Raw genomic sequence first — 284,321 nt, forward strand, 5'->3', positions numbered from 1 at the left:
TCCAGCATCACAAGGGCTGTGGGACTGCCCTGTCCCATCCCCATCCCCATCCTTATCCCATCCCATCCCCATCCCCATCCCCACCCCCATCCCCATCCCCATCCCCATCCCCATCCCCATCCCATCCCATCCCAGGGCTCATCCTGCTCCCCCCCAACCATACGCCAGGTAATAACACAAGATGACTCAGTGCTTGGGAAACTAAATTGGCTCTTTATTAAAAGCATGTATTTAGGGATGTACAGAGGCGTCAGGGGAGTTTCTCAATCGCCATAACACAGACAACTGAGGCTGGCTGGCTCCTGCTGCTGCCAAACATCCCCGCGACGCTGGGCCCCGTGCGTGCAGGCCCTTGTCCTGCCGGGGCTGCTCCCAGGGCAGGGCCGAGCACCCGGGGAGGCTGTCAGGAGCCTCTCCTGGCTCTCTGCAAATTCATCACGAACCGAGGGATCCCAGCAGTGCTGGGAAATGGAGATTTTTGTCACAGGGCTGTGGCACCAGAGCCAGCCTGCCCCAAGGCCCCGAGCCACGTGAGAGCCGCGGTCTGGGTAACAAGGCCGAGGGCTGAAGGCTGCCCTCAGGGACGTGGAAATATTTAAGAGGAAAAATTATGACACTGAAAAAAATGCCGTGCCGAACTCTGCTCTCGGCCTGATAACAACCTCTAAAATTGCTCGGCGGGGATGGGAACCTGCTGCTTCGGAGGGGAAGTGTGGGGTATTGACAAAACACCGTGATGGGAGCTGTGATGTGCTGGGAGCCTGGCCCTCCCTCACCAGCTCTGAGCAAACACCGGCTTCAGAGCGTAGCTGGAGGCAAAATTCAGCATCCTGTGTTCTCAAATTATAGGTCCCCTGTGTGAAAGCTCAGTTATAAAAACAGATAGGCACGGCAAAAAGGGGGTTCCTTTGTTCTTCCCCACGTACTCAGGGTGTATGCGGTGTAGGTGGGCGATCCCTAAGGGTGCAGACACAGAGGTGCCCTCAGCAGGACCCCATAAAATGACCATCCCAGTGCTCACATGGCTCGGATGCTCCATCAGAGGCTCCTGCAGGAGAGGAAACTCCTTGAGTGGGGTCCGCAACCCCACCGTGCCATCAGAGAGAGCATTATTCCAGCCGGGGTGCAGTCGAGTTGCAAGCAAATAGACCTCCTTTAAAAAAACAAATAATGGACCTACTGTGGGAGCGAGGAGACAGACAAGGTCCTTATTCTTCCTCCTGGGCTCAGTGCTGCTGAGCTGTCTGTCTGTCCTTCCGAGGCTGGGAGCATTTTACAGGGGACTCTGGTGTTCCCTCCTCTGACCCCCCATGCAAATCCTTTGGGGTGAGTTGGTCTCGCTGCCAAGCTGGGGGGAAACTGAGGCAGGGAGGCAGTGCAGAGATGCCAGGACTCCCTCCCAAGTCAGATTTTGGGGCAAGGCACCCACCAGCTGAGAAATGCTTTGCTGCAGCAAGAGGAGGAGCAGGTCTGGAGGTGCCAAGAGCAGGGACAGGCTCCCCCCTGCACTTCTCTGTTATTTTTAGAAGGGCATTTGCAGGCAGCGCAGCGGTCGGTGCCAAGGCTGTGCTCAAGTCAATGCCAAATTCACTTGGGAGTCAAGGGAGGTCTGGGACGGGACGGGGTGGGGTGGGACACCCAAGGAGATATTTCTTTCCTTTTCTCCTTCCTTTTGCAGGAAGCCCATTGATTCCCTCTGCGTTTCAGTCCCAGGAGCCCAGCAGCTGCCCCTGGGCCGGGTGGCTCATCGTGCAGCCCCAGAATGTGCCATCACCCTCCGTGACATTGCTTCTTCCCCTCTTGTGTGGTCAGAAGAGGGGGACATCCATCCCTGCTTCCCTTCTGAATCCCTCGTCCCAGTCCCTCCCAGCCCAACCAGTTCCTTCAGGCTCTCCATGAGGCAAGGTGCGAGCCGGAGCATTTGGATTCCCTCCGTGACCTCCCGTGTCGCTGCAGGTAATAGTCCTCATTTCCTGGTATCTCCCATAACTCAGCTGCATAATGGGGCTACCTGGGCATAATTCACGACTTTCCCATCCTGATTTAATTTGCAGCTACATCTCGGGATTAAAGAGGCCATAGAAATGCGAGGCGTGATTACACAGGTAAGAGCAAATCACTGCTTTTAAGGACTGCCACTCCGACAGCCCCGAGGAAACGCATGGGCATTTGCAAAGGTCAGGCTGTTCGGAGGAGGAGGAGGAGGCGGTGGGTGGCAAAGGCTCTCCTTCCACACCAGGCTGGGCTGGCCTCCTCAGCTGCCTCCGCAGGCTGACAGAGAGCATCCCTGGCAGCAGCATCCATAACTCCAGCTCTGCTGGCAGGAGGGTTTGGTCCAGCCACCAAAAGAGCCCAGCTCTCCGCTCAGCTGGCACATGGCGGGGAGTGTGGCCGTGCCACGGGGTGCTGCCATGTGCCACCTTTCCCCTGGCACAGCCTCGGGCAGCACCCCTGGAAACATGCCTCTCTTCCCCTGCCTGCAGATGCGCCTTTTTTTCCACAATCCCTTATTGTGGCCATTAATTGCATCAGAGGATCGCAATGCTGCTCGGAAGGGAGGAGGCACAAAGGCTGACAGCGGGGAGGGGACTGCGAATCGGCTGGGAGAAGGGGATTTCGCCACCCTTGGGGTGAAAAAAAAGCCTCCAGCCGGGGTGCTGGGGGCAGGATACGGCCGTGCAGGATGGAGGACTGCAGCAGCACCGCCGGGGGAGTGCAGCCATCGGGCTGGATGACACAGCAGCACTCTGCTCCTGGTGCACAAAGGACGGGTGGTTTGGTTTGGTTTGGTTTGGTTGGGTTTGGTGGTGCCAGGCCTTTTCATCACCCCGCACAGCCAGCTTTATTGACACCAGTGCCTTTAAGCAAACTACAGTGCCTGAACGAAGCAGCAGCCTGTCCCTGTCTCCTTTAGGGTTTTTGCCTCACCCCAGCCCCTCCAGGAGCTGGTGGGGAGGAGCAGGGGGCAGAGATGCTCTCACCACACACCCACTCACACCAGCACCCCAGCCTCTTCCTTCCCCGGCTCCTGGGAGCCCACATCCTCCCAGTCCCCTTCCTGCACCCTCTGTTATCTCCCCAACATCTTCTAACCGTGCTTTTCCTGGCCCTGACTCACCTGTGGGTGCAGAGATCCCCACTTCACCCCAAATCCCCTCTCCTCCACTCACCACCAGACAGGAGCAGCAAGCAGCACTCCTGCACCCTTTGGGGTGGGTGAGCATGGAAAATCAGCATGGTTTTGTCAAATAGAAACAGCCTGTGTATTAGGAGCAAGGGGGAACCTCTCCAGCTGTCTCGGTGGTGGAGGCATGGCTCACTGGGGAGCTGTGGTGTTCAGCCCCAGGGGTGTGTTTTGCCCCAAATTTCTCTCCGCTCCCACCGAGCACATCCACGCCACCAAATGCATCCCCCGCTGCAGGATGAGGCCTCACTCCAGAGAAGGTTTCCACACGCTGGCAGGCCAGGCTGAGCAATGAAAAGAGGCCAGGATGTATCCTTGTTCTGCTCGTAAAGCAAACAAGCTTATCTTCACGTGGGCTTTACTCCTTATCGCACCGCTTTGGTGAAAGTACGCCAGCAGGGTCAGCAGGGCCAGGGGCTGAGGACCTGGCCTCCCTTCCCCGGCAGCAGAGCGTGGTTTTGTGAACTGGTACCCCAGTACCGACCCCTCTGCCTCCCCAGTAAGGTGAGTGGGAGGGAGGGGAAATGCCATTGCTGCCTGCTGGCTGCAAAACCTCCTAGAAGGAAAGGGTTTGACACGTTCCTGCCGTAATAGGGGGAAGGAGATAGCAGTATCAGCCCACAGGCATGCCAGACGTATGACAATTATTTATTGTTGTGTTTTATGAATCAGAGCGGTGCACATTTACACTTACCATGCCTGGATGTTATTGCTGCCTTCACTGAACCCACAGAAATCTATCCCTGCATGTCCACACGCCGGGAATAGCCTCCTGTGCGCATGCACGCACGGTGGAAATTTACAGCTGCCAGATAACCCAAAACGTTCCCTGCCTGCCCCTGCTACCACGTTGTACATGGAAGGCAATTCCCTTTGTTTCAGAAACAACAGCAGGAAATTTGCGAGCAAACAATAATTTTGGGGAGATGCTGAGTGTGTCTCCCCTTGGGAGCGCCACGGGGCTGGATGTCCCAATGCCTGGCTCCTGGAAATAAAAATCATCGGGTCTCTGGAGCTGGGCCTCATCCAGGGGATGTGCAGGCACACCCCTCACACCAGCACCCATTGCAGTGTCCCCTCTTCTTCCACTGCTGAAATAAAATGTTTAATTTAACTTCATTGCCAATCCACCCTAATTAAAAAGGGCTAGCAGCACAATTAGGCACACTCCACAGAGAGAACCTGCTTTCTTGAAAAGAAAGTAATCATGAAAGACCTGCTTTTGAACTCCAGATAATATGGTTTCCAGCAGATAATGTTTAATTTCTGTGTAATAAACCCATGTTCCCCAGCTGGGCTTCCTTCACACGGGCTGAAGTGCAGACAGCTGTGGAAGCAGTGGACTCAAACTTTTGGTTAGCAGATTTTGGGTGCTGGAGCAGAGAAAAACCTTGTTGGTGAGAAGCCCATGATGTTTGTCCCTAGCACTCAGCAACCACAGCAGGTAAAATCCTTTCTTAATGACACATTTGATCCATTTCTGGATTCCAGCAAGTGGTAAGGAAAGGCACCAGGTGTTGCCAGGGCCATGCTGCAAATCACAGGAGAGAAATCTGATGGGAAGTGATGCCTCTGGTTGCAAAGAATAAAAGCCTGGCTGCTGCTGGAGTGGTTCCTTTTCCTTCTTGGCCTGCCCAGGTTTGTTATAAGGTTGCACCTCAGTGGCTGTGCTCTTCTATGCAGACTGGCTGATGTAAAATGCACTGCCTGCTGTGGTTTTTGTATTCTGCTAAATACTTCTAAAAATGCCACGTGGAGTTCTGACTCCCCCAAACCCCCCTCACGCTGCAAGTCCTGAAGGAAGAGGGTGGCCAAAGCCGTCAGCGCATCACCAGCTTCAGTTTCACTGTCATCAGCACAGTCAAGATGCTGGAAATAATCTGTCCTGCTATAGGAGAGGACAGAATAATCTCATGCTATTAAATCTCTGCAGTAGATGGAGATTGGGATTGACAAATTGTCAAGGATCACTGGGATTCGCAGCAGGACGCGGAAGATGGACAAACTCCGTGGCAAACATTTAACAGCAAATGTAATTAAAGGTGTGAGACCTGGGGCAGTGGTGGACTCCTCATCATCCCGAGACTTTAATCAAAGCTGGTTCTTTATTTTTAAGTACTTAATAGAGGTTTCTAAAAGAGGGTGCTGGAGCTGAAGCAGTGGCTGTGTGAGTGCGCATGGGGTGAGCGTGTCCTGCCCGGCCCCGTGCTTGGCAGGTCTGGTCCTGCTCACCTTGGGAAATCGCCTCCGAACAACCAGGTGAAACCTCCGGGAGTGCTCAGATGCCACGGGAAGCACCAAGCCTGGCAGCACACCCAGTGCCAGGGGGCTGAGCTGGTGAACAGCATGTGCAGAGCCTGTAGGAGTCACGGGAGGGCATCACAAAGGTGCTTGTGGCACGGGGCACGGCGCTCCCTATGGACCAGGTTGAACATCTCCTCCTTGCTCTCACCATGCTGCTGTGCTGGAGCCAGGCCCATGTCCATGCCGTGAGCCCCATCCTTCCCCTTCCCTGCTCCCAGCACCCCTATGTACCCAGGACAGCCGTGGGGACATCCCTGATGTTCTCCTGCCCCAGTAGTGCCACATCCAGCCAGCAGCTGGACTCAGCACTGCCGCACACAAGGCAGGGCTTTGAGACCATCGCCCTGGGATCCTGCTGCAGCTCACGGAGGGGAAGCTTGGCAGTGGCTTGTGAGCAGTGTTGCCTGAGCCATTGACCAGGGCAGCTGATATTTTGTGGGTTGTGCACGGCTCTGTGCCACAGCCGGCCTCATGGAGAGCCAGCTGTGGGAGTGCTCGTGCCCAGAGCGAGAGCAGGGTCCCACGCCATGATCCTGATGTACCACAGAACAAAGCCAGGCTGCACAAGACCAAAACAGACGTCTGGGCATGGCCGAAACCATGGAAACATCAGAAAGTCATGTCTAATTCATGTTACAGCACCCAGCAAGCGGAGACGTGGGATGCTACGCGACACCCACGAGCATCCTCTGCTGTCTGCCTGCCACGGCGCTCGCTGCCCCCGTGACCTTGGTGAGCTTCAGGATTTGGGATGCACAAAGTCAGCTGAATCCTTTCACAGCCCAAGCGTCCGGACCCCCGGCGGGGTTAACAACAGCACCATTGCACAGCTGCTTCCAAACGCTTCACAGTCGGTCATGCCCAAAGGTTTAATGTTTGCCCTATAGGCTGGGGGGACAGAAAATCAGGAAAGGGGGAATGTGGGCAATAAGTTTCGATATTCAGCTCCCAGATATCCACTGGTTAGGGTGGGGAAGAAGCATTTTTTGTTTATGTGAAAAGGAAAAGTCCACGGTTCTCCATGAGTTCGTTCTTGAGCAGAAGCTGGCATTAAAATGCAATAAAACATAGAATTGATATATCAGTGTAGGAGATAACCTTTAAAGAAAATGCTAAATGTAAGGAAAAAGGTTTGCCAAGCCAAGCGACGCATTCAGGACAGGTTGTCTTTAACTGAACTGGACGACCGCTCCTATGATCACATCCTCCAGGAATCTGGAGCAGGCCGATCCCGTGCTCTGCCTCTCTCCAGTTTTGGATATACACAGGGTGCCTCGCTGCCCCACACTCCCTGCTCACCCGTGTCTGTGCGCACCGAGCCCCGAGGAATGGCAGCAGCACGAGCTGAAAGAGGGGGATGGCTGTGGAGCTGAACAGCTAGCTCCCACCTGGAGCAGATGCTTTCAGAAACACCTTAAAATCCGGTGATTTTGGGGTGATGGGGTCTGCTCTCATGCTGCCACCACCATCCTGGCAGAGCTTGGTGCAGGTCTTGAAAAATAAAAATGTGGTGTGGGTGGGCCCAGCCCAGCCCAGCCCCATGGCACCACACTGGCACAGACACATACATTTTTTTCCCCTCTGCTCAGGGTAAACCCAAACAAAATGCCAAAGATCCTGCTGCAGGATCCTGCTTGGTGAGGCACCCTTGGGTGCACGGCCACCACACGAGCAGTGCCCTTGGGTGCCTGTGGCTGCACGCCTCGGGTCACCGCTGGGTTTTGGCACCACCAGGTTTTGGCACCACCAAGCCCCCAGGACTGAAAGACAAGCCTCGTTTTTTTAACAAGTTTGGCAATTTCGGGGTGAGGTGGTCAGGAAGGTTTGGGGTCCCCAGGGCTGCTTGTGAGCAGAGCTGGCACATGGACTTACCCCACCTGCAGCATTTGTAAGGGGCTGGAAAGGGGGCTCTGTGCACTGCTTCTGCACCCTGCTGATCCCCATCCCGTGCTCCTGCACCCCAGAATCCCCCCAAAACCCCGCTACCCCCATCCCCATCCCCATATGCCCATCCCCATCCCCACATCCCCATCCCATCCCCATATCCCCACATCCCCATCCCCATCCCCGGCTGCAGGCAGCGCTAAGGCGTCACCTGGTGGCTGCGGGGTCTGCCTGCACCCCAGCATCCCCAGTACCCCCCCCAGCACCACCAGTACCCCTACTGGGCTGGGATGCCGCCCTGCTTGCCCCCCTGCAGGGCTGGCTGTGCGCCTCGCTCCCCCAAAAACCTGCAGCACCGGGCTGCGCGCCCCCTGCGCCCTTGCCTGCGCTCATCAGCAGCTCTTTTTTGGGGAAAAGCTTGGGAAAGGAGAGGGTGAGAATTTCTTCTTCGTTTTCTTCTGAGCTCCCCTCCTGCAGGTGCAGCCCGGTGCCCTCCTGCAGCTCTGGCAGGGCAGAGGCACCCTGCAGGAGGGTATTTTGGAGTTTGTTTCAGCTTGCTGCTTGACCCCCTGCGGATGCTCTCCTGTTCCTCCCCTGTGCTTCTGAGCCCTGTCCCGCTTCCCCTGAGCTCCACTTGCACCATAAAAATGCCCCACATGCACAGAGGAACGCCCCAGGCTCTGCACACCACAGAAGTACCTCGGGAGTTTGAGGTTTCTTCCCCAAAAAGCTCGGTGTGATGAGCATGCTGCTGGAGGGGTCTGTCTCCCCTGCTCCCTCCGCTCCGTGCCGTCCCTGGAGGCAGAGCTGGGCTCCACCCGCACATCCCCAGCACAGACCGAGCCTGCCTAATGCCTGGGCACCCCAAAATTCAGGCAGGTGGCCCTGCAGAGGGCTTTGAGGTCCCTCCAAAGCGGCGCTGTGATTGCGCAGCCGGCCACGGAGGGGAGACAGAGGCTGGCGGCTGCAGCTCGTCTCCTGCGCCGGGACAGCCACAGCATCCCCTCCTCAGCATCCCCTTCATTTCCCTTCCATAAGGAGTTAAAACCCAAAAATTACACCCCATAAAGGAGGAGCAACCCCCCCCCCCCCCCCCCCCAGGCTTTATAGCACCATAAACACGGGCTGGCGATGCCCCAGCTGCAGGCACGCTGCGATGCGTGCACCTGTAAGCCAGCTGCCTCCCCCTCTGCTTCATTCCACCTGGCAGAGGAAGAACGCCTTTTTCCTGGGTGTTTTTTTATTTACACACACACAGATTTTAATGGTATGCCCAGTTCCTGAGCAGAGGCATTGCTACAGGCACCTTGCAGAGGAAAGGAAGAGCAGCGCCAGGCAAAGGAGCTGAGGGAAGGGGAGTGCAGCTGGGAGAAGAGGGAGGGCTGAAATGGGGCAAAGACATGCTTTATGGGATAAATCTGTGTCCACAAATCAGGGAACTGCCGCCGGTGCCTTGATCTCTGGTGTTAAAGACAAGCTCACGGGGACTGAATGCCTGGGGCTGGCAGCGCTGCCTGTGGCATTTCTGCCCGGGTCCAGCCCCTGAAATCCTGGGGCTGGGGGGGTTTCCAGACACTGCTGGAAGGTTTTTAGACCAGAACTGTGGTCTGGGAGCAAGAAGAGCAGGGGAGAAAATACTGGGCACAGACCCATGTGGAGGATGACTTGTGAAAGGAAGAGGCAGGGCGCAGGAGCAACCTGCTCCTTTTTTTCCCCCAAACTTTGCCCTTTGCAGGGCCATGGGGCTCCCCAGTGCCCCGCTGCAGAAATGGGAAGCTGCCCCAGCATTAAGGAGCTCCTAAATCCCAGTGGAGTAAAATTTCCACTGGTATGCCTCTGCTTATTTATTTATTTATTTTTTAATCTTTTGCTGGAGCAGCCTGCTGCCTCTGATTACGCACCTCCTCCTTACTCCTCTCTTTCTGCCCCTCCTGGGTCTCCTTCTCCGTGCCCGGGCACAATTAACAGGCCGGGTCTCTTCCATTTCCCATGGCGAGAGCCACGGAGAGTCACCCCCGCCAGAGGGGGGATTTCAAACCTCTGTGATGTGCCTCACCTCCGGTCCTTGGCCTTGCCTAAACTTTCCGAGCCCTTTCTTGTGGCGAGGAGGAGAGCTGCTCTGAGGATGCATCATCAAGAGGCTCGGGTAAAGCTGGAATGCAGCCGCTCTTTCCAGCAGTGTAGGCTTCCCCGGAGCATTTGGCTGCCTCCTAATGGGAAAATTGTCTGCCGGGATGAATCCCAGGGCCCAAAGCTCTGAGCACTCTCACAAACATTACGCCCCAGCCTGCCATCCGGGGCAGGCAGGTAACACTTTAATTTCTGTTGTTGTAGGAAAATAAGCCGAGCTACAAAGATCCCAGGGGAAAGAAAAAAATAAATAAATTAAAAAAGGCAGAGGGCTTTTTGCAGATGGTGATTTCTCGGTGATGAGAGGCAGCAGCTCGGCCCAGGCTGCATGCAGCTCCAGGCAGCTCCCTGGCTGAGATCCGCTCGCCTCGCACCACCGCTACACCCAGCTGCAGGGAGGCAGCGCTGGGAGAGCGACACCGGCGATAATGTGCCTTGCAATGAGTCATTAATAAAGAGAGAAGTGCTCAGAGGTGACGAGGTTCCTATTAAGCTCAACAGCGTTAGGCCTGTTTTGTTAAGTTTAAGAGATAATTGCCATAGTGACACGTTCGCGTTGCTGAAGTGCAAAAACAATGGCTCAGTTTTCGCAAATGTTGAGACATTTCTCTTGGAAAAAAAAAAAAAAAAAAAGAGAGAAGAAGGAGGAAGGCAAAGAATGAATATCAGCATGAGGAAATGAAGGCACAGGCATCACTGAAGAAAAAAAAAATAAATCCTGAGAACATTTATAAATAGAAATAAGGGAAAAAATAACCCAGGAGGCTCCTGCTGGAAGGAGGGCCCTGCCTGGGAGCAGGCTGGTACCTCTGCTGCTGGGATTTCTCTCCTGAGCAAGCTGTATGGTGTTGGGAAGCCCCAGGGCCCCTTGAAGGACCATCTGGTGGCAGCTTGCACGGACCCAGGGGGAAGCTGATGAGGTCCCACCCGTGGCCGTGCACCCTCCTAGATGCCACGTGGTGAGCCAGGAGCGGGGCAGGTCCCAAACCAAATCCCTTGGAGCCCTCGTGCCGAGCCAGCTGCCCTCCTCTCAGCCCACGCTGTCCCTCCTGGGACATCTCCTGCCCCTCCTGCCACTGGCTGGCCCAAAGAGGGGTCGGCGTGCCTCGGAGCGTGCCTGGATTTTCCAACTCTACCAGTTGGCCTGATGGCAGATATCATCTCTCCACGCACGCAACGGGCTTCAGGGAGACCTTGCACGAAGCTGGCTCTGCCCGAAACAACCCGTCCCTCCTCTGGCTTCGTGCTTATCTGTGGGAACAGGGTGTGTGCGGCAGGGTCCCCGCGTTTCCCTCCCTCCCCTGCCCCTGAATGCGCCCATTGTGTGCGCGCCTTTGGAGGGGGAGAAGGAGACACCTTCCACGGGTTGGGCTGAACAAGTTTTTCAGCTGCGCGCAGGGTAGGAGAGGCCACAAGAAAAGAACCACAGCCCTTTGAAGTCGAGCTGCTCCTTTTCTTTTCGGGGGTTGTTTTCGGATTCTGACAGTGAGCGATGCTTTCTCAGATCGAGATCAGCTCGCCAAGCACGGGAACAAAGCCTCGCCGAGCGCACCGCTGGCTGCGGGCTTGCGTGACACAGGGCCAGGGGGCAGCTCCCGCTGAGCCCTGCTGGAAACACAGCCAGCCTTTCCTCCAGGGACTTTCACACCAAAAACAAGAGAACTGGGCAAAAACAAGGGTTCGAGGCCCACAAGTGGGAGATGTGATCTCCGGGCGTCACCGATCCCTGGGCAGGAATGTTGAGGAGGCCTCTGTGGGCTCGGAAACTTCATACTCATCTCTCCTCGTTAATCCCGGTGCAATTTTCTGTTGTCCTGTGGGTACAGAGGAGGTCTCAGGGCAGAGCCCGTGGAGTTATGCAGAGCTTTGTTTAACTTTGTCTTAAAGAGCAGGGACTGGGGCTGCTCCTCCTGGATAAACGCCTAGGCAATGAGCTGGAAACTCACATGCTCCCCTCTGTCTCGCTCTCTCCATCAATTAACTATTTTATACAAAACAGAGAAGGAAGCTGAACAAGCCCTGCTCCAAAATTGCTTGCCGGGTGGCTCGTCTCCTCAAAGCCAGGGAGGGGTCTGCAAGGTCTCCTAGAGCACTTCCAGATGGGTGCCCTAACCCCTGGGCTTCCCGACACATCCAGACCTGGGCTCAGGGTTAACTTTGCCTTCAGTCTGTGCTGCAAACGCTGAAGCTGAGCCCGAGCTGGCTTTAGGCTGCTCTCCGCAGCTCTTCCCCTCGCCGTGGCCCAGCTTTGCCCATGCAGACCTCACTCGGGGTCACCTACAAGAGCAGAATAACACCGCCGAGCTCTCCTCTGAAACATTTCCCCGCACACAAATGAGGCTCTGCAGGCTGGAGGCAGGCTGTAGTGTGGCGTCAAAAAAACCTCGAATTTCTGCCAAACTGCCACCGGGTCTCCCCATGGACATTTTGGAAATGCCAGGCCTCTTCCTCGGGGTTTTCAAAGAGCCTTTCTGGGGTGGAGAGCAGAGCCTGCGGAAAGGTTAGCATCCAAACAGCTGGAGCACGATCCTCTGCAGGGGACGCGCAGCCAGGGGTTCGGTGCCACAGACTCTGCAGCTGTCCCGTGGCTGCTGCAAAAGGCTGCATCCTGAAAAGGTCAAAAAGGCAATGAAAGAGGCACGGGACCAGCTCTTCCCAGTACCGAAGCAGGTGCTCAGCCAAAACATTTGCCTGCGAGATTGCGTTTCCTTTAGGTTTATTAACCATTAAGTGTTTTTAGGGACAGGCTCGTAAAGATAATGAACTGAACGACAAGTAGAGTCAGGATTCCTTCGCAAATTATTCCCGTTGGGTTAGGCGAGTGTTTGAAAAGCAAAACGCTTTGTTATGATTTTGCAACAGCAGGAGACCCCTGGCAGCTCGCCTCCACTTCAGCTTGTTGGTTTAGCCAGGAGCCCCGAAACATTTCTGCGGGGAAGCCGAGCACGGCCACTGCATCGGGGTCGTTTGCAAGGGCTTTCCCCTCCGCAGCAAAGCCAGCCCGAAAAAATTCTGGTCTCTCCACGCTGCTCAGTGCATCCCCGCGGGCTGCTCGGTTGTCCTGGCACCAAACCAGATCAGTAACTAGCCCAGGTTAAAGACAACCAGCAAGGGGTTTTGGGGTGGGGGAAGAGGAGCAGATTTTGTTTGGGGGTTCAGAACTGGTTTGCCTCAAAGCACTGCACACAGAGCGTGATCCAGCAGGAATGAGGGGGGGAAATGTGGCGAGGGGGAGCACATCCTGGGAGTCCTTACACGGGGAACGTGGCTGAGAAAATGAGAAGTGGCACAGCACCGGGGCTGGCTCCAAGGAGAGTTCGGATAAAATTACTTCTAGCGCAGTCCTATCTGAAAACATCTATTTTAACCTCGTTTTGCAATGAGAGTTCTTTTATTTTTATTTTTTTTTGTGATTAGAGCAGAGGCGGTGGAGCATCTGTCGCTGGGGATCAGCAACAGCACGGAGGGCCAGGAGTCTTGGCCAGCCTCGTGCTGGGGGCAGACACAAGAGCTGAGCACCCGCTGTGCCTCCCGGCTCGGCTTTGCTGCCGCTCCAGGGCCGAGCACATTTAGGTCACCGTGTAAATGAACACCCATTTTTCAGAGCTGCCACTTGGATGTTTCAAATTACGGAACAATGGATGTCGCGCACTTATTTACCCATTGTTTGTCCCAAATCGCGGAGTTTAATGGAAATTAGCAGAAGCGCAGTGGAAAAAATGGGTTATTAATGAGCTTATTAAAACAGCTTGAAGGATTTGTGCATGCTAGCAAGCAGGGACAGGGAAAAGAGCAACCTGGCTGCCCAAAATGACCCCAAACAGCACAGTACCAAGCATCTGGCTTGATCTGGGAGCTGGCGTGGACCTGAGAGCAGTGCCCCAGAGAGAAATCTGTGCAGGGCCCCCCAGTTTGTCAGGATGAGAGGGTGCAACAGTGCGATGGCATGGACACAGCTCGCTCCGTGCCCTGCCAGAGCGCTTGGGGAGGCAGCCTAAATGTGCTAGGTGAACAGAAAGGGAAACAGCAGCTTGTTTAAAACTAGCTAAAATAAAGACAGTCCTCTGGTCGGTGCTCCGACCTGACAGATGTACGCAGCGACCAGACACGAGATTTGTAGAGCCAGAGGATTTTCACACCTCGTTTTTACTCCTGGAGGATCAAAGCACACCTTGTTGCTTGTTTCAGCTGCCGGTTCTCTTCCCAGTGCTGCATGAAGAAGGCATTGAGCAGAGCTAGGTGGGTACATGGAGATGAAGCAAAGTTAGCTTCTGCCAAAAGGGGCATTGGCACCTAAAAAAAACAGGGCTCTGCGTGCTCTGCCCTGACTGCCACTGCTCCACTGCCCCAGCAGCATGTGCAGATTTTGTCATTACAGAAATTTAATGAAATGCCATTAAAGAAATTTAAAGCCTCGGACTTGCAGGATGCTGTAATCCTCCAGTTTTAAAGGTGTGTGTGATTTAAATACCAAAACCCCCTCCAAGGAAAACAACACATTAAAAGTGGTTTTACTTCTTTTCATCTCCATCCTGCTGGCTCGCTGCAGCCCGAGCAGGAAGCGGGAATGCCTGATCTGTGCTCACGGGAGGTCGAGGTCAAAGGGGGGGATTGAGGCCGGCTCTGCCCCCCGGCAGAAGGTGCCAGGGCATCGTCTGCTCTGTCCAGGCTCTGAAGCTGGGCAGGGGCAGCAGAACATACAGAAAATCCCAGCTAACACATGGGAGACCCTACAGGGCATGCAGCGGGATGGAGCCAGCAGAGAAGCCCCCAGGATCTCTCTGCTGGAGCAGAGCTCGCCTCGCTGCGGCCCCATGCGCCTCCCAAACCCAGAGAGCTGTGGATCCTATAAAGGATCCTAAATGTGTATCCTCCCTCCTGCCTCTCTGCCCCATGCCCTCGCTCCCCAATTGCACCTGCTACCAGCAGCTTCAGCGAGCCCACCTGGGGACCTGGCAGCCGGCCCTCTGCGCGGAGGAGCTTAAGAAGGGCTCTCGGAAGAGCCGTGCTAAACTCTTGTTCTCCTGGAGGCAAAAATCCTCATTCCCAAAGCGCGCTGCAGCCAACTTACCCTGGCCTAGAGCCTGGGAACAAGAGACTATTGCTAAACTCAGACAGCCTCTCGAACGCGGGATGCTGCTCCGTGCCATTTCCCCCAGAGGCACTGTGTGTCAACGCCTCCGCTCCCAACAACCTTGCCTCCGCTGCATGGCACAGACGCGTTTTTGGCATCTGGCGTGCAGCGCTGCACAGCAAGGGCAGGAGACAGACGGATGCTATCTGCCCCCCAGGCCACAGGGCACGCTGCGGGGCAGTGCCCAGGCACCCAGCGTGGAGTTTCAGGTGGCTAAAACTCACCCAAGCGTGAGTTTTCAGCCTCTCCGGGTGGTGAAGGCACCCAGGGGTGCGGGATCAGCCTCGGATCGCTCACCATCCCCTCCACGGCAGCAGTTCGTGCCAGCTGCAAGTCCCCTGGACTTCAGGCATCCCTGTTTTCCCCCTGGTGTTGTCCCCAGACTTCCTCCCCATCAGCACCTACCCATTTCTAATATCTGACCCCGATCCAAATCCCCTACCCTCGCCCCTGAACCCTTCTGCTCCCCCCATCGTCTCCCACCTCCTCCCCAGCTCCTATCTGCAGCCCGGGCAGAGAGCAGGGCTTTAAGCCTGTGGCCGGCTCTGTTCAGCACATGCAGACCGTGATTTGCAGAGCTTATAATGGATTCAAAATTAAACAAAATTTCCTGGAAGTGGCAAACGGTACTTTTCAACAGCGGGGCCAAATTTCATGCTCTTTCTCCACAACACGGAGGCTCCTCTCTCCCGCAGCAATTTCATGGAATTATTTATTTTCAAAATCTGGGCAAAACACTGTGCTTTCCCCTCGTTCTTGGAAATGGTCAGAATAGTTTGGCTGAAACTTTCCAGAGAACTGCAGCCTAAGGCAGACATCTGGCGTGGAACAATTTTTAGCCCAAACAATCCCAGTTTGGCAAAGCTGCCAGCAGAATGACCAGAGTCTCCAGTGCGCCGTCGGATCTGGGTGCGCGGGGGACTCGCACCAGCCATGGGCATGACCTGTAAAGATGGTGAAGCTTCAGGGTGCCTGGTCTTTTGCTTCAGGGAAAGACAGGAGAGAGCACAGCCACGAGAGGGAGTGCATTTGCCTGTTCTCCCCGTGCTGCTGGGGCCGCTAACTGCAGCAGTGTGCTGGTTTTCGGCTGTGCGTGGCTTCTGGTGCAGGCCCTGTGCCGTGGCCAGCTTCACCCGGGGAGAATTATGAAGAAACCAGCCAGGCACCACGGCATGCTTGTGTCACGTCCAGCAGGCAGCCTGCCCGCATGCCAGGATGTTTCAACATCAGGAGTTTTGTTTCTGGAGCCACGAACAGTAGGTGAAAAGTTAGGCAGAGATACAAAGGGGTCCCAGCGCTGGTGCCTGGACCCTGAATGTAGGCACCCGGATGGGTCCTGGAGAGGACACGGAGCACAGGGTGCCTGTCCCAGCTCCTTGCAGCACCACAGCAAGAGGGTTTTGGTCTTCAGCAGCTTGAAAGCCAGCAGAAAAATGCAGTCTGCAAAGATCCTGGCGTCCCTGAGGGCCCTGGAAAGCTGTGGGCTAGCCCAGGGGACTCAGATCCCCGTGCCATGGCTCCCAGCCCTACGTGGATGCTGGGCTCAGCCCTGTTTCCGAAGCACCCAGCCTAACGAGATGAGAACTGTGATGTTCTTTGTGCTCCACGAGACACAGAGGGCACCAAGAGGGGTGGTGGTGGTGGTTAAAAAACCACCTGCACCTGAGCAAGACCTCAGCCACCGTGTCCTCGGCGTCTTCTTTTTTTCCCCCAGGGCTCAGGCCAAATCTCAAATCAATCTCAAAAGCGACTGAGTTATTACTGTACCATCGGAGTTTATGGCCCACGTGCAGGCGCAGAACTGGCCACAAGATGGGGATCGCAGTGAATGCAAGAGGTGCAGGAGCTGCAGGGGAAAGGCTTGGCAGCCCCAGACCTGGAGCACCCACGGGGCACAGCTCAGACTCCAGCAGCAACTCCCATACGGGGTTATCGTGGGCAGCAGCAGCCCATTTTGGTGAGGAGGACACTCCTGAGCCACCTGAGCTACCACACGGCCACCACGAGCTGCTGCAGGTGTAGGATGATCTGCACAGCTGAGCAAAACCTCCCTTTATTTTGTCCCCCCCTTTCAGGGGTGGCACACAGACACGCGAGTCGTGGCCGGCAGCAATCAGCCAGGCTTTTAATAGGCTTGCAGAGGCTGTGACCTGGCTGTATTTTATATTATTTTCACTTTGGTTTATGTCGGCGGGAGCAGGGCCCTACTAAATTCGTCCCCTCTGCCCGAGACGAGCTGCACAGGCCTTGAAGGGTATTTTTAATGGTAGGTAAACCTCACCCACAAGCAGCCTCTCATTTCAGGCCTACAAATGAGATATTTTCCAGTCCAGTTTAACTCCAACCCTGCCCCTTCCTTCCACAAGCCCCAAATGACTGTTTTCTCCTGATTCCTTGGTCATTGTGTAAGTGTGATATCCCTTGGCAGAGCCCACAAAAGAGCTCGGGAGGAATACGGTTCCTGCCTACTTGGCTCCTTTTAGGGTTAAAGCCAGGATGGGTTTTGTGCCTAAAGCAACATCCTTCACGCAAATGCCAGCATAACATAAATTGTGCCGGGCTCCGAGGAGAAGCAAATGTCAAAAATTAAGTTATTCTTCTGCTTGACTCACAAATCCAAGTAGCATGCAAATAAAGAGGAGCCATCTGTTCGGTCCCTGGGCATTTTAGACACAAGCATCCAGCCCCAGACCCAGCTCCTTGGGGTCAGCCTTGCTGCTGGCCTCCACCCCGTGTGCTCAGCCCTGTCCAGCACCACCCGGCACGGCACAAGTGTCCGCAACCCTTCACGCTGGCACCTTCCCCATGGATTCCCTGCTTCCAGGAGGGATTTGGGGGCTTCTCCTGCCTCCGTTCCTCCTCTGCAGCATCAGGGCAGGTTCCTCGCTGCTTCAGGTCTGGAGTTGGACTCGACACTGGTTTTGGTGGAGCCTGCCTGCATCTCCAAGGGCATTTTGATATCATCATTTATGTAGCTGTATTAGGATGGGGAAGGCTGTAACAGGAAATATGGTTAAGAGGGGGTTTGGAGTCTGTGCTGGAAACCACCTCTGAGAAGCAGTCCAGGATATGGGCATCATGCGAGGGCCTCCACAGCCTTCTGTGCTGCCCTCCTCCCAGCTGGTTCCAGCAATCCCAATTCCCATCTCTTCTCTGAGCCCCCCGTCCCACCCAAACTGATGGAAAACCCAGGATAGCTCCAGGGGAACCAGCCGAGTCAGACTGCTGTCAGAGCAGTGCACGGGGAGTTATCAGCGAAGGATCTCTCCCTGCACCCTCAGCATATAAATAAAAGGGGGAAAAAATCATATCCAGCTCCGTCACAGCATCCCAAGGGGATACCCCCGGGTGGAGCGAGCTGCATCACCCCCATCCAGGCTGTGGGTGTCTCAACCCTGGCAGGAGCCCCACGTGTGGTGTGGTGCCATCCCCCCGAGGTCTGGGCTTTGGGATTTCCCTAACAGGGCCTTGGAGGCTCCCAGAGCTGGGATGGAGGAGGCTCAGACATGCTGAAGCAACCGTGACCCACTTGCCAGGAGGGAGCACCAGGAGGGATGGGAGAGCTTTTACGATGTGACTCACCCACCGAGCCCCATCTCATGGCACATTAAGCCAGATGAATCAAAGGCTGGAAATGCGGGGCACGTCTTGCCCTACAAAAACACCACTCGACTTTTTAAGTGATGATTCGCTATTGATTACGGGGCTGAAGATGAGATAGCTCCCTACACTCCCCTGCCAGTTCCCACACTCCCGGTCGCATTGCAAGCAAACGCCAGCCAGAGATGAGCCCTCTCTCCCAAAGCCAAGTCCCTGCTCTCCGAAGAGAATAAACTTGGCACGCCAGAGCCCTCTGGGCAGATGCCTGAGCTTGCTGGAGTTGGCCAAACAGGCTCTGGGTGCTGTGGTGCCACCAGGATCAGTGATCCTTTCTGGCAAGGACAGTGAGACGGGGGTGACTAGAGACAGAGGCGAGCAGGATGCAGTTCCACTGGTCCCGAGGATGGTTGGCAGGGCCAGCTGCTGGTGAAAAGGAACTGCCAAGAGTCCTGGGCACGGTGAGGGAAAGAACCAGGTCCAGGGTCCACCTGGGAGCAGCAGGAGAGGGAACAGGCTACAGCATAGGTGTGACACGGACACCTCCTTGTCGCAGGCTGCCCCCTCCTCGCCTCCTGAGTGAGTGTTTGCCAGACGAAGGCGAGCAGGAGTGCTTAGCACACGTCTGTCTCCTGTCACACACCCTCTCCAAGGCCCATTTGCTGCTGTGGGCTTGGATGCTCGGGAGGGCAGAATGACCCCGATGGATTTTTGATGGTGGGATGTGAGCAGGGGAGATCAGGGGGCAGCGCCACGTTGTTGCTGTCAGGAGTGCTTTACATGAGGTTATTTTAGAAATAATCAGGTGTTAAACCTGTATCTACACAACAGGAGAAAGCTGGAGGTTTCTCCGTAAGGGCCAGAGGGGATTTTCCCTAGGGAGGCTTTCAGTCTCCTGCCAGCTCTGCTGGTGTTTGCCAGACCTCGAGCTTGCAGCCTCCCCAGGGAAAATCCCCTCCGGTCCATTTGGAGGTTTTCTGTAGCTGGACCGCATCCTTCCTCTGGATGGTGACGGGTCCTTCTTCTGGTCCTTCCTCTCCGAAACCAGGCGATACAGAAGACTCACAGCGCATTGCACAAAAGCTCTCTGCAGCTTGCTGGGTGATATCCCCAAATCCTGCCTCCGCCTGCTGCTGGGAATGTACATTCCTGCACCAGCAGAGCAAAGTCACAGCAGCTGCTGCCTATCCTTTATAATTTAAACCTTCCCTTTGAGTAAAACATTGCACGAGTAGGGAAGGATTTCCACCAAAATCGGGGCGTTTTGACCACGTAAGGCACTCAGAGTCAGCCCCCAGGTTGGATCGGCGGTGAGCAGAGGCTGGGCTCGGTCTCAGAGCACAGATTTGATGCGTGTTTGCTCCATCTACCACAAAAATGCTGGAAATGGGTGCATTAAAGTGCTGTGAAGGTGGATGTATGAAGGGAATGGCCCACGGGGGTGGCTGGCAGCGGGGCTGAAGCCTCGGAGGGACGCGGGCCGGGCTGCCAGCCTTCATCCATGAGTGCTCGGGGACCTGCTGGGGCAGCACGGAGACGTGCCGGCGGGGCCGGCTGCCAGCGAGATGCAACCTAATTGTCCTTTTGGCTGGGTCTGGCTTAAAAAGAATAAATAAAGCGAAGCAATAACAGCAAAACAACAGCAGAATTGCCCAAACAGCTGCAAATGAAAACAACCCTTGGTGAAACCCGGTGTTGGGACCCAAGTGGTGGTTCTGGGACTAGAGGGAACGGCCTCCAGATGTGCCAGGGGAGGTTTTGGTTGGAAATGAGGAGATTTTTCTGTCAGAAAGTGTGGAAAAATGTGGGGACCGGGTGGTGGGGTCACCGTCCCAGGGGGAGAGGCTGGCCATGGTGCTTGGGGACGGGGTTTGGTGGTGGCAGCGGTGTTAGGGGGTGGTTGGACCTGGTGATCCTGGAGGGTTTAATGGCTCTGCGGCTCCCTGGTGCTGGGAGAAGCTGATTAAAAGCCTGACTTTTGATTTAATTGCTGCCGTTCTGGTTCCGACCTCCCCAAGGGCTTGGCCCTCTCAGGGCACAGCCAGCACCCTCAACCTGCGATTTGACCGATTCAAGCCAAACACGAGACTCGTGCCACACTACATTTTTATTTTTCCTCAAACACCGCCAATCCCCGACCCTTTTCGACCAACACCACGAATAATCCAGCCAAGAGCCCCTCCGCACCCCCGCAGCACCCCACTCCCCACCCTGCGCCGCCCGCCGCCGGCGGCGCTCTGCGCCCTCCTCACGGCACCCCCCTGAGGCACCTCCAGGGGGGGCGTGTCCTACCCTTAAGCCCCTCCCACCTCCCCTATCCCTGCCTTCCCATTGGCTGCTCCGCCTGTCCGTCCCCCGTGGCGGGTAGGGGCGGGGCCCCCGGGGCGCCCCGACGGGGCGGCGGCGGCGGCGGCGAGGGGAGGGGAGGGGAAGGGAGGACCGGGGAAAAAAAGGGGGGGGGGGGGAGGGCAGAGGGGGGGGGCTTTGTACGGGGAGCGATCGGCGCCGGGGGGAGGCGGGGGCAGGGCGGGAGCGGCACCGGCAGCGCCGACATCCGGGCCTCCGCCCGCCGCCCCCAGCCGCCGCCAGACGCCGGCCCCGAGCGCCGCTCCGCAGGTGGGTCCGCGCCCCCCCCCCCCAGTCCTTCAGCTCCGTCTCCCCGCTAATTAGGGGTGTTAATTAAGCCCAGGGTGCTGGGGGGGGTGGGGGTGTCAGCGGGGTGCGGGGTGTTGTGTGTGTGCCCCCCCCAACCCAAAAAGGTTGCGCCCCGACGGCGCCGCCAACCCCAAAATGCGCCCGTGTCCCCCTGTCCCGTGTCCCCCTGTCCCGTGTCCCCCCGTCCCGTGTCCCCCCGTCCCGTCCCCATCCCAACTCGCGTACCCCAATTAATTCACCCCGTATCCACCATCCCGTATCTGTCCCATTGATTTATCCCGTGTCCGTCATCCCGTATCTCTCCCGTTTATCCCACACCCAGCATCCCATATCCATCCCTTCTATTTATCCCTTTCACTTATCCCATAGCCCTCATCCCATCATCATAGCTGTCCCTTTTATTTATCCCTTTTATTTTTCCCTTTTATTTATCCCTTTTTTATCCCTTTTTTTATCCCTTTTTATCCCCCTTTTTTTTTATCCCATATCCATCACCCCGTATCCATCATATCTGTCCCATGTAGTTATCCCTTTTATTTATCCCATGTCCCTTATCCCATATCCATCCCTTTTCTTTACCCCTTTTCTTTACCCCCTTTTCTTTACCCCCTTTTTCTTCACCCCTTTTCTTTACCCCTTTTATTTATTTATCCCCTTTTCTTATCCCTTTTCCACCATCCCATTTACCCCATTCCTTTATCCGGGCACCACCTGATGATCCTTTCCCTCCTCCCCTGCCCATCCCGCTGTGCCCAGGGACCCCCCGCTCCCCCCCATAAGTGCCATGGGGGTGCGGATGCTGCTCACCCCCCCGTGTCACCGTGTCCCGTGGCAGGATCCCCCACGTCCCATCCCACCCCTGCCCCCTGCTGCAGGAGGGGACCCCCAGCCCCGAGCCCCCCACACCGTGGTGCCGTGGGTGCAGCGTGCGGGCTGATCTCCTCGCCCTGCTGCCCGATTGATCGCGCCGCTGAGCTCCCTCCCAGGATCGTTACGGCTGCAAAAAATTGATGGCACAACACAGCCCTTTATTAGCAACATAACTTTTCCTCCTGTATTTTATTTTTTTATTTATTTTTTTTTTAACGCGGCACAAAGGGCAGAGCCTGCGCCCGGCAGCCCGGGGGGAGCGATGTGAGCAGGACTGGCCAGTCCTTTAACCTGTGCGTCCCCCGGGCAGCCTGCAGATCGGTCTGCTCGGTCCTGTGCCTGAAAATAAAAGTGGTTTAGAGGCGACTGTAATGTTTTATTCCCCGTCCTGCCCGTCCCTGGGTCTGGCGAGTTGGCGAGGGGCGTTTTGGTGTCGGAGGGGGTGAAATCCCTCGGGGTGGAGGCGGTGGGGTGCTGGGTTACCCGTGTGGGTCTGCCTGGTGTGATGCTCCGAGGGAGGAACGCCGGCTGTCGGTGCACGCTCCCACCACGACCCCCAGCCGGGCACCCAGCGCCAGGGCTTTGGGGCGCTGCGGGGAGGCTGAACCCCTGCAGCCCCAGCTCCTGGCAGCAAGCAGATCCCCAGGAGCTGCAGCTGTCCTTCCTGGGAGAAATGTGAGGCTTTTTGCCTTTTGCTGGCTGCACGGAGTCTTTGGGCTGTGCATGAGCGCATGGGAGAAGGCAAGGAGCAAGCAGCCCAAACGCTCTGCGCGGATGCGAGTGCGCACGTACGGGTGTGCCATAAATCAGGCGGCTTTGGGGCTGATATAACCACTAACGGGGAAATGGGAGGCACAGCTCCTGGCGTTTCAGTCTCTGGGGCTTGCCATAATGCAGATCCTCAGGCTGTGCCCGGTGCCAGAGCGGGCACCACGAGTCACGCAGAGCTGGCGCTGCCTCACCCGTGGCCGTGGGCCAGCCGCCTGGCTGCCCGGCTCAGCCTCCGTGTCTCCACAGCCTGCCTTCTGCCTGCCCCGTCTGGGTGCTGCACGGCATCGCCCTCCTCCCAGACCTGATTTTTGGGGACCTCAGGGTGCTGGGTGTCCCCTGCCTGCGGTGGCTTTGTGGCACCCCCTGCGCCCGGTGGCACCTCTCCAAGGCGCTGTGCAGGGACCCATCGGCTGCGTGCCATCCAGAGGGATATGCTCGGGGAGGATGGGGTTTTTGGGCTTGAACGTGGCAAAAAAAACCCTCCTGAGTGAGACCGTGCACCAGCTTGGCTTTTACAGGAGCCGGGAGCCTGCTGCTTGTCATGAGGAGGGAGCTCAGCTTGTGCTGTAAGGGCAGGGCGGCTGCATGCAGCTTGCGTAACCCATCCTAATTGGGAACCCACAGGCCAGGGGGGTGACAGGGCTGTCCCCCATCTCGTGGGGGGCAGCTCTGCGAAGGTGACGGTGCTTTTAAGCCCGGGAAGGGAATGCAGTGAGTGTGTGAGGTGTGCTCCCGGGCAGGGCTGTGCTGCTGGTGTGCCCGCGCCGGGTGGCAGGTGAGCATCCCCGACCCGCCTGGTGTCAGTGCTGCCAGGAATTGGGGTTTTTGGGGTCTGTGAGTGCCAGGTAGTGGGAGAGGTGCTGGGTTTGGACATTTCTACCTCCAGTTAGTTGATGTAGAGGTGTGTTGGGGTGAGAGCTGCACGAGTGCATCAGGGGTTGGGCGGCAGCACCCTGCTGCTTCACAGTGGGATGCGGGGGCTCAGCAGTGCCCGCGGTGTGAGGAGGAGGAGGAGGAGGAAGGGCCTGCCCTGGGGAGCCCTGCTTCCTGCCCCGTTTCCATCGTGGCCTGGAAACAGAGCTGGTTTTACTGGTTAGAAGGGATCAGCCTCGAGATCGCTGCTTCCTTTCCTTAAAAAGAGGAGCTGGAGTGGAAATCAAAGTGCAAGTGCGGGCTCTGGGTCCTTCTGCCTGCTGGCACTTGGGGACCTGAACTGGGGAAGGGTTGTGGTGCCTGGGGACATCTGGGGACCACCCGGGAGCCCTGTGGCACTCGGGGTGGCATGGACCGAGGGGGATGTCATGGAGCTGGGAGTGGGATGACCCCACACACGTTTTTTTCCCTCTCTCAGCTGTCCCCAAGCCTCTGCTGCAGCACGGGGACCTCGGTGTCCCCGCTTTTGGTCCCGTGGGCAGCCCCTAGGAGCAGCCCCTTGCCCCCTGCCTGGGTCCACGGCTGCATGCAAGCACCACAGAGGCTTCTGAAATGCCTGACCCCGGAGTGGCAGCGAGCGAGGAGCTCCTGGATCTCCTCCCGAAACCCTAGGAGGCTCGGCTGGTGGCGGTGGTGGAGCGGCGCCTGCGCCGCGGGGAAGAAAACCGAATTAGCGGGGTATTTAACGGGGCTCGCTGCTCCGAGCTGCTCAGCCGTCTTGCCCGGCTGGAGGCTCCAGGCTTGGCAGAGCTTTGTGCCTGGGTACGTGTTGGGGCAGCAAAATACGCGTGGCTGCACCTCCAGGCAGGGCAGGGCAGGGCAGCGCGCTGCGGGGAGACACCAGGCTGCCTTCGCTGGGAAGCGCCCGGTGCGTGGGGAAATCGGGCTCCTCCTGGCACCTGGGCATTCAACTTGGCTTCTGAAGCCCCTCGCCCTCCTGCCCAGCCCTCGGGGAGCACGAGGAGCAGCTCGGCCCCAGCACTTTCCGTTCCCTTCTCCCTCCGTTGCCTCTCTGAGCGAGGGACGGGTGACACTCGGGCGGCTTATACAATTTTTTTGGCGGCTTTCCCCCCCCGAAGTCATTATTCTGGGTACATGGTTTGTTTGTTTATGCGTTTTGGTTTTAATCAAACGCCATGCCTTTTTTATTTATTTATTTATTTATTTATTTTTATTGTGTCTGAAAAGCTCTGGGGCTTCCTCTCCTCTCCCCGCTCCCAGATGGTTGGCTATAAAAAAAGGGGAAGGCTCCGCACAGGAAATATTAGAATAAAAAAGGAAATATTTCGGTTCTGTAATGAATGAAGTTTGGCCTTTCCAGAGAGGATGTGGGAGAGAGGAGGGGAAAAAAAAAGTGGCAGGTGTGTTTGGAGGGAAGGGTGTGCCCCGCCGTGTATTTTCAGCCCTGCTGGGTCGGTGCCACTGGTTTCACAGCGCTCTGCTGAAAAGGGATCCGGGTCCCGGTGTGCTTTTAATCTCATTGTGTCCAGCTGGAAGAAACAACCCTGCCCGCTCTTCTGAATCTGTTTCAGCTCGTCGATGTAATTAGCTCCCGGTTCCCTGTTAATGTAACTGGAAGGAGACACACGGGCTTATTTACCTTAGCTGGTTGACCTGGAGGAAAACGCATTTGGGTTTTTTTTTTGGAGGGTGTAGCAGGCAGGTTGGGAGCTGGGGGGGGAATGCTTCCAGGAGCAGAGGGAGGCTCAGCACAAGAGCTGGGCTCAGCAGAAGCCCCTGGAGGGCAAAGTGAAGCCCCCTGCTCCATAGGGAGCAGTGCTGGAGGGGTGTCTGTGCACCCATTGCTCCTGTGGGTTAGCAGGTCGCTGGGTGGGAAGGGAGCTGTGCAGGGCTGTGCCCACCCAGGACATCATCACCTTTTTGGCACCTGGTCGGTGCCTGGACGAATAACCACAACACAAAAACACAAGGAAAAAAAAATATTTGCAACAGCAGTGGGTTGGAGATCTTAAGCTTGTGTGGGGCCATTTCGCAGGAACGGTGCCCAAATGCCCTATAAACTCCTGCGTGCACACAAAGTGTGCTCAAGGCAGCAGCAGCTGCTCAATAACAGAACAGCACGAGGATTTGGGACCCGGCACGAGGGTTTGGGACCTGGTACAAGGTTTTGGGACCTGGCACACAGGATTGCTGCCCCCGCTTGGAGCTGCAGGGGAAGCGTGGCTCGGCGAGCAGGATGAAGGCTGCTGGAGGCTGGCCAGGACGTCTTTATGAAAATCCACCCCCTACGAACACGGTGTGGGAACTTTATTTCTGTCTGCCAGTGGGCAAAGCCGGCTGCTTTACGGCTTGGCTGGAGGTTGTCACCTCTGCCAGCCTTTTGGGCTGCGGGGTGGACGATGCTCCAGAAAGCCCCACGTTGGCTCGGGCCAATAAATAAGTAAAAAAATTGGCCCAAAGTTGGCCTGGTAAGACAAAGGTGTGCCTTGAAATCCCTCTGGGAAGGGGAAGCTCGGGGATCCCGTCCCCTCCACGGCTTGCAGGAGTCAATCACCGTGACACTGAGCGGGATGCGAGGGAAAACATCCTGGGTGTTCGTTGTGGCTTTTAAGCATCCTGATTGTCAATTAAATAGAGGAGAAGGGAAACATGACGGATGGCAGTCACTTAAGTTACTCAGCGGGGATTTGTAGCCGGCGCGGTTATTGCATTGCCGCCTGCCAGCCGTGCAGCAGTTCCCAGCCTCGCCTCTACAGATCGCTCCTCCTCGGGCTGCAGCTTGGGGCTGGAAACCTCAGCCTCCTCTCAGGCTTTTTCAAACAAAAAACACTCCCTCTTAAACAACTTCTGCAGAGTTACAGGGGCAAAGCCATCGGGGCGCTGCGCCCTGCTCCGGCGGCGTGGCAGTGCCGGCGGGGGGTGTTTCTTCATCACCATTTCAAATTATAAGGCTATAAACGAGCCCTCTGACAGCGTGCAATTAATACCGTGATGCAGGAATCCACCGGCTGCAGGTCGTAAATTTAAAGCGCCCCGTAGTAGTGATGGGATTTGCGGAATAACACCAATTTGTGCGTTAATTCGGTGTCTGTGCGGGAATTGTTCCGTGGTGCCTCTTCAAAATGTGAAAAGGAAAATGTAAATCTTATTTTCCGTGGCGTTGACGGTGCAACCCGGGCATCCCACCTGAGCAGCTTTACGTGTACGTGGAGGGACATCTGTGTGTGTTTGCTGTACGCCGTGCCGTGCACGTCACACTAAATGCCTGTATCCGTGCTGTATTTCTGTATTTATCAGCACATCCACTCCGTTTTGGCAAATAATACCCTAAGCTTTTAAAAGGGAAGGAAGTCTCTGATGGGTAAACTTGCTATTGACACGCTCTCTGCTAGGAATCGCGCTCTGTACACAGCTTTTATTACCTCCTGCCCTTCACTGAGGTTTCTTCTCTGTCTCTGCCTTTTATTATGGATCGGGCTGGCAGCGCTCAGGGTGTGTGTGTGAGTGATGTTGCTCGCCTGGCTAGCCCATTGATTTCGGGAGCAGCCCTTCTGCAGGCTGTGTGTGCGGGGTTTTTCCGATCCCCTTGGCTTTACCGGGCCTTGAGCCGTGAATAAACGCCCAGCAGTCCATACTCAACACCCGTGTGCTGGCTCAAGTATGTGGTCCTGGTGGAGAGCAAGAGGCAGAGAAACATCAGCCACGAGTCTGCAGCATGTTTTATCAGGCTGTGCTCAGAGCACAGGGCCCAAGGCTCTTTTCTCCATCCAGGCTCTGAAAGTCGGGCTTGTTCGAAGGCTGAGCTCTTACCAAAATCCCATTTTTTGGGGGGATTCTGCACCATCTGCCTGGTTCTCCAGCTGAACACACCTGAGCCTTTGCTTGTGGTAGGAGGAGGGTGCCCCCCAAAGCCCCGTCACCCCTTGCTCTTCGTGTCGTGGTCCATATGGGGCTGGGGCTGCTTCCCCAGGACCTAGGATCTTTATTCTGGAATCATGAGGGTTGGAAAAGACCTCCAAGATCATCCGGTCCAACCATCCCGTGGCTGCTCCCTGCCATCCCAGGACATGCTCGCTGGGGAAAAAAAACAACATGCAGTCTTTGAAATGTTTGTCCCGGGGCCAAGCCAAAGTGCAGGTTTGGGGGAAATAAAGGAAAAGGAGATGCCTTTTTGATGAGAGCCGCTGAGAGGATGCTGCTGTGACAGCCGTGGGTCCTCCCATCCTTGCTGGCACACGGGGCCGGACCCCGGGCTGCGCTGGTGCTGCGGGGATGGGTCACTCCTGGGAGGCACGAGAGGACCTTAAAAAGAAATAAATATCAGCCAAAAAAATAATAATAATAAAAAAAAAAAAAATCAGAGGAGGAAATTAAAGCAACCTTCCAGTCTTGAGCTAGTTTCCTCTGTTGCATTTTTTGGCAAGAGCTGGCGCGGCGGCGGAGGGGAAATCTGCTGTAACTTTCCATTGTCGCTGCCCGCCGCGCTGCCCGGGGATGCTGGATGAAAGGGGCCGAGGCCAGGCAGGGAGGGCGGGTGGGAGCTGGGTTTTTTGGGGGAGATAACACTCCCCTCACCCCCATGCCATGCGGTGATGCCTTGGGCTGCATGGGTGGCTCCGTGCGAGCATCCCTTGGGACCCCGCTCGGGCGGGGGGCTGGCGGTGCCCGGCGTCTCCTCGCCCCCGCTCTGCGTTTTGGCCCCTGTCCCTATTGTCTCCCGGTGCCTCCCAGTTGCTTGGCAACCCCGGTGCTGTTAATGGGGCTTCGTCATCCCCTCCCCGTGTCCTCCTCCTCCTCCTCCTCCCCGGGGTTGTCCGCAGAGAGAGGAAAATGGCCCTCGCTGCAATCTGCATCTCCCCGGCTCTGCTCTGCGTGTCCGGATACATCGCTCGCAGGCATGGACAGCAGGGAGATGCTGCCCAGGATTTTGGGCTCCTTGTCCCCAGGTTGCCCAGCCCAGGGCTCAGCCCCCTCCTGCTCTCCCTTACCCCGAGTCCTTGAAGCCTGCCTGGTCCTACAGAGCTGGCTTCAAAACTGGGAGTGAAATTGGGCTGCTAGGAGCTCGTTTCCTCCGAAATCTCTTCCCTATGGACTCTGCAGAGCTGTGTCTGGAGGTAAAATCAGTGCTGGAAGAAATGTGCTCCCCCCGAGCCGATGGGGACGGCTCATCCTTGCCCACCCACGTGTGTTATCATCGGGCAATAAAAGTGTTTCCATTGCATCTTCGGGCTGGGTGTGCCAAACTTGGCACGAAATGCTGAAATGCGTGCAGAGGGGCAGGACGGGGTCTCCAGCACCCTTAACTCAGGCTCGGCTGTCTTCCTTCAATTAGCACACTTCAATTAGGGCTTGGGGGGGCGTGAGGTGGTGCTCTTTGGTGGAGGTGGGGTTGGGTCATCTCCGAGTAAAATGGGTAAAAATCCTGTGAATTTTTTACAGCTGTCTGGGGTCAGTGAATGTTTCCAGCCCGTATTTCTGATGGAAACACGGAGCTGGAGAACGGTCTGGAGGTCGGGAGCAGGACCTGGGGACGGCTCCGTCCCCATGACGAGGCCTGAATTTAGAAAATGCCTGCATGCAAAAAGTGAATCTAATTGGCCAATTGCATACTAATTCACAGCAATTACACATGCAAATGAAGGTGCATAGTTTTGCATTCGTTCCACGCAGGCGTTTATGCACAGCATTCCTGCGGAGCGCTCGGACGGCTGCATGTCAGCTGTGCTTGTGGACGGGGACGTGCTGGGGATCGGTGGCAGCAGGGGTCAGGGGGCGTGATGTGCTCAGGCATGAAAACGAACCCATTTTTCCATGGGATCTGGGGAAATGGGTGCTTCCCTTCCCCGGGAGGACGGCTACACCTGTAGCTCAGCTCCTTCGATGGCTCTGGGGGAGAGCAGAGCCGCACGAGGGGTGCCCCTGGAACTGTTCTCAGGGCTTCTTGTTTCCCAGGAAGCGCTGCTCATTTTCTTTTTCATACTTAAAGCAAAAACAAAACCTAATGACCGAAGGGGCTTGGTTTTTGTTCTCCGGAAACCTCTTAGACTTTCTAATCTCCGCCGAGTGTGTCATGGGCTGGAATCTGCATAGGTCTGTGCATGCTTCATTCCTGCCTGCTTTGCCTGTCTGAAGAAGTCGCATTGCATGCAGCTTGCTGCTGGTGCTATCCACATCCCCCGTTATTGCTTCACGCTCCGCAGCCTGATCCTGGATGTAAATCTCAAGTCTCTGTTTTGACTCTCAGCTCCTTGCATCCCGAAGCTTGTGCCTGTACAAGCGGTAGGGCTGTCCTAACGATCTTGAAAAACGTTTCCTAATCTCTGTCTGCATCTGCCTGCTGAATATATACGGGTATTGACGGTGTGCAGTGAAGATGCTTGGCTATGCATTTGGCTAGCATGCCCGTGCTCCTGCACAGTGATTAACAGCGGGGTTTTCTTCTGCAGGCAATCCCAAATGAATGACAAGACAGTTTTTAGGCGCATCATGCCCCCAGACACTAGGTATATGCAGCAGTTTGCTTTGAAAGCGTTTTACATCTGTTCCAGGTAGACCTTCCACTCGGGAATCCGGGTGGCTGGGTAGTATTTAGCGTGTGTCTATGGAGCTCGGAGGGGAAGGAGTTCATTTTCACCTCCTCTAAAATAATCTAAGATTAGGGAGGGGTGCTGCGTGTAGTACAGCTGTGGTTGTGACTTGTGGGTGGCCGAAGTTTTATGTGCCTGGAAACCCAAAGGTAAGGAGGAGCCCACGTTCCCCATTGCTGCCAATCCCCCCTGTTACTATCATAAATTGCAATAATTTGTACTTTAAAGGCACCGTTTGTGTAAAGCTTACTCCTGCATGTTGGACTCGCATAGTTTTGCAAGAGATAATTGCCTATTTGGGAGACAAAAAGCTAATCTTGCCTGGGGGTCTACTCTTTTTCTTAGCAAAATTGATAGTTGGTGGGAAGTGCCTCGCCAGCAGTGAGCGTCTGGAGGGAACGAGTCAGTGGACAAAGTGCAGGTGTGGCTTGGAGAAAAAACGCAGAAATGGCTCATTTTTCTGCAGCACAGGGTACCACGTTACCATCGGGGAGTGAACAGAGCTGCCCTCTCTCCTTGCATGCTGTGCCGGGACGGGGACATCCTTGTGCTCTGTGGTTTTTGGCAGCCACCACGGCGGGTTCAGCAGAACACACAGTGTGCACCCCCAGAATATTTGCAGCCAGCTTCTTCTCTTTCCCTCTTGTTCCCAAGCATTCATAGCTGTTTTTGCCTGTACCAGGATGCCAGCAGGATGATGCGGGAGGTGAGGGCAGGGTGTCTGTGCCTCCCTGTGTCATGTCCTGGAGGGACAGCAGCAGGTTTGGGTCTTCTGCAAGTCAACCCTGCAAAACCAGGGGCAACCCGGACCACTTCTGTTCTGCCAGCTGGAGATCTAGCTGTATTTCTTACCATGCCGACACGAGAGCTTAGAAATCCTGATCTGGGAGAGGACTGGGGCTGAAGGTTGGGGTGCTTGTCCTCGTGTGGGCATCCAGCCTGGCCAGGGCAGCTCTCCTGGGCACGTCTCTGCTTTAAGCAGGTTGCTTGCCTTTAAAGTCTGCTGGCAAGTGGGATTGAGGTTATTGGTGATGATAGGCTTGTTCTTTTATTTTTATTTTTTTAATTTCCAAGTGTTTTTGAAACTTCAGCAGGATGTCGATAACGTATACCACCTGGCCGTGATGGGAGATTTTGGTTCCTTTCCTGAATCTGCAGGAAAATGGCCTTTGTGCCCTTTGTAGAGAGAACCCTACAGGGGAGGGAAAGGTGCCATGGACACGGAGATGGTTCTGGCTGAGGAATGAGAGCTTTGCTCCTGTTACAGCACAGGGCAAGATAATGAAACAACAGGAAAAAGAGATGGAAAAACGTGTGACATGGCAGGGGCTTGGAGGGGAAGGGGGGGCGTTGGGAGGAGCTGTATAAGCTGCAGCTGGGGGTGAAGGACCTGGCCTGAGGTTGGGTGGCAGCTGTAGGATGGAGGGGGTGAGGCTGTGAGCACAGCATCGTGGTGGTGGTGATGGCTTTGGGGAGCCCGGTGGGGCAGGGGAGAGGTCCCTGGGATGGGAGGGGAGCAGGAGGGGACGTGCCACCATGGGCAGCCCACACAGGGAGCCTGGAGAGCCCCTGCCCAAGGGGGTGACCAAAAGCAGCCTGTCTTCCAGCTCTTCTTTGGAATTACCAGGGTGACAAATTAATTAATTTATTTTTAGGTGAGCACAGCTGGGGATCTGCCGAGCTCTGCTGGGCACAGCGGCGTGTTCCCACTCGGCGCTGGCTTCCTGGCCGTGATTTCTCGTCCAAAAAGCAGCAAAGCCTGGCGAGCACGAGAGCATGGGTCCAGAAGTGGTGCTAAAACGAACCAGATGCTGCTCGGCCCGTGGTGCCCCGTGGCTGGCAGGGGCAGGGCATGGAGGCAGCCGCCTGTAGCCTGCGCGGGGGCGGGCGAGCAGCACAAGCCAGAATAATCCGTTTTTGTTTTTCTGGCTCGTTTTGGTCTCGCCCCTGGACAAAAGCAGGGCAGCACGGTGTGTCATTTCCTCCCGGCAGCCGTCCAGGGTGCCACCGTGGGCTCTGCCGCCCCTGCCCCGGGCACAGATTGCTCCTTGTTCCAGTCGTCCGTACCACCCAGGGCTTCCTTTCCAAGTTTTCTCACACCCTTTTAGAGCTGTGCAAAGCCTTAAAAGCCAAGGAAGAGGGGAGGCAGGAGGGGTGTCTAAAAATGAAGCGTTTTTGTGCCGTGCTGCAGTGATGGAGATGGGGTTGGGGGAGCCCGGGTGGTGGTGCCCCACGTGGAGGTGAGGTTCAGGGGTGAAACTGGAGAGTTCAGACTTTGGATCAGCTCCCATTTAGCAGCCAGGAGGCAGCCAACCGTGCACCCTGTGTATCGATGGGGCTTTAAAACCATGAGTGGTTGCATTTCCAACCCATGGCTCCTGCTGCAGCGGGAGGGGGACACATCCCCATCCATGCCATTGCTGGTGATGAGCTGAGCAGGACTTCTTGCCATCACCAGTTTGGGGAGGTGGTGATCGACTGGGTGACCTAGAGGCGAGCAGCAGCTCATTACAGCCCTGATTTAGCAGATGATGAAATGCTGCATGTACTGGCACCAGCCCGAGCCCTCGCTGGTGGGCACGGCACCGCTGTTAGTGCTCCCTTCTCCTTCTCTCCGTGTTGTGCATTGCACAGAAGAGCACCAGCCCCAGTCCTCACATCAAACCAGGGCTTCTTGCAGGCTCCCTTCTGCTGGAGCCTCTTGGTCTGGACTCTGGATCGCCACTGGAATGGTGGGGAGTGATCTTGTTAAACAGTAATTGGGTACTGAATTATTTAGCAGCACAATCCCTGTAGCAGCAACAACAGCGAACACTTAACTTGCAATTGTCTCAGCTGGGAAACAAATACAGGGCACTGCAAACTCAATGGAGCCCAGAGGCAGAATAATTCTTCAGAGTCGGTGCTTTAAAAAAGGTTTATAGTTATTTTGTCGATGACGGCCTCATGCAGCGGGAAGTGTATGCTAATCACTTATCAGCTGCTGCCTTTTAATTTGCAGCAAGGCAAGCTGCACTCTGCTGGCTTTGGAAGGGAAAGGTAGCAAGAACCAGTTGCCAGTTCCCAGGTGTTAAAGGCTGGAGTCTCCCCGTGGAATGATGCCACCATAAAAACACCCAGGTGGGAGAACAGGGCTTGTTTTCTGGGGTCTCTCTGGGGTCTGCCCCCCAAAAAGCAGAGTGGTGAGCATTTGGGGGGCTCTGTGCGCAGTGCAGCTCGCAGGCAGCTCCCTGCCTTGCTCCCGTGCTGGCAGGGAGGCTGTGGCTGTCCTTGCCTCCCTGCAGCCCTCCCGACGCCGTGTCATCGGCAGCAGGATCCAGCCCTGTGATTCAGACCTTCCCATGGATGCATCTCAGGGAAGATTAATCTTCCTAATGGAAGCCGGGCCTCTGACAGCTGTGACTTTCAAACCTCGGTCTGTCTCCGTACCACATAAACCAGAGAGATCTGGAAGGCTCGTAACTTCCCGAGCAAGCGATGTCTACAGCAAAATAGTTATAATTAACTTCAAAGCATGAAGCAGTTTCTGTCTTTAAAGCAAAATGCAAAAAAAAAAAAAAAAAAAAAATCCTCCCTAGGCCTGGGTCAAAAATGAGTGTTTTTCATGTCACGTTAGCTGTGCCTTAAAAAAAAAAAAAAAAAAAAGACAATTCCGAATTGTGGTAGGTAACTGATAATGAAGTTCTCACTTTCATAGGAACAGTGTGGTTCTTTCACTGGGGCGAGCTACTTGAAGCCTGTGTGTTTGGAAACAGGGTTATTGTTGTGTAAATCAGCATGAGATGCCTGCTACTGCCGCTTAATTGAAGCCCAGGAAGCCTTTGGTGGATTTGTGGAGGAGCCAGGAGAGTGTGTGTGCTGCTTGAGTTTGGGGTGCAGGTGCCCCTTTCCCAGCCCTGTTCCTTTCCGTGCCTGGCCTGTGGGTACCCCAAAGGAGCTCTGCACCGTGCCCATCTCCCCACGAGCATCTCCAGCAGCGTTGCACATGCAGAGTGTTTCTCTGGGTGTTGCTGCATGCATGGCCCCAGCTCTCTTCAGAAACACCCCCGTTGTTGGTGATGCAATTCTGCCTCTGTTTTGTGTATTTTTGCATTTGGGGAGTTTGCATCCTGGGAAAAAACAGTGTACCTGCAGTCACAGAGATGCCTGTGCTGCTCCCCTGGAACAGCATGGGTCTTGCCTCTCGAGGTTAAAGCCAGCCCAGGTAGCACAGGGAAGGGCTGCAGCGGGCAGTGAACACAGAGCAGGGCGTCCTGCTCTTGCAGCCCTTTTTGTGACAACATTTTGATCGAGGGCCTCATTAAGGCCTTTAACTGGGGATCACGAGCATAAAACGACAGGTTTCTGAGAATGTGGGAAACGCAGGCGGTGCATTTCCACAACAGGCAGCCCCCTTCAGCTGACGTCCCTGGGCTTGATCCAGCCCCCCCCGCAGCACCCACAGGCGCCCTGCTGCCCCGAGGACCCACTGCAAACCCTGCCAGGGTCTCGGCGGTGTGAATAATCCAAAAACACCCCGGGGAGAAGAGCAGCACCGGTAGGAAAAGCCCCAGCTGCTGGTGCCAGGTGCCCACGTGTTTCTCTCCTTTTTTTTTTTAGCAGCGGAAAGGTGGGGAGAGCAAGGCCCTGCTTCGGAGGAGAGGCTCCGAAACTTGTCCTCTGTGGAGACACGGAGGCAAAGAAGTTATTTGTTTAAGTCATGGGAATCTTTTTTTTTTTTTTTTTTTTCCTCCCTGAAACTGCCTCAGGGCTTTTGAACCTCTAGGGCTTGCAGTTCTAAGTGCAACAATTAAAAGTTTGGGATCTTCAGTGAGCTCTGCATAGCTGTTTTTCTTCTTTCATAGTTCCGTCATACCTTTTAATTAATTCCCTTTAATTGCTTTTAATTTCCTTTCCTCCTTACTTCTCCCTCAGTATAACTAGCACTGTCATCCTTTTAGTTTGCCTTTCAAGTTGGAGGCTCTGTGTTTGATTTCGCTTCACCCACGTCGTGTCTTGCAGCTATTTAATTCCTGGAAAGCTTCAGCTCCAGCGATTAAAATCTAAGTGGATTCAGAGAACCTAAAAGGATCGCATGCTTCATGGCTTTCTCTTTATTAACATGAGAGGGAAACAAAGCCTAATAAAAGATCCATCCTGCCTGGACAAGGGCCACTTTCCATCACTTGTACTTCTGTGGTACCGTCACGGTGTGGATGTTCTTAGTCACCGGTAACAAGATAAAGAGCATCCTGCTATCTAGTGCTGGCGGGCTTCTGAGAGGGGCTGCTGGGATGACACACGGCCCTGCCTTGCTCTGATCTGATCCCAAATGCTCGGCAGGGCTCACAGGTGCTTTTTGTGGGCAGCCTGTACCCCAGTTCTCCCTTCTTTTAGGGTCGCAGGGCTGGGGCAGGGCCTGTGGGCTGGCAGGGAGGGAGGCAGGGCACTGCTTTCAACCAGCCTGTTATTAAAATTTTGACATTTGTCTCCAATAGCTCTCGTTCTTAATGTGCCTGAAAGGGCATGGCACATTCTGATGGAGGTACTTTCCAGCCCAGTCAAAAATAAAAGCAAGTAAAACTGCTGACAGCCACCCAGAAGGGTCCTAGAAACTTGGACCCAGCCCCCAGCAGGTGGACACCAGCGGAGCAGTGTGGGGCCTGGTCAGTGTGCTCTGTCTGAAGAGCTGGCTCTGGGATGGGGATCCTATGTTTAAGTTTTCTACACCCTCTCTTCTCGAGTGGAATCACTATTGCTTTATCTGATCTACCCTTGTTTCCTGCTCCTCCATTCGTAGTGGTGTTTAAACACAGCACAGCCCAAACCTCGCAGGCCTTCAGGCCTTCAGGCCCTCCTTGGCAGCTTTCCTCCCAGCTGCTGAAGGAGTGCTGCCATTAATTGCCTCCAAGGACTGCAGGGGTGAGAGAGGGACATGCTGAGCACTGGGCTGTGCTGGTGTCCCACATTGGGCTGTGCCGTGTCTGTGAAGCCCCCGAGGAGTTAACACTGGGGCTGTGGTGGAGGGGAGGGTCCTGGTGGGCAGGGCAGGCTTGTGGATCAGCGCTTTGGGGGCTGGGGGAGGAAATTATTTGGGCTAATCTAGGTGCTAGAGCGGAAAGAAAGAGCTGAGTTTGGGTGGAAAGTATGATAGCAGAGCGAGCGGCGCGAGGAACACAGCCCTGGGGCTTACGGGTGCCAAGAAGAGAGGCACTACGAGCAAACAGACCTCCTGCCACCAAAAGGACTGACTCACGCTGCCGAGGAAGCTCGGTGTGGGTTATTGCTGTCCTGCTACCAGCCTGAATCGCAATGCCAGCAGTAGAGCAGCCGTCCCCAAATCAGAAGCCCATTTCGGTGGGTGAGACTAGTGAGGGGGGCAGGTGGGAGATGCTTGGTGCCGGGCTGGAAGCTGCAGGGTGTGTTTTTGGAGCTCAAAGCATGCAGGAGCTGGTTAATTTGGCTGCTGAGATCCCTTCTGTAGGGTGGTGCAGGGCTGTTTAGGGGACCCCCGGTAGGCTGCCCATCACTGACAAGGAGGAAGGGTTATGGCATGTACTGCCCCGTCCAGATGGGACCCAGGGTGGCCAGGAATTGGTGGCAGCTGGGTTAGGCCCCAGGCTGTCCTGCCCCTGGTTTGGGATCCCTGAAGCAGCCTCAAGGAGCAGACAGTCACCGAGAGGTGGTGTTCTGCTGCGAGCTGAGGGCTCTGCCCCTTTACATCCATCAGTGAATGATGCCGGGGGGAGCAAACCTCCCGAGGTGCTGGGGTGTCAGTGAAGCACATTGCTGGTCCTGAGCACAGCACCGTCCTCTCAGGACACCAGGGATTGTGCACCTTCACAGCATCCAGCATCCTCCACCACTCCCCAGTGTGTGCTGAGGGGATGCACATCCCCCGAGTGGCACTTCTGTCCCCAAAACAGCCTCCAGAGGAAAGTTTTGGGGAGGCACAGCAACCAAGGTGGACCCGTGGCTGCTTGTGCATGAGGCAGGGCGCTTTGTGCTCCCGGCAGGATCAGGATCTTGACCGTGCATCCCTTGGCACGCCGCTTCGATTCCTCCTGCTCCATCTCAATCACCCGAGGGCCGCGGGTTGCCAAGGCCTCCCCGTTGCTATAGCGAGGCGAGACAGGGCCGAGCGCTGCCTTCCTCCACCACCCCGCTTCTCCTAATCGCACCTGAAGCCACGGATATCACCAAAATTAATATTTCACGGCCTCAGAAAAAAAAATAAAATAAATTTAATTATCAAGGCATTTTCCCGTTGAATCAACTTAAGAGTCTCTCTGGCTGGAACGAGTTTGCAGCGCTAACTGCGAAGTTAAAATATTTATCTTCATAAACGTGTCACCCGAGCCGTGCTCTTCCTCTCGGGGTAATTAGCGCGAGGCACGTTGGCCCAATCAGCAAGGTGCCTGGGAGACACGGATTTGCCTCTCGCTTCTGGGCGTGGTGAGGAGATGATTTATTAAACGGATTGGAGAGCCGTGAATCTGGCCAGACCTCTGAGCAAAACCGCGGCGGAAAGGAAAAAAAAAAAAAAAAAACAAGAAGGAAAAAAAAAAAGCAAGCTGAGGCGTTTGCAGGCAGGGTTGTTTCAGCAGAGTCGGTCGCTGACTTTGAGGCATCCTCCGCCGAAGCTGTCTGGACCCAGGGAGCACCCAGCTGCGGGAGGCAGTCCTGGTTTTAATTTGGTACACCCAGGGACTTGGGTCGCTTTAATAAGGATTCAGGTGAGATACTGCCCGAATGCAGGCGTGTGGCTTTGTGGGGAGGCATGCTTCCCCTCCGCCTCTCTTCTTGGGGTTAAAATGCTATTTTTGAGGCTGTGAAGTTTAACCCTGTACGGCCTGGTACTGAACATGCCCTAGAGAGGAACCTGTGCAATCTGGGTGTGCGTGGGATGGAGGGAAGGCTGAGGCGGTGTGATTTGGGATGTGAGGCTGTGTTTGGTGTGTATTTTGTGGGCTGGGACAGCTCTGGAAGCAGAGCACGTACCCTCCAACCAACGCTTCGCTCCCGGGTACCCCAGGCCCTGGAGGATGCTCATCCCCTGGGAGTGCCAGACACGGTGCTGTGGGGTCACTTCCCAAAGCTTGTGCCTTCGCTGGGAGTGTCCGTGTCCTGCAGAGCTTTCTGCTCTTGAGATTGGGAACATGTGCAAGGGCAGAGCTACGGATGGCCCTGTGCTGTGGGAGAAGGGCACCAGGTCCACGGCTGGTGGCAGCAGCAGCCTGATGAAGATTTTTTTCAGCTGAGGGCCTGTCTCTGGGTTTTTCTCTCCAAAGTCCCCTTCTGCTGCTTGGGCTCATCAGCCACTTGTGCCACCCTCCCAAGAGATGACCTGGTCTGAGCAAGGTCTCTGCAGTGTCTTGCCCCTCAGGCATCACGTAGGGCTCTCCACTTACTGCAGCTTGCCTAAGTTGGAGCAGGGTTTGCAGAAGAGGTGTCTGATGTTGGGCAGATCTCAGGTTAATACCAGAAAGGGGAAATCCAAGCGATGCTGCTCGTGGCCTGGGGAAGGTCTGGTGCCACATCCTTTGAACGGATAAATGTGCTCTTAAGGGTTGAGATGCGTTATTTTTTTCTCTCTCCCCTCCAGCAGAGAACCTCAGTTTTCAGTGAAAATTCTGAAAACCGGTCTCCTGAGCAGTCTTGCAAGTGGGCTGTTGTCAGAGATCTGGTTTTCGGTATGCAGCCAGTCCTTCGGGGAGGTTTTCTGGCCTCTCCCTCTCGGTCCTGCAGCTGGCGCTCGCTGCTGCCGGCGCTGGTCTCCGACTCGCCTTCCCCAGCTGTGAGATGGAGCTGCACTCCCCCAGATGTGCCGAGGCGTACAGCTGGAGGGCTTCTCAGAAGAGCTTTCCCTTCATTTATTTCCAGGATTTGCTCTAGCAAATGCTGCTCGCCCTCAATTCCCCGGTCTGTGGCTGCTCTGTTAAAGCAAGCTCAGTCCCTGGTGCTCTCCGTGCTCCCACCACTGCTCGTCTCCTCGCTGCTCTTCTCTCCTGGTCGGGCCGGGGAGCACCTCCTGGTGCTCTCCACAAGTTTTTTGTTAGCTCTGCCATGACTTAATCTGATCATCATTCCGTGGCGATGGCTAAATGGCACGGAGCGTGCTCAGCGCTAATCACTTACAGGAGATGTACGGAAAGGTTACATCCTGTTGGTAAATGCCGTGCCCTCTGCGGTTCAATCAGGGCTGGTATTTATGCGATCGTGCTCCCCCGTGCCGGCTGGGTGCTGCTCCTCCCGGGGAAATCCGGGTATGTTGGTGGCAGCAGGATCTGACCCCTATTTCTGGGAAGTTTTGGTAGCTTCTTCCCTGCCCTTTTCCTGCAGCCGGTTTCCAGGGCTGCCTCTCGGGCTGCAGCTGTCACAACAAACATCCTTGGATTAAAACAGCACAGAGGCAGCACAGCAGCTCTCACTGCACCGTGGTGTGGTCAGGGAGCAAAGCACGGCCTGGTGCTGGCATCGTGGTTAGTGCCCCAGGTAGGTGGGAGGATCTGGTCCATCCTGGCCCAGAAAGTTGTTTTTGGCTCAAATCCTGCTTCTTTTTATTGGGAAACGCAGGAAAGGAGAGGCATCCTCCCTGGATGCTCACACAGGGGCTGAGGAGCACAGGGGGAACCCAGGAAGCTCGTTAGGGCAAACGAGCTCGCTGCCTTGCCTGTCCCTGGGGCAGCCCGAAGGGATCTGTTACAGCTGTGTCCCTGGTGTCATCTGCGGGGCTTTTGTGCTCTTACCAGAATTTGGCCAATTTTGTCACCAAGTGCATGCACTGGGCAGCAGCCTGACCTCAGCCCCGGAGCTCCGAGTTATCCAAAGCCCAGATTTCACAGAGGAATTGTGAGCCTTGAGACTCGCATCAACCCAGCTGTGTATTTCGTAGTCCTCTACAGCCGGTGTTCAGAGGCTGCTTCCCGTGACTCAGAGGATAACTAGCACTTGTCTGTGCTCACCTGGCCTCCTCGCTAAAAATGAGCAGGGAGCAGTTCGGCGGGTTGTTTCCTCTGAAGATGACTTCTATTTCGGTCCGGTTTCGCCTCTGATTATGTGCCGTCAAACCTCAGAAATTCCTAGCTGCCTGTCCGCTGTCTAATTATATATATATATGTATATTTAAGAAATGGGAGAGAAAAGGATGGTAGCCCTCTTTCAGTGGAAACGCAGAAATACAAATACAGGGGCAGGTGAATTGTGAAGGACTCCTTTCAGGGGTGAGACGTGTGCCCGGATAGCAGTGCAGACCTGGTGAGAAGCACTGCTTTTGGCAGCAAGAATTTGAGGCTGTGTGGCAGGCACATGAAAACACACAGCCAGAGCTAAACAGACCTCCTGTGGGTCATCTGTTGTGCCGTGTTTTGCTAGGAATGCAGTTTTCTTAAGAGGAGGACCATCTTTCTCTATGTTTAAGGCCTGCCAGGCTGTAATTATTGTCGTAATTTCAGGGATATTGCCCCTTTTGTGGTGCCCAAGTGGGAAGCCGTGAACTCAGCCTGTGGGGTTTAGGGTTGGCTTGGATTTACACCCAGGCAGGAGCGCGGGGATCACCTCTCGGTGCTGTATGAAGCAAGGGGATGGTTGTGTCAGCCCACGAGCAGCCAGCTCTGCAGGGTGACAGCAGAGGGACACGGGGACGGGGCTGCAGTGTGGGATGAAATGATGGGAAATAATTGGGAAAAAATATTGGGAAATAATGGGAAAAAAGCGTGGTGTCGTTTTTTACTGTGTCGTGGCAAATCCCTGTGCTTGCCACAGCGCAAGTCAGCTTGGGGAACGAGGTGAGGTGATGGCAAAAAATGATCTTTTTGACCAAAATTCCTCCCAGGTGGTGGGGTACCCCCAGGGGACACCTGGGTGCTTCCCAGCTCTGCCACAACCTGCCTGGGTGAACACGGCAGGTCACTGCAGGCCTTGTGTCTCCACTGAGAATCGCCTCTTGGCTTTTCCAGGGCAGGGACTGTCTTTTATGCTAAAGTAAACCAGCAGCAGCTTGCCCAGCATGACGATAAATGCCATCTCGGCTGTGTCGCTGGACTCCTCTGTAATATAGATGGTGAATTGTAATGACCATGGCAAAGTGTAGCCGAAGCTAAAAGCCAGTAGGCTGCGAGTTGTTGTGGTTCTTAAGATCTTTCAGCCCCTTAAGGGAGGAAACATCAGAAGGTCTGCACTGAAGCGGCCCTGGTTTGCACAAAGTATCCAAACTTTCAGATTGCTGTCTCGTAAAACTCACGCAAAATGTATGCAAACTTCAAAATAACAGATGTCTTAGATTTCCCTCTTTCTTCTCAAATATAAGGGGCGCTGAAGTTTGTTGTTTTGACCTTTGCGAATTTTATAGGAGGCAGTGACGAATTTACATGGGTGGGATGATCATCTGGAAGGAAGGAGGTCAGTGAAAGAGGCTTTTTGGAAGGGAAAAAAAAAAAAAGAGACGGGGAGCATTAGGCTGCTGTAATGCAATTAGCCCAAGCTGTAGCTCATCCATCCCTCCAGGACGGGCTAACATCACTGCCCACCATCCACCCAGCTGGCAGCGGGTGGGAACAGCTCCAGGAGGAGATCTGGGGTGGTTGGATGGGGCAGGGTAAAGGAGGAGCACGCAGCTCGGCCCCATCTGCCAGGAGGCTGGGCTGAACGCTGTGGCTGTGTTAATTTCTGGTAATGAGGAATAAGGAAGGAGATCCAGCTGCTGAGGGGTGGGTTGGTGTTGCGGAGCAGGAGGGGCTGGGATTCGTACGCAGTGACTCAGATCTGAGAGGCAGAGAGGGTTTATTCTCCCTTCCCAAATCTCATGGGGTCTCTGCAGTGGCCAAGAGGGCAGGCTCGGAGTGAGACCTGTGACTGCTGTGCCAGCAGTTCAGCTCTGACACGGTTTTGCAGCTTGGCTCCATCACTGGGACCGAGATACTTGAAGCTACTTCCAGCCTGGCTTTGTTGGGCACCTAAATAAGAGCAGGAAGCCCTGTGGTCCTTGGAGCAGGACAGCCCTTGCAGGTGGAGTTCATCGCATTGATCTGCTCCTTGGGTTCCTGGTCTTCTTCTTGGCTGTGGGAGGGAGATGATGCTTTCCTCCCAAGCTTTGGGAAGCACCTGGTAAAGCACAGCTATGACAGCTTGGAGCTTCTCAGCAAAAAAAAAATAAAAAAAAAAATAGGGGAATTTGTCTTCTAACCCTTGTAGAGAATGTCTCTGCCCCTAGCATGGGATATTTACCTCCTTGGCAGTGAGTTTCAGCTCTGCAGCCTGTGTGATGACAGCCACCTGCTCTCTGAAGACGCCCAGGACCTGACCAGAAGAGGCTGCAGCATGGGATGTCTTGCAAATCTCGTGAACACACACGCAGGCTGCATTCAGGAGGCCGGGGCAGGGATCTGTGAAGCCGACTGACACCTGGCACTTTGCTCCTCTGCAGCAGGCTGGGAGGTGAGCCTGGTCTCACAGTGCCCTAGCATTTATTTAGCTGCGTTTCAGCTCGGGGCAGCTGTTCTCTTGCAGAGAGCAGGCAGCGTGGCCAGGATGTGCCCTGGCGTGGGGTCCTGAGCAGCCCTGAGCACAGCACATCCTCCTTGCTCTGTCCTTGTCTTCACCATGGCAGGCTGTGCTTCTTCCGTGCTCCTGGACACCAGGGCTGCAGCAGCCTGCAGAAAACAGCCCGGCAGTCCTTTGAGCTCAGAGCTGTCTGACATTGGAATGACAAAAGGGAAAGCCCTGGTGTTGGTGTGCAAGGCTCCCACCGCAGCCCTGCTGCAGCCCCAAGCTCGCCGTGCTCTCGCTGGGGTCCCCAGGAGGGCACCGCAGGCACATCTGAGCAAGTTGCTGGCCAAAATATTTGCTTTTTTTTTTTTTTTTTTTTTTCCTAAAGCCCTCCTCCCTTCCCCTTCAAATCCTTCCTCTGCTCTCCATTTTCCCCGCCAAGATCCTCTTTCCTTCTTCCCACCAGCACTCGCTCCCTGTCAGGCTGCACGTTTCGATGCTCGAGACAGACATGAACCTTATCAGGGGTCCAGGCACCTCCATTTCAAAACGCCTGCGGGGCCTGCGATCACTTCTCTGATGTCCAAAAAGGCTTTTTTTCACAGCCATGAACCGTGCTGGGGTGCTGAAAGCAGGCTGGTGCCCTCCCTGCCATCGATGCGTTTCCCCAGCCTGTGCTCCCGGCCCCGAGCAGCCCGGGTTTATGCCAGGTTACGAGGGAGCAGACTGCAGAGCCCTGGCTCTCTCCTCCGCTCGCATTTCATAGGGTGTAAGTCATCCTCGCCAGGCAGCAGCCCTCATTTTGCCCTCATTTACAAGGGTGCAGCTGGGCTCAGCGTTGCTGGGAGCGTCACCCATGCACGGTAATGGAAGAGCAGTCAGGGTTTTTAATCACTTATTCCGAGCGTAATTCCCAGACCGTTCTGAGTCACGTCAAGAGCTGCAAAACAAGGCGTCTAGCATCCCTCCTTCACACTGGTGATGTAGAGCTGTCCCTGCCGTGCCTCGCCCTGCCCCGTGCACCGGGGCCCTGGCTCTGCACCCAGGGAAAGCGAGGTGTGCAGCGTGCTGCCTGGCAGGGGGGAGAAATGCCAGGGAAAAACGGAGCAGCACGAGCACCTGGCTGAGCCCAAGGCCGATTTGCAGCGATGAGAGTGAGTATGGATCCTAAAAACCGTCTGGGTATGGACATCAGGTGTCGCTTCCACTTGGCTCAGGGTCGTGTGGCAGCTCTGGGGCATGATGGAGAACACAAGCCAGCAAGGAAAGCAACCAGGTCAGGGGAGGTGTTGTGTTGTAGGGGGTTGCTTTGGAAGCTGTGGTTCAGGAGGCACTGCACGCTCCCCGTGAAGGGCAGCAAGTGCTGATATATGGCCATCAGAAGAGGAAGAGGGAAGCAATTAAGCTGTGCTGTCCGCACAGCCGTGCACCCTCCAGCTGATCAGTGCACGGGGGAAAAAAGCCTTTCCTGGCTGTGCTGTGCTCTCTGCACGGTGTAGGGCTCTTGTACAAAGCTCCCGAGGGCACCGTGCCCTGCAGCTTGGGCTCGGGGCTGCGGCTGCGTGCAGCTTTAGCTGTGCAAGTGGGAAACGAGACGGTGGAAGCGGGAGGAAGGGTGCAGGTCTTGCAGCCAGCCCCCAGGGATTTTACAGCCGAGGCTCTCCTTGCCTCTCTTTGAGTTTGAAGGGAAAACAGAACGGCTTCCAAGATAACCTGGGATTTCAGGCTGGAGCAGACTGTTACAGGCATCCTGCTCCAGGGCTGTCCCCAGGAAGGGGGAATGTGACTGCTGAGAGCAATGAGGCACCGGGGCCAGCCCTGAATCCATTCCTGCAGAGCTTACTTCAGCCCGTCAGGCTGGGATTCGGTGGTCCTCAGCGAGCTGTGCACCAGAGGAGGTTGGGTTACACCTCATCACTGCTGACCCGCCTGGGAGACGAGGCTCTTTTATTTTACTTTATTTTATTTTGGTATTAAAGACATCCTTTAAAGAAATGTCAGCTCGCAGGCTGTCACTTTTATGATTAAAAAAAATTACGGCCACTTGCCTGGGGTGTATTTGAGAATGGCAAGGAAGAGACTATTTTAGATTAGTGAGGGCTTAATTAATTTTCATTATTTGCGTAACAGTGTCCTCTAATTAATAGCTAATGGGCAGTCTCTGAATTAATGCTGGAGTGGGGTCTCCAGTGATGCCATTAGAGAAGGGTTTTTTATTGGTAGGAACTGAAGCTTTGCTGATTCTTTCTAGTAAATGTAGCAACCAAAAGACCAAAGGGTGTCTGGGGCAGCGGCAGGCATTTTTAGGGGAAAAAAAATCAGCTTTCCTAAATCCTGCTGCCCACTCGTGCGTGCAGTGGGGCAGGACTGGGCTTATCCTTGATCCAAAAGGGGGAAGAAGGAGGCAGCAGAGCAGGGGCTGGCCGGGGACAACGCCTTGCTAACCACAGGGTTGGTCCTCAAGTGCAGCCAGCGTCGTCTTCGAGCCTTTTTCTGGGCTGCTGCTGCTGGCACAGGCCAGCCACGAAGCTGCCCTTACGTTTTAATCTGTCTGAAGTAGCTTGTAAAGTAGTTGCTTGTCTCGTGGCCGTGTCATTTTCCCCCCTGGCTCTTCCCCGTAAAAATCTAGCATGCTGTCATTTCGCGTGTCTGTTCTTGAGCTGGCAGATATCTTACTGCTGGTCTGGAGGCATACAAACGGTGCTTGTCTCAGATGTGTGCTGGAGGGTGATATCTCACTCTCAGTATCTTTCTTTGGCTCTGTCTCTGCTTCTCTCTCCTTTTTTCTATGCTGTGGTTATGCCAGTGTTTGTGATAACAACAGGATTGGATCGCATCGAATTGCATCGAATACACGGCTTGGCTTAAAGCAGAGAAAACCAGGTGATAAATTCTGGAGTGGGAACAAGATAGAGGCTAACCCCTCTGCTGGCAAAGGCAGCTTCAGCTGCGTTTGTTGTACAAATACATCCTGGCAGTAGCTGGACCACAGATCAGGCTCAGGGAGAGAGATGCTGTGCAAAAAGCAATCAGCATCCCGAGGAGCTCGCCTTGTCAAGGTGAGACAGGCAAACGGTGCAGGTGTAGGAAGGGGAAAGACAAAGCACAGAGGCAGGATAACTGCTCCTAGGTCTTCTTCCCCATCTACCCTGTAAGTGCTTTCACCCATTTTCCAACGAACCCCTGTGAGATGCCGTGTGCTGTGAGCTCCCTCCGACTGTGCTTTGAGTTCCCCCGGGTATTTCAGGGAGCCAAGGGTGCCTGTTGTTACGCCAGAGCTGGATGCTTAGGATGGCTCGTGATCAAGCAGCAGCACCCATTACACCTGAGGATCTGCAGCTTGCTAACTTTCTTTGAATAGGACAAACCTGATGTTTTGAGTGGTGGTTATAGGCTCTGACAAAGGGGAAGCTTCGTTCTGACAGGCAGCAGCTATTTGAGAAATAAACGGCCAAAAAAAAGCAGGTCACAGAAGTCGAAATGTACATTTTTGTTGCATGTGCAGTTCTGAACAGTAACTCCTCACCAATGGCAGCTCTTCAAAGAGGAGGCACAATTTGGCTAAAATTGCTCAAATGAGGTAATAAAATTATACTCCTGTGCAAGGCCCCATTATTCGCAAAACACATTTGTTTGGATGCAAATTACTGCAGACCTTTCACTGATACAGTGGGGAAAAGAGAGAGTTTTCATGAGCTTTGCATCAGTACCACAATGTGGCTGCTGAGCGGATTAATACTAATGCAGCAGCCAAATGCTCTATTAGAGCCCATTTGTTCTCTATTATGCTCTGCGGACTGCCGCTCTCTGGATGAAATCTTGACAGAGCTCATCAGATCCTGCTTACAAGAAAGTCCATTTAAATAATACCTTCAGCCTCAAAAAGGGCTCGCAGCGCACGTGCCCGGCGCCCCCTCCCAGAGCCTTGAGCTGGATGCGGTGACCGGACACGGTGCTGTCCCTTCAGCCAGCTGCTGCTGCTCCTTTGTGGGATGTTTCCGAAAACAGCAAAGTATCAGCGTGAGAAAACGTCCGAGCAGGAGGATGCAGAGAGCACCCACCTGAAATGATAAGGAGCTTCTCCCTGAGTATGGCAATTAGGAAAGTTGCCAGCCCTGATGATCCACAAGGCCAGCTCTCGTTCCTGCAGAAAACAAAATTTAATTAGCACGAGTGCATGGGACCTCCGTTCCACGTCTTGCTTCAGAGACCAAATATGCACCGAGCCTTGCAGGTGCCACCTCGGTGCCTTGGTTCAGTGCTAACCTGCACTGCTGTGCTCAAGCGCTGTGCTTTCTGCACCCTGTTGGGTTTCAGGTTGGGTTTCTTGTTGAAGAAAAGCCCAAACCTGGCTTTGCACTGAGAGGTTCTCAGTTTAGGAGTCCAGAGAAAAGGAGCAGCTCCCTTAGGACAATAGTAACGCCCTGCTGCCAGGAGCTGTGTATTTCCCATGAAGTTGCTTTTTTATTTGTTGTTCATACTTTAGCGGGTGAAGAGCCAACTTGCTTTCATTTAGTGCAGGATGTTGACAGAGCTTCAGGAATAGGAATTTAAAAATCCACAGAAGGGCACGGATTTAAATGCAGAAATGTGTGGAGCGCAAAGAAAAGGCTGAATGCAAAGAGGCTTGTTCTGCTGCTGTCCCTAACCTCAGAAGGTGAAGAGGTAAAGGGACCCAGAGAAAGGATAACAGGAGAGAAAAGCAAAATATAGATCTGCCTTCTTCTATTGCAGTAATTCTTCCTGCAGCTGTCTCATAAAAGCACCGCTGTTTTGTCTTGCTCTGTGTTTCCTGCCTCCCGTGACCGTGCCGGGGTCCCTGCTTTTATATGGTGGACAATGGCGATGCCGCTGGCATTGAGCCGCCTCCTGAGCGGGTCTGCACCTCACGTGGATTCACGTTAAATAAAAACGGCTTGGCTCGCTCAGGGAGAGAATCAAAAGAAGGAGCCGAGCCTCCAGCCTACAGGCCCCGTGCTGTGCACGCAGGCGTATGAACGTGTCAGTTTTTCTTTGGTGTTCGGTTCCGCACAGACCTCTCGCTGGAGAAGTCGGTGTCTCAGATCTCCCGTAGCCCTCTTTGGGGTCTCCACGTAGGGGGCGAGGATTTGAGCTGGAGCCCTAGAAACCCAAGGGAGTGTGAGTCTGTGGTCTGTTGTGTACAGGTCTTTGCGTTGTCATCAGTGCGAGGTGCTTTCGACCTGAGCAAGGCAGGGTGTTAAAAACAGGAAAAACAAATCTGCAGTGCTGTCACAGGCTCCGTAAAATGAGGATAATGCATTGCCAGCCCTAGGTGACCATACACGTGGAGTTCCTGCCATCGGAAAGACCTTGCTGATGGCACTTTGGGACAGGTTATCCTCTCCTGGGCTGACTCACTGCACAGCCCTTTGCTCCACCAGCCTCCCCAGGGAGCTCATGCCAGGATGGTGACAGCTGAAAGCCCAATGCTCTGATTTTCCCTTTTGCCACTATCTATACAAGCGGGCTTGAAAACAGCACCATATCTTCTAGAAACACGGCTGTGGAGATCTCCAGCCCACCAGAGAGCTCAAATTCGTGTAGAGCCTTGCAGCTGGCCGGGGGATCCTGCTGGCTACCATGCTGAGCATCCCCTGCAAGCTTGGGTGTGACCACTGCTGTGTCCCCAAAACCCTTCACCAAGGCCTTTGGCTGCTGCATGTCCCTATCAGCAGGAGTATTACTCATCTGAAGAGCAGTTGCGAGACAATACCCTTGGTTGTCATTGCTGGCTGTTCTTGTCGTGCCTCCAAAGCCTTGCAAATCAGTCACGGCTTGACATGGTCGCCTGTGTATATGAGGAGAGATCTACTGAGAAATTGTTTTTATTATATGTTAGTGCTAGCAAATAAATAATGTTCCCTCTATATGGGGAGATAGAAGGCATGGGGAGATAGTTTTCGCCCATGCCTTCGTATCTGGTGATTAATAATAACCATTAATCCCCATGAATGACAGCAGTATATTTTGAGCGAAGCACATGTTAAAATAATTTGAGAGAATGTTGTCAGGTCATAGGCTAACCGATCCTCTTCGTATAATATTTTCATAAGGTATAAATATTTCTCAGCCTGAGATGATGGCTGGAGATCCAGTGTAAAGAACGAACAAAGATGGATCATAAACAGGGGCATTGGTGGGGTCCCAGCATCACAGCCCGAACCAAAACCAAGCTGAACTTCCAGCACAAATTCACTCCAAAAGCTGGATACTGGAAAGACAGAACTATTCATAAGCTTAAGCTGAATTTGGCAGCGAGATACGTTCAAAATCCCTAGGGAGAGTTAATTTATTTTTAATGTCCAGGCATTACATTTGAAATGTCAAAATGAAATGTGTCATTTTGGAAATGCCAAAACATTTCTTTTTGACATCTTCTCAATGAAGCTTTTCAACTTTTTGTTTTGAAATGGCAGTTTTCAGTTAGAATGAGGAAAGGTTAAACAACATGGTTAAGTGACTTGAAAGTGAACAAAGACATCGCGTTTTGATTTAAAGAAAATGTGGAGGGGTAGCAAATTTTTGTTGTTAGTTGTTCTTTTATATACAGCTGAACCCCTTTACCTTTCCCCGAAATCTGTTTCCAATTGACCCGAGCTATTTTAACTCCTACTTTGAGCACAAAGAGGAAATGTCACAAGATTAAAAAAATCATTATTCTCCCTCTTCTAGCTCCTGGAGGGCCCTCGTTTGGAAATGGTAAAAAACAGTGATTGAAAACCTGAAAAGGAATACTCAGAAAATACTCAGAACAGCCTTTCAATATCTGGTGATCCTAAATACAGTATTTTTTGGCGGGGTAAATGCAGAAAATTTAAGCGAGTGCTTCACATTTTCCACCTCTGGATGCCTGTGCCCTTGCTGTGCGTACTGCAAGGGTAAAGCCCTGTGCGTGGTGCCCCTGTGGTGGTGGTGGGAGCACCATCCCTCACCTGCTCCTGCTCACAGCATGCCCACGGGCTCGGATCTCATCTGCCTCCTTCCCAGTGAGCTGAGGGTGTCCCATCCAGAGGGATGGGCAGTTTTGGGGAGGAAGGAACAAACAACAACGTCCCCCAACCTGATATATTTATATAGCTAAGAGTGTTGTGCAGAAATGACTCTGCTGCTGAATTTCAAAACCAGAGCATGAAATCCTCTGCACTTTTTCTCCCCCCTCTCTAAGCCATCCTCTGGAAATCTGTGTCAGGGATGCAATTCTCTGTCCCGGGATCCATCACTCCGGCGAGGTGGAGAGGAGGTGGCGGTGGCGAAACGCTGGGGGGCTTCTTACAGGGGCTCACCGCAGCGGAGGCACCGAGGATGTCATAAAGCGAGGGTGGATACATTCACTTCATTCACCCTAATTAACAGGCAAAGCTTCAAAATGCGTCCCAAGAGCACGTCGGGGGAGGAGGAGGGCCGGACAGCCCGCTCAGATGGCTGGAGGATCCCCACGGCCACCGGCGGCGCGGAGCTGTCAGCGCCGTGGTGAGCGGGACGGAGCTCGGAAACCCCCGGGTGAACATTTCGCACGGCGTGGCTCTGTAGCTGTCATCCAGCGCCGAGGTTGGGGAATAGCCATGTGCGTGGTGATGGCAGCATCCCCACGGCTTTTGTTCCTCTAATTGCTAACAGGCAGGCGTTGCTGCTTGCGACACAGCCCCGCGGTGTAGGGGCTGCGCTACCTGCGGGACGGGGGCTTTGGTCTCCTGCCTCCAGCCGTCCCCTTGAGCTGCAGGAAAGCTTTGTGGCACCTCCAGGGGAACAGAGGCGTTTGTTGGGTGCTGTTGGATGTCCCATCTGATGAGAGTTGTGAAATGCAAACCTGTGCATAGCTTTGGGACAGCCTCCGGGAAGGCTCGGGCTGCAGTGGTCGCTCCGGAGCGGCCTCAGCCCCGGTGGGGTGCCTGTGCAGTTCTGCATTTAATCAGGTGAGGTCAAGCTAAAAACGAAATGTGAAGCCAGTTCGCTAGAGTTTGTAGTTTCCCTTTGCCAATTACGTTCTCCTGACTTGCTTCAGCCTTTGCAGCACGCTCAGCTCGGGAGGATTTGTGCACTTGCGAGACAGACTTAGCTAGATTTTGTAAAGCTCATTTAACGGTGAGGCTGAGACAGGGAAACACCACCAAACATTTCCTTGGTTATCCCGACGTGTTGGTGTAGCAGGGCGCTCAGATGGTTGCCCATCTGTGGGGAAACATGCCTTTTGTTGCTCATACCCAGAAAAGGGTTTACAGTAAATAGCTGTGCCTGGAGCAGGCAGCTCGGAGCTCTCCTTGCTGAAGGGCCCATCTCAAGGTTTGGTCTAGGTTCACACATCAAAATAAAGCAGATCTTCACCGCTATTCCTCTTTCCCTTGGACTGCCCTGGCCCTAATTCTGCAGACAGGATGAACTGTCCCCTTGGGGTTACAGAGGATGCTTGTGCCCCGGTGTGCCCAGGTGTTTGACCAAGGCTTGTGGGCAGCTGCAGGTGGAGCTGTGGCAACCTCAAATGTCATCTGTGGGGACAGCATCACGGCTGTCAGCCTGGGCACGGGCACAGCCCGCAGCTCCAGGGTGGTCCTGGGCTTCAGGAGGCTCCCTACATCTGTGGCTCTGCGACCTGCCTCCCCTTTGTGCTTTCCAAACATAGCAGTGCCGTGTTTGTGCTGGAGGAGTGCTGGCTGGCCTGGATGAAAAATAAAACCCCAAGCCCGTGTCTGTTTAGGGTGGCTGTGATTTTTCTTTACATGGTGCAGGTGGTGGGTGCCCGTGTGGCTGTACGGAGCGGCGGGGCACACTGTGAGGTGCTGGCTGTGCCTTCATGTGGGTGCAGAGGGGTTTTGGAGGTCTCTGCAGCCATGTGCTCTCTTTTAAGGGAGGTGTCTCCAGTCAGAGCAGGTAATTTGAGCTTCTCTGGTGCCCTGGTATGAACAGGCCCTGGTACAAGCCCAGATGGAGCCAGTGGCAAGGCTTTGGCTCACACCCTTTTTTTTTTTTTTGTGGGATGCTTTTGTTATCTTTCGAGATGAAAGGTGTCCCAGAAATGTAAACCACTGATGAGCCATCCTCCTTTTAATGTAAAATAGCAATAATAGAAGCTATCACGCAGCTCCATTCATCCCTGGAGGTCACAAAGCACTCCATAAATTGCTCTCCAGCCTTTCGCATTCCAGCTGCTGAGTGTACCGAGATACAGCGGTGTGTGAGAACAGAAGAAATGCTATCTTTGGGGCCGCTGCTTATGTTACCCGCAGGTTAATGTCAGCGTTTCATATTTCCCTTTCACTCCCCCTGATCCCAGGCTCTGATCCGCGTTGGTCTGGGGGCTGAGTTCAGCCTGCAGCGGCTCCTGCCTTTATTTCTGCTGGCTAACACCCGCCAGCAGAGGCCATCTCACTCATCCCCCCGGCCAGGGCAGAGCTTTTGACCCAGCCTTTGCTTACCAGGCAGCCTGAACACCGCAGCAAGAGATGTGAGGCTTGATGCAACGCTGTTTGTTCCCTCCCTGTCCTTTCCCGTGGCCAGAGGGAGTGCTTCAGAACAACACCTGCCCAGATGTGGTGCTCAGATTCCCCTTAGCAGCCTCAATTCCCCTTCCCTCCGCCTCCTAGCCGGCCGGTTTGGGTTTTTCTCACACAGAGCAGAGCCTTCAGCCACCACTGCCGTGTTTCTCTTCTGTCAGCCGCACCTCCTTCCCAGCCGGCATATCCAGAGCACGCCAAGGGCGAGATGAGTGTTTTGGAAGGAGGGCCGAGTGTGCCTGAGCTCTGGTATGCCTCCCCGGGGACCTCCCGACGCGCAGCACCAGCCCGCTGGCTGCTCCTCTGCCCCCCGTCCTCGTGTGGGAGGCGTTTGGCCAAGGGGGGGAATGGGAACCCGTGGGTCGGATGCTGTCTGTGGCCACGCACGGCAGCCCGATGGATTCTGTGATTTCTCCGGCAAGCAGACGGGACCCTTCCTCGGCACCGAGCCGCACGGGTTTCTCCCTGCTGCTCCTCCGAGCCTCCGTCCTAAAGGCAGGGCAAAAAGTGAGGGGGTGCGGAGGTGCTGCAGGTTCAGCTGACTCTGAGACTCCTTTCTGCTGGTGCCCAGCCTGCAGCGATATCCAAATTCAGTCCGGAGCCTGAGGGAGCCCACGGAGCGCGACCTCCATTTGGGCAGCCCTGTCTGGGCGCGCGGGTGGTTTTAAAGCGGGCGGGTGGCAGAGCCCGCGGAGATAAACGCTCAGGTAATCGCCTGGGTCCAAACCACAGGCCACCTTCTGCCATCAGAGCAATTTGGAAATCAATTTGATGTCTGGCGGGGAGGCGGCGAGGCTCTCTCAGGAGCGCAGTGGCACGCTGGGTCCCTCCGGCGCTCATTAGCATTCAGGTGGCAGCGCTCTGCGCAAGCCGGAGAACTGGTGCCGCTTTTTCTGGGAAAGCCATTAGGAGAAATAAATTAAAGGGGGGGGAGAGAAAAAAAAAATAAAATAAAATCAAGCATTACCGATAATTTCCTCTCGTTCAAGGTAACAATAGCGCAGACCACAGCCCCAGCGCCAGTCTCGAACATGGCTGGCTCCTGGTTGGGTTCCCGAGACAGCCAAGCAGAGAGCACACCACAGAAGTGAAGTGATGATCAAATAAGAAAGCAAATGAGGCTCCCCCCTCGTTTTTAACAAAGGCAGGAATGGGGCCAGTGGCGGAGTGGTTTAGCTGAGCAGTTAGAAAATCTGAGGTCAAAGCCTGACATGGCTATTGATGAATTTGAGGGTGATGGAAGAAGAGTAGCAGACATTACGAGTGGGCTGCAGGGACTGAAACATGAAGCAAGATTAAAAGAACTTAAGTACCTGGAGCTCCTGTGGCTGCGCGACAGCGAGGCGGGCCGTAATTACCCTGCAGACTGCCGAGAGAGACAGAGAGAGGAGCAGAGGGGGGCAAAACGGGCGTAAGGCAGAGGAAAGGGGTGGAATTTGGGCTGTTTTCTCTAGATGCTGGGTTTGGCCAGGCTATGTGGTGCACCAAGTGCTAGCGCATTTTTTTTGGTCATCTCTCCTTGTATCACTCTGTTTTATACCCTGCTGTTCCCGATGGACCCACAGCTCTTTAATGAGGGGCTGGATTCTGCTCTCTGTGCTGCCTGTTGGTGTCTGAGGCACCCCCAGCACCTGCTGCTCAGGGCTGTAAAGCACCATTGCTGGCGTAGGGCTCAAAGCCCAAAGGTGTCACTTAGTGGCTCTTTTTGGGTAAGTCTGCCTGTTTTCGTGAGGAGCCGATGAGCTTCATCACTTCCTATTGCCATCCCTCCCCTTGAATCCAAAGCAGAAATAATGACCTGGGCAGGTGATGGACCGAAAGATGTAGATGCACAGACCTGCACGTGCACGATAAACCTTACTTCTTTACACAGCCAAGCTCAAAGTGCATCCCTCAGCACTGCAAATGCCGAATTGTCTTTGGATCCAAGTGTGGCAGCATCTCCCTGAGCCCATGGCACTCTTCTGTCTCTCCATGCATTCTCCTGCCTTTTACCAAACGCTTTGGGGAGCTTCTCAGCTCTGCCACTTCCCCTTGATTATCAAGTCTCACTTTTTTCCTGTGGATTTTTTCCATCACTGGACTAGCAATGGGAGTGAATTGGAAGCAGAGTCCCCCAAAGCCTGTTTGTATCATGTTTGTATCGTGCTTTTCCATGTTTGCACTGGAGCTATACCGTTTTTTAGCTCGGCTTCCAAGGAAACAAATCTGGGATCTGTCTGTTCCTCTGTCCACATAGCTCTCCCCATGATCAATGTGGTGGCTGAGGGTCAGACCTGATGTCAGGATAGCCAGGGTTTGAAGCTCCTACGCTCCTTAAAAGTAAGTGTTTTGGTAGGCAGACCCTAATAATGACTTCAGTGAGGAAACACCTGCAGTGTTATTAGGCACCTGCAGATGTGCCCCAGCACTGGGGAGAACCATCGACCAGCCCGTGAACATAATGGGACAGCAGAGAATCTCTCCAGGAGCCAGAGATCCTCTGAAAAATAGCCCGCGTGAGCACCACTGCTCCCAGTTCAGCTGCCTTCACCACGTGGGGCTTGCGAGCTGCAGGTGTTCAGCGCTCTGAAAGCCTGTCCCTGGCTGCCACCCGACTGCAGAGGCTCTTTCCATGGGTGGATGCTTTGAGCAAATTAGTCCTAGGGGTGCCTGCAGTGTCTGTGTAGCCAGACAGTTCCAGGATAAATCCTGGACCTAATTCAGAGCTGTCTGGCATCTCCTGTAGTCATTCAGATTCCGCAGAGCAGGGACAAAAAGCAGCCAGACTGATGTTTCACTGCGAGGCACTGAGGGATTGAACCTTTTGCATGTGTCTGATCCAGGCAGACATGAGTCTCGAATCAGATAAAAAAAAAAAAAAAAATATGACTTGTTAGTTCATTAGACATGACTAAGGGCTGTTTGGGTTAATGGGAAAGTTGAGCAAAGTGTAATTGTTGCTGCATAAGCAGCACACGGAGCAGGGACGGGAGGTGGGGTGCATAAGGTGCTACGGGTGCGCTCACAGCGTCTGGGGGAGCAGACAGGCCAGCGTGGCACTGCACAAGGAGCAAGAACACGAAAATAAAGCTCAGGAGCTTTCGTGCTCCTGAAGGGCTGCTGGTACCAGAGCAGGATTTTGTGTTTTTTTTTGCCCATTTGCTTTATATTGGGGGATTTCGGGAGGTGCTGCGTGCTCACAGCGCTGCTGCTGCGCACCGGTCAGGGCTGCGTGTGCCCGCAGCGGGTGCAAGGGGCATCCACGTGTCCCCGTGCCGGTCTGGGCTGTGTGACCTGCTCTGTGAAATGGCCTCGCAGCCTCTCCTCAGGCAACACCAAGCTAAATAACCCGGGGACAGCCACATCTCCCTTCAGGCTGCGGAGGCAGACTTCAATCTTTAGGGCTCGCCGCGGGGCCAAGCCGGAGGGACTGGAGGGTGGTTGTCCAGCCGGGCACGCAGCAAAGCCTCCTAAAGGGAGTTGCCTGCCTTCTGCATCCTCCTCCGTGCCCGCCGGCCGGTTGCATGGTAACACAGCCCTCGCATTTTGCCTCTGCCTGCCTCTCGTTTAACCCCTGGCCTCTGCTGCTGGCCTCCTCTCGGTGCTCGGGATCGCTCACCCGCATCCAGGCAGCAGCTGATGCGTGGCGGGTGCGCTGCCTCCTCTCCTGTCTGGGAAGGGGGCAGGAGCTGGGAGGGAGACCAAAAAAAAAAAAAAAAAAAAGCCAGAAGGGGTCAAAAACGGGCAGGGATTTTTGGTGTGACTGCTCAGGTCCTGGCTCCTTCATCAAGGTGGGAGGGAAGACATGGGAAATTCCCGAGCCACCATCAGTGCGACTCCGACTGCGCCGCAAGCGAGGACTTTATTTAGTAGAGTAAGTGTTATATTGACACAGAAAGACATACTTGATGCAGCAGCAAACTGGCCGTGAGATGGAATAAAAATTTTATGCATCATCTCTTTTCCTTTCTTCCCTTTTACACTTAAGCACGCGTTGCTGCTGCCTGGAAGGGTCTGGTCTTGGCACCAGGGTCATTTTATGACTGTTGTTGGTGTTTTCAGGGGAGTAGAGTGATTTATGTGCATCTTTGCAGATTTGGGCCGCTAGATAACATCTAACTGCACTCCCACGCATGCCGCCGCAGCAACATCCCATAACCCTTGCACAGAAAAATATTTCCTTTTCATTGTAGCAGTAAAGCTGGAATTTCTGAAAGGATGGTGGTGCAAAGAGCGTAACTCCCACCCAGGTAAATAAAAGCCGGGCACGTTATTCTTTCCAGGACCTGTTTGCAAAGCTCCTGGTGTGTGTGTCTGCTGTGGGATTCGAGGTTCATTTTGGGTAGCACAGAGCTGAGACCAAACCCTGGGGCGAAGTGTCCCACACAGCTGCCTTCAGAGGCTCTGCCTCCCCAGAAATAGGTTTGTCCCGTTGTGGCAGGCACTGTCCTGGTGGTTTGGGTGCAGCGAGGGCTGAGCAACCTTCCAGTCCCAGGCTGTAAGTCCCAGCTTTCAGGTGGCCAAACCATGCTGGTTGGTGGCCCAGCTTGCCAGGAGCAGGGTTCAGCTCCAGAGAGCAGTGTCACCCTTGACAGCGCTGTGGGAAGTTACGTATAAAGAACAGGGGACCCTTTAAAGCGTTCTGAGGCCAGGCGGAGAAAGGGGAGGAATAAAATAAAAATAAAAGACTGTTTTGTCCCCCAACCGGCGCAGCAGCATTAATGAAATTCTACAAAGGGCAGAGGGAGGGCAAGCCAGCGCAGTCAGCAAAAAATGAATCCGGACGGCTGTAACATAAATATCAAGGGGGCTGGAGGAAGCTGGAGCCATTGCCCTGCCCTGTGCCATGCCAAGCATTGCGATTTAAGACCGCGGTGTCCTCGTTCGGGGAGCAGCCGCCCGCACGTGCGTGCGTGCACACACACACACTCATTTTGGCAAAACCTGTCCCCTGCCCTGGGAGCTGCGGGGTCGGGGAGGGGGGAGCAGTGCCCTTGCATGCCTTTGTGGGGAAACCTGGCTGTGGCCCCCTTTGGCTTTTTTTCCCCTTTTGGCCTGGGGAGGTGCAGGTGCTGCGGAGGGGCTGCTGCTCCACCAGGGGTGGTGTCAGGGTGCCTGTCCCCTGCCCTGCCTGTCCCCATCTCCTGAATTGCCCTGCCCCAGCCCACAAAGAGCTCCGTGCTTCCATTTCCCTCACCCTGCCACCCCTCCTCTCAACTCCCTGCTGCCTGCAGCGCTGTCCCCTTGCTGCCTCCCATGCCCCCGGTTGCTGTTTTTCCCTCCCTGTCTTTTTCTCCCACCCACATGCCCAAACCCAGAGCCTGCTCTATTTCGGGAGCCGCTGCAGATGCAGTGGTGCTCTGGCTTTACTGTGGCTTGGACTTGGAGAGGGATGGCTATTTTTTCACTGCAGCCATCTGCTGCGTAGAGATCATGGGTGTAAGCTGCGACATTCAGAGCCAGATGTCCAGAGCCCCAAAGCTCAGGGACATTTGGATCGAGGTTTTTTTTTTTTTTTTTTTTTTCATTTCTGATTGAAGCAAACAATGAGTCCTGGGGGCTCCCCTCCCAGGAAGCCGAGGCTCCGAAGGAGCAGTGCTCACAATGCCAGAGGAGCACACGGACTGCCCGGGGCTGTCTTTGCATTCGGACCGCTCCTGTCGGACGATGTGTGATCCGGATCCAAGTCGGGGAAGACGCCGTCCCCGTCTGGGCCTGTGTTAGGATCCCCTTGTCCACGGAGAGTGCAGATGCAGCCTCGGGGGAATTAAATGTTCTGGCTCCAGCTTAGCTTTGAGTGTTTGGGTACCGTCACATTTAAGGCACAGGGTGAGGTTTGGGGAGACGGCGACGTGAACACGTACAGCCAAGGCTGTGTGGGCAGAAGGCAGAGGGAGCAGAGACCCTTGCTGAGATTTCCACAGCTGGCTTTAGGTGAATGAGAGCTGGGTCCCCTCTCCTTAGCATGCTTTGGATCCCCAAGCTTTCAGACTTCTTTGTTGCAGGGGAACTCTGGGCAGTTTTTCCCTGCCCATGTTTATTTACTGAAACTTTCATCTTTGTTATTACTGAAATATCCAGAAAGAGCCGTATTAAATCTTTCATCTGGCCTGTGCTGATGCTCCTGGCAGAGCAGTAGCCATGCAGCCCAGCTGAACAGTCTGAACCGTTCCAGCTCTTAGCTGCTAACTGGAGCCAGGTGGAGATATTAAGCTAGGATTTCCTAGGGCTGGATTGTGGTGGCTTTGCTTCTGTATTCAGCTTGCATTCAGTGGCTTTGGCCATCAGGCAACCACATTCGGAATTCATAGAGCAGCAGCCCCCCCAAAAAACCTGTTATCATAACGCCCAGCATCTGTAAGGCATATTTAACATGAGGGAAGTTTCTTGTAACAGAGTTAAAAGAAGCAGCCAAAAGGGTAAAATGCAGGTGAAGCAGAGGCCGTTTAATGATTCACTGTTTAAAACTCCAAAAAATATCTTCTGCCTCTAAAATCTCATTTACTTTCCCCCAAAACCAAGTATAATTAAACAGTAAATCAAAGGAAATAATTAGCAGTAAATGGTATCCTTCAGAAATGGAATTGCCATCCTGTTGAGGAAAACGATAAAAACATCTGAAAATATAAAAAACAGCAACCTAAATGTAGAACCATAATAATGCCAAAAATTTTGAGGGACAGTTTGCTAAAGGTGTGGAAATCACCCATAAAATATTTCCAAAGCACAAAAAGCAAGAAGCCAGCTAGGAAGTCTGTAGATGGCAGCTAGAAAGGGAGTGCTGAATAAGTATGAGGCTTTTGCAGATTATTTGCATCACTTCGTTTGGTAATAGCTTGGAAGGAGTCCCCCACCAGAGCCCTTTTTATGAAGAGCAAGTCAAACAAAGTGTTTTATAGAGGTGTTTTAGTGAAAGAGATTGTAGAACAAACCAGTATAACGAAGAGCAACAGATAACAAGAACCAAACTGCATTCACCCAAGAGCTTTAAGAAAATTCAGATTCAAATTTTCCAGCTACCACTTTGCTACATAAATAGGCAAGGGAGCAGGAGGACAAAGAGGCAAAGGCAGGGCTGATTTTTAAGCAGGACTGGTGGTGGGATCTGCAGCCCGTTACTTTCACTTCCGTACCGGGCATCTTTGTTGAATCTCAGGAGGTGAATTCATGGACAGATGAATAAATATGATATACGGAGGAAGAGTCAACCTGAGTTTTACAGAGTGAAGTCATTCTTCATTATCTATTCAAGTTCTTCAAAGAAGACAGGAATGGAGAGAAAAATGACCCAGTCAATATCGTGTCCTTGAATTTCCCCCAGACTTTGGCAGCGTCCCTTGCCAAAGGCTCCTGAAGAAGTTAAGCTGTCGTAGGACAAGATTTTCTTGTGGATTAATAGGTAAAAGACAGAACACAAAGGAAAGAAGGAAATGCTCATTTTCCACTGTGGCTACCAGGGGCATCCTGCAGGTATGCATGCTAGTACCTGAGCTGTTCAACAGATTCATAAATGATCTGGAAACAGGGGAACAGGGAGATGGCAACGTGTCCTGGCTTTACTGAGTTATTTCAGGCACTTAAAACTACAGAGAGGTGTGGAAAGACCCAGTGATACTGCGTGACTGAGTGATGGAACAGCAAACAAAACTCAAGTATGTTGATTAAAGCAAAGCAATGCACTCGAGGAGGTAATCCCCAGCTACTCATGCACAGCGACAGGTTCTCGATGGACCCGTGCTGTGTAAGAAAGAGATCTCTGAGTCACCGTGGATGCTTCTTTGAGATGTCAGCTCAAAGCTCAGTCGTTGTTGGATAGGCAAATTGAACATTAGGAGTTGTCAGGATGAAGATTGAGGAGGAAAGGGAGAATATCAGACACGTTGCCAGACTTTCTGGTGCAGCCGCCTCTTAGAGCAGTGTGCACCCAGACCCAGGAGTGATGGAGGCAGGGAGAGCCAAAGGGTTTAGGGAGGAAAAGAGTTTAAACGGATGAGGCCACTTAGGGCTGGAAAAAACTTGTCTGAGGAGGCTTTATTAAGACAGAAATATCAAACCGTGAATGGCGTGGAGAAGGGGAGCAGGGAACGGTTATTCATTGTCTCTTTCATAACACAGAAATGAATGGCTATGAAATGAAATTATTTGGCAGCACTTTTAAAGCAAACAAAAGGAAATAGTTTTTCACACAGCGAGTAATTAAATTGGGGGAGCTCATTGGCACACAGTATTTTGGAGACCAAAGGTGCAGAAAGGTTCAAGAAGCAATTAGATGGGCTCAAGGCCCAGAGAGGGCTGCTAGCTCTTGGGTTCAGATCCAGCCTGGGAACATCTCGCACGTGGATCAGGAAGGAGGCATCTCTGTGTGCTCACACCTTTCTGTGCATTTCTCCTGCCTAGGTCACGCCAGCTGCTGTAAAAAACAAGAATCGGGGCTGGATGGTCTCTTTCTGAACGTGTGTCTTGTCATCTGAGTTGACGTGCTGTGGTCCCAGGGGGATCGCCCACCTCTCACAGGGTTTCCTGCAGCTGGACTCAGTCGTGCAGGTCGTCCCTTGTGTTCCCCACTTTTCCTGTAGCCTGGCAAATGCCTCCTAAGGCTGTGCTCTGAGATGCGTGGTGTGTGACCCTGTGGGGTTATCTTCCTCGTAATCATCTTGCCAAGTGGGAATTTGAGATTAAGGACAGATACTGAATTCTGTCTACACCCAGAAGGGAATTCCTTAGGAGGCCCTACTGGTCATGTTTTTGTCTCTTGCAGCTAAGTCCATTTTCCTGCTCAGCTTTTCACACTCTCCACTGATCCCTTGCTTCTCAGCTCCTCCTATTTCTCCTGCTGGAGAATATAGCATCCATTCAGCTGGAGAAGGATGGTTTGGCCAGCATGTGCCACTATGAGCCCAGAATAAAAATACCTCTTTACCCAGCGAGGCTGCTTGCCTGTCTCTGATATTCAGTGCCACGCTGGACCTTGTCGTTCTGCAAGCCAGAGGCTGGCAAGGGGGCTGACCTTAGCGGAGGAAGGGGTTTTTGAGGGCATTCACCATTGTTCTAGTGCTTTCATCTTTGTGTTATTAAAAAAAAAACAAAACAAAAAACAACAGCGTATAGCATTTCGCCAATGCGAATTTGCTATTGCATTCACTGGGAGCAGAATTAGCTCAACACTGACCGTATTTGAAGCCCCTGCCAACCTCAAAGGACCTCATTCAGTATCCACTTTGTTTCAACAATTAGCAATACGAAAGAGCATCTGGCATGCAAATTGTATGCTAGGACAAATGCCCAAAGTGATGTCCTGTACTGGCAAGCAACAGTTCAAAACAAACAAACAAAATATCTCTTTCAGTCAGAAGATCTGCTGCTGGGGTGTCTCCAGATGCCTGTACATTGACAACAGTACGTTTTTTTTTTCTCATGGTGTCCCTCCAGGACTGGCCTGTGCAGCAAGAAGAGCTGCTCTGCATTGGTAGTTGATTACCAACTTCTCATCACGTCCTGCGTGGCTATCTGATGTGCTGTGCTCTGAAGAAATATTTTCAATGTTTTCTTAAGGTGCATGGAAAAATATAGGCTTTGGGGTCAATATTCACTGAAGCATCAATGAAAAAGCAGCTCTTTTGGCTAGATGGAGAGACTGGCTTTCACAGGAGAGCGTGGGCTTGGTTGATGCTTTCCTAGTTCGTTGTCTAAAGTGAGGTGCGAGTGGTGGCTTTTGAGCCAGCAGTGGTTGACTGATTGACCATGTAGATCCTTGTGGCAGGGATTTTGGGTGTTCAGCCTGGGTGCTGAGGTTCCCCAGGTTCCCCTGGGGAGCCCTGGGACATCTGGGTCCCCTCTGTCACCCCCTACCCCTTGCTGATGGGCTCCCTTCCCTTTCCCCAAGCTACCCCAGTGCTGCTGGCACAAGCCCGGCCTCAGGCCTGGATGCAACCATGCAAGTGGCAAAGTGCAGATGCAGATTTTCTGACTTGTAGGGGTTGTCCAAGCCTCCTGCTGTCCCTGCACATTGACACAACGTGCTGTGACCTCCGGGTCTTAGTGTGGAAGCCGGGGAGGGCAGCAGGGCCGGGCAGGGGGCAGCACGGCCTGGTCACCGGGACACAGTGCGGCCTCTGGGGGCTGCAGCGCTCGGAGGCCGTCCTGCTGCCTTGTCCTCCCTCCCCGCTTCTTTTTGGGCTGGAAATCCCAAAAGATCATGCCCTGTGCAGATGGGCTCTGACCTCGCAGCCGCCCAGGTTGCGCTGTCAGGGCAGGTAGAGATGGGAGGAATTCGCAGCAGCACTCAGCCCTCAGGTGTTTTCTAAATTTAAGTGAGATAACTACTTTTTTCCACTTTACAAACTATCCGGATCCTTCAAATTAATAGCTCGGGGTTGTGGGAAACTGCCTTTACTTTGACTCGAGGTAGCCTTAGCTGAGCTTGTTGGCATCTCTGATCCATCCCAAACCTTCTGGGCTCAGAGAATAAAAATAAACTGGTGATAACAACAATCCCTGTGTTCCCAGTGAAAGACAGAACTGGGCAAACGGCAAGAGTTTGGGGTTTTGATCTTGTAGCTTTGACGTGATTCATTGGAAATAAATGTGCTACAACTTTAAGGATTTGCCTGCAGCTAAATATAAGGGTGTGCTGGCTCCACCCTGCCGCTTTGTTAGGGATACAGGCATTTATTTTCTCTAGTGGGTTTTGTCTTTTTTTTTTTTTTTTCCTACTTTTTTTTTTTTTTTTTTTGGTGAATCTCCACCATGACATAACCAAAGGTCTCACAGAGCAGCCTTTGAGCATGCAGCAGAGATCCCCGACTCACGTCTCCTTCTCCCCACGGCACGTGGAAGGGCTGGGACCCAAGGAGCTCCAGATCTCACCTCTCCTGTGAGTACCGTGCGCTCCTGGCTGGCAGGGAGGTGATGGCAGGGACCGCGGTGGAGGGCATCAGAGCAGGGCTTGCTGTTTTCACCTGCTGCTCAGGAGACCCCTTCTCGTGTGCCAGCAGCGAGCACACCAGGAGCGTCTGATCTTTGCCAGCTCGGGGATGAAGGTGTGGTGGGTGACTCTTTTCCTACTGATTTTTCGAGTGAGAACTCGGTGCGTTGGTAAAACTCGGAGAGGGGGTGGCAGGGTGTGTTTTCAATCAGCGTTTAGTCAGTCTGAGTTTAGTCTCCAACTTTCTGCCTTTGAAAGAGAAGTTGGTTTCATCTTCGTTTCCTATAATCATCTATTTATTTTATTGGCTTTTTCAAAAAGCCTGCATTTCCCCTGGTGCACGTCCACCTGTTTTGTGTAAGCTGCCGAAGGTCTGAGCTTTTGCTCAGTTTGTGCAGAGTAGATTTCTTTCAACAAGCCAAAAGAAACTACAAGACTATATACTAAAAAGGGCAAAAAAACCACATGCTGTGCTATTTTGGTAGTAGCAAATTATGCGTTCTACAAATTACCATTGGTTATGAACACAGTGTGTCTGTCTGTATAACAATGTCCTGCTTTCAGATCACCACTAATACATTTAAAGTTATGATAATACCCATTGAAATCCAAGCGTCTCCTCTTTTCCGAGATCTGATTTATTCCTACCAGCAAATGTCAGATGTAAGTAGAAGTTTTATGGCTGTATAATTCACACACTGTTAGGCATCTTATTAGGAAGGACTAGGACTTTTTAAAAAATGACTTGATGTTCCTTAAATATATAGAAACTATTAGTTCCCTTTTCTCTTCTTTCTCTTTTTTCCCCCTTTTTTTTCCTCCTTTTTCTTTTCCTCTTTTTCCTCCTTTTCTTTCCTTTTTTTTTCCCTTTTTTCCTTTTTCTTTTTTCTTTTCCATTTTCTTATTCCTTTTTTTTTGTTTTTATTTCATCTTTTTTTTTTTTTCTCTTTCCTCGTTCTTTTTTTCTCTTTTCCATTTTTTTTTGCTTTTCTTTATTTTCTTCTGTTCTTTCCAGTGAGGGGCAGGTTAAACTGATTAAAAGATATCACCTTTTTATTATTTTATAATGTTAATTTTTATTTGATATTATGGAATTAAACAATCTAATTTAAAAGGTATCACCTTTTAATATTATTAATTTTCATTTATTGTAGATATTATTATTATGAATTTAAATAATGTTATGAATCACAGGGAGAGAAAAATTAATATTCTATGATTCTATTAGCTTTATGAGCATCAGCTCTCAAATACCCCTCTGAAAATATGGTGAGGAATGCGGTACTGTATATACATGGAGAGGTGGATTAGATTTGATTACATGTAGGAATTTCCCCACCTATAGTGCTATGGGCACATTCAGCATGTGATACCTTACAAACTTTTTGCCAGCAATAATAAACAGCGCTGCTGCTTTGGGAAGATGATAAATGCTCAAACATCCCTGCACGTATTCCTTCCCCTCTCACACTTACGGAGGCAGGGCAGGCTCATGGCATTGCCACTTGGCAAGCTGCTGTGCACAGATGAGCGTGGACAGCCCTTTTCTGGTGAGTTTGAGCATCACAAGGGGACACCTGCCCCTGTGCCACCCCACAACCCAGCCGGGCTCTCTCCATCCACATCCTATTGCTGATTCCTGCTGCTGGGGGCTGCCAAGGCCTCCATGTGTGTGCGTGCATGGGATGGGTGCTGAAGGAGAAAACCCTGCAGGAAGCTTTCTCCCCTCGCACGAGCACCCTCTGCACTACCTGTTAGTGTCTAGCTGGGGTTTCTGCAGCATTTCACCCCCCCAAAAAAGGCCTGTGCTACTCTGCTGGGCCTTCTCCAGGCTGTTTTTCTGGGCTGTGCAGAGGGCACGAGGACAGCTCTGCTGCTGCCTGGGGAGAAAACAGTGCTGATAGATCCAGGCATCACTCCACTTTTATTAAATATATCCGTGATGAGTTCAGTGGTCTTCCCCTTCCGTGCACATGGGTGCAAGGGAGGTGCGGAGCACCCATGGATTTGGAGGTGCTGGCAGAGAGCTGGGTGCTCAGGGAACCATTTTAGGCAGGCTGTGTCCGTGGCTGGGCTGCACCCTCAGACGCCTGGGAGCTGCTTTGCATCTTGCTTCGGGTCATGAAACCAAAGCACGGCCTGGAAAGACAGATTGCCGCCGCAGCGTAAGCAAATCTATTGGAAACAGACAGCTCGCTAATTGACCCTGTGTTACATGCGTGTCTCCCCACCCCGCTCCTGCCTTCCTGGCCAGGCTGAGGAGGGCTGGGGCATCGCTGCTTTCTCAAGGAGGAGGAGAGAGATTGAAACTGCACTTCTGGGAGGTGAAATAAAGCAGCAGCAATCACTCAGGGCTCTGGGGCGATTCCCCGTCGTGCTCCGTGCTCCCAGTTCCTAATTTCTTTTGTGTGATGCGAGAAAAACCGGAGTGACAGCCCCGATGTGTGTGAACAGCCACACTGGGTGCACCACCACCGATGGTGGACACCTGGAAGTAGCCCAGGCTGATGAGCGAGGCTTTATTTAGCTGAAAGCTCCTGGGAAGTGGCTTTGTGTGAGACCACAGGGCTCCCGGGAGCAGGCAGGTGGTGGCAGTGCCCACACCCAGCTTCTGTCCCAGTGTGCTTCTCCCTCCACTCTGGGTGCCCATGCGCAGTTCCCAGATGGAGGATAAAAAATGGGAAAAATGGGAAAAAATTGATAAAAATTGAAAAAAATAGAAAAGTGGCCAGTGCCTTCCTGCAGGCTCATGCATGAAGTAGAGAACCAACACCAGGAGGAGGCAGCAAGGCATGGAGAGGATGAGGAGGGGAGGCAGAGCAGGGAGGTCCCAGCACCTGGGAGCAGGGCAGGGGACATCGGCACGCTCTTGGCTGTTGGCTGCAGTTCCTGCAGCCTCTGCTGAAGGCTTCAAGCATGGTCAGCCAACGAGGTCCATGCAGACACCGTGCAGTAGCCGAGGAGCCTGCAGCAGGTACAAGGGACCCGCCACTGATGCCGCTGATGGGGCAGCTGCAGTGTAAACCTGTACCTCCACACCCCTCCACTTCTGGCAGCAGAGCCAAACTCAGGGATGTTTTGGTTTGAGGACTGATGAGCTGCAGCCCGTGCTGCTCATTTGCACCTTTTCCATCCCCTAATGGAAGGGATGTGGCGTTTGTTGGCTGGCACATTGAACAAATGTGCTGTAGAGCACCTAACAGGGGGGTGTGAGTGTTAGCATTTCTAAGAAATGGCAATTCTCCTTTCGGAGCCTAAGTGAACACCACTTTCCTGGAGTTGCATAATTTAAATCATCTTCGCTCTGTTTTTGTCCTGTCCATTATTTTGAGCTGTCATGTTAAGTGCCACGAAGACTCTTGAAGAGGTTTCTTTCTGTTTCCCTCTAATAATTCCAGAAACATGCACTGGTCCCATTGTAAGGGGCTCTCTCCGGCAGCTCTCAGCATTCAATTTGCTGTAGAGGAGGCACTTTGTAGAACAATAGGACAATCAGTGCTGCAGCGGCTCAAGTGCTCCCATCCTGCCCTTGAAGAGGCAGGAGGAGAGGAGGTGGAATAGTGTTTTGACCATCACCATTAATGAGTTCTAGGAAAAGCTTTGGTGGCAGCTCAGCGTGACAGCACAACAAAGGTGATCCTGGCTCGCAAAAATAGGCGCTTGCGTTTCCTTTGCTCGAAAATTTGTTGGGGTTTAGCTGATGGCTGGTGCTTTAGGGAGAGCGGTAAACTCTGGTGTGCAGGGCTGGATTAGGGCTTGGAGTCTGAGCCCAGTGGCTGGGATGAAGGCCAGCAGAGAGAAAGCATTGCCCGAACTTTCTGGCAGGTTGAGGTGTTAGTAGGGTCCGAGGATGGGTCTTTCCCCTAAGAGCACATCCTTGGGGCTGTAAAGTACCTCTGAGGAAAAGGCTGGTGGACCACCAGGAGCCTGCCGGGGCTGAGGATCCATCCCTGGCAGTCCTGAACTGGGCAAACATCTTGTTGGGGTTTGAGAGCTCTGTTGGGGTCCCTGCTTTGGGCCAGACCCCAACAGGAAGACTTTTTGAGGACGCTTTCCATCCTTTCATGCTGCAGTCTTTATATCCTACTCAGGGCTGTGTGAGGCATCCTGTTCTAACTCTGGGTAGGCTTGGGGCAACACTACCTGGTTTCTTGGGGGGAAAAACGTGATCTCCTACTGGAGTGAAGGAATGGCAAGTGCCCCTGCTGCCTGAAATGTCCAGCACCCATCGCCCCTGCACCCGGTGTCTGCTGAGAAATTGGTGGCTCTGTGCTGAGCTCTGCTGATTCTGCTCCGGGTGCTGCCTGCAGCTCTCCCAGCCCCTCGGTACTGCATGTGGCCTCTTGTGTAGGAACTAGACCTTTACTAAAGAAAAAAAGTTGATTTTCCCCGCTGAGCCTGTTGTGTTTTGCAGAAAATCACCTCTTAAGTAGCGGATCAGGATGGCGAAGTGCAGAGAGGCTGCAGAACGCGGCTTTTTTGGAGGGACACAAAGAAACGAGGCATTGCCGTGGCAGCTGTGCGTCGGTGCTTTCAGCTACGTGACTGAGAGGAAGGAAAATAACTTTCCAAATAAGATTTAAAGTAGAAGTAAATTTTGAAATTACACTGTGCAGATGGAAGCCCAGGACAGGTAGACCAGACCGTGAGCCTGTGTGATCCTGAAGCTTGCTCCTGCAGTGGTCAGTGCCAGGCACTTTGCATTGGTTTTACGTTGCTCGGTGCAGCATTTTGTCTGTCCTAGCCACGCTGCCTTTTGCTTTGCTTTCTTGAATCCTGCTGGGTTTTTCAAGGATTTTTGTGTCCTCAAAGCCCGGAGCATTATTTAACTCTCTGCTAAGGCACCAACTTCAGGAATGAAAAATGAGAAGTTACAAAATACTAGTAAAAAAGCTGTAAGGTGATTTTTGCTCAGTCCCATGTGGTCAAGGGTGTCCCAGGCTCATAACAACCCACTTAATGTCTCTCTGGGGAAATCCCCATGCAAAATATACCTTTGCCCGTTAGCGTGGCCTGTGAATCCACCCAGGTGCTTTCCAGGTCCGGGAATTGGGTGGAGAGCTGAAAATCTCAGGAAAACTGCCATGACAAACCGCGGGCTTGTTTGGCCCGAATGGTTATGGAAATGAAAGCTGCAACCTGAGCCTCGGATCTCTCCCAAGTGAAGAGAGAAGATCCCAGTGCGTTTAGGAGCAAAGCAGCGAGCTGGCAGCGTCAGGGGCAAGGCACAGTGCGGGGACACCGCAAGGAGCCTCTGCCCTCCAGCAGCCCCAGCTGGGGCTGGCCCTGGGCTGAAACCATGGTGAGCAAAGAGCTCGGCCTCAGGCTCTTCTGCGGAGGCAAGGAAGGTGGATTGTTTTCCAGCGATGAAATTTCCTATTGAAAAAATTGAATGCTTCCTTGTCGCGCTTGTGAATGGGACGCCCGCGAAGCTGAGCACGCTGGTTCCAATTACGGGCGCAGCGAGGCCAAGCACTGCAGCCAGGCAGGAATTTATACCTTTTCATAGGCACTTGAAAAGATAAAACCTTTTTTTTTTTTTTTTTTTTTTTTTTCTTTCTCTTCTTTTTTTTTTATTTTTTTATTTTGTTATGTATGTAACGTATTCAAGGCAGGAGCACGGCCAGCTGAGCTCTCTTTGATTTGTTCTCATGTTAATATTAAATGTCTGAAAATGTGCCTTAATCGCTCAAATTAGTCAGACTTCTCCCTCTGTTAGGCCACGAAGCTGGTCCCAAGGAATGGGTGCGTATTCCTTCCTCTCCTCCCCACCATCTCCAGGGGTGGCTTGTTTATGTCTGGGGCTTTCCTGGAAGCACATCTGGGATTTCTGGCTCTTCTCCTTGATGTCCAAACCTTTCACTCCCTGGGCAAGGCTTCCAAGTGGAAGGAGGTGCTTTTTGGGATACACAGACATAGGAGCAACTGGTGGGGGGGCAGGCGGGACCAGTGTCTAGCCAGGATGAAGGACAGGGGTGTCATTAAAAGCCAGAAGGGGACTCAGGAGATGAGGGCTTGGGTGCAGCCTTTCTGCACGTGCTGAAGGGGACAGTGGCAACGTCCACCCCCTGGACGTTGGGGTGGGCTGGGACCCCGCAGATGGCAGCTTTGCTTGCAGGGGGCTCAGCACCAGCTCTCGCCGAGGCAGAGCGCTGCCTGCCTGCCGGCACCCGCGGTCCCCGCGGCTCTCAGTGCCCGCTTTTCAGGCACTGCCGGCTCCGACTGCTGCTAGCTGGCAGCGCAGACAGCGCTGCAGGCTCCAGCTTTGCATCCTGCCCTTTGTAGATATCCAGCGTGCCACAAAGACCTTTGTGCAGTGGTCTGGTTTGATATGTGTGCGCAGGCGTGTTCCTGTGCACGCTCCGGGCAGGCGGTGCTGCCGCGGTACCAGGCTGTTGCTTCCCCACACTGCTCTTGATATGTAAAATGAGAGCATGCGTCTTTGTTGTTGTTTGCATTCCTGTGTCACCTACAGGTCCCACTTTCCTGGGTGCTGCACAAAGCCACAACAGAGCCAAAGCTGGCGCTGAAGAGATTGCGGTCTGAGACAAGGGGCGGCAGGCGTGTAGCTAGCTGGAGGAGATCAGGAAAATAATGATCCCGAACTGGCTGCAGGAGAAGCCCCGGCACACAGCGAGCAGCTTGCAGCACGTGGAAGTGTTGCATACGTGCCTGTGCAATTGCAAAAGGCGCGCATTGTTCGGTTGTGTTATTGGGAAACAGAACATGATCGTTAGGAGTGAGCGAGAATGGGAACACCTGGAGGGACGGAGTTAAGGGCAATTACTCAGCCCAGCCCTGGCGTTTCTTAATTTGGGAGAGCTACCCTGCATAATTTCATCACAGATTTTTATACAGTTAATTGGCAAGCAGTTTGATATGCAAATAAAAACATCATAAATATCAGAGAAAGATTTAAAACTGTGCTCTCCACTGCCATGCTACAATCCTTGCTTTTCTGGTCAGTCTAATCTGCTCGATTACTCCTTTCATCTTCCTGCGTTTTGAAGACGTGATATCTCTTTCAAAGAACATCTGTCAGACATATTAATTAGCTATTTTTTTTTCTACATGGAATGAAAAAGCAAGGGTGGGGAACCCGCAGCCCTGGGGATCAGATGTGGTGCCTGGCCAGGTAATTATTTTGGGGGTAGCACGGAGATGTGAGATGTGCGGCCTGCCCTGGGTCTGGAGATGCCTCCCTGGCTCTCGGCAAGGAACAGGTTTGCTGCCAGAGATACGCAGCTCATGTGAAGCACCGAAGGGAGATTTTCCTAATGTGGGTAATGGAGCATCCGCAGCAGACACTGCCGAGATGTCACTTCTAGACCCTGACCTTCCCAGATCAAAGATGCTACAGGCAGCGATGCTGAAGGATGTTTTTAATTCAGAAGATTAAGCTTAAGTAGCTTAAGAATGGGAGAAAGTGTGGATGGAGTCAATATTTTTAACGTTCAAGGACGATTTGAGAGCGTAGACTTGTTTGCTGGTAACATCAAAGATCCCAGCCAGCTTGGGACGCCCGAGTGGTTCTCATCTAAAGAGTTTACCCTGAGAGCCTCGTCTGCTGGGACTCCTCGCGCTGAGAGCTCGGATGGATGCCTTTTACTATCGGTGTAATTTTTGAATCAGATACATTTCACGCAGTACAAGGCAACGTGACTGTGTGGTTTATGTCAGGGGAATACAGCCAGGTGTTTTATCACTACAGGCAGCGTTTTAATTCCAGCTGAGCTGACGACGAGCTTAGCGTGCCCTTTGAGGGCCAAACCCAGCGCTGCCATTTCATTCCTCCAGGTGCCGAGGAATTAAATGAGGGGGGGTATTTCATGTCTGGGTGCAGGAATTCCCAAAGGACTCCCACATCCCAGAGCGTGTCGGTCCAAGCGTGGACCCCAGAGGGCTTCTTTCCATTTCACCTTTTTTTTTTTTAAATTGTTTTCTTCTCTTTTCCATCCTCCTCCCTGCCACCCCCGTCCACAGAGCTGATCCCCACCGCAGCACCGGCTCCTCCAGAGGCAGATGAATCCAAAGGTTGCTCTGGGGCCTCCAGGGAGCATCTCCCACCCGGCTCCTCATGCTCTGCGGGTCCCAGCAGCCGCTCTCAGCCCCGCTCACGCCACCAGGAGCCGGAGCTGTGGCCGGCGGTGGCAGTGGTTCAGGACGTGTGGCACTGCCACACGCTGCCGTCCCCCGGCAGAGCAAACCCAGGGTGTTTTCTGACAGCTGAAACGGGGGGGGGAGGAAGGCGAGGGAAGACTTTCCAAGCTCTAATTACCCGTGCCCCAAGGAATCAAGAGGCCTCTCTGTCCGCGCCCTCCCGCTGCGGCTTTCACTTCCCTCGATGGCAGCCTTCCAGCATCCACCAGCCTGTCAGGCTTTCTCTTTGCTTGTCTCACTACCTGCTTTATTTCCCGCCTGGGAAAAGCGAAGAAGCAGCTCTGGGTTTTTAATTTCTCCTTTTTTAGTGCTGTTTCTTTTTCCCCGAGAGGTCCGCAGGAGTGGGAGGAGGCCTGGAAGATGATAGCTGGTGTGATCAGCCCGAGGATGCTCCTCGTTTTGGTTGCCGGATGACACGACCTGTTGCTTCTTGTCATCAGGCAGCGGGCCCAGCCTGTTGGTGGGTCCTGAAGGTTTCCAAAAAGGCACTGTCCTCCCCCGGTAATTGCAAAACAGCCTGGAAAAGGGAGCAGGATGCTTCTGATCAGCTGTGGGTCTGGCAGAGCACCAGCTGTATGTCACAACGTCTGTGCTGAGACCTGCCACGAGCCCAGCCGTGCTACACCACCAACTTTTCCTTGGGCTGGGGGTTTCTTTGCTTTGCTTAATAGCATAAAAGCTGCTGAAACGCGTGTGCTGAGCTCGTATCTGCTGTCTTCTGCTTCGAGCTGCTCCTGCCTGAATTATTCATGGTCAGCAAGCGATCTGCAAACAGCCCCTGTGATCTCGCTGTGTGCTCTGGGACTCGCCTTGCCGAGTCCGGGGCCATTCCTGGTTTCCTTCCTCGCTGCAGGGAGGCTGCGGGGATCTCGGGGCTGCTTGTGATTAACCACGCTGCGATTTATTATTTATGCAACGCGATGTGTTCGGCTGGCCGAGGCGCACGGCGTGGATAAGAGAGCAGGCTGCGCGCAAACACGTGTAGCTCTTGCTTGACAAATCCGATCGTGTAAATAACATCGAGGAAGCTGCTCAGCCTGGCTGCAGGAGGGCAAATGCCCTTATAAGTCGAGGCAGAGCTGCCAGCTTGCCTGGTGTGGGCATGTAGGATAGGCGAGACTGCGTGCTGAGCCACTGCTCTCGTGTCCCCAGAGCTCGCCCCATGCAGGGGCTCGATGCTGCTGCACCACAGAGGAGCTGTGACAGTGGATCGCCAGCCCCTGGATGTGGTTCACCCGCCTGCCCGTATCTGTAGGGTTTTACTGGGCTGTTAGGTGTTTTATGTGTTTGCTTGTTTTCCAGTCCATGTTATCACAGCTCTTGTCTGTGCTTGTTTAACCTCTTGCGTGCTGCTGGCATGATTGCACTGGTGGGCGAGGAGCAGGGTCTGTCCCCTCGCACACATATGACCTTCCTTCCCATGTTTTTTTTTTTTGTGAGACCCATGTGGCAGTGCAATTCATCACCTTAATATTTTTTAGTAGCATGCTCTGATTCCGTCATGCAACGAGCTTTGCAGAGCTGTTGAGAAGGGCAGTTTATGGGCAGGCAGTCATCAGGTGTCCTGTTTGCTTTGCAATCCGCACTGTTAGCAAAGGAGACTGAACATCTGCCTCTCCCAGCACACCCACCCCAGAGACGTCTGCCTCTCCAGCATCATTTACGTCGTCCCACTGAAATAAGTACTAAGTAACCCAGTCTGCATTTTGGGATGAGGGCTGCGGTGCTTCAGGATCCTCATCCCAAGTGGAGCTGGGAATGTTGTGTTACTCAGCAGAGAGCATTTTTTGGCAGGTTTCTGCATTTGCCACCAATGTGGTGTGGCCCTCGGGTCTCTTTCCCCACCTGGAGGGGTGGCACATGCAGTCTGAGCTCTCCACTTTGGGTAAAGAAAGCTCAGTTTAGGGTATCCCCTTCTATACAGCAGCCCTGAGCAGGACCCGTGCCTTGCCCTCACCTACAGCACTGCAGAAACACGGTAGTAAGTTTGTTAAAATGTCCTGCCTCTCTGCGTTATAGAAAGAAGATTTTCTATTAAACCTTAGGGAAATTACCGTCCTTGTTAACTAGCGCAGAAGTAATGAACCACAGCAGGGTTACTCGAGAGATTTGGGCCATCGCTTTGTAAGACTGCATTGTTTCTTTAAATTAGAGAAATAATTTAAGCAAACAAACGAACAAAGAATTTCTGGAAATTAAAGCACAGTACAAATGGGATGATTTGCTCATCTTCTATTTAATAGGAGCAGTGCCTTGAACAATTGCACTGTCGACCTCAGAAATCTATCCATGGTAACTAGTCACAGGAGAGAAAAATAGACAGTCTGCCACCAACTTGGTATTAAAGTTATATTTTCCATTTTTCCATGGTTGTGGGCCAGTCGGGGACTTTCCATGAGCAGTCATCATGACAGAAATCCCCTTCTGCTTTGTCGCAGCCAGCGCCGCTGAACAATGAAAGGTCTGAGCCTGGTTTTGCGCTGGGTTTGGCTTTGGTGGGTTTGGTGCCCGTCCTGGTGGGATGTGGATGGGCTGAGACCTGGGGGACAAGCCGTGGGGACCTTCTGCTGAACACACCTGGCTGGAGGGAATTTGGGGAAATGTAGGAGATGGTGTAAAGGACACCTATGGCCTTCAACCAGCTCTGTCTGCACAGACAGCCAAGTCCATGCCTGGTGTCGGGAGCCTCCACGGCCACTGGGTCACTCCTGGATTAGGTGTGGGGTCTGTCCAAGACCTGTGTAGCGATGTCGTGCTGTCTGTGCAGCTCTGAGCAAGTCCTGTGAGAGCCCGGAGGAAGGAGAGAACAACACGGCCAGGCTGGAGCTCGTCCAGAAATAAATAAACAGAAATACTGAGGGCTTGGTCGTCTGTTCCTCAAAAGACATTTTTGGAAGGGATCACTGTGCTTTTGTTCTTCCATTAGGCAAGTGAGGAGAGAGCATTGTTTTCGTCCCCTCATCCGTTCCCCTTATAGGGGAAGAAGAAGGAAGACTTGGCCACCCCCAGCCGAGCATCTCGGGGGACCTTGGGAAACAAAGGGCCGTACGGACAAGAGTGCTGTCATCCTGTCCCCGGCACGCTCTGCCCTCCGACAGCTGCTCGGAGAGGTGTTCCTCGGCTGGTTTCCCCTCTGGAGCCTGGCAAACGCCTCCAGGTTTATCGCTGCCGGTAGATTTGGCAAGGCAGCCGCGGAGTTTCGCTTCTGCCAGGGAGGTGTGTCTGCTCCGGGACGGCCGTGCCTGTGTCTGTGTGAGGGCTCGTGTCAAGCAGTGCTCCTGAAAAACACGGCTTTGATGTTCCTGGAGGTGGACCGAAGCTCTGTGGACACATCCATGCTAGTGTGGTTCCTCTCCTGCGTGCCACTGGCATCTATCCCTGCTCTGCAGAGGGCACCTGTGGGTTGGGGAGCACCTACCATGGTCTGTGTGATCCTTGTGTTGGCTCTCTGTGCAGGAATGGGTTGGGTTTTTTAATTACACTGCAGCATTTTTCTATTATTTTTTTCTAACAAAAGACTGTGCTAAGCCCAACCTTTCTTGTTTTGTCCAGGCTCCAAGGCTGATCCTGCTGACAGCCCCTGAGATACTGACCTCTATGGGAACTGAGACCACTTGACTGCACTCAGCACCTTTCAGGATCGGGTCCTAGGTAATTATTCTAATTCTCTGCATGGATTATGGGTGAAATTTGATGTCCTGTGAGTTATACAGACAACCTGCAATGATATTCCTAGCTGTCCCTTCCATTCATCTATTAACCTGCTCTGGTCAGGCCCTGTAACTTGCTGTACTCTGTGACAAATGAATGCCTCGCTTACCTCCACATTCAATTGATTTGGACCTCCTGACCTGAGCCCACCAGCATTTCATTTTTCCAGGGCTGCATGAAGGCGGTGGTGCCACACAAGAACTGACAGACTCATGTGGCAGGATTTATTCTGATCCTATTGGGATCATTTGCCCGCTGCAAACCTCAACTTAACATATCCTCCTGCAGGCTGATTTGCCCGGAGGCTGGCTGAAGCTGTTGCTGGAAGCCAGATGCAGACTCCAACCAGAACTTTCCTGGCTAAATTGATTTATTTTTTTTTCCCCTGAACACTGTCACTCTGTAGATCGGTGACTTGACACTACAATAATAACCAGTGTTCCAAAGAAATCACAACTGCATCACCTCCTCCCCAAAAACACAAAACAATCTCCTTTACTTCCAGAAAGGGAATTTCTCGATCACCATCCTGGCAGTGGTCACCAGCTGTTTTGCTTGGGAAGATTTTACTTGACTTGTAGAAAGCTGTAAAAGCAATTAAAAAAAAGTTTTCACTCCCATCAGAAGTAATCAAGGGCTGAAAATATCAATGTTTGTTGGAGAGGATGCATGTTCAGATCAGAGTTACAAGGCCTCAAAACCTACAGCTGCATGAGCCTGTGTTTTACAATAATTCTGGCACCTGCAGACAAAAACAAGCTGTGAAAATATTTCCCTGGGTACACAGGAACTGTAGGCTCTTCTCCGAGTCTGGCCTCACTGTTGTGCACGAAATGTCCGTGTGATTTTTAAATATTTGCTCCGAGGTAGGTAAATGGACACCAAAGAGCTGAGGACCAATCTATGCCCTGCCCTGTGTCCTGGTGGAGATTCAGTGGTGCCAGCCCGGAGCCTTGCAGGGGGGCACGGGCAGGGTTTGCTCCAAGGCTCCTTCTTCCAGCCCAGCGAGGTGAACTGAAGCTCAGGATGAGAGCTGGAAAAGCGCAGCTCTCGCGGATGAGTTTTCAGAGAACTGAGTAAGAGTGAAGCCAGCAGGATGCTATGGATGTTACTCTGAAACTCTGAGGATGAATGATTTCCTGTAGGGCTGGCTTCCTGAGCGAGCTTATATCCCTTATTAATTCTGCATGCTGATAAAAGTATCAGCCGGCAGAGGGTTATAATTTTTAACCCCATCTGTAGGATTCCTCCACAAAAAGGTGGTTAATAAGAGCTGGCTTCCCACTGACTCCAGCGGAGGTTAGCCCCCAGCTCTCAGGATCAGCTTTTATTTTGGGGGGAGGAGGCACAGTGCTGGCTGGAACAGAGCCCCATTCTCCCTCCGCACAGCTCTGTACCGTGACATTTTCGGGACCTGGGCCTGAGGACTTTCACTGGGCAGTTTCCTGTTTCGGCAATCTCCATTTCAAATGCTCTGTGTGCAGCATTGTGCGGAGAATAAAGAAAAAAATAGCCCGTATCCTTCTCTCTTGACAATCGTGGTGGACGGTAGGGAGCTGAGCTCGAGTTTCCAGTGGGGAGGGGGAAGACACACATTGAAGCAGGCTCAGGAAGTGAAAGAGAGGAGAAAGAAGAAGGAGAAAGGAGAAACGCGTTCGCCCTCAGGGCTGCGGTGCGGTGTTTTTTCCCATCCACCCTGAATTTGTGGGGACGGGGTGCTTTTTCAGTGCCTCAGCTCACATGCTCTGTGTTTAAACTGCTGCTGTCAAAGCTTTGAGAGTAACTAAAACAAAAATGTCACAGGTCAGATGGATGCTTTCCAATCGCCCGGTTTATTAGGAGTGCAATGTAAATCCTTGGGAAGGAAATAAACGGCCAAACATCCACCACCCCTGGTCTGCATCCCCCAGGGGGGCTGCGGGTTGCTGGTCCTGTGGGCATCCCCATGTGTGTCCAGCATCTCCTCCCTGCCAAACCTCTGTCCTGATGTGACTGCACCAGGTTCTGGATCAGGACTGGATCCAGGTCCCTGGTGAGGAGCATCAGGGTGAGGTTGCTTCAGGTGAGCACAGCTGGAGAGAAAACAGCTGCCTGGAGTCTGATCTCAGGCCACTTCAGCACATCCTCAGCTGAGGTCTGATGCTTGCTGCTGTAAAATCGGAGGATTTGGAGAGGCATGAAGGCAGCTGATGATCTGCAGCTGCCCAGCCCTGGCTTCTGAGGCAGTTGCAGGGGTGTTTTTGGCAGCACTGCAGAGCAGGGACCCAGCACTGCCCTCTGAATGCAGCGGCTGTGCGTCCCCTTCCCTGGCAGCTCCATGTGTGCCGAGCCAAACCAGCTCAGATTTACTTGTGAAAGGAAAAGTGTCACAAATATCAAAGTGCTTGCATTTTCTACAGCGTCCCCAGAGCCCCAGGGCCTGGCTGCCCACTGTTTCATACACCTCCGGGGTCTTTAATGAGGCAGTCACAGCAAGAGGAAAAAATCCATAACTAAATGCTAGGTGAGTCAAAATGGGATAGAAAACGTTGTTCCAGCTTCTCCAGTCCTCATTCACCTGCACACACAGGCACAAGGGTGCTGGCAGGGAGCATCGAGGCAGCTGTGTCCCCAGCACCACTGCTACATGGGCTCAGCACAGCCGGTTGTTCTTCAATTTGTTATAACCTGAAAATAAAGGCAGATAAAGGCGAAACGTTCTGGGAATGATGCCAAGCCAAAGGCACTAAATTATTGAGAGATCCGTATCTGGATAACGGATTTATGCTCTTTAACAACTTTTAAGAGAAAATAAGGTGTTTGCAGGATCAGATTGGGTTCATCCTGAAAAATAGACCTCTCTGTATAAAACTGTATTGCTGTTATTATTGTTATTGTTTTAATAACAATAATATTTCCTCGGTGAAGCCATATATGAGAATATTATTTGCGTAGGAACTGGAAATGAACATGAAATGATCAGCATATTTTTTAACAGCACTTTACAAGTCACTCGGCATTGGAAAAGATACAACTATCCGTCAAACCAAGGCTTGGGGATAAAATAATTAGAAATCACACAACCATAGCAAAGGAAGATTAGTGCTAAAATTAGAAGCCATAAAGTTGTTTTTAGATTACGCTGGAATCTAGGCAGGCTGCTTTATTGAGCAGCGTTCCTTAAGAAAACGCAAGGCGAGAGGTGTGAATTGTCTGCGTTTGGCTGTGTGGCAATGGGACTGCTAGTGCTAATACTCGGCGGGATGATCCATGGAGTAATTTTCAGGGAAATCCTTAGGGAAGGGAAGACAGCCGATACGTGGGCAGGAGCAACGACAGCCTGCTGAAGGCTGTCCTGGGAGGCTGGTGTGCTCCTACTTCTGTTTTGGTGCCCAAATGCCCACGTTACACCCATGTGGGATGGATGGGGTGGGTGCAAGGGGCCAGCACCCGCAGGTACAGTGGGTGCCACGGTGCTGGGAGCCGAGCTTGCTGCAGGGGGGCAGGCAGCAGTGTCAGTGAGTAGCCCAAAAACTGCACCGCTTCATGCATCTGCTGGAGCTCCCTGCGCACGAGTGCCGATGGTGTCCTCTATCTGTCCTGGAGGATGGATTGTATTTTGGAGGTGTGCAGCGCAGCGGGACCCACCTTTGCTCTCAGCTGTGCATCTGCACATAAAGCTGTGTGTCTCTCCGCTGCTGCTCTTCAGCTGCAGTGCACCATTAGCTTCCAAGGAGCTGCCTTTAATTAACACCCGTGCCAATTAGGCCTATTGCCCAGGTGTATGGGCAGGTGGGAAGGAGCTTGCCAAGGTCACCTGCTCTCCACAGCTCTCCTGGCTCAAGAGAGAGAAACTTTTTAATTTAGGGGGGGATATAAATCTCTTAAAATAAAAGGAGAGCTGCTGTGAGCTTGAATTTTAAGTGCATCTGTGCTGCGAAGCACGCCAGTGAAAGGCAAAGACCTTGGGGCTGTGAGGCAGAAAGCATCTCTGATCTCTCCAGAGTGCTGGTTCTCCCAGCGCAGGCATGCAGCATGTCCTCAATGGTATTTATGCTCTGGGGAGCAGTCTGGTTGTATTCTGGGCTGGTGATGCTGGGTGGGGAGGAGAGGCAGGGAGGGGTGCTGGGGATCACAGCTCAGCACAGCCGGGTTGGTTTGTGCAGCCAGATCATCAATACGTGATCATCACACCTTGATTTTGGCAGGACTGCTCCCTCGTGTAAAGTTGAGGGTGCGTTTTAAGGTGTTTTGATGCTGCAGGGTGGATGTACAGGACATGGAGCTCGGTGGGGGGCTGTTTCAGAGAGGACACTGTGCATTTTCTTAGCTGAATGGGGTCTTTTCAGAGGTCCTCTGGAGGAGAAGGACCAGAGAGGTCTGCAAGTGGGGCACGTGAACCCTATGTGGTGTAGAGGTGCAGGAGGAACCATTGTTTGTTGTGTCCTGCAAACACAAGAGCTAGAGAAAAAGCATGAAACGGTTGGGCAGAGGCTTTAAACAGCAGGAAGCACTTTTTCATAAAAGGTGTAATTAAAGCGTGGAACTTGTTGCCACAGGATGTTGCGGATGCCAAAAGTAAAAGTGGCTTCAAGAACCGATCGGGGAAACTTGAGGACTGAAGGTCTGTCGAGGGCTTTTAGTGCAGCACTGTAGATGCAGCCGCCGTCTCTCTCTCTCCTGGGCTTCCCCCTGAGTCCGAGTGTGAGACCCAGGAGGACAGCCAGAAGCTAGAAGGAGATGAATACTTGGGTGCTGGTGCCCTGACACCAAGGGCAGGGAATTCCTGGAAGAGAAACATGAACTCTGTAGGATGTGCTGTCTAAAAGCAGCTGGGGTGAAGCCCTTCAGCTGGTGCTGTAAAAAGGAACCAGATGAATGCATTTGTAGGTTCCCTTTTGGCCATGAACACCCCCTCTGACCACACTGCAGTCCATCTGTCCAGCATTTCTGTCTGTCTGCTCCCCCCGGGACACCCCCATGGCAGCTCTGCCTTTGGGAACGCAGGACAACTCCCAGTCGTCTCTTTGTAGCCCGAGAACAGAGCCTCAGGAAAGTCCGTCAGCAGGACTTTACTAATTCCAACTAATGACTCCGGAATACTGAATTATGGGAACAACTGGGTACCATCAAAAGAGGCAGACAAAAGGCGTGCGGTAAAACACGCTGCATTGTAATATCAAACAGAGCTGAATTTGGGCTGATAGAGCACCTTGCGTATTCAGTGCGTTTCAAAGCACTTTGCAAAGTAATGAGCTGAATGCTGGCAGTGGAGCCGGTGGAGCAGTCATTATGTGCCTGACAATAGCTCTCGCAGCCCAGCGAGAGGAGATGTTGGCCAGGATGCTGGGGTTATCCCGCGCTTTCCTTTTTTTTTTTTTTTTTTTTTTTTTTTCTGTGCTGTTAGATCTCTAGCGAGTGTTTGGACAGGAGGCGGTTGGACAAGGGCTGGCTGCAATTCCTGCCTCGTCCCGATGTTTCTGGCTGCCCAGCGTCTGTCTGGCAGCCTTCCCAGCAGCAGGAGCACACAGGGCTGGGCATCCAAAATCTGTGACCCACCAGGGGTCAGAAGTGGTCTCTGGGAAAACACGGGGGAAATGGGAGTTGGTTGGGGTGGGGTAGAGGAGCTTAAGGATGGGCTGTGGGGTGGGGAGCTGCGTTATTCTTTCCCTCTTTAAACTTTGGAGAAATCCTTGGGTTTAGCTACGGATCTGCTCCTCCGCATCTCTTAGAGGGTCAGGCAGCTTAGCCTAAAGGAGTGGGAAGGCCACTCCGTGCTGCAAAGGGCCTTCCCTTGGAGATGTGCTCTCCGACCAGCTCGGTTTCCCTGCCCTTCTTTTATCTCTGTGGAAACGGAGGTGGAGAACATCTTGTGACTCGCCCGAGAATCCCTCCGTGCAGCTGGGCACAGACCTTGGCCTTGCAGGTCGTGGTCCGCTCCTCTAATCTTGCGGTCTCCGGGACAGCCTCTTGAAGGCCCACACATGAGTTCAGCTCTGTAATTTCAGCTAAGCCAGAATAGCATTGCCACAGCTGCACGAGCACAACTCTTCATCCCCAAACCATTTCGGTGGCCAGGAAAATGCATCTTGCCCCTGGGCAAGGAGAGGAAGAGGTTAATTGTATATATATTATTTTTTCTCTCTCTTTTTTTTTTTCTTTTCTTTTTTGGAAAAGAGGAAATAAATGTACCCACCCCGCCCTAGCGGGACCGCACAAATCTGTCAGCCCCGGCGGGTGGGGGCCGGTGGCTGGGCTGGGTGAAGGAAGCAGCCGGGGGAGGGCAGGGGCTGGGGGCATGGGTGGGGGCTTGGATGGCTGCCCACGAGCCCGCTGCCGCTGTGCTGGGCTATATTTGGAGCCCAGGCTGTAACGTTGGCTCCAGAGCCGTGGGCACTCGTGATGAGTTATCCCTCCAAGGGGCTGGCATGAAAACCCTGAAGCAGAGCAGGAGTTAGGGCCAGAGAACGAGGTCCATGGTGAGGATGGAGATTTCCAAACTGGCCCTTCATGACTGGGGTCCCTCAGGACGCCAGCTCCCAGCTGAGCAAGACAGCCAAATGCCAGCAGCCCCTGGCTTTGCTGGAGGACGGTGTTGGGCTGGCTGCATCACCCACATCCCCACGGAGAAGGGGAAGCAGGCTGAGAGGCCTTGGAAAGGCCTCGGTGGGCTCCCCTCGCTCCAAGGCCTCCATGGGCTCCCCTTGGTTTCTGGGTTGGGCTGACACCATCACAGGGCTTCCTCTCAGAGCCTGGGCCCTGCCTGCTGTCACCCCGCAGAGGGGACTTGATGTGTGCCAAGGCTCTGCTTTTTGAGCAGAGGGGCCTAAGGCTGCTGGTTGGGGTGGTGGCAGCAGGCGTGGGTCCTGCAGGGACTTGTGTGGGTGTCTCAGTGAGTGCTCAGAGCAAAAGACCCGCTGTTATAAGCTCCTCTGGGAGCTGGTTACAACGAAACCAAGCTCTGGTGTAGGAGAGCCGCAAGGTCGACACGAAGCAGCAGGGCTTTGTGCTTGGAGGAGGGCCGGGCTGAAGGGGAAGGTGATGTTGGTCATTTGAGATGGGTTTACATCCTCACATCCAACCCAGGGAGTGCTCTAGGAAGGCAAGACACGGGTGTGCAACCCCAAACCAGCCCAGCTTGCTCTAGGAAAGCATTCATGGAGCCTGGCTGATGTTTTCCAGCTGAGGGGCTGACCTGCTGTGCTCCCCGTGGCTGCTGGCTGGGGAAGATGGGGTGCTGGTGGCTGGGTGCCCCTGCCAGCACGGCTTTGGGACTCTCATGATAGCCCTTGTCTGGATTTAGCAGCATGTCCTGGACTTGCAATGTGTCTGAGCTTTTAGTATCACGTCATTCCCTCTCCCCACATCCCCCGTCCCAGATGTATTTGCTTAAATGGCTTTAATTAACTTACTTTTTCCTGTGCGTGACAGCTCCTTAAGGTTTTGGTAGCTGTTTTCTGTCCTTCCACAGTTGTCACTGACATGTAGCACTTTCCCTGCAGACTGGCCTTCAATCCTGCCATGTTTTTCCCTGCTCTGCAGAATTATTTTAGCGTACTGTGGGGAAATGGTTTCCATGTGAGCCCTGTTACACACACTCAATTGATTATTAGGTGTGATTTTCCTGATCCCTGCCTGTATCTGTGAGGACTCTGAGCGAGCGAGCCAGAGGGGCGTAGAGTGATGGTTCAGGTCAGATAGATTTATCTTCTCAAGTGACAAGACAGATAACTCCGGAGTGGCGTGGCTACAGGTGTTATCATTTGGGTGTCTCCTCAAGAGTGAAGGTTAATGTCTTGCCACTACTGATCCATCACTGCGTTATCTGCAGGATTTATATGTCTTCTTGTGCCTCTCCAGCAGCAGTGGTTTCACATTTCCGGAGCTAAGATCTATGTACCCACTCCCTGGCACAGCAACTGCAGTGGCCACTGTCAGTGAGCTCCTGCTCTCCGTCTTTCCGTGGCTGTGTTATGTCAGGAATATTCCCTGCTTGCTGCTCTGCAGCTTTGCATTTCCCTGTTGGAGGAAGGTGGGATGGGTGGGGGCTTCAGAGAGTGTCATCTGAAGTGCAGATGCATTGGGCAGATGAAGGCAAGATGAGCCCTCACCCTGTCTTTCAGAAAATCCACCTCAGAAAAGTGAGCAGGAGAGTGGCAGGGAGCAAGGAGGGACTCCAATCTTCAAGTGAAATCTCTTAAAAAAAAAAAAAAAAAAGGCAATAAATCCAACAAATTAAAATAAAAAGGCAAGTAACATGAGTGACAATTGTACAGTATCAGATAACACCGCATCCTGAATTCTGGTGGGATAGGAAATATGAAGCAAAAATCACTCAGGTGCTTCTAGATAGCGATAAGGAAAGCAATTCCCATTTACCGGTAGAAATAAAATAAGAGGTCCTGATAAACCCTCCATGACTAGACTGGATTAGGGCTCTAGCTGTGAAAATTCATTATGGGCATGCAAAAGAATGCATATCTTGCAGAGCTAAACTGACTGCAAACAACATTTATCTGGAGAAGAGCCGATTCACTCAGAATAAATAGATTTCTTTCAAAGGGGAAGGGGAGGGGGGGATCTGTGGGAAAACCGTACCTCTGCCTTGTCATTTATTATGCAAAGAAGTCTCACACCTTTGTAAATCATGAAGGATGGGTTTGTGCTGAAAGGGCGACCCTAAGCTGTTCCAGCTGCTCCGGAGCCAGGCTGGGGTCTTTTGTGCGTGGTATCAGGATCTGATGATTTCAGGAGGGGTTCTGGTAGGACAAGTGCCAGTCCTCATCAGCAAGGGTAATGCAGTTTGGTCTGACATTTTCTGAGTCCATTACTTTATATTATTTCTTATTATTCATTGTATTTTATTTTATTTGCCCTTTCTCTGTGGGAGCGACTTTGTACTTGGGTCTTGAGCAGATGGGAGCCTGTGGCTTATTCTGCTCTGTCCTTGTATCTTCGGTTCTGGTCCCTTTGGTACCAGCTCTGGTTAAGGCCACCAGCATCTCTCTGTTGGCTGGGGCTCAGTGAAACAAGGTGCACTTGAATTTTAGCTTGTGGTTGACTGAGATGGTTGTAGGTGGCTGCAGAAGCGCTTACCAGGGTGTGCAGGGACCAAAATGTGATTTAACATCTTTTGTTCTAGCAATTAAGTAGCTCAGGTGCTACTTTTGGAAATAGGGTTGAGCTGAGGAGGCTCTGAGGTCTCCTCTCCAATGCACCGGGAGCATCGGGGGATGCTCGGAGAGCAGAGCAGTGCAGAGGGGACGCCGTGTGTGTTCATAAGCAGGTTGTAGGACACAGAAAACCAGCTGCCCCATGCTACAGGACAGCACATTCACAGGACTTGCCTACGTGCTTGATCCCAGACTTCCCACACACCTTCTCCACCGCAGCCAGTCGAGATCTTTGCCCTGATTCTGGCTCTGCCGATCATCACTGCCTTGCCTTAGGAGTCCTCTGTAGCAAATGATGACCTTAGTGCAGGGAAGCAGGAGCGACCGACCACCCAGCACCTGCTGCCACTGAGGGGGAAGGAAAAGCACGCTCACGTTGGTCATTGTATGCATCTCCCACTTCTCAGGGGCATTTTGCATTTGTGTTTCACCCTCTGCATTTCAGCAGCGCTGGGCTGGCTGGGCTCTTGTAGCGCTCCAGAGTGATTCTGCTAATGGGATCTGACCTGATGGCTTTGCATGTTTTAAGTAAATTAAACACAGCTGCTAGGAAAATACAGCAACCTTAACAGCACCATGGCTCCGTTGTCTGCATTGTAATTACAGCAGCAACTGCCTGGAAGTTCTACTTTCTGGTTTATTTTTAAATAACTTCTGAGCTACCCTTTGATCAACTGCTCCATCCCCGAGACCTTCCTGTCCTCTTCCTTGTTCTGGGTTTAACCCTTGCTCCTCAAGCTCCTTCTTCAAGCAGCCGTCTGTCACATGCACGAGAGGCTGATTGCAAAAACAACATATCGGAGATTTTCATAGCTCCTTTCTGAATACGTACTGCAGTTTTGAGCTGGAGGTGAATCCGGGGAGGATTTTAAGCCAGAGCTCATGGGATGTATGTATAATGCAGACATCCAGGCAGCAGTGTTTTGAGGCTGCTGGGGAAGTGCACCTTGAAATACGCAGCTTTTCTTATGGCTTCAGCTGAAAACCTTTGTACCCCTTCACAGAGATGGACTTTCTGTCACCAAAAAGAAAAAAACTACAAAAAAAAAAAGCACATCAATGATTTAAACAGAAGCAAAAGGAGTCAGTTTTATGCAGGAAGCAAAACTAGGAGCCTAATTAATTTTCCCTCATCAACCCATGAGTGGGACCCATGCCTGCAAGAGCAGACGATCAACTCTCAGCACTGGCATAGCTGCACGCTCCCTCCTTTCATTAACAGCCCACACCATCTTCACTACAGGGTCTGCAGGGCTCAGATTTATGGAGCAAGCCCAGCCTCAGCCAAATGACTTAGGGTTTGCCACTGGAGCCTGCAAATGGGCTCAAAGAGCTGAATTTTAAACGTGTCCCAGTGCAGGGAGGGAGGCTGGCTCAGCATCCTCGGGGCACCAGAGCACGAGGTCCCCAGCTGCATTTAAGGGCACATCATATTTGGTTCTGGCTACCCATCATCATGCCAGAAATGCGAGCTGGTACGTGGGGTGAGCTGCCTCTGAGGCTACTTCCAACACGACTGGCTTGCTTTCACAAGTTGTCGGGTGGCCGGCTGGAGAGCGAAGCGGGTGCCCAGGCACTCGATCTGAGCAAAAGCACTGAGCGAGTGTGATTGGGGCTGTAAAGTTTACGAGATTCTGTGTTTTATGGTGAATTTTAAATTGACTTTGCAATCAGGGTACATTAGAGTTTTTAAAGGAAAGTCAGCGTGATGTGTTGCAGAACACAAGGTGGTAATTTCCCCTGTTATATTGATGCTATCAACAATAAAGAATGAAGCAGCTGCTTCTCAGAGGATTGGATTTTTAATGCATTCGATTTATGTAATTTATAGAGTATTATTTATTGCATGGGGTTTTTCCCCCTTCTGCTTCTCCAAATGGCTTTCCCTCTCCCTCCATTATCAGGGCAATGCAGCGTGATCTTATCTAGCACTTTCACCTGCAGATTTCAAAGCTCTTTCCAACCACGCCCGACGTCATTACTTCCATTTTTTTACCCAGGAGGGGAAAATGGAGAGCTAGAGATGGGGAAGGGTGTGAGCTTCTAGTGAGGTGGAATCCACCAGTCCTCATTTAGATACCTGGGCTGTAGTCACCTCTTCACTGTCTGCCTTTTCCATCGACAGACAGAACAAAGCATGGTTTCGGTGGCGTGGTTTCTGTTTTCCTGAGGGAGATGTCCAGCAGAGACCAGCTGGCTCTTGCTGTGGCTTCTTTCCTCTGCCAATGAAGGGTGTCTAGCTAACTAGCCCGCCTGGGGACATTTCTCTGCAGGTACACGAGGGCTGCATGCGAGAGCTATCATTTAATCACCGTCGGGACACCTCCAGCGCTCAGGCTGGGATGGGAAGGCAGCACATGATGGTTTTCTCCTCGTCTTCACTGAGGCCAGGGTGTGCCCTCCTTTCTGTCTGACAGCATGGCAATGTTTGCCTGCAGCTCCCTGCCTTGCTTGCAGTTATTAAGCTTGCTAGAAAGAGGTTCTGGCCCCTTTCTGAAGCACTAATGCAGGCAGCTCCTCAGAGCATCTGGTAATGTCAAAGGCTCTTGAGAGTAAGAGGGAAATGGGCAGAGTCCTCTGGGAGGGGAGCGTGGGGTCAGCCAGGCATGAGGGGAGATCCGAGATGAATTCTTCCCCAGACGTGAGGTTGTTTGTTAAAGCTGAATCATAGGGCAGTGGCTCTATGATGTTTGATTTGCAGGTATGTCAAGATTAAAAAAAAAAAAAAATGATTGCAGTGGTTCTGGGCATTTTAGAGTAATATTTGATGCAAATTTACCGAGGATACTGTAATGCAGCCTTCAGCACTGTCTGCTTTCCAGATTAACAGAGGGCTTGCAAACAGCACTTTGGAAGCAACCTCCAAGGTCATTTGAAAATGAGAGAGAAAGTCCCATTTGGTGAACGACTGTTGACATTCAGCATCAGTTGTTCTTCTCCTCCCTTTGTCAAATTTATTCTCTTCGGTGGTACTACAGGAGAGACCCACAGACACTGTAACTGTGCCACTCAGGAGAGTGGCTGGGGGGCATTTCCTTCTGGTGCAAAAGGTTTTTTATTTTTATATCGGGTTGTCCCCCATGCAATGCGCACCCCAGGCAAAACGTCTTCACAGCAGGTCTGTGTTGCTGACTGTCACTGCATGCTGCTTCAGGTGGGATAAATTCGGGTTGCTGGGTGGTCGAGGCTAAAGCAAGCATGCACATTTTTGGGGGATGCTCCGTTTGGAGAAGGTCAGTGCTTATTCTGTTGGGAGCTAGGGCTGTCCCCAGTGCAGACACCTTGGAGAAGGCAGAGGCTGCCCTGCAGAAGCACGTGGTGTGAGGAACAGGCTCAGAAGTGAGCTGATGTGGCACGTTGGTGATGCACTCGGGGATGGCAATTAGAAACGTTATGTCATCTCCAGGAGGGTGTGTGCGATTCATCTAGAAACCACCCCGAGAAGCCAAAAGGGACTCTGTGGCTGAGAGGGAAGCCACAGGCAAGCCTGTTCGCTGCACGGCTTTTCATCTCTTGTGCATTTTGGCAAGGGGAGAAGGAAGCCTGAGCTGCTCCCAGCAGTGCCCTGTCCCATTTGGTAAAAGCTACCAGGGCACCACGGCGTCACCCCTGCGTGCTGGCCCAGAGGGTGCGTCACGAGCACGGTCGGTCACAGGCTCTGTTCTTGAGACACCTCTTCGAGGCAGCTGGTTAATGAAACTACAGCTCAGGTGCAGCTTTGTTTACACCAGAAACTCCCGTTTATAGCCTCATCCCACAAGGATTCCCCCGAGCCTCCAGCAGTGAATTCAGACGCCGCGCTGCGAGCTGTTGTGTCCCTGAGTTCCCCTTGCCACGGGGAGAAGCAAACTGCAACGCCGGCCTCTGCCTTTTGGGAGAGGAGACGGCTTTAAGTAGAAGTTAGAGCTGAAGCATTACCCAAGGGAGACGTGGTGCCAGGCCCTGCCCTGGTGCCAGGAGGAGGTTGTGCATCGACCTTCGCAGAGCCAGGCTGTCCCTGGTGGCCTCAGGCACGGAGCCAGGGCACTGCAGGTATTTGCAGCCTTCCTAGGGAATTTTGCCCAAAATAAATACAGCGGCACTCACCCGCGTAGGCATGGTGACAGTGACCTGCGCTATGCTCCTTGCCCCCTCGCTGATCACTTTTGGCTGTTTAGCAGCAAACGAGCCATTAGTCCTCAGCGGTGGTGGTTACTCATCAGCTAATGATCTGAACCGGGGCCGGGGCGAAGGAAGGAGTTCACGGTTAAGTGCACAAGGTCGAAGCGGCTGGATGCTCTCGAAAGCAGGTGGACTCATTAGGCACAGAGAAGACCTGTTCTCGGGGCCGATCGTAGCCTTGGAGCCCGGCCAGTCTGCGCCGCCGCGGTCACCGGGCTGCTCTGCGCCGTGCTGTGAAGTCACCTGTGCTCCGTGTGCTGTTTACTGCCCAAATATCCCTGTATTTATGGCCTGGGCTGCACGGAAAGGAGGAATACCAGCCATCGCAAAGATCACTGCTGGCAGTTTTTCTCTGCTCCTCCTGGGTGTGCACCCTGCAGTTCTGTTCCCAGTTATTGAATCGGTGTGAGTGGTCAGAGCCCCGTGGTTCCTCGGTCCTGGCACACTCATACAGGTGTTGGAAAACGTTGTTAGCACTTTCCCCTGGGAGAGAATCCCATAAAAGCTGGCACATGGTCAGGGTGGGCACAGCCTTAGCCTAAAAGGAGGGTTCCCACTTGCATGCCCATGTCACGGGCGGTGGGGACCCTGCCCCAGTAAACCTGTACTGGTGCCCACAGGAGGAGACAAACTGCTCGAGTGGTTGAGTCGGTCGGGAGCTGCTCGGGGACCTCGGGAAGAGGAGCCCAGCTGACCTGTGATAACAAGTGTCTCCTCGCATTTCCGTCAATCTTCTCATGGAAAATTTACCAAGTGGGAACGCGCGGCGTTTGCTTTGCCCTTGTCAAACACGGCCAGTGCAGAGATTGCACAAAATAAAGGGCCGTTTTCTCACTTTGAGTGACTCCCGGATGACTACACGCCTGTAAAGCCTGAAATCCCGTTGTCCTTGCAGCTCTCAGTAGTTGGTGAGAAGCCCTCAGCCCCAGCAGACACTCAGGAGGCCGTGGTGTCCCTCTCTGTCCTTACCCAGGAGCAGATCTGTGCCACCACCCCTGCCTGTCCTAAGGGGGTTTCAGGCCATGCTCACATGTCAGCTGCCTGTTGCTGGAGTCTCACACCTCCAGGTTGTGCTAAAACAGAGTCAGGACCCCAAAAGCACCCCGAGCTGCTCTCCTTCATCAGCCTGCCCACCCCCAGCTGACCACTTTGTCCCCCGTGAGCCACCCACAGCCGGTGAGCAGCCGTCAGGGTGCCTCGTTATCTAATCTGCTGCGTGTTGGCCACAGCCACACTCACCTAACACCCTGCCCAGAGGTGTCAGCTCCATCCTCAGAAACGCAGGCTGCTGTCCCCATCGCTTGCAAGTGCAAACTGATGGCAGCAAACTGCTTTGATGCTGGGGTTTGGGCTTCTCCTAGTGATGTTTTCCCCATCTAAGAGGGAGGGGGGCCTCGTACTGACGGCCGAGGCAGCAGGCACGGAGAGCTGATCACCCCAAAGGGATGAAACCATGACGCTGAGCTGCCGGTGGGAGCTGGGATGGGTGAGGCAGGCAGTGCTGCTTGGATGGGATCCGTTTCCAGCCTCTCCATCTCCCAGCTGTCACGGGAGATGTGTTACAGTGGGTGGGTTGGGTTTGCACCTCCGGCACCGAGCACGAGGGAAGGGCGAAGAGCAGAGAGGCAGCCGAGCGGCCACGGGGAGCCGTCAGGAGGAGAGCAGGAGCACGCCTTCTGCTGTCTCCAGGGCTGGCCCTTCTTCACCAGAAGCCCAAGCCTGGATCTGATGAAGGTTTTTGTGTTTTTCTTTCTGTCGTTTCTTAGGAGATGGTCACAGGCGCTCAGGGAGCACCGCCAGAGATTTGACACGAAAGCGAGGGTACCGGTGAGTACGCAGGCGGGCGAGCTGGGCTGGTGGCTCTGCAGGGGGAGATGATTTCTCTGAAGAAGCAGGACACGGAGATCAAGATGAGGAGCACGAGGTGGTGGTCCTGATCCCGTCTGACATCTCAGGTCCTCCGATCCTGCCCTTCCCTTAATGGGGACACCAGCGGGAGACGAGGCCCGCGCTGTTTGTGGTGTCGATGGATCAGCACAAATCAGATTTAGCAAGAACACGATTCTGTTCCATTATAAGTGACAGCAGCGCTAATTGCTGCTTTGTAAAACCGGGCGAGATGCGCTCATAAATATGTGTGTGCGTCCTCCGTGCTGCGGCGCGGGGAGAGGCAGGCAGCAGGTTCGTTCGCAGCTGCACACAAGTGCGATGAGCAACAATATTTGTTAATGCTCTGAGTGCTTTTGGCTTTTGTCGTGCTTGGCCCCGGCGCAGACCCAGTCACGGGGCTGGGATCTGGGTGACATTTCAAGGTCCTCTCCAGACCTATTTTCTGCAGCTGTCGCACAGGAGGTTGTGGCTTGGGCACTCGCCCCGTGGTCTCAAATAGGAAGAAAGGAGTGTGTTGATTTTTTTTATCATCTGAGCTGGTTCAGACATGTCAGAGCCAGGTCCTGGGCTGGTGTTGCTGAACCAAGTTATCTTGCATTGCAGCAGCTTCACATCAGCCTCCACTGAGTGACCTCCTGGTTCGTGCTGGCCGAGCCCTTGGTGGAGCTGAGCTGTGAATCCCTGGAGCAAATCCTTGCGTCCTCCACTGGGCTCAGTGCTGCCCACATGTGAGAGATGCTTGGTGCTGGGTCGTCCTTTGTGTCTGTGCTGTGCCCGGGGCGATGAGGATGTGCAGGAACCTTGGTAGCGGTGCGTGGGTCCCAGGAAAATGCTGACTTTTAGCTCCTTACGGTATAAATGTGAGCTTAGAGGAGAAGGTGGCATAGACAGAGATATCCCTGGGGTGCGGCTAATCCTGATTTACACCAGCTGGGGTTGGGGCCCGCTAGCTGCAAGAAGCAGAGCTCTTACAATCCTGGAGTGATTCAGCTTATTAAACATCCGTTTGCACTGTGCTTAGCATTAAATAATTGGCTCCTCAGCATATTTGACTTGGATGGTGTCTGGTAATTCTGCGAGCTATCCATCAGGCTCCACTCTCATCTCTGCGCTCCTGCGCAGGCTTCCTTGTGTTGGGAAACTCTGCCTGGGGTTTACAAATAGATTTTGTTTCTCCTGCAGTTCTGTTCTCTGTTCTTTCTCTCTCTCCCTCAGAGGAGCAGTTTCGGTCTCCCTACAATTTGTGCAGATGCTCCAGTTGGCTGCGACAGCATCTTTCTGCTGACTCGGGAGCGATCGGTCCCATCCCCGCCCTGGCTCTGCTTCTGGCAGAGCCCCCGTGAGAAGCAGAACCTCTCATTTCCCAGAAAGAAACAGAATCATTATCTCGGCTGAAATAATTTCCTTTTCCAACCTGCGCGCTGATAAACCATCAAATTGTTGGAGTTTCCTTATCGGCTCGTGGAATTTGTAGGAGACAAAATAATGACCTGTCAGCTCGCCTCCAGCAGGCCAGCTCGGTAGCGCTGCGCCAGTCACACGCAGGACAAAACCCTGGGCTGTCTTGATGGTATTTTAATAGGGATACTTAAGAGGGCTCCTGAAAAGCCTCCTAAGCAGATGGGTAATGTGAGAGCTGAGACTTTCTCACAACCCCTTGTTATTTTTGGTACCTTTAGGCTACTGCAGTATTCGCAGTTGAGGCTGTGGGCTTCTGCAGACGTCGAAGCAGCTGTGTCTCTTGCAGGTTTAAGAGCTGCTAACTGGAGAGCCATCAGCTGGATGGACTTTCTGCAGGATGCTTTTTTTTTTTTTAATTTTCCAATTTGCTGCAGGACCGACCCCTCTGTTACAAACATCTCCCTGAATGCTCCTTTTCTGAGTCATTCCAGAGACTTCTTTTGCTCCTAGGGTATAAGGCCTGCGAGGAGAATTCAAGCATACAGGAGTGCACAAGGCTTCAGCCCATTTAGGAGCTCTTCTGTCCTTACATTGAATTTCACCCCTGGATTTCAATATTGCCCTTTAAACAATCTTTTCTAGCTCAACCTGTCAAGATTGCTTTTACATCGATAAAAACAGATTAATATCCTATAACAGCAGCCTGGTACTTAGGTAGAAACAGGTCAGTGCAATTGTCTAAAGCACAACAACCATTTCATTTTGTTGTGGAAAGTATTGGCTTTCGCATGGATTAATTTCAGCTAGCATCCCTGTCCTGGGTCCTGTACGCTATCAGACAGAGGCAGTCACTAACCCAGCGAGCTTGCAGGGTAAACAGGAAAAAGAAGAGTGGTTGTAGAACGAGAGCTATTGCTTCTGTTTCACACGTGGAGGAGACCGATGCAGGAAGGTGCAAGGTGACCCACCAAAGGCCACGTACCAGGGAGATGCTTATCTGAGATATCTGCGGCGCCTTCAGCGCTGCAAATTTTACTTCTGCTCCCAGAAAGCCAGGGGATGTGCCAGCACTCCCTTGAAACTATAAGGCAAAAGCTTGCTGATTTCTGCAACTGTGCCCTAATGTCATTACTTTCCCTCTTTTGCAGATGCACATAATGACATTCATGGTCACACACACAAAATACTTTCATAAGGAAAACGAATCTGGCTGCGACTGGTTCTTGCCTCCTGCTGCGGTTACCTCCAGACCCCGGCTCGCCCAGGGTGAAATGAAAAGGGGAGCTAATGTAGCAGGGTCGTTTCTCACTGCTGAATTGGTCAGCCATCTATGGAGCCAATTTCTGCAGCTTTCAGTGCCATGGCAGACCCCTGGGTAATATTTGCCTGAATAGAGTCATAAGTGTTTAAGCTGCATTGCTAGGAATGGCTGTTTTATCCTATGCATCTGAGATTTCAGCCCATCAGACATGAAGCAGGTCAAGACTCTTATGCCATTGTGTGCATTATAGTGAACAGAACAGAATATGCTTGATAAAAGAGAGGACTTAAAAGAAATGCTTCTTTAGACCCGAAACTTTCAAGTCACACAATGCATCAAAGACCCCTCGTACAGACTTTGAAAGGGGCGAAAGGCATTACCTAATATTTGGAGGAAATGAATAATAAAGCATCCCAAGTGCCTGGAAACTAATTTAGGAGTGCATATTGCACTGTATTGCCTCTGCTGGATTCGCTCCCCAGAAGAGTTGCTAACAAAAGGTTTAAAAAAAAATTGCATCGGGAGACCAACTTTTCTGCCTTGAAATGCCCCCTTTTTGTACCGCTTCCTGGTAAGAGTTACTTATGAAAAGATGAAATGCAGACCGTGCTGCAAACACCAGGTCTCAAACGAAGCTCGGGAGCCCGGAAGGTTTCCCTCCGCTCCCCAACGTGCCGCAGCCTTTTGTTCCCCGGCGCTGAAAGCAATGCTTGCGACGCGCTGCAGCAGTGTGCTGGCAGGGTGCTGAGGCGTGCGTCCGCACGAGGGGCCGAGGCACTACCTGCCTGTGCAGTTCAGTGATGTCTTAGGGGAAAAAAAAAAAAAAAAAAAACCACTGTCTGTGTGGCTTTTGCTTTTGTTCCAGCAAAAATGCCATTGTCCGCTGAGCAGAATCTGGATTGATCTGATGAGAACTGCAGGGTCTGGGAGCCTGGCATGGTGCTGAAGGCACCGATGACATTTCTGCTGTGCTGTGGGTGCAGGAGGTGCTGTTCTGAGCCTGAAACGCCTCTTGCAGTCGCCTGGTGTCTCACAAAAAGCATCATGCCCAGAAATGCAGTGGTTCCTCATGCAGGGAGGAACCAGGAAGGCTCTTGTGGGACCTGGGAGCTGCAGGGTTTGGGTAAAGCCAAATTTTGTCTTGTATCAAGAGATGTAGGGCAATGGGTAAGGGTGGCAGGGGGGAAATCCGTCCTGTTGAGACCAGTGGGATTGGGCTGACCTGGGATGTCTCTGGGACATCTCAGTGGCAGTGCGGGACAGGGGGCTCGATGGGGTGCAGCTTTTGCTCCTCGACATCACTGCTCCTCCACAGCAACGTTTTCCCTGAAGAACCGGGGAAATTGACTGTGAAAGGTGTCAAGGAAAGAGAAGCCGAGATCTGGGCAGGGCTGGAGAGATAATTATCTCACCATCAGCAAAACTGCCTGCAACCCACAGCCGTGGCCGGAGCAGGGAGGGCTGGCGTCCCCGCCGTGCCTGCGCCAGCCCCCACTGCCCTCGCTTGTCACATCACACTTTATTTTTACCATCTGTGGAGACGTAGTTAAATTTTAGTACTCTCTTATCTGCTTCTCCCCCAGGCCACAATTAATTGAGGCCAGGAGGCAGGCAGAAGCGCTCAGGCAATATTTACAAGAAGAAGGGATGTTAATGGGGCGGACGGACGGACGGGGGATGGTGCAGGTGGGCAGCGACATCTCGGGGGGGATTAAAGCCTCGGGGAGTTCAGCTTCAAGTGACAAAGTGTCCGAGTGAATGAGACCCGGCCTCTCCCCCGCCTCCATCCCATTAAACTCCTGGTGCTGGGGTGGGAGGGCAGCAGGGATTTGGGCTGGGGGGTGTCTCGGGGTTAGGAGCTCATCAAATGCTGCAGGGCTGGGGGAGGGAGAGCGTTTAAGAAAATGGTGTTTGCCCTCTCCAGAGCCCAGCCCAGCAGTCCCGTAACACTGGGTCTGATTATTTAGCGTGCCTCCACTGCATCCTTAATGAGCAGAGGATGCTCAGCCGCTGGCTCTGAGCGCTGATGCTCTGAGGCACAAAGCCCAGCCGGGAGATGAGGCTGGAGGAAAGGTGCACGGAGGATGACACACCGGCTTCCAGCCTTTCCACTGCGATCTCCCAACACCACAGCACCAACAGCTCCTCTGCTGCCTGCAGGTGAGCCGTGCCGGGAACACCCAGCCCCTCTCGGGCACCGTTTGGGAGCAGCAGCCAGAACCAAGGGTCCTGTCCCCTGGATTTGGCAGCACTGCAAGGGGAGGTTCGTGCCCTGCCTGCAGCTCCCGGGGACTTCTCAGTCTCATGCTTGGGTTTTGCATTCTGTATTCCTTCTCTTCTAATTCTTACTGCTTCTCTTTAATTTTTGGTACGGTGCTGGAGGCAGCGGGGTGGGCAGAGGCAGCACTAACCGTCACCTTGTGGCTTGACCTACATTTAGGAGGGGGCAGAGAGGAGCCGGCCCTTGGCGCGGTGCTGTGAGCGAGTGGCACGGCTGGGCTCGCTGCTCGGCTGTGCACACACAGCCACGTCTGTCCTGAACAGCTCGGGGACCCCCTGCACCACCTCCAAAGGCTGTCCGTGGGCAGGGGGTCGTCCTGAAACGTGGGCACCGGGAGAAGGAGCTCGGTCGGGGTCTCCTGATGTGTTTGTGAGGCTGCTGGGCTGGGGGGTCCCCAGGACTCTGGGTGTTGCAGGAGATCTCATGCGAGGGTTCCTCTGGTTCCCAGGACACCGCTGAGGCAGGTAAGCGAGCAGGGATTGCTGACGGATGGCTCTGGGTTCTTCCTCCCATATCAGGCGATGTTTGCATCTCTTCTGTGCATGTCACCTGTGCTGCTGTCCTGTTCCTGGCTTGCTACCCATCGTGGAAAGCATGGAAATCTCCTCCTGTGTCGCTCTGAAATAAAATAAGGAAAACGATGAAGTTTCTTTTGGAAACTTTCGCATCCCAAACGCATGGTGGGGGAGTCACCCACCCTCTGCTGAGCTGCATCTGTAAAGCCCAGACCCCACAGCTCCGCCGGTGGCTCTTGTGTCAGAATGGCTCTAGATAAGATGTTCTGCAAGAGGAAGCAAGGGGAAGGAGATTTATTTAGGCAGCTTGGCACTTCCCAAGCAGTATGATCTTGGGGTGACTTCTGCTAATGAGACACTGGGACTGGAGCTGCTGGCACGTCCGTGTGAAGGGACACATGCCCTGGGCATCTCCTGGGGCATGTTCCATGCCAGCTGATAGCCCGTGTCATTTAGGAGAGGTTTCACTGCTTAGGGACAGATCCAGGCCCCAGCGGAGGCAGGGGAGCTTTTCCACTGGCTCCATCCTTGAGAAAGAAGATGTGACACAGCCGCCGTGTAACAGTTTATTCCTGGTGACAAGTGCACCTTCCCCGGTGACCTCTCTCGCTGCCGAGCGCAGTGAATGGGATGCTGTTTCCCTCCTGGGCAGGCCAGTAGCAGGGCTGTCAGAGCCAGGGAGCTTGCATGCCATTAGGAGAAATCCTCCCTGTGCTACCCAAGGGAGCTCGGAGCTGGTTCAAAAGGTTTCCAAACCCTGTCAGCACCCGTTGGGGGCTGCTGCTGTGAAGGGAGATCCTGCCAAGGAGGTGGCGGGCTGAAGCAGGCTGAATGTGAATTAGTTATGGTTTGAGATGATTGTTTGGGTTTGTCAGCCCTCTTAGAAGTCAATCCACTAAGGTCTGCCTCTGGTGCACGGGGCTGTGAGACCGGCCAGCTGAGGATGGGCGCCCTTCTAGACGAGTTTCCCAGCCCTCGTCCAGCAAGGCAGCATCCAGCTCACCTGCCACCAGGGAGAAGGTGTGGGAAGCCACAGGGAAAGGAAGAACAAGGGCATCCACCTTCACGCTGAGTTTGCCACGGTGTGTGCTGAAATCCCTCTGATGGCAGAGGAACTGTGGGGACCCATCCATCCATCCACCTATCCATCATTTATCCATCCATCATCCATCCATCCATCCATCCATCCATCCATCCATCCATCCATCCATCCATCCATCCATCCATCATCCATCCATCTGTCTGTTTATTTATCTGTCTATCTACTCAGATGTTTCCAGACCACGAGGCATCCTTCCACAGGCGTGGATGTCTCTCTCTCTCCCCTGTTCCCAACAGATCTGACATTTGCTCGTGTCAATGCCAGCGACTCTATTGACTTGTGCAGCGCGGGGTGCTGTGCTTGTCTTCCATCAGCAGTTCATTTAGAACACAGCCAGCTCCTGACTTCTGTTGCTCCAGCTTTCTTTGTCAAAATACTGTTTGAAAAAAAAAAAAAAAGGCTAGAAAGGCTAGAATACCACAAGTGGCAAAGCCTGGCAAAGAAATGACAATGGTATGAACATTAAAAAAAAAAAAATCTCAATCTATTCTGGTGAGGCAGAGATAAGACAACAGCCTCCCTTTTGTTTTGCAGTTCACGGATATTGCTACTCACACCTGGAATCCTTTGCTGAAAATTTGGCACAATTTATTCCACTTAGCTGAAAGTGTTCGTTCACCCAGGTGGCTGGAAGGCCAACTTAAAGTGGTTTCATCCTTTGTGGTTCTCTGCAGAAGAGGTAGGGTCAGCGGGCTGGGGGCTGCAGCCCGCATTTCTTCACCTTCCCCATCCGCTGGTGCGAGCTGAATAGTTCTCTGCTAACAAAATTATTTATTTTGACCTGCCATTAAAGATATTCAGGGTGAAAGGTGGCAGTGAGCTATGCTTTGTGAGTTTTACAAGCCCATTTTGTGTTTGTCTCAGTGGTGCAGGAGCAGTAAAGAGCTCCGCGCTAGCGCCTGTTATGATAAGTGAGTTTTGGAAGAGGGTTTCTGCCTGATAGTCCATCTAAAACTGTGGGGAAATGCCATTCCGAAGGCTGTTAAAACACAATTGCTCGCTGATTTACGCAGTCAAGGAGTGCCTCTTTAGTGTGAGATGTATGCCGAATAAAAGCAGTTCAAGTGGTGCTTTTAATAAATAGATAATGGAACGGCATTTTATCTTCTGCTTTAATCCATCGTGTTAGTGTAAGGTAGCGCATCCCTCTGATAGGTTTGGCGATAGCAGAACCCGAAAGTCAAAATGCTCTCTGTGTATCTCTCGGAGGCAAATCGTGTGCTGCTTCTTGGCCGTGGTGACCACGAAGGGTGGGAAGGGAGTGGAGCAGCCCAAAGCTCCTCTCCAAGGAGCATCCAGGAGGCTCCGGGTGGCCACAGAGCCCAGCGAGCAGCTGGCTGCCGGCTTAGGAAAGAAACAGGAGGCTTGGGGAGGCAGGAAAAAGGTCATTTATCTTGACGATGCTCATCCTCGCGCGCTCATTGTTTCCGTCAAGAACCCAGCACTCAGCAGCTCCGTGAATGGACCCAGTGTTCGTGCCTCCAAAAACAACTCGGTGCGGGGAAAAATAAGGGCTGCCTTCATCTCCTGTCTGGTCTGCCGTGCTGTTTTTCCCCCGTTTTCATCCACTCGTGCCCGTCCTGCCCTTGTGGAGCAGCAGGGCTGGAAGGTGATGTGGCTACCGGGAGGGGACCACGAGGTGGCCCAGGCTGGCCACCAAGCCCTCCTCTGGCCACAGCCACGCAGCAAGGAGCTAACGGGCTCGAGGCGGCCCCATGCCATCCCACCCTGCCTGCCTGCGTGGAGGAGCAGCCTGCGATGTGTTTTAGCTCCTCTCCTAATGCAGTTTAGCAGCTGGGAATGAGGAGAGCTGGCACCACGTCAACAGCGAGCTCTCCAAGGACCATCTGTGAGCGAAGGGCAATGAGAACAATTACCAGCCAGAGGAAAAAAATCACCAAGAGAGAGGCTGGAAAAAGCTTGGGGGGGGGGTGAAGGGAGGCATTTAGCCAAGTAGAGGCAGCGAAAAGGGGACAGTAACATCTCTAACCTAATGAGCGGCCAGAGGAAGCATGTTGGATGCTTCTCATCTCACTACCTCCTAAGGCAGCCTGCTGAAGGAGGCAGCCGTGCCCATGAGAAAACGCTCCCACAACTGGTTGAAAATCACTGCCTCCGAAACCAGGAACTCAAACACGGCTCAGATATGGCATGGGAATGGCAAAGAGAGCGAGAGCTGTAAATTAGCAGGCAGACGTGAGAGTTGGAAGGGGGATTAAACCTCCCCGTTCGGGGTTTATAACAATCCCGTGCTGGATGGGGGTCCAGAGCACCTTCCTGGAGGCCCAGCGGGGTTTGGTGTGTCAGCCTGCGGTGTTTAAGGCACTCGGGGGACCCTGGATCTGGCCTAACGCTGTGATGCCAGGTTGCTTGCTTGGGCTCTTCACATCACTGCTGGCCTTGTCCAGGCAGCTTTGCTCCAGGGAGCTCTGCCAGCGGGGAGAGTGGCTTTGAAGCTCTTCCCAGGGTAGGGAAGAGACCAAGAAAAGAGCAGATATTTCCTACAGCATGAGAGCAAGCTGGCTGGGCCACTTGGTGCTCCCACAAAGGCTGGTGAGATGGCACGGCACGGGGGAAGGCTGTAACACGGGGAAGAGGACGGATCAAAGCAGAAGGTGATTAAAACCCAGGCCAGGCAGCAAGCAAGGATGGGCTCGAGGCGGGGAGGACGTCTGGCAGGGCTCCACGGGGAGGGGGCAAGCAGAGGGAGGTAGGAAATGAAAACAGGGCTGTGGTGAAGGTCAAGTGTAACTGCGAGGCGTTGGGAGCGGGGAGGGACGCTAACTGAGATGCCACGACTGCTGCTGCAGGGAGAAAGGGTGGGAGGCTGGTTTGTTAAACGCAGAGAAAGGAATTGGAATTTAAAGATGTGACATTTGTTTCCCCAGTTTGGCGGCGAGGTCTGCATCTTGGGCTGCTGGTAACGAGGTCTGCGTTTTTGGAGCCTCGGTGGCAGCCTTCCCTGATCACACACTCCCTGTCTCTGTAATGCCTCCTGCTGAAATGAGAGGTGGGCTTAAGATGGAGGCAGTGCAGCAGGTGCTGCTGTCCTGACCGGCCTCTTGGTCTTTTTGTGCCTTGTTTCTCCTGGAGAGGCTGAGGGTGCCCGCAGGGGCTGCACAGCAGGGCAGGGACGGACCCTTTGCGTCTCCGGCTCATAAACATCACCCACCCCTGGCCTGCTTCTGGCTGCAGCCCCCAGAACCCAACACCCTCCTGGGGCTGTGCCCAGGCTGCTCTTTCGGGGGGCCAGGAGTCCTCCCCCACCTGCATGCACAGCTGCAGAGGTCGCAGAGTGAAGTCCTCCCCGTTAATGAGCCTCGTTAGGCTCACCCGGGGGAGCAGACATGCGGGGGCAACCAGGACACTGCCTTCCAAGACCTGCCATTTATCCACGAGGCTTTGTCTCTGCCTGAAAAATGCCCACACCTCTCCCCATCCTTCCTCCGGACCGCTGGAGCCCTTTTGTCTCCTTCCTGCAGCTGGGACAAGCAGCTCCAGCAGTCACGGCGAGGTGCTGGCCACCAGCGTGCTGTGCCCGCTCCGGAGCACGGGGCATTGCCCCGGAGGGAAGGTGCTACTGCAGGTTTTGGCTCCTGCTCCTCGTCTGAGCTTCCTGGCGGGTTTTCTCCGCGCCCACAAACTTCCTTTTTCTCTTTCCATTTGCAGCATCTTGACCTAAGGACCCGTGGCAGCAGGAGGAGATCAGATGGAGATCATGGTTCCCCCCTGCTCCCGTAAAGCTCCTGATTGCCTTTTTGTTTCTTTACTTTGTCTGCTCCCCTTATCTCATGATGGGGGAGTTTTTAAATAAGTAGGCTTGGAACGGCAAGGCCATGGAGATAAGCACCATCTCCTGCGTGCAGATTCATTACCTGCTCCCATCCGAGCTGGCAGAGCGGCGAGCCTGCTTTTCTTTTCCTTTTTGTTAATAAAAATGCAACACTGGGAATTTTTAAAAATCAAATTAAAGCTCGGAAGGGCTTGAGAAAATGTGGGGGCTACAAACCAGTGCTGGAGTAAAACAGACTCATTAAAATACAAATTATTTAAGAGAACAAACTGGAATGCCATTATGCGAGGTGTCACTGACTCATTTTCGTTTCACTGAGTCCAGGCTAGACTTCGGCTGCACATGATAAATGAGTCCTTTCTCCTCCTCCTCCTTCCCTTTTTTTTTTTTTTTTTAATATGAGGGAAAAATATGCAATTACTGCTTCAGTGCTATTCAACCTGTTGAAAAATCATGTCCTGCTGGAGCAATCAGAGACAAACCTTTAGGGAGCCCTTTGGGGACGCCACCGCTCCGCGCAGCTGCAGCTCCCAGGCCCTGTGGCATCACCACCGTGCTGTCCCCGGGGGCAGCGGGGATGTGCAGAGGGACCCCCATCCCTGCATTTCAGTGGGAAACCTCCAGTTTGGAGCTGGGCACGTCGGTGCTCTGCCAAAGCTCTCGTGAGCATGTCCAAATCCACGCCGACGAGCCGAGTGCTTACGCAGCAGCACCTGACCGCGGCGCGAACCGGCGCACCCCACGCCCGATGCTCCAGCCCCAGCTGGTTTTGCCTGAGTAAGGACTTTAAGACAAGAAGCCTTTGTCTGCTGTGGTTATTTTTTTATTTTTTTTTCCCCCCTTCTTCTAAATAATTTGCTCTGGCTGTGCCGTCTGGAGCTGGGGGGATGTTCTGCCTCGTCAAGCGTTAATTGCAGCCGAGGAGAGCTGCTCGCCGTAGCCTGGCTGGGAGCGGAGGCTGAGGCTTTCTCTCCATGGAAATGTGTAGGAGAGGCTGAGGAAAACATGCTGGGCGCCGGGGCGCAGGGCGAGGGCGAGACGGGGTCGAGACAATATCGTTTTCTGGGGGGCAGCTGTGCTGCAAGCCTCGTCTTGTCTTCGCCAGAAAAAAAAGGACACTCTTGGGCAACCCTTTGGGCTTGCCAAAACCCATCTCCAGCGCACGGAGAGCAGTAAAACATGCCTTGGTGTAAATGCCAGGGAGAGCAGCTTCTCGGTAAAAGCTGGGGATAATGAATAGCAGTGCAACAAGCAGGATTTTCTCTCTTAGTGAGGAGCAATGGGAGCAAAGTGTTCACGGGCAGCCACGGGGATTTGGGTGCTTCAGGTTTGGGTGCACCCTTCCTGATAAATCCAGGCAAAACAGAAGAGGCAACAAAAAGTGTGTCTCTTCGAGGGCATGCTTGTCTTTTTTTGGGTGAGCAGCACCAAACCTTTACCTCGCACCTGGGCAGCCAGATAAGAGAGCTGCTTAGGGAGTTTCCCTGAAGAAGGCTTCACCATCAGCATGGCTCACCAAAACTGTGTGTGATGGGAGTCAGGGGTTTTAAGCCAAAGTGGCCTTTTGTGTCCAAGCCTGAAATATTTTGTAATGTCTAACATTAGGTAAGACTTTGATTTAATGCCTTATCTCTTGAATTCACCTTCAGCAATAACAATGTATTCTAATCCTCAGCTCAGGTGTTGATGGATGGGGGCTGCTTGGGTTAAACATCTGGGGCTGGAATTGTTGACCCCTTTCTGTCCCTGAAGCAAGAAGAGTCGAAGGAGCCCTTGAGAAACGTAAGCAGTAAGTTCTCTCCATCACTGCTTTGTGGCAAAGTCGATGTAAATGTGAGGCCAGGGACTGTGCCGCTGTTAGCCAGGGGTCATCTCCAGAGCACCAGGAAGCTGTGGAGAGCCCTGGGTGAACTCTGAAGGTTTAGGACACATGCAGTGGTAAACAGCCATCCGCGAAGCCAGGCAGATGGAAAAAATATGTTGTAGTCTAAATTCTTCCTTGAATGGATTTTAGGAGGAAAAAGGACAGGAGGGGAAAAAAAATCCTTGTTTTTCTCTACACTTTTTTCCCAGGGACTGGGGTATGGTGATGTTTTGATACAGCAACATGCCCCCTTGTCTGCCATGGGGCTGAGCACTCCAGTTCCTTCCAAGGCTGCTGCAGAAGTGGCAGATACCAAAGTGTGCCCTTCCAGACCCAGGAGAGAACACAGATGAAGGTAGGGCAGGGAGAACCCTGCTCCTGTGACCCAGCTCTGAGTCACCAAGGGACCTCTTTTGCCGCCTGGTGCTCTCAAGGACAGGGATGTGGGCTGGAGTGCTGGCTGCCTTCCTCAGCCTTCCTCTTCGGTGCCACATCACCCACCCGCTGCTGGCTGCCTAACAGGGCTGAGCAGCTTATGTGTTTTGTTTTGTTTTGTTTTGTTTTTAAGGTAAAGAAAATAACAGTAAGGTTGAAGGCATGGTAGCACACTGCTGGCTTCAGGGGGAGCTGGGTGGTGCCTGAGAAAAAGGAATACCTGCTCGGGGAGCAAGGGAGCGGTGATGCTAATAGGGTGCTAGGGATGGTGTAACTGATATTGGTGTAACTGGGATGCAGAGAAGCTGCTTCACGTAGGATTGTTTAAGAAATCCTGTTTTCTCTTGCTCACAGGTCTCTAGAGACCTTTTGGTTGCAAGGTTTTTGGTTTTGGAGCTGTGGACAAGAACTGGATTTCAAAATCTGTGCGCTGCCCACGGGGATGCTCACTGGCACCCGTCTGCTTGCCTCCTGGGTGTCACTGAGGTGTTTTCCCACACAGCAAAAGTGCTCTGCCTTCCCCAGGGCAGATGGGGCTCAGGGATATGAGGCCAGATGAAGTACCCCTGTACCAAAACGCTGGACTGAGCCTTAGTTGATTTCCTGAGGGTCACAAAGCTCAGCATCAGAGCCTAGAAATGTCTGGGTTGGAACACGCGCACTCGCTTGTGCTTTGCTCCTGGACACCTGTGATTTATCTCCCCTCCCAGGCTCAAAGAACAGCTCTGTTCTTTCCATCTCCCTTCAAAAAAAGAATTTTTAAGCCTCTGTGGTTGGTCCCTTGGCACCTGCAGTGCCTGTTCTGGATGAGCAGCACACATGCAGCAGGACCGTGGGACCGCAGGAGAAGGTCACATCTTCTCCTTCCACCTTCACGCACCTCCAGGGCTTTCACCTGTGCACCCTTGCATCAAGCCCAAAGAAGTAAAACCTCCTCCTTGCTCACATTTGTGCACCCAAGGCTCGCTGAGTGCAGCAGTGGTGACCCCAGCCACCTGCTAGCCTGCTCTGCTCGGATGGCTGCTTGGCCTCTGCTGTTTGTGTAGCACGTAGCTGATTTACCAGCAGCGATGTTATATTTGCTTCCAGATAAGAAAACGCTGAATATTGGGGCTGGTATTGAGCCTTCTGAAATCCCCCTGGAAACAGCCCGACTCCCCCATGACAGCTATTTGCAGAGATCAGATCTGAAGCCCCTGCACATGTGCTTTATTGTTGTAATACAGTGCTCAGTTTTTAATCAGGATGCCATGCCACAGTAAATCAAATGCCTTACAAAAGCCTATGTATATTATCTCTAGGCAATTATCTTTATTAACTGAACTTGTAATCTGCTCGGAGAACAAAATCAGCTTTGTTTGACATGATGTGTTTTCCGCAGGTCCTCTCTGGCTGGCATTAACTGTGTTCCTGTCCTTTAATTCCTCTCCGGTTGCCTCTCAGGAGTGTCCCCATTATTTTGCCCATGACTGATGCCATTCAGGGCAACCTGCTTCTCAGGCCATGCCACTCGCCCATTTTGCAGATCTGCGTGGCATGCTGCATTCTTCCTAGATCTTCCCCCGTTTTCCAAGATTTATTAAAAATTAACATCAGCAGGGCAGAGAGCTTCTCAGCCAGCTGTTGGAGGGCTCTTGGGAGCAAGCTATCCAGGCCTGCTGATTTAAAATTGTTTATCGCTAGTAGATGCTGTTTAACAACCTCCTTGGTTACTAATGGACTGGAAAGTACTTCATCCTCCTCATGTGATACAAGCATATCATCCTGCTTCTTTCCAAATGCGGAGCAGAAATATTGATTGAACACTTCTGCCTTTTCTGCATCATTACTTTTCTCCCCATCTGAGCCTGCACTACTGATTTATACAAAGGCATTATAATATTGCCAGGATTATTTGCCGTCCCTTTCCATATGCATCCGAACATCTTGTTAGCTTTGGGGCTGCAGCTGTGCGTGGAGCAGAGGTCTCCCTCGTGCCGTCTCCGCTGCTGTCAGGTCCCTCCTTGGTGTGACACAGTCGGTTTAGGACCCCGTAAGGTGCCCGAGGAGCAGAAATTCATCCCCCCGTCATGCATCGCTTTGCATTTATTAAGGAGTTTGCCATTTGCTGTGCTGTTTGGCTTGCTGTGCAGTCTGGCTCCCTCGCAGAGCTCCAAACCACCAGTTCCCCCAGGCCTTCCAGAAAGGATGAGATTTGCCCCCAGTTTTTCTTGTCATTACATCCTGCATCGTAATATCTCTTTTCACCACCCCTCTCTGTGCCAACGTGCCAATTTTAGGTTAGTCTTTCATGGATGTGCAACCCCTCATCTCTGTTTGTGCCTGCTTGCTCTCTCCTTGACCTGTTTCTTTCCCCCATCTTACCTCCTCCTCTTCTTTTCCTCCCTTTCCCTGGCTCTCCCCTGCCTTAGGGCTTCTGAAATAATAAACCTGGGGGCCTGCAGGCAGGGGCAGAGGTGCTGGGGCAGGGAGGGCCAGCCCATTTGTGCTGGGGCAGTGTTATTGCAGGGGCTCCTGCAGGTAGCAGAGCCCTGGAACGAGCACGCATAGTCCTTCATCCCCATCTGCCTCCTCATCCTCATCCTCTCACCCCTGGACAACTGGAGATTGCCTGTCCTTGTTAGCAGCTCGGCTGCTGCGGTATTGAACTCCTGTGGGACTTCTGCCCTTTTAAATATCAATTTATTCCAGCACCGCTTGCTTCTTCTGTCAGCTCAATCTCATCAGGGCACCAAGGCAGAATGGCTCGAGCTGAGGGCCTCCCTCACCGTCCTGGTGGTGCAGAGCCGGGCGAGGAAATTACGGTTTTCCTCAGCGATGCTCTTATCCCCTTAATTGCTGCTGATTCAGCAAGGTGGGAGGCGGCGAGGGACTCTCACCTGCAATTACCATCGCTGCGCGCTGTGCACACGCTCGGGGGCAGCAGCCAAGGATGCCCGGGAGGTGACAGCCCAGCCACAGCACAGGCACATAGCTTGGGGTTTGTTAATGGGTTTGGCTGAGAATTTCCTCCAGCGCTGCTCGTAGCACTCCCCTGAGCTGCAACACCACACGTAGCTGGTAACCGGAGAGGTTTTCGTACAGAGACCTGTTCTCCTGTGAGTCCAGTGTCGTGCTCTTGAAAAGGCAATCCGGTGACAAGTGGTGGCTGGAGCTAGGAGTCAGGGTCAGGGGTTGGGTTGGGTTTCTTGGCCCTGGGTCTGCAGAATTTTTTTTTTTTTTTTTTTAATTTCTTTTTCTTCTTTATGTGTAGAAAAATGAGGCCTGGCAGTGAAGTCTGGGGATACTGAGGTGTGACGTGGGTGGCAGCAGTGGGATGCTCCCAGAGGTGATTCGGCTTTTTGTCTCTGTATGTGCCAATTCTGGCTTGTTTTCCTTAAGTCACAACCTCTCAGCAGCTCCCGCCTTCCCCAGAATGGTTAAATATGGTGAAAAATGACCAAAAGGCTACCAAAGCAGGCACTGTGCAGTTGCATTCTGCTTTTCAGCTGCAAAAGCCCCAGGCATCGATGCTGAGCATCACCAGCAACCCAAGAGAAGGCTGAAAACACTTTTTGGGCTGAAAGCCCAAACACTGTGAGGTGTTACAGCGAAGTGCTGTCGGAGGAGTTGCACAAACAGAGGAACTCTGAAATGTCTTCAGTTGTTTTGTCTAAAGGGAGGTCAGGGGCTGACTTCCAGCATTCAAGTCCTCACTTTGGGCAGAGATTTCTGAGCACCGAGCTTTATTCTGGCGGAAAAAGGCACAGAGGGGTTAGATGGTTGGATACTGAAGCTAGGCACATTCAGGGAAAAAAAAAAAAAAAAAAAAAAAAAAAGAAAAAGCTGCAAACTTTTTAGACTAATAAATTGCTTTAAACACTTCTTAGGGTCAGGGCACGCCCCTTACAGCCAAGACTGCTGCTGCCTCTCTCTGCTGGGAGCAAGGGCCTCAGTGCAGAAGCTGCTGGGAGAAGCAGTTTGTTTTGTATGAAGCTGGAGGGCATAAAAGTCCCTTGGGCTTGAAAATATCAATATAAAATAAACTTTTCTGGAGCCTAAATTTCCTATGAATTGCAGTCTGAAGTCTTTGCACAGCATTAGGATGCGTGTTTAAATCCTGAACAGCAGGGGCTGAGTATGGAGAGAAAGGGGCGAAGGAGGAAAATGTGCAAAGTTTGGAGAAGCGAGGAGCGGGGCACTTGGGGAGCGGGGAGTGAGCTGTGGAGGAGGAGGCAGCACCAAAAGCAGATTGATCAGCTCTGCTCAGCGTTGTGTGCAGCGCAGGCCCTCCTTCCCCAGCGAGCGTGAGAGGAGAGGAAATAAAAGCCTGGCTTTTTCTAAGGAAAAGAATGACCCGTGATGTCAATTTTCTGCGGAAAGAGCGGATGAATTCAGTGTTTGCCTTTCTCACTCCATCCTGCTTCAGCACTTGGCTGCGCGGCCAGGCCGGCCAGCAAGCAGATAATGAATCTGCCGAAATGTGGTTATTGATATCGCTGAGATCATTATACCGAAGGGTCTTGTGAGCTTTCCCATATAAAAGGGCATTTTTCAGAAGGTTGCGGTCATGACATAAACAGTTTCATTTCATATGAAATCTCGGCTGGCGAAGTCCTCAGCCCGGGAGCACTTTTTAAATACATTATCGGGAAGGTAAATCAGGTCAGCTGCATTTTTTTTTTCAGCCAGGAGAAGCAAAATGGCTCATTTGCCTCTCACTATTAATGCAATATTCTGCAAGGACCTATGGCCTGATCTGCAGCTTTTGAAAGCAGATGAGATTGTTTCCACCTACATCAGGGAGCTTCTGCTAAGTTGCTCATTCCAGGGTAAGGATCACTTTCAGGACTGTGGAAATGAAAGCAGAGGGTGAGCAGCCCACGAGAGCCGAGCTGTGATGAGAGCCCCGAGGCTGGCAATTTGCTCGGTCCCACAGGTGGGATGATGTGGACAGACCCAGCGAGGCATCATGCCTGATTTTGTGTGAGAGCAAAGTAAAAATAACTGCTAGAGAAATTGCGACGCAGGGAACACATTTCCAAAGCTGCGTGTAGCAATTTCACCGGGGTGGTGAATTGTGCAAGGCAGTTTGAAGTGATTGCGATGGAAGTCGGCTGAAATCTGGAGCTATCACTAAGATTTAGATATCTGTCTCCTCCTCTGTTTTGTCCCCTGGCAGGTTATATTTGTGTCTCTTAGGTTTTTATCACCAATCTCACGTTTGCTCTGAGATGCTGGGCAGGTTTCTTTGGCATTGGGGATGGTGATATTTGTAAAGGTGATGTTTGTCCTTTGTTCAAGAAACCCCTTGGATGTCTTTGGAGGGCTTCATCTCACCCAGCTTCATCTGCCCTGGGGGTGCCTGGTCTGGGGGGTGTCAGTGGGGGGGCAGGTACCCCCAGTAAAACTGTGCTGCTCTGTGAGGTGTCTCCACATCGTGTCTTTTACCATTAATGTGTGCATACTGTGTGCAAAGTGAGAGTATTCTGAACAACACCGAAATAACTTCCACTTGTGCTCAGGACTCATCCTGTGGCCATTTATTTTTAGCAACCCTCGCCCAGCCCTGCACAAACACGAGCTGAAGTGGACCTGAAAATCCTCCTTGACAAAGAGGAAGGGAGGACTGAAACATTAAAAACAAATAAAGCGGCCTGGCTCCTGCCTTCAGGCATGTATCCTCCAACCAAGTAACCTAGCAGTGCAACCCAGGGAGGGAGGTGTGCGTGCACTTTATCTGGGGTGTTTTCCATGGGGAGTGGGAGCTGGTACCGTTCCCTCACACACCCTGCGAAGTCCTGGTGAGGGTGACGTGGCCCTGATGGCCAGCACCGAGAGCAACTGGCATCTTGGTTGTGCTGGTGATGTCTTTTTTTGGGGAGAAGGAGAACCAGCTGGTGCATTCGGCCTGCGGCACCTCCCCAGAGCAGTGCCCTTGGCCCTACAGGCAGGGCTGAAGGACGCGGGCCCACCGGGCCTCCTGTGTCCCGGCCTGCCAGAGATCACCCTCACCCCTGTTGTCCTCTCATGCCTGTGCTCTACACCACATTTTTGTCATTCCTGTGGTGGTTCCCTGACATTCAGTGCCCCAGGGCTGGTGCTGGGCCCTGTGGGAGCTCTGAGAGCCCCACTGAAGCCATGGGAAGGAAGGAGATCCCATCGTGCAGCCACATGCACAGTATGCATGTGCACATGTATGCTGTATCATCCTGGCTTCATCCAGCCCCATGCCCTCCATAGAAACCAAAACAACATTCATTTCTCCAGCACAGGGGGACCTGTGGCCCTCACTGACACCAGAGCCTCATCGAGCTCCACCATGAAGCACGTGAGGTCCTGTAGGAGCGATCTGATTATGGCCATGACGATTCCAAATGAGACACGCTACAAAACCATGGGACCCTAGTTAGGTGTTTTTAGCAACACACTTGGCCAGGACCCCTTTTCACTGATCTGCCTCCGAGCTTTGAGATTTTTGGCTGGAATTCTTCTGGGTGTGGTGTAAGCGGGGCTGCCCGATCCGCGGTGTGCACCGAGGTGTGAGCCAGCCCCTCGCTGGAAGCAGCTCCTCATCCTCAGCGTATGGGGCTGTTAGTAAGAAAACCCTTTTTATGGTTCATCTGCTCCTCAGTGCACACGGCTGTATTTTAGAGATGAAAAACCGGCAGTGATGAGTGCACTTTCCTAAAGCAGATGGGTCATTTCCCCACCGTCCTTCCTCCTGTCCCAGCTGAGCTGGTGGCAGCTCGGCGTTGAGATGCAAGGCTGTGGGCTCTTCCCTCCACTTACTTTATCACCTATAAAATAAGGCAGACATTTGGAAGCACTTAGGCACAGCTTAACTTTATTGCCTGGGTAGCAGTAGTGAAATTAATGGGGATATGCACCGTAGCAAACGGAAACATGTGCATGTGTGGGACAGACACCTTGGAGAAAGCCTCTCCGGGCTTGTCAAAGTTTCCAGTTTGCAAGCAGTTTCTGTGGGATTCGGGGGGATATTATGTTGCTGGGTTTTATTTCTTACCAAAATTCACCTGTAGTTTTTTTTTTTTTTTTTTTTTTTTTTTTTTTTTAGTGACATGTTTTGACAATAAAATAAGGATTTTTAAAGAAAAAATAAAAGTATTTTCCGTTGAAAAATATGGCTATTTCAGGAAATCTTGCAAATATTACAAGAAATACACTGGAAAGTATCTGCTGCCTCTCAGAAAGTTGGATTCCCTGAGGGTGATTATTGGGCTCCAGCTAGCAAAAGTTTAAAACTGGCCTGAAAAACTCAGTTTCAAAAGGAGGCTGCAGAATTTCACAGAACATTTGAACAAATGTATTCTTTTAAAAAAAGCTAGAGAGAACAAAACTGTGTCAAACTTAATTTTGCCCATGAAAACCTTTAAATTTGATGACCTCTTCGTTTTCTAATTGGGCAGCCACCCTGTAAGCGCTCTTTCTTCAGGACATCTTTCTATCCAATATACTCGCAATTAGAGCTTTCCCCTGGGACTCCAGGGCCGAACTGGGATTTGTAGCCTCTTCTAGGATTTCTTTTCCTGAGTGTTTTCTGTTACACTTGTGATCTGCCCGGCCGAGGTGGGGTCTGTGGGAACCCTTCCTTCTCCCCTTCCTCCTGCTATTTTTATTTCACACCCAGTTAGAAGCAGTTTATTCTCTCTTCCCTGACAGACTAGGAGACCCGCTCATCCCTCCATCAGTGGTGATCAAAAACCAGGAACCAATTTCACATGGAAAATGGCAAATTATTTCCAGGGTTCAGTGGGGACCCATTTTCCACAAAATAGTCCACAGTGTTTTTGTACTCAGAGTCATTGCTGAGATGTTTCATTTGTCACTGTCTGCCCTCCAAGTGTTTTGCTGTATGAAAATGTTGGTTTTGGCTTGCAGGAATTTGGGGACATTTTAAATAAATGGGCTGGGGACATTTCCATACACGCCGATTAAAAAACACCCTGGGAAATTTCACGACAAACAATGCACTTCAGTAGCATGGGATGGAAGTAATTGTTTCTCCAACAGATTGGCTTTTGCGGGTTGACAGGAGCAAGCCGTTTTGATGGAAAAAAAACAGCTTTTGTGGGAAGAGGCTGCTTGGGTCTAATTTGGAGCATCCCTGCTCTGGCCAAGGGTTGTTTCCTTCTCTCAGGCACCCCTGCCCTTCGGTTTCTCACAGCGAACACCCTTGGTTCTACATCTCCCTGGCTGCAGACCCCGGAGGACCGCCAAGGACGGGACAGCCGGAGCAGCAGGAAAAGCAGTGGGTGGCAGTTTGCGTTCCTCTCCGTGCCGCCTTGGCAGCCACTGGATGTTGCCCAAGTTTTGCTTTGCCCTTATCTGGGGCCGGACACATTGTTCGCACCGACTTCGTGTACTGATTTACCCAGACACTCCTTAGAAACCCAGCAGCCAGAGGAGCTGCAGATAGTGGTTTGGGTGTGGGGATGGAAGCAGCTTTTTTTTTTTTTTTTCTTTTTTTTTCTGCTGCAGACCAAGAGAGGGTGTAATAAGTTTCAAAAGTAAGCGTGCTGTGAGCAGGCAGCTCTCCCCAGCCGTGTCTGGGAGTGCCGGCCTGCCCCAGGCTATCTTACACTTGATTTTGCCTCGTGCTCCAGAAAGATTCCCTTTGTATAAACAATTTTGATTCGCCTTCGGTTGTGATTTGGGTTTTCGCGTGTGCCTCTTTAAAGTAAGGCCAGCAGAAAGGTATCTGATGTGTAACTCGGTGTCCAGCTGCTCCCATCAGATTTATTGCCTTAACAAAAATCTGTATTTCCTCGTTGTCATGATACCTTTGCCAGAAAGGAACTAGTATTTTGTTACACGCGGTGTTTAACTTTATGCTCGGAGGCAGGGCTGTTGAATTTGGGGCAGAACCTCCGGGACAAGCCAATTTCTTCGGTCTCTCCCAAAAAGAGAGCACCGGGGAGCCCACCCCATCTTGCTGTGCATCCCAGTGCCCCGATGCCTGTGCGGCTGGGGCACACCAACAGGAACAACCCCGGATGCATCCCTGCCCTTGCCAGCTGCTCCCCACCCGCTGCACAGCCCTGGAGAAGAGGAGGGACCTGCCCCAAATCCTGTTATTTCTCTCTCAACACCATGACCAAGCCCGTAGGGTTGCGTGCGTGCTGGGCACGGTCAGGCTGCATCCCCACCAGCAGGGAATGATTCCTGCTCCGCAGAGCCCCACTGGGGCGAGGCGGCACGCTCCGGTGAGCTGGGCAGCAGTGGTTTGGCGATGTCTCTGCCAAGAGGGCTTCGTGGAAGGGGACGGGCCCCGTGCAGGGGCAGGACGGGTTCTCTGCGGCCTCAGGGCCACCTCAGGTGGGCAGGAGGTGGCTTCCCAAGCCGGGCGCTGAGGGGCTGGCTGCACCGCGGGAGGTTTTCCCTTGGTTTTCTCTCCACGGGTAAGCTGAGAAGCCCCTCACAGAGCACTTAGGGAAGGGATTTTGTGCTTCTCAAAGTCACTCGGTGCTTGCACTGAGCGCCCAGCTTGGGCTCTGATCCCCGGCACAGCGCTGCAGCTGGGAGCTTGTGTAAGCAAACCCGCCTCTGAACGTGCCTTGCCTTCCTCGGTGACCTTGCTTGGGTCAGATCCGCAGGAAAAAAAAAAAAAAAAGACAAAAAACCAGGTTTTTAGTTAAATTACATACGTCTTTTTCCAAAAGACAAAAGACCCGGGTTCAAGCTGGCGGGGGATGTGGGGCAGGGCGGTGGGAGCTCACCCACAGCTTCCTACACCCGCGGCTGGCTGGGGGTGGCCCGAAGCGCGGCCACACCACGTGGGAAGCAGAAGGGATGCGGTAAGTCCGCTTGAAGAAAAATGGGATTTCAAAAAAAATTAAAAAAAAAAAAAAAATCTTTGCAAAGAACTTGGTGTGCTTGTTTAAAAAGGAAACATGAAAAGATCCTGGTAAAATTGGTCCACGTCCCGTGTGCTGTTTAGACCTTAATAGTACAGGTGGACGAGGAGGGCTCGGTGCCAAATACTTTTGGTTTAGAGGGAGTGGTGGGAGTGAATTCTCATAACCGCTCATAGAAAGGCTTAACTTTCCTCACACAAATCAATGACAATCTCCACTCGGCTGCAGACACCCGGGCAGCAGCCTCGCCAGCTCTGACTACAACAAAGCAGCAAGTTTTATGATAGGCAGCGCGCGGCGAGGGGAAGGCGCGGGTCGGCACGCGGAGCAGAGAGGTGGGTTGGGTGCTGTACTTTTCCACGTCGCGCCTGGTTTCCAAAAGATCCGATTTTTATTTTTATTTTTATTTATTTTTTTTTAATCCTTTCACGGCTTCCGCGGTTTATTTAAGTGAGGGGGAGCAGCCTGGATTTCATGCTCAGAGGCTAATCGTGTTCTTTTCAGAGATCGCCCCGGCTTGCTCAGCGATCCCCCGCAATAATCTATCACCGTTCACACGCGTTTTTAATTGCTGTTTCAACTCACCCCTGTGATCCTCTCTCCGATTTACTTGTTTAGTGTCTCGAATCTTTACCGAGCCCGGGGATTTTGGCTCTGTATCAACACCTATACAGTACGGCTTCTCAGTTTGCGGGGTTTCTTCGCAGGTCCGGTTCAGTTATTTGTTTGTTTGCTCTAGATAGGAAGGATCAGCGTGAAAACACATCTGCTAATACCTCCTGCTGGGTAGGCAGAAGGGCGCTGAAGGGGCAGGTGATTAATATTTGTCTTGGTTTTCCTAAGGTTAATTTTGTTCCGGTTGCTCTGTACGGAAAGCTCGCTGAAAAAAAAAAAAAAGTAAAAAATAATTAAATAGAAATATTTTAATAGCAGGTCGAAAAAAAAAGAAATAGTAGTTGAAGCAGACTGCGTGCTCGGGCAGTGCGGGCTGGCCCTGCTGCTGGGCATGGGGCTGGGGCTGGCACGGCTCAGCCTGCCCTGCTCGCCCCCAGCCCTGCAGGACACGAGCAGGGCTTCGTCCTGCACCCAGGCATCCTGGCAGCAGCTCGGGCTGGAGTCCCAGCCTCTGTCTGGAAGTTTTTTCTGCTTTTTTAGTGAAGAGGACGCCCCCGGATGGCATGTTTTACCCCGCTAGGGTTTAATATTTTTAACAGATCCTTCCTAAGCGTAAATCGCCGTGCTGTTTGAACAGCACAAAGTCCCTCCCCGGCTCTGGAAGCTGGGATCTCTCCACCAAGCCTCCTGGGTGATTCCCAGAACCGCGCCACGGACAGGAACAACGGCAGCGAGCTGCAGTTTTGTTTAAGGTTTGGCTGAATGAAAATCCAACGGGAGGAATGTGCTCTGCAGGGGAGGAACCGGTGCTCGGAGGTCTCGGCGCTGCTTTTCCAAGTGCGTTGCTGCGTGTGCGGAAATGTTGCCTTTCTGCAGGGCCCCGGAGCTCGTCCTGCCCCTGCAAAGGTCAGGGCAGCCACAGCTGTGATATTTGGGGGGGGGATAAGTCTGCATGTGGTGGCTTTCCCCTCCTTTCTGCTTGGTGGTTGAGGGCTGGGGGTTACGGAGGGGCTGTGCCGAATGGCTCCGGTGGCCAAAGGCAGTGGGGACACCAAGTCCCGGGGTGCAGATGTGGGGTGACGGCCAGCAGAGCTCTGCCAGCGCCTCCAGCTCCTCTTGCTGCACAGCAAAACCTGGGGGCTTCTCGGCATTAATCCTGGGGATCTGCCCCAGGGTGGATATCTGCCCGCATGGGGACAGCGGGGCTGGCTGCTGGCTCCGCGGGGGCGCACCCCGTGCCCCGAGCAGCCGCGGTGGCTGTGTCAAAACCCAGCTGTGCCTCCCGCGGTGGTGTCCTCCATGGAGCAGCGACCTTAGGCACTCAAGGCCTGATCCTGGGCAGGTTTCCTCCTCTGAGTCATCCTTAGACGTGCGGCTGGTGTAACTGAGGTGGGCTGCCTCTTGTAGGGAAGGGGCTGCGTTTCCAGGCTCTGTCTGTTCCCTCGTGCTCTCCGTCCCACCTTCCTGACTTCTTTACAGAGTGTTTGGTCGCACAGAGCCCAGCAGAGGACATGTGGAGCCTGTCCTCCCGATCAGGCAGGGTCCAACACCCACTTTCCACTGGTGCCCGGTGCTGTTTGCTCAGGTGCCAGGCGATGAAGAGTCAGACCCGGCGTGTTAGAGCACCGAGCAAGCATCAGCTGTGAGAGCCTGGGGTTTTCCAGCAAGCCTGGGGCTGGCCAGCACCTAATTCTCTTTGCCTCCTTTGAAATTCCTCCTCTAATTAATAAATAAGTGGCAAGTTTCACTCACATAATTCCAGAGCTATTGCTTTTAATTAAATAGCAGCTATTAAAATACTTTCGGAGTGCTGAAGCCTCTCTCCCCGGTGCGTAGTCCTTATCGTTTTTCCATTCGGTGCAACCAATGGAAAGGTTTTACAAATTCGGAGATCATTGGGCAGTGACCCCGCAGAGCTTGGTGGCTGGGCATTGGGGTTTGGGAGGGGTTTTTTGCCCTCGGGGATGGGGTCAGTGTCGGGACGGTGCGGAGGAGCCGATGTGGGTCAGCGAGGGAGCCGTGCCGGTTGTTTTCCTTTGCCTGCGAGCTTCAGGGATGAATAGAGGGAGGGGATGTGGGGCCGGGATACTGGTGCCAAGAGAGATTTGGAGGCATCTTTGCATTAGTCAGAGCTTTTTGGTTCTTTACTGGAAGCGTGCGCCCAGTGCCCGTTGCTCATAAGCCTGTGTAATTTTCGAGCGTTGCTCATGGGAGCAGCTTCCCCTCATTATGCGTTTATTTCTCACGGCAGTTTGATTGTTTTCTTCCTCATCCCTCAGAGAGATGTTCCTGCCCCTAAGGAACGGGCACGTGGTGGCCACAAATGCTTTCCCAGGACACAGCTTTTTTGGGGGCAGGATACCTCATCCAGAGCTCTTGCGAGCCGTGGGGCGGCAGCAGCCAGCTTCTCCCTCTCCCTTCCACCTTCACATCCTTCCCCTGGTGTGCCCAGTGACCGTGTCCGTGTGTCCAGCTTCCTCCCCACATCCAAACCCATTGGCACCCCTCAAACACCCCTGCTCCTCCCCGCATCCCTCCCAGCCCCTCGATGCTGCCTGCGGGGCCAGCCCCGATTCCCCTGGGGCTGCCTTTGGGATGGAGGAGGAGGGGACACCTCACCCCGTGGCAGGTCCCCATGGCTTCCGCGTGGGTCTGGGCATGCGTGTGGCCGTCGGGACCATCAGATGACATCCACCTCCCGGGCTGTGGGGAGAGGCAGCCCGGCAGCAGTCCCCCACCCGTGCCCTGCCCAGCAGCGAACCAGTTTGGGAAGTGTCTCCGTGCTGCCGGCGGATGAGCCAGCCCCAGGAGGAGGTAGGAGACCACTTTGGATCGAGCTCCTGGCACCACGGGGAGGAGGCAGGGTGGAGGGATGGAGGCCAGCCAGCTTCCTCGCTATGCAAACAGCCCACACCCATGCTCGGTGTTTATCCCCGCCGAGCCCGTCACCATGGCATCTGGGCACCTTTTGGCAAGGTGCGCCCAAGCTGATGGAGCAGATCCGCTGCCAAAGCCCCGGTTCTCTAGGCATGTCCCTGGGAGGTCTTCCGAGACCGCCCGGGGATCTTCCAGCACTGCTGGGGCGGTGATAGCTCTGGTGCTGTGCTGGGATGGCTTCCTCCATCCAAAATTTGGGCCCTTCCACCCATGCGCGGGAGCCACCAGTAACACTCGGGGTGGTGGAGCAAAGCCTGGGGACCCTTGGGGGTCTATAAAAAGTCCCTCCAGCTTGCTCACCAAGCAACAAGCTTGGGCTGCTCTAGTGACCTGCTTGGGCCACATCCCCTAAAACTCCCTGCCCTGAGCAGGGGAGGATGAAGTAGGTGAAGGGACGGAGCTGGGGCAGCTCTGCATGGCTGGCACAGCTGAAAAAAAAAAAAAAAAGACAATAGCACAGAGAAAAGCGAGGCAGCGTTTTGTTCCGCAAGGTATAGAGCTGAAGGGAAACAAACCAAAAAAAAAAAAAAAAAAAAAAGGAATATTTTTCTTGTTGTTGAGCAATTTCAAAATGGGAAATTTCCCCTCCTGCCCCGGGGGCTGTGGTGCCTGGGTGAGTCACCTGCGGGAGCCGGGCTGCTGCCTGCCCTCTCCCTTCTTTTTCCTTCTATCTTTCTGTCCAGCCCAGTGGAGTGAAGCAGGGGATTTCTGCCCCAGCTGTGCTTCGTGCACAGAAACTATTGGTATTTGTGAAAGCCAAGGCAGAGGGGTGGGACTGGAGGTGCTGCTGCCTTCAAGCCAGGCCAGGTGATGAAACTGGGGGCAGCCTCGGATGAATGTGGTGCCTCGCGTTCCCTAGGTTCACTTCTGGTGAATTCTGCCCTCTTAATCCCGTCTGGAGATAAATAAAAGAGATTATCTCCTCTGTGCCTTCATTTCCCTGCATGTGAAGTCACTCAGCGATCATCTTCTGTGGGTCTTGGTCTGGTTTTGAAGGGATCTGTGAGGGAAGGTGGTGAGGGGAATGCCGAGTGTTATATCAAATCCGGATCGCAGCTTTCCTGCAGAGGGGTTTTCACCCCCGTGGCTGCAGAGGAGCGGGCAGGTTGCAATATTTGAGCCTCCCCACCGTGCCCCACCACGCACTTTTCCAAACAGTTTTGCTGCAATTAATTACGGTGTAATTAAAGCAGAACGACAGTGCTAACTAAGGGCGAAATCTTGAGAAACAAATAGTGTTTGGGTTGATTCTGTAATTGCTCCGGGTTCCCCAGATACAAATTACACTGTCAGGGCTCCTGATTTATGGGAGAGCCATACACGCACAAATAACTCCGGGTGAGAGCGCGCTGCCTGCCTGCCTGCGTGGGCTGCAGGTTGGGGTGGCCGTGCCCCGCCGCCGTTTTTGTGGGTGACCCCAAAAAGGCGCAGAGCTCTTCCCTGAACGTGGCAAAGCATCCCACGGCCAGCAGAGTGCAAGTGGGACTTGCTCCCCTGCCCTGCATCGCTCCCAGTGCTTCTCAGGGTGCCTCCTCCTGGAGGTGGCAGTGGCATCTTTGGGGACACGGTGAGCAGAGGCCACCTTTGAGTGTCCAGGCACAACCCAGCCCCCTGGGGACGGTGCTGCACGGCGGTGGTGCCCGATCCGGTGCCAGCTATCGGAGGGCCCCTGATAAATATCCCTGGAGCACGGTGACTCATCTGGCGAAGGTGACCCGCGGAGGGAATACAAAGAGGTTGTGCCCTTATCTGCCTCTCGGCGGGGGGCGGGGGCTTTATTTCAGAGGTTTCTTTCCTCCGCTCCAGGTTTCCAGCCGCAGAAGGAATACGGGGCATTGTTGTCGCTGTTGGTGCAGGAAGTCTCTTTCAAGATTAGAGAAATGGAGTGGGTGTTTTCTCGCTCCTAATTAAGAGGGGAGAAGTTGCGACTTTTTAGCAAAGGAGCCCTGCCTTCCAGCCGCTCGGAGGTCATTTGAGTTAATGCATTTCAGCAAACAGGAACAAAACCCCAAAGTATTCAGACATTGCTGCCTGGCTGGAGATTAAAAATAGTGAGGTGTGCTTCTGAAAAAGCCAGGAGACAGAGTTAAGAGCAATGAGACGAGCTGCGAGCATCCATCCTTACAGCCAGCCTACTCCAGGCTCATTTTGTAACCCTGAGGGCAGAGCTCTGGGCCGTGGGTCCCCACCTCCCGATGTCCCCCCAGTGTCACAACGAGGCCATTTAGCCGAGCAGCGACCACAAAACCCCACCTTGCTCCTACACCTCCTTTGCAGCAGTCCACAAAAGCCTTCTGGTGTAACTGGAAAGCCGTGCCGTAACTGGGAACCCGCGGTCTAACTGGAAAGTCGCGGTGTAACGGGGAAGCCGTGCTGGTTCGGGTTGCTGTGGGCATCTTCCCCCGGCACATTTTGGTAGCAGAGCATCCCTGGAGCCCCCGCATCTCCCACCCTGGGCGGGCAGCCAGGCGCCTGCTCTGGGTGCCAAATCCAGCGTGGTGAGGCAGGGAGAAGGAGCCCTTACGCTGATTAATTTGCGCCCGCGCTGCTCTTATCCTGGTTTCAAAGTAATTGTCTCTCTTGTCCACAATTTTCTCTCCTTACATTTCACTGCATATTTATTAGGTTTTGTGAGGCTATCTGCAGCCACATTAAACCAATTTACTCCTTGAAATGTCTGACCTTTGATCTGCCAGCCACTGCCTTTCAGAGCCAGAAAAAGAGCCTTTAATAACGTGTCACATGAAAGGCTCGCTGCACAGCCTGTCACTTGCAAACCTGACTCCGGTTAATAAAGTATCGGATGAATCAATTATTGCCTAATAATTGTTACCTATATTTTTGTGCTAAACAAGGAGAGTATTTTTCTGCTCTTTCCCCGGCTGCTTTGTAATCTCCCATTAGATAAAACTAATAAGCCAAGCACATGTACACAGCTACGGCTAATATTTCTCAAGCAGAGTCTGCAACCTTTGCAGCTCAGCTCAGCTCAGCTCAGCTCAGCTCCTGGCAGATGCGGAGGCTCCTGCAGAGGTGTTAGACTATCTGGGGGCATCTCGTTTCAGGAGTTAACTGGCTGGCATGTGTCTGCCTCCTCTCACGGGGCTCGGAGGTGGTCCCCACGTGCTCTGCCACGTGCCGTGTCCCCTGAGGCCACCCAGCATCCATCCACGGGAGACAAGAAGGGGTCAGCAGGTTGCAAAGTGCCCCGCTGGAGCTGTTCTGGGTGTTTTGCAGGCACCTCCTGTTCCCTCGCACACCAGGGCTGGATGCCCAGCACCTCATCCTAGCACCTTTCTTTGCTCATTAATGGGAAAGCTGCTGGACTGCTGCAGTGACCGGAGCTGGGAAGAGTCAATTTGGGAGGTGTGAGGGGTGCCAGGGGTGCTGCTGGCACCTGGGCACAGCCTGCTCGCCGTGCAGTGAGAGGGGCAGCTCCCACCACGGTCACAGCCACATCCAGCCACTGGGTACCTCGTATTTTACATTCTCATCATGTATTTGAAATGACCACTGCCTTATCTCCTACTGCTACGGAGTCATTTTGCTCTCGGGGCGTTGCTGAGAAAAATAGAGGCAGATCTGGCCGAGCTGCTGCGGCAATACAGATTGGTGGCTGGAGCTGGTGGGATGCAGGGCAGCTCTCCGGGGGTGCCCACCGGCTTTTGCAGCTTTTCAGCCTCCAGGCACAAGGAACTGAACCCCAAACCATCATCTGCAGCATCGCACACTGTCCCCGAGAGCCCTTTTTGCCAGGCTGCGTGGGCACAGCGATGGCAGCTTTCTTCCTGCACCTTTTTCTTCCCTGCCCCAGCGGCTGGGAAATCCCATCACCTTCTCCACACCCGCAGGCAGCTTTCCCTGCCGGGGACATCGATCCCGCTGCTGAGAGCAGGCGCGGGTTTCGCGGGGCTGCAGGAGGCCGGCGAGGTTTAATCACAGCAATTACAGCTCCTGTCACCTGCGAGGCTCCCCGATGCATCACCCCGAGCCAGCACGCCGTCCAGGAGCTCTGTCAGGCTCCGGGTGACATCTCGGCAGGGCAGGAGCAGGCTCGGAGCAGAGCACGCGGGTGCCGATCCATCCTGGGGGTGGCCTTGGCAACGCGCTTTGGCATTTATCTATTATTTATTTATCTATTATTTATCTGCCATCCCTCGCCGAGCTGCCTGAGGGCACCGGCCCTTCACGGGGCGAGGCGGAGGGAGGCAGCCCAGGTCTCCTCTCACCGCTTTGATCTTCCCAGGGTGACTTCTCGCTCGCCATATGGGCAGGGACGTGCTCCTGGCGTCCCCAGCCTGCAGCACGCCGCAGACTCTTGGGTTTCAGGGGAAGGAGAAGCCATCTGCAGGCGCTCGCTAGCACATCTGTGCTGGCTCGGCTCGGCAGGGACTTGGTCGCGAGCCTGTAGGGCTCATCTTCAGAAACGCTGGTAATAATTGCCGTCGAGATGCAAAGCGTTAGAAGAAGGAGAGGTGAAGAAAACCGGGGGAGCATGGAAGCACCACGGGTAATTCTGGCCATCACTCGGATGTGCTCTGAGAGCACCAACAGCTTCATTCGGCTCTAGATCTGTAACTTCCAGAGCCAGGGGTCCCCCCCAGCCCTGCCTGCCGCTTGGTTTCACGGCCAAACCTCTCCCCGGGGCTCCCCACCTCGGAAGCTCACATCAAAGCATCGCCCATCCGTATGAAATCCCAGCCTCGGATTCAGCTGATCCCAAAGGCCTCCACAAACCCGAGTTTCTCACATGCATTAAAGAACAAATGTACCAAAAGCACCAAAACAGCCCCCGTTCTCCATCTCACCTCATTTTGGGTGGGGGCACCCAACTGGCCTTACAGCCTCAGCACCCACCCAAGCCGTGTCCCGGGGGGCTCCACATCATTTCCCAGCCCCGAGCCCCCCGGAGCTTAGCTCCTGCTCCCCACCACATGAAGCTCAGCCCTTTTGACCTTCCAGCTTTCCTCCTCGGGAGGTGAAGCTAATGCTTACTGCCACAGCTCGCAGGGACGCTGCTAGGATGAATTAGCTAATAGAGCAAATCTCACTCGCCTGCTCCGGCGGGGGAAACAGCCGTGTGGCTGAGTCTAATCTCATTTACACAGGGCTGGAAGAGGTGCGGGGGCTTTGCAGGGTGCAGATGTCCTCCCTGCAGCAACACCCTGCCCCCCTGGCCGAGGGGAGCCTCCGGGAGACCGCCTCCTTTCAAGGCTGGCGGTGCTGTCCCTGCAAAGGTAGATTGGGTTGCTATTAATGCGGGGATAATAGGGCGGAAAACCTGGCTGCAAGGTGGCGCAGGAGCAATTACAGCGGCCACCGGGCTGCAATTATCCCCCGGCGTTTCTGCACGCTGGCAGAGCCCCGGGCAAGGTCAGGGGCAGGGAAGCCTTGATGTGATCCAGCCCCCGGGGGCATCCAGCACCCCAGTGGGGCCGCAGTGCTCCCGTGGCTGGTTCCCAGTACAAAACCAGTTCAGCGGAGCTGGTGGGAGGCTCTGCAGCCTTGCACCCCTCGGGGATCGATGCGTTGAGTTTCATGCATTGCCAGCATCCCTGTGGAGGGTTGAGGGACTGGGGATGGTATTGGGGTGGGGATTTGGGAAAATGGGGCATTTCTCTCCCTGTGGAAAGCCAATTTGCTTCGTCACCCTCAGCTGGGTGCCTGTAAATATGGATCACAGCGTGACAAAGGGGTGCAGCGGGAAGAAATACACCAGAGCAAGGGAGATGCTCAAAGGCAAACTACCCGCGGCACGGGAAACAAAGGAGACCTTTCCGAGGGCTGTGCAGGTCCCGTGACAAAACACCTCACCCTGTTTTACGGCAGTGCTGATGGGCTTCTCCCTCTCCACGGCAGGTTGCAGCTGAAAACGCTGCTCTGGGGGGCTCCGGGTCACCCAGGGGTGCCGGGCTGTGAGCGCGGGGGGCTCCGCGCAGCTGAGCGCCGGGTGCCTTTGGCTGTCCTGACTCTCATTGTGATGGATGGTGTTGTGGGGAAGCGGTGAATGGAAAATATATGTCAAGGATAAAAAGTGATACTTAAAGGACGGGAATAAAGCCTTTCTTGTGAGAAGAGCCCAGATCCAGTCTGTGCTGTTTCAAATTAAGTTTTCGGTTTCCTAAAGGCAGCAGACAATGCTTCACTCAATTCTGTCCCCACTGTCATTAAAACTCGAGTATGTTGTCTGGATATAGTATTTTGCCCTACCTTAAGAGCTCTAATCTTTTTAGGACCATTTCTCGTTGCTATCTGCAGACACTCGAAAGCCTTCTCGACTGCGGAGTGAAATACAATCCCTGTCTTCGGGAGCTTTACCTCCCCTTTGTCTTCCGCAAAGACAGAAGGAAAATAACCACTTAACAAATCTGCCATGTCTGAGGCTCCCCCGTCCCCCCTCCGCAGCTATCATTTGTCGCGGGCTGCTTTCTCCCGGTGCCACCCGCCTGTTGCAGGGGGATGGCAAGGAGCCTTTATTGTTTGCTGAACAATTCCCTGCAATTTGCTCTTCGCTATTTCTTTCGGGCTCCTTTAATCCTTTTCACTTGCCGCCGCGTATTTTTAGCTCGCGCTCCGGCTCGCTGCTTCCCAAACTGTTTATGTTTGGAAAAGCCCCGCTTTGCAGCCGATGGCACCTTTTCCGAGCCTCCCCTGCCCTCCGCTCTCCCCGAGGAGGCTGGGAGCTCGTGCCTTCTCCTGTTTTCATGTATTCCCCGGGGTCTCTTTGGGTTCATACAAACCCTGGACACCCGCTTTCCTTCGGGGCCAAAACCCTTTCCTGATCCTGCTGCCAGGTGAGCCCCGCCGTGCCTACCCAGTTGGGTGATTTCATGTGTCCAAAGTGCACAGGAAAATCCCCAGCTGCTGCTGGGTCCTTGGGCAGAGAGGATGGTGCTGGGGGGGCTCCTGGAGCAGCCCCCTGCCAGGCTGGGCTCGGGGCTGGAGCCGCTGTCCCCGGGTTGTGGGCACGTGGCGGTCACCGCGCTCCGGTCCCTGCCCGGGGCCCCGCGAGCTGCGGGCAGCCTCGAGCCCTGGGGTAAAGCCGAGCCCCAGGCAGAGAGCCAGCTCCCGCTGATCCTCCAGATAAGGTGGTGGATTGGGATTTGGAAGAGCTGACTCCGAATTTTGGCTCTGCCATGGGCTTCCTACGTGGCCCTAGGCGAGGCGCGGAGTATCTCTGTTCCTCATCTGCACAAACGAGGTAATCTCTCTTTTCTCCCACTGTTTATTTTGAGCGCAAGCGTTCGGGGACAGGCTGCTCCTTCTCCTGTCTTGTTTATACAGCGCCGGCGAAGCGAGGAGCATCCTGCTCGTAGCTGTCAGGCAAAGGTGCGGAGTAAATGGTCACTGCAATTAGCGGTAGCCATAATAATAAAAATAACAATAAACCCTGCATCTTGCACAGGAAAAACCCGGGCTCAACTGCAGATGCTCCCAGCTCCCGTCAGCAAACAGTAGTAGTGGGGATTTTTATTTCCTTGCCTTTTGTATGCTGGCACGGCTGTGCCCTGCTCCTGCTGCTCTGATCTACAGCTGGAGGATCGAAATCCATCCCTTCCCCCGGCCCCACTCAGGGCTCAGATTCGAGCAGGACTTTCTTATCTGTGCAAACATTTCCTGATCTGCCCCTGCTGACTGCCCCAAAGGCAAACACAGCATCCAGGGATCCCGAGCACGATCCCCTTCTGAGCTGTACTTCACCTCTCCTGGCGGCCCCGTCTGATGAACATTTTCGCATTGCTCCTCGGGAACACTGCCTGTCCCTCTGGATGTCTCTGGGCAATGTGTTTGGGGCTGTAAGCCATTGCCTGTGCCCAGTACCCCCCAGTAACGCCAGTACCAACCCATTGCCCCGCTCCACGTGCCAGCTGCGTTACCACTTTTGCAGATCCATCGTCACCTTCTTCACTACTTGCCAGTTTTGTAATGGGCAGGTGAGTTTCAGGTAGAAAAGCAGCTCAGCTTTCCTGACCCCAGAAATGGCTAGGAAAAGGTTTGGAAATGCTCATTTGCTTTGATTCTTTTTATTTTTCCTCTTAAGACACACTGGTGGCTGGAGGCACAACCCCGGAGCTGCATCTTTAGTTCCTGTTTTCACGAGCATCACCTGCCATGGTGCAGTGGCTTGGGAGGAAAGTGGGGTCCCTGTTAATAATCTTGCTGACAACATCTCAGGCTGGCAAAAAAGGAGTTATTTCTGCCTTCTGCTAATAGCAAGCTGATTTTCTCTGTTGTCGTTCAACATGAGATGCGCTCTCGTTCCCATTTCCCTTTAATAAGTGTTATTTTGTTTCCATTATTACTCAATAGTAAAATCTCTTCCCGTCGACTTTAACAGAAGCAGATTTACGGCTATGAAAATAAACTTGGGCGTGATGAGATCTTGTCGTTTTATTATCTATAAAGTACTCCGCATGACTTTGTAGTTATCAGGATGTAATTATACATTCAGATTTTTTCCATCATCTCTGTTTGTTTTTTTTTTTTTTATTTTTTTTTTTTAAGAAGGAAACGATGAAAACCCAGAAATCCGCACTTAGGAACAAGTTGAAATGCAGCCGCCATTGGCTTCACCCTGGCTCCTTTCAGGGGCAAAAAACAACCTCCGCTTGCCGGGTACGGCGCAGATCTGCCCGGAGTGGTGTTCGTGTTGGGACACATCGCCGGGGTTTTTTCATGTGCGCGGAAAAAGCCGGCGTTTCCTGGTTGGAGATGCAGTATTTACTGCTCCCTGCGCGGGGCTGGGTGTTAATTGTCGTCGGAGGTGCTGGGTGTGGGCGAATCATTGTATAATGCCCACACCCTTTCGGGTGGCTTAGGGCGCGGCGTTGTCTTTGCCTCACCGTGCAGTTTTTAAGATGTATTATTACCCAAAAGAAACACGCCCTTCCGTGCCTCCTTGTTTTTATTAGGGATCGCTCTGCCCCGCCGCTCCGAGCGCCTGGCACGGGGATGCGGGGCTGGTGTCTCGGCCAGCCCCTGGAGCTTTGTGGGGGGAGTGGGTCCGCTTGGGTGTCCTCTCCATCCAGGAGGTAGAGTTTTTTTGGCACGCAGGAGGTGCTGGGGACTTGTGTTGGTGTCACCCAAGTGGAGCTCAGACCTTCCCATGATGGGCAGCGGAGTGAGATGGAGAGATGGGGAGCACCTGGGGGGACCGTGGCCAAGCACGTCCTTGCTGCATCCCAGAGCGAGTGTTTTATGGACTTTAGGAGGACTTGCCCCATGCAAGGGCTTCCACAGGGCTTTCTGAGGTTTGGCCAAGCTGCTGTAGCTCTGGTTTCTGTGCCGTCCCACACTTCATGTCACCCTCATCTTCCCACCTCCCCCTGAGAGAAGGATGACTCCGCAATAGCTCCTTAAGCCCTTCATCCAAGTGGTGCTGGCTTGTGAGGTGCCCGGTTATAACCAACCATTTCTCCAAATGAAGCCTTTTATTGCACACTTCTCTGTGCACTGAAAAACCCACTTGGCCTTTTCCAAGCACACCTCATCTTCTCCACCCAGGCACGGCCGTGGTGACTTCCACCACCTCTGCCCAGCCAGCCCTCGGGAGCATCCGCGGTGTCAGTGTCCTTTGCTCACCTCGAGGTCACCGCTCCCTTCTCCAACCACCCAGTTCTCATCCCGTGAAGGGTTTTATTACCTTTTCTTGCCTGAAGTGGGGGCTATATTTAAATGACACACATCCAAGGCCAACTCGCAGGGAAGTCTCACCTTCCCCGTGCCACATGATTGAATAGGGGGGCAAAGATGCAACCCCCTTATTACAGTAATATAATTTTCCATCTCAAATAGGAACCAGGGATGTTTTAATGATTGGGCTCATTAGATGGACTTTCCACTTAAAGTGTCTGTCTGGCAATTAAGGCTGGGAAAAGCATGACTGATGACCACACCTTCTGTGACTTAATGGGGAGTCTGAAGGCTGATCTTATTATCACACTGATACAGTCTGTGATAAAAAAGAATTTAAGATACTCTCCAGAGATTTATTTGCCCATTAGGAAGCTGCCAGGAGAAGGTTAAGGGAACTCGTAAGGTCAAAGCTGAACAGAGAAAAGTACTAAACGCTTGGGATCGGGGTGAGCGGTCGGAGGGGACAGAGGACACGGTTTCTGCTCCCTGCTCCACTCCTGACCCACTGCGCGGCCCTTGCCACGTCACTTGGTTTCTGGTCTCTCTGCTATCAGGCTGGCGACCAGCTGATAAGCATGCAGGGCTCTCTGAAGCCCTGAGGTTTGCTCCCCAGCAGGATCTGGTGCAGATGCTCTACCCGGCCCGGCGCAGGCGAGGGGTGCGCAGCCCCTGTGGTTTGTGGAATTCAGAGAGACACAGGGCGATGGATTCCGGATGGATCTTTTCTCCTTTTTCCTATTTATTCTTTCAACAACAAGCAATATTTACCCATTTTGGGGTTTTGATGTGCTTCTGCTCTTACCCGCATTGCCCAAGTAACACAAATGCTTCTCCGTGTGTCTGCGGAGGGAGCTGCCAGTGCTCATATGGGAAGCAAAGGATAAAAACTGCATTGAGCGGAAGGATCTGGTGTTTAGGGCAGGGCGGAGGCAGCCGAAATGCAAAGCGAGGTTGTTCTTTCAGAAAAAAGCTTAGTGCAGAATTTCCATCCTCCTCCAGAAGCATCCTCAGTGACTCCCCAACCAATTCTGCCCGCTTTAAAACGTGACCCACCGTAATATTTTACTTAAGGCTGGTGTTTAATGGACTGGAACTTATTGTAGAGATCACTGTGCAGGCTTCAAACCTCCTGTTGGGTACCATTTTACTGACATTAGCTTGCCATAGCTTGTCAGTGTTTTTAACTGTGCTGATGGGTTGAACGCCCCAGGATACAGGAGCAGGCTCTTTCAGCTCTGTACTTAGCTTTCGCTTCCTTAAGTACAGCTGGGAGAGATAATTCAGCTAAATATGCTTTAGTACAAAGTGAAGTTTCGATGACATAAAAACCACCCAGCATTTGGGTCAGTTTGGTCAGATTAATAGACAAGTTGTGAGCAGCAGAAGCATTTCATTTCAGCCTTTTCAAAGTGCAAGTCTGACTTTCACACGCAGCCTGATTTGTTTGCATCAACATTTCCTTTATTTTTAATTAAACACAATCTATGACAGATGCCCAAAATTTAGGCAGAATGTTTTTTTTTCTTGTTTTTTTTTTTTTTTCTTTTTTCTTTTCAGATTAAACAAGTCCTTTATGCTATTTTGCAGCTACTTTTTTACATTTTTCAGTGCGCAAAGAAGCCCTGATCACTCCCACCTTTCCATTACCAGCAACCAGAGAAATCTTTCAACTCAGCAGCCTTCGCTCTATCCAAGTGCATTGGGGAAAGCAAAGGGTCTGAGACTTCTCTCATCCTTTCTCCACTTCATGTTCCTTTCCCGTCAAAGGTGGAAAAATGCCAAACACGTATATTAGTTAGGTTTGTGTGAAAACTAAATAATCGAATATGAAGGTATTGGCTCTGTGTCTGCTGAGGAATCCTTTTGAAGTTGAGTCTTTTGACCTGCACCCCCTCCCACCCCGCTCCACTGCCCTGTGCCCCATCTGAAGCACACCGTGCTTTGTGCAGCCAGCAGCTTCTCCCCTGGCAATCCAGCCTTTCTCACCCCGTTTTCTCCAGCTAGCATTTTACCTGGGCTCTTTCCACCCCCGAGCTGATTTTTTCTTCCTTCCCTTGGGAAATCCTAAACTGGGGAACCGTCCTTAATCCCCTGACCAGCCAAGTGCAATACGCACACCCGCTGCTTTCGGCAGGGGACGGGCTCCTTTCCCTTCCCTCTCCTTGGACAGAAGAAGGACTCCACCCTCCTGCACTAACACTGTAAGAACTGTGTGACCTTCCTGGGCTGAATCCGCATCACGGGAGGGCACACAAACAGTTTGTGACTGCTTTGCCCTTCCTGACAAACCCCTCTGTCTTCTCCATCGGCCCCCTGCTGTCCCCACAGGGGGAGGCTGGGGACGTGCGTCCCGGAGCAGGGAGACCCCATCCATGGGCTCCAGAAGTACTCTAAAATCAGGGCTAGGTATTTTTCAGCAAAGAGGTTTCAGATGGTGGAAAAAGCCAGTAGTTAGCATGTCAAAATTGATACAGGGCTTCAGATTTGCAGGCTCGGGATGACGCTGCTGGTAGCCACCGTGCTGGCTAGCAGGAGCCGCAGCCTCACTGGGCTGCACGGGAGGGCTCAGCCAACTTCAACAGGGCAAGCAGCCCTCTTTCCAAAGAGCAAATTTATCTCTGAATAAAGAAAAATGTACACACGCACACCGTTTCGTGGGAATATTTAGGCATGAGAGAGCACAGGAGCTGGAGGGGAGCAAAATGCTGGGCAGGGAAATTTCTGTTTGCTTATTCCCGGGAGGGAGGAACATGGATTTGCTCCCGGTGCAGGTAAACATTCACAGCGATTTCACGAGAACTTGAATTCCTCCTGCGGTGAGCATCTGAGCTGGAAAAGGGCAGGAGCGATTGGCTTTGTGGAGAGCTGCGCTCCTTGCAGCTGATCTTGCCAGGGTACAGAGTTCATTTCTCCCCTGACACATCTCTGACGAACACCCGAAGAGCATGTGGCACGGGGAGCCAAGTGATTGTGTTGTCATGGCAAAGACCAGTGAAAGAAGAGCAAGATTTATATCGTGGCTGCTCAGAGGCTTGGAGAAAGATGGCCCGAAGCCATAAGTCATGCAGGCACGGCTGATACGGTCTTCGGGGTTTGCCAAGTGTGGGCTGCTCGGTGGCTTGTGTGAGATGGGCTGCGTGGTCTTGGTCCAAGTCTCGGCGGGCATGGTTCCACATCACAGAAACCAGCAGTACCGTTGACGCTTCTGCTGACAGTCTGAGCAGGGAGATGAGTTGTTGAATTGGCCCCGAAGATGAAAAAAAAAAAAATCTGAAGAATTTTGCAGCTAGAGAAGATCTTCCTTCTATCAAGGCAGAAAGAAGAGCAGGCGACCCTTGGAGCTCGTCACACACACAACTGTGGAAATTTGTTTTATCTACCCCAATGAGCCCATTCTGTAGCAACGTGGGGCTGCTCTCAGGTCTGGGTCCACTGTGTGCCTGCGGTTGTGTTATTTCATCCCTTTTGTGCCTGGGCTTCCCATGTGCCAGACCAGGCTCCGGGTTCACCCTGCCTCCCTAGGCGAGGCTCACGCCTTGTGCCGGTGAGTTTTGGGTATCCCCAAGGGCAGAAATCCCAGCGCCGCTCTGGCTTTGTGCTCCAGTGCTCGACCAGCCTCGTCCTAAAAATAAAACAAAAATAAAAATTCCTCCATCTGATCAAAACTTCCTCTGCTGCAGCTTCTGACAATAGCCTCTTGTCCTCTGAGAGCAGTCTGACTCCATCTCTCTTCTCCGTGCTGCTGGCTGTGGCGTGGCTTGGCTCAGTTTCCCAGTATGAAACCAGTAAGCCTGTTAAAATCAGGAGGTGAGGTGGCTGCAGGAGCAGGGAGGCACTCCAGGAAGCCAGGGGACACACCGAAGCATCCACTTTTTTTGTCTCAGGATTGTTCTTGTTCGGAGGAGGTGCAGCTCGTGTAGGCACTGCGGCTGCTGATGCAGTACCTGCCCTGTGAATATAAAAGGAAGGTTTCTGTCTCCACCACTGCCCATCCATCACCTTCCACAAGCCTAGAAGCAAAAGGAAGAATAAAAGGAATAACAAGAAAATAAAGAAACATTGCAGCCAGAAAGCTATCCTCCGTGTTTCACAATTCCATAAATTATGCCCTTCCCTTCCCCTTTAATCGCCAGGCGTATAAAATACACTTGCAGCAGAATCATATTCTTCCTATTAAAGTTTCAGAAGAGAAATACAGGTCCCATCTGCCTGTTTAGCAAAGCAGGGCAGAGCGTGACCATTTCTTTTTTTTTCTCCAAATCTGCTTTATGGCAGGAGTTCTCTCTTTTAGGACCGGCCATTCATTTCACTTTCTCCTTGCACCTTGCGTTCTCACGAGCAGCCTCGTTATTCTCTGGCGGGCTTTGTCAGACGCCCTCAAACTCACGTGCCCCTCGAGAGCAGAGGTGTCACCAGCCCTTGGTGCGGGTCAAGGAGGGAGGAAGGTCACAAGGAGGGGACATGACCAGCAAGAGTTGGCACTAATGAGAAATTAATGACATGCACTGTGGGGGGACCTGGGCTCTCCTTGCCTGTGCGTGTGGACAGAGGATGCTGGCACCGTTTGGGCAGCAGCGATGGGCAAGAGACCAAAGCAGCCTCCTTGTCTCCTAACTTACCCACTGTACCTCGTCTGTGGCCTCTCACGGGTTATGCGAGGCACATGCAGACGGCTGGAATGATAATTTATAGCGCTGAGAAATCCCTCCTGGTGCAGCAGGACACGTCCCTCCTTCTCACCACGAGCCTCATTCCTATTCAGCAGCGTTCAGAGCGCAGCGGGCAGCGAGGATCAGGGGTACCTGGAGATTTACCCGCGCCCCGGCTGCCGGCACAGCTCCCAGCCCTGAGATTAAATCAGGCTGTGCCCTGCCAGAGGCATGAAACATTTCCGAGAAGCCTCCTGCGGCAGCAGAAGAGGTGCACAAATCTTGTGCTGGCTCTTCGTGGCTGCGAGCAGCCACAGAGGGACTTGTGTTCTCCCTCCCGATGGGTTCACCATACAAGAGGCTTTTTTTTTTTTTTTTTTTTTTTTTTTTTACCACTTTGGGCAAGAAGCTGTTTGGTTTGATGTAGGTTCAAATTTTATTTTTAAGCATAATATGAGAAACGCAGTGGAGGAAACCACACTCTGTTCCTTAAAATAAATGGAAGAAAAGACAGTGCTGTAAAAATATTCTCTGATGCACGCACTTCATGTGCATGCCATAAAGGAGCATGTACCTTGGCACAGGCAGCACTGAGGAGCTCTGGATGTTTAACTGGATCATATCTTTTCCTACATAACATGATTTTTATAAGGCCTGGTGGAGTGCTTGGGCTTGCAAAGTGCTGTAGCCAGGCTCTGCCTTTAAAATGCCAGCAGCTCCATGGCGAGCTCTGAGCCTGCAGTGCCATTTGGAAGAGTGGAAACCCAACCTCAGTTGCTCAGGACCTACCTGTTGCTGAGGCCATAGCTCAAGGGAAAGGAAAGGCAAATGTGCATTTTGGCCTCCCATCTCCCTAAAAACCCCTCCTGCTGCAGCCGTTTCCCCCAGCTCCGTGCTTTGCATCCGCTGTCGCGCTTGGTTCGGTGCTCGGTCTCCATCAGCCATTGAAGCAGACTTCACACCCTGACATCTCCATCTGGAAAACCTGCAGCCCCATTTTCCTTCCCATGCCATCCCCAGAAGTCCCTTTTTTTCCCCACCGGGAAGGATCCAGCTACAAACATGGGTCTCCAGCCTCTGCCCTGCGTGCGGGGAGCGCGCCCGCTGCTACCCCCCGGCACTGCGGGCGCAGCTCCCCTGCGCCTGGCACCGACCTCGGGGCAGGCTTTGCAAACAGAGGCAGCGGTCAGAGCGGGCCCTAAGTGCTCTCACAAACATTTTTGAAGCACCGACTCGGGCAAGGAAAGCCCCGGTGTGCCGCGGTGCTGCTGATTGATGCCGGCTGGGGCTGCGGCGAGTGCCAGCGTGCCGCTTTGAAGTGCGGTGCTGGCAAGCCCCGGGTCCCTGCCCCTGGCTAGGAAGGGCTGAATGCAGATAGGTGGGTACAAAAAAAAGCCACATAAAATGCAAGGCGTTTAGGGTCGTTTTGATGAGCGCTTTCACAGACAAATGAGGGGAATAAATTAAAATGCCATCAGGGTTATTTTGCTAATGTGGAGCCTAGATGAAACGGCGGCGTAAGGTGGATTAGAGCACCAGAGATGGGAGGCTGGAGGGGTGGACAGAGAGGTGGATCTTCCCAGATGTCGTGTCTTATTGTGACCCTTTATCTAAGGAATGTTTCTCAGCTAGAGGGAATTCACAGTGGTGCATTTAACTAGAGGCTGACATACCTGTGCAGCCAAATGCAAAACGCAGGCGGTGAAGTGCTGGGGAATGCAGGGTAAAATGAGCTGCTGCTCTCCGGGGCAGGACAAAGGAATGGTGTGAGCCCATCCGCGTTTCTGTGATGCTGTTTGGGATGTTTCAGAGGCTGCATTTCCCTCTCTGTAGGAGAGCAAGGGGTGCTCAGCAAGATGTTCTCTGTCTAGGAGCTGGGAGCCAAGTGGGCTTATGGAAAAGGAAGAGCTGTGAGGGGTGGTTGGTTACCTCTGGGCCAGCACTGGAAGCTGGGGTAGTTTCTAGGCAAATCTTGGCCCAGGAGAGAGCCTTAAAGGGCTGTATGTGTGGAAGGGGATCAGCAAAATCCAGAACAGCATCAGTTAAACCCCTGGAGTCAACCCGTGGTTACACCAGGAGAAATAAGAGTAGGCTTTACCCGGCAAAGCCCAACAGAAGCGTAAAATCCATCTGTTCAGCCCCAGCAGGCCAAATCCTGGCTGCAGCCAGCGCTCTGTAATTCAGAGACTCCTTTGGACATCTCCTTTGAGTCCGGACATGTGAGCAACTCCAGCGTCCCTGGAAAATGTTTTCCTTGTAAAGCCTTTGTGAACTTGTGCATGTATTTATGCTATGGTTATCGCACATGTAATTTAAGCTGACATTGTAATGACAGCATGGTGAGTTCAAAATGTAGCAGTAAATATAGTTGTTAGGGGAAAAAAAAAAAATCCCAGCCCATCATCCTGAATGCCTCCTCACGTCATGGGAGGGATGCAGACAGAATCCAAACACCATAAGCATTTCTGGGTTCCAGTTGGAAACTGCCTGGAGTCCAGCACAGGCCAAAACAAACACGCGAGACCGTCTCTCTTTACACAGCAGGACTGCGTTTTCTCCTTATTTCCCCTCCTTTTTTTTTTTTTTCTTTTTATTTTATTTTATTTTTTTCATTTTGAAGGGTCACCCCTCTAAACAGGGGAGAGGCTGAGGTTTCCTTGCTGCTGGCTCGGGCTGCTTTCCTACCTGGTGGCACGGAGCACCCCCGATCCTGCGCTCCCTCCCGGCTGAGAGCTGAATCCTGATTATTTTTGAGTGCTGTCAGTTCGCAATGCTATATTTAAGGGTCATTTGCCAATTCCATTATAAGCCTCATTTACAACTCAGCTGTTTTAAATCGAATCAGACTGTAAGCTGGCGGATGCAAGCAGTCAGCTGGGATGTGGGACTTGCCTTGCTTAGGGGCCCAATCCTGCACCCCCTGCTCTTTGCAGAAGCATCAGCTGAACAATTAACCCTATTAACTGTCTTTTTTTTTTTTCCATGTATTTGAGCTGAAACATCTAACCAGTAGATATTTTTCTTTTGCTTCTTCCAGGTGAAATCTTGTTGATTTTTTTTTCCTGTTGGCCCTCCCCAGCTCTGGCTGTATTTGCTGAGCTGGGCAGGGGTGGGCCCCGCTGAATCGCAGGGATTGCTCAGGCGGGTGAGGCTTTGCAGGATCAGGGCTGATCTGACAATTCGGCTGCTTTTCAGCTTTCTAGCAGGTTGGTAGAGGCACCAGGGGCTTTGCTCGCAGAAGGAGTTGAGACACAAATGAGATCTGAATGTGACCCCTGATCTTTAGTTAAATTGCTCCATAACCTTGAGAGATGGATTAAATTGTCCCCTGAACGTAGGGAGTTGCCTTTGGATGCTCGGTGCTGGGGCCACACACTAAGGTTATGCTCATATATTACCTGTGGTCTTCAGAGAGCTCATTAGCTGGTTGGTTTACATACAAGAAGCCTGGATGAAAGTGCCATCTCCTCTCCCCAGCTGTCCTCTGCTGCAGGCTGGCAGCGGTTCCTCCAGACACATCCAGCTCCGGGGTTAGAGATCTGTGTGCCTTGGTGGGGTTTCAGCGTGGTCAGGAAGAGTGATTCAGAGAAGTGTGGCTTTGCAGAAAAATGGTGCTTCTCCTCGGGTCGAGGAGGGATGAGGAGATGCGGTATTTGCCCTTCGGACTGACGCCCAGCTGCAGGGAGCCGGGGCTGTATGCGGCTGTATGAGACACTCGCAGGGCAGGAACTGGGTGGATTTGGCCCAAAAGATGTTCTCTCCTCTCTGCTTTGGGCTTTTGCATTGGCTTTGTGGGCATGCTGTTCTGGAAAGGTGACAGTAGGACTTGGGGATGGTTTAGGAGCACATCATCTGCCCCTACCTGCCTGGCAGCACAGGGGAGTGAGCCAGCTCCCAGCCAGGGCACTGTGCCACCCCTCCACCAGAAACAGCCCCAAAGATTGGGCTGCATCAACAAAACCATGGTGCTGAACGTTTCAGCTAGGGGCAGTGCTGCTGCTATCAAATTGACCAAAGTTGTCCTATCATTTCCTCGTGCTCCTCGGCTCCTGCAGCGGCACAGGGTCAGGAGGCTCTCTGAAGGCAGGGGCTGAATTTTTCCTTGTACTGGGGCAGCGTGGTCTGAGGCCAGGCCTTTTCTTCTGCTCTGTTACAGGTAACAGGGCAGTGCTGCAGGGAGGGCCGTGTCCCTGCAGGTGCAGAGACACTTTGTACGAACACATCTTGCAAAGTCACTTCTGCTTCGCGCCGCGTGTCCACATGGGAGCCATTCTGAGCCAGCCCTAGCAGGAGAGCTTGTGTGCTTAGAGCTCAAGGACTTAAACGGCAATTAAAAATGAATGAGAGCTAAGCAGACAAATAACGTTTTTAGAGGAAAATCCTCCAGCGCGAGGTGAGGCTGCCCAAAACCCGTGGGAGCCCAAAGCCAACGCTGCGCAAGCCGTGGAGGGTGAGAGGTGAGGCTGATGTTGCGTGATGGGGCTTGGCCCAGAGCAATCTGGGTTTGTAAAACCCAGATGTGGATGCTGGGGCTGAAGTCATGCACCGGGGTGCTGGCTCCAGAGGTTGCCCTTGTGCAGGGCACGATGAGGCTGCCGTGACCGTGGTGCTCTGGAGGGGATGCGTGGTGCATCCAGCAGTGGGCACATCTCTGGCCACCACCAGCACGGGGATGATTCCTCCTGCGGGGATGAAGCTGGGAGATGTGGGGACAAGGAGTAGGGTCAGGACAATGAGAAACCTTCCCCTGGATGGCCCGGGGATGCCCGGGGATGCTGCGGAGGCGCTGGGGAAGGGCTGCAGGATCAGGGGTGGAGCGGGGCCGCTGCGAATGCCATCGCCGAGCCTCACACCCCGGCGTTTCTGGAGCCTGCCCGTACCTGCTCCGCAGCCGATATTAAGCCTGCTCAAACACTGCACCGCCTTCTCCCGGCTTTGTTTTCCGTACCCCACACCCAGCACCAGAATAGCGATAACCCCCCTCCCACCCTGCCGGCTGACTCAGGCCGCGAGCAGCACCGCGGCGCGCACATCTGCTTCTCATTTAGCGCGCTCCGACCCTTTTCATTTCACTCCCCAAGAGTAAAGTTCCTTTGGCACCTCTCTCTGGATGGAGAGAAAAAAAGGGGGGAGAGGGGCCGAGGCTTCCCCATCCTTCACCCCCTGCCTGGCTGGGACAGCCGGCTTGAAGCCTCCTGGCTTTTCTGGGGTGTTTTTTGGAGCCCCCGTGGGCTGGTGACAGCCGTGCCCGGAGCCGTGTCCAAGTCCCTCACAATCCTGTCCACTCTGGAGAGACCGGAGCCAAACCAGTTTTCCATGGTTAAGCTGGGCACATTTTCCGTCGTGTTTTTTGTCAGGAAGCAAACCCACCCAGTGTGTGCGCCGCTCAATAGGAGCCTTTTTTTTTAAACTCCTTTTTCCTCTCTCTGGCTGCGGAGAGGAGCGGGCTGAGGGGGAGTGGAGGGGCTGCCTTTTCTCCCAGGAGGGCGAGCCCAGGAGAGCTCAGAATGGGAGGAAATGGCTTTTTGCTATTTTTAAGGCCGTGCTGGAAGGAGGTACCCATCCCCGCCGGGCTCACAGGCGGGTAATGGTGCGTGCCTGTGGGAATTTATTTGATATATACATCCCATATAGCTGAAGATGTGGCAGGGGATGGGCAGATCACACCGGCAGCAAGGTGATGGTGGGGGAGAGTGGCCAGAAGCACATGGGATAAATGCCACCAACAATGTCACCCAACTCCTGGGCCCTCTTGGGCATCCTCCAGGCTGTGCCGGAGATGCTGGAGCGCCCTGGGGAAGGGCTCGGGGCTGATCCTCGTGAGACACACGGGGATTTTCCTCCCTCTCTCTCTTTTTTTCTCTCTTTCTGGATTTTTTTTTTTGCAGAGCACCGCGTGGGAGGGGATTTGCGTCACTTGAAGCATGAGTGAGTTTCCATGCAAGTGGAGTGGTTGCACAGGATGAATGGAAACCGGGTTGCATTATGCCTGACACGCTCCCCCTCCCACAGGATTTGCACACACACACACACACACACACACAGGCACATAGGTGTAACACATCTCTGTCTGTGTGCACACACCTCCACGCGCCGTTTGCAGGGGAAGTGGAGATGTGCAGGCAGCAGGATCGCTTCCTGCTCGCTGACACCACACTCAAACCTGCCCAAAACACTGAAGCGTGGCCAGGAGAGCACCAGGGCTCACACAGAGCCTTGTAAGAGGGACCTGGCCCTCAGATCTTGCTGGGCATTGAGCACCTCCAGCACTGTGACCTGGTCTGGTGGGAGATGTCCCTGCACCCCCTCCAGGCATTTGCCCCAGCTCTGTGCGTAGATGCAGCCCTCAAAACACCATCTGGAGCCGGGCTGCGCCTTCCGTCCTGCTCCACTAATTGTTTGTGTTTGTTTGCCTGCTTGGGGTCATTTATCACCAGGATCCCCCTTTGCCCAAACCTGCTGAGCACATCAGATGGGCCTTGTAATGCAGCATTCAGGCTTCATCGAGCTGCTGCCCAGCGGTGACCCACAGCCCCCGACTCTGGAGATTTATTTAAGCTCTGGGAAGTGCGCTGGGTATTTTAAAGAGGCCAGGAAAAGGAACCAAAGCACAAACTTCAGTTACAGGAGGCATTGAGCTGTGCCCTGCTCTTGCTGGAGCTCCTGCTTGCCCCAGGAATGATGTTGAGGAGGTCAGGGAGCACCAGGGCTCAGTCCCACCACGTGCTGGGTGTCGGACCCCCAAACCTCCTGCCAGGTCTGCGAGCTCTCTGCAAAATGATGCTCGGCTCGGGATGGGACCTTGGCACAGAGCAAGGGGGATGTTGGGGATGCCCGGAGCCTGCCGAGATGAGGAGCAGCAAGGGAGAGAGGAGAGGAGCCGAGCCCAGCAGCCATCGTGCTGCTGGAGGGCCAGCAGGGGAGCCGGTGCCAGCACAAATAACAAGAAATCTCCCAGCTCGCTGCGGGAGCACAGCCCTAACTTAAACACCCCCTGGGCTAAGGGTGGGTCCTGGCAGCAGCAGCACGGCGGTGAATTCCCACCACCCGAGCACCCAGCCACGTCCTCAGGAGGAGAGGGTTTGGTTCACAGCCTGCAGCTTCACCAGGTCCCTTCTGCACACCGGCAAAGCTGCTGAAGCACGGGGTGCTGGGCTCTCCGTAGCTGCAGCTAACCAGCAGGGATGGATCTGTCTGAGATGTGTATTTGCTGCACTTTGTGCCCTAGCCCTTAGCAGGATGAGTTCCCAAGGATGAATTCAGCAAGGGCACAGCAGATGCTTGTGCCTCCACACCTCGGCGAGCAGATGAGTGGAGTCTGCAGCCTCGTTTTGCTCCTTAAGCAAATTAGTCCTCGTGGTGCTTCCCAAGTGGTGTGGAGAAATGCAGCTGACCTCCAGTTCTGATCTGCTTGGTGGGTGGGCAACATTTCATAGAATCATAGAAAACACATATCCTGAGTTTGAAGGGATCGTGGAGTCCAAATCCTAATTTCCGTGTGAATTTTGGAAAACTGGGAAAATTGGCTGTCATTTAAATGTCATTAAAATGAGAAAGAGGTGAAATGTGGCATTGCCAGGATTGTTGGGCTGGAGAAGGTTCTCCAACACCTCTGATTTTGGATTTTTTGATGGGACTTCACATGACAATGTCCTTCTGGTGGCGTTTTGGGAAACCAGTAGTGCCAGCCCCAAAACAACAGTCCTGTACGGCGTGTGAAATGTTTGTGGTTCTCATGGGCTCCGCTTGCCAGGGGGACAGCAGATGTTGATAAGGACAAACCCTTGTGTGCCCAAGGATTTTGTGCAGCGATTTGTGCTAATATTGGCGAATCCAGGTGGCGGTGGAGACCTACCAGGCTAAATGCCAGCCGCTCACTCAGTCCCCGAAGCCTAACCACGACAATTACATGATCAAACCCTGCTCCACTGCCAGGGCTCTTGGCGCTGTGGAGCTTGACCAAAACCCTGGGCTGAGCTCCTTGCCCATCCCTCTCCTCCCAGCGTGGGTGGAGGTCACCAGTGGCTGTGGAGCATCCTCTTCAAGGTGCTGTCCTGCACCTCCACAGCCTCCCGTGGTGCTTCTTCCCCATCCTTGCTGCGAGCCTGACCCTCTTTGCATCCTTCCTCACCGAAGCATCACCTTGGAAACCTTTGTCCTTGCTTATCCTGTCCAGATCTAAGCAAAATCACCGTGTTATTTTTATTTTATTTTATTTTATTTTTTTTCTTTCTGGGGGGTGGGTAGAGGTCAGTTTAGGGCAGAGGAACCTATGACATACCACTGAAAACAACAAACACCCCCACCTTTCCCGCTGTCCCCAGGCAGGACGGCTCCCAGTTATTAGCAGCTGGGGAGGGCGCCCAGCCCGGCAGTAAAACGCCGGCTCCCCTCCCACAGCATCGCGGGGCCCGCAGTCCATCCTAGCCCTGAAAAATCTGATTATTTCCCTGCGAGGGAGGCCGGGGCTGGTGTCACCACGTTCCCCTCACTGTCTCAGCTCAGCGGCAGGGTTGGGGAGGGATGGGGAGGCGAGCGGCGCGCTGCCCCACCTCACCGCCCGCGGGGAGAAAGGCTGGGTACGAGGGTGGGTGGCTTAATAACACGTTCTGCTGGAGACAAGATGTTCGGAGGGGAGGTGTGCTTAAGGAAATATTTGCCTTTTTGGGTTTTACGTCTCCTTTTTTTTTTTTTTATATAAAAGGGGAAAAAAAAAACACACTTTCAGAATGGGATTTATGGACCCCAAAAACATCTCGGCTCCCTGTGCCTCTGCTGTGAGCCCCCCGTCCTCGTGCCCCCTTTCCCTGCAGGTGGGAAAGTCACAGAAAAGGAGGAAAGGGGAAAAAAAAGGGCCTGGCCCCAGGTGTTGGAGCATCCCCGAACCCACAGAGCAGCCGCGGGGCTGGGGCACGCGGAGGGAGCGTGAGCGGTGAAGGTCAGCGTACCCCTCGGAAAGGAGCTGCTATATTTTGACGGATTAGGGTAATCTCGCATGCACATCTTAATTGCCTCATTACGATGAGGCACAAATAAACCCGGGGGGAAAGAAGGAAAAAAGCCCACGTGTGTATTTTGGGGCTGGTGGATGCGGCGGGCAGGTGGGTGCCATGGTTCTGGGTGCTGCTCTGCACCCAAAGCGTCCGTCCCTCGGGGTGCTGAGCACCCCAGGCACAGGAGGGAAGGAGCTGGTGTGGAAAATAAGCACGGATGGGCAAAGCTGGTGGGAGTGTGGCTGAGCCTGTAAAAGGGTCGTACAGCCCGTGTTCAGGCACAGACCCCGCTGTCACTGCCCATGCTGCCTGCTGCCTGTGCAGGACGGCGTCTCACAGGGTCCTGCTTTCAGAAATGGGGCTTTTCATTTGAGAAAGTGGTGAGTGCGTTTCAACCATTCCCAAAAATGCACTGTTCCAAGGCATCCTCTGCAGCCTGCTCGGGACGTGGTTATTTTAGGTGCCCTCCACCCTTTCCCCCCGCCCCAGTTTATTTTCACAATGCTGTCATTTGCTATTAAAGCTCGGGATTTTCTCTGTCACTCCGTGCAGGCGGTTCAGCGTTTGCCCGTGTGATTTTTTTTTGTTCCTGGGGGTGACATTTGTCCTCAGGCCTGCGGATGCTGTTCCTGTGCCTGTTATTCCTGCGGACCCCACCCTTGGCTCGGGCAGGGGGAGGCAGGGAGGAGGCAGAGGAGGGAGCTGGAGGAAGGGCAGCGCCAGCCTGGGAGCACATCCAGCCCCCTCCCGGGGCCTGAGGTCATTTCTCTGGGGTCATTTTTTGGGGGCTGGGTGCCCCGAGCTGTCCAAGCACCCCACGAGTAAAAAAATGCCTTTTTTTTTTTTTTGCAAGCACATGGAAACGGGTCACTGGGCTGCTCCTCTTCCCACCCGCCCCCCGGCCACTGACATGAGGTGAATCACCCCCAGCTCTGCCAGCATCCTGTGAAGTTATCAGCTTTCCTAAGGGCTCCGGCTCACAGCACCGCACCTCCAGAGGACCAGGAGGGGAGGATGAAGGGAAATGAGTCCATTTCCACCGGGGGGGAGCTGGGCATCGCTTTAGGCACAGCAGCTGTCCCTTTCCATTCCTGCTAAACTGGAGGGGTTGCAATCATCTTCTCCCACATCCTTAATTCCATTTTTCTTGCTCTCTTGGTGCTGAGAGAATGCTGCACAATCAGGGAGGACAGAGCTGAGTGTCCAGGAGCAAGGAAAGCTCCGAAAACAATCAGCAGGGCAGTCTGATGTCCCATTTTTCTGATCTTTTGCACTTAACGTTGTGATCTGGCGACGAAAGATCAAAACAGATTCACACGAGGCTGCATTCCTCCGCCTAACACCCCTTCAATGCTAATTCTCCTTCCAAAAAAAAAAAAAGAAAGAGGCAAATACAGGGACAGAAGTGTAATTTCTCATGCTTATTTTTAGGATAGAAGGCCCTGAAAAGGGAGGTGTCTCCTCCTCCCCGGCTCAGGTGCATTTCTTACCCCACGCTCACCTTGAAGGACGCATCAGACTTGCTTTCATTTATCGGCAGCTTTGTAAGAGGATTTTGTACGGCTGGGGTCGGGCTGTGAGGGGAGCGTAGCTGGTTAACATGGTTAAGCACAGCACACTGCAATGAATCAATTTGTTTCAGACAACAGCCGTAATTAGCACGGAGCTAATGCTCACACTGAGGGACGCAGGGATGGATCTGCGGTCCTCGGCCAAAAATGCCAGCCCCAGGCACAGCCCCTGAGGCTCCTGTGATGGGAATGGGTCCTGGCCCTGCTGGGCTGGCTGGTGGGGCAGGGAGGCACCAGGACGTGCTCTCAGTGGCACAAAAAATTCCCTCTGAGGCTCCTGGATCTTTGGGTGCTGATGGAGAGATGCTGATGTGGCACGGGGCGGGATGGAGAGCCCGTCGGTCCCAGGCTTATGGAAGGGGTAGGAGCAGAGCTCACAGAGGGGATGCTCCCTGTGTCCTGGGGGCTTCCAAAAATTTTTTGCCTTCGGAGTTGTCCTGGCCGCTGGGTATATTCAGCGTGTGCCAGCAGCAACGTGTTCAGAGCCTGCTGGAGGAAGCCGCGCTCCTTCCCTGGGATTTCTCATGTGCAGGGGCTGCTGGAGCCATGTGAAAGAGGAAACATCTCGCAGATTAAAAAAAAAAAAAAAAGGCAAAAATCATGTTTCCCTTTTGGGCGTGGGCTTCTTGCTTCCGATCTCCCCTTTGAAGCTGGAGCTGCTCTGGCAGGGGAAGGTGTCCGCCAGATGCACGGGGCACCCGATAACACGCTGACAGCTCTGAGCAGACCTGGGGCCCGGGCAAGCTCAGCTCACGGGTGAATTTATCCTGCAGTCGTCTGCCCCCAGCCCTTGCTCTGTGGCTGGTCGTTGTTCTCGGAGCATTTCGGCACGTTGTGAAACAGCCCCGTGTCTCCCTGTTTGGCGTGGGTGCCGGTGCCCAGCAGGGTGAGGCAATGCAGCATCACCCTTTTCCCCACATAGCTCCTGACGGGGCAAATCCTGCATGTGCCTGGAAAGATGTTGGCTCCGGGAGGGCGTGGAAGAAACGCGATGGGGAGGGAAGCGTTGCACAAGGATGCCAGGGGAGGGATGGGAAAGAGCAGAGGAGCGTGTGGTGGTTATGGAGAGGTGGAGGGGGTGGGAACCGAGAAGGGAAGGAAGGAGACAGAGGGATGCAGAGGTTATGGGAAGAGTTTTTAAAGGTGATACAACAGCAGCAGGTGATTTTGGAGGTGCACGTGGGGCAGTGGAGAGGACAGAGTGAAGGCAGGGCTGTTTTGGTGCTGTTGCTTGAGACCCCCGTGCTGATGCCCCGCTGTCTGTGTTTTGTCCTAGGGCACTAGATGAGAATATGGCCAATGGCATTGAAGATCTTATCGGGATCCCATTCCCAAACCACAGCAGCGAAGTCCTGTGTGGCTTAAACGAGCAGCGGCACGACGGGCTGCTCTGCGATGTCATCCTCATCGTGCAGGACCAGGAGTACCGGACCCATCGGTCCGTCCTTGCTGCCTGCAGCAAGTACTTCAAAAAACTCTTCACTACCGGCACTTTAACAGACCAGCCCTATGTTTACGAGATTGACTTTGTCAAGCCTGAAGCACTTTCTGCCATCCTGGAGTTCGCCTACACCTCGACCCTCACCATCACCACCTCGAACGTCAAGCACATCCTCAGCGCCGCCAAGATGCTGGAGATCCAGTGCATCATCAACGTATGCCTTGAAATCATGGAGCCCGACAGAGAGGTGGAAGAGGACGACGACAAAGAGGATGACGACGACGACGAGGATGACGACGAAGATGATGATGATGATGAGGAGGAGGAGGAGGAAGAAGTGGAAGATTTTGTCAACCAGGAGAACCTAACCGATGTCCAAGAAGTCAGCTGTCACCAAAGCCCTTCTAAGTCTGATCTTACCGAAGAAGCATACACGGAAGCACCTAAAGACTTTCCAAATCACTACCCAGCCAATAACTCCTCCGGACACTTGGGTGTGATACGAGACTTCTCCATTGAGTCCTTGCTGAGGGAGAACTTGTACCCGAAGGCGACCGTCCCGGAAAGGAGGCCAGCTCTCTCTCCTTTCACCCCCAGCTTCTTCCCCCATCTGTGGAACGGCAACTTCAGCTCCTTTCCCCAGCTGGAGGAGCCACAAGTAGACAACGGCCCCTTGGACCTGGTGATCAAAAAGAGGAAGATCAAGGAAGAGGAGGAGAAGGAAGACCTGCCTCCGCCTCCTTTCCCTAATGACTTCTTCAAGGACATGTTTACCAACACCCCAGCCGCTCCCCTGGGGCACATTAAGGCAGAGACCGACTACGGCGCTTATCTCAATTTCCTCAGCGCTACCCAGTTCGGAGGAGTTTTTCCTCCCTGGCCCCTGGAGGAAGAGAGGAAGATAAAGCCCAAGGCGTCCCAGCAGTGTCCCATCTGCAACAAGGTCATCATGGGGGCCGGGAAGCTGCCCCGGCACATGAGGACCCACACGGGGGAGAAGCCGTACATGTGCACTATCTGTGAAGTCCGCTTTACCAGGTGTGCATCCCCTCCCTCTGCGGCCACGGGATGGGGGGTGGTGGCTGGTTCCCGAGCTATTTATCCCTTTTGTCCCCAAAAACGTAGCAAAGAAAGGGATGGGCCCTTTGAGAAAGAGAGTGGGGAGGGGGAGAAGAGGGGAGGAAAGAAAAGGATCCCACTGGTTTTTGGTGGGATCGCAGCCGCTCTCCGGACAAAATTGTGAGTAAGTAATGGGGCATTTCCAGCCCCGCCGTCGTCTGCCACAGTGGGATGGGAGGGAGCTGGGAAACAGATGGCTGCGTTTGGTCAGACAGCCAAGGAAGCTCCGTCCCTAATGCGCTGGGGGATGCGCTGAGTTGGGAGGGCAATTTAGTTGAGGGATGTAATTATTTCGGTTTTGCACATCGTTTTGGCACCAGTGTAGACCACAGCCCAGTTGCACATGTTTAAACATGACACTGCCTGCACTTTCGGAGGCCGGAGCTGTCCTAATCGCTAGATTTCGGTCTGCCAGGGTGGATTCATCACCCCGAACACCATTCACCTGGGATCCCTGCACCTCCACCCCTCCATGGCCAGAGGAGGGACATGGGCACCCTCGGCTTGGCCACGCAGAAATGGGGACAGGGGAGGTGTCCCCATCCCAGTGGCAATGACAACCTGCATCACCTAGATTGCCTTGGGTGATACCAGCCCCAATCTGGCTGCTGCCAGGTGGGTGTGAGCGGCCAGACCCAGCCCCTGCACCTCCACACACCCCGGCAGAGCCCTTGGTGGTAAAAATAATAAAAAAAAAATGCATCAGGCTGAGGGAGGGCTGTGCAAACCCAATGCTGCAGCCTGCGAGCCTTCTCCGGGCAAATTTAACCGGTGAGCAGAGACAAATAGATTCCTGGACCTGCTCTTGCTGGGTATAATTAATATCTAATGAGTACAATCTTTACCATAATAATAAAGCTTTTTGACAAGAGCATGGTATTTCAGCTCCTGGCTGTGTGTGAGGGAGAGAGCCCTATTAGGCTGGGGCGAGCAAACCGGAGGAAAATAATATGCACAGTAGGCAAAGCCGAGCTCCTGACAATGGCCGGACACCTGGGGTGCTCCTGTATTCAGCCTGTCTTTTCTTCTCCTGTCCCTGTGATAACATTTTAGCGGAATTTATGCAGATGATGAGGATTTGACCTGAAAATAAATTTCCATGCTCTGCTCCATTAGCGCAGCGGCCCCTGGATTACCATGCGCGGAGCATCGTGCCTGGGGTGGGCATTCGCAGTGCCTGTGGGCTCGCCCCGGTGCTGCAGGGGAAAAGCTGTGCCTGCTGCTAATTCCTGCCTGCAGGTGATGGGCTGCATCTCCTGTGGGTGCTGTCCCCGTGGCTGTCACCTCCAGATGCATGGGGTCGTGCTGGGTGTGATGCTGAGGGAGCTAATAGTCAAAAAGGAAAAGTCTCAGCTTGACCCATCACTGACACCTTTACCAGCAAGGGAATAAAAGAGTGGAGCCTTCCAGAGGGATTTGTTCTGCAGCTCCCCAAATCCTGCACAAACAAGGGCAGCTTGTTTGGGGAAACCGAGGCATGGGGTGTGTTTGACTGACTCACAGCCACTGCGAAAATAAGTAGGAGGGCTGGGGTGAGAGCTGAGCTATCCTGACCCCTGGCCCAGGCTTTGACAGGGAGGCTGAATCAGCACCTTGGAGGTTAAAACCTTGGCCTCTTACCCTCAGTGGGTCAGGAGAAACCTCCTGGAGCCAGTCCTGGCCCCGGGGCATGCGCCGTGTCCGCAGAGCCCACGGCTGATGGCTGACGAAGCCTGGCCCTGCAGCGAGCCTTTCCTTTCCAACGGGAGGAGCTGCTCCTCCTTGCGGGGCTTCGGGCGTTGTTTTTGGAAGGAGGAGGACCGGAGGAGTGCTGTGAAAGCAGCTCTCCTTTCAGTTTTGGACATCAGCTCCCCGGAGCTGTGTGCCTCCAGCCTTTGGGATGTTTTATTCCCCGCCCCACACAAAATCAGTGCGGTGCTTTGAGAGGGCTGGTGGCCAGCTCCATGGCTACAGCTGTTTTCCATGCCACAGATCCTGGTCTGGGCAGAACAGGCAAGGAAACCTCATCCCTCATTGGGAAATGTATCTCTTTTTTGGTCTAGTGTGGACCATTACTAATGTGAACATAAACACAAGAGCTTCTTTACGTCCCCCCATGTACTCAGTAGCTTCTGAACACGCAGCATAAGGGTTTTGGAGAAAATAAATCCCCCCAAAATCAGGAAAGCACAGCAGTGCCATCCCTCACGCCCTATCATCACTCAGGAGAATGAAGCCATACACACGCAGTGGAGGGCTGGAGGGTTTTTTCCTCCTTTAATGCACCAAGCAAAGTGGACGTTCCAAAACACTGGTTTATTCCTAAAAGCATTTGGAAGCACTTTGAATAGCACGCTGCCGTTTTTGCTTTTACTTACTTTGTTTTTAGCTGTTTCCAGCATTACTGGAGTGCGAGACCTCTCCTTTAGGGTGACATGTATTTGAGTGAAGTGGAGTGATTGAGATGTAGCAAGAGATTTCTGCCAGGATTTCCTGCACGCCGCTGCTTGTGCTGCGTGCTGAGCTCCCACAGGGGATCGCAGGCTTCCTGCAGCATCGGCCCCACGAGGCAGCCTCAGCTGGGGAGATGTGAACCCGAACTGTCCCTCCTGGCATCCCGGGGGGCTGTGTGCAGGGCAGCGCAGGCTTTCTGTGCTCCAGAAATGGGATTTCTGGATTAATCACTTCTGTGCGTTATTTCTGTGCCCAAGGAGATGTGCAGGAGCAAATTCACTGGGATAGATGGAGAAAATGCAGTCCCCTGGGTGGGGGTCCCCAAAATTCCCCATCAGATGTGTTCTCCGCCACTTCCATGGGTTCCCGCATCCCATGGCAAGGACCTGCATCTGCCACTCCTGACTCTCAGGGACAGCTGCCCGCAGGAAGCAGGACTTCATTTAATAGCTCATTAATTTTTTGCTTAAACAAAGGCTGCTCAGGTTGTAATCTGCTGTGGCGCGCTGCTGAAGCGCCAGAGAAAACTGCAAATATTTCAGCTTTTCCACCAAGACAGCCCCAGAGTGCTCACGGAGAAACTATTCCAGCCGGAAAGGTTAACAATATTTGTTCATATTATTTGTGTTGTGACAGCTCGCAGAGCCCTAATCGCTCTCCTAACACAATTGCATTAAGGGCATTCACACACACACAGCAGCGCCTTTCTCCCCTGCTCATCGCTTGCAGCTCCTCCCGGCGCAGCCCGTGCCTGCCCAAAACCCATGACCCACGCGCGAGAGCAGCAGCCAGGGTCACCCCTTACCTGTCAGCTTCTCCCGACGTGCCCAGCTCGCCCGAAGGTTAATATTTGGGGAGAAATGGGCAGAGGCAATGCGAGCTCGCTGCCAGCCCCTGGGCTGCTGGCAGCTGGCGGCGGGGCTGCGGCAGGGCAGAGGTGTGCGCCGCGGGATCCAGTTTCTCCCCGTCTGCTGACAGAGATTGGTAATAGCCTGAAAAAGCTTTGCCTGTGTTTACATTATGCAGTCCTGGCACACTGCGTGTTTATTAGGAAAAGCGATCCTGCTAGGTTAAACATTACATATATAGGTTTAAATTATATTATAGGTGGGGCGGGTGGCTCTGCTTTTTATTAACATTTCCCAACACTTCACATTACGAGACCCCGTGTTCATCTGCTTACAGCTCCTCTGAACATTATCCGTTCCGGCTGAAATTTTCCATGCTGCTTTGTCTGTTTCTGAGAACTGATTTCAGCACTTTCGAAGGCCGAGGCCAAGGGGAAATGCGCCCTCGCTAATATCTTGGAATAACGGTGTCTTTGAAAATTTCAGGCTTAGCTCTTGGGATCTGGCCCTGGGCTTGGCGTGGGTCCCAGGAGGTGCTTTGCTCTGCCTCCCTAAAGTACTGCACAAGCTGTAAACCTTGGAAAACCAAAGCCAGTGCAAGCTCCTTACAGGCAGCGAGCATCTCCGCCGCCTGCCTGCAGCTGCACCGGCCTGCCGGCACAGGGCTGGGCTGCGATTTCCCGGAGGCAGTAAAAGGTCGCCTGCTGACAAAGTGGCTCTCCTGCTAGGGACACTTCCCTGCCTCCTTTCTGGAGCCCTGTATTTCTGGCCTGAGGCTTTCAGACCCCCGCTGGCAGCAGTTTTTGTGCCTGCAGGACCCGCGGGAGCCCTGCCTGGCGTTGTGCACAAGACTATGGGATGTGCTCGTGCTTTCCCTGCCCTCCTTCATCCATCCCCACCAGCAAGCGAGGGAAGGAGGTTTTGGGGCTCAGGCCACTGAATACAGCCAGGGCTGAGCCACAGGGTTCCTGCATGGCCTTGGGAGCACCAGGGAGCACCCAGCTTGACCCCAAAGAGCTGCACATCCCCAGAGCCACTGGCCACGTGCCCCAAGCACAGCTGGATTAACAGGCAGCAAACGAGCACAGGGGCAGCCACTGGTCAGTGCAGATAAAACAAAAATAATATCAGGGCTCATGTGAAGTAACAGGGCTTGGTGGTGGTGCTGGAAACTGTTTCATGCAGTCAGGGTGGCAGAAATTAGTGTGTAGGCAGCAGCTTACAAATCTGGAGTGTCTGATCTGCCAGCATAAGTATAGTTTTGCTTGCTTTTTTTTTTTTTTAATGTTCATATATGTTGTATATATTAATGACTCCATCTATTCTTCCCATTTTCTTAATGTCTCGGAGGGATCAGACTGAAACTATTTCCCAAAACATTATGAATTCTCCCACTTTTCTTGTTTACTTAGCTTCCGCCTTGAACACCACTCATGCAGGCTTTGCTCAGTTCACTTACAGCCAGCTTTGCATTTTATATCCATGCCTTAGCTGTGAATTTTGTAGACTGCAGAAGGAAATATTGGAAAAAAAAAATAATAATAATAATAAAAACAGATTGGGAGAATAAACTTGTAGATCTTAGATATTTCTTTCCAACTGAAAAAAAAAAAAAAAATAAAAATAAAACGCTGTGTCTTTGTAAATAAATGCCATGGGGAAGGGTTCTGTGCCATCCCAGGGCTGTGTCTGAACCTTCTCCCAGGGGTGTGCAGCTGGAGGAGGCAGAGGGGTGGCATCCTGCCCTGCTGTGGGTGCAGAGCCAGCCTCAGCCCTGCACCCTGCGGTGCCTGCAGCTCCAAGGCCGGGCTGCTGAGACACCCAGCGGCCAGCACGGGTAGGGGAGGGAAGGGAAGGGAACCAGAAACCGAGGGGGCTCCGCTGAAACCACGTCCATCCCTAATTTACCAGGCTCTTTATGCTCAACTAACGCCCTTGGTCGCAGGCAGGGACATAGCTGTACTTCTTTAGATGTTCCCAGATGTGTCTAGATGTGCTCTGTAGTCTAAACTTTATTTTTTTTTTTTCTATGAGTGATGAAGCTTTGTTTTAGGGTCATTTTTTATTCCAACCCAAGCTGTCTGGGGCTGGTTGGGGTGGGCTGCAGGCTGCTGGGGTGGTATCTGGGTGCCATCCCCATGGGTGATGGCACCCATGCCCCCAACCCCACACCTCCTGACCCCCGTTCCGATTTCCTTTTCGCAGGCAGGACAAGCTGAAAATCCACATGCGCAAGCACACGGGCGAGCGGCCGTACCTCTGCATCCACTGCAACGCCAAGTTCGTGCACAACTACGACCTGAAGAACCACATGCGCATCCACACGGGCGTGCGGCCCTACCAGTGCGAGTTCTGCTACAAGAGCTTCACCCGCTCCGACCACCTCCACCGCCACATCAAGCGGCAGAGCTGCCGCCTGGCACGGCCGCGGCGAGGCCGCAAGCCGGCGGCGTGGCGAGCAGCCAGCCTGCTCTTCGCCCCCGGCGGCCCGCCGGTGGACAAGGCCTTTGTGGTGCCCCCGGCGCTGGAGGAGATGAGCGGCCATCTCGGCAGCACCGCCGCCGCCATGTGCCTTCCCGGGCCCAGCCCCCAGCACTTTATGAGCGGGGCCAAGGCGGCGTTTAGCCTGCAGGAGCTGGAGAGCCAGTTCGAGGACACCCAGATGAAGCTGCTGCGGCGAGCCCAGCTGGACATGGAGAGGAACGCGGGCATTTTCGCCTTCACCCTCGGCCACAACGAGAACCTGGCGGCACAGCCTTTCTTCCCGCTGCCCGACCCCTGGAGCACGGGCTTCAGCGGCCTGGCGGGGCTCGGCCACGTGGCTCCCATCTCGGAGGGCAGCAATTAGCCCCGACGGGGGGCTGCTGCCTTCCTCGCCCCCCCCGCAGGCCCACCAAGAGAACTGACCCCATGCCAGACACGGCCAGATGCCACCCGTGGCCACCAGCGCTTTAGATTCGGTGGCCCCATCCAGGAAGGCCATGCCAGGGCTGCTGCTCTCCTCAACGCTCCCGAAAATGTCACTTGCCTTAGTCCGGGGCATGGCCACCCCCCCTGGGACCACTGCTGGGGGACCCACGGAGGGCACTGGACGCCCACAAGCCGTCCAGACTTGGTTTTGATATGTTACATTCCTCGGCCCTTTTGGCCGAAAAGGACTTTTGGAGGTCATTGCTTTTTGTTTTTTTTTTTTATTTTCAGTTAAACTCCCGTGTCTGGAAACAACACTTTATTCCAAGAGGGGTCTTGGTGGAAGAGCGGGGTGAGCGGGGCAGCTCCGCACTGCCGCAGCCTGGAGAGATAAAGGGGATCGACTTTATGGGGCTGTGCGGTACGCATTGGGACCCTGAACAGTCAATAAAAAAAAACAAAAACTGTTTGGAGATCACTCCAGACAAAACCTGTGTGGAAAAGGGGAATTTTGTTACTTTGGTTCTTTGGCCATTTCTAAACTTCAGACAGAGAATCAAACCCTGTTTTGAGCATTTTACCTTCAGTTGCTTAAAAAGGTGAAGAAAGTTTTTTGGAAGGATCAGAAATGTTTTGATCCAGAGCTTTTTTTTTTTTTAAACCCTTGCTTTGGGAAAAGAAACCATGAGGGAATGTTGAAATGAGAAAGTCGTTTCAAACCAAAGAGTCAGGAGAGCTCAGTGAGAATTTGCCGCCACTGACCGTGTCTGGATTTTCGTCCTTAATCCCTCCCCCCTCCGCCCCTAATTCCTATATATATTTTGATGACAAAAATTTTACAAAACACTTGGGTGTCCCTGAATCTGCAACGCTGATCAGAAAAAAAATTCGGTGCGCAAATTTTCCTGCTGCTGGTCTGAGGGGATCTTTAGGGAAAAAGGAGGCCACTAAAGATTTCTCGCAGGCAAGGTTGTCTACTTGCAAGCAAGTAGAAATCACATTTCTTCTCCATTTGTTGCTTCAAAAGACAAGGGGATAGCGTCCGACGGGCTGCTCTGAGCTCGAGGAGGCCCGCGGTGGCTGCTGGGTCTGGGGTCCCCCCCTGGCTCCTTGCAGACCCTGCTCCAGCCACCCCCACCTGATATTTCTTCCCTCTCTCCTTCGAGGCCAAAAAGTGGCAGTGGGCTGGAATCGCCCCGTGAGCCTCCTTTGGCCTGGCAGCTCCTAAAAATGTGAGATGCCTCTGAGAATGTAGGCTTTTGGTGGCGGTCTGCCTCTCGGACGTGGTGGGACCCCCGTATCACCGCCTGATGAGAGGATGGCTTCCTGCGGGCGCCTGGTAGGGTGATCATACACGAAATCAGTGCTCGAAAATGTAAATGTTACAAATTACGTCTTTTTCTTTATTTCTTTACCTTTCAAGATATTTACCATTTCCCTTTCAACGTCAGCAGGATGAAAGGGAACGAGAGGACTGCAGGTCCGTTTTCTGTAGGTTCTTGGCTTGCCTGCCAACGCTGCTGCTCTGAAGTGGGGACCGGACGGTGGTCGTCCCACGGGAGCCTGACACATCCCCTCCCGTGCCCCCACCAGGGATGCTCGTGCTGTGACCACGCGTGGCCGAACGCTGCCACAAACTGCCCGCTGCTTGCTCCCGGGAAGGAATCTGCAGGGACTGTGTGTAACAAATTGGTGGAGAAAAAATAGAAGAAAGAAAAAAAAGAAAAAAGAGAACTTCTAAAACTGCATCAAACTCTCTCTCTCTTTTTTTTTTTTTTTTTTTTAAGTCTGTATCAACTTCTTACACAAGCGACGTTTTGCAGATGACTGGTTACTTCAGGTGTTTTTTGTCTACGATCTGGAGTCATTGTAAAGCATCCAAAGAAGCTAAGTACTGTATAACCTACAAGAACTTGAAGCAAGGTGTTTTTTTTTTTTTTTTTTGTCTCGACTTGTTTGTTGTTTCTTTTTTTTTTTTTCTATTTGTCTATGGGGGAAAACATTTGCAATTTTTCTATTTATAACTATTTTTATGTGATTGCTTTACGTACAAAACAATGGGGAAAAAAACACACAAAAACAAAACAAAAAAAAAAAGGAGGGAGAAACACACACACAAACAAATTTGCCTTAGTTACTCACGGGACAATCACCCTTAACTTTCATTGAAGCTAGAAAATGAATGGAAAGAGAAGAAAAACTAGATCCTTTTACGTATTTATTAAACTGTATTAATTGATGCTCTTAAATTATTAGCGGGACTTGGTTCTCTTGCCTGTGTCCAAGCTGAGAAAGCTGAGCTGCCCCCCAGGACAGCCCTGGCTCCATGTGTGCTCGCCAGACCTACAAATTTTGGAAATCCAGAGTAATTACGAGGCTGTGGCTGGGTGGCAATGCCGATGGCCGTGTCCCGGTTAAGGCTGATTCTCCCCTGTTGCGCTGGTGTGGGTGGCACGGAGCCGGGTGCAGGCAGCGAGCGCATTTTGGGGCGGGGAGGGAAAACTTCAGCAAACAAAATTTCGGTGGTGTGTGGTGACTCCAGGCCACAGGTAATCTCGTGGGAGCCCACCCTGGCGTGGAGGAAGCCTCGCGGGCGTGCTGAGCACCCAGCTTTGGGCTGGGAAGACATGGGGATCTCCAGCTCGCCCTGCGGTGGCTTCTTGGTCACCTTCTCCCCCCGGCTCCCGTGGTCCGGCTGTGGCAGGAACCACCAGCTGATGCTGTTCAGATGCCTGTAATTCACGCTGCAGCCAGGGAGATGCAGAATTCCCTTGTTATGTTAATGCTACTTTTTGAAAGAGGTGCAAAAGCCTGGAGAATGGGTGCCAGGTATGAGCGGTGGGACCCATCCCATGTCGTTCAGCTGTTACCAAGGTCAGGAACAGCCCCCTCCGTGCACACCGAGATGCTGACACCTCGGCTTTGGGTGTCAGAAGATGCAAAGTGCTTTCCACCCATCGCCCCTGCTCTGGAGGGAGGCAGGCGCTGCTGAAGGGTGAATCACCCACCCTCCTGGGACCTCCCAGGGCTGGGATCAATCTCTTTTTGTGGCACCTTTCTATCCACTATCGACCCATGTGGACTGGAAAACTCGCTTGGACAAACTGCTCTCTATTCCTGTAGCTACAGTGAGATACGGTGAAGCTCTTCTCCTCCCCCCCTCTATTGATATTCTTGATGTTAGGGTTGTAAGAGGGCTCTAAGAGGGCTCTGCTCCACAAAATCTGGCCCTGCAGCCTTCAGTGGGGCAGCTCTACAAGGTGCTGAGCATCCTGTCAATGCGCTGGTGCCTTCGCCGTGGGGAGCGATGTTCCCAGCACCGCAGCTCCCTCCCTTCTGCTCAGCCATCACCGGGTGCTGGGGCAGGGTCTGGACCCATGGGCACAGTCCAAAACTGGTGTGAGAAGATGGAAATGCCATCCCACCTCCCGGAGTGGGCAGGCAGCTGTGGGCATCTCACCCCTGCTCCTGTGTTCCCCACCAGCAATGTGTTTCTGCGCAAAAAGGAAAAAAAAAAGAAAAAAGAAAAAGAAAAAAAAAAAAAAAAGGAAAAAGGAAAAGAAAAAGAAAAAAAAATAAAAGAAAAACCAACTAAATTACATTTTAGCTATTTCGATATGTTTTTAATTTTTTTACAAACCTTGTGGCTTTTAACCCAATTTTATATAATGTCAAAAAAAAAAAAAAAAAAAAAAAGAGATTTGCAGGGAGGGTGAAAATCTGAAAATTGCTCGGAGGAGCTGTGTGCTAATCAGGCACATGGGAATCACGGAAAGAAAACCAGCTTTGGTAAATGCTTGTTAGCAGCAACATATGGCTACACTCTTGCTCCCGAACAGCTGCTGTTATCTGCTGGAGCATCCAGACCCCGGTGGGGGGAACGGTGCTGGGGAAAGGCTGCTCGCAGGGCGAGCTGGTGCCAGGTGCTGCTGCGAAAGGAGCATCGGGCAGGATGGGCAGCTGCCTGCCCCGGCCTTGAAACCATGGGGAGGGTGATGCAAAAGCCTCTTCCTCTGGTTGTGCAGGAGAAATTTAAAAAATAATAATAATAAAAATTAAAAAATGTAAAAAAAGGGAAAGAATTAGCCTGCACTTTGGGAAGCGAGAGGCTTTCTGTTCTGCAGCCGCCCAGTTCCCTGCAGAAGCCCCTGAAAACAAAGCGAATCGTCCCACTGACGCTGGTGGGGCTGCTGCCCTGCTCCCAATCCCTGGCTTTTTCACACCATTTTGGGAGGGGATTAGTGCTGTACAGTCGCAGGGGCAGGCAATTTCTGGAGATGCTATGCTTAGAAAAGCTGCAAGGTTTGGTCTGTGTGGCTGCAGAGGAAAGCTTGAAGAAAAAGGAGCGAGTAAACACAACGAGACCTTTTTGCTTTAGGAAAGTGCTGCATTTTGCAGCAGGCCACACACGTGGTTGGGTTTTTAGAGGCTGCCATCACCCTTCAGCACTCTGCCAGCCTGCACGTCCTTAGCCCACGTGTGACTTTCTTCCCAAGTGACAAAACCAAGGAAGAAGAGGAGAGCCCTGCTTGCAGCAGACACCACCTCCATGTCCCGCTGCCTCTGCCCTGCGCTGCTCTCCTGCCCCACCAGACCTCCGGGAGCTGCTCAAGAAAGTACCTGTGGCTTGGAAATGCCTTTTTTTTTTTTTTCATTGTTTTCCTGTGTTGATCCGATGTTTTTACATGACTTGCACTAATGGCTGTAGGGCAGGATGATGCTGTTAGACTTCTCGGTTTCGGTCTCTTGTTTGGTTGCGACTCCCCTTGGCTAACAAAGCGGCAGTCCTGTAAACGTTCCTGTTGCACATTTTACACCCCTGGAGAAAATAAAACTGTTACCTGAAGCGGCGAGTGGCTCGTGTGTCCTTCACTAACCCTGCTGTGGGGCCGGGAGGTGGGGCTGAAGTGGTGGCAGGGCAGGGATGCGCTGCCCCTACACGGAGCCTGACTGCGGGGGAAAAAACAGGTGAACAATTTGGGGGTGCCCTGCTTTTGGGGTTTTCTGCTTTCTGCCTGCTCCCTGGCAGGCTCAAAGCCGCACTGCCCTCATGTGGTGGCCCGGGGACAGCTCTGTCACCGGCAGTGCTGGGAATATCCCACAAATATCCCACAAACCTGGGGTTGGGGTTGTGTGGGGACAGGCACGGTCCCCATCGCCTACCCTCACACCCTACCACATCTGCTGGCCGGGCAGGGGAAGCACGCAGCTCAGCTACACCACGGGTTTTCCACACCCCAATTAACCACAAATTAATAATTAGGACAACGAGGCCTGTGCTGGTGGGGACATCCCACCCACCACCTGCGGTAACCTCGTGTGGGTCCTGATTTGGGGAGGGCTGGTCCTGGGTTAAGGTGAGGGGTCTTTGCACCCCCATTCCCAGGAAGTTTCATGCTTTATCTTTCCTCAGTGCCAGCAGGATTTATGTAGTTAAATCTCACAGAAAGGTGCAAAATGAGGGTTTTGGCCTGGTTCAAAATGGGGGAAATGGAAGAAGGAAACCTGGATGCAGCTGGAGAGCAAAGCTGTTAAAGGCTGTCCTCGGCCAGCGTTACTCTGAGTAATCCCGGCATTTCTGTACCAGTGGCAGCAGAGAAATGGGAATAGCTCAGCAAAAATAAATTTTGGCAGACCATGGGAAGAAACAGGGCTCCTTACAAAGCTGCAGCCCGAGGGTGAGCTTGTATAAAGCTGATACATGACTTGTATCACGCTGCAATGGGCCGACAAGCTCAGGTTAGTAGTGGGGACAAATGTTAATCTTTTGCAGTTGCATAAAGCTAGTTTCCTTAGCAGTGAGGGGAAAAAAAAAAAAAATGCCAAGGAAGAAGCCTAATACATGCTACCAGTCCATCTATAACTGGAAGTTTTAATTTATTTATTTCCTCCTGCAGTGAAGGCACTGACTGAGATGTCACAAGTCTGACGGGGCTTCCTAATAGTTTGTGAGGTGCCTCCGTCCTCAGGGGTCATCTCAAATTCAGGCAGCCAATTTTGCAAGGCTCTGGCTTGCTGGGACCAGGCAGGGCTGGGGATTTAGGGCCAGACCCTCGCTGGCAGCTCATGGGCAGCCTCTGTTAAATCTGTAAACCTCTGCCTGCCTTGTGCTGGTGGGAAGGTTTAGCTGTTCACTCAGCTACTACAGATAACGGGGCAATGATTTCCCAGCAGGACCAAGTTCTATTTTCTGGAATTGTGCATCTTTTTGTGGAATATTTAAGGCTCAGCCCTTGCAGGCAGCCCCATGCCCCAGCACCTGGGCTCTGGGAGCAGCCCAGCTGTGCGATGTACGCATCCAATTTAAGATAGCCTCAACAACCCGAGTACAGGCGTAAGTACAAAGCAGAGCTACATACACACAGTGTGTGTTCAGCTGCTTTTCAGCTGTCTCAAACAGAAGAGCACATTACTGCTCCCTGTTTTGGGAAACTGAGGCACAGACTCCTGCGTGGTTCCCTCTCGGCACATGGGTACCCAAGGTCGCACTGCCAGCCCGCCTGGCACCGGGTCCTTGCACCAGTGCGCACCGTGCTTAATGGCAAGGGGAGGAGGGGAAGGGGTAAAGGAAAGCAGGGCAAACAAAAACGTTTGTCATTTCAGGCCAGGGAAAAAGGGGCAGAGGCTGTCTGCAGCCCCCAGGTACAGGGAGGGACGTGGGGAAGGGACGTGGGAGGCAGGGGATGGCTGGGTCACATCGCAGCTTCTTGCTTGCCATCGCCAGCTGCCGCGCTAACGCCCCATATGCCGGGCCATATGCATGTCCTACACAGGGGATGGGGCTGCAGCGGTGTTACGGGAAGGAGAACGGGCAGCAGGGTGCCTGGGGGGGTTTATCTGGGGTATGGCACCACGAGGAGGGGGCAGCAGGTTTCCAAAGTGCCTGTTTCCCCCCCGTGATGAGGGGAGGCCTGGCGGGGTGTCCCCTCTGGTGTGTTATCCCTTTGGATGTCCAAGTGTGCATGGGGATGTTACGTGGTGCTGAAGGCAGGAGGCTCCTTAGGTGCCAGACAAAGGGCTAACAAGGCACAGGTTGATCCCAAAGCACTGAAAAGGGGCTTGGAGCAGTGCTGGTGAGCCCTGGATCTTGGACCATGCTGTGGCTCCCTGCCCCGTGTCCCTGCTTGTTTCCTCTGAGCTCGGCACTGGGGCTCATCCCGGGAAGGCAGCTAAGCCTCCCGCCTCAGCTCCTCTATTTGTAAAATGGAAATGATGACTTTATCCATCTTTGTGGGCTGCGGTGGGGATTATTGCTTAATCTGAGGCTCTGCCGTGTGCTGACAGGGAGCCCGGTGCGGGAGCGCCTATTAGCCGCATCGACCGGGGTGCTGCCTGCCTGCGCCGGCTGCGATCGCTCCAAGGGCACGGGGAGCTTCTGTGAATGGGGAAGGAGGGATTTGGGAGCTAATTTCGGGGCTGAGCAGGGGAGTGGGTGTCTGCTCAGCCCTGATCCCAACCAGGAGGCAGGGCGGAGGTGGGGATTTTCCCTGCGAGGGGAGCTGAGTCCTGCTGTGCCCCCTGCCCTCATGGGGGTCTGCAGTCTCTGAGCCATGAGAAGTGGCTCCAAGCATTCAAAACATGAAAAGTGCATCCCCTTATAGCTGCCCTATATCCAGGGCTTGTTAATTGCTGCAAAACGCTTAAAATCCCAGCGATGCTGCAGTGTGCAGCTCTATGGAGCCGTGCTTGTTTGTGCTTTGGGACTCGGGCAATTTGCAGAAACCGACCCCAGATATTTGCTTTTTTTGACTTCCTTCAAGTTTGGAAACGTGGTCAGCAAGGAGATGGTGCTCTGCTCGCAGTGCATTAACCCAAGATGTGCAAAACCTGTGCTCAGTTCCCCACCCTGCCCAGGTTCCCAGTGTGAGCTGAGCTGCAAACGTGGCTCTGTGATCCGGCTGTGCTGTGATGGGATGGGCTGGGGCTGGGGCTGAGCTCCTTGCCCCTGTAGCAGGCATTTTTAGGATATGGTTCCCTTAGGCATCACAGATCACAGATCAAGTCCCCCTTTCTCCTGCTTTAGCTCAGGACCCTTCAGGAGGGGTGTGATGTGCTTGCACGCCCCTGCAGCTGGGGCAGTCTCCGTTTTAAGCCTCCCTCCAGCAGCAATGTATGGGCACTTGTCCTGCCCATAGGAGACAAAATCCAACCATGAACACCTTGAGCAGGCTCAGGGCAACCAGAGAGATCTGCAGTTGTCTCTGCTGGCACGGGAGAGAAGCCCAGGAGGAGCTGCATGTGTGTGCCGTCCTCCAGCGTCTCCATAACTCATCGTGGTATGTCTGAACCGAGCTTCCGGCAATGTGTTTTCGTTACTGCCCTTAAAATAGGATGCAGAAGGAAAGGTTTATGGGAGATAATTCATTTTATTGGCTCTTCTGCACCAGAAATAATTGCAGCCATATTTATTGCTCAGGAAAGTGGAGATGAGGCAGATAAGGGAATGTCTTTGTTTAGGGCAATGAATAATTTATGTTGTAAATTCACCAGAACCTTGAAATTTGAAGGACTGGTTCCTTCTCCATCCAGCGAGTGAGATTGAGCCTTAACCCTTGTGTGCGACTGATTTATGTCTTCCATCTCCCTGCGATCATCTGCTCAGCTCTTCTCCAGCAGAAAATACCGAATTTCCCTGCGCAGGGGGCACCCAGCTTGGCGGGGGCTACCTGTGGCTTGGCAAGCAGGCTGGCTTTGCGTGCAGTGGTGAGAGGTACATCCAGGGAACTGCTCATCCTGTCCTATGACAAACGATAAAACGAAATATTGGCTACAGTGGAGCTTTGCCAAACATCTCTGATGGCAAGCTTCCCGCATGCCAGGACAGGGGTTACACGTCAAGTCTAACTTCTAGCTGAGCTGGGGGGGATGCTTGTAGAAAGATACCTAAAAACCTCACAAACATTATTAGAAAGTGGCAGTTTCTTTCCCAAAGTGGCTTCTGAAAATATTAAGGCAAATATTAAAGACAAATATCATATTCCCAGGAAATTCCTCCTACCTGCAGTATCTCTTTTACAGAGAATCCTGGAGCCCTCATGGACTCGTTTGGGTTGGAAAAGGCCTAAAAGAGGATGAATAAGTCTGCTGAGACCCGGTCTGCCCTCAGTGCCATGGGGATGGGACCTGCCTGCTGCCCAGGCTGGCAGGGCTGAGGACTCGTGAGCATCTCCCTCAAACAGGGGGCAAAATTTTGGCTCATCAGCCTTGCCTGCTCGTGCTCCGGAGCAGAGCTGGACGGCTCCTCAGCGTGCATTTGCGTGTGTCCCTTGGATGATCTCTTCCTTTGCTACGAGCGAGAGCAGGGGAAAGATAGTGAAAGTCAGAAACTGTGACTTCAAAGCGGAGCTGGGAGGGGAGGGAGCCCCTGCCAGCTTCTGAGGGAGAGCAGGGATGTTTCCGATTAGTGGGAAGGTGAAACACATGCCTGGCCTGAACAGCAACGTCTGCTCACAGCCCTCGCACAAACAAAGAGAGGACAGTTGTGGGGACACTGGCATCCTCAGTGGAAACTGTTATGTCTTGGGAGGAAAAAAAAAATACCCATTTATTCTGATCAGATGAGAAATGGGTCTATAAATCTTCCAGCCTTGGAGAGGCCCTGACAGATCAATGCTAGCTGGAGCCTTTACATGTGACACCGGCGTTACTGTTTTGCAGGGGAGAGGAATCTGGGAGCAAGCTAAAGTTAAATAGGGGACAGTGGAAAAAAAAAAATAAAAATCTGTGGCCTAATTAATCTTTCCTCCTTAGAAAATAATGCTGCTCTAGAAAATCCCAGTCATGCTGTGGTTGCCCGGTATTCCCAGTCTGAAGGGAGATGAGCTCTCAGCTGGACCCCAGACCATTTGGTTTTGCAATGGAAATGCAGAGCAACATACTGGCAAACATCAGCAGTGGCTGAAAATGGCTGTTCAGGGCTTGGATTTAGGATGGCAACACCTGAAAATGGATTCAGCTGCTAGATCTGGCAGTGATTTGCCAAGATCTGCCCTAGATGTGGTCCCTGCAATGCCAGCTCAGTAACGCTCAGATCCCTCTGCCCACTGGTGCGTGTTGTCCTTAACCTGGTCAAGCCTGAATGAGGTCCTGGTGCCCCCAAAGCTCCCTGCTTCCAAAATGCATCTTCACACCCAAAATGCAGATGAGGAAAAATTAAAATAATGAGGAAAGAATCTCACTTTTCTTATTTAGGTGAAATCTGGAAGGTCTTTCCTTCCTTGGAGGAGCAGGGAAGGCACAAGCCTTCCCCCACGTGCCCTTGCCATGCTCTTCCTTCAATTTGCAAGTCAGCCTTCATCCAGCAGTTGAATTTTCAGCTGTCACAGAGGCAGAGAGGAGGAAAAAAGTCTGATAACCTAAAGCCACCTGGGGATCGTTCATAAGCAGAGAGCCAGGGATGGAGGCTGCTGCTAAGTAATTTTCGCTGGCAGAAGTGGCCAAACAGTAGGCAGCATTTTGCCTTGCTGGCTGCTGAGAGCTGTCAGACAGCCTGTGAGAAGGTCTCCGGCTTGTGCTAGAAACTTCTGGGGGAGCTGCTGAAATGTGCAAGTCCTCATCTTCATGGGCATGGCCCTGAAACTCTGCTTCAGAGGATGGGAAGATGTGCTATGAAAGCAATAATCGGGGTTACACCAGTTGCTGGTGTAACTTTGTGCTGGTTACACCAGCACCAGGCTGCACGGTGTGTTTTTTTTTTTCCTTTCCTTTTTTTTTTTTTTTTTTCTCTAAGACTGAACACTAAAAATAGAGATGAATTTTGATCAAGAGAAGAAATATTTAAAATTCAATTGTTAAAATAATTGCAATTTAAAGTAATGCTCCAATGAACATTAATGAAAGATAAACCCATTCTGAATGATACAAAGGAAAAAGGGAGCAATTACTTAGCTAAACTATAATTTCATTTATTGTTATTAGGTGGATTTATATTATTGCTCACTCAAGATTAGAGATTTGAAGTACACGGCTGAAATCCTCTCTAATCCAGAAACGCTAAATCCTTGGGCATTTCTCCATTATCATATTGTGATTTGCATCTATGCTCTTATTCAGGACATAATCTGGCTACCCTTTTTTCCTCTCCTCTCCACTGCACATAGCTCCCTGTTTTCTTAATAGCAAACCCTGTAGGCAAACCGACAACTCCTCCTGCGTTCCCCAGGGCTCCCAAAAGCAGTTGGTATTTACGAACTTCAGATAATTTAATTGGAATAAAAAACACCAAGAACATGAAACTAGCTGAAAATATGTTTTTATTTATTTATTTAACATACATACAATTATTTTTAGTAAACTACACAGAGTCGTGACAAACCTCCGTGTCTGGATTGGTGCTGCCAGAACTGGAATATATCTGACCCCTCTGTCCCACCGCTTCCCACCCTAACACACATCCATCGGGGGTACTGTTATTTGACGGACTCCTTCACCCATTGCCCATCTCTCCTTGCCATCGTTAGGCAAATACACTCATTATTTCTGCGTGCCCATGTGCAATAAGTCCTGGAGGAGATGGAGCAGTTGGTCATTTCGGTAGAGTTTGAATGGTCAAGGGAAAAGCATTGTGACACCTGATTTTGCTCACCGATGTTCAACCTGCAGATAAATCTGGGATGGTTGCCACATCCAGTTGTGGATAGGGACAGGGAGCAAGGAGTAAAGGAAGCCTTACCCTCAGTTACTGGCTGTAGGGGATGGAGTTAAGGCTGCTCTCCACCTGTGGCACTTACTAACCTGCACATCGGCCTTGCTGCAAAAGGCACTTGTAATTTCCCATATAAAAGCAAATAAAAACAACATGAAAGCCAAGTTTCCTCTGCGGAAAACCCTCCCGTGGGAGATGTAACTCCAGCCCTTTGGGTTTTTTGGCTGTTTAAAGGTCAGGGTGCTGCCCCGGTGGGTGTCTCTGTCGGGTACCTGCTGCCTGCCAGCTGATTTTTAACTCGCTTGGCATTGCTGTGCATGCGCCGTGCTCGTGCTGCATGCAGGAAAATAAGAGGGCTGTTAAGAACAGACAAGCGATTAGGCATTAGGTGAGGTGTAATCCCCCCTAATCACGTCTCTAAGCCCGGTGGTTGGAGGTGGGATTAGCGCTATTAACATGCGGACACGAAGGCATATAATTTATTTAACAATTACTGGCTGGTTGTGGAGAGGGGAACGCGCAGGCTGTAGCTGCACATCATCACCTCCGTCCTGCATGGGACAAAGCTGCTGCCGGGGACAATGCCAGCAGATGTGGTCTGCTGTCTGCTGGTGAAAAATGCAGAAAAAACAGGGGAAACTTTGAATATAAGCAGAAGCAAACCTGAAATTCCCTCACAGGCCCCTTTTGCAGCCCTGTGGGGACATGCGTGACAGCTAGATATTAAGCTGCATAAATATGAAATAAAAAGAGTGCAGGGTGAAAAAGGTACCCTGCATTTCTTAGTCTTCCCTGGTAGCCTATGTAGTACAAAAGTACATCAGTTTAAAAGCTGGAATTTACACAATGAAGAGCAGGAGGCCAAGGCAACAACTGGCCATGAGCGATGCAGGGAAGGGAAATCCAGAGCTCCTGGACCAAACCTGGGCACATCATACAGCTTCCCCAGCTCAGTCGGTCACTGTTGCACCAGAGATTTACATGGCAGAGAGACATCCTGGTAGTCAGCAGATTTGTTGTTTGGCCTTCAGAGAACTGAGCTTTGATTGTCCTGAGCATGTTCAGAACAGCACGGTTTGTGTCTTGTTTGCTGGGTTTTGTTGTCTGTTTGGTTTTTCCCCATTTTTTTTCAAAAATAAATAAGTCTGTGCTCCAGCCCATTGCTTGGTGCTCATTAACCTGCTGAAGGATGGTTCCAGGTTGCTGTAAGGTGGATGCAAGTCCAAGGGAAAACCTGATGCACGCAGCAACCTCCATGCTCTGATGCTGCCCAGGTCACCAGCAAAGGCTTGGCCCTGCTCCAGGCGCACTCTCCCAGACAAGTTTTGGGATCTGGGTCAAGCCAAGGACCATTTGCAACAACATTTTTCACGTGCCCGCCCTGTTTTGAAAGCCAGGAGCCTGCTGCTCTGGGCGTTGCTCCTTCCACGCCTCTTGGCATCTCTGGCTGTGGCCAGCGTGTGCTGCCCCACAGATCTGTCCACAACACCACCTGCAAGAGGCAACACCCCTGCTACGGGCACGCTGTGGCTGCTGGATGCTTTTCCTGATGGCTGTGGGGGAGGTTTAGAGAGACTGATGTAGACTTTGACACCTAACTTCTAATATTTGCTGAAGCGCCTCCAAAAAGCTGTCTGCAGGGACAAGCGGTGGGCGTTGGAGGCAGCCCCAAGGCACCCCTCTGAGGACACCACAGACCTAGCCTCACAACATCTCCAGCCAAAGATTTAAGGCATACCAGCCACTGTTAAGTCATTCTGCTCAAGAAAGGGCAAAAAAGGTGAGAGAGGACAGGGAATGGCAAACAGATGTTTTTCCAAGCCATTGGCCTTCATTTCCAAACTCCCTCCAAGTGCAAAATGTCGTGGCTTTTCTTCTGGCTTTATCCAGCAGCAGGAGACCATTATTGCTGACATTACCTGCTAAATAAGTGCAAACTACCTGCAACTGCGGTATGCATGTGCCTGGGGAATTTATGCAAGCCTGAGCTGGTGGCAGGGATGGACCGTGAAAAAACCTAGAACATCTTGAAGAGGCAGAGCTGATTAATCGACCCATGTCTTCATCTGAAAACGCTGCGCCTGCCGCTGACACAAATAACCTCTGAGGTGGTGACTGAAGGAGGATTCACCGGGGATTCTCCCCTCTCATTTTGTTAGTTGTGTGCCTGACAGCCCATCACTGCACCCAGAGGGCTCCACGGGCAGGCTGACAATCAGCTGTCTCGCGCTGACATGGCTGGTGAGCTGCTACCAACGCCTTTGCTCCGCATCAGCTGAGGAGAAATAACAGGAAAATCAGCTGAAGGATGAGAAGCCAGCAGCTAATAACCAGGAAGGAGCCTGAGCCTGCTGGCTGTCATTTCTTGGAGCATCACCAGGAGAGGGCAATTCGTATCTGGTGCTGCCAGGGTCATTATGCCAGCAGTGTCATTAGGACTTGTGCTGGTCAGTTTTCGGGGCAGAATGACACCCCGACTCAAGGCATGTCTCCGCTGTGTTTCCTAAGGGTGGACAGGGTTCAGGCTGACATTCCCCGACTCCCTCCCTCCCCAGACAGCGTAGTCACCTGTAACACCAAGCTCATTGTGTTGCAAAATCCACCCAGCCCTGTGTTCCATGCTGCTCTGCTCTCAGCACTCCCAGAACCTGCAGGGGCTGTGAGTTGCTCTAGCAGGGTTTTGGTTTTTTGGTTTTTGTTTTTCCACTTCTGGCCCAGAGGCTGAGCTTTGGGGCAAGTTAACGCTAATTATTGCACCCAATTCCAAGTCCCCCAAGGCTCTGCATCACAATGAGGCCACCCATCAGGACCACAGGGGGCTCACACCGCCAGCATTGTCAGCCTCTGTCCTGCAAAAGCACAAATACCTGCCACCTGTGCTAGCTGAGGAGCAACCTTACCCTCAGATTTAGTTTTTACATTTGTGCAAGCTACTGGAATTAATTAAATAAAGGAAGACACAAGGTCATTGGAACATCTCTAATAACATGCACTGTCAGCATTTGAGCTGCAAACTACTGTTTTTTTTTGCTTTAATCTTCAAGCCCATGGAGGGGGAACAAGGCATTGCTTCTGAGGGACATTGCTGTTTGTTGTCAGTCGTTGCAGATTACAAATTGTTGCAGGTCACTGTTTGTATAGACTTGGAAAGTGAAGTTATCTTAGAAAGAACACACCACATTGTTACTGGATGTTACCCTCTTTTTTTTTTTTTTTTTTCTTGCTCTTTGCAGACCTCTGCTTGTACTTCAGTTGGTCTTTCTATTTATTTCTACATGGTGGGCATCCTCCCTGTTTTCTAAGGCTTTCATCTCTTGTAGATTTTCCTTGCCTTGTTCCCAGCTGTGACACATATCAAAGGCCTGATCAAGTCCTGAATCTGACTTTTGTAGCCTGTGTGCTCTGTTTTTCTTATCTCTGGTGCTTAAAAATACATGATCTGTAGTATGTTTGCCTGCAGTTGTGTCAAACTTGCATGAAGAAGCTATCTTGGGTAGTTGCAGATTTGGTTTGGGGAAATACATTGGGAGACATAACGCTCTATTTCCATTTTTCACTGCCAATGTTACTCTAAAGCATTTAAGATCTCTTTATTGTCTGACCTTTCCTCACCTGTAAACGCTAAGGTCTGAAAAATCAAGAAGCTGTCCTTGCCTGTGGCTGGAAGCAGCGAGGCTTTTCCTACTGCCATGTTTCATAAATATTGACAAATTACTTTTATAGAGCGATCTGCGCCGTGCAGTAAATGTAGTCACTCCGATCGGTGGTTTTAAGACAGCTGTCTCGAGGAATCAAGGGTGCACATCTCAGCTTCCAGATCTGGGACTGCATTTTGGAGAGCAGTGACTTTAAAAAGGATTTACAGCTCACCATTGAAAATATTGTGAGCATATATTTCTGGTTATCTGTAGTAGACAAGAAAGAAAAAGAGGCATTTGAATGTATAAACAGGAGAGAAACGAATAAAGGCAGACTTTTATAACACAAAACGTATTAAAGGACTCTTCATAGTTTGTGTCGATACTTTAAGAAGGATTTTGCAGAAGTAAAAAGGATTTGGGATAAATGTTAAAGTTTGGAAACCTTCCTTGTGATAGATAAGAGATGAAGGAACTTGGTCTAGTTCATTTATTTAAGAAAAACACTGAGGTGCAACTCTCTCCCACTCACCAAATATTTATATGCCACGAGGTTGTCTATGTATATCAGTCCAGCAAAACAAAAACATTAAAATCGTATAAAGAGGTCTAATGGCATAAAGTTGAAAATGAGCAGGATCCTTGCAGATAACAGAGACTCCCACTTTGCCCACAGCCTGCCAGGCGGGCGGATCTCTCCCACTTCAGGCTGGAGGTTGGAGATCAGTTGCCTTTCCTGTGGCTGATATGCGGGAACTCAGAGCTCCAAAGAGATTAAAAAAGCATTCTGTGTGGGGAACATTTTGGCCTTTGGAATGAATAATGTAGCGTAGATGGTACTGGTCTGTCTTAGTCAAAACTTTGAAGATTCTGGTAAATAGTTAAATAGTTTGTTTTGAAACTCTTGGTGCCTTCAATCCTGCAGCCAGGGACAATGTCCTCCCACAGCTTGCAGAGAAGCTGGGAGGACAAAAACTCTGCAGCTGACTCCTGCAGCAGATGAGGCAGGGAGAGCTGCTTGAGCCCTCTTCAGAGAGCTGTGCCCATGTGAGTACGATGGCTGTCAGTGTCACACCAGGGCTGTCCAGAGCAAACATCTCCTTCTTCTGCCTCCCCAGTTGACGAAATCAGCCTGCCCTCTATATAACACGAAGAGCCAGGGATGGAGGCTCTGCCACGAGCCTCCCTGTGGAAGAAAAAGTCTCAGCTGGCTTCAGGCACTGTTAGAAGGACAGAGATTTTTGCCTCAGTTACTCATCATGATAAATGCCAAGGTCTGAAAAAAAAACAATGTGACAGTTTTGTAATGATAAAGCCCCAGTATATTTTTAAAGCCTAGTCTTTTATTATGGCAACATTTTTATTTTGTGGTGCCTTCACCTGAGTAACAGTAATATATGTTTTATATCTCTAAATAAAACTAAGCAAGGGAGATTTTTTCAGGTTCTCCGAGCACTTGCTTTATCTGTGCTGTTCATCAAAATAACAGTATTTATTTAAATGATATTGTTGTAAATCAGTAGCTTTTGAAAGCACAAAGCGAAGATTCCAAATCTGCAACTAAAGCTTTGCAAGACCACTAACAGCATAAAGAAAACTTTTACCTCAAAGGATTCTAAAGATTTCATAAACTAATAGAGAAAATATACACAGAGATCACTTCCAACTCGGCTACCAGTCTTGCACAGATGGTGTAGAAAACTGGGGTAAATCTCATTGAGACTAATCTATACAAACATATGCTTAATTAGCATAGTGCATCTTACACAGGGTAAAACAGAAACAGACTGTATTGCAATAACTGATCACAGCATAAATTGGTTTATTTTGATCCTTCCTAGGGAGGCACAAACTATTTTTTTTTTTATCGTGCAAATTTCACTGTAATAATGACTTAATTTCAGCTTGCTGAAAAAAGAAAATGGAAAAAAAAAAGGATGACAAAAATTAATCATATCAAGAATTACATTTTATTTTATTCCCATGACTGATCCCACTGCCTTCAACTGGCCTATTCACTCTCTAGATTTAAACATGTACACAAATCCTTGCTGGACCAGGGCCTGCCAATAATTCAGAAACAAAGCTATTGTCCCCCAGGCCTACTCTCAAATTACTCTTGTTTATTTAAGTCAATAAAGATAAACTGGTGTAAATCTCTCCGTAAACAAGGCTATTTCACTTTAATGATGGCTTATTTGGGGTTAGCATAAATGTGTTTCTAATCAACTTCAACTAATCCAAACCAAGGGATGTAGGCAGATGAATGGTGTAGTATCTGGAATAATAAGAAAGGGCAGAGGAGTAACCCAAGAAAATACCAAAAATGCTGGCAGCGCAAAACATTTCCACTATGTAAAAATTGGGAAAATGGGAGAGAAAAGCCCATTGCGATGACTGTTGACAACTGAGAGCAGCCTTGTCCTAGCTAGCAGTGAGACTCACAGAACCACAGAGTGGTTGAGGTTGGAAGAGACCTCAAGATCATCGAGTCCAACCTCTGACCTAATACTAACCAGTCCTGCACTAAACCATATCCCTGAGCTCTACATCTAAACGTCTTTTAAAGACCTACAGGGATGGTGACTCCACCACCTCCCTGGGCAGCCTGTTCCAGTGCCTAACAACCCTTTCAGTAAAGAAATTCTTCCTAACATCCAACCTAAAACTCCCCTGGCGCAACTTTAGCCCATTCCCCCTCGTCCTGTCACCAGGCACGTGGGAGAACAGGCCAACCCCCACCTCTCTACAGCCTCCTTTAAGGTATCTGTAAAGAGCAATAAGGTTGCCCCTGAGCCTCCTCTTCTCCAGGCTGAACAAGCCCAGCTCCCTCAGCCGCTCCTCATAGGACTTGTTCTCCAGGCCCCTCACCAGCTTCGTCGCCCTTCTTTGGACCCGCTCAAGCACCTCGATGTCCTTCTTGTAGCGAGGGGCCCAAAACTGAACACAGTACTCGAGGTGCAGCCTCACCAGAGCTGAGTACAGGGGGACGATCACCTCCCTAGCCCTGCTGGTCACACTGTTTCTGATACAAGCCAGGATGCTGTTGGCCTTCTTGGCCACCTGAGCACACTGCTGGCTCATATTCAGCCGACTGTCCACCATCACTCCCAGGTCCTTCTCTGCCTGGCAGCTCTCCAACCACTCATCTCCCAGCCTGTAGCTCTGCTTGGGGTTATTGCGCCCCAGGTGCAGGACCCGGCACTTGGCCTTGTTAAACTTCATGCAGTTGACCTCAGCCCATCGGTGCAGCCTATCCAGATCCTCCTGCAGACCCTTCCTACCCTCGAGCAGATCGACATACGCACCTAACTTGGTGTCATCTGCAAACTTGGGTGCGCTCGATCCCCTCATCCAGATCTCCGATAAAGATATTAAAGAGGACTGGCCCCGGTACTCCAGTTCGCACCAGTTTGCACCAGAAGGCAGGAGGAACCTTGCCAGCCTTGGCCTTATCTCAGGAGGAAGCAGCCATGTGCTGCTGGACCCGAGGGAGTTCCTGCCCAACCATCTCAGAGGCTTCGCAACCCGCTGTACTGCAACCTCAGCTGTCATCCAAACATAATTAAAACGTGTTTTGAGTTCACCAGCGTAAGAAGTTACCGTTCCCTGGCAGTGGTGGACCACACCTACGGTTAGTTGTAAAACTGAACCTTTGAAGCCAGGAGACAGGAATGATACTCAGGTATGTGCAATATCCACGATTGCATCTGAGCTACCGAGCTCCCCCTATGGAACCGGGCCTTTGGGATTTTCTTGCAACAGGACCTTACTGCCCCCACTGCATCACAGCTCCTGATCCATTTCAGCACAGAGTAGAGGAACATAGCCTGGACTGGTGCCAGTAACTCAAAAGAATTAAAAATTCAAGTGTTTGACTGTGCCAAAGTTGTCTCTGCTCACCCCCTGTGCTTGTGGTTACTCAGGGCAACCGAGTATATGTGCAAATAGGCACTAGGCATTAGGGTATATGGATAAGTAAAGAAAAATCATTTACTCAAGAGAATTACACCATGTAAATAAAGAATGTGAATAAACGCATAAATCTTCTTGTTGTATTATGAATTTCTTCCAGGAGATGTCACGTCTAAGGATTACTGTCTAACTTTCATCTGACAGATGTGCTTTATAACAGGAACACCAACCAGTTGGTACTCTGCTGGGTCAGAAGTATACATCTCTGCTTTTAGCATATTATTTTATATCAATTATTTCTCAAGTCTACTTTGACAAGGGTATAGGACAGACACAGCGTGCTTTCATCAAGGCCATCAAGTTCTTGTAGAGCTTAGGGATATGGTTTAGTGGGGACTGTTCGTGTTAGGTTAGAGGTTGGACTCGATGATCTTGAGGTCTCTTCCAACCTAGAAATTCTGTGATTCTGTGATTCTTTGCCCAGTGGAACTGCCCCTTTTTGTTTGTTTTGCATTGCTTTGCTCTCTAACAGAACAGTCTGTAGATGCAGTGATTTACGTAATTTTAGAAACATACTTCTGCATTTGAGAAGAGGTAGTGAACAGATTAGAGTTTCAACATTTCAGAGAAATTTCATTACTGAAAAGATAAAAAGAAGAAAAATGAAATGCTTTTTTATGCATTTTGCTATTGTTCCCAGCCTTCAGTCTCAGCATTTTTGAAAGAAGGAGCACTGTCCCTCTGCATGTATTTACTCTATTACATGCCAGTGTGACTGAGAAGAAGTTTTTGTTCATTTTTTTGACATTTTTATGCCTCTCGCAATAGCTCCCTTTTCATTTATGACATTAAGAATCTTGTTTCATCTCTTTAAAGCGAGGACCGTTTGGGCAGAACAATGATAGCACTTAGTCATCTTTAAAATCAACTGATACGCTCCTTATTATTGGAAGGGAAAAGCAAAATGTAGTTTCCTCTTTAACCTTTCTCACACTGTCACAAGAAGTGCTCGCAAACTTCATGTGATATAAGGGCAATTGGTTTAGGCCCACATGAACTCTCTGAAGCTGAGGGAGATGCAATCTCAATCCTAGCAGAGTTGTTTCTTTCTATTATCTCCATGGGGGAAGTTTTTGCAAGTCTTCCAATGTTAGCCCCTGTGTCAGGCAGTCCTACAACGACATGGAAAGGCTGCTTTCATGTCATTTGGCCAAGAAGTAATGCAGCATGAAAGGGCATCGGTCCCTTTCACAGTTTCCAGATCCAGCTTCTCTGCATGCCATTCTCTCTTTCATAATCTTATGCAGACTTGTGGAAGAAAAGAGCTACCTTCACAAAAGTTTAGAGTGAAAATAATTTGCTCAAATGGCATTTACAGTAAGCAGGCAACCAGCAGTGCAGCCACTGATGTAAGAGACAAAGCACTTATTGAAGTATATGCTGGAGCTTCAATTGAATGAGTTTAAGAAATCTGGGAGCACTTAGCCGTGTTTCTCCATGGAATGATGATCATTTTCTGGTCATTTTCATCATGTATTATTCCCTGGCTGATCTTTTTGTATCCAAACTCAACTTACAGCTTTCTTTTTCTTCCTTCCTTACTTTCTTTCGTTCTTTTGTTCTTTTGTTCATTCGTTTTCTTTCATTCTTTCTTTCATTCTTTTGTTCTTTTGTTCATTCGTTTTCTTTCATTCTTTCTTTCATTCTTTCTTTCATTCTTTTGTTCTTTTGTTTATTTTTTCGTTCTTTCTTTTGTTCTTTCGTTCTTTTGTTCTCTCTCTTTCTCTCTCTTTCTCTCTCTTTTTCTCTCTTTCTTTCTTTCTTTCTTTCTTTCTTTCTTTCTTTCTTTCTTTCTTTCTTTCTTTCTTTCTTTCTTTCTTTCTTTCTTTCTTTCTTTCTTTCTCTCTCTCTTTCTTTCTTTCTTTCTTTCTTTCTTTCTTTCTTTCTTTCTTTCTTTCTTTCTTTCTTTCTTTCTTTCTTTCTTTCTTTCTTTCTTTCTTTCTTTCTTTCTCTCTTTCTCTCTTTCTCTCTTTCTCTCTTTCTCTCTTTCTTTCTCTCTTTCTTTCTCTCTTTCTCTCTTTCTTTCTCTCTTTCTTTCTCTTTCTTTCTCTCTTTCTCTCTTTCTCTCTCTCTCTCTCTCTCTTTTTACAGTTTAACAGATTGTTTTGATGTTCTGGTAATAATGACCTCAACACGGAAACTATCTGCTATCTGCTCTGTCTCCAAGCCCTGCCTTTCTGGCATTGCACTTCATGTTCATCTTCCTTCGCATAGTAATATCTAATAGTGTCTGGTCATTTAGAAATCCTGCGTGTCTTTGAACTTATCTGATATTGGTGTTTTATTTCTTTCACCTTTTAGGGGATTTGGTCACAGCCTTTGGGAAGTCAACATGTAGTCTCTGCAGCATAGTGCAGCCAGTTTATGTTTCATCATGTTTTCTTTAGATCTTAGATTATTTCCCTTGTTCTTTCTAATAGACAGGTGAAACGGTGACTGTGAAATACCACTGCGCTGTTTCTGCGCCTCTGCACAAGAACATCATTTGTGAGGACGTTGATCCCTGTGAGACGCATTAGCTACCCTTCCTGGAGATGCTGATGCTCTTCCACTGCAGGTTTAAATCCAAATGGTATTGTTAACAATCTGTACCTAACTGTTAATGTCCAAAATATGCTGAGCTACACGGCTTGCTGATTTATTAGTAAATTTAGCAATATCCAGCTTTGGCATCAGGGACTGGGTTTTGCTGTTTCTTTGCTTTTCCCAAATGAGGTACTATTTCTGCAGTTGCAGGTATGTGGCTGGGAGCACTTTCTAGAGCTGTGTTTAAGTTGCAGATGCACATCTTGCCTGGCTTCTCCACGGCAACCACGCTTCTCAGGTAACTTCTGGGCTCTGTGATTTGCAGCCCTGAGGCCGTCTTCTTCTATTTGCTTTATTTCTCTGCCTGCTTGCAAGTTTTTTTCCTAAAGAAATTAGGTTTATGCTAATGCCGTGCTTTATTTATTTATTTATTTATTTAATTATTTATTTAATTATTTAACTATTTTCTATTTTATTTATTTATTTTGGTCAGAAGTCCCCCAGTTTAAGTTTTTCCATCATTTGACCTATTTCAACCAAATTGGACAGAGATCCAGGGCTCCTGAAGACACAATGTCAGTGAAGTTACATGATAAACTGTGGCAGCGTTAGAAAAGCCTTGTTATCTCTCCACCTTGGAGAAAGGCAGAGAGAGCTCAGCCCTTATCAGCACTGTTTGGCTTCCTTGGCAGTGGAGAAGTGGCAGGCAGCTGGCCAGCCAGCACACATAGCCCTGAACCAGCCGTATCGTGTGCTGCTCCATGCCCAGACAGCAAACCAATAAAATTATGTTGGGGACATAGATGGGAGGTGAGGGTATAGCAGAAGCCAGACTAGGAGAGGTGAGAGTGGGGGGGTCTGGATTTATTGCAGTGGAGAGGTAAAGGGAAAGGCTGGCACAAATCTGCAGAAACACTGAGCTTAATTAACTTGCTGCTCGTACAGCAAATTCTCTCTGAACGCAGCGAACCCTCCACAAAGCAAGTGCTGTGCTGGCTGAATAGCCTGTATCTGTTTCCAGGTATAACATGCCTGAAACACCTCCTTATCTTTCACAAACATGATGGTAATCTTTTAGCAGCTCTGCATTGTCTGCGCTGTGTATCTGCTTTTGTGTCTCTTCCATGACTGGCTTGAATCTCTAATTGGCAGAACTAAAAAAAAAGTAACTGAGTAAGCTGTGTGTCTGGTTCAAGATGGGAAAACCCAAGGACAGACAAGGCAAGAGGGAGATTTCTGCAAGTCCACATCCATCATTCTGTCAGGAGGGCTAAATGATGGGAGAGGTGCCTCACCTGGCTCCTGAGAATACCAAACCTGTGGAGATGGGCTACGTGCCCAAGACACTGAATCATAACACCTACACCACGGAGTGCAGGAACTGCTTCAGTCTGGAAGAGGAGCACGGCTCTAGAAAGCAAGAGGTTATGTTGGTGAGCTGGGACCTCAGGTGTCAGAGAAGTACCCTGAGTATGTGATATATGGGGGTAAAGAAGGAAAAGTATCAAGGCGTGGAGGTGAAAAAACACAGCATCTCCAACAGACTCCATCATCTCCAACATCTCCAATTCCATCGTCTCCAACAGACTCCATCATCTCCAACATCTCCAAGCATGAATGGGCCTTGTCACGCACAGAAACCCCAAACAAACACATTACGCTCCAATCTTGTGGTTTCCTGATGATGCTGAGGGGAACGTGTAGGACATTACCACAGAGTGGACAAAGCAGGGATGGGTTTTGCCCGCCAACATGTTCCCTGCCATGCAGTTTCAAGCAGCAGGCTCTCATTTACTTGTGGCGACCCTGTGCTTTCACTCGGGTACAAGAATTTGGTTATATCATTACCACAGCTGGTTAAAGCTGTGAAAAAAAAAAAAAAAAAAAAAAAAAAAAAAAAAAAAAAGAGAGAAATGGCAAGGTTTTTGTGAAGGGGACAGAACCGCTCTGTGGGGAGCTGCCCCCAGGCGCCGCTGCTGCCATGTTTCTGCCTCACAATTTGGGGACTGCTGGGACCAAGTTGCTGCAGATTTACACCAGCAGACCCTGGAGGTCTTTAAAAGACGATTAGATGTAGAGTTTAGAGATAGGGTTTAGTGGGGGACTGGTTGGTGTTAGGGCAGAGCTTGGACGGGGTGATCCTGGAGGGCTCTTGCAACCTAGTGATTGTGTGACTCTGAGATGAGGTGGCGTTACGGTTTATGGGTTGCGTTATGGTTTATGGTTTTTATGTGTGATTTGGAGTGCTTCATGTGTGGTTTACATCCATTTGAGAACAAAGCGGGCGTGAGGGGCACAGTGCTGCATCCCCCTCCTGCCTCAGCCTCCTGAGGCGCCACCATGCCGCCTGCCCTCCAAAGGCTGTTTTTTCGCCCTCCCTCACCCGGGGAGCTTTTAACCACCACTTCGGCTCCTCAGCTCGAGGGCAGGCGGCCGGGGGCTGCCCCGCATGGAGCCGGCCGGGGGCCCTCAGGTACCTCCCGGCACTATTTTTTCTCAGCTCCCACCCGCGCCCAGCGCGGAAGGTTACAGCGCCGAGCGGATGCAACGGTCGCCTCACGCCTCCAGCGCGCATGCGCGCCTGCAGGTCACCCAAACGCCTCCGCCGCTCTCCGCTCAACCGCCCCTAGCGGACGCGCCGAGCGAAGAGTGACAAGCGCAGCGACCAATCAGCGGCCTCATCCCGCCGGAGGGGCGGAGCCTCTCGCCGTCCCGCCCCTCCCCACCCCTCATTCTCTCCCTGCTCTCCCTCCCCCCTGCCTCCGATTCGACCCATGCACCCACCAATCACCGGCGAGAGCGGTGCGGAGAGGAAGGCGGGTCCTCTCTAGCACCACCCAATCCCCTCTCGTCTTTCCCTTGACCGACATTCCGACGGACCAATAGACCTCCTCCCCTCCCAGCCGCGGGGGTGGGCGGGACGACGCGCCCACCAATGGGAGCGGGCGGGCGGCGCTGAGGGAGGAGAGCGGCCGCGCAGCCAGCCGGGGAGCAGGAGGTCGGGCCCGGGGCGGCCGTGAGGGGCCGGGGGGGCGCTGAGGGGACCCGGGGGGCGCTGAGGGGGCCGGGGGGACACGGAGGGGACCGGAGGGGACGGAGGGGACCGCGAGGAGGCCGTGTCCGGGTCCCCGCGCCCCGCCGCCGCTTTGTTGCGGTGTGAGGGGGTCGGGCAGGGCCCTGCCCCCCCCCCTTCCCCCCAAGGCCCAGCGGTGAGCCCCTCACAGCCAGGCCGGGGCGGGGGGAAATGGGGAGAAATGAGGGAGAAGTGGGGGAAAATGAGGGGAAAATGGGGGAAAATGAGGGAAATTTGGGGGAAAATGAGGGAAAATTGGGGAAAATAGGGGGTGTGGGGGGGGCTTGGCTGCCCCCCGGGGGTCTGCAGGCTGTGTTTGCAGGCTGCTTGGTGGGGGGGGGGGGGTGAGGGGCTGGGGGTGAGGCAGGAGGCGCTCCGGGGTGTTTTTGGCACGGTAGGGTCGCTGCTCGGGGCTTGCTGTGGTTTATCGGGGGGCCAGGGGTTGAGATCCTCGTGGCACGCTCGGTGTAAAGCGTGTGGGTTCGCGGGGTGGTGTGAGTTGGAGGGGGGGGGGAGTGTGGCTGGCTGGTTGAAGGGGGGGGGAGGTTGGAGCTGGCGGACCCTCCTCCCCACCCTGCGCCGTTTGCTTAGCACTCTCCTGGTGAAAGATAACGCGAACTGTAAATGGCTTCAAAAAGGGGGAGGGGGAGGCTCGCAGCTTAAACTTCACTTAAATGTGTCCTTTGGGTTATCTCCATTGGGATGTTTGATGTTGGGATGTTTAATAGGGTGACTTGGTCGTTGTGTGGCTCAGGCTTGGGCTACAGTAAAATGAACACGAGGGAAGATTCAGTTTTCTTTATGGAGGAGTCTGGTCACGGGTAGTATAATTTTGGAGGGCAACTTATCAGCTTTCCTGAGATTCTGTTTGATCATGATAATAAAAAAACACCACAATTGCAAAAATGAGGTTAAAAAAAAATCCATACAGACATTGGTCTCTTAACTGATCTCTTTTTTTTCCTCCACCTAGAAGCTAGATCCGTGAGCAAAATCAAATGAGCTTGAATTGCACAGGGAATCTCCAAATGAAAGGCTCTCCTGGGTGCTCCTCCATCTTCCTGTTCCACTTGATCTTTCAGAAGTGTTGAGCACCGGTTGATATAATCGAGTTTATTGGAGCTCAGAAGCCTGTGCTAGTGAGTGCAAACTTAAAAAACAAAACTTATTTCTAACTCCGATCCCTTTCCCACAAAAGTACTGAGAGAACAGGCTTTGTAGTAGGTTCTGGATAACAATGAATCCGAGCTCTGCTTGAGACTGAAGAAAATTCCAAAGTTTTGTTTATATAAAGAACAGAGTACAGAATTTTAATTATTATTAAAGGTATTCTAGAGTTTTCAAATGTATTCAGCACTGCCTTAATGACTGTGCATGTAAATGCCTTGTAATTGAAAGCATCCATTTATGGGCCCGACTTGCTAAGTGAGCTGTAAATTCTGCTTTTCAGATTGGATTTAATGACTTTTATCATAAAGCCACAAACTGGTTGTGAACTGTGCCGAGAGGCAAACAATACCTAAGCTTACTTTGCCAAAATATTTGTAATTGTTGATTTGTTAAACTGAATTGCTGCAGGTCATGCGATGGGATTAGTTTTTTGTAACAGAATGGAGAGCACAGGCAGCCCTGTGCTCAATACTCTCTGGGCTAGAAGAAATTGGCTACTGCAGAAAGTCTTAATAAATGTTTCTTTCAACTTCCGGTAGAGTTACTGTCTTACAAAGAGTAAGGCGTTGTTCCAGATGAGTTTTTATTGTGATTAAGTGCATTTGACTGCCATAGTGTGAAATAAGACCAAGAAAGAGACTGTGAGAGCAGCTCCTGGGTCTCTGATCAGCATAGTCTGGGGCTTGAGCTTGATTTAATTAAGCTGGAGTGAGAAGTGCATAATGCAAGACACTCTTCTGTGCGCAGTGAGCACAGAGGGGAACCTGGCCTGTTGGAGGAACACTTGTTGACGTTAGGCTGGTTTGAAAAGTCATCTTGCATTAACTAATTGCTAAATGTGCTTATTTATGGTTTAACGAAGGGGGGGACCTGCTAAGTTACGTGGCTAGAAGCTGAACTGGGTACCTGCTATTCAATTCTGTGTCTACCTGTCAGCTCTACCCCAGGAGTATTTACTTTCAGAAATAATGAAACTGCCCTTTGTCTGTTGCACATGGGCAATTTTAATCAAAGCAAATTAGGTGAGAAGAGCTTAAACTGTTGTGGTTTGGAATGCTCCTTTGGTGCTTTTGTGGCTCTACTAAGGGCTTTTAGTTTTGAGGAGAAAGGCTGTGAGTTCATAAATAGCAAGGATGTGGAAAAAGTTTGCTGCTTTGCAGGGACAAGTGAATTGGCTGACTGCAGTTGTGGTAATATTCCTCTAGTCATATTCCTCTGGTAATATTCCTCTAGGAGAGTTGCTAAAATACATCAGTCCTATTAGTAGTTTAGGTGCATGCAGTTTTAGTGTGCTATGTGAATGCACATTTTGCTTCCAATGTGCTAATTTTCTAATAGCAATAAAGCTTTTCATTATTTTGGCTGTAGCTTGCAGTAGTCCTCAGTAATTGAAGAAAAATTTAGCTCCTGAAACTGTTCTATCATGTTGGTGCTTATTTTAGCTCTGCATATGAGAAACAAGAGTTTTCTTGTTTGATTCATAATCAAACTTTGTGAAATGAGTGAGAGGAAAAAGTCTACTTTCAAACGTTCAAAGTAGTTGGGTAATTCTCTCCTCAATGAGCTATATAAAGATAAAAGTTCTGCAGAGTTTCAAGATGCATTGCAATACTAGACTGTAAGAAACTTAAAAAATTAACGTGCAAATTGGGGCTGCAGATTTTGCACGTTGCAAAATCCTTGTTCTGAAGCTGTCCCGGAGGGAGAATTCCCTTCACTGCTGCCCCCCTGGATCACGAGCAGCCTGCCTTGAACTTCATCAGCTCTTGTCAAAGCTGAACTCGGACCTTGGCTTTGCTCCTGGGAGCCCGGGCCAGCTGGAGCCCCTCGGGAGGGAGCGCTCTGGAGCCACTCCCCACCGCTGGCCTAATTGGCTGTGAAGCTCGGCTGGGGGTGGATCTGGGGGCATTGCTCAGCAGGGCTGCATTCCCCTTCCCCCAGCTCGCTGCCCGCACCGAGGCAAAAAACCCGAACGCCCAGCAGCCAGGAAGGAAGTACTTGAAGCTGTCCTGCTCCGGCCTGAATACAGGGAGAGAAGCTGGTGTGCTGTCTAACTTGCACGTGTGGTTGTTCTTCAGAAACGTATGTATGCACAGCAGGCTCGAGCCTCTCCAGTATGACAAAACCAGGTGTCTTTAATATGTGTTTGAGGGAGAAGTAGAAGGCTTGAGCCCTCCAGAGTCTCAAAAGGCAGGTTTTGGAGGGGTTGTGGGTGTAGTGGCAGCAGTGAAGTGTCTTCTCCTGTCTGTTCCACCAAGTTCTTTAACTAGAATACGTTCTGTCTGAACGGGGAAAAGTGGCATTGATTTTTGGTTGGAACACTGTACAGAATTCAGGTTTCATGCAAATCATTAGCATTGGGGAAAATTTTCTCAGATTCTGCTGAGAATAAGCTGCCGCGTTGTTTGGAATAACACTGCTTCTGGATCCTTGAAGCAGATCATAAATTAATTTTGTTTTGCTTCTGTTCAGTGCAAGACAAAACACTTGCTTTATTGTTTCTCAAAGCTTTTCCACTGCTGATGACCTTGCATTAATTAATATAGGTTATGTGCAGTACTGCCTAACCTATGTACGTTAAAGCTTCAGCTCTTGGTACTGGTTAGCCTAACATAGGGTCTTGATGCTGCCTTAAATAGACTGCCTCAATTTATATGCTTATTCTGAAAGAACTAACAGCACAGGGAGGCATGTGAAGGGAAAGGGTGGATATTCCTTCCTCTGAGATTTGTGAGGCATTGTACACTTGGTAAAGTTGGTATAGAACCTCCTCCAAATTCTAGGTTTAGTGGAAAAAAAAGAACTATTTAAAATGTCATGAAAATGAGGCTAAAATTATGACTAAATGAACTTGTAGGCTCTTGCAAATGCTACAAAGGATTTTCCTCGATCTTCTTTCCTTAGGAGCTTAACTTCTGTCCTCTCCATTCCAGAAGAGCACTTGAAAACGTGATTCTTCTAAGCCAGAATACTTCTAGTAAAACCAGGAGAGATCCCATTTCTTTATTTCAAGTTTAATATGAATAAGCAGATTGATATGAAATATGTTGCATAAGGCTTTAGAATAAATTAGCCAGAAATCACTTGATATTTTTGGTAGCACCAGTGTGTTTATAGTAAGTTCCAGACACTGAGGAAAATTTCCCTTGAAGATTTTAGTCTGCAAGCATGCTGCCCTTAAGGTTTTCTTCATCTTTTATGCTTAGTTATTTCTGGGATCATGGGCTTAATATTTAATCCTTGTTCCAGAGAACCACAGTAGAGTGGAATAATAGCAGACATGACTCAAACTGTGACTTTACAAGTTGCCAACTATTGCACTGACCCGCTATAGAAACGTGTGTGCGAGGAAGCCGAGTATACTACGGGGGCAGAGATGAAACATACCACCGAAGTTAGGCAATCTGTACGTTTTCCAGTTTTAATCTGTTGGGTATAACAGCGTGTGCTCCTTGTGTGCCAGCAGTCTGACACTTGTACCTCTCTTTCAAGCTCCTTGAGTACTCAAAGCTGTGGTTTTAAGGCACAATCCAGGGAATGTGGAAAAGGATGAAATAACGAAAGCTTTCTGCTGTGTGTCACGCTTCTGCCATCGTACTGATAGTTCAGCTGCAGTTGAACTCAGAAAGGGGTCTTGGAAATCTCCCTGTAATTACCTAGAGTCCCAGTACATTGATATGTGGAAATAGTACACGGGCAGGTAAAAGACAAGATCTTGGGGTATGGTGTTGGGCATCAGTGGAACAGAACGAACAGTGGAGAGGCAGCTCAAAGAACAAGTGGTGGAAAGCATGCGTAAGGTGTTTAAAAAGCAAAGACCCTAAATAGGTTCTCAGTGTTTGGAGGTGGTTGCCTGTGGATTACAAGGAAATCACAAAGGCTCTGTCACAAGAAGAAGGGTTATTATGTATTTATTTAGCCTGTATTTAATCTGCAGCCATTTTTGTAATGTGGGAATATTGCTTGTGGTATTGGCAAGTGTTTCCTGGGCCCGTTTGGAGAAAATGACATCTTTTGTGGATGAAGGAAGCATACAAGGAAAAAGGCTAGAGGAGGGTTTTTACCAAGAAGCTAGTGCCAGCAGTGAAAGTGTGCAATTGAATGATGTGTTGGGAACAAAGATCAAAACTCCTTATATTTCTATGTCACTTTGAAGGCAAAAGTTACAGGTGATGAATTGAGATGAGGTTTGCTGGTCAGAAAAGAGCTGTAGCAGTGATTGCTGAGCGCGTTGGTTTAAGTCTGATGTCTGGGTCTGCCTTGGTGGACAGAGAGGGAACTCAGTGCAGATGTAGGGCTGCAGAGCAGCCCAGAGGCAGTGGAAGGGGCAGATTCTTGAGCTGCTGCCAGATGTTCAGCAGCACACACGTGCTGTCTGTCTTCTGTCTGCAAATTGCTCATGAGGTATAAATCTGTATGCTTTTTCTTGTAATGCTGATGTGGAGAGCTTTAGTGTAACGTGACTGAAAAGATGTTAGCTGTGATCTCCTGTAACTTTTCTGTGGTCTTTAGATGCTCCCTCTGCCTTGCCTTCAAGTGCTTGTAACTTAGCTGGAGAAGGAAAACTTCAGGCTTGGCATCTGTCCAGGGGAGCTTCCCAAACTATGTGAGCAGTGTTCAGATACTTTGTTCGCCACAAAAGGCTAACAGTCCTCTGTTTGTGGGAGGGACGTGATTCAAATGTACAGAATCACGAAGCTTGTGGACAAGATGAATACAAATGGTTCTTCAGTAAAGCTTGCAGAAGAACAAGGGGCACAGTGAAACTTGGAAGAGATTAAATTAAAGACATCCCCAAATACTTCTTTTAAAAAAACTGGATGTTAAATCCTGGTGCTGTTTGCCACAAGGGGTTGTGGAGACAGGTTCAGAAAGTGGTTAGGTGAATTCATGGACAACAGATCCCTAAATGACTGCTAAAGGGAGCAAGTAGGAAGGTAGCATTTAATATTCCTGCTACAGCAGTTTCAGGTGCTGAAGTTACAGAAGGAACAGACTGCATAAACCAGCAAGCTTTGTGTGCTTGCCTTGTGCCACTGCTGCAAATGGGCAGTAGGCTAGGTGTACCACTCTTCGAACCCAGTAGAGTATTTCTTAATTACTTTATTGCTGCTTTTTCCTTACATAATTTAGATTCATCTGACCTTCAACCTAATTGTGCCATGTGTTTCCTAGTGCCTCTTCTAGGCATGGAGAAGAGTGCAACGTTTGCATAAAGTAAACTGGATGAAATAATCTCCTGTAAGTATTCATTGCAGTGGGCTAAAGTATTGAGGTGAACAAAGGGCTGCCCTACTTGGGTCATATTCTATCTGCTTGGCCTTTGAAAAATACGGGGCTGTAACTGGAATAACTTGCTGAAATTCTTACTGATGCTCCTGGCACATCCTTCACGTGGTGTGGCTGTAGTTAGAAGAAAGAAGTTAAAATCTCCCAGAATCTTAGTCTGCAGCTGTGGTGTATGTTTTTTACAATTAGCTGCTAAGGTGAGAGAATTGATGTAATAAAGGATATCCCATTACCAAAAACAAACAAACAAAAACTTTCATGGACAAACAGCCATGGGGTAGCAGATAAACCTGTGCTTTGTGGAAGCACCAAGCATCTACAGAAACAGTAAACATCTATCTGAGAGTTGGTTAAAACTAAGTAAAGTGTCTGGAAAGTTCTGGTTAGTTAAGTTTGAACTGATAGACTTTAAAAATCGATAAAGGGGGATTTTTGCCTCAGAGCATGGCAGAAAAATGTGAATTCAGATGTAAAGACAATCTGAAATGTGTAGGCTTTCTAAACTTTTCCTGCTGCAAGACTTAAATTGGTCAATGCACACTTAAGCAGAAATGCAAGTTGTCTTCATTTTAAAAAAGTGAATATGGGAAATTATATATAGATCAGTGATATGTTTTAAGGGAAAGAATATTGCAAGACTGGAAACCTTGCCTCAAGGGGTGTTGTAAAGCTGAAAATCAGGTAAAAACATTGAAAATGCTCAAAGGTCCTGGAAGAATAGGCAGTTTACTGTGGTGGTAAATGGGACCCTTCAGAAGTGTGTGCTTTATGAGGCTGACAATCAAGGGAGTATTCTGGGACACTGATAGGTGTCAAATTTGAAGCAAAAGAACAGGAAATGCCTATCTTGTATGTCAGTGAGCTCCATAAATGAGAAGAATTGGCATGTGGATAAGCAGTGATATTGGTATCCGTTGCCTGCATCTGTCAGCATTGAATGTAGTGTTCAGATATTAATCAATCAGCTGCCAGTGCCTGAAAATGTGGGCTTTGCAGCAAAATAGGGTGTCCTCCTTTGGTTTGCTCCCTGAATTCCGTGTGCCTCTGAAGCATCCAGTGTTGGCCCTGCTTAGAAGCTGAAGTCTCTTTCAGTGATGAAATTCAGAGTAACTGCTGTCCCAGGTCATGCCTTGCATAGCTGGTCCCCTTTCCTCTTTCAGAAGCCGTGTGTGAGCATTTCTTAAAGCAGCAGGAGCTCTGTGAGCCTCCTGCTTCACCTCTGAAGCCACTCAATGCACTGGATTAGTTCTCTAAGGGGTTTTATTACTGGCCCTGTGAACAGTTCAGAACATGTAGAAAAGGGGAGCAAGACTGCTTAATGTGGCTGTGCCACCAGGATAAATTGTCATTATGTTTTTTGCCCGGGCTGCATTTCAAGAGCTAGAGTAGTTACGAACGCTGACTGCTGTTGAAGGCCGGGGCTGGAGGAGAGTCTCCATCCACGCTCTGTATCTTACCCAACATCAGCATGGGTCCTTAAAGTACCAGGTATGAGCTGGTGCAACTTGGTAACTGGTATGAAAGTTAACTTGGGGAGAAAACTTGATGGTTTCTGCTCAGCTACCTGTCTGAGTCTTTGGGGAGAGGTATTGCTGTTGGTGCAGAGGTGGGACCACGGGAAAGGAAGGAGACCTGGGCTGCTTGTGGCTGGAGGCTCTTCAGGAAACTGGAGCTTGAGTGTCCTGTTCTGTGTTTAATCTGAAAATGTTGGATACTGGGTTTATTTCTCTTGTGCCCTATAGCCAAGGCTACAACGTAATGCTTTTGTAGTCCAATGTATCGGCCACAATTCCCTAATAATTTAACACTTTTGTAAGAACAGAAGTTCTTTGCGTGTTACAGTCTTGTATGAAAACGAATGCTTTGATTTAGGAGGGGTTATTTGAATCGCTTCCAAAAAGTGGCTGTTGTTAATCTCAAGTCCCTGTTAATCAGAACCTGTCTCCTTGAGCCTGAACAACTACAATTCTTGCTTTGGTCATATTTTCAGGTGATCTCAAAAGCTGCTTCACTGAGGTATAATTTAGTTGAAACCGAAATGTTCTTCCTACTGAAGGCTCTGTTTTGTGAAAGTCAAAAAGTTAAGATTTAAAGCTACCCATGGAATATTATCTAGCTTCTGGTGACTTGTTGGTTCTCACTGGAGCTGTGAAGACATGATAAAGCATAAATTACCCAGAAATACTGTAGCCTGAAGTATCCCAAACGAACCACGCTGTTTTGCAGAGGGGAGACTTCAGTTAGGTGAGGTTGTATATTTTGGATAGAAGCGAGGAGCATGCCAGCTCAGGATGGGGATGCACATAAGCTGCCTTGAAAGCTCTGACCAAGTAGCCTGAAGGTAGTGTTAGTGCTTAGCTAGAGCAAGGTATTTTCCATCTGACTGAAGTAACTCGTAGCTAAGGTGTCTAAAACTAGGGTCTGTAGCAAACTGAGCTAACTGCTGAAGTGACTGTAGAAATTTTGTCCTGTAATTTCATTGATGTGAACAAGTCCTGAACTGTTACCTGACTTGTTTTCAGATGCCACATCCTATGGCATTTGGTGGGGAGAGGTCCTAAGCAAGGTTTGTGTCTCATGTGAAACCTCAGTGCTAATGTGTCTGTTTTGGTTTATGTTTCTAGGGATCAGACGGGAATCACTAATTTATTGCGTGCCGAGTGTTCTGTCTGGTGAAAGTCATGTCATCCATATTGCCATTCACTCCACCAGTTGTGAAGAGACTTCTGGGGTGGAAAAAATCTGCTGGTGGCTCTGGAGGGGCTGGTGGTGGTGAGCAGAATGGTCAGGAGGAAAAGTGGTGTGAAAAAGCAGTGAAAAGCTTGGTCAAGAAGCTAAAGAAAACAGGACAGCTGGATGAGCTTGAGAAGGCAATTACCACTCAGAATTGCAATACAAAATGTGTGACAATACCAAGGTAAGTGCTGTTGTGTTTGAAACTCTTATAACCACTTAAGAAACCAAACAGATGTTTAGGCTGTCATGTGAACAAATGAATAAAAGAATGAGTTGCACGCTTTTGGGTTGTTAAAAATTCTTTAAAACCTCTTTTGTTTTTATGTACCGTTTGCTTCGATTCTTAGAACTGAACCACAAGCTCTGTCAAGTCACAGTTTTTAATAATAACTTCACATTGTGTTTGTTACTACCTAGATTCCAATTTGTATGTATTCTGGTGGTGCCTAGTATAGCTCTTAGTTCATAACACTGCCTTATGCTTTTATGTGATAATACTAATTGGAGGGGCTTATTTGAAACTATGCTTCTGCTTCGGAAAAAAAAGACTACTTTTTCCTTGGTCAACACTTCAGTCATCTATTTATTATTTTCAGTTCTATTTGCTAGTTTTAAGTTGTACAAGCTGCATCCATTCTCCCTTCTGAAGGGAAAGTATTTATCTTGGGAAGCAGTTTGTCTGAAGACTTGTTTATTAATGGAAGTGCTTTGCATTTAACCTGAAGTATTTCTAGAACTTTTCTTCTGCTCCTTACATCTATATATATTTAGGTGAACGGCTTGCATTCTACCCCTGTGACATTTTCAACTTAATTCATAGCAACTGCTGTGCGACAGGCAAGGGTTATGTTTGTAAATATAATGCAGTGTGTTCTAGATTCATGTTGTACAGAACTCCCACTAAAAGTGCATGTGTAAGCTCATGAAGTGTGCTCCATAAATATCAAATCACTCTACAGATGTTTGTCTTTCTATGAAATTGCTGGAGGATCTGGTGACACAGGAATATTCTGGGCGCTTTGCCCCTTTACATACATCATAGTTCGTAAGGGAGAGAAACTGCGTGTGTTCATGACCTTAATTTCTGTGTCTTTAGCACATTGGTCCCAGGGAGTTTTAAACTTCATATTAATCGTGGTGCAATTTGACCAGTATCAGTAATGACTGCCACCTATCAAATATATTATGGCTGTTATCTGATAATGGTTTTAGCATTCTCCTCTAGATTTGACATAACTTTCTGGGAAAACCATACATGTGTTCTGAATCACAGACTACTTAAATCCTTCTCTTCCCTTTCTTTTCTGTTCACCTTTTGTTTCTAATGCTGCATTCTACTTGTATCTTCTTCCCTGGAGCAGTTTCCAGATTGTCTGGGTTTCCCTTCTGCTTTCTATTGCTGGTTAAAAAGTGAAATATTTATTAGAGTTTCTTGTCTTCTTGTGTGTCAGTAGCCTAGGATTGGAACCTATTAGGATACATTTCTCCGAGACAGCTTTATGTATGTAGTCAAGTCAAAGCCACAGCAAAGACAAAATGCTTAATTGGGAGGTTTTTTTTTTCATGTTACAGAGGACATAGAGTTATATAAGCTGTGTATCTAACTTGCAGAGCTCTTGGAGCAAGTTCCTAGAGCTTTCCTGCAAGGGTACTGGGCAGTAAATATTGCTACTTGAAGATGTTTAAACAAGTATTCCTCTGATAACAGTATTCAAAGGTACAAACAAGACGTTAATTTATCATTGTTTTCCTGGTCTACTTGCTGCCTGTATTTGAGTAACTCCTTCAAGTTGCATGGCCTTTTTGTGAAATAGCAAATAATTCCTTGAAACTGAATGTGAAGCTCAGTTAAACTCCATATAGTCTGTGTCCTACGATGAGCAGTTCTTGCTCAGATGTGCTGTATTGTTGTCTTCTATCCTTGGGCCAGCTGAAAAAGGGCTCACTAAAATTTTACTTTTCTTGGCTACCTTATGAGTAAGAAGGGAACTAGAGAACTCTTCAAGTGGTGCTGCCTGTTGCGCAAGGTTTAACACCAAAGCCATTTGTTAGTTTAAAATTAACGGGCAAGGTGGTATCAGGGTTGCAAGCAGTGCTATTCAGAATTGAGTTTCAAAGGTGGCTTTTGGACTATTGATATATTTTCACTTTGACAGCAGTATTCTGGGCTCCCAAGAAAGAACAAATGTCAGCTGAGTACTGTAATGATTTCTGGAGGTTTTTGTTCTTGGGTTTAGTAAGTTAATAAAACTGCTGCTTGAGACTTGCTTTAATGAATGTCTTAAAATCTGTACATCAGCAGGGATAAACAATAAAAGACTGACTTGCAAACATTTTTTTTCCTTCCTTGTCAGCAAGAAGTTTGGGTGCTAAGTTGCTGAGATGCAGTTCTGACATGAGTGAGAGGGCTTTGGGTTTTGTTGTTATGTGGTTTTTTGTTTTTTTTTTAACTAGCTTTAGATTTAATTTTTGATACTGTTTAACTCAGCATACTGACAAGTGTTGGAGATGCCTCTTTCTGCAACTGTTGCATTATTCCGTCAACAGAAGTTTCCCTTGTGGTTTCACAAGTTTCTGGTCCTGCTGGAAATGTCCATCGAGGTTGATACAATACTTAACTCTAGCATATGTTTTCATCATTGAAACCTGAAACAACTGAAAATGTACAAGCTGTTCTCAAAACTGAAAGTGGCTTGAATGAAATTGATGAAACTCTGCAGAAATCTGCATGCACTCAGCTTTTGATAATCCTGCTGCGATTAGGATGGTTCTGTTTCTGTGCCGTTGGTCAAGGTGACCACACACTGAGGTTGATGCTGTGTGAACTATTCAAACCGCTCGTGTGGTAATTAGCACAACTTCTTACACAGACTAATAGAGGTTCTGAGAAAGCAGAAACAAACAGATGGAGTGGGTGTTGGCATCACACAGCAGGGATGCTTAGCTCTTCATAAGTGGGTCAGTAATCTAGAGCAGAGGCTAAATAAGTACAGAGGTCCTTTTGACACTAGCCCTCTAAGTAATTTGTAGTTATCTTGCTGAATCCTCCCAGCAAGCCAGTAGGATTCTAATCTCATAATCCCTGTGTATCCTCAAACTAAATGTTGGTTCTTGGGTTCACTTTTCTAAGGTATGTAATGAATTCAGTTACATTTAAGATCATGTCTTTATGTTCTCCCTTGCAGTTTTTGTACAAATGGAGCACAAGAAGCAGTCAGTGAAGAAACAACATGAGTACCAATTTATATAAGACTTCTGCTAAAGCAGTTTGTTCCTCATTAGCATGGATTGTTCTGCTGAAATAAGTACTTTTTGGATAGCAAAAACTAAAATCCAAGCCCTTAACAAACAAAACAATGCCATACAGTGAATAATCAACTGACATTTATAGTCTATATTCATTGTTTAAAAAGTCATTTCAGTGGTGACAGTATACAATATTGCAATTCAAAGTAGGGAAACAAATCACTGGCTTTAGTGTTGCAGTGTTTTAATGGGATCACCGGTGTGTCTCTTCTGTCTTAAAAACTGCAGATGTTCTTTATGTTTGGGGCTTCTATTTTTTGTTTTAGACTTGCACAAATGAAGCTTTTGTAAAAAAATAATACAGATAATACAGAAGTAATGTCAACAGGGATTAGGTGGAACAGGTTTTGAATAGGGATGACTGGGGTTTTGCAGATCGTATAGTTAAAGAAAAGGGCGGGGGGGAACTAGGGGAATTTTACATTGATTTTATACTGCTCTGTGATGCCTTCTGTTCTCTGGAGCATATGTTTCTGAAAACTAATGCACAACTAAGTCCTTCCTGAGCATTACATGGGTACATGCTCAATTCTCTTTCTGTGTCAACGCTTAAGTAATGTGAAAACTCTAATAAGTTTTTATATGAAGGATGTGTGAAAGTGGAGATGACCTGCCAGTACGGAGCACTCCCCAGGCACACCTGTGTTTCCCCTTTTTTTTATGTTGTAATCCTTTCACTGTCCCACTTTGTGTTGTACCTGCTCACCCCTTGCTGGACCCACAGAGTGCTGCTGCATCTCCTCACGCTGCTGGCACAGTCTGCACAGTACAGTGCTGAACAGAGGCTGACCCTGACATCCCTCAGCGCAGAGCTGCAGTTTATTTTTGCCTTACATAGAGGAGCATAAAGAAGGCAAAGGTGCCTCCCATCAGTCTCAGCATCTGCAGCCTTCATTCGTTTTATCTTTGCGTAGTGAGTGGAGCTTCTGTGCGTGCCCTGACACTGCTGTTGCTGACTGGGAGGGGGAGGCACTGAAAGATGCATCTATAACAGTATACCTCTGTTTCCTCTTTCCAGATGTTTGCGTGCTCACTCGGTACTCTGAAAGGGTTTAATACAGCATCAAAGAACTTCCTGGTTCCAACTTAAAAGAGCAAATGTTCTTCTTGAACAGACCAAATTTGTGTTGATGTTAATGGTTATATTACAGTTAATATGTAAGCTTGCTTTTGATACTATGTACGGAGCAGTGCTTAGCACTTGAATCTTAGTTGTAATGGGAGGTCTTGAGTTTCTGCAGAGGAGGTAAATTCTATTACTGCTTGATAGTATAGCAGGCTGTGGCACAAGAGAAAAACGATGTTGAATATTGATGGAAAAGTGATCTGGTGGAGTACTGGCTAAAGTAAGGTTTTAAGACCAACATCTTTAAATCCCAATTCAGGAAATCCCAACTCAAGGAGTCTTTTATAGGGTGCTGGTAGGGTGCTTTAGAGTCTTAAGTGAAATGAAGCAGTTGCTCCCAGTGCAAAGGGAAGGCTGATATCCCTGTCAGATCCTTGCTTTCCAGCCTGCTCTGCCATTAGAGTTTTAGAAGGTGCTGTCTGAAAAATGGTTGGTCTTGCTTAAATTTGATGTGAATGTGGGAAATGCAGTCGTATTTGTGTCCTCTGCCCTGCTTGCTCAATGTAAGGGGTAGCATCCCTCTGCTACATTTCCTGTGTTTTTCAGAAGCTTATTTTGGCTCTTTTTTTGACAGCCTCCTGATTCTGACTTAAATGTGAGAGATAATGAGGGGCACAAATCTGGCAGTTGTTTTGAAAAGCATGGCTGATTTATAGTCAACAAGTAGACCTCTAAAGCACCTGGATTCTGCCTCAAAGATGAGGTGAATTCTGTTTTCTTAGCAATAAGAGGCAGAGAAGAAACCCCACAGTGGGCTCTGTGGTTTTGGAAATATAGAAGACTTCAGAGGAGTGTTGGATAAAATGCAAAGCAGACAATTGTGGGTCGAGTTGTTGGTTGGCATTGATATTACTGGCTACCTGATGGGATGAAATATTTTAAAGCTGTACCTGTTGCATATTTTTCAGTTCAGCCAACAGTGAATGTTGGTAACTTTTTAAACTGCTGTCAAGGAACTGATCACACTCCAGTTCTCCTGAGGAAATAGTATGAGGGTGGTATTTGTTCCAAGCATTACAGACAGAAGATGGTATTAAAACTGTTTTTTCCTAAAGTCAAAATGTCAGTGTGTGTTTATAGGCTACTTCTGAATCTGTAATGTTTGGTGTCTTTTTTTTATGTAAAAAAAAATCTACATATCCAGGAGTTTCTTATTGTGACTTCTAGGTCTAAAAGCCTGCTCTTGATTAAAAAGTGATTAATGCTATTGATCTCTGACACTGGATTCCTTTTTTTCTTATACTTACACTGTTCACGAAATAAATCCAGTACATATTAATTTTTTATATTGCTGATACATTCTACAAAGATTGGAACTGTGCAGTCTGCTGAAAGTTCACTGAGCATGTGGAGGCAAGACCACTTGACACGGTCCAAATTCTCCAAAGCTACTTTGAATTTCTCTCACATGGCAGTGATAGTCCCTTGTTTGCTTGCCCTGCAGCTCTTTCTTCGTTTTCTGCAGAGAGTTGGCAGTATGGCTAAGATAAGCAGCCTAGGCATAGCTCATTGCACACGTTAAAATTGTTTTCTGAAAGTTGGCTCTTGTATTACTTCATGTCGGCCTCCATACATGGGGCTAAATGATGCTGATTACAAGTATTTACAAAAGAGGTAACAGTGGAAGTAAACTGAGCAAAGACATTTTAAAAATGGACAGGTAGCTTGGAACTGTTGTTTGAGAGCAAGACAATTGTTTAAACTGATGAGATTTTGGTGCTTTTTTCTTCACACAGCTGAATAAAAAGTCATTTCTAATTTAGGTGTAAAGCTCACTGTTTTTATTCAGCATACTCACTGGTAGCACAGGCTCTGTTTTTATAAGTTCCCTGGGAATGTTTGTCAGGAAAGTGATCGCATGCAGTAACCTAGTTTTAAGGATGCTTTTGATCACCACTAGAGCAGAGCTGACGAGCTAACCTGGCTTCTAGAATAGATTGGTCTCAGGCTTTTAAGATCTTTCCCCAAAATAGAGTACTTCAAAGACAGCAATATAGAAATTCCTTTGCTTCTTCTCAGGTTAAGGCTATAGAATAGGGGAACTTCCCCAATTAACACTGGGCAGCAGGGGAATGGTTCCTCTGGAAACAGTGCTAGGAGAGTTCCAACATCTGCTGTGAAGCTGTGAGCAAGTTAGCTAAGAGGACAACAGCAGGCAGCTGGATTGGCACAGTGCATCCTAAAATAACATCGCTAACCAGACAGAGGTGAAGTCTGTTTTCTCAGCAACAGAGCTTGGCACCCTCTGTTAGTTTGTAGTGTAGTTGTAATAATTCTCTATTTGAGTTGGGGATGGGCATTAATTCTTGATTATAGCTCACAAAACGAGAACTGCTTTGTATAAAGAACATTCCCAAACCATATCCCCTATTTCAGTCTGTGCACATTCACTTACATGTAAATCAGTTCCATAAATGTTTGAAGACTATAGCTGAACGTTTTAAGTCTTTTTTCTTGTGACAGAATTATTGCAGGTGAAAAAGAGCCCTTTCTGCTTCTCTGTTGCAATTTCAGTGAAAACAATGCTTTAAAACAAAGCCAGAGATCTTTCCTGGAAGTATGGCAGAAGACAGCTGAGACTTTGGGGGCTGTTAGCCAAGATCAGCTGCAAAATCTGTTCCTCCTCTTGATAGCTGGTGCTGTGAACACTGGATGTGTTCACTGGAAAGGTATAGCAGGAGGATCAATTTGCCTGTGCTCTCTTCAGTTCTGTAATTATGGTCATAATATACATATATATTTAAAATGACATGCACAAGCTCTAGGTTGAAGAACCCTTAGATGCTGCATGGATATGTAATGGGGAAATAAAATTCTTATTGAGTTTGACTTCCAGTCTCTGTGAAGCTGAAGTTGTAAGCCTGAGGTGTGCAATTAGTAAGACCACATTCGTGATGCTACCGATATCTGCTTGAAAACTTCTGTTATGCGTTTCCTTGGACTTCAGAGCCATCTTAAGTCAGTTTAGTTGGTCTTTTCACAAAAGTAAACTTAGAAGTGAGAACTGAATATCTGCTACTGGTCATTCAAGATCTCAGTTTCCTTTAAGCTGCTGAATGAAAAATAAGTTTGTTTAGATCAGCTAACTATGGTTTAACAACACCTAACTACATGGAAATACAATTTGCCTGGCATTAATATTCATGGCTGTATATTTTTAAAATGTTTACTCAAGGGAGCTGAATAACTACACAGCTTGTGTTCTTGTCTTCAGAAACCAGCTTTAAATGAATACCTCTTTGAAGCCTGATTATGAAAACAACACTTCAAGCATTCCTTACTGGAAATCTGCTTTTGTGAACTGGTCAACACAGTTCTGTGGTACTGTTTTCTCAAGAACCATTATAGATTATAGATTGGGATAATTGTACCGTGACAGTATAGTGAATGCTCAGTGCAGAGTAAGGCAAGAAGCTGAGTACTGCTACTCCCCTTTATCTAGCTCTTTCTACTTAACTTCCACATTGTAGCCTAACGTTAAATTTTGTTTGCTTTCTGTTTGATTCATAGCGTTAGTGTCTTTGTGATGTAGGGTAGGATGCAGGACTCGTGAGCAGAGGAGTGTTTGTTTTCTAATAACTTATCATTCCTTTACCAACTCTTCTCAACTGTCCACTTTGCAGCAAGACCTTATTCTTAGTATCTGGATGCAGAAGAATATGAGTAGGGAGCCATCCAGGCAGTGTATATTAAGGCATTCAGGAGCCTTGTTGGTAAGTCAGTCTTTAAAAGATGAATTTGAAAATTGAAGTTTTCTAGCCTTCTAAGGCAGTAATTGAAATTAAGAATAATGACTGTTACAGTGTAATTGAGTAAGGATTTATTAAATATACTAAAATATTACTTTTGATTTTTGCACAGCTGTGATGTTGAGGACTGAATTGCTGTTAACTAAGATGAAACTTTACTGTAGACATAGTTCAAATTACCACATCTTATAATATTGATGTCATCCTGAAAAAGGAAGTCTTAGAGCATTAAACAAAGAAACTTAGGGCTGCCAAATTTAAGCTCGTGCAATTCAGGAAGTCACATGACTTACCCACATAATTTTTTAGAGTTGGTATGCCAACCAGAAAGTATTGGCATGTCATTTGAGGCAGATCAACATGTAAAAATGTAAATCTGCAAGATAGTAGCCAATAGCAAAATGCTGTGTAGCTAAAAAGAGCTTGGCTTTTGAGTCAGGAGGAAAAATTGCTGAATTTTGAGGACCTTGTTAATACTAACTGGAACACTGGACACAGTTCAGAGAGATGTGCGTTCTAGTCCTGGCTCTGCTGCCCTTTTATGGGTGACCTTACCAACTTCTAATTTGTCTTTTTTCAGTCTAAGTGGAGATTTTTTTTTTTAAGACACGTGATAATGCTACCTCCACGTCAACATAAAATGAATTATTTGGTTAAGGAGTGAGTTCAAGGCATTGTTCCTGCTGTAACATTACTGATGTGGAAAGAAAATTTAGGTGTGGGAAGCTGTTGGAATCTGTGAAAGTTCTTTTTCTTAAAGAAACTGTTGCTCCTCATTAAGATGATGTTAGTGGTTAGTAGCAGAAAGAGATGGTCAAGACTCAGAATCAAAAATTAAGTGTTTAAATTAGCTTGATTTATATTCTACTAAGTGTTTGTGCCAGATTAAGAACTGATGCTGGGGTTGTAGAATCTTAAGCAAATGAAAAATGGCTGTTTGTGATTACTTTAGCAACGTAACCTGCTTAGTAGATCCCAGTACCAAGCTATAACCAGCAGGAATAATATCTGTACATGACACCTTACCTTATCATTAAGGTGACATGTTGGTCATTCAGGAAGAATATGTTGACTGTGCTTTACTGTCAATACTGAGCCCCAAATAACCTCATAAATAGTATTTATTTTTCTCCAATAAAGAAACTGGGGCTTTAGCCAGCCCAAGTCAATGCTAAATTATTCACTGGCTTGCTGTTGTAATTAGTGTCTTTATCAGGCCAGCTATTCAGTGCAGTGAAAATCCTTCTCCTTGTTATATTTCTGTTTTATAGAAGTCAGCCAATTTAATTTTCTTGGTACTGTAACAAAACACCTGAGCACTGTTTGTTTACTAATGTGAATGTTTTATGACAAACTGAGCAGTTTTATAGGAAAAACTTCCAAATTGTGTAGATCAGGCTGTTAGTCTAGGAAGAATTTATAGGATAAACAACATGCTGCAGTTCTTTTAGTGGTGCAGCTTTGAACACAAATAGCCAGTTAATGGGTTCCCTACTGATTTAATCCTACTTGTAATCTACACCTGCCAATTTAATAAAAGTAATTTCCCATGTCTTGTTTACTGCTTGTTACTGCTCCATTGCTCTGACTTGGTTGCAGTGCTGGTTGGTGGAAAACTTCTGAAATTTACTGTATACAATGCTGTAGTCTCATCATGAACAGCTTTGGTTGGCCTGTGTCATGCTGCATTGTTTGAAGCAGACCAGCAGGATACAAGAGAACAATCAGAAGCTGGAGTAGGTTCACATCTCACTGCATATGCTTCAAAATTGGCAGAAGAACAATGAGATCAGGGAAATCCCCTTGGACGAGTGCTGCACAGTAATCTGACTTCAGCAGTTGTTCAGAAAAAGATTCCCCAAATCGTGGCTTTTTATTTTGAAATGTGCAAGCAAGTTTTGGTAGGTCAAGAATTAAAAATTTTCACTTGGAGTCTTTGCCTGTAATTGCAGGTAAAGTGAGTATTTCTTTGTGTGCTCAGGTTATCTTTTCTTACCTACTGGATAGGTAGAAGCCTGATACAAAAGAAGTAAACTTAGTGTTGCTTAAATGTGTGTTTTTAAGGATACTGTTGAGTTGAATTGGTGAGCTACATTCCAGAACTGGTCTTCACTTCCTCTTAGTTTTGTGGGAAGTTTCAAGTCAAGTTCCTCTGTTGAGATTTAAAATAACTTTAACTCCTGCTGTAGTTCTGAAACCTGGAACATGAGATAATCTAGCATCAACTGGTACGGAATCTTTCAGCTCTGTTGTGGAAAGCTGTGTTAGAAGCAATGCGCAACTTTCAGGTGTGTTTGGTTGAAAGACTCTTATAGGTCACTCAAATGTTAATTTCATGGGCTCCAACTACACTTTCCAAGAGCACCTTCTGAACCTTGATGTCTTTCTGTAAGTCTGCAGCAGCACAGCATCTGCTTACCAAAACCTTTTGGCAGTTCTTTCCTGTCTTTCTGTAGCAAACCTGTCCCCTTCTGCAACAGTGAGGGGAGCCTGAATGTAAACTTAAACATTGTAGCAAGGACAGAACTTAGCTGTGTCCATTCTGGTGAATTTCATACAGCTGATAAAGAAAATACCCTTTTGTTCATTTATCTAACTTTTGTCTATTTTGCTTGTGTCCAATGTATCTGTCTTGCAGACTGGTACCTTGTCAAAGCAGTTAGTGTTTAGAGTTCAGTGTTTGCTGTTCCCCATGTCTTTCAATGAGCCAAATGTAAGTGGAGAACAGAAGGTCTGCTGCCAGTGGGATTGTCCCTGTGGCAAATTGCATTGGTGACAGCTATTTTAAAAACGCCATAATATCCTGCTCAACGATGAGACATTTTTACTGCAGCCTGGAGCTGGAATATGTGTTCCTCATGTGGAGACCCTTTGTTGTTATCCCCAAAAACTAGCCTTTCCCAGAAGGATTTAACCAGCTCTCTTTGCACTGAGAAGCTGTCTATTTACTCAAATGCTGATATTCTCAAGCCTTTGATACTCTGATCTTTGGCTGCAGTAGTACAGGGAGAGAGCAGGGCAACTGCCACATCAGCACAGGGCAGGTGCTGGTAGATCAGGGTTGACACCTGACAAGCGGAGTGAGGAAAACTATTGGATGTCCTCAGACAGTACTTCAGCTATTAAACAACTGCAAGTGAGGCAAGAGTGCTTGTGGGCATCGTCTGCAGTTGTGTGTTCTGGGTACGGATCATGAACAAGATGCTAAGTACTTCAGGACTTGTCTGTCATCTTAACACTTCCTTTTTCCCTAGCTCTAGGCAGTGAAGCTCAAGAAATACAGGCTTTGATCCCTGTTCTAAGAGATCTGTCCATAAATACTGAAGTTTTCTGTCATTCATGTCTCATATGGAGTTCTGTATTCTGTTCTGGGCCTGAGGAAAATAGAGGCCTGTAGCCAGGCATCTTGGCTGACTGATTTTTGCCTTTACTCAACATGTAAGGCTATGCAGTATCTTAGCAAACAAAGTTCATTTAAAAGAAAATTGCTTTCTTGTTCCTGAACACTGATATTTCTTTAAGCCTTTGTATGTCTCCCTGGGTGGTTGTGAATTTTCTTTAATATTTCTAATAAAATACAGGCATTGCTGTGTGTGAAGGCAATGCCATTGTCTGACTTCAGTTCATTTTTTTTTATTTACATATAAATTCGCTGTAACAGCCACAGCACAGGTGCCATTCAGTTCTCTTCCCCAGTCTGTTGCCTGGAGAAGCTTTCACTTTGGCTCAAACCTTACCTTCATTCCTCTCCTCTTACTTGCAGGGAGTTCTGCATGCACTGGAGACCTTAGTTATGTAATGCTTGAGTTTCTTTCTTTTTTTTTTTTTTATTCCTTATCTCTGAAGATACTCTTGTTTGGACGTGGATTAAGGTCAGTATGTTCTCTTAAAAGTTTCACTAGTTTTCTGCTGGGTGTGCCCACACAGCTGGTGTAGGCTGTAGCAGGAGTCATTCTGGTGTGGTGTAGAGGCTTTGTTGCGTTGAGCACTTAAATACATATCCTGTGTTCACTTGTCTTCCTGGGTTTCCAATGTGGGTGTGTAATCCGTAGGGGAACTGTCCAGGAGCATCTTTGGTTTGAAACGAAGTATTAAAAAATTCCTGTAACTGATGTTCTAAGAGCAGTCTTTTGCCAAGTTAGCATATTTTTCAGGCAATGTGGCTAAGATAAATGCCTTGCACAGCTAATTCCTCCCCCTCACCACCCCAAATATTCACTAGTTTGAGGTAGGAAATCAAAATGTCACATCTTCAGTTACTCTGCTGTCCACCAGTTGCAAAACAGCCCACTCATAGTGCTCACCCACTTGGAGGAGGACAGGCTGCTTGAGAGAAATTACTTGACTTTGCCCTCAGTAGCTGTACCGGGTAGCTTGTGGGAAAAGCTTTCACCTACTCTGACTAATAGTGGTTGGAGAACTTGAGACAAAGGTCATCTTTGAATGCTTGTGAGGTGCTAGTCCTGAAATGTGTGTGCAGAGCTCTGTTTGTTTTTTGAAAGTAGGACCTCTGAGATTGCCATCAGCTGTTAGCAGAGCCATTTGTTGTGGATAGCTCAGCCAGTGTTGTGATGGATATGGCTTTCTGTGGAGATCCTTCGTCCTTTGGCACTCCTGATTCTCTTCAGGCCTGCCTACGCCTTAGTCCCTGTTAGGGATGATGCAGAGTGTCAATCTGTGGAGCTGCCTTGGGTGTCATCTTAACTCACAGCCTGACATTGCTTTCTAATAGGAAACAGAAAAATGAAAAGGTAACCGCATGTGGTGTGAGATGAGATGAATTGTGAGGTTGTTCATTCCTTATGTAACTTGTAAGCAAAAGAGAGGTTTTAAATAGATCGTCATCTCTGCTCTTCTAGAAGACTGTGCTAGTCATTTCTCGTTAGTTGAAACAAGTCAGTGGTAATTTAATTATTAGAAAGGAATTGCTCAATCCTGTGTTTTAATAGAGGTGGTACGAGTGTGGAGGACAGATGGCAATTTCTCAGGCTGAGTTGCTTCATAGCTGCATGCAACAACTCACCAGCTACCCAGAGCTCTGAAAGGTTACTTCCTAAATGGACATTTTCAGAACGTGTGTCCCTGGATACCCTTCCTTTACTCCAATAATAAAGCTGTGATCCTTTATTTCTTTCAGGATGTCTGGTGGCCTTCTGATATCTTAAATGTTTTTGGAGTTTCTGACAAAAGACTTCAGAATGATGTTCTCAGATGAAATACAGATATCTTATGTTAATATTAGCTCACTCAGACACATAATGAACACAGTACTTCCAGCTGTGGGAATTTCAAAATTGCATGCTTCTGTCCCAGTTGAAGTACTGTATTTACATTTCTGAGGGTAGCAGGAGAAACTGCAAAATAATTTAGCAGTCAGAAAACTTTTATTGGGTACAGTAGTATAACAAATGAAAGCACCGTAGGAATTCAAAGTTAGCATTTCAGAAATGACATAAACTACAAACCTACATCCATAGAGCTTGTGGGGCTATGTGTTGGGCGACTTTTTTTCTGCCTGGTTAGTCTCAGGGGAGGTGCCGTTGTGAATGCTGTTGTACATTTGTAACCCTCTCTGCACATGGGGCTTCTAAAAGTCACTTTTTATGGCTTTTTGCATATTTCGTTAGCAGGGCTAAACCTACATTGTGGTTTGTCTTATCACCAGCAGGTTTGCTCAGAGTTCGTGAGATACAAGCTGCAGCTGCTCAAAGCCGTTACGTTGGAGCGGGGAACTGCAGGGCAAGTTTCCCAGCAGAGCCGTGAGCTCATGATTTCCATGGGCTGCTTCTGCGTGCTCCCTGCATTTGTCTCTCTGGTGCAAGGCTTACTTGTGGCCAGCTCTCTGCTGACTCCTAAGAGAGGCTGATCTCTGCTGCATGCCGTCTGTTTCTTGGTCCCGAGCACCATCTCTGTGCTGCCTGACCTTGCTCTTTGTAAGCTTACAAGTTTGCAGGTTGCTCTCCGCCTGACTGAACAGGGAGTGAAGGCCCCTTGATAGGATGTGCATCTAAACAGACCATATGGACAGCAAGGAAAATAAATGGTTTCCTTCTGCTTGGTTTCCATGGCACCCTGGAAAAATTGCTCTTGAACTGTGAGGTGCTATCCTTCCAAGCATCTCCTGGTACTGAGGGGAGAAAATAAAGGTAATGCTGATTGTTGTTGGCTGCTTTGTTTTGTCTGACAGCGCTGGGCTAGCATGTCAGGGTTTGGGAGAAGGGAGGAGGATGAAGTGCTTTGAAGGGGCCTTGTATCCGTACTTTTGCTTTTGTCGGCGGTTTGTTGGACATGTGACGAGGAAGAAGTGTGCCTTGAGAAAAGGCAACAGAAGCAGAAACTGTTCACGGAGCTGAGTGGCTGGCCTGGCACTCCGCAGGGCTGGGAGAAACCAGCCACTGGCCCTGCTCTGAGCAATGGGTAGCCCTGCAGTTGGCCTCTATCAGAGTCAGTTTTGTACTTCACCTTTCAGTTCTGCGTCCCCTGTGAACATGCTCAGAGTAAGCTAAAGTAAATGGCATTGTTCAAGGACTTTTTTTTTTCTCTTTCCCACAGTGTTAGAGAGGTGAACTGTATCCTGTGGCTCCTGCTTTTCTGGTTATTTTGATGTATTAATTTTTTAGCATAGATCTATTCGTAAGGAAGGTTACTTGAGTCTTTTTTCCACAGATCAAATGCTGAATTTTGTATTTGATGTAATGATTTTTTAATGTATTACATAAAATTCAGCGTCAACGTTTTTCTTGAAAGGGTTCTGATTAAGAGGAGAGTTGTGTAATGGTTCCTGACTTATATTCCACTCGGTATGCACATTTGTAAACATTTCTTTCTCGGCTATAGTATGTCTTCAGCGTTTGTGTGGGGAGGAGGGAGGCAGGGAGAAAAGGTACAGTTACTGTTCTGAACAAATAATCCGTGTTGCATATGCTAGAAGAAAGGTCTGGTTTTTGGATTCTGGGGGAGAGCTGGAACAAAGCTTTTTTTGTTGTGTGTTGAGGGCTACTTACAAATAAAAGTAAATCGAAGGGGTTGGAGGCACTTGAGGAAGCACTCATAATTGTGGGAGCCAAATGCCCAGCTGCCAGCATTGCTATTGTTTTGCTGAGTTTGTGCTGAGAGAGAAACTTGTGCTCTGAGCTCTGTAAGAGCTTTCTCTTCTGCAGTCCAGGTCTCCTTTAGACATTACTTAATATCCTTTTCCTATACTTAACGGCCTCTGTTGCTTCCTTTGAAGAATGGGAGAATCTGGTAGCTGTCTAACTGCCCACCTATACTTCTGTTCAAGTATCTGTTTACGCTGGTTGCTAATACTATCCTTTAACTGATTTTTTGTCATTTTTTCTTCTTTTCCCAGTGGTCTGCTTCTCTACTCGTGTCTGTCACAGAACAATCTCATTGCAAGAGTCGTGTCCAGCTCCTCTTAATGAATGCCACTGCAGATTTGTCTAAATGATTTTTAAGAGGAATTCAGCCTTGTGCTTTTTGTTCAGCATCAGCCAAGATATTAGCTCATCACTCTAGCTAATGCTTAGAAAAATCATTTCATACTGAATTCCCAAGTCTTTACACTTTCTGTTGCGAGAAAAGGAGATTGGGACTTCTGTGTTACTTAGCATTATTCACAAGCAGAATTGCACTGCTATGGCTTTGAGTTGTGCTAGTTGATGAATGTGTATGTCTGCTTATTTACGTGTAAGTGAGTAGGTGATATTTTGTCACTATAATGCAGGTTGATGGAAATGTAAGCAGAAGACTGGTCAGTTCTGCTAGGATGCCAAACGATGTGGGATCCAAAGAGGAGTAGGGTAGATCTCATGAAAGTAACTTAAAATTTGCATTGTTATTGCAGATCTGTTTAATGTTTTCTAACTGAGAACAGATCTGAGTGCAGATAACCTTCTCCCTGCCACCCCAGCATGGGGAAAATAAACCACAAGCAACATACAGTTCAGTAGCAGAGGCATTTAAGTGAGCCAAAGTACGCTTTACAGGAAGCTTTTGTTCAGACAACTGGCTGTACATCTAGCTGAGATGCTGTTTGCAAACACAGGTAGTGTAATTGGCATTGCTACTGGCTGATACAGACATTTTAGGCTGTAACGTGGAGGAATGCTAGCTGCCAGTGCATAGGAAGGGCTGTCAACTTGGAATATAAAAGTAACTACGCATACTTTCCTTTGAGACTGGGAATTAAGGAAACCGTAATCAGGCAGATTTCATAGGAACTGTTAACTGTGCTGAATATAATCTTCTACGTAAGTCATGAATCTTTTTGATTGCTGATCTTGACTAATTAGTCAACTAATTTGACTAATTTGTAACTTGACTAATTTGTATCAGCATTTCAAATCCATCATTCCTGTTACCTTCAAGACTCTTGTTCCAAAGGCTTGGTATACCCCTTTGTATGCCTCCCTCTGAGCTTTATGGGTTCTTGAACCCCAGTGTAATCAGGAAGAAACCAGCAGAAGAGGAGGAATGATTCAGTTATTTCATCCACCAGTTGATCCTTTTCTTAGTATCAGGGGAGTAAAGGACAGTGTTTTCACAGGAGTATAACTTCAGTCCAGCTATGCCAGTGCTGAACTGGAGCTTAAGTCAATATAACTGTGTTCTTGCTTTCCAGTTCTGTATATTGTGTATAAGGTTTTAGACTTAAGATCTTACATAATAAAATCTTTAATTAAAAAAAAAAAGATACAGGTCTTTAGTCTATAGGCTTTAACTTGTTTTCTCAGGCAAATTTTACAGAAGCAGCCACGAGTAATGCTAAGGCAATGTAATTTGTTCCTTTCTTATGAGAAAATGGGATTCTGTAAGTCTGGTAACTATTTTTAGTGTTCTAACAATTTTGGATAGTTTGGTTGTAATAAAAATTCGTTCTTAAAGCAAATTCTGCACCTCCTTCCAGCCCCCTTGACAAAATCTCGATGAAGGTAGTAAGTCCTGTAATTGGTAGGCTGCTATGAAGGTGTTTCAGTGCCTGTACTAAATAACTTCTGTACTGTAAGTGAACACTTCATTTTCATTTGATGCATTTTCTCATTTAGACTGCAAGTGAAAATGAGTGAAAACATAAGTGTCAGGCTCACAACTCTAGAGAAGCTTTGAGTGGGAATTTCGGATTTAGGAAACTTAACTCCTTATTGTCTCCCATGTAAAAAATGAATAAAAGGAGTATTGTCACAATTTGCTGAAATCATTTTTCTTTCAGTGGCAGCTCTAGCTCTACAAATGCCTCAGAAAAAGGTAGGGGCAGACAAACTACCTTTGTTGGTAGAAAGGCCTACGAGGTTAAGGTGGAGGAGAAAGATGAATGGAGAAGACTGCCTTGAAAATGAACTTGTGAACCTGTTACTCGCTGTAGACTCTGAAATGTATGATTCAGGAAAAAAGTTGGGAGTTTGACTGTATTAAGTGTAGTACATAATAAATAGGGGAGGTCATTGCCCTTTTTGTAATGATTCCTGAGTAAAACAGACTTTGGCTAATGTGATTAAATTTGCTTTTCAGATTTTATTTTTCATCTTTCTAGTGCTACCGCTTCATTTAGGAAAGAGACTGTCAACTGAACTCCATGGCTTCAAGCTCCTGTACAGCCATCCCTTTTCTTTGCAGGACTGAAGAATAATATGGAATTGTTGTTACGCTTGAGCTGTGACAATACTTAGAACTTCTATAGAGAGTTTCTGCTACTTGATATGTAAACATCTCTGAAGTGGTTCCGCCTAACTTGCATCTGATGTAGTGTTTGTTGCAAGTACTTCATTTAGTACAAAGAAAGTACCTAAAGCATGCAGTGTTTCTGACACCATGAACAGTTTTAGTGGTAAGAAGGTTGCTTTGTTCACTCTGTCACTCAGGAAAAAGATTAAATTTACAATAGTAGCTACCTGTTTGGGCTGCTGTCTGTGTGTTATAGGTGTGTAAACATTCTGATGCACATGCAGTGCTGTTTAAAACTGTGCTGACTTCAGGTTCTTTTAGCTATAACCTCCAGTAAGCATCTCTCTACAACTGGATATCATTGACAAGACCTACCATCTTTGTCCCTGTGTGTATCATCCTGGGGTATATCTTGGCATGTTTGCAGTGCAGTGCCATGCATAGACACCAGCTTGTTTGATGCTGTGGTCACAGCTATTTGGACAGCACTTGGATATATGTGCTTGGATCTTGCAAATTAGTATGTCTGGCTTTGAGCAGTACTGAGGAACTGAACCTAATTAGGCAGCCTAGGTTGAACACCAAGCTGAGGTGGCTTTATTAGTTGGCATCTGGACATCTGCAAAGACTGCGGACTGTTCCGTGTCGATGCATCTCCAACTGTGGGAGTTTCTAATTCAGAATTAGTGCCACTGCAAGTCAGAACGCAGACAGCTTTCTGAATGTGCTAAGATGGTATCGCGCTGTCACAGACTAACATTAATACGATGGTTAGCATCACATCTTTTGGGAAACGGAGAGCAGTAGCCTTACCCTGTTCCTTTTTCCACCTCAGTGGGCAGCATCCTTTGCCACTGATCACACTGCAGATAAAAGAATCTGTCTTCAGTTAGTGTGTTCCAGTTGATGCACTCCATCTACTCTAGACTGCTTGATCCTCTGCAGTTTATATCTCGTTATTATGGATATTGATACAGACGTGGATTATTCCAGTAAGGATATGAGTTTTAAAAAACAAAAAAATTTGGATGGTTTCCTTAAGGGGGGCTGAAACTGCTTCTGTCTGTTAAAAGTTAAAAATTCATTTGTGTTTGAAGCAGATGTCCACTTTTGTAGCAGGCTTTTATCAAGTAAACCTACTATTCAAGTAAGATAGCTTGTACTGTTTCTGCTGATGGGGAACATCATCTGTACCATGTAGACTTACGCAATACAAAGACTTTTCTGGTTATCTTTACGTTCAGGTTCTTCCTGCATCCATGTTTTTCCTATGCGTCAATATTTTGCGTCTTACTGAAGAGAAGTGGTTTTGGCACTTTGTCTCAAAATTGTGAAGCATTGCTACAGCTCTCTGCTGTTTAGGTAATTTCTTGCCCAGAGTAGGGTTTTTTGGAGCTCAGATTTTCCTGTTAAAGGAAATGATGAAATGGAAGAACTGAAGACATACTCTGTACTGTTGCATGCTGATAGCCACATTAAAGATTCTCCTTGCCAGAACTGTGTAATATCATCTGAGATGCTGCTCCTTATAAGCAGATAAAAAGGTTGAAACGCCAACTCTTGCAGCCCTTTCCATTTAGGGAAAGGCTCAGGCAGAAGTAGCGTTGGTTCCACCCAGTTATAACTTGTCTGACCCTTTCTTTTACCACATTTGTATTCTGGTCAGTCCTGACGTTGGAATTGCAGGACTGAGTTGTCCCAGGCTGAGCATGTGGCAGATGTTCACTGGAACACTTGACTTTTCTCTGAAAATCTCTGGGTTTAGCAGTTCCTTGTTGCAAGTGTTCTTAGAGCATTTCTTCTTCTTCTAGGAAATAGTTTTCTTTTGCTAGAACTTCAGAACACATGGAAAGTCAAGCCAATTTGATTGTTGAAATCTTTAAAGTCCCTTAAAATAAATTCAGTAATTTTGTAGGGTCTGCAAAAGCAACAATCCTAGTATCCTAGAGCAAGCTTGTGCTGGAGGCCACAGAATATGGTGATCTGCTAATCTAAACCTGTATTGAAAAGACTTGAAATGAGTAAACAAACAACAGCAAAGCTTGCTTTTGAATAGTTGACTTCGTTTATGTCAACAGTTAAATTGTGTTGAGACCAGCTATGAAAATGCTCCTTGGAATGAATGTGTCCACTCTGCTGGGAGGAAGTGTATTAGCTCTGAGCTTGTATTTTGGAGTATATTTAATCCCTGTCTACACAGGAAAGATTTAAGTCCTGCTTGGCTGCAGGAGTCAAAATATATTTTGGAAACAATGATGGCTTACCAGTGCTGCAATATACAATGGGTTCAAAACAAAACCAAAAAAAAGCTCTTCTATAAAACATGAAGCCTGGAGTGTGCTTCAAGGCTTCAGCCTGAGGGCAGTCTGCTTGCTAAAGGTGAAATGGTGATACATGTTGGCCACTTCACTCCTAATAAATTAAACGTGCCTGGGAATGTTCCCAGGCACTGTGGCCAACTGGCTCGGGACTGCCTGCGTCCGTGCTCTTATGCTCTTTGCTTCCAGGGCAGGGTGGCTGCAGCTGAACTGCCCAGCGCAAGCAGTCCCAATTGTGTGCCGACTCACAGAGCTGGGAATTGAGTGGGAGAGCACTAATTGGCACAGCGCAGTGCTGGGGAATGTCCTAGCTGCTTTCTAGCATACATGATCATGTTCCAGGGCCTGAGAACGTTTCCAGATGAGATTTAACTTATGAGTACAGATGTTAGTCCTCAATTCTTCTGAAATCTTTATGGACTAAGGCAAAGAAGGAGCCTTCCTCCCCTAAGGGATTTGGGACACTTCAGAAAGGTAAGTTTAGGAGATAATGTCTCCTATTTATTTCAGGGCACAAATTCTGTGCTATGTAAGTCTGTGCCACCTGTTTGCCATTTGGATGGTTGTAGTGGCTGCTTAAGCGTCTTTCAGAATGCAGTCACCTTTACAGCCACCAGCAATCTGGGATGGACAGGAGCCTCAGCCCTCCTCCGCCAGGCTATTGCTTGTGTGTGAATGAGCATGTACAGGAGCAATAACTGCGGGCTAGTGGAGGTGCTGTGTAGGAAGAATGCCTTTATGGTGGTCAGGTCAGAAATCTCATTCTGACCGGGTTGTGCACGAATATTAAGAGTCCTAGGTTAAGCTGGGTGACAAGGTGGGAGGAAGTCTTGTACCTCTTGGGCAGTGGATCTTGTGGGAGCAGGAGAGTGGGGAAACCACTTCATTTCCTAGAAGTTTCTCCCAATGAATGGCAAAATTGATGACTGCATTTGGTCATACAGGGCTATTTCCTGCAGACTCTGTAGTGTTCGTGCATTTTTGGACCTGGAATGTAGTCCTAGTGTAGATGAGCCATCAATACTAATCCCAGCTCTAAGCAGACATATGTCCTGGAAGACAGCATATTGCATAAGATGCTGAGTAACGGAGCAGTTTTGCTCTGAACTGATCATTTTTTCTGCGCCCCCTTTTCCAACACTCCCACCTGTTTCCTTACCACCTTCTTCCTCCACGGTGCCCTGGGTTTCTGTGCTAGTTAGGGCTCTGTCATGCAGTCGCCTCAGAATACTGTTTCTTTTCATAGGGCTTGGAATATGTTATCAACTTCAATAGCTCAAATATTTATAGAGAAAAGTTAATATAAAATATTGTTCATCACACTCTTACGGGTTATACAATTTTACTTTTGAATGCGTTGGTTTGAGTTGTGTGAAGCAACTGTGTGGGACATTGCACTTACACCAGTGATGCACCCCCCAATTTTAGGAACATAATTTATGTGACAGCATCAGCTTTGGAACATCACTTTGTATAAAGGATCTGTTGCTCAAAGGTAGTAAGCTGTCAGAGCTGGCTGTGTCAATTAATCCGCAGCACACTCTGTCTGCTGATTGCTCTTCTAATTTCATGTGTATTGTGATCTGTCTTTCAAGCAGCAGTGGTGCATATGTAAGGACAGTACAGCACAGGGACGCTCCCTGATGTCCCACGGGCTGCCCGTGTGTCTGCCAGCCAACCGTGTTGTCCTTGCACAGCTTCTGGCAGCCTGCTGTCCTGGAGGCAGCTTAGGAATTTGAACAGGAGAGGGTGCAGGCTCTGCCAATGGTCAGTGTCTCTTCTGGCTGCTCTGATTCTGGCCAGAGAGCTGTCCTTTCTGCTGGTGTCTTAGGTGGATGTAACTAGTTTGGGACAGTTGGCTCTTTTTGGAGATCTGGGTGTTGGAGAATGGGCCTTTTACATGTGGAAGTCTGCTGCTGCAAAAAGACAGAAGCTCATCTAGCATAGGACTTCCAATTGTGTCCATTGCCAGTAAAATGTCAAAGGCTGTGTCTTGTTGAATGTTTCTGTTTGTCATTAAGCACAAGCTGCTGTCACAAGTCACAATCTCATCCCTCCTCTGCAATGCTTGTGTAGCTCCACATTGAGTAGAAGAACTAACTGATCTGGCTGAAAAGCAACTCAGAAAACCTGAATTTTCAGCCATGTTTGTCAAATTCACTGCTTTGTCTCACGGCTCAGTTGCATCGCTGGGGTGGTATTAGAAGTGAGGCACGTGGGACAAGCATGTAGAGAACCAGAACCATTCGTTCACTTTGTCAGTGACCTGCACTTGGGTGTTACTAAAGTGACCATGGAATTGAGGTGGTTGTCTGTCCTGAAGATGGTTTCAAGTATAATATGCTGTGTTGTCTGTGCTTTTGTTTCATAACACTAATGAATTTTCCCTGTGTAGGGAGGAGAAAAAAAAAATACTTACCTCACTTCATTCCCTTGAGCACCCAATCCGAATTTATGAGTGTATCAGCTAAGATTAGTAGCTTCAATGAAAAAAAAAAGCCTATATTTAGTAAAGTCTCTATATAAAACCAGGAGTTTGGTGAACTTGTATTCTCTTCTTTCTGCTGCAACTTTTCAGAGGCTGTTAACTTCAAAGGTAGCATAGCAGCCGGTCAAATTGCCAGCTTTGACCTAGTGGAGTTGCTTGTCGCCCAAATGCTCTTTGTTTCTGAGGCGCCAAGTCTACTTGTGTGTTACTTAAGTAAAATAAGCTGTCAGTTCCCAGCGGTCACAGAGCACATCTGTGACCCGAGATTGAGCTATGCCTCTGAAAATGTGCTGCCCATTTATACGCCTGTGCTGTTTTCTTGCTTCACTTAAATCTGCTGCTTCTAGTCTGTGCCTGTCACTGGAGGCTCCTTTTTCTTTACGTCTGTGATTGTCATTGAACCAGCGTGGAGAATGAGACTGCTGAAGTGGTGGTACCTTAAAGTTAGGCTGTGATGGTTCAGATTCAGATACACATGGCCTTTGTTTCTGATCTTAGGGCAGCTTATATTTAAAAACAAAAACAAAGCAACAACCAAAAAAAAGTGCCCTGAAACTATCCTTGAAAATTGAATTTTAAGAGCTAGGCTGAAGTTTTGCCTGTTTTAAGGAACATTATAGCTGTATTGACTACTTAGTCAGAGAACTTGTTCACCTTTTAAAAACATTATCATTTACCTTGAATCACATGTTCCATTTTGATAGCCTCCTTCATATAGAAAATATAGCATGAGATGTCTGTTTAAATGCAAGTCTAGTAATGCTCTATCTTCTATGTGAAAGGAAGTATTCTGTACATTTTTCCATGTTTGACATCATGGTGTTTTGAATAACCATGTTCCATATTCATATCAATTTTTTGTTTTTGTTTTCAATTTATGCACAGCACTTGCTCTGAAATTTGGGGACTGAGTACACCAAACACGATAGATCAGTGGGATACAACAGGCCTTTACAGCTTCTCTGAACAAACCAGGTGAATATTCTGCCCTCTCTCGCATCATAGAAATCTTGTGGGAGGGATTGTATTTGGAGGGTCTGTAATGGGATGCTTTAGCTGTAAAATAGACTAAAATGCTTCCTAGGCCTCTCACGGTACAGCATTATAAAATATTTGCTTGCTGGTGTAGAAATCCAAGTGTTCTCAGCTGATGTTTTGACCAACGAAATTCTAATTCCGGAATATTCCTTTTTCACGCCAGTGCCGTTGAAAGAATGGGAAGACTTGTTAAATGCAAGCTCTAATGTGATTTGGTATTTATATTAACAAAGTTGGGCTACTTAATTCTTTAGACCTAATCTTACAAAGTGTTTAAACTGCTTTGTATGCCACAAGCTTTCAGTTAAACCTTGCTAATTGGCTCAGATACGAGCTACTAAAGAACTGTTTGTAAATTCTTCAGCAATTAATGGTGGGCAAATTCTAAACGGGTTCTTTATTTTTTCATGTCACATTACTTGATTTGTGTATTGAGGTTTGTCTCCCATCCCATAACGATCATAAACATCTGCATTTGTGTAAGCATATGCAGTCAGTCTTAAAACTAGCAAAACATTTTCAGCTGGTAGCAAGGCAGATGAAGTCAAGAAGATAAACTGTACAGCCCTTACGAGATGCGTGTTCATGCTTTTTGCATTACAGTTATACTGCCGTGTGGATCACTTGGGCAGCTGACTGCTTATAGGCTTATTTGCAGTCCTGGGGGAATTCTTATGCTTAAAGCCATAAAGTATCTGTGCCACAGAAAAGCCTTGAGGTTTAGAAACTGAAGGGACTATTAAATGTGTGTTTTTCTTTCAATAATTGTCTTTTGCATTTTAAAAACATATGTGAAGCAATCATTCTAAATACTTAGTTGGGGATAAAGTGGCTTCTATTGAACCCTAAGTTCACTGGCAATAATTTGAGCATCTCAAAAAGAAGTAAAAATGCTGTTTGATGTCATTACTTGTCTCGCATTTGAAGCCTTTTAACAAGAGTACAAATGTCACTAACAGTGTCAATCGAGTGAACTCTGAAAATGAGCAAACTGCTTTTCAAATGTGCGTACACTGTTGCTTGAGTGGTTAAGAGACAGCATGCAATCTGTAAATACTTCTTAACATCTTTCCCATGTAGATCTCTCGATGGCCGACTACAGGTATCTCATCGTAAAGGATTACCGCACGTTATTTACTGCCGTTTGTGGCGCTGGCCAGATCTTCACAGTCACCATGAACTTAAAGCAATTGAAAACTGTGAATATGCTTTTAATCTTAAAAAGGATGAAGTATGTGTAAACCCTTACCACTACCAGAGAGTGGAGACACCAGGTAGGAAGCCTGCTCCTGACTTTATAGCAGCATCTATATGAATACACTTGTTCAGCATAATGTTTTAGATAAATATAGAAGGATGATGTGTTCCCTTGCCAGAACTACAAGATGATTAAAGATGCAGGTTTCAAGAATACCATCCTCTGAAAGTTCTTAGCAGTAAAGATGCTGACAATTTCTTTTACACATGTTGAATAACCATGACAAATGCTTCCAGTGCTGCTAGCAATGGTATGGTCCAGCATGAAAATGAGAGTAGAGTTGTCATACTAATACAGAGTAGTCTTGCTCAAAAACCTCAGGAACCTGTTCTGGTAACTAGTGGTATGATTGCAGTACTAGCAGTACTGAGAAACATCTGAAGAAATTGTGAGATTTTTTTTTTTTTTCCCTTTGTCTTCATAGAAGTGTGTATTTGAGGATCTTGCTAATACTTTGAAATTTGCTTTTCCAGTCTTGCCTCCTGTACTAGTGCCCCGGCACACTGAGATTCTAACAGAGCTTCCACCTCTTGATGACTATACCCATTCCATTCCTGAAAACACTAACTTTCCAGCTGGAATTGAACCACAGAGCAATTACATCCCAGGTATTTGCTGAACTCCTAACGCAAACAGTACACTTTGTTTCATTGCTGCTGCAGTGTTGGTAATTTCATGAGGTGATGAAATTAATTGAAAAATGTACCAATTAAATCTTGTTGATTTTCTGCATTAGTTCCAATGAAAGCCTAAACACTGTTACTTGCAGAGCATGATCCTGTGTGAAAAGGTATTGCTGTGGTTTCAGAGTAGCTTACTCGGTTTCAATAGCTTAAGGTTCAAAATGCTGATGAGTACAAAGTAGACCTTCACATTATGCTTCAAGAATTCTGTAAACACGTAGATATTGCCAAATGCTGTGTATCGGAGATTGAGTAGTAAACTGCTCAGAAGTATGTGGAGAAAACTGTAAGTTCCAAACAGTGTAGCTTGCAATTAATCAAGGTCTGCTTTGTGTACTTCTTACAATTGTGTGCATACAGTTTTTGTTGTCTTTAGTATTCAGGAGCTATGTAGCTATACCAAACTTTTAAAGAATTCTTCTTTCCTCTCTTTGCTTCTTCCCTACCCCAAAACAAAATTCAAGACTGAACTGCTACAGTGCACACACAAGCCTGTGTCCTTACAGAAATGTAAGATGAGTGACCTGTGTTTCCTGTCCCAATTTCCTGTTTCCTACCTCTTCAGGAAGTTGTCTGGAATATAAAACCCAGCCAAGCTGAATTTTTTGTAAATTTAATGCAACTATGTTACAGCATCCAAGGACTGATAAATAAGCTGAAAATTCAGATCCTGGCTCTCTCGAAGAATGACTGCCTTGAAACTCAGATGTGTGCAGTATACAAACTGTATCTGCATGTCTTACACAGGATGGTGCTTGCATTTTCTTTAAATATATCTGAAAATTGAAATGGCACCAAGAACATTTCCATGAACTTGATCTCCTCTGTTTAATTGGTGCCAAATTTGTTGCCACTTAAGGACAAGATATTTAAAGAGCTATTCAAGATGCTAGAACTTGGTGTTGCTTTCTTCGCTAGTGTATACTTTTTTTGACTCCATCAGAGGGCTCTTGATAGTGTTTGCAGACAACTTACTGGAAAGCCACCATTTGAAAATACAGGAAATGAGCTCAAGGAACTCTAGGTAGTTATTTGCAAGAAGTCTGTTCAAGGTGATTGTGGGTACTCACATGATCTTCAAATGTTTATGCAGCTCACCACACCTTGCCTCCTTCTCTTTGCCACTGACACCCAACTCTTGTATTCAAGAATCGTATCTCAATCTTATTTTATTTGACCTTCTTAACTAATCTTGACTACTTAGCTAGGTCTTGATAAGCCTTGTGTGTCTTGACAGCCTGCTTCAGAGAACTTTTCTTTAACAGTAAACCAGACTAACAACCGTGGTAGTATTGCACCACAATACCGTCTCAGTATGCCTACAAAGAGGGCTATTTCACCTACAGGGTACCTCCTGTATGTTTACTGGGCAGATGGTGATTGTGGAGGTGCAGGTTGTCCAGGGCCCTTCTGAATCTGGCATGTGCTGAGTTGCCTCATCCAAACTTGTGGCAGCATTCATGCTCTGCTGGGAATTTTTAATCACAGAATCATCTAGGTTAGAAGAGTCCTCCAAGATCAACGAGTCCAACCTCTGATCTAACGCTAACAAGAACTCCACTAAACCATATCACTAAGCTCTACATCTAAATGTCTTTTAATGCTGTACTCGAGCACTTCTTTCCAGTTATATTGATGCTCACCTCTGACCCTAAAACAATATTAATAATACTAGATTGGAGGGGATCTTCTGTGTTCAGACAGATGTAGAAAATAGTCTGTGCCAAACAGCCTAGATTAGCAACTGGAAACAGGAGGTGTGGGTTAGATTGGAAATGGTTATTGACCTTTTACCATGTCTGTGGGATTAAGTGTAACAAATAATTTAAAGGTGGGTAGAGTCCAGTTTATCACAGTAAATTCTATAAAAATGTTCAAAACCATGCGATTTGTGTCGTCATAGATCTTGCTACTAAAGATTTCCCTTAATCTTCCTTCTAAATTCTCACACGAATTTTGTCACATCTATATTTAGTGTGTAGTTTTACAGACTGAACCAAAGATGCAGTTCCTTTGGTTCATTTTTATTTAATCAACTGATTTAATCAAGTTTCCTCTTGCTGACTTCTTTCTGATCTTCCTTATGTCAGAGATTTACAGCAATAGATACTAGAAACAACTTGATTTTAATTCTTAGGCAAAAGGCTTTGTTTCTGCTGTTTGATAACATGTAATTAAATGAGTTTAATCTGTCAGATGTTTGAAATAATTCTAAGGTGATTGTAGAGATCATTTATCTTTGACCACTTTCACTAAAGAAACTGACATTTTGTCACTAATATATAGGAAAAGACACTTGCCCAGTTCAGACAAAATTATTTCCTGAGAGGCAGTTGGTTAACTCATTATCTGGATTACAAAGTACATGTTGAATGGGGAAAAGGAACAACCATATTCTCACGGGTTTTGAAGATATTTTTGTAAAATTAGACAGTTTCTAGTACCAAAATGCTTTATACTTGTTACTGAGTTTACTTTGGTCTGTAAAACTCCTGCCTTTAAACAGCTGGTTAAAAGAGTAGATATTTTTAATAGAGTATGGAATTTATAATAACAGTAGCTTCTGCATCATAACTGGTTAGATAATGTAGTTGTTAATGAGTGAAATCAACCATTGGATATTGAAGAAAAACGAATGTGGCGACTGAACTGAAAAATAACCTTTAAATCTTAACAACTTCTAGGGCGTAGGAGGGTGTCTGATCTGATGGTTATACTACATAAAGACAGCTCATATTTTTTTGGAGAAGTCACCAGATGGTTTTTTCATTTGTAATTCTACTAAATGTGAAAGCTGTTAATCACAATTGCAAAATTGTTACTCATTGTAGTGAAAGTATCTTGTATTATGTGGAACAAACAAGGATTGTCCATTAATTATATAATATGTTTGAGCAATTGGCAGGCATACAAAAGATGATACATTTTATGTAGACAATAACGCAGGTAATGGATTTGAATTCCTATGGTAGAAAGGAAGTCCAGCAAAAGGAAATTTTAATTCAGTGTTCAGGTATCATGTAGAGTTTGAGGACTTGAGGACTAAATCCCCAGATGCTAAATGTTAAAAGTTGCCCTATTAATTCAAGCAATATATGGATACTTATTTTTTTTAAAACAGAAACCCCACCTCCAGGATACATCAGTGAAGATGGAGAAACAAGTGACCAGCAGTTGAACCAAAGCATGGATACAGGTAAAATTTTTACTACTTCCAAGATTTGGGTTTACTACTTTACATACTGGCAAGACTTAAGCCCAAATGATATTGGCAACCTGTCCAACCTGTTGTTTAGTGTTTAAAATATCAGTTTTTCAGTCTTTTGCGAGCAATTTTTTCTTTTTGGCCAGGGTAATGCTTTTAAAACAGTGTGCTGCATTAAGTACATTTCATTTGTTTTGTAACAAAAGCATAAAGTCTAATTAAGGCTTCATCAGAAAATCTTGAAATAGATTTTAATAGCTGACTAGTTTCAACTTATCACTAGCTTTCCCTTCTGAGAACAGGTTCATTGAAGCAAACTGTTGGCCTAAATAGGTTACAGAAATGCTGCATTTTGAGAATCTCTTAGCTCTTACTGCTTCTGCTGAGTTTCAAATTAATTCTTGTTTAGAAGGCTATATTGAAAGAGTAATGGAAACAAACATTTGTGCCTTTGTGTGACGGAGTTTCTAGATAATCTGTTAGCCCTTAGACTTGGACAAAGCATAGTTAATGTGCTGGATAAGAACCTCCTGCTGTGCTGGCAGTCCTGAGAGTGGTTTTGGTTAGCTAATGCTAGCAACCTTTTTCAGTTAATTGGAATCAACTGCACTAGTTTATGTAAGAACTGCAATATTTTCCCACTATGTTGACAATAACTGCGTTAATTAAAAAGCCTGACATCAAGAGTAATTGTAGGAATGTTTCTTTGTAAACCACCTTTGCCCCTGTATTTTGCCTACTAGTGTGAAAATTGTGTTGGAGAATGTTTTCTTTTTTTCCCCTTCATCCATCCAGAATAAGAATAAAGAATAAATTCCTCAGATGAGGAAATCCATCTTGTTCTTTTCTGGAGATAAACCAACTCTATCAAGCATAAAGAAATAACATCTTGATTGTCTTGTCCGCTTTTTCTTAGCTTTTATCACTGAGTGTGGAAGAAGTCACTGCCTTCTCATTGGAGAAGTGCATAAATAAAGATATGTTCCCAGACTGTGCATGAAGAGAGAACTCTGCCAAATGCAACACTTAAGATGTTATTAGTGTCTTTACAAGGAGGGGTAGGTTCCCAGGAGTCTGGAAAATTAAATGTAATTTTAATTCAGAATAAAGATGTGACATGTTGGAAAACTGGTTATAGCTTTTCTGAGGTTTCTTAGTCCAAAGAATTTTAAGATAAAGATGGTACCTAAGTAATAGTCATATGTATCCATCTGAAATGATGAGAATAATTTGCTCTTAATCCTTGTTGCTTCAACAGGATCTCCAGCAGAGCTGTCTCCTAGTACTCTCTCCCCAGTTAATCATAGCCTGGGTAAGTTAGAAATAGTTTTAATTGTTTCAGTGTGTGTGATGGCTTCTCTTTATGTATATAATTACACTAAAAATAAAAATGTACCTTAAAGTAAGAGCTGTATTAGGAGGAAACTGTTGGGTTGGCTTCCCGATAATAAACATAATAGAGCTGGGCTAATGACTAGTTAATAACTACCCTATTTCTGTAACTGTTGAGCTTCTAGCAGAGAGTAATATGGTTGCATGTGTGTTCAGGAAATTAATTCAGAAAATATTTTAAAGGACATTAGTCTGTCCATAGTGCTGCCCAGACTTGCTGTCTCCCCCCCGTCTGTCTGTTGTTCTGCTCTTCTCATGCACTGTTTCACCTGTGACCACAAGACAATTGTTGCTCCTCCATTAGTTGCCCACCTGCTTTGATCGGGTTCTATTGCTGTGTGTCTGTATAAATGCCTCGGGAAGATCAGATTCCTTTGACTTTGTTTAAAGAATGGGGAGTTGGTGTGAGAGGAAAATGCTGTTCAGAGGGCTGAGTGAGTAATTAGTGCGTAAAAAGAAGCAGCAATGCAGGAAAAGCTGAAGATGCACAGGGAAGATAGGAAACTGCAGTAGGGAAAGTGCCTTCAGATGGATGGGTATAAGGTAGATATATTGTAATACAAGGGAACATAATTTTCATATCAATAACTTTTTCCTTTGTGTGGTTCAGTGCTTGAAGGTTTAATCTCTTTAATATTGCCAAAGTGTTTTTAAGTTACAAAATGGTAACAGAAGTGTCTCAATGTCTGGTACTTACAGTAACACTGGTTTAATCATTTTGCTGAGCAAGTACAAATAAAGTATGTGAACCATGGTCATTTTATATCACCCCTTCCCTTGTGTGGAATATTGAATTCTGTTCTCTTTACTGGGATAGGTAAAAATCATGGCAAGCAAGATTTAATTAAAGTAGTTTGAGGAGACTTAAGCTATCATTTCTGGAAGAGAAAAATAACAAGACAGATAGGTCTTTTTCAGCTTCAATTCTGTGCTATTTTATTCTTGTTTAACTTTTTTTTTTTAGACTTGCAACCAGTTACTTATTCAGAGCCTGCGTTCTGGTGTTCAATAGCATATTATGAATTGAATCAAAGAGTGGGAGAAACCTTCCATGCATCACAACCTTCCCTGACTGTAGATGGCTTTACAGATCCATCAAATTCAGAACGATTTTGTCTAGGTCTGCTTTCCAATGTAAACAGAAATGCTACAGTGGAAATGACAAGGCGACACATAGGTAAAAATCTAATCTTTTAACTGTTTTAATATTTTAACCATGAAATTATCAGTAGTGGTCAAGACAGGAAGGACAGATCTGTGTTTTGGGATTGTTTCACGACGACACAACTATCCACTGAACTGTCTCAAGGCTTTCCGAGGGGAGCTTGGTGTCTCTTGCTAAGGACAGAATTGGAATGGCGAGAGGTCACTGCTTTTGAGGCCAGAGAGAGAAAAGAGGCCAGAGCTGCTGCTATCACAGCTACTTGCAACTAGGCAGATAATTAATGGGTGGACCTGAAGAGAGCTGCCTCTTCCTCAGTCAGTAGTCACTAAGTTTGTGACAGCAGCAGTCACTCAGCTGCCAGGCTGAGAGCAGGCACAGGAGGAAGTCATTCAGCTGCATGGGTATCTCTGCTGCTCACGTGGCTACTGTCATGTTTCAGGAAAAAGATGATTCACCAAAGTGGTGTGAAGGGCAGGGTTTTGGCTTCCAGGCTCCTCGTTGGACTGCTCTGCCCTGGATAGATAGTTTATATTCAGAATTGCTTTGTGATGAAATTTAGGCTATAATTATAAAATATTAAGACATTTGATTCTAATTTACAAAATACAGGATGGGCATTGGGAGTGCTGCTTGAATACTTTTTTAAATGTGAAAAGCTGCTACTGGAATAATACACTGTTTAGATATGATCAAGATTTTCTCTGTAACAGTTAAGGAGTATTTTCTACAATGCAACCTCTTCAATAACATGCATATTTTTGGATAGATTCTTCTTTTATTTAGCAGTTTTCACTAGATTATTTTTGTTATTGATATTGGTGGAAAGGGGATGATTGGACCAGATGATCTGGGAGGTCTTTTCCAACCTTTATGATTCTGTGGTCTTTAGTAGAACCTTCCAACTTCTTCCACCCCAAATCCAAATGCTTGTGTCATACAATTTTAGAGGTGGAGAAGCCCAAAATATGCCTGAGATGACTGATTAAAATGGTCAATGATGAGGAAAAGCAAACATGTAAGGCGTTCTTTTTTTTTTTTTTTTTTTTTAGAGAGTAGCTCCCATTTAGTTTGAAAAATGTTTTTGAAGAAAACAATGAAACAATGGCCTTTAGAGGACCTGTTAATTATAATTAGCTTTTTTTGGGGGGGAAAATCAATTGTACATTACTTCTTACTTGTGCCAGAAATAACCCATAGAGACTTTTTTTCCTCTGAGAAAGAGCAAGATCATAATTCAGAAGTGAACAATAGGATTTATTACTGGTTTCTTTTTGGCAATAGGACTAAATGAAGTCCCATTGTTTTTGTCAAAGTAGTACAGAAAAAGGGGTATGCAGTGGGTTGTGAAATTGTGTGGGTGCATGTAAGAGGAGAGTCTGTGGAAGTGGTATACTTGTTCTGTTTTTTTCCCATCATCTTAGCAGCATGTGCCACTTCACATACAGCACTTCATATTGGCACGTTTTAATTATGCTGAATTTAATCTTTTTCTTTCAGTTGTGGAATTTCTTCAAGTGAAAAAGTTATTTGCTTCTTAAATTGGCTTTGGTTACTAGCCATTGCATAGCTGGAAAATTCTAGATCCCTGGACCAAAAATTATTCTGCCTCTCTTTCAAATATTTTGTGATAAGAATGCAAGCTGGTTGTGTTCTGTCCCTGCTACAGCTGTCAGACCAGCAGTATGGTTATCTAGATAATTGATTTCTGTTCTTGTTGTAAAGAAAAAACTTGGCCTTCTCTAAGACAAAATGCTCCCTTGTTTGTTAATCTGCCTGGGTCATATCATAACTAGAGTTCCTTTGAATTTTGTTACAGGAAGGGGAGTACGCCTCTATTACATCGGTGGAGAAGTTTTTGCTGAGTGCCTAAGTGATAGCGCAATTTTTGTTCAGAGCCCGAACTGTAATCAAAGATATGGCTGGCATCCTGCAACCGTGTGCAAAATTCCACCAGGTTAGTAACCTACCAAAGGTCTTGTACAAAAAAAAAAATCCTATTAATTTATTTGTGGGGTGTCATTTACTTTCCTTTTGATGCCTTAGGTTTTCGTCATAGTTTTGGTCTTCTGTATAGCAAACACAAGTATTTGTTAAGTGTACTTTTTTTTGACATTTTTTTCTTTGTAGGATGCAATCTAAAAATCTTCAATAACCAAGAATTTGCTGCTCTTCTGGCTCAATCTGTGAATCAGGGTTTTGAAGCAGTTTATCAGCTTACTAGAATGTGTACCATAAGAATGAGTTTTGTTAAAGGATGGGGAGCTGAATACAGGTAAGAAAAAAGGCTTTACACTTTGATCTATAGAGCTGTTTTTTTCCTCTTGCAAATGTGCTCTATTTGTCTGGCTTGAAAGCCATATATGTGCTGCTGGAGCTATGTTGTCTTCGAGCCAAACCCATATTTTCCTTTTCTCTCTTTTAGCTATGAAGCTCCTAAGTCAAAAAGACAAACTGATTTTAGTATTGCACTGGAGTTCATTGGGCAAGGAATTTCATCAGAGTTCACTTCCTCACTTAGTCTTGTTTGCTTGTTGTGGTGAAACCACTGACAACATCTAGAAGTTTCAGAACTTGTTATACAATTATTTGCTGTGTTAAGACCTATAGTCATTTTGGTCTCTGCTTTTCTGTCTGTAGTATAATGAGTTTGTTAGGTTGTGGTGTGGGATACAGTTTGATGGGACCCAAGGGAAAGTATTGAAGTGACTGAGTTCATTATGCAGACTAAAACAGTTGGAGAACGTGCGTTTAAGGGATGGCAAATACATTGGAACTTGGAGTGGAAAAAACTTTGCAGGAGTAAGACGTGCGTTTATGTAGAAAAAAATGCTAAAAAATCATTGAGTGGAAAAGTAGTCTTTTATCTGCTTTTGAATAGTCTAATTATATTCTCAATAGAACAAATTAAAACCTATAGTTTAGATGGTGCCTCTTTTTAATGTAGTATGGGAATTTGGAAAGAAAAGGAATGAACTTCTAACAGAGCAGTTTTAAAGATTGCATTATTTTGAAGAGCTACAGATGTGGTTTTAAACAACAACAAAAAACCTTAAATGTCTCTAGAAATTGTGTACTGAAAGAATAGAAGTCTGACACATCAATACCATATTGCAGTACAGAACAATTTATTTTTTATCCTTAATTCTGAAGTTAAATAATACCAGGTTGCACAGTACATCCTGGGTTTTTGATTCTTTTATCTGCTCTTGCAATATATCCATGCAAATGTGAGCCATTGGAATGTGGGGGTGGATTCTCAGCTAAATGAAGCCAATTTTGTAAAAGCCTAATTAGATTAAATGAAAATTTTGAGTAATGAAATAAATTGGTACCTCTTTGTTAGCATGAGGTACGCAAGAAAAAAAATCTGGCTCAAGTTTAAAGAACTGTTGGATTTAGCTCAAAAGGAGTATGTATACACTTACGCATAATTAAATACAACATTCAAGTCAGAATAGAAGAAAGGCTTAATCAGTCAGATTATATGAAGACAACTTGAAGTGAATGGAGTGTAAGTGTTGGGTTAAAACAGTGGAGAGGCTTTTGGTAAAGTTATTGTTAAGGAGGGAGAATGATTGTTAGAAGTCTGTAAACCCTTCAGAGATCACAGGGTTGAAAAAGCCCAGTGGAAACACTGCCAGAACAGCAGACTCTGAGTACTGATGTAATGCTGAACTAGTTTCTTTGCATCTCTGTTGAAGATGGTGCTAATAAATTACTGAGGTGCAAAACTTGTAAGTTATGCTAAGTTATGATTAAAGTAAAAAGTTTTAAGCAGCTTTTAAGATTAAAGGTGGTCCTACATGCACAACCTTGAATTTAAATTAGCCTAAATTGTCAAAATAGATGGTGAAACAGAATCACACTAAAAAACAGTCATTGTTAAAAACTTCCACACTTCACTACTATCTCAGAAATGTTTCTCTGAGTAGGCTTTGGCAAAGCCAAGCCATTACCTACCTGTTAGGCATGTGGCATATGTTCATAAACATGCTGATATGGTGAGCTGGTAGATCTTACAGGCTTAGTAGACAAAATAGTTCATAGCTTTTTTACTTGTTGTTTGTTGGCTTAAATAGAGGATTGTAGTAGAAGTTCAGATCATCAGTTAAGCATACACACTAACACAGGAACTAACCAGGGCTAGAATAATCTTCTGAAGAAAGTTGAGGTGTAATCACAGCAAAGATTTTGCGATACATAAATGGGAACTCCATGGATAGAAGAAGTTGGGTTTTAGCTTTGAGAGGGCTGCTAAGTGACTATCAGTATTTTATCTTTTGCCAGGGCTGTTGAACAGAACCAGTTATAAAATATTCAGGAAGTGTGTTGTGGAACACATTGTAGGGGAGTTGACAGCGGTGGAATAATGAACTTCCTTCTTTGGGAGAGGATTCGAGACTAAATGGAATTACATTTCCTGTGGTTTAGATTGTTCTTTTATTGGATCGCTTTATTTTGGCATAGGCATTCAGGGCTAAGATAACAATGTTTTTTGGAGTGCAGAGAGAGCACAGACCCCAGCCGCTTTCTTCTCCTAGAAAATGTAAAACCACAGACAGCTCTTGAAATCCATCTTCTTGTTGGCTTAATTTTTCTGCCTTTTCAGTTCCCTCATTTATATAAACATATTTCCTTAAAGCAAAGGGTTCCAATGCTGACTGTAAAAATGAAGGGGCTGGGTTTGTGACTAATCTGCTGTCTTTGAATCTTAATGCCTCCTTGCTTTGACTTTGGAATAGGTAGAATTACTAGGAAAAACTGGCTTAGCAGCAGTAGTCTTGCCATTCTAGTTTGAGAAAACTCCCATGCCTAGAGTGGGTACAGTGAAATAACAGGATCTCTCAGTCAGAGTATGTCCAATATTGGTTTCTTTACAGATGAAAAGGAAGATTTTTGAATAACAGGTCTCTCTCCCAAGGATGTATGGGAGAGTGAAAGAAACTTTTACGGTTATCAAGCTTGTGGCTTTTACTGAGGCTTTCTAAAAAGTGTTTAATTAAGAGCTGCTGTTGTGAAAAAATAAGGCAGGTTTATAGAGTAGAAAAGAAACAAAATTTTTACTTAATCTGCTTGTGTGAAGATGTACAAAACAATGTAAAGTATAAATATGATTACAGGAAATCAGAGATGAAGTTTGATGTTCCTTTTCTGAGATAACATCAGTTAGCACAGCATAACCACACTGTGTTACAATGCAGCATTTCTGACATGGCTTCCTTGTACATTTTTCTTGACAATTGCTCTAGAAAGCTAGATATTAGGATTGCCAAAGCGCTGCACTGTTTGACCACCCTACCTATGCAGAGCCATGCATTTCTGTCCTTATTTTTTCTAGTAGTTGTCTATTAAATTTAAATGTATTTATGTATGCAAACTCTTTGATGGTGAAGATAGTAGCTGTATGCAGCTGACTGCGATGCAAAAACCAGATTGGTTGGACAGTCTTCACTTTTGAGTTGCGTTTTTGTAGTAAGGCATTTGGTGTGGTGTTTGGAGCATTTGCTCAGTTCTTATCCTGTTCTCCAGAGCATAATATTCTTGATACATATTCTTGATATATTGTGGATAAAAATGTGATTGTTGATGTTTCTTTTAGATGTGGGGTGGGTATTTTTTCCAAAGATAGTTAAATCATTAGAATTATAGTAACAGTTGCAAACTTTCATCTTTCTTTGTATTAGAGATGGATGGAAGCATCCTATCTTACTGATCTTAGAACTGGGAACTTTATGGCATCCAAAGCTCCTTTTTCTAACTTTTCCATTCCACTTAATTTTTCAGGCGGCAAACAGTAACAAGCACTCCTTGCTGGATTGAACTTCATCTGAATGGACCTCTACAATGGTTGGACAAAGTATTGACTCAGATGGGCTCCCCTTCAGTACGCTGTTCCAGCATGTCGTAAAACTCCTTTCTCCGTTACCAGTGGGCTGAATACCGAGTCCAATCAACAGACTTAATATAACAGCTCGTCTGTCGTAGTATTTGTGTGTGGTCCCCATGAACTGTTTACTATCCAAAAAGGTTTTTAAAAAAAAGAAAAACAGCACTTGAGGTCTCATCAATTAAAGCACCTTGTGGATTCTGTTTCCTATACTCTGATACTAGATGAAAACTTAGTGTATAGAAGTGCCTTCTTCAGAAAGAAGAAGGGACAGTTCTAAAGACTCTTAATGGTGTTTTTATTGGGTATATAATTGAGTGTCCTAATGGTTTATCAATAACATGAATAGCTAAGTATATGTACAGGTAATGTATCATGATCTCAGATATCACAGTATTGTGCTGTTCTACATTTTAGTTCCCATAAATAGATGTTTGGTTTGTTTTTTGATTGGGGCAAGTCTCTCAAAATTCCAAGACTACTCCTTTATTCTTTTGTATTTTTTTATATAAGCAGGTTTTCAAGTTGTCCTAAACATTAAAAAAAAGCAGACTTTCCTTGTAGAAAAGCTTAACTTTTTGCTGCCTTCTTAAAGAAAAAGAAAGTCCCTCCATTAGAAGGGAAAGAAATGTCTGAGATTTATCTGTGAAATCTTAAGACACTTTATATGCTTAATGGGGCCTAAAATGAATTCATACTATAAATTACGAGTATCCATCACACTAGGAGTCTACTTTTCCCTACCCATCTGAGTTGATGCATCTGTTGCCAGCAATAATGCTAGCACTGATTTATTTGAGACTTTTTTGTACGTGGAATCATTGAAATCAGTATTTTTTTTCTCATGGAGTGAGAATTTACCATGCTATTGGATACTGGATTAAATACACAAGGTTATTGGCTTACCCCTTACATCTGTATGTTTTCATTAAACAGATGTCACTGAAGAAAAAACCTTTTGGTTTTAGTTTTTGGAGCCAAATACCTTAAAATCCTTTTCCAGGGTAAACTAGACTCTTTCGTATAGGTTTTAAATAGATGCAGCTTCTTAACATATTTCAGTAACAGAACTTAAATTTCTGATCTGAGTGGCTTTGTATAGCTTACTTACATACCAGATCATATGCATTCATTATGTCATAATGGGCCTTGTTAATAAAAAGTAGTTGCTTCTGCAAAACCTCTAGGATAGTGGTTGCTGAGGTATGACCAGCGGAGGAGGACTTCTAGGTTCTTCGTGACAGTGCATGTTATTGTGAACCCTTGGACACTACAGCTGCACCATATTAAAAATATTCTGAAATATATTCTACAAATAAGTCTGGGTTGGGGAAGGGTTGGGAAACTGTATAGAAGGGTTATTCTGACTTGAAAAATATACATCTTACTAACAATCTTGTGATCTAGCTGTCTGTCATTCTTTTGTTATTGTGGCAGTAGCAGGATTGCCTTTGTCTGTTTTTTTTTCCCATTGTTTCATCCATTACACTAGTCCTGTACTTTGTAAGTACAGCTAGTGATAACTTAGCTTTGAGAACAAAAATGTGGCCAGTGTTACAGCTTTTAATCAGTTGACTGAATTGATGATAGCGATGGATATTTTTATGCCATAATGACTAGGGCATAGAAGCAATACCAAAAATCAAGCCTTGAAAAAGTGGGCCAGACACCTTTTCAGAATTGGCAAAGCAGTTACCAGTTTGTGCTAGTTTTACCAGTAGACTAATGTATTGGTAGAACTTGTGAACCTAAGAAATAAGCTTCATGCGTGTTGCATTTGCCTAATATGTGAATACACTAATAAAAGTTTTAATTCTCATGTTGGTTGCTTTTTTCATTAATTGCTGTACATATTTTCTGTTGAAAGTTAGGAATTACTCTAACCAACCTAAAAAAGTGGCATGAGTTGCATGCATGCTGCGGCCAGAATGGTGTATAGTTTAGATGTTAAAATCGCTTCTTGGGCGGCTGTTGTGGAGGTTCTGGATCCGTGTGCCTAACAACACAGGCTTCTACTTCAGATCAAGTTTGTTAAAGCAGTTGCTTTTTTCCTACCGCAATCAAATTACATCCTACAGGCTCAGATGTTTGCTTTCACCTGTGAAACAGATAAGAGCAACTTGTCTGGGTGAAAGACTCCATTGCATTTATGAGCAGGTTGCAACTTGAATCAGTTGGGTGACCTAATTGTGTAGTCTCCTTTACTGTGGGTTTCTGTATGTGTTCTCCTTCAGCTGGGGCGATGTTCCTTGCTTTGCCTTGAATGCAGGAATAGCCTTGATGAAAGCCATTTTTGGTACGCGCTTCCAAATAGCGTACAAGGATGCAGCAGACATTATCTGTGGTCCCATGGTGCTGTCTGTGGACAAGGTCTCCTCAGTCTGTCTAGAAGTCACTTTACTGCTTCTGTCAGCACTAAAACAGTCTCTCCCACCGTTACTGTTTCTGCCACAGCTTGGTGGAACAAGGGAACAAATCTTTGAAATATGTTTGCCTGTATTTTTATTTGATTGTCTTGGGCAGTCCTTGGATAACTTTAACCTACTCCTTTTTCTTAATCGAGTGCCTTTTTGACTTAATCCCACTGATGTTCTGCTCTTCCTCAAAACCTGACCAGTGCCTGCTCAAACATCTCGATGCAGAAAATGCCTGCAGTATGTTAGGAATGTGACTTCATCCCTCTCCTCTTTTGTCAGGCAAAGTGTAATGACTTCCAAAGGACAAATGAAAAGTGAATTATTTTTTCAGTAACAGTGCTTTGTTAATAAAACACTTAACCAAGCAGAGAATAATCAGCTCATGTACTCCAAGTAAGGCTAGACAGCTAGTTATCTGTGTAATGAAGCTGGAAAAGTGCTGTATGTAATGACTTGCTCCAACTTTGGGCTGGGATTCCGTGTGCCTGAGTTCTAATCTCTCCTTTGTCACTAGCCCTGCCTGAGCTTGATTTTCATAGTCCTGCCAAAACAAAGTAATCAAAAATCAGGTAGTTGATGTAAACATCTGAGCCTAAAAACAGTTTGAGTTGCCTCATCTCAGTGCACCCAAGCTGAGAAAACTCAGAACCCTTCCCCCTCTGAAGGAAAAAGCCAGGTTCATTTAACAGTTCTTCCAGCTCCAGGGCTGTGTCTTTGCGAGCAATGTCAAATGCCTGGAGTCTTGCACCTTTAATCTGTGAGAATAGATAGCTGAATGTCACCTCTCCGTGTATTTTTCCGTTGCTTTTGTGCATGGTGCTTATTGAGGTGGTCAGCTCTCTGCAACAGGATTTCTCCGCTGCTGTTTCAGTGTCATGCGCAGAGTCCTCCCACCTCCTTTGGCTTCCAGGTGCTATTTTGCAAATCTAGAACGTGGTGAAAACTGTGGTGTTCTCTTGTTCTTACTCAGGGTGCTGTGCTTAATCAGTGCTTAACCTTTTTGAGACTGATTGCAGGCAAACTGAACAGTTCTAACTTCAAACTCTGTATAATAAACAGGGAGAGGTAAGCTCTAAATGTGTTTGGGGTCTGAATTGCTTCCCAGTAGAGCACCAAGGCTGTTGACTGAGGTGCCTGATTTAACTACATAAAGTATGAATATCTGCTTTAAAAGGTGCTTGGATGCTATCAAAATAGTCTGCTTAGATGCTTAGTAATAATAACTTTACTTAACAGGATAAAACTAGGAATCGCAACTACTCTACTACGCTAAGCTTCTTATTTTGATGTGTCCAACTTGAATTTTCATGTTGAAGCGGGCGGGTGTGATGTTTGAGGGGTTGATAATCATCTGCCTCCAAATTGTTGGCACAGTGAGCTGAAAGTGTTTTGTTTTTACCTTCAAACTTGTCATACTTCATTGTGGTTACGGCTTTTTTTAGCATTGCAAACTGAAATTTTCCTGCAGCTGGGTTTTGAGTTAAAATATTGTGAAATACAGGATTTCACTATACTCCACCCACGCAGTGTTTTACTTGAGTATAAAGTGGTGTTTCTTTTCCCAAAACAAGTCTGACTGTAACCTAATTTTGGGGATGCTCAAGCTTCAGTGCTAGCTCTGAGGAGTCGATGAAGTACTGTATTCACTGGAAGAATTACACATACATGTATCCTAAGTAGTGTGACAGCTATACTAGAAAGTATTTCTAGGAGGACCTCAGGGAATTAAATTGCAGCCAGTCTGAAAGTTTATTACTAGTGAGAAAATACTAATGAATTGTGTGTTTTCCTGACCCCGTAAGCTTGGCTGGTATGTAACCATCACAAACTCTTTATATTAAAGAAGGCCACTTAAAAATAGCCTTTGGTCATCTTAGTTGTCTTTTCCATGCCTCTTGTATAAAAACTTCTCTAAATAAGATTGCCGTTTCTTCTCTTGGGAAAGCACTGTTTGTGGAGTAAGTGTACTAGTAAGTTTCTAGTAATAGAATTGTCACAGCTACAAAAACTAGAATCAGGGCTTCAAAGCTACGAACGATCTTTGATGTTACATTACTTGTTTCATTAACCATAGTCAGGATTAAATCTAGTCAGCTGGCAGAAGAAAAATGGATGAATAATGGGTATGTAAAGATGTCAGGCCTTGATGCTCTTGATCGTCTTTCCCCGTGCAGAAGATCTAGTCAGAATAGATTACAGGAAAGCCCAGCTGCTTGTCCTGTTCCTTTTGGAATAGGATCCAAAGTGGCAATGGACATGCATGCTCCTGCACTACTGTTCTTTTAATTTGCAACACTAAAAGGTGGAACAAAGCTGACACTGATCTGTGTTAGCAGTATCTAGCTATTTGCTCATCTAACGCTGCAGTAAGATATTGTTTAAAAAAACACATGTATGCCTCTTGAATTAATTGAGCTTATGAGCAATGTGTACCTGAGGCTGCAAATTCCATATGGCTTTAGAACTTACCTTTGCTTTAAAGTCTCGCTTATTTGCCTCTTCATTTTGAAGTAAAATTCCAACAGCAACTATTGTGGCACCAAGCATAGACTATTAAACTTCGATTGTCAGCAGTTGCAGTTTTATCTCTGGGTGATGGGGTGGGTGCAGTCCACTGGTTCTTATTTAATCCTTGTTGTCTAGGTAGTTGATCACCTTTAGGCAAGGAAAACTGGAGGACCTTGAGCATGCAGCCAGTTTTCAAGGAAGGTGGAGAAGAGGCAGTTCAAATTTCAGAGCTGTCTTCTGGAGCAGGGAATTCCAGGCTCCTCGGGGTTGTTTCATGTGCTCCAAAGTATTCAGATACGAGGCAGTTTGACAGGGAGCAGTATTTTAGCTAAGCTTAGGTTGCCTAGATTCATGAATTCCTTTGAAACAAAACTAACGCATAATGAATTTGGAAACACTTCAGAAGTCCTCTCTCTTCTTTGTGTTGCTTGTCCTTGAAGAGTTGATCTGTAGGATTCAGAGTGAAAATGAGGGAGGGAGAGGGGGAATAGGTGCTTAGGGTATTGAGATACACGGGTGGAGGGCATTCAGCATAGACTCCCCAGGGCTTCAGCAGCTGGGTGTTTGTACTTTTCCTGTGAAACCACTGACGGAGCCCGTGGTTAAAAGGATGGGGGGGAAAAAAAAACCCTCAGGCAGGAGAGGCAGGACTCTGTCCTGCTGAAGCCCTGAGAAGAGCAAAATGTATCTTGCCATAAAACAGCAGGCAGTGTCAAGGTCTGAGAGCTGCTGGCAATTTGAGTGAGGCCGTGCAGAGAAAGTTTGCACTATTAGAGATGCTAACTCGGGTGCAGGTTCTAGTGAAGTTTCTTACAGACCTGAGCCAGGATTTAATTGTGCTGTGTGCCTGCATTGTGCTTCCTCGCTTGCTTGGTTCCGGAGATAAAGGCAGGTGAAGCTCAGGCTGGGCTTTGCTGCTAGTGTAGAAGAGTAAGGGCTCCACTGAGTTTTGCTACCCAGGCTGATGCCAAAGAGTTTTCTCCACATCAGAATTAGTTGCAGTTTATTTTGGTAAGTGGTCTGCTGCTTAACAAACAGCTTTGGCTTTACTAGCAGAGGATGCAAACCCACTAGATCTGTAGTGGGGGACAAACAAAACAGTTTTTCATGAGGACTGCGGGGAGCATCGCCATGCATCTGAGGAGTGAAGAGCATCAGGTCTGCAGACTGGACATATATAACAGGATCCAAGTCTGCAGGAAAAATTCATGTACAGCACCGAGGTGTGCATCCATGGCCACGTGCATCCATGGCCAACATAAGCTTTATCCCCTCTTTTTGTAGTTGAGCCTTGGTAATGATAACACGCTGATTTAGGAACGATAATGCCCTTTAGACCAGTGTGCCATCTCTTCTTCTGCAGCTTCGCAAGTCTGAGAGTCCAACGGGAGGAAAAACTGCAGCTGTTGTTAGTACTGATGCAAGGGGGAAGTATCTTCATAATGTACTCAGGCTTTGAGGTTTGTGTGCTGCATGAAATTAAAATAGGCAAAGAGCCAGGGCTGAGACACGGTGAGGTTTAGTGGAACAGGAAAAGTGGTGGAGCTGAAAAAATGAAAGCGGGTGATGCCCAGCTCCAGCAGAGATACGTGGTCTTAAGGAGCACCCTCACCAGTGTGTGAGCACTCCTGATATGTATCTCTTAGCTAAAAATAAAAACTGGTCTTCTTTTTGTTACAGCACTGAAAGAATGGTTGGAGCACAGGAGCAGGCTTAAGGGAAATGGAGCTAGTGGGAATACAAGTCTGGTTGTGCACCTCTGTTAATCTCAGAGATGGGTTTCTGTGCAGTCCCTTTAGAAGTGACTTGAGGTCAAGAATGAAGAACTGACACAACTTGTCCTGGCACCGCGTGGAAGAGACTGTTACCTGCCCACAAGGAGGAGCAGACTTAAAAAATAAACGAATTAATGATAAAAAGTCCACAACTTCTGTGGGAAGAGATTTGACCGAGTACCTAAACAAATTTTGATTTTGGAGATGAGAATTTTCCCTTTTTAATCAGAGTGCTAAAACAGTCCTTGCTGAATGTTCAAGTACTCCTCAGCATATAGTGCCTCTCATCCCGTGAAGCGAAGGTGTTTTTTTGTTTTGTTTTTAAGGGCTTAGAATCTGACACTGAAATTGCAAGACTTCTTTTGTCTCTATACGTGCTTAAATCCAAAATTGCTGGACAGACAGCAGCCGTGCTTGTTAACTGTGGAGAAAAGACGCTGTGTTATTCTGATGCCCTGAGGAAGAGCATTAAGTGGAATTTTTTTTCCAAACTGTGCATGTGTCAATAGCAGTAAGCTGTCTTAGGGGAAGGGAGGAATAAAGAATGTTCCAAGTTAGGTACTTGTTAAAAAGGGAATGAGGGTGGGGAGTGGGAAGCAATTAGTGTGCAAGGAACAGTAAGTTTTGTAATTGTATTTGGAGTGAGAGTACTGGGTTGGAACTTGCCTGGTTGATGGTCCAAAGCCTACTTGAACTTCAGCTTGAAGAGGCTCAAAAGGTCTGTGTACGTCTGGGAGAGCTAGTGCTCTGTTAATCAGCACGGCAGCACGTCGCCCTGGCCGCACTAATTGCGTGTTGGGACTGCTATGTCCAGCGGGATGGCTGACAATAAAGACAGGTGGCAGTGAATTCACTGATGTTGGTGATTGTTGTTCAGACACTGGTTTGAGAAGCACCTGTCTGCTTGCAGAGGCTCCTGGTAGTGTAAATTTGCTAGGATCTTGACAAAAGCAAATTTAATGAATTAGCTAGGCATTGAAATGCATTTGTATTTATTTAATAATAGTCCTAATCACTGAAGAACATCTAGATGAGAGGAAAGACGTCTGAATAAAAGAACTGCCCAGCAGGAGGGAGTTGGTGGACTTCTCTCCATGTCCTGGGTGCCTAAGTGGTAGTTCTGGGTCAACCCAAAATTTCTGTACTGGATGTTAATAATGGCATGTTTGCAGCCGTGGAGCTCTGGCTACTCAACTGCTTGCATCAGTGATAACTCCAAAACTTTTGAGATGTGCCTTTCGTGGTGTACAGGAGCCATTTCTCCTCCTCTGATGCTCTTAAACATCACGTGCTCTAACTGGTGTTGATCAAACCCAGCCTTTCCCTGAGCAGCCTGAGATCAATTCTGTATTTTGTGTTCTTGTTACCCGTGTGGTCAAGGCAATGTCAGCTCTGTCATGAGCCAGCCCCCTTAGTGGCTGTTTTCCACCGAATAAACTAATTAAGCGTGGAGATTAAAGGGGATGAAATACTGATACTCATTATGATAGCAGTAACATGACCATAATTTCAGAAGTTAAAAAAAAAAATAAATAAAGCGGGATAGCTCTGTTCTCACCCCGATTTCTCTCCCATAAAAGGTGCTTGCATGGGTGGCTCTGCACAGCAGAGGCATCGGGTTCCCTCAGCGCAGATGTCAAACCTCCTCAGCTATGGGGGAGTAGGGGGAAAATGATCTGCTAAAAGGTTGTGTGGAGGAGGACCAGGGGAGGCAGAACATGATCAATGATATCTGCGCTCCATCTTCACATGCGTAAATAAGTACAGTCCGTGGGTAGTATTTTATGCCCTTTTTTTTGCTGGAGTCCTCAGGTACATCTCGTGTTTGTCAACCCTGCATAATTTCAAGTAAGTGTTCAAGCTTATGGAGAAATTATTGGTCCCCATTACCCAATGCTGCAGCAGCAGAGCCAGGTGAAACCCACGTCTGTCTTCCTGCCTTCCAGCCCCGGGCTTTCCTCACCCAGCCACAATATTTCTTGGCAGGGTACTGCCACCAGCAGCCCATAGCTCTGAGGCTGGGAAACTGAAGTAAATGCCAACAAAATGCCCCAGGAAGCGAGAAAGATGCGGGTTTTGTATCTCACAGTATGCCACCCCTTGCTTTAGCTTGTAGGAAACGTTTGGGATTCATCCCTTCCATCCCCATCAGGGTGGCTCTCCTGTCCCCGGTGAACGACCGGTGGTGGAGGTGCTGCGAGCAGGTTGTAACTCAAGCTGAGGCTGGCTTTCCGACCAGCTGAAATCAAAGTATCTTCTTCAAAGATGCGAAATACTGAGAAACAGGTGCTGACATTTATGGAGGGAGTTACGTATCAGTTGACAGACTATTTTTGTTCCTGGTAGTCTTGGAGTTTGCAGATGTGACACGGGTTTGTGCTCCTCTTGCTCTTTGTTAAGGGTGAGCTGGCACAAGGACAGAGGACCCTAAGGCAGAGGACCCTCACCAACCTCTATTCCTGGGGTAAGACAAGCTCGTTTGACCTCGGGCACCAACCCCAGCACATGTTTCCAGAGCAAGCTGGTGAGCAGTCGGCACGCTTCTCACCCACCTGCTCTGAGAGGTGAGAACAACCAGGGGCATGTGCCCTGTATCAGGGTTTTAAATTTAACCTGTTGCTTCTAAGAGTCAGCAAAAAGGTTAAATCAGCACCGTGGCTTTAATGTTATACTGAGGTTAGGCTCCTTTGGAAATTACTGCCTTAAAAAAAAAAAAAAGGGGGGGGGGGTGAGGAGAGGTACCTGTGTTAATGTTGATGTTTTAATGCAAAATATCAAGAAAGCCTTTGATCAGCGTGAGGTGATGGGTTTAGTCCAATCTACACAAAAGATGTCACAAAATTTTGTTACCTTTGAATTAAAAAAAAAAAAAAAGGCCAGGCACATGAGGGTTGAAATGTTACACGAAAAGTGTTGATTACGTGGTGCTGTTGAATAAAAGCAAAGCAGACAGGTCAGTCCCTTGGTCATCTCCCCAGCCAGGCAGTCTCCCTGAGCTTATGTCACCCCACGTATCTCCACTTATTTCAAAATTAAATTTTTCTGACAAGTCTTCTGCGGGATATTTCTCACTTCAATTTTTCTTTTCCCACAAACCACGAAATCGTGGCAACAGGGCTGTCTTGCCTTGCGAAAACTCCGTGCTCTGCCAGCATTTCTCTCTCCATCCTCATCACCCTGCAATCTGGGGAGGCAGCCTCCCGACTGGGGGCACTGGGGGGTGTCACTGTCCCCTGTATCACACGCCTGGGATGGTTCGTGCAAAACCCTAGGTCTGAGAGCCTAGGACAGCTGGAATCTGGAAAAATCCTGCAAGACCACATCTCGAAGACATCTGATGCTGGGTGCAGGTAAGACCTTGTGGTCTCAAGTAGGTTTCAGGCTTGATCCGAATGATGTTACTGTGAGAGTAGAGTTTGTTAGGGCACCGTGTGACTCCCCAGCAAGACGACCCTGAGTTCCTGTAGGCAACGTTTCCACGATGCTAAACTTAACCCTGCAGTTCATGTCCCAGCCAACCACCGTGGTCAAATGGTGTCTATCCCTCTTGGGCACACCGTCTTTGTTCTTCACAGGAGGTTTCATGTATAAGCTTTTGCTTCAGGTGTTCCCAGATGGAGCTGTGCTCTCTTTGCTCTCCTGCCAGACTTTCCCACAGCAGCCTGGTCACCATCTGTGCTGCGGCAAGACTCGTTCGGTGGTTGCCTCCTCCCAGGCTGGTGTTAGCAAACACCATCTCTTCTGGTTGGGGCAGCTCGTGTAGGCAACTGCACCACTCTTGGTGTGCTCCTGGTAGACAGAAATTTGACATTCGTGCCCTAAAGCTCAGGGCTGTTTTTGAAAGGCGTTCATGCAAAGCTTTCTGGTCTGTCAACCACTGCTTGCTATATCAAAAAGATTACCTTTTCCTCTGTCAGACAGTCCCGATTACCCTGTGGGTTTGGGGCAAAGACAACAGGATTTGCTTGTCTCAGCAGCTCTCCTCCTGCTTGTCCTTGTACGCTCTAGGAGATGAATCGAGTGGAGCTTTGCTTTTCCCCCCCAGGTAGGAGATTTATTTTGAAATTATTTTGAGGGCATGTGATGTGGGGGTTAACCTGGTGTGAATGAACCCAGCCTGCCTATTTCCCACGTGGCCAAGGAACATGGATGCCTCTGCTTTTGGGTAGGTGTGCGGGCACGGGGTCTATCTCAGATGCCTCAGGTTGCAGGGCTGGAGGACTCCTGGAGTTGCTCTCCTTGGCTTCACTATTTCTCGGGGAAGCTCCAAAGAAGACAGGATGAGGCTCTGACAGTTCTGGTCACTGAAGCAAGTTGGACGCAGTTTTCATAACAATGATTAAAACCTGTTGAGGTCTCCAAAATCCATCTGGGTTGTTCCCTGACCTCCTGAGACAGATTTGCCCACTCCATTCATCACGCTGCTCCTCACACCTGGGCTGTCCCGTAGGTTCTCCTTGCTCACCAACTATTCTTCCACTGCACTAAGAGGTCAGAGACCTTGGAAAGGGGTCTCCTTGGAGTAGCTAATTGAAACTTTATGTTGTGGATTCTGAGTATTTGGGGATACCCAGGGGTGCCCAAGAGTCTGGGTATCCCCTTGGCTCTGCTAAGGTGTTTGTCCCCATGCTCGTTTGTGAGTTGGGCATCTGTTTCCTACATCTGCTTGCCTAGCCTGTGGTGTGGGAGGACGGGAAATCTGACTCCTCGTGGCTGATACAGCACTTAGAGGGAAGAGTGTTCCTTCAGAGCGCGCCCACGTTTCTCTCGGATGGTCTGATTCAGCCAGATTAACCCTATTTCTGCCCCCAAGATGACCTCACAGGTCGTCTTCCACCCTCCAGGCAGTTCCCTGTCCCTGAATCTTTGGGGGCTGTTGGTGCCGAGGGCTGGCCCTCTGCCCTTTGAATTAACAGGGCAGGGAAATGGCTTAGAGTAAGTGGGGATTGTGGCTGCACGATCAGAGCCAGCGTGGGTGAGAAGGAACTGCAGGCAGGGAACGTGTGCTGGGCAGCCTGTCCCATCTGCTGGAGCTGTATTTCTCTATCGGGGAGGAAAATGGAAGAGGTGGGATGCAGGTGGCAGTGCTGGTGCTGGGCTGGGTGCTGCAATGTGCCCGGGGAGCTGCGCGGTGCCTTCTGCAAGGGAGAGGTGGTTTGCAGCACAGCCCTGTGCAGGAAATGCTCCAGCAGTGCACAGCCAGTGTGTAAATCTATAAAATATTATAAAGCACAGCATTTACTCATGTAACAACACCAGGCAATTCCACCCGATGGTAACTGGGTTGGGGAAGGAAATAGTTTGTGAAAATGCTTTCAAAATACCATGTACTAAAGGCACCACACACCGAGAAATGATGCACCCCAAGAAGAACCTTCAATAACAGGGATCCAGGTCATGTTTGGTTACTTTACTGTGACTATGACCAACTGCTCTTGGTATTTAAATCACATTTAATGGGGAGAAAAATTAGCAGTAGCCCCAAGCCATGAAAATTCAGAATTTCTTCTTTTTCAAAAGAAAGCATACTTGAAAATGAAAAAGCTCATGCAACCTGTCTTCTGCAGCCCATTTGCACTGAAACTTCACAAACACAAAAGAAAATATTCCTAAGTAAGCTAACACTCATTGAAGGAGAAAGACTTTCTATCATTCACTCTGGTGTGGTTTGAACCGTGCTATATTTCAGGCTGTCAGGAAGGTAATGAGATTTTTATGTCAAACGAATTGCTTTAAGTAATACATACAAAAAATCCTCCCAGACATCAAAAAAAAACCAGCTTCTTCCTTGCGGGTGCTGCATTGGTTTTATACAAGCTGTGAGGATCTGGCCCCCAAAACTTTTTTTTTGGTACAGGGAAATGTTAATTTAACAGGGCTTTCATTGCGAGTAGAAGGGTAAATATGTGAAGGTTTCTGGAGAAACTTACTACGCTGCAAAAAGACGAAACCTTGAAATGCACGGGCGTTGTTGGTGTAAGGTTATAGGCAGGGGGAGCCATCCAGCGTGGCGAAGTGCTAGTTAGGAGAAGTGATTTTTAAAATTCTTGTCAGCTGGGACAAAGTTATGTCTGAGCTCCCCGTGGCCTTGGCAAGCCGTAACAGCGCGCGGAGAGGCGTGCATGTGGCACAGCACATAAAAACGCACCGGCTCTGATGGCAGCGAGAGTAAATTAAAGGAACAGGTTTGATCATAAACCTCCTGGAAAATATGAGGATATCAAAGCAGGCTGGCTAATTAGCATAATTACATCATAGCGAATGCAAAGGAGATCATATTAAGGGATATTGTATTGTGGGAGCTTGGCTTCAACTGGTAGTGCATGTTGAACGACAGGCTAATAGACTGCTCCGGGGAACGGAGCAGTAAAATCTTGTTATGGATTTGTTTATCAAGAATGCAGAGATAGGAAGGAACAACGACGGCAGTTAACTGGCTGAATTATTGCTTTTTTAACCTTGCTTTCTGCTGATAGTCTTTTGTCAACGCCTGAGCATCCGATTTAGTCTAGGGGCAGAGGAAAAGCAGGAGCCTGGAGAAGGTTTTGGGGCCCTTGGGCTCCTGTTTTCTGACCTTACAGCTTCTGTGGCTGCCCCTTTCTCTCTGGTTTTCTTTGCCACGCTTTGCTTGTGCCTTTACTTGCTCTCCTAAACTGCTTCGTTAGTGCTGATTTTGGCAGTCAGAGCCCCAGCCTTTTGCAGCACTGATTTTTAGGTGCTCCTGTCCCCCTGCCATGTGTTGTGCTGGTTGGTAACTCCTTGGACTGAACCACAACTGGGTGAAAATAGTCACAGGGACCTGGCCAAAGCTCTCTGCTTCTTGCCACGGTCACATCTCCAAGGGGGCCACCAGCAGATGCCTATGAGAGGAACACTTCATTGGAATATTCTTGCAAATCATGCCCCAAACCTGCATTTTTCTCCCTTCTTGGGGTGTTTTGTCTGCAAGTTTACTCTAGAAACATTAAGTTGGAAAAGCCCCTTCAGCTCGTCCTTGCCTTGATACCAACCTGCTGCTGTCCTGCAGCACAGCGGGCAAATGTGCATCCGTCACACCAACAACCAGGATGTACTGACGTGAGCCCAAAGTGGTGCTGGAATGGGAACACCCCCAGATAGAGGCAGATCTGCTGCTGGTGCCTCGAGAAGTGCTGCTTCCCTTTGCCCCCTGGCTGCTTTGCTTTCTTAAGTCCCCATCGGGGAAAGAAGTGCTGACAACTTGTAGGTGGTATGAATCTGCTGGGAAAAAATACAATGCCTTTTTCATATCCTCATCCAGCACCTTGTGCTTTTTCTACCTAACTTAATATGCTTCCCAGGACTTCTGCATTTGTACAGTTTTATCCCCACTGTTGTTAGCTCAGGCTTCTCCTTCCCGCAGCCTTCTGAATCTGCTCACTGGTTTGGGTAACATGTAACAGAGGATGCTCAGATTTTTAGGATCTCCTGGGGCCACAGAAAAGGCACAATCTGCACCAGTACCCTGCTGTAAAGTGCTTTGCTTCTTTGTTCTGTCTCTAACTAAGCAGACACGGATTGAAATGCCAAGTTCTGGGAACACAGCACCAGAGATGGGTGCTTGGTGGTGGTGGGAAGTTACTGTACCTACTGTCAGTTTTGCAAAGGTTGGTTGACTCTTCCATCAAACTCCTGAAGTTTTTCTGGGCAAACATAGCATCTGTCCGAATTTCAGTAGCACTCTGAGCCTCCCGTGCTGTGGAACATACTGATTCACACCCCTCAAATTAGCTGCTACTTTGCACGGTAAGTGCAAAACACTTCCAAAAAACTATGATTTCTGCAATTTGAAGCAATTCTCAGAAGCACCCTAGGAGGACGTGTAACTAAGGTTTGTGGTGCTGGATAGGAGCAGTCCTTGTCCCTGCAGCTGCTGGCTGGGGAGTTACAGAGCAGGATGCTTTTATTCCTCTGCCTGCAGCATCCCTTCCTGTGTCCAGAACCACATCTCCAAGAAGCTGTGGTGACCTGCTCTGTCCTGTCTTGGGCTTCTGTGCTGGAGCCAACAGAGGTCTGAATGAGCCCTGGGGTCATGCCAAGGTGGTACTAGCGATGATCCTGCCACTGCTTACAGTTGTGCCCCTCCTGGGGTGGGATTTCCAAGGGAGATGCTGACAGCACAGTGAAGGGGAGCAAAGAATAACTCCAGTCTCCCAGGTGGGGTTGGATCCAGACCATTTATTCCATGCAAGTCCCAGCAGTGCTGGGTGCCCTCTTGCATATCCAAAACCAGCATCTTCCTGGGAGGGAAGCACACCGGGGGCACCTCCATCTCTCCGTGCTCCTATGGCTTTGCCTGCAGGACCAAGGGCTGGGAATTCACTCCCCAGCCCTCAGCCGGTTCCATCCAGGCAGTTTGCGGTGGGGTTTTGCAGCTGGAGGCTGAAGAAAAGGCAGCATCCACGGGATGGCAGCAGAGAACGTGGAATGGCGAGGCGCAGCCGGGTGCGCGGTGCCGCCTCGCGGACACGGGGCCGATGCGTCCTGCCCCGGGGACACCTCGGCACCGGGGTGCCCTACAGGGTGGCCCTCCTTGTCCCTGCGAGTGGTGCTGGATCCGGCTGTGGACCCCAATTCTGGAGGCGCTGGGAGGAGGTAAGGAGGAATTTGGGAGCCGCTGCTGTACCGCGGGGTGTTCAAGTTCAAGAGGTCCCGGAGCAAACCTGGTGAGCTGCTTCACCAGGGAGAGAAGTTCTCAGCAGCTGAAGTCTTGGTGTGCCTAAGGGTATTTTGAGGAAAGGGGTGAGACCCACTGACACTGCAGTTTGGAGCAAGCACCCCTCTGCGCAGCACAAATGTTTGCTCGGAGGGCAGGAACCGAGGCAAGGGGCAGAGCAGGGCTGTGCTTGAAGCCCAGACATGGACCCATGTAGGAAACTTGGCCTTGCTGGTGATGCAGGCTGGCAGGGATGCCCATGGGTTTGTGCTGGGTGAGGGTTTTCCCTCGGGTAAACCAAGGGGATCGTCTGTCCCTGCACAGCTCACCGAGACTCGTTCCCACCTGCCGCAACGTCCGTCACACACAGCATTAGGGAAACCCTGGGATCAATTTTTGACCAAAACTCTTGTCAATAATTAAAGCTGATTTTGTGACACTTGATGAATTTTAGCATCTGTTCTGCCAAGCTGCTTGGGCCGAGAGGCTGGGCTTTAAGAAAGTTTTAGAGAATATCTCAAAGGAACACTCCTAATGCAAAATGAGAAAAACTTTGGATAAGAGTTACTTTGATTTCAATTCTATTTGGGAAAAGTGTAGTTTTAAATTTTCCAGTTGAAAAACATTCAGCCCTACAATGTAACACTTAAACTTACTCATATATTTTGCAGTTGCACCCCCAGTTACATTTTTTTTGGTCACCCATGAATGGAAAAATCTGCCGTACATCGGCGGTGATCAGCGCTGTTGCTGGGACCTTGTGGCGTACTGAGCACTCAGCAAACTGATGTTGTGGCAAAGTGAGGAGGTGAGACTAGGAGGAAAAGCGGTGTGAGAGGAGCACAGAATGGATTTGTTTTTTTCTGGGAATAACTTTTCTGTCCTCTCCCACTGTGCAGATCCCATGTGCAGAGAAGGCAGCAAGGGGGAGGCTGGAGCTCTGGTGCTTCACGGGTGTTTTATCACGAACAATATCTCTGGGGCAGGGGGTATTGAAGCGACATCGTGTGCTTGTGCCTCCTGGGTCAGTGCTTCACTGGGATCTGAGGCTGCCTTGGGTCCTGAATCTTCACTGGATAGCTTGCAGGTAGGGCGACCCAGCTGCTCTATGACCCTAAAAAACAAAATTTGGGTGCTCGTCACTGCTGTTCTCAGCGTTAACAACCTGGCTGGTCTCTGCATAATTACCGAGCCCTTTATCAGAATAATTGGAAAATAGTATTTATATCCATGTGACCTTCTGGTGACCAAGTAACCAGAGCAAGAGCGTGCGGGTGATTTGGTTTCAGGCAGAAAGCAGTTGCCACAGCGAGGGCTGTGCTCGGGGAGCGCAGCGTTGTTTGAAGACCAAGGAAAGCTGAACAAGTTGATTTCAAAGATAACCTTATTCTGCATTCAAAGCAAACCTTTAGCTAATAATACTAAATGCCAACAAAAGAGACTGGTCAGTTACGGGTACTAAACTATTAATTAGAGCTTTGTCGCGAACGACTCCCGACCTTTGGGCCAAGACAATAAGCAATTGGGGTTCCTTTGTGTCTGTGCTCTTGACTCCAGCAGTGTCAAATGTTGGATACAGGTGAGTTATGTTGTTCTCCCCCTTTGGGAAAGGTGATGCCCGGTAATTTGAGGATATTCAGCAACTTAGAAACTAATTAGTTTAAAATTAAATTTTCCACTCTGCCAGAGCAAGCACAATAAGACAGTTCTTAAGACACAAGAGGCCACTTTGGAAAGGAGTAAAGGGTGAATGGGCACGTGGAAGAGCCAGCGTGCTTTTCAGGTGGACACGGGAGGGATAATTAGGTGGAACACAAAACCATCCTGACCCTGTGGTCCCCCTGATGTCCCTGGCCCCTTGAGTTCTCCCCATCCACCTCCTTGCCACAGGCTGGCCTCTGCTTGCCTGTGTGCAGTCTGGTCCCTTTTCACATCCCTCCCTTGTGCTGGAGCTCACCAAAAATGTGCAGCAAAGTGGAAGGATAGAAATTAAAAACAGTTCAGCTGCCCAGCTGAAGACTGATTGAAAATAAAATAAAAATCAGATAAACTCAGTTAATTCAGGCTGAAGTGATGGGCATGAAAGACTCAACAATGGGATATAACAAGCATGGTGGTTTTAGCTGATGTCTTCCTTTGAGAGGCAGTGACCAAAATCCCATCTCTTCCCTGCTGTTGGGATTTCTGCCCTTGTCCTTGCCAGCAAAGAACCTCTTTGGGCAGACCTCTTGAGACAGCTGCTAATGGGGCTGCTCACCATGGGGTCAGGGCCATATCTCCCCTTCTTGGCCAAACTCATGGTCCCTGTGGGATGTGTCCCAACGCACAAGCCTGGACACAGTGCCTGCAGTGAGGAAGGTGAGGTTGTTTCATGGGATGTGCTTCGCAGCAGCAAAACTTTGAAAGTATTTGCAAGACTGGGCTCCTGTTCCATAAATCCTACCACGTCGGAAGCCCTTCTCAAGCAGAGTCAGGTCATAATTAATTTGCTTTCTTGCAGAAAGCAGTTCTTAAAAAAAAAAAAAAAAAAAAAAAAAGCCTTCTGAATGCCCTCAAAATATTTTTTAAATACACAAAACCACAAAGCATTTCTGCAGGGCAAATTAACGCTGCTAAAAGCCATCCCTGCACCTCCCAGAGCACCAGCGCCTGCTCCCAGCCAGCTGTGGTCCTCGTGCTTGTGGTTAGCACCGCTGAAAGCTGGAGAAACTGTAATTGCTCCAAAGCAAAGTAGCACTTCCCAAAGTACAGTATTTGTTTAATGGATCGTTAAACCAATATAAATAACACTGAAGCATGCATGGAAGCGACGAGGATTTGAACGTAATTACAGAGGGAAACTCGGAGCGTGACTGTCCGCTCGCTGCGGCTGTGGTGCAGCACGAGCAGCGGGACGTGACCAGGCTCAGGAGGGGTTTGACCCTCCAAAGCTCTCCTTTGGGTGTCTGAATTTCCTTTCTGATCAAAGGGGAACATTGTGGGCAGGGTGTCTGAGGTTTTTTCCTGAAATAAATTCCTCTAATGATTCCATCAAGATGAAATTTTAAAAAACTCTCTCCCCTGCTGCTGTGTTACCCACACCCAGACAGCACCGAGGAAGGCAAAAACCCCAGGAGGAGGTCACAGCCCTCTTGGAGAGGTGAATGCTTGTGGTAATGGTTGTGTCTCTTTGGTTAGAGCTTAAGTATTGTTGGCTTAAGTTATTCTGTGCTATTAAGGCAGGTGGGAGCTGGGGGGAGGCACCCAGGTGGGATGCTGGTGGGGTTCTTCGTCTCCACACTGCCCATGTGAGGACGGTGCTGACTTGTGCAGCTGTGTGGGTCAGTAACAAATTGCAGGGCTGCTTGGTCTGCAGCTGGTTTGGCGTTTGGGGAGAAGAACAAGCCCAGCATCACAGCTGGGGAAAGCTGATGTGGTTGTGTCACAGCCCAGCTGTGTGCTGGCCTCCTCTGCTCGCTCTGAGCTTGGCTTTTAGCCCCTTTGGCTGCACGGGGAGGTACCTTAGTGCTCAAAGTGCTGGTTATCAACCTGGTGCAGCCTCACAGGCTGGCCAATGAACTTTTTGTTGTTTTTTTTTTTCTCTACTTTGCAAGTTAGCACAAACAAATTCACCAATAACCCCAAACCCTCTGCAGGTGAGTGTTGTTGCGCTCATTCCAGTACTCTGCAAGTCCCAGGATGGCACCTGGGGACCCTTAATTAAAGCCTGGCTCTACTCTGGACTATGAAAAGTGGTGTTTTCAGTGTCCTCTTCTTCCTAACCACGAGTTTTACTTTGAGGTGATGCAGAGGAAGGGTACCCACCGCCTGGAGGTGTCTGTGGGTCCCTTTGCTGCCTGGCCTTGCTCTGAGCCCCTGGTGATGTTTCAGCACGGAGCCCTACAACACCATAAGCAACACCAAATCAACTCCAACCTATCGTGTTGCAACTGCCAAGTTCTCTTCCTTCTATTTGGGCAGATAAATAAGCAGCTGGATCTTTTTTGCTTCTTTTACCAATCCTTCCTGCACCTCCTCAGCCTCCCCAAACCCAGCTCCGGAGCCCCAGGCTGTGATTTCTGCAGCCACCAGCAGGCAGGAGATGCTAGCAGGGGCCACAGGCTGGTATCAGCCAGGCTGGGACACCCCAGGGTGCAGGACTGTCCCCTGCCTGTCCCCGGGATGGGACAGGTGACAGCTCTCCCCCGGTGCTGGGCCTGGAGAGGGCAGCAGAGAAAAGCGGAGCAGCCCTGGCTGCGAGGGCCTGGATGCAGCAGGAGCAGCTGTGTTTCCGCATCCAAACACACTTCTCTGTGAGGAGGGTAATTTAGAGCAATTACACCGATTATTATTGCTTTTCTAATTAGTGCTTTTCCTACAGAATTAGCTGAGTGTTTATTAGGAGCCGCTTGTTGCCAATAGCTTAACTGCTTCAGTACCAGTTTTTATCAAACATTAGAGGGGCTTGATTTCTTTTTTTTTCTTTTTCCTGTGTGTAACTGGTTTTGTTATCTGGTTTCACATAAAAGCCCCAATTAAATATTCATTTTGCTTTGTTACATATGGCATGAAATTTTCATGAGCTGTGTGTTCTCCTTGAAATTTGGGGGGAGGAGAGGGCCGAAGTATCCGGCACTCCCTTAAGCACAGGCACGTGTGTGTTAGTGATGGGGCTCCTCCGGGCGCGAAGGGAGGGGGAAGAAGGAAAATGAAAAAGGAGGAAAATAAAACATACCGTTGTCCCTTAGACCGTAGAGATCCAGGTTTAAACCCCCAGAACAGAACTGCGAGGCAGGTGGAGTTTCGGTCCCTGCCCTCTGGTGTCTCCGCGCTGCAGCACAAGGCTCGAGGATGCTCCTGGGGAAGGAGGGGGCTGATTTTCACCCTCAGACCTTTTTTTTCTAGCTTCCTCGGTGTTCTTGAGCAAGCTTTGTGGGCTAAGGCTCAAGAAATCCTTCCTGGGTGCGATCAGGGTGTAAACTTTTTTCTTGGGAAGGGGTTACCTTTATTGATGCCTATGGAAAGTGTCAGGGACAGCGGAGCTGTGATCAGAGGGCTGAAAAAAGAAAATGTTAGTGGTGGGGAAGCCTCTCAGATCCTTTGCTACAGGGGTTTAAAGAACTTGCACTTACCTTTGACAGTGCATGAAATTTTGATTTAGCAGAGGCTGATCTTTTTACCCTGCATCACTGTGTGCAAGGGGTTTTCACCCGGAGTTGGGTGGCCTGAAGCGAGAGCCCAGCTCTGGGATTTGTGTTAAGGATCAAGAGGTGGCAGGGCCAGCGCTGGTGTCCCCTCGCTCATGTCCCTGGGGCCACCTGCGGTCCCAGCAGGCAGCTGACACTTTCACCCAGAGTAGGATTCATGGAGCAAGAGTGATGAAGTTTATACTGAAAGCACAAGTTTCTAAAACAATAATTATACTGCATCACAAGGGAAGGAGAGAAAAAGTGAAAATCTGATATGTATATACTATCAAAATATATTTTATTTTTGATTTCTAAGCCAGGAGATTTAAACTCCAACAGTAAGAATAATACTATATTTACAGCAAAGATGTTCCACAATGTCCTATAAAAATCTGTTTTCCCTGGAAATATAAATTCTTTAGCCACCTTAGTGGTGGCGATTGTTTTGTCAAGGTCAAAGTATATTTTTTTGGTTATTATTTTTTTGATCAATTCTCTTTGTTTAGTACTCAGGTAGCACCAAGACTTTGATAGGAAATTGAGCACTTTTTTTTTTTTTTTTTTTAGTCACTTTGTACCCTCAAAACTAAAAAAAACAATACAGTTTTCAAAAAGCTGGTAGCAAAAATAGTTCTGAGAACTTTTTAGTGTTATATTTTGGGTTGTGCTATGAGGACAGAGGCATTCCCCTGCTCCAGCTCCGTGGTAACAGGACCTAAATTATTATCCAGAGCAAAAAAGTTCCCAGCTGGCAGCATTTCTGCCAATTTTGGGTGGCACAGCTGCACCTGGCTGCCTGGTGTGAACTCAGAGCTGCCTCCAGCAAGGGGATGCCTTTGTGCCTATTTTCGGGTAAAATAGGCTCCAAATGCTTGCCTGGCCCAGGCAGGCAAACCGAGCATCCCGTGTGCTTGTGGGTGTTTGCTTTTGTACAGCTCTGATTTGCTTTAGTTTGGTTTTAGAGCATTTTTCTCCACAATAGCAGGGCTTGCACAATAACTGCATCACAAAACATTGACCAGAACACCAAATCCTTCAAATTATGTCATACTTATGGGTTTCCAAAAGCAAGCTTTAGAATAAATTCCCGGGGATAAGTAGGATGGGAAATACACAGCCTAATATGTGCGTGCACACCGCGAGCGACGCTGTTGCAACTGCTCAGACCGAGAAAGGTGGGAAGATAAATGAAATTCATAGTCAATAGATCACTTCTTATCCCCCTCTTGGGGCAAGGGGTTCAGGTTTTGTTTGGTTTGGATTTTTTTTTGCCTATAAACAGCAGTGACTTCTCTGCAGCTATCCCTGGATGTGGGAGAAAGAGTGGGGGAATCTGGGGGACACCAGCGGGACTGTCCCGACCCTCCTGGGGTCTGTGGGCACATCCCAGGTACCTGAAGTCCCATCTTTGGGTAATGTCAAAAATGCCACATCTTCACTTTTTTTTTTTTTTTTTTTTTTTATCTGCTAAGTTGAATGAACTGTTCCTCTCTGTTTTGTATAGGAAAACAAGCTTATCTGAAAGGAAACTGTGGAGTGTGTAAGAGGTGAATGGAGGTGGGAGGGGAGAGAAGACAGAGTCCCCGTGTCAAAAGGTAGATTTGGGAGTGAATGAAACTGGTCACAAATAGCATCAAATTAAGCATCAAATTTTGTCTAGGGGAAAATAAATGTGCACCAAAAATTGAGGTAAAGCATCCTTATTACTTAATTCAAATGCGGTATTTTAATTTCAAAACAGTATTTGACTGTCCAAAGTTAAGTTGAAAATGTGGTGCCCTTGCCCCTGTTTCTGTCCTGGGAAAAAAAAAATAATAATTTAATTTACATAAATAATTAGTGTCAAAATAAACACTATTTTAATCTAAATAAATATTTTCACCTTTAAGAGAAAAAAATGAATAACTTCACCTCCAGGCTGGACAAACTGTTATTCCCCAGAATTTTGCAGGAAAATGAAGGAGAATTGTTGAAGTCATGCCATGGGACAGTAACCGATGGAACCTCTGCATCAGCAGCCCTGCAAAAGGTGCTTGGCTGCCCCAGTTTTCTCTGCTTGTTGCCTTAAATACAGCTTTCTCTGGGGTATGAGCACAGATACACTGTGTTCGAAGGTTTTGTCCAGGTATGGCATTTTTAGTTTTCCTTTATATAGCATGCATCCAATTTTAGCTTAATTCTTGATAAATTATCCTAAAGCTATCCTCATCCTTCCAAGGCCATTTCCATTAAAAGAAAAGTTTTTTTCCCAATGCACCGCTCTCCAGGGCAATTCACATGTTGGGTTTGTTTTGGGATTATGAGACACACAGGAGCACTAGCAGAAGGGACAGGCATGGGAGCTGACTGGGATTTCTTGAAAGAAATGTTTTTTCATTGAAAAAGGTGATTTATTTTTTTTTTTAGTGTGGAAAAGCTAGCTTTTCTTTTTTCTATTTTATTTCTGCTTCATCTAGATGCCTATTTTCTGCTTCATCTAACTATTATTTAAGCCTCATTTGGAGTTTTGTTTTGGAGAGGGGAAAGCTTGGTTGGAAAATGCAAAAAATCACATGGATGAGTTCTGAGAAAAAAGCTGGTCATCACCTTTTTTTTAAAAAAAAAAAAAAAAGGTTTGCAAAAGGTTTTTAAAAAACTTTTTTTAAAAAAAACTTTTTTTTAAAAAAAAAACTTTTTGCAAAACGTTTGAAAAAACAGTGGTTTTTTGTTTGTTTGTTTGTTTTGTTTTTAAATAAAAAGGTTTGCATTCAGATAGACGAGGAGCAATTTGAAAAGCAGCTTTGGGCACTTTGCTGTGCCAGTGGTTTCAGTTCCCCACCACTGCTGCAAAAGGGGGAACTTCCAGTGCCTTCACAGTCCAGGTCCTGAATTGTGCCCCTTCCCCATTGTCTTTCAAACCCCTAATGTCCTTTAAGTCTTCTCTTACTGCTAGTCAAAAGGCAGTTGGATGGGGCCAAGTGGGGACAGAAAAGGTTATGCTCAGCTGGGGGGAAAGCAAACACCCCATGGCTCCATTTTATCAAACAAATAAACAATCTTCCATTAATTGCACAAAATTGTTAGTGATCAACCTAAAATAATGTTTTTCTTCTTGCTCTCCCTTCCAGTTCTGAGATATTTGGCCATACAGGAGCTGGAAAGAGACAATACTATTCACCCAAATTTTTTAAAATTCAAGGAAAGGCTACACCAAAGCCTGAAAAACATGGCTCTGGGGCCATTTTGGTGCCTGAGCAGGGGGAACCCACGAGGCAGGAAAGGGCAGAGCTGTGCTGCATTGGGGAAATGAACGTGGGTGTGCTGGTTTCAGTTAATTTTCCTCCTAGGAGCTGGTAGGGTGCTATTTTTTGGCTTAGGATGAGAAGAGTGCTGATAACACCCCGATGTTTTAATTGTTGCAGAGCAGTGCTTACACCAAGCCAAGGACATTTCAGCTTCTCGCTCTGTCCTGCCAACAGGCAGGCTGGGGGTGCAGCAGGAGCTGGGAGGGGACTATTGTCATCATTATTGCTATTTTTGTTATTATTATTTTCCTGTCTTAATAAACTGTCTTTATCTCAACTCACAGGCTTCACTTTCCCATTTCTCTCCCCCATCCCAGAGAGGGAGGGGAGAGCATGAGCGAACGGCTGCGTGGTGTTTAGCTGCTGTCCGGGTTAAACCACAACACTGGGGAAAGTAGCTTTTTGGCCAAGTTGGGGTGGAGATTGGTGATTTTCCAGCCAGCTCAAGGTAGTGAAATAATAACTCATAAATAGCGCCCTGCATGCAGGAGTCCACACTTCCTGGGCTCACCTGGGCTTGAGATCAATTAATTACAAATCCAGGTCACCCCATCACTGAGCTGGCACTGCTGATGAGGGCTCTCTGCTGCATCTCCTGCTCTTGCTTTCCTTCCCCCCGACAACTTTCCCATATGAAAATTATTGCTGGGAAGGAGCTGTGACACCTTCCCCAAGGGATGTTGGGTGTGAGGAGCACCTTGTCTTCCAAAAAAACCCACTTTCTGAAGCTGGAGAGTGTCCAGGGCTGGTGCAGGACCCCTAAAAAGCATCACAGAGCACCCTTTAGCCACCCATCCCCACCAGAGCAGCGAGGTGAGGGCAGAGGGCCCCATCCTCAGGTGTGAAAATCAGCCTGGGTCCCGGCTGGGTTTGGGCTGGGGGATGGAGATCCAGCCAAGTTTCCCTGCCCGTGGCTCGATGGCATGGAAACCGAAACGCCCCAGCAGGTTCAGAGCAGGCTCCTCCACCTAAAGGATGAAAAGAAGGGGAAAAAAAAAAAAGAGAAAGAGCCGCTGCCATTGAATAATTGATGAGTTTCAGACCAATCAATGCGACAGCAGAGCAGGGCTAATTAAAGGTTTCTAAGGAATCCCTGTAGTAATTTACTTGAATGTAAGAAGTTCATTCTCTCTCTCCCTTTTTTTTCCCCTCCCTGTTCTCAGGAATTCCAGTTTTAGGCTTCGGCGGTCTCTAACCACCGCTCACTTCTCCCCTCCAGGGGGGTGTTTGCTATGGAAATATGCAATTAATATTGCAGTGATCATAATTGCTAATTATTAAAACAATGCTACCCCCTTTTTCATGGCCTACTTTCTTGCTCAAAATCATTTAAATAACAGGGAAAAGGGAAAAAAAAAAAAAAAAAGAAAGGAGCAGAGATGAGAGCTCATTAGCCCAGGACCGAGCTGAGTTTGGCTGCAGCTTTCCCATTGCATCCACCAAAAACTCAGGGCAAGGTGATGGTGCTGGTGGGAACCCCATGCCAAAAAAAATGTCCTGCAATGCTGGAGAGACCAAAAGTGATTTAGCAAGCAGGGTATCTGGATGGTCTGCCTGTGTCTGTGAAGCAGCCACGGTGGCATCCCGGTGCTGGCTGCTGCCATGAAATATTAATAGCTGGTGATGAGGAGTGAACTGCCTGAGGTGTGGGGTGGCACAGGGAACGTGGATCACGCAGGGAGAGGTGTTTAGCACCCAGGCAGGATTTGCCACCCCACTGATGGAATATGGGGTTTTTGGTAGCCCCACTGCTGGGGTGCTGTGGTGGTGGAGAAGAGCAGGGCCAGCTCGTGGGGCTTCCTGCAGGAGTGAAAGCCCCACGGTCACCTCGTGGTGGGCAGGAGATGGGGTGTCCTGGGGAGAGAAGCAATGGGGATGGGTCTCCTTGCTCCATGTGCTTTGCATCCCAATTCTTCCCTGACCCATGGCTTGGCTGAGGCCACGGGGGACCTGGCTGAGCCTGGAATGGGTCGGATGGGTATCTCCTCCATGGAGTATCTCCTCCATGCCTTGGTACCCGCTACAGTCACTAAGACAGGGGACTGAAATAATAGTTTGTACCTCAAAACAGCACCAAGGCATGGAGAGCACTGAACGTGGTTTTGCTGCTCACCCAAACACGGATGGAAAAACCTCTCCCAGGGCTCAGGCGGCATGTTGCACATACCTACACTGAGCATCAGACTGCAGGAATCCGGAGGGGATCTGCTGAGGGCTTCTGGTGGCAATATATGCGGAAACAAGGCTAAAAAAGTCCCCATGTGCGCTGAGGATAGCAAAGCAGACACTTTTTCCTGCACATAAATGAAAGCAAAAATCAGAAGGGTTATAATAAAACATGAAAGGCTTATGTGTAAGCTAGGAAGCCAGGCTTTGAATGGGTTCCTGGTGGTCTCAGGTGGCTGGAGGTGTAGCTATAATACAGCAAGCAATTAGAAACCGGTTTCCTATCAGCTGGCTTACTTTGCTGGCTGCTTTGATGGAGCTGACCTTTCCCTGCCAGCCCGTCCTGGAACAGGTGACAGGTTGGAGACTGCCTGGCCCTCACCCCTCTGCGTTAAGCACAGGTTTTGGTCCTGCATATTTTACCTTTTCCTGCCAGAGGGGAGAGATTTGGTGTCTGCAGAGCTGGTGGTGTGGTGGCAGAGCCCCGGCAGTGCAATGGGGAAGGCAGGAGGGGTGGGATGGGCTCCCCTTTGCTCCATCAAGAACAAAAACTTCTCAGTAGGAACACTTTTTTTCCTTTCTCTCATTACAGTGGATGTCTCATCCCTAAGATCCCCTATTTATTCTGTAACACTCACAAAGTTTTATTATAGATATTCCCAGCACCAATGGGCTGATTTCCCCAGAATTGCTCCTATTTATCCTGGGACTGGATGGGGGCCTCCAATAAGAAGTTCTCCTGATTTGCTGAGATTTCATTTCCAAAGGGCTTGAACTCAGTGGTCTTTTTCCTGCAGCTCCTGAAGCTGCCTGAAACTCAGCTGATCTCGTTCCAAACCCACCACTGATCCCGCTGGGATTTGGACCAGTAATTGGGAGAGAAGCTCGCAGCTGCTTTTTCTGGGTCTGCTCTTCTTCCACCACCTCCCGTCCTGTTGGGGCACTTGTGCTGAAGAGGAGGAGCGATGAGGCGGGGGGCTGATTTCGGAGAGGCAGGGGAGAGGGGGAAGAGGAGTTGCTGCTGGCTCCAGCATGAAGTGGCAAACTGGTTTTGGACTGGGCACGGCAGCAGTGGTAGAGCTGCCCCTGCTACGGCTCCAGCTGTCTGTGTTGGTGCCTCGTTTCTCCACACCCAAATCTGCGCCTTTTTGGCTCAAATAAATGCAAACTGTGGATGCAGAACCAGTTGCCAGGAGTCACTCAAGACTGCTGAGAAGTCAAGAGGGTAACAGACTGTTTTAAACCTTATTATTTTTATTATTTAATTTAACCTAGTGCTGGTCAAAGCTTTGACCAACTCATCTTCCAAATCTGTCCTCACCTGGCACCTTCCTCATCTCCACCACACTGATGTTCCTCCTGGGCAGGAGGTGATACCCCAGCAGCAGCTCTCCCCTCCTGCAGCTCTGGGGAAGCCCCACAGTGAATTATTTCAAATAATTCCCATAACTGGTGCTTGAAAAATGGAGCAGTGCTCTGTAACGCTTTCAAGGAGAACCACACCATGGTGCTGGTGCTGTGTCTGGCTTGCTTTCTTCTCAAGCCCAAGCATTGTATCTTCACCTGGAGCTCGTAGGTGAGGAGTTTAGACCTGCCCCTGACTTCTGCAGGTCCTGGGGACCACTGCTGTTTTTGGGGGAAAATCAGAGCATGGATGAGGCTGTCCCCATGTCAGCCGGGGCCATCGGGCTGACAGGACCACGCGTGCTGGGAACCAGCTCTGCTCTTGGCGAGCGGCAGATGGTGGAGCAAACCAGACTGTTAATCCAGCCAAATTGTGGCAACAGATGTTTGAAGATGCTCGTGTTCACGTTCAAACTGCTTGCCCTCTTGGATGAACCAGGCGGGAGGGGGGCGTTTGTTAAATAAAAGGTGGGGGGAAGGAAAACAAAACAAAAAGGCGGTGGTGACCAAGTGCTGGGAGGCTTTACCCAAGTAGTAATTAACGTCTGGTTTTCCTGACTTTAGGTGTAAAGGGAGAGGTGGCCCTTACACGACAAAAGGCAGAGCTTTCCCCGCTCTCCTCCTCGCAGCCTCCTGGGACGGACGGAGCCTCCTCGAAGGCGAGGAACTGGTTAAAAGCACAGCTCCTGTGTAGCAGCAGGATCCGAGCTGGGCGAGCGGTGAAAGATTGGTGGGCTGTAATGATGCGCGGGCCGTATGGAAATGCCCGGCAGCCCGCGGCCGCGGCGGGCGCAGACGGGGGACGCGGCACCGGGAGGCAGGGGGAGCGTTATTGATGCGCTCGCCTCGGGGAGGGAAGCGGATAATGGATGTGGGATGCTGGCCGTGCTTTGTCATCAAACGAGGGGCCTGAAAGATGGTGCGCGGGAATATTATCAGTCATTCCTTGATCAAGATGTAATGCTCTCAGGGTCCCTCTCTTTTTCGCTCTCTCCCCCCCACCACACTGGTGAACATTTTTATTTCTCACTCTTTGACCTTTCCGCTCTGGCGTTTGGGATGCTCGGATCCCTTCCCCTCGCAACCAGGAGCACGTCTTCCCTGCCCTCCTCCCTCCCTGCTCCCGAGCCCCAAGGTGCGGGCATGAACTCGAGAAAAATCACCTTTCCTGATCTGTGTGGCCTCATCTAGGAAGGGCCTCTTGCTTTCATTTCCCCCCGCCACGCTGCTAATAGATGATGGGTATGCACACACATACTTAAGTTTTATTTCTACGGTACTATAGGTAAGAATAGTGCTTCATAGGCAAATAAAAAGGTCAGTTCCTGCTTTGAGAATGTCATAACACAGCAAGGGATGGCAAATAAGGGGTTTTATTACATCTCACCTGTATTTAGGCAAATCAAACAATTGCATTTTTTACAGCCCTGTGTAATGGCCTGATGCAACCAAATGAGACCTCTCTCCCGGGGAGTTTAAGCAGCATATTAGCTTTATCACTTGATGACCCATAAAATGGTTGTGCACCCCTTAGTGATTACCTGACTTACTCAGCACAGCTCTGCAGGGAGGATATTTAAACATTTTTTGCATTATCAATTTCATAATGTCATAGCTCCAGTCATCAGCCGTTCAAAGGCAGTGGCTTTGTTTTTTTTGCCTTTGTACTGGGTAGTAAACCAAGGAAGATGGGAATGGGGAAAGAAAACCGAGGTTTCTCTGTGTCTTGGAGATGGACCTAGAATTTGAGGCCTCTTGTCTTCCACTCCACCTTTTTTTCTGATGATGTTTCACTGCATGAGAAGCTCCTTTAGTAGCTCTGAACTTGATGACAGCGGGTGTGGTAAATGGAAAAATCCTCCCTCCCACGGGAACCGGCAGAGCATCAGTGCCAGTTGCAAAGTGGTGTGAAAGATGCAGAGAAAAGTGGGGAGAGTAAATCCTGCGCATCATCTCTGCAGGCTGCACGTGGAGGGAGAGCCCCTGGGCTGGGCGGGTGGGCTGTGGAGCTTTATCCGCTGCTGTACTTTGCAACTGACTTTTTTCATTTATCCTCACTTCTGGATAAGTTAACCATAAGGACAAGGTGCTGCACCACCTTCGCTGGGCCTGGTGGCTTGAGTGGGGTTTTGTCCTCAGAAATGCTGGGTTAGGGACTGTTCGTGGGGGGTAGGCTGCGTGCAGCTGGCATGGATGCCAGGCAAACCATCACTCAGCACCACACTAATCCATAAATGAGAAAATTGTAATTGGAGAACCTTGAAATTTTGAAATTAAATTTGGGAAAAATTCTGTCATGACAACTGTTTCATTGGGGAAAAAATATTTGGAAAATATAGTAATAAAGAATGTCTTATGAAATGAAAATATTCAGAAAATTATTGAAATGAGATATTTAAGTATTCTAAAACTTTTCAATTTCTTTATAAAAAATAAAAAATGATGCAATTAATACAGGTATGGGAAACATTTTGGTATGTTTATAAGTGCATTGCTCCTGACAAATGCCCTGTGCCCCAGCTTTATTCGGTATGTTTCTAAAAGCTTTGTTCTGCTCTTGTTCATTTCTATGTACCTCCTTAAGTTGGTTCAGATAGGCTGTCCGTAGTGAAATGAATATAGTGCCCAAATCTGACTTTTTTTTTGTCCGTAGTCACCTGGAACAAATCTATGTAACAGGAATCCAGTGTGGCTGAGTGGTAATTCTTTGAAGGCAACATATATTATAGTTTTACAGTGGAAAATTATTATTATTTTCTTTCTTTCTTTCTTTCTTTGTGGCTTGTGGTATGTATCTCAACAGGATGTTGTTTGCTCTGGCATGGTCTTCCAGATAACCCCCCTGTTCTCTTGCCCAGGAGTCCCCCCGTTTCTTCTGGTCACGGAACTCATATGGGCGATGACTGACTACTGACTGCAGGGCCTGGAGTTGAATTCAGGTGAAAGCCCAGGTATTCACTCACATCCGAGATGTCTCAATGCACCCAAGACCTCCAGCAACTGTGCAAGAAATGTCTTCTGTAGGTCATTTCCTCAATCTGGCATGCTGTTGGAGATGTTTCGGATGTCCTAAGGCATCCAGCACTGGATACCTTTGTTTAGACATTTTGCTGGTATGGCCAAGAGAAGTTGTACATGGCAGGACACCTTGAAACCCATCGAGACTCCATCCAGCCAACCTGCACCACTAAGGGATAGTTGAGATGTCCCTGCATCAGGGACATCTGCAGCTCCTGCATCATGTTGCCACTGGGCCCAAATGCCACCAAGCCTGAATTTGGGTCCAAAATCACACTGCCTTTGGGCCACAAAGGAGGCAAGCAAGGGCTCTGCGGTTGATTTCTCTGCCCAGCATCTCCATCTGCTTGTGATTTCAGAAGTACCAAATGCCAGGTATGAAGGGTGATCTTTTAATCTTTATGGAAATTTTTTTTGGGGGGATAAGGTGAGCTGTCTTTTCTTAAGTAATTCTGAAACTGTGCAGACCTCCCTATTTTTTTCTGGTTCCCTTTCATAAATCACACTGAAACTTCTGTCTCTGTGGGAATGCAATAAGTAGGTATCACAAAGGGTTTGCATGGCACAGTGATAGATCATCTGTTCTGAAGTATGCACACTGAGCATATCAGTAGTAAGATTTACTCCCAAGAGCAGCCCCCGGAGATAGATCTCAGGCCTTAGTTAAAGACCACTGTCTCTATTCATTATCTTGTCACTGGTTCCAGCACCGGTTTGATCTATAGATGGTTGTATAGGGAGCAGAGCTTAATAACTGGAGAAGGAGAGCGCTCTGGGGTTTTGCCACTAACTAGGTGGAGTCACCTTGGGCAAGTCACTTGTTCCTACATCACCAAAAATACGTATACACTTCAAACTTGTTGATGTGGATGGCAGATTGTAGGGTTTTTGAGGATGTGACCCGTTTGCTTTTGTCACATTAGGGTCAGTGCATATGCCCCTTTCAGCTCCTTGGTCTTCAGGAGTCAGAGGAGGTGGAAAGGCTGCACACCTCATGCAGGAATTGTAAAAGGAAGTATCACTTGGTTTCTGGAACAACATTGGGATGCTACTGCCCTGTAGTACAGTGCACATTGGGGTAGCTGTCAGAAAAGGGTTTGTAGGGAAAGACATTGATAAAGATATTCTGAGGATCCCGTTTTACTTGGCGATTTCCTACAGGTGAGGAAGAAGGGAGGTGTTAGTTATTACTTCAATTTTTAATGAATGGTTTTTCAAAACTGTCCCTGATGAGGAAGACTGTCACCTTTGCAGTCCTAGCTTAGTTTAACCCTATTATTTTCATACCTGTCAAACTCATGGTAAACAGATAACCCTTCTAGCCATCCTAATTTTTCCTTCCCTGGAGAAATTTCAAAGGGCTGAAGACTCTTATCTTTAAGTCACCAACTGGTGAAGACTTGGATAACTAAAGGGTAAACTGAGGTAGATGGCGCTGACCCATTTGTAATTTGTTCATAATAAAACACTTTCTTTTCATCTGCACCAAGGACTGAAGCTTCCTTGCCCCTTTTCATTTTCATTTTTTCATTTGCTACTTCACCAGAAGTGCCTATCACCATAGGAATTATTCACATCTTTTTTCAGCTTGCTTGTGGATGTCAAGACAAACAAAAAGACTGAGTTTGGAGATAAATGTGTCTTTTAAAGCAATTTTTGTTAGTCTTTATAATACAACTTCACCCAAATGCTTCCTAAATCAGGACTCTGCTTTGGCTTTGACAATTCTTTGGTGATTTCTGAGACTTATAGCAAATAATACAGCTGGCTGGTGGGGGGTCTGCTGTGGGTGTTAGTTCATGAAAACAAATTCCTAAATATTCTGGGCTGTAAATCTTGAGCATAATGCCATGAGACTTGCATCAGTGAGTTCACTCCTAGCATACTGGTATTTAAGTTTTGACAATCCCTTTTAACCATCTATATGGATTGCAGGTTTGGGTATGTACAAAGGAACCTATCCAGGGGGAAATTTGAATTATATTGGAGTGGAAGGAAAGCCCCAGATCACTTCAACACACTGTGATATTTAATTTGTAGTCCTGAGACAGTGTAACTTCCATTAAGGTGAAGTCACCCCGCACACCTGTCTACCTGACCTGAGTTCCTGTATGAACACGATGATGCTCAACAATGAGCAAGAGCCCATAGTAAAACAAGCCCAAGGTATCAAGTCTCCTTAAGGCACTGCTTCCTTTTGTTTTTTTATTATTTTTTTTCCCCTGTAGTGGCTTTACCCACCTGTAATTGCAATAGAAAGAAGGAGCCAGGAGATATTTCTTTGCAGACGAGACAGTGGTTGTGTTATTATGGTGTATTATGTTACTTTCCATTAGACCAAAAACTTTTCATCTCTAACCCTAGGAGGTGACCTACAGTAAATACAGTGTCGTATTTAGCTTTTGTAAATAGCTTAGCTCTCATGAATGATTTATAGTGGGGTAAATATCACGTTCTCTCCACTTATTTACATCCGCACAGCATCACAGAAGACTTGTCGGTATTAAATATTAATTGTAAGCTTCACTGAATCTATGCTTTTGTCAAGAGTGCACTGGGCCACACATCTTTTTTGCCCTCACACATTGAGAAACCGCATGATCTTCCGAAGAAAGAACTGGAAGTGCATTATCAGTGTTTTTACCAAACTGCCCCTCAGCTTGGTGGCTACGGCTTCCATCACTTTAGCTCAGCTGGGAGGAGGGAGAGAATCTTAGACAAAGATGTACGTGCCTGACCCAACACTTTGACCTTAGTCTATGTATCTTTTGTGTTCTGGGGCAGGCCTCTGTGGAAGGATTTCAGAGATTTATGAAGGCCAGAGCGGCTAAGTCTGGCTTCCTCTGTATCTTGGTCCAGTGACCCCCCTGACTGAGCCAAGAACTCGTCTGCCCAAAGTATATCTTCCAGGGAAGCAACCACGCTCTTGGCTGGAAGACGTCAATCAATGGGAATCCAACATTTCCCTTGGTACATCTCTATTACTTGATGCATGGTTAATTAATTTTAGAATTACCAATGACTTCTAATGCCATCCTATGATTTTCCTGGCTTTCATTTCCAATCCTGTTGTTGTTGTTGTGCTTTCCTTGGTAGATTTGCATGTCTTGCCTTGTGTCCTGTGCTTTCCACGTGGGAAGGGCAGGTTCTTGATCTTGTGACGAAGGGTAATTTCCACTCCCTTTTGATATACTGAATGCATGGAACTCTTGCTCTCTGTCAGAGGTTTTCCACAGTCACAAATTGTTCATTGCACATTTTTGAATCTGTCAATTTTTGCATCTTGTCTGTTTTAGGGCTGGGGGATGTTCTCAGTGCTTCAGGATCAGTCTGCCATTGGTGCATGAAACACACACCTCTGAGGAGCTCAAGGTGACTTTTTCAGTATTCCAGATTGCCTGAGACTCAGTACAACTTTTGGTTGCCAAAAGTTTTATTATTTATATGATTTCCACAGTTTTTCATAGAGAAAATGTTGAGAAACTGCTCCAAAGTGACACCTGACACCAGACTTGAATGGATCTCTGACCGAGAACATAAGCTGTGCTCATGGATATTGAGAATATTTTCCCTCAAATTTCAGAATAACTTTCTCAGGCAATGAGCATGGATTTATTGATGATCCATAAGCTTTTTATAACCAAATAAATTTGTACCAAGCTGTTATTTCAGACATGTAAATAGGGATGAACGGAGCTGTGAGCATCTGTGTTGTGATTGAGGCTTCTCACTGTCCTAATATTCATTGATTTCATGTTCACCTCTGTTGGTGCATCTCTGTTGTTTTCCCTCAAATCTCTCCTGAATTATACGAACTTGGGAGGGTAAAAAATAAGCAAATGGGGCTGAGGAGGTTATAGACCTGCTCTAACTGGAGGACACAAAGACTTATATCTTTGAAATATTCTTTAAAGAAAAAAAATTATCCAGGATGCTTCATCTGAAAGACTACTGCTCTCTTTTCTGCCTGTTGCTGGTTGGGGTCACTCTTTGTGCCCTGTCTGGTATTAGGAAGGTGGTTACTTAGGCATGGAGGTGAGGTAGTGTAATGGAGTTTAACAGCATTGATTTTAAATGGACGACTCATTCTGCACTTAAAACCCTCCTTCCCTCATCAATACCTTATTTAAATGGTTAGTATATAATTTTTTAATGAGATGTTCCTTAATCCATCTAACCAAAGACTAAGAAGACTACAGCTGTGCAAGAGGGGGGTAAAAAGCTACTGGTTTTGTCAGCTGTCTGACTTTCTGATTCATTGACTTTGGTGGCCTTTATTTGGCAAGAGATGTGTTTTCTGCCCCACCTGACCCCAACTCATTGAAATAATTGCAGAAATCAGAGCAGTTACTGGTACGTACTGGAGTTTGTTAAGCAACTCCTAGCTCAGGGTAGCAACCTGATAATTTTTAATCAATGCAAATCAAGTTTTGAAGCATCCATTATGTCCTAGACCAGGGGCAAATGCACAAGGCAACTAAACTACATTACAAAACACTTAAGCCCTGCGAAATTTCCTGACCTCTGAAATCTCTTACGACCTAGTTGCAGCTTCACAATGTCTAGCACTAATCTCTCCATTAAAGCCTTTTCACCTATTTCCTAAACTGCACACGCTGTATGTATTTAGACAAAAGCAGCAGCTTTCAGAGCCATTAAAGGCTCAGGCCAAAAGTAAAGATGATTTTCTTATGGCTGAGGATGTCTAACAGCCCAGGGGGGTTGGACAATACCACGTTCTTCAGCTGACCCTTATTTAAGATGACCTGTGAGTGTCAGGATTATAATGCTAAGATTACTGTGGTATTTAAATATTATGTTATTAGTCAAATACTGGCATGTATAAACCTAAGATAATTTTTTTTTTTTTTTTTTTGAGGGGATGAGGGATGGTTTACTGTCAAGGCTCTGATTTTAGCTGTTAAATTCAGCTCACAGCTGAGTCTTTACAAATGCACTCTTTTCCTCTTATGAACTGCTACGTATGTTTACGGTGCCAAATTAAATCTTTCCTCTCAAGTTGGTGACCCCAACATGCTTCCTTTTCATTTACTAATCAGCAAATGACCTTTCCAATTAAACCAAGTGTGTTCTACTTGTGGAAGGATGTGCTTTATCTGTTTCTGAGTCTCTTAATTTGAATGGAGGCAGGACCTGAAACTTGTGCTGTTCTTCTGTGTTTGTTTAATTCCTTAAACTCCCAGGTCCCAGGCAAAGGACAGTTAAACCATGGTGACTTTGCTCTCCCAGGATTCAGAAGTAGGCAGAGCCCAACTGCTAGCTGAGCAAAGGGTTTGCTTTGCTACAAAGAGTTGGGAATTAAAAACAAATTAAGGTTCTCTTCCAAACTTGCCGTGATACCTCAGCCTTTTCAAAGGAAAAGCAAGCACTGCTATGAGGTCAGAAGTGTCACCTCCATGAATCTACTTTTTTCCACTGAATGGGCAGAATGGTTGGTCCAGCTCTCACCATCTCCGTTATCACTATCTGAAGGTAGGTGGGACAATTTCCATCTTGGCAGAGAGAAATTAGTTGCTTGGTAAGATACCTTTATAAGGAAACACAATCTGTTTGTTATACAAATCCATGAAATAATAAAGCCCATGGTCACAAGGGGTCTGCTGGGTCTACATCACCTCCCTGGTGGAGAAGCAAGACCTGCTTGACTCTGTGACACTTTTGCTAACTTCAACGCAGCTCCTCCTTGTGCAAAATCCAGCACAAGCACAGCTCCTGCTTTCCAGACCAGTTTGTCAATGCAGAGGCTGAGCAGGTCGGGACATGTGTTTTGCAATGCTTCAGAAAAGTGTCATCTTTGGCACCTTGTGAAATATTTCTGACTTCCTCCCTCTTGCTTGTGATTTTCACAGCAGTCCTGGGAGGTAGAAATGGAAGGGCATCTCATGGCTAAAACTGATATTAATTAGTTTTAAACACCAAGGGGATTTGTGATTTTTTCCTCCCTCTATCTCTGACGTCATCCCTTGGGGTGACCCTGGCTTAGGTGTTACATCTGTAGGACCATTGTGTCCTCCTCTATAAAATAAGGAGGGTTGCAAAACCTCTCAGGGACCTACTGCCGTGAAACGCAAGACCAGATCGAGGTATTTCAGAGCAGTGGATGCAGGGGTCTCCTCTCCTTCGTAGCCCTTCTCCAGAAAGCACAGCTTCCCTGCGGGAGGCTGCTGGTGTTGCCTGCACAGCCCGAGGTTGTGTCATTCACCGTCCCCTAATCTCCTGCCTTTTATTGGAGTTTTTAGTTGTCATTCTTCACAGCGCTGTGGTCTCAGGATCCAGTTAAGCAAACCCTGCATTATCCCCACTACCTAACAGTGTGACATCTGTGAATGGCTTTCTAATTACTCAAATAAATCAGCGTGATTGGAAATTCTTGAGATTTTATTGGGAAGGAAATTTATAGTAATTAAACCCAATTAATTTTGGATTTCTGTTAATCCAAATAAGGTTTTGGAAGCTTTGGGTTAGACCTGCATTGTCTCCAGGAGGTGATGTGGGTGAAAATGTAAGAACTTTATTTTGGACAATATGATGATAATCGGAGAATTTCTCAAATGAGTTTGTTATGCATCTTGCATCAATTGCAGATTCTCTTTTCTGGCGTCTAAAAATATTGTTCAGGGCTTTTTCTAAAGATTCAAACAGACTGAAAGGAATCTTTTTTAATCAAAATAAAGAACCCTTTTTAATTACTCAGACTCCTTCACAGTTGGAGGTAATAATTGTCTTACGTTCTTAAGTAGCACTGTTATTAGCCTGCCCTGGGGCTCTTCTATTTTCCAGAAGTTAGTATCACTCTCTGAGTGCCAGGATAGAGCACGCAGCATCTTAAATATTTCTGTGTCTTCGGTGCTGGGAATGACGTGGATTGAACCTGACCTCTTCCTTCTGTGCTGCCATTCCCAAAATGACTGCACACAGCAACAGGAGGCAGCCAGCAATGGTAAACACCAGTTGTGGTAAAATGTCCCATTTTCCCCTGTAACGTGGCTCCACTCTGTTTTGTCCCAGAGCCCTTCCTGATGTCCATCCCACTCCTGCTGTGCCTGTGTGTGGGTGCCAGGTTTGATTCCAGGTAAGGTCTCACTGGAGGAAGTCTTGCAGAGGACAGCATTAAAGAGGTAAAAAAGCATTGTAAATTTTTCCTCCCTGCTCTACCTACATGTTTTTGCTAACAGAGTTACTATCTCATAGTACTGCATTGCAAATACCAATAAGAGATTGTGGTTTTCATTGCTAACATTTCCTGAGATCCCAAATGCTGGAGCATAATTAATGCCATAGGTTGATTAATTGTTGTCTTGTATCACAACTGAAGTAGCTGCCTGCATTACCGAGTGTAGACACTGCTAAATACTCTCTCCAGTCATTGAGGAAAGTCTGCTACAAGAAACAGTGGTGTGGATAGTCCAGAAATTAGCCCAGCATACAAGAGTCAGGCAGGGTGGTTTAAACTTTCTTCAGGGTGGACTGGTCAGCCCATCTTGGCTGGTCAAGCCCATCTTGGATATCTTGGCCATGGCCCATGGCGTCCATGGGTCAAGGCTGCATGCAAGACAGGGACTTCAACTCATGCAGCCCTGTGTGGGAGGTCAGTCAGTTTTTACCTGAAAAGGTCACAGCAAGAATAAGTATGAGAGGCATGACTGAATGTCTAAGATCTTTGGAGTCAGGTGTGTATGATATTTTGGCACGGGTTTCTCAAATCTTTTACATTTTCACTGAACATTTTTTTGCATTTACATGAATTCTTTGCTCATCTATAAGTGTTGTAAACCCTTGGTATAGATGAGCAAAGCCCTTCCACTAAGGCACCTTCACATGGCCTGAAATATTGCATTTTTTAGCATCTATGACTATTACCAACGTGAGGTTTAGGTGAAGACCAGGAGGCAAAGTGTTAATCTGCTTTCACATCCAGGTACTTTCTGCTCAAGCAGCCCCGTGTCAAAGGGCTGTGTCTTTCCGAATGTGAGTTTAGGCTGCTTTTGTGCTAATGCATTTATATTGTGATTGTGAAAAGCTTTTTTTTAAAAGAGGAAGATAAATCTTACCCAAATCTGATAATCATTTTTAAAAATCTCGGCTCTGAGATTTATGATGTTTTTCCCCTCCCCCTGTAAGAAAACAAAACAAAACCAAGCCACCAGCCACCCTATTGCATCAAAGACAGAAATAATGGCTTGTAAGTACTTAAAAGCTTATGGATAGGAAACTTAAAAAACTGGTCGGATTCAAACCAAATCCTATCAGATTTTCTTGGTTCTCATAAACCTTTAATCAGCTCCCATGGGGCATTTTTGCTAACCATAAAACATGTGATTAGAAGACACACGAACTACTGGAATTATGACAGCGAGATGGGCTTTGACTTTAGTCCGACTTAAGGATGGGAATTTAAGAAGCCGTTGCAGCGATAGTAGCTGGTGGCTTCAGCACAGCACTGCTTCTGTCGTAAGTAGCCAAAAAGTGGTGGACCCTCACCAAAGTGTCTCAGCCCTATGTGAACCTGCGCATCTTCCTCCACAACCCCCCCTTGCATTTGGCTTGGGATATGCATTGCAATGAGCTGGTCTCTGAAAGCCCACGGATGTGGCTGGGGTTTGGGAAGGGTACAATCCAGAAGCATTTTCCCCCTTTTTGTCATATAATTAATATTTGTTGTGGCACAGTTGCTGAGTCTGCTACAAGAAGAGATTCTGAACTGGGCAGGAAATGTCTCCTTGGTTCCTTTATGGGAGAAAATACATATTTTATAATCTTTTTGTAAAGGTCCCCACTATCAGCAGGATAAAAATATGTTGCAAGTAACATGGAAATTACCTGGGTGCTAGATGTGGGCTGGCGTTTCTCCATTAGATATTACTGAAAAATTTGTGGTTAACGCAAGAATTTGTATTTCTTTATTCAGAGATGTTTGATTTGGAAAAGGCAGTGGCTAGACAGAGATGAATGGGTCTTTACAGGACGCTGCAGGTTTGGCAGGGAGGTCCACGAGATGGGGAACCATTTCAAAGCTCTTCACCCTTCAGCAACAAGTTGTGAAGTCTCCATGGGGTGACCACAGTTGGAGCAGAAGCACTTTTGCACTGCAGTAGCCTGAAATCCTGCAGGTATTTCATCGGTCAGCCACTTGAGCCTGTTCTGGAAAGGCCCCCATTGCTTTAGAAGGTGCATTATTCTCTTCTGGGGGCTGGTTTCTGCCTGGTTTGTCAGCTGGGCATGGAAAAAGGGCGCTCCTTGCAGGCATCAAGGAGCCATGAGTCCGAGCACATGCTCTTGTGCATTGCTGGATGCTCCTTGCTACTGGCCCACAGTGGGCAGACATCTGACTTGCACAGGAAAATGGGGCTTTTTCCTGGGATCTGCTGCTCCAGCACGAGCCCACTAGCCCTGAGATACTGAGCGGGTGTCAGAAAGCCCTGGGGGATGTTGCAGCCTCTGATATAGAAGTGGGGAACCAGCCTGAACTGCTCAGGCAAAGCAAATACTGGAAAAGCAGCTGTTGCCATTTTTTTCCCCCATGAAAGTTGTTTTATTTTGTAATTCACTTTGCAGCTTCTGAAATTATCTAATTTCTTAGTATTTAGGGAATGTTGCTTGTCCTGTCTTTTCAGCTGGGTAAATACCCAAGCCTGGTGTTATAAAGAACAAATAGGTGTAGTACGCACATACCTGTATGTCCCATTGGGTAATTTCAGATTAGGGAAAACTGCTGATCTTTTAACTGATGCTACTGCAATTTAAAAATTACCTCCCAAAGCACACTGGTTCTTTGTACATGGGTATAATAAAATTCCCACTTAAATAAAAAGAGACGACAGAATGTCTGCTAGAATCCAAGTCTATTACCAAAACCTAACTTAACATAACCATTTTGGGAACCACACTAAAATAATTTTAGATAATTCAGTATATATGGCACTATTTCACCCAGGTACTAGGACACTGCGCAAATAACTTAGATTGTGCAATCTTTTTTTCCCAAATTTTGCAGGAACTTTCCCGAGTGTATCTGGGAGGATTATATAGGTTTATGTTACACAAGCTACTGAAATGCTCTTTACTATAAGATAAATTTGTGATTCCTAATGCTGTAATGTCTGCTGGAGGATTATTGTGTGTTAATGTGATTGGACTGTATACTGGCTGGAGCAATATAGAAATGATAGAAGAGCCTGGGAGTATGAGTTACAAAATACAGAATTACCAATACGAGCAAAATGCTGAAAAAATACCAAACTCTGCAGTTTAGAGTGGAGGTAAAAGTGGAAGCAGAAGGTTCATATCCAGACCAAGGTCTGGCTCAGATTGTTCCTTGAGCTGGGTGTTTGTCCTTAGGAGTTTGGTCTGGCGGGGCAGAAGCAGCGCTGTGGCCATGAGCTGGGTCTGGGTGACCAAAGTCTGGAGCTGCTGGGACATTCCCTTCCCACACTGGGAGTCCAAAGGGACACTGCGGGTTAAGGGACATCCCTCTGCAACGTGCCACCCGTGCTGCACGAGGAGGGACAGCGGGTAGGAGCGAGGCACCATCCCCGCAGCCTCACAGGGGTGCTGGAGCATCCCTCCCCGCGGGCACCCTCGGCAGACGTGCCAGCACACCCTGCTGCATGCACTGCTATTTCCAACGCGTGGACGACCTGGGGGCTGCTGAGAAAACCCAGCCTGGCTGTGCACTGCTCTCCGACCGTAGCTGCACGCAGTTACGTGGTGGGTGCTCACACGGAAATGCTCGGGTCACTCGGACCGGAGCCTTCAGCTCGCAATGACTTCTAGCAGGCAACATCTGACGGTACCAAAGCCCTCTGCAGCCCTGGGTGAAATTATGATAACAAGAGAAAAAAGCTATTACTGCCACCATGCTTTCATTATGCAAATGATATTAAGATAGGCTGTGCAGATCGCCTGTGGCTATGCTATAATCTCCATGCAGTGATTATAATGTGTCAAACTTAGTCATTTTGATTATGACATGTTAATTACATGCCATCCTCATGCAGACATGAATATTACTCGCAGTCAAACAAAACACAAATTGGGGGCATTGATTTTTTGTTTTGTTTTGTCTTTTTTTTTTTTTTTTTATTTGCAATGTTGTTGATTAAATGGATTAAAAGATAAAGAGATACGTAACATTGTAAACTCATTAAACAGTGGCCAAGTCCTCCCTGGCTGCCTGGGCATAGAGGGGGGCTTTTTAAATAAATAAATAAATAAATAAACACTCTGCAATATTATTGTTCCTGTTTTTGTTTTTTTTTTGACTTTTTTTTTTTTTTGTCCCAGCAGGGGTGGCGTTTAAAAAAATATATATTTTATAGACATCATCTTTGGATTTTAAATGGAAGAGCTGTGTGGATTTGAAGAGCACTGGATCTTTTAACTCTTTCTGGTGCTTATCAGAAGAAGGTGACTTGGAGCCATGCAGGCAGCCTGGGTGTCCCTTTCTCTGTTGTGGTGAAACGCCCGTGGGTCACCCTGCTGTGAATGCTTCCTATCCTCAGGTACCTTCATTTCATAGATTGTTTTTACTTAAAAATAAAAATAAAAAAAATAATGTTTCAAAGTTTTCAGAGGACAACCCCTTTTTCCTGTTCTTCTACCTTGTCTCTATGGCAAATCTTGTTTAATTCTCCTGGAAGAAAAGGAGGATAAAAATGATATGTTTTCCAATGAAAATATATTTAAAAATATTGCCATTTTGAATGTAGCTCACTGTAAAATACACAATTTCAAGGGAGATGGTTCAATAAAAAATTCCCTCCTGATGAAATATGCCATTAAATATAGAAACAGATCAGATATCAGATCTTCCCACCGAGATTCCCCCGGATGAGATATCTAGGTAAGAGGCTGAATTGCTGAGGCACCTCTGTAAGTATGGGATGGAAAAAAAAAGACACCTCACAGGGGAGCAACACTTAACGAGACTTATAAATAGCTGGGACTGCAACTTGCCTGATTAATTTGGGGAAAGAAGCCTCACTGAAAGTGTTTTGCAAATTCATCAGATTTCCTTACTACTCCAGTCCTCTCTGATGTTTAAAAGTAAAATATCCAAGCTAAGGCTTTGTCTTAGGTAATTAAATGCTTTAAGTTACTCGTTCATCAACAGTGCTCTGTTGATCACTGCATCATCTCTTCTGACTTAGAGAGGGAAAAAAAATACTAAGAGGTTGGTGATGAAATAAAACTGTGCACAAGAAACTGTCAGCAGCTAAAATTCACTTGACTCCCAAAAAGCAGGCTCTGGGTAACCTCCCTGGAGAAAATCTGGGGCACAACTGTCCTCCTGCCTCTGCCACTCCTGGGTTTGGGGGCAGCGCTGTCACCAGTGGGACCTGTCACTGCTGTGATGAGTGTGGCAGGGCTAAGCTCGCTTTTGGGTTGAATTTGGGGCATTTGGGGTGCGGACTGACCTTTCCCACATTTGCCGATCTTCAACTCCATCCTGCCGTCACCATTTTGGCATCAGGCAAGTTGGCTGTTTGCTTTTAATGCGCAAAAATAGATTTTAAATAAAATAAAAGGCATCCCCTAAACATTGTGTTTTTACGGAGGGACATTTCAAGGCAAGTTTTACACAGGTTTAGCCCAGAGGGAAATTAAACTCTACATGTAAATGGAGATTACACACAAAGGAATCCATTACTTTCAATATTTCTCAGCAGGAGGGTTCAGAGTTATTTAAATAAGTTTAGATATTAAACCTAAAGTAGCCATTAAAGGAATGCGGATTTGTTTGCCTAGTTTTTATAGAAATCTTTTTTTTTTTTTTTTTTTTTTTTCCAGCTGACTGAAAAATCCATTGCTTGCATGATGGTGAATATTTTTAATGCATAAAAAATCAAAGAACTTTCAATATAGTACTTCCTTTGAATTTTTAAGCACCAAATTACAGAATAGTTATTACAGCAAAATGTCTTCTTTAGGAGAGATTAAACTGCAAACATTTTCCTTACTTTTTTTCCCTTTTCCATCTATTCTTTAGAAGAAAGCTAATATAAACACTGACATTAAACCATATTGGCTATGTAAGGCACTTTGATTGTCATTGAGATTATTTTAAAAGTTATTTAGGTCCCCGTGTTACATCTTTGCAACTGCATGGAAAATGTTTCACCACGTTTCTCTTTGCAACATTTCTTTGGGGATTCATAAATATTGATTGTACCGTAAAAAATTGATGGAATCTTGAAACAGACTGCAGTCTTGGTAGCTGGGGAATTTACTCAATTTTTCTCAATAGCTGCAGTCTATAAAAAGAGGAGATTTTGCAAATTGTTTCTCACCTTGTCTTTTTAGTATTTAATAGCTCTCAATTCTGTAGCCTTCTGAACCATGCACCGGGTGCGTTTTCCATCAAAACTGTATCAGGCCTATTCAGAGGGAATTAAAAGGCGAGGAGCCACCAAGGGGTTAAACGGCCGCCTGGCTGGCGAGCGCCAGCCTCATTACTGGTGGCAGTGTGGAGCCGTCCTAGTGCTTGTTTTGCGAAAACTTTTCTTAAAATAATGTCCTTAAATGTTAGCGGGTGTGTGCGGAGATGGGAAAAACACAACAGATTTCTCCCTTGATTTAAACACACAAAAAAATTGCCTTGGCTGCCAGGGAGTCCCTCAGCATCTTAGTGTGGAGCACAGGATGCACAGGGAGAAATGGCACGGGGTTTTCTCCTCGTGGCGTGGGGAAGTTTTAACTCCTTTCACGCGGGCGAAGGAGATGTTTTTGGCGAAGCTCCTGGTGGAGCCTGCAGCCCAACCTGACTGCCCTCAGCCCACCCCATGCCTCAGCTCGGGGCTGTCCTCATGGGAGCCCCTCGGGATGACACTTGGGATATTTGGGTAAGTTTTATAAAAAGGAAAGCTGGGCAGGCAGGGCTGTGTGCAGGCACAAAAAGCAGCAGTCACTTTGCTTTACTCCAATTTCAGATAATGAGCATCCTGCAAATTAACCAGAATAAAGGGGGCACAGAGGCACTGGCAGGAACCCGAGCCTGATGGCACCAACTTGTTCATAGGTTTCAGTGCTTCTTCATAGCTGGTCCTGATTTCTGCAAGGCTTGAAAAAAAAAAAAAATCACCTTCATCAGTTGCTTTTTGCTTTTAGTCTTCTCTGCAATGTCCAGGTCTAATGTACAGCTCTGTAGAGGTGGGAGTGTCCCCATTCTCAGGGGTGATGGGGGCTTTGCTTCTGTTCATTCAGGCTGGGTGCACCCCTGGGACGCTTTGCCAGGAGGTGTCTGGGCGTGCTGTGAGCTGTGTTTTGCTGGAAGCTGCTCCCAGGCTCTACACTGGGGTCAGCTCTTCACAGTTGCACCATGAAAGGGGCTCTGCTGCAGATCCAGGAGCCGTCCTGCTCCCCTCTGTCACTGCACAACAGGGACACCCACCACGGCAGAGAAGTGGGATTTATCATACTTTTATCTTAAAGAGGTATACTAGATGTTCTACTATTTCTGTAACTCCTGTTTTCCTTCTGGCAATATTTGTCCCCTACACTGTAGGAATGGAGGCTCAGGCATAGGCATCCCTAAACCCTTTGGCTCCTGAGCCTGCACATGAGCCTGAGCCTCTGTGTCCCTCTTGGAGTGGCAGCTGTGAGCAATAAACATTTTGCTGCTGCGGGTGGGGAGCTGCATCCCTTTCTGGTCGCTTGAATCCAGTGGCAGCTCCATTCCTGTCCTTGCCACTGAGTCAGGATACCCTGGTGGCATAATGTAGCAAAACTTCCTCGGGTTTGAGATTTTGTGAATCTACACTTCTTGCTCGGTTATTGTAGTGCAGAATATCTATTTTCATTTCCTTCCAGCTCCCTCTGTTTAGGGACTGAAATGCATCTTGATTTAAGTTTTTTACTAAAAACAGTAAAAATGGTCTCCTCTGAAAGTACTTGGGTTTGCTTTGTCCAATCTGCCAATTGCTGCTGAAGTTACCCAGTTGTAACAGCTTTCTCTAGGCTGCTTTACCCAGGTAAAGTAGTTCCTATTTATATATATTTTCTGCTGAGGCACAGCCTGTGTTTCCCATCACCTAGTCTCATCTCACTGGGGAGAAAAAGGCACAGGTTGTGCCAGGCTAGCACCAGAGAGGCACAGATTAGGGCTTGTTGTGGTTTAACCCAGTCGGCAGCTAAACACCACACAGCCATTTGCTCACCCTGCCCCCTCCCTCTCTGGGATGGGGGAGAGAAATGGGAAAGTGAAGCCTGTGAGTTGAGATAAAGACAGTTTATTAAGACAGAATAATAACAACAACAATAATAATAATGATGATGATGATAGTACTACTACTAATGTGTACAAACAAGTGATGCACAATGCAATTGCTCACCACCCGCTGACGGATGCCCAGCCTAACCCCGAGCAGCCACCCCTCACCCCTATATATCATTCAGCATGACCCCAGATGGGATGGAATACCCCTTTGGGCAGTTGGGGTCAGCTGTCCTGGGTCTGTCCCCTCCCAGCTCCTGCTGCACCCCCAGCCTGCCCGCTGGCAGGACAGAGCGAGAAGCTGAAACGTCCTTGGCTTGGTGTAAGCACTGCTCTGCAACAATTAAAACATCGGGGTGTTATCAGCACTCCTCTCATCCTAAGCCAAAACACAGCACCCTACCAGCTACTAGGAGGAAAATTAACTCTGTCCGAACTGAAACCAGGACAGGGCTGCAAAAAAGGGCTTTCTTGACCATTGCAGAACTTTATCCAGACGGTCTTAGATGGGAGTGAATTTTCACAGGTTGTCTGTGGAACTGTATGTAGGCTGGTATAGAAGAGCATGTATGATAAGAAATATTTGGCTACTAGTACTTAGCCTGAATTTCTGTGGATTTAAAATTACACTGAAGGCCTGGATTTCCTGGATTTTTGGCATTTCTCATGGAAAATCAGGCCCTCAGCTCCCCAACTTCATCCTGAAGAATCTGTTCTGCCAAAACAGCTGCAAGAGGATGATGGAAATCACAAGCGCAATGCTGCTACCAGGTCAGCTCACCTGAATGGAGCAGATGGAGCAACAGGAAAAAAACTGAACTCTGGGATTAGAGGAAACAATTAATTGTTCCAGTACTCTGGGGGGGCTGCAGGAAAGATGGGAAGGGACTCTTTATCAGGAAGGGTAGTGATAAAACAATGGGTAATGGTTTTAAACTAAAAGAACGTTGATTCAGATTCGACATTAGGAGGAAATTCTTCACTCTGAAGGCAGTGAGGCCCTGGCACAGGCTGCCCTGAGGAGCTGTGGATGCCCCAAACCCAGCAGTGTCCACGGCCAGGCTGGATGGGACTGGGGGCAGCCTGGGCTGGTGGGACCCGTGCCTCCACATGGCAGGGGGTGGCACTCTGTAAGGTCCCTTCCAACCCAAACCACTCTGTGAATCTATGAATTGCAGCTGCTGTGGGAATACCACATCCCCATACCCCTAAAAAAATTAAAGGATTTGATCCTGGGCAACGAGACCATTTCACCAGCTGTCTTCTCCCAAGCTCTGGTCAGAGGCGCTGGTCTTTGCTTCCCTCCATCCCCTCTTTCTGGTGGGAGTGGAGCAGAGGTGATTTTTTTGCACAGCACACAGAATGGGATGTGATCTCTCAGTGTATGGTGATGGGCATGACGATGGTCTCTCCTGCCACCGGATCCCCCCCACCCAAGCTCAGCGATGAGGGCGATCACCAACATTTAACACTATGCTAATCCCTGCCTCACTTGGAAGCTGGCCAGTTCATTTTCATGCTAGGCTGCTCATTTCCAGCTTCTAACGTAGTTTTAAAGTTTCATTAAATAAAGAATGGATGTAAAAATCAAATTAATTACTGACCACTCCATGCTACTTAATTTTAAGGCTCCCCTTCCACCAGTATTTCTTGTAAGCACAACAAGCTTCAGAGTGCCAGGATGGCCTTACTGCTCTTAAATACGTTGATTAGAGACAAATATAAAACGGGGATAAGTGTTGGAGCATTGATTTGCAATATCGTTATTTGCAGTTCTCAGTTCATTTTCCCTAAATTACAGAAAGCATCTGCAAGCTGAGGTAGCACCCAGGTACTGAGCCCCTCCGTCTGTCCCCCTGGGAAGGGTCCCAGGTTGTGCCACAGCCCTGGCTCCCGTCCATCCACCTCAATTCGTGTCCCATCCAGCAGTCAGAAGGAAAGACCCATGGTAATAGCATGAAATAAGTTATGTGAAGCTCCTCCTTGACAATCTTTCAGGCAGACTTGGGCTAGAGGAGCTTTCCTAAAGGCAAAGAAGGAAGAATTTTGGCATTTGCCTCTTGCATTAGAATTAACTATCACCTGCACTTCTGTAGCTAAAATAAAATAATCACCAAAAGTTCAAGTTCCATTTGACAGCCAAATGTTATGATCTGCTACTTTATTATTTTTTAAGATTTTGTTGCACTTTATTATTTTATTTCATGGTCATGTTTTCAGTCACCACAGAATTCCAGTGCCATGTTTTCAAAGGTAGGCGGACAGCTGGCATTTACCAAAAGGACGAGCTTGTTTCACTATAGGTAAAATTTTTCAAGATGTAAGTTTTTTTTTTTTTGGTAGAAAAAGTGCCATAAGTGCCATAGATAACATTCTCCTCTCCTCTCCTCTCCTCTCCTCTCCTCTCCTCTCCTCTCCTCTCCTCTCCTCTCCTCTCCTCTCCTCTCCTCTCCTCTCCTCTCCTCTCCTCTCCTCTCCTCTCCTCTCCTCTCCTCTCCTCTCCTCTCCTCTCCTCTCCTCTCCTCTCCTCTCCTCTCCTCTCCTCTCCTCTCCTCTCCTCTCCTCTCCTCTCCTCTCCTCTCCTCTCCTCTCCTCTCCTCTCCTCTCCTCTCCTCTCCTCTCCTCTCCTCTCCTCTCCTCTCCTCTCCTCTCCTCTCCTCTCCTCTCCTGTTTTTTGCTTTTTGTACTGAGCTAATTTAATCCTTGCATTGCTATGCGTACATATTGTTCTATTATTTTTAATATCACTGGGTTTGTGCCATGGCTGGGTGCTGAGGGCCTTTCTGCAGACACTGCTGCCCAGAGAGGTCAGCCACAGAAGTCCCATCCTTCCACACACCGATGTCTTTCAGCTTTCCTTGGCTTCTCCCTTTCCTCTCCACTTTATCAGTATGCACAAGGACAGACCCAGCATCTCTGCCCTCCTGTGGCTAAGAAGCAGCGGGGTAGTCCCCCTACCTCCTCTCGTACAAGCACCATGCAGGGGGAGGATGCTTCAATTTTTCGGATGAACCTGGCGGTCACCCAGCACCTTTAAAACTGATGTAAGTTTGTCTTTGATCATCTGTATCCTTAAGTGAAGGGGAAGGACAGAGGCTTTAAATTCTGATGGTGATAAGAGAGAAAGCCATGGCACGGAAGGGGTTACACCTGCACAGCCATTCTTCATGGAGCAACTTCTTCCAGGACCCACACAAAAACTTATTAAGCGGCTGCCTGTCACCTCTCCTTAATAAATAAGAATCTCTTTTCAGCCTCTTTGTCTCCTTCACCTCTGGGGCCGGCGTCCTGTAAACACACTGCCAATTAAACCTCACGTCTAGCAAGGCCACAACTAATGAAAAGCAATAGAGAATTCACTGCCTTTTAATGAGGAAAACATTGCTTTTTACAGGGAACAATTTATTGGGCCAATTCCCCCCGTCCATCACCCTGGGGAACTGCTGCCTTTTTTACCCCCTGTTTGTTACTTTGTCAAGCGCGTGTAAAATTGCACGCTGAACACAGAGGTGAAGGCTCTGACTCAATTTATGGTGTGACATCTCTGATCTTGCTCCCCGGATCAGTAAGCGATCCTGGCAATGATATGCATGGAAATTAATTACTGTGCCCGCCAGCGATACAGCAGGCCCCTGCCGTTGATAATAGATCAGTTTGCAGGAGTTGGTTGGAGGGGCGGCCGTGGCGGCCTCTGTGTGCTCACACACGGACGGTGTCAGCTACACACCCAACACCTCCGTAGACGTGGCAGGGCAGGGGATGGGCAGCGGGTGCTGCAGCCCTACCCTTGGAACAGGCAGTGCAGGAAAATGAGAGGAACTCGGTCATCCTGTATTTTTTTTTTCAGAGAGTTCTCTCTCCTCGGGGTTAACCTGGAAGAAAAACATCATATTAAATCAAGGGAAAATTTTGCCAAGCCTAGATAATCACTGTGATATATGATTGTGATATATTTAAAGGAAAAATGGGTGGAGAGGTCAAATTCTGAATAAAACATTTTGGGGAGCAAAATCTGGGACCATAACATCCATGGGCATGGGTTAGCTCATCTGTGGGTATGGTATGGGTTAGCTCTGTTAGCTGCACAGCCCTTTTTTTCCATACCATGCAGTTCAAAATGCATTCCCACATCTCTTGGCTGTGATGTTCTGTCTGCTCTTACCAAGCAGTGCGTGTCTTTACTGGTGGCTGCAGGGGGGTTTACTTGCCTTTATTCTCCCATGGTTTGGGATGCAAAGACACCCCAGCACATGCAAGAGATGGCTGAGACACTCTGCTGTAGCTGCTTGGGGAAAAATAGGGGAATTGCCCCGAAACTGTGTAGGAGCTCCCCCCACACCAAGCTATCAGGCAGTGTGGTCCATGAGCATCCTCCCACCCCTTCCAGGTTGGCAGGGATGCCAGGCAAGCCAACTCCTCCAAGCACTATCGTCAGATGCCTTCGTATAATTCTGCCAGCAAGGTAGTTTTGTTTGATATTTCATGTGTTTGTTGTTGTTGTTGTTTTTTTCTCATGATATTTCTTGGTGATGCCTTTTTCTGCTTGGTCCTCAGACCATTCATATACTCATAGATTTAATTTGAAATTGTACACAGCTCAGATTTCTGCTTTGCCAGCCTCCTGCTTGTCTCATCTGTGGTGCTGTGGTTTGGTCACTACTTCACCAACATATTTCTTTTTTTCTTTTTTTTTCATATTTTCTTGTAAGTGATACCCTTCACATCCTTCAAAATTAATATTTTCCTTTATTTCTCAGCTATTTCAAAGAATCATGGAACCATTTAGGTTGGAAAAGACTTTTAAGATCATCAAGTTTTGTACATTTTTTAGAGACTTTGTTCTTTTGATGGCCTTAAAAGGCATCATAGCATCCTTATGGGACCAGACAAATAAGATGTGATGTTCAGGAGTCCCCCCATCTCAAACCCCAGCTTTGGGTTATCAGAGCAATAGGGGTGATACTGCACTTGGTTCAAACATGCCAGTTTTCCTCCTAGAATTAAATGTTCCCAAATGAACAGGCAACCCAGCTCCAGCCTGTGACTTTGGTGTCCCTACTCTCAACCCAGGCTATTTCCTAGGCACAGCATTTTTTTTTAATTGAACCCTTGGTACGTGCACTCTGTTTTTTCAGTTCACCCCCTCTGAAACTGCAATAACAGTCTTTCGTGACAAGTAAGACTCTTCAAAAATGTATTTATAAAAAAAGTAGGAAACTCTCAGAAGCAGGTAACAGTAGGTATCCTGAAAATGAGGCAGGTGGAGGAAGCAGGGATACCCTTCAGCTCACTTTGGGTGCCTCGAGCACCAGCAGTGCTTGTTGCTTCCACATCCCCATGCTCGTGCACTCCCTGACCCTCCACCTGCTGCAGCATGGCATTTGGTAGGGGAAAATTTCCAAAAATAGTGGTGGGTGAATAAAAGAATAAATCACGCTTTTGGATTTACCTGAGTATCTGCATTGACCCAGTTTGCATATGCATCGAAGAGGAAAATTTGGTTCTTCTATTTACCCCCTGCTAGTGAAATCTAGAAACCGCCTCATGTATATAAAAAGCCCAAGATTATTTCAAAGCTTTGCAAAAAAAAAAGGGGGGGGGGGGGGGAAGAGGGGGAGGAGCTGTGAAAGATCATTTCTTTCCTAATGCGACTGTTAGATTTGGCTGCTTTAGCAATTAAACTTTTCCTTTATTTGTTACCCCTACAGACCCCTGGTTAGAATAGGATCCTGAAGTTGAGTCCGCCAGAGCATTGGGCTTACATGATTCAATTAACCTTTAAGGTAGCTCTGGAAGTTGGTACTCTAGGAGATCCTTTTGTTAATTGGCAGCCTGACACAGACAATTAAGTTTGATCAGATGAAGAGGGCATCAGGGACATCATTAGCATACTGTACTGAAGACTACATGGTGTGTAAAAGTTGTTTAATTTCTGCCAAGGAAGAAAGCGGGGGGCTGGGGGAGCCCTCCTTGCACATACAGCATTTTGCTTATTAAATATTTCATTTCCCTTGCCATAAGCCTTGAATGTTCCCATTTTTTACCCCTCCTTTTTGGTTTCTTCCCACTGCAGTGAAATCTGCGGAATGATCGTTCCTCTCTTATTAAAACTTCTGCATTCCACTGGAGGTGTTGCACTAAAACAAAACAAAACAAAACACGAAGCCACCACAACAAAACGAAATAGAGACCAGCAGAGAGGTTTGCTTCAGGGATAGAGCCATATGGAGTGAGGAGGGACGGGTGGCATGGCCCAGCAGCTAAAGGCAGAACCGGGGGCTGAGCTGGGCCAGCTCCAAGTCCTTCAACTAGCTGCAGCAAAATATACCTGTGGCTATCTGCCACACCAGTCTTGTAATGGAGGTGGTCCTTCTGTTCTGGCTGGCAGGGGGAGATTTCCCATTGTCGGTAAGGAGTGCCACCAGCTGCTCCTCAACAAGGTTTGCAGCCACGGCATCCAGGTGGGTTCAATGTATTGCCTGAACTGGAGGCCGTGCAGCATCTAAACCCAATGTGCACACACTGATGACACCCATGGCTTCCAGAAAGCCTTATGGGAACAAATTTGGAGCAGATATGCAACCCCTCGCTCCTATCTTTCCCCTGTGCTCTCTTCTTTGCTTACTCCTGTTTCTCCGACCCTCTTTCTGGAGCCAGAGATAAGGCACCTGGAAAGGGATCAAAGCAGGTAGAGCCTAATGGGCGCATGGTATCAAAAGTTTCTGTCCTTATATTACGCAGGCAGGCTCTTCTCTTTCTCATTAGATTTGCACAGTTGCTTCAGCAATTATGATGTAAATATTGCATAATTCTTATAGCATTAGCCTTACTACATAAGTCATTAATGTGCTAAGACGGCGAAAGTAGGAAATGTAGACTCCTGTGCTATGTGATGCTAATAATATCCATGAGATTTTAGTCCTAATCCAGTGAGATGTTTTCAGTTCCCTGCTGCCATAGGATCACCTAATGGAAAATTAATGGGAAGTTGCAAGTGCAGAGTGAGATGTGTTGCTGCCTCGCTGGCTAGCCGTGCTGCCTGTAAGGGTGTAGTGGCAAAAAAAAAAGGCACTGGCTAAAGATTAATCCAGACTACTATCCAGCAGTGACCAACAGTCAAAGCCTTGGGGAGGAGAAAGGATCAGAGTGAGCATAAGGCATCTCTCCAAGCCACACAGCAATGTTCCCAGCCTCTCCAGCCACAGCTGCAGGACCTCCCATTCTGCAGGTCCATCCTTTGTGTTCAATAGTTCTCAGTGGTTTTTTGTTTGTTTGTTATAAATTTTTCTGGACTCCCCTGAGCTCTCATAAACTTCTGTTTCAAGGTCTCAGCTTGTAAACAACAGAAGCAGGTAGTAATTGTCCATTGCCCTCCCATGGCTCACTTGACTTTAAGCTGGATAACTGTTAAGTAAATGGCAATGCTGAGATTTTTAGATTTATCCATAAATCAGTGCCAATAAATCCCATTACTGTTAAGCATTGGTGGAGGACTTTAAGGCACTTCTTTGGGGCAATGCTGACCTTGGGAAGCCCAAGTTGCTCCCTGCAGTTGTCAATGAGAGATGGAGATGGGGCAACCAGGCTCTGAAGTGGGATGCCTCCTATAAGCACCTCCTGTTGGAGGCAGGATGAATCCAGGCAAGACTTCTTCCCATACGGAGGCCAAATCAGTCATGCACACATGGGCTCACTCTGACCCATTTTCCTCCCTGAGAACCAGGGATTCCCACTGACACCATGCTATGTTTCCCACTTCTTTTTCCCATGGTGACCTCTCCTTGAAATGGGAAATGCAAGGTTTTTAGTTGCCTGAACTCTAATCAGGGAAGCAAGGCAAAGCAAACCTCCTTGGTGAAGCCATGGTCTTTGTGTGAGGACTGGAAGGTCAATGCCAAAACTTTCAGCCGTGCCACTCTAATGGATACGTGTAACCAAGATGTTAAATAAGATTTCAGGGAACTTGATTCAACTTGGTTGATTTGTCTCTTTGTAGGAAAGATCTGCTTAGGTTTTCAGTGAAATGGTAGGAAACCTGGGACAACAAAACCTACCTGGAAAGTAGGAAAATCCACTCAAAATCTGTACAATTTTAGCAGACTGTGGGAAAGAAAAAAAATAAATGTGTGGGGGAATTTCATAAGCTTGCTGAGCATTCACGTAGATGTCATGTAAATGCGGAGAAATTACAACAAACAGTGGTGATAATTTTATAAAACAAAATTATGACTCAGCCCTGAATTGCAGCTCCCTCCAGAGACAGCAGGGAAAGGCAAGGAAAGGAACACAAAAATGTTGGGAATTGTGAGTTTTTACAACTGGACAGAAGTCTCCAGCTCACTGACATCATCTGTGTGTGCTTGGAAATAGGAGGGTGCATCCTGTCATGGAAAAGCTTTTTCTGCCAAGAGATGGAAATATGCACAATTCCTCTCCAAAACCCACCTGTGGAGTGGGACTGCTGCCATCCTGCATGTCACAGGGACGTCCTAATGCAAACTCTGAGACAAATGGGCATTTTCATGCTCCATCTCCCACATTAGAAGCATAAAGAAAGGGGAAAATAGGATTTGTAAAGCCAAAAAAAAAAATGCAGCAAAGGCAGACCACTGCTTTAGAGGGCTGTGCTGACAGTCAGGATCACCCGTGGATGCCTGAGAGGAGACATGCCCCTTGCACCAGCACTGAGGGTGGCCTGTTTCTGCATAGCAGCAGCACAGGATTTTTTTTCTTTGAACCATAACAGAGTAATACTTGAGATGTATGGGCTGTACAGTTTCATTAAGATGACATAACATCTTGGATAGATTATAATTTTATAATACCTTTGCATGCCACTGCTATTACTACTATGTTGCTTTATGACGATGTTAATATACAGATGTTGCTTTAATCTGTTTTTTAATTTACTTTGTATATCCCCTACGTACATTTTGTTGTAAGGTAGTTTATTTTGTAGCAGCTCATTTATTTTAAAAGTTGGAGGCTTTCTTATATCACTGCTAGCATGCTAATGACATTTATACTTGTGTTCTCCTTAATCTCTCCCCTAGTTGCCTGGTACAGAGCACAGACATGATCATCTCTCTGATTTTTCCAAGTGCTGAAAACTGTTTGATTAGGGATTTTTATTATTGTTATTATTATTAGGGCTTTATTTTTTATTTGGAGCTCCCTAGGAAGCTCTTGAGGGCAGGCTTTGCAGATGGTCATGCACCCTCTTGAGTTAGGGCAAGGCGAAGCACAGAGCAGACCTGGACACGGAGCATCCCTCCAGCAGCCACATCCAAATCAGGCCTGGATTTAAAACCTCGTATCCCTGTCACAAGACAAAGACTTAAGCTGTTCCCAAGCTTGGATATAGATGCTGTATGCAGCCCAAAGTGAGAATTCTCTCAGCTGGTGTCACTTGGAGCAGGACTTTGTTTTCGGGGTTGTACCAATGGAGAAAGTAGGTCAGACTGGGGAATAAGGATGCAGCAACTGGAGGCTGGTGCAAAAAGAGGGGGAGGTACGACCTGGATTTCTGTCCCCTGTTGAATTACCCTGCTAGGTGTGTGTTTAGTCGCAGTGGTGTCATGAATCCCATTTCAGAAGGGCCTTGGTGCGGTGCAATGTGATGTGAAGGAGGGGATGCGCGTGGTGGCAGGAGGAGGAGGGAGCAGCACGCTGCTGAGCAGCTTCCCATGCTGGACTTCTCGAATTATGTCTAATTAAGTCTGCTGCCCAGAATGTCATCAAATTAACAGCTGAACAAATTGCATTGAGTTTGGTGGGACAACTCCCGCGCTTCATCCCGGCACCTTGCTGCCCTGCAGCGACGGCTCCGTCTACGGCTCTGCCTCTCTGGGTTCCCAGTGAAACTGCTCCTGGAGCAAGGAAAAATGAGCAGCCGCCCCCTCCGTGGGCTTCAAATCCACAGCCTTGCTGCATTACGCTCCCGCCTCCTCAGGGAGACTTCCCCACTCCCCTTAAAAAATGTATGTCGGGAGAGGCCTGAATATTTTTCCCATAACTTGGTGGGACGGAGCTTGAGAAACACTGCCTTAGATGGTTTCATGTTGCCAAAATGTATTTGCTATTTGATGATGTGGGCTTTGGAAGGCCTGCTGTTCCCAATTGTCCATTGCATATTAAGGACGGTTATAGCCAAGAAGACTTTTCTATTTATTTGCTCCCTTTTCACTGTGACTTTATTATGCATGAGCAGCTTGACTGTGATACTTCTTTTGTTTTACATTTTGCATTCATTAAAAACCAGTCATCTGCATATTTTGTGAACCCTCAGGGGTCTCTTCTCCCCTTGATGCATGCGTGCCAGTCCCATTAGCATGGATGGGAATTAGGAGCTCACGCTGAAGGAAAACACAGGCACCCCTCCCCCTGTTTCTCTCCTTACTGCTCAACTAGGATATTAAAAAAAAAATCATTACAGAGGATGTTCAGTTTAGGTTTGGAAAAAAAAAAAGGAAAAAAAAAAAGAAAAGAAGACAGGAAGGAAAACTTGACCATGTATCTCTGGAGATTCTTCTTATCTCCCAGGAGTGGAGGCTGCATGGACAGAGGGTGTAAATCATTTTAACATCACCAATGTTTTACAGCTATGTCCTTATCAGTAAGTTAAGCGGGCCTGTTTTCCCCACTCCAAAAACAGTGCAGGCTGCACCGTGGTCCTGGTGGCTTCCTGACGATGCTGAGGGTGTGGATGTAGGCTGTGGTGTTTTCGTGGAGTCCTCGCTCACCACCCCAATGTTGGGGTGGTGAGCGAGGCCACCGAGCTGAAGGGCTGCAGCTCCTGGTGATGCTCCAGCAGTGGACAGGGAGGGCTGGTCCTGCTGTTATCCCTGTGCTGGTAGCAGGGAGCTGCCCACCTCCCACCCCTGCTCCTGCTCAAGGTTCAGGTTGTGTGATTTTGCTTCCTGCCTACAAAAGAGTTGTTTTTTTTTTCCCCCATTTTGGTTAGTACTGCCAGTGCGTGGATCCACAATTTTCTCTGCCTTACCTCTGAAGGTTAGAGCAGCCGTTCTTCTCCACCCAGACAGAAGTTTTGTATAAAACCTCCCCTGCTCCTCTGTGTTTCAAGTTTGACAGTTTCCCCCTTTCACACATGCGTGCGTGGGGAGACACACAGAGAGATATGAATTTATTTTCTGCATTGTTAAAGCTTCAACATTGCCCTCAAATCATCCTGACACAAAGGCAATGCAGCTCGGTTCACCAAACAGCACATTTTGCCCTGAGCAAAGACACTTTCCCATGCATGGAATGATCTCCCACTGTTTCCCATAAGAGTGCCGGGCTGGCTGGAGAAATCGAATCAAAAGCTTTCCAAGACAACAGCCCGCCTGAAACAATTGAAACAAATGGGGGCTCGGGCTGCGGCCGGACAGCGCTGGATGGAGCCACATGCAGATCGTGGCACTAGGCAGTAACCCCATTGCCTTGCTCCCGTGGTCCTTGTCTTGGCAGCATGGTGTTTGCTGGGAGGACCAGGTCCTCTGTGCATCCAGAGACTTGTCTGTGAGTCATGCACAAGGGTCCCCGGCAGCTTTGGGGTCAGTGGGTACTTTAGCAAATCAGCCACGTAGATGGAGCCCGTCTTGCCTGGCTAATGGGGGTGGAGGGGAAGGATAAATGGGTTTGGAGAATGAGGCATCCTGTGCAGCATGGATCCTGGCTATGCCTGTGGTCCAAATGCTCTCCCCAGATTAAGGGAGCAGTCTGAGGGTCAGCACTAGGTGTGAGACCGGAGGAGCCTGATTCCTGAGTGCTCCTCAACCACCAGCTCTCTGCTGTCCTTGTCTTGCTTTATGTCCTAGCAGCACATCCACAAGTAGAGAAGTTACTTAGCAGAGGCACAAAGCAAAAGGACATTTCCAGGATAAGAAGTGTCACTCAACTCTTGCTCAGTTCCTATCTCATAATTTAGGCTGCTTGCAGATTGTCTGCAGTTAATGGAACAAAATAACGTCCCATATACTCTTCTGCTCACTCTTTTGGCTTCTTTTAACTCACAAACTGTTTTACCAGCTGAAACATGGGACAAATAAGCACATGATTAATAACGGCAAGTTTGGAGACTGTAAGCTGTCCTTAGGTTGGTGCCCAGCTCTGGAGTTTGTGGCCTTCTGTCATCCACATTATGGTACGGAGAAATTCTTGTCTGTTTTGCACTTCTCACCAGTGTGAGATTTACTTTTCTACCTTGACTTATTGCGGCCCAGCTGGTTTCTCTCAGCCTGTACTTACTTCTGGACAACTTCACTAAAGCATCTCCTCTTCGTTGTCTTGTCCACACACCTGTTTCTCTTGGCATGAGACCTTCTGGTTATATTGCTCAATGCATCTCAGCTGGGAGGGACAACCCATTTAAGAGTCAAGTCTGAAGATAACTCGGATCCAGACTTCCTCTTACTCCACTGAAACAAAATAAACAACATGAAAAGAATGGGAAATGATTTTACTGGAAGCAGCAGCAGCCATTTGTGAATCAGTTTGTTAAAAGAACCAGCCTCCATTTAGCTAAAAGGTGCTAGCTAAATTGCAAGAGTGGCCTTCACGTCTGCAGCTCACTGCGTCCTAGCTTTGATTCAGCATTTTGCCATAGTAAATCATTAATGGTCCCATAAGAAAGGCAAGCAAGTTCGTATCAACAGTTTGAAATGGGCGGAAGAACAGACTTTCCATTCCCAAAATAAAGCTTCGTCTTGAATATATGGAGAGCACATGGAGGTCTGAAGGCGTTCCTTGGTTAAATATTTACCGCACCAGCATTATTTCACAGAGCACTTCTGGAACTTTAGCTAAGCAGGATGGAGTAAGCGTAACGCTCAGATGGGTCAATAGGACCATTTGCCAGAGTGGCTTGTTCTTAAATGGGAATCAGAAACTGGCCGGAGAGAGCTTTGCAATGTTTGACTACTAAAAGCATTGCTCACAAAAACACAGCGGCGCACTGGCTCCAGGAGACCAGCCGTCAGCTTGTCTCACCAGCGTAGCCAGGGCAGGAGCTCCATTCCATTAGGCACTGTGCAAAATCCTGGGCATGGGCAGGGAAAACTCCTGTTGGGGTGGTAGGAACCTGAGGGTGTAGAGGAAGACAACAGTGAAGATGTACGGGGTATTCCCCCTAAATCACACATGCTGTTTATTGAAATATCCCAGATTTACAGTGGGTTTAGCCCACCAGAAGTCCTATCATCTTCAGGACTAAAGATGATTCAGAGCCAACCAAGTATTGCAAAGGCACCAGGAGCAGATAGAGGTTTGTTTTACTAATCTGTGTGAGGCCACTGAAAAAAAAGTGCAGTGTACCTCTGTAGGTGCAACACCAAAGTGAAGACATCATTTTCCCCTGTTTTGTGAAATTAAAGGGTTTGCTTTTCTCCCCTAGAAGTTTTTAAGGATATTTTTACTGGATTAAATGCTAGCTAAATTACTCCCATTATCTACTTGGGAGTGAGCAACTGTATTGCCCATGAAGCCGTTCAGGAGAAAGATAAAAGTTCTTATTGGTGTAGCTTGGCATATGGGCTGCTCTCGTGGCTGTTTCTGCACCTCCTGACTAGAGGCTCTCAGAGAACTTTATGGGCTTGAGAGAAGGGTGTCTGTAGGGCAATTAGTGTCAATAGTTGTTTAGGAGGTGCTGATTAAAATGTCATGTATATTTGCTTTTCTCCTAGGTTATGGGACCTCTGAAAATTTGATATTTTTTTCAATAAGATTATATTGGTGCAGAACACTGTTGAAAATGTCTTGTTTTCTCAGCATTTTTATTTTATTTTATTTTATTTTGGCTACATTCTTATTGCTATATTTGGCCAGACTCATTTTCCCCCTATAATCTTGTAAAAGAAATACCTTATGCAAAAAAAAAATATATATATATATATATTTGGATTATGCAAGGAAAATTGCTTTGCAGCTTCATCCTAACCTTGGAGAAGGAATTTGCCCTTATGCATCATGCAGTGTCCTCCATGTCTTGTAGGGCAAGACTCTGCCTGTGGGTCAGGGCAGGAATGAAGCCACATCTCTGGGTGCCCAAACCAGCTCATGGGACCCTCCCAACACCCCAGATGCTCCTGTCCCTTGGTGGGTCCATGTCATCGTCAGCGGAACAGTTTCTTGAAGCTTTGGAGGAGAAGAAGCTGCCCTGGAGCTGTGCTATGAAATAGTTTTTTTTTGGAGTCTGTTCAGCAGAGAATTGAGCAGCCATGGTATTTCCTAGCTGTGGTTTCTTACTAGTGTATGTCAGATGTCTCATGAGAAGTGGAAATGTTTTGAAGATTCTGTTGTGACTCCTTTTTTGTGATTCTTTTTTTTTTTTTCTTCTACCTCTTTTTGCTTAAGACCCAAACAACCTCCCATAGCATGTGAAATGTTTCATTTTTTCTTAGAAAGGGTCTATAACCAGCTATGGCATAAAGAGCATCCGAAAAGGGATTAAAGTGACTAAAGAAATATAGAGAGTCCCATGAAGAAAAGCCAGCTGTCACACTTTTTGCACAAGAGCTGGGTGAAGTAAAACATCCATGAATGGGTGGAGGAAACACCTACCAGACCAAGACACATGGTGCCAGCATCTCCTGTGTGCAGCCTTCTCCTTCACAGCCTCCAGCCACAGTTTAAGGAGCCTGAATCCACTTTTCACCTTTAAAATATCAAAGCACATTAAAGGCTCATTCAGACATGTGATTCCTCCTCTGAACTTTCTCCCTGATTTCCATTTTTTTGTGCAACTTGAGCTAAATGTGGTTGCTCTGTGCAAATTACCTCCCTTCCATGAGCTCATCCATCTCCCCTTGAGCGCAGGCAGACTTTCAGCATCCAGTGTGATTTAAGGAAGCCAGGCGTGACAAATAAGGACGAGTCACTTTTTTTTTTTTTAAATTATAAAGTGCAAAACACATCAGTGGCTAATTCTGATTCACAAATACACTGGAGAAACTTGTAACCGAGGAAGGTTTTGTGAGCAGGAAGAAAAGTACAAAATCTGTCATGCCTCAGGAACCACTCGGCTCCTTTGTATTTCCAAAATTTACATCACGCTGGGCAGGTATGCATTACAACCCAAGTTCAGGGAATCCAGCCCTTCCTGGGGAATTGCTGCACTGCAACCCACTGCTATGATTTAAGTCACTTCAGACATCTGAGTAGCAACCCCAAATTAAAAAATACTATGAAAAAAAATTTGAGATATCTCTTTGTTCATTTAATTTTGAAAACCAGCCCTTCATCTTCTATGAAATATCACCAGTGTATTTAACTATATGAGCATCTCTCAAGCTGTGCAGGCTTCATGTTATTAGAAACTGTTTGATGAAAAATGTCCGTTTTTATTCTTTATTTTGTTGGGTTGTGGTTGCGCTTATCCTGGTTCTTGAGCAGCAAGACTTCTGAAACCTATTTTCCCTGAACTTGCATCCCTAATCTTTCCATTCTGTGTCTAATAATATGGCTGAGCTCATCTTGGGCCTTTCCTCCAGGGGAACAAGAACGTAATTTGGAGTTCTTCTTTATTTTTAACTGCCTATCTCTTTCTTCTTTCCTCCCCAAGAAAATTTGAAGGAACTTAATATGTTTGATAGATCTGTGATCATTAACCTTCTGTGATATTTGGTTGAAGCTGTTTAACAGCTTCTGAAGTCATCAGCCTCATTTCCTTAAGGAACCTAGTTTTAAATATTACTGTGAAAACATGGCATATTTTTTCTTTAACTGGATGTAATGATTGGTTAACATATAGTCTAATCTCAGTTCTTCTATATTTCTCTTGGCAATTTATCTTCACTTTTTTTAATTTTTACTTTTATTTTTTTTATCTTTAGCCATTTGGCCACTTGTATTTCTGACAACCTTTCTCCTTCCAGCTGGCAACAGTAAATTCTATGCCAAGAAGAGCAGAGTCTTGTAGCCCTTTTGATTTGGTCCTTGTGGCAGATCCTGGTTCACTGCCATCTGCAAAATCTAGGTTCTTATGTTGTTTTCCATAATCTAAGGTTGTGGGTATTGGCTGAAACCAAAAGTTCATCTAGCTGAGGACCCAGTCCCCAGTCAGTTGTAGTTCTGAGATATCAGAGATATTTTTCCATCTATTGGATTGGATCTATTAATATTCTGTAATGTTTTTAGCCTGGATTCCCAAGGAAAGGAGGTTTTTGCAAGTGAATGGCTCATTCTGAGCTTAGAATTTGTTGCTCACCTTCAGCCACTAGTTCCTACAAGTTTTGTTTAAATATTCAAGTCAAGCTGACTATGCCACAAAAAATAAAAATAAAAATAATAATAAAAAAATCTGTACAGTAGAGCAAAATTAGGAAAACTAGAAAATATCCTAACCCCAGGAAATGTGAATCAAAGCTTGCACTGTATTACACATCAGAGGACACACCCAGAGAGACCATAAGATAGGAAATGGGTTTCCAGACTGCTCATGGCACAGCTTGTATAATCAGTGTTGTACTGAAAAGTCAAGCATTTTGCTAAACTCTCAGCCTGATGTATCTCTACAATTACTTTCATCAACCCATCAGGCGGCCTCGTCAAAGAGCAGAAGGCTTTTTTGGAAGGCAGTTTCTATAAAACCACATATCGAATGAACCTCCACCACATCTCCTTACTTAGGCTGATTTTTCATGCTTCAGAGTCCTGGTTGTCCAAAAGTAAAGATCCTCCTTTTCACTAAATAAATGACAAATGTCCATCTTTGTCCATGACAAATGACCATGAGTCTCTAAATTTTCAGTGGACAGTTGTAGAAAAGGTTCTCACCTCTGAAAGCAATGCTGGCAGACCTCTAACTGTGATGAAATGACAGAGGACAGAGATTTCAGGAAAACATGCATAATGGGGGACTAGATCCATGTTCAAGCAGTTGACAGTGGTTGCTGCTGATGACTGCTAGCACTGAAGAAAGCTCAAAATGGGAGCACAGGAACAAACAGGGAGAAGGCTCTCACCACTGCTGGTATTCACTCACATTTATCTTACAGGATACAGGGATTTGGCTTATGATACCAGTTTTTACTATTGAAGATACAACGCAAGAGGCTGAAAATGAGGAAAGGTGTATGCATATGTGTCCCATGGTCTGTCCAGCAGCAAAACTGTGTTGAGTACTAAAGTGGGACTCAATATTCACACCACTGCTTGTTGTCTACACCACATGCCCTTTCTCTGCAAGCATCTACTCAGATGGAGAAGAAAGGATTGAGCTAGATCCTTCCTGCATTCAGAAGCTCTTACAGGGGCACAAACTGTGGCTGGTGTATATTCTCATTGACACGACAGGTTTGTTCAGCCTAGATTATTTGCCAGCCATAATTGCACAGCACAGAGACGTCTGAAAATGCAGGAGCCCTCGCTTGCTCTGCTGTAGCCTGGGTAGGCAGGAGGCATATTAGGAAATTGCTCAGATAATGCTAAAGAGGATGGATTTGTGATTATGGCGTTTTGACCCACCTGGTAGTCTGCCCTTGGAGCTCTACTTAACAGGTCTTCCCTGTGTCTTCTGAAGTCGTTAATTTTGTGGCCAAGTCCCTGAACTCTCTTTCCGTTCCTTTTTCACGTGTAGGGCTGTTTACTTCTCTGCCATCCAGTCATCTGGCAAATGCTTGCTCAAGGACACTGTGAAAGATTTGTGCTAATAATGAAAAGCTTGAAGGGGGCAAGAGATTTTGCCCAGGAAATTAATGTCGATCAACACTATTGTGTCGCCGT

The 284,321-nt window shown here is 48.7% G+C and overlaps 2 protein-coding genes across 15 annotated transcripts; both read left to right on the plus strand.

The window, feature by feature from the left end:
* Positions 1 to 20,693: 20,693 nt before the first annotated feature.
* ZBTB7C (zinc finger and BTB domain containing 7C) lies at positions 20,694 to 154,476 on the plus strand. 8 transcript variants are annotated; one of them, XM_038170942.2, is made up of 5 exons: positions 20,694 to 20,849; positions 74,603 to 74,701; positions 89,841 to 89,901; positions 142,151 to 143,353; positions 148,921 to 154,476. In XM_038170942.2, exons 4-5 carry the CDS (start codon positions 142,167 to 142,169, stop codon positions 149,561 to 149,563), a joined length of 1,830 nt encoding a protein of 609 aa, XP_038026870.2. In that variant the 5' UTR covers positions 20,694 to 20,849; positions 74,603 to 74,701; positions 89,841 to 89,901; positions 142,151 to 142,166; the 3' UTR covers positions 149,564 to 154,476. The 8 variants fall into 8 exon arrangements, with proteins under 8 accessions (XP_038026870.2, XP_071887287.1, XP_071887286.1 ...); XM_072031185.1 differs by lacking the exon at positions 20,694 to 20,849 and adding an exon at positions 37,565 to 37,725; XM_038170943.2 differs by lacking the exon at positions 20,694 to 20,849 and adding an exon at positions 62,697 to 62,839.
* Positions 154,477 to 174,251: 19,775 nt separating this feature from the next.
* On the plus strand, positions 174,252 to 222,773 carry SMAD2 (SMAD family member 2). 7 transcript variants are annotated; one of them, XM_072030913.1, is made up of 13 exons: positions 174,327 to 174,406; positions 175,455 to 175,620; positions 180,827 to 180,892; positions 183,565 to 183,857; positions 207,212 to 207,301; positions 208,445 to 208,638; positions 209,096 to 209,230; positions 212,427 to 212,501; positions 213,769 to 213,822; positions 214,867 to 215,079; positions 216,884 to 217,021; positions 217,195 to 217,339; positions 220,852 to 222,773. In XM_072030913.1, the coding sequence occupies exons 4-13, from the start codon at positions 183,622 to 183,624 to the stop codon at positions 220,973 to 220,975; spliced, it is 1,404 nt and encodes a 467-aa protein (XP_071887014.1). In that variant the 5' UTR covers positions 174,327 to 174,406; positions 175,455 to 175,620; positions 180,827 to 180,892; positions 183,565 to 183,621; the 3' UTR covers positions 220,976 to 222,773. The 7 variants fall into 7 exon arrangements, with proteins under 7 accessions (XP_027302100.1, XP_027302106.1, XP_071887014.1 ...); XM_027446302.3 differs by lacking the exon at positions 180,827 to 180,892; XM_027446299.3 differs by lacking the exons at positions 175,455 to 175,620; positions 180,827 to 180,892 and having other exon boundaries at positions 174,252 to 174,406.
* Positions 222,774 to 284,321: the final 61,548 nt, after the last annotated feature.

This window comes from Anas platyrhynchos, chromosome Z, assembly GCF_047663525.1.
Source record: "Anas platyrhynchos isolate ZD024472 breed Pekin duck chromosome Z, IASCAAS_PekinDuck_T2T, whole genome shotgun sequence".
Taxonomy (NCBI): domain Eukaryota; kingdom Metazoa; phylum Chordata; class Aves; order Anseriformes; family Anatidae; genus Anas; species Anas platyrhynchos.

Bases quoted from the DNA above. Each gene is read 5' to 3' on its own strand.
- ZBTB7C (XM_038170941.2), top strand. The intron at 89,902-142,150 runs GTGAGTACGCAG...GTTTTGTCCTAG, and splicing joins ACACGAAAGCGAGGGTACCG to GGCACTAGATGAGAATATGG. The intron at 143,354-148,920 runs GTGTGCATCCCC...TCCTTTTCGCAG, and splicing joins TGTGAAGTCCGCTTTACCAG to GCAGGACAAGCTGAAAATCC.
- SMAD2 (XM_027446299.3), top strand. From the start codon at position 183,622: ATGTCATCCATATTGCCATTCACTCCACCAGTTGTGAAGAGACTTCTG. The intron at 183,858-207,211 runs GTAAGTGCTGTT...ATTTATGCACAG, and splicing joins AAATGTGTGACAATACCAAG to CACTTGCTCTGAAATTTGGG. The intron at 212,502-213,768 runs GTAAAATTTTTA...TTGCTTCAACAG, and splicing joins GAACCAAAGCATGGATACAG to GATCTCCAGCAGAGCTGTCT.